We start from the raw sequence: 245,154 nt of genomic DNA on the forward strand, positions 1-245,154 counted from the left end.
TTCAGCATGTATGAAAAATACATCTGATTTTATTTTGATATAATTTCAATATAAATTAATAAAACAAAACCAACATATTAGAAACAGCGCCCTACAGGGAATAACTAATATTAATCGGCATCTTGACATCAAGTATTTTAATGAATCCCCCCATAATGTGTGAGTGTTTCTATGTAATGCCATGTACTGCTAAGAGGCGTTAGGTCTATTCGTGGAATGTTATGATTTCTGAAGCGAATGTGGTGCTGGTAAGATGGTCACATCCATTTAGCAGTGAGCTCATCGATCATTCATGCTAATTAGTGTTTACAAAACACACACACACACACACACACACACACACACGCACACACACCACACACACGCACACACACGCACACACACACACCATTTGAAAGGTTTAATCAAAGTTTAGAAGAATCTAAGCAGCAAACATTTGGGTACCTTTAGAGACTTTGCTAATGTTTGTCCACCCTTTGCCATAGCGTCTTCCCATATCAAAATTGTTGGGTTTTCTATGAGTTGTCAGCAAAAGTGACTCCATCTTGCCCTGTTCTCACATGGCTACATTGCAATTGTCTGCTCCACTGAAGCCTATTGCCATGTGGGAAAGGTCTTCTCTTTCATGGACACACAGACACACATGCACATATACACACACACTTTTGCATCTGGCAGATTCACTTTGCTGAAGCCCACAGACCCCCGACTGCATGATTTATCTAAGCCAGCGACTCGCGCCATTCGGGGTGTTGCAAGCTCACTCCGGCTCCTTCAGCACTCCAGTCTATAATTGTTTACTCTCAGTGCTTAGCAGAACTGTTTTTTTATTTAGGATTTCTCTTTTTAATTCTACTATTAACATTTACATTTTAGGCATTTATCTGATGTTCTTATCAAGAATGACAATCAGTCAACAGACAATAATAAGAAAGTAAAGGTCTCTGTGTGATGCAGCCAGTGCAAACGCAAGACTTGGTCAGAAGGTAGCAAAGTGTGATTCACCTTTCAAGATCATTAATGACAATTTGGCACAAAACGTGATTGCTGACTGTCACTTTATATTGGTGCCCTAATTAACCCCTAACCCTAATTATTGCACAAGAAAGACGGATAATATACTAAGTTGTCTAAAGAAGCCTAAGGCATCTTTGCAGGTTCCAACCAAGCTTAACAAAGAAAAAGACTGCTGAGGTTTTCAGATTTGTTTCAGAACGAGTTTGATGATGGAATAATAATAATCTACTTAAAATTTAAATCATAGAACTGTATTAGGATGGGAATCAAGATGGTCCAAAGTTCACTACTTTTTTTTTTTTTTTTTTTACAGCACTTAGGATCGCAATAAGTTATTTTATTACTGTAATAAATAGATAGTAACCTATCATTTTAGTGGGATATTAATGGGTGATTTCCTCCTCTATGGTCAGTCTTTGCCACACTTTGCTAATGCACAGATTCCTCCTGTCCTCTGTTGATTCTCAATCTTAACATTTACGTCGGGGCAAAAATGAATGAACAACTCCTGTTCAGTAGTTTAGTAATGCACTGCATGTAATCCATTGGTTTATATATCCCTCCGTCATTTCTGTGTAATATCTGAGGGGCAATAATTGACCATGACAGTGATGTTTTAGATGTCTTAGGTCCAATATCATTCTCTCTTTGTCTGTGTTCCCCAAACTGATTTGTGCTGATGTTTTGTTTATGTGCGGTTTGTGAAATGGCCAAAGGCAGTTTGGGTGACCTGCATGAAGGTAGCAATCTTGTAGAATCTTGCCCCGAGTCTAAAGCAGGAACAGTGGTCACTGGAACGACTGAAACACCAGCTCTGCGCTGACGTGGCTGACTAGCTCCCCAAGGCAAATTAGAGCATATGACTGAACTATTGCTTACTGTAGAGAATCTCCTGACATAGGCCCACAGAGAAAAAAACGTTGACAGTCACACAGTGCTGTAGGTTGTCAGAATCACAAAATACAGTATTTGCAAGTATGATAAAACTGCACTAATTAACTGTGTAAACTACACTCAAACCTTTGTCTCACCTTGAATTCTTCATCACCAAATATTGGGGAAATTCCAGCAGCTTACCATACATTAAGGTTGTGTTTCCAACCCAACGGTGGGCTTGCCACACATTAGCTTTGCGGTCATGCGAAGGGCAGTTGCTACTGAAGGGAAGATAATTGGTGGCGAGCTGTCTGAAATGTATAATTAGACGAGACAAGACACTCCCCCTCTTTTCTATCTTCCCCCGCCGCTCTGCCTTTTCACTGGGTGATCTGAGCGCCTTAGCATGAGCTTTGATCTGGGCTAAAGTTTTCTGAGCCTTTTCAGATAGGATCAATTTGCTTGAACACGCATCACTCTTTTGCTTTTCTTGCCTGGCACGGCACGTTCGATAACATGCAAAACTGCAGGAGGTGTTGTTCCTCTGTTCCTTTTTTCTTCCAGCTTTCCCTGCTCACAACTCTTCCAAAGGGACTTTGTCTTTGTAGTCTCTGAACTACATTATGAATGATTATCCCTTTACATCATTATTATTCCTGAGCACACCATGACACATCAACTCAGACACAGACTGAATACTTGGAATACTCAGTTTTGCATTATGGCTTCATTATATCCACAGTTGCATGCCTTGAAATGTGCAGCAAACACAGAACTTCATCCATTATACTGGAAAGCTGTGATGTTAAACAGTTCATTTACCGAAGGTTTTATTGGTGACTGAAAACTGGTGTGTGTTGGTGATTGCTTTTCAGTTTCAAATATGTAAATGGCTTTCAAATATGCAAATGGTTTCCGTTTACGATTTCTGGCTGGAAGAGGCACACGAGGGTTTGATCTGAGAGTTTAATGTCATCAGTTGTGCCCCTTGTACCATGGCACATTGCCATCTCAGCCTCTCCCCAGTCCAATAACCAGCAGCTTGAGTGTAATGAAGAAGAGTTAGGAGAACTAGAGGTCATTTGGCCCATTACTGGTGGTCTCAACAAGACAGAAGCGACTGGTATGACGAGGGTAAGAAAGAGGGGTAACTATTAAGATTCAGAACTCGGACACTAATTAGCAGAAGGTTAACATAGTTTAACATTTAGGGAAATATGCGTATTCGCTTCGTCTTACAAAGTATGTACAGTACAGTAAATATGTAGCTAGCGCCAGTAGCCACTTAGCTTGGTTTAGCGCAAAATTGGAATTAAGGGGAAAGTTAGCATGGCTCTGTCTAGCTACGCTAATCGGTAATAGCCTCATACTAATAGCACAGGCATTAAAATGGTATCAATCTTCTCATCTAACAAGAAAGTGAATACATTTATTAGTCAAAAATGTGAAACAGAAATATGTACTTTGGATTATTTTCTTCTTTCTCAGGCTCAACACTTTTTTCATGAAGGAATGATAAAGTTTTAAAGCTGCTCTAAACTACATGGCTGTGTTGGTTGTACAGTAAACCAACTGTATACACCCACACCTAATGCTTGTGCCAAGCTCTGTACAGGGAGCTATTTCCCTCCCTCTCCTCCTTTGCTCTCCTCTCTCCATCTGTTCCTGGGCTGAGGCAGGGTAAGGAGCCAGGGAGGGCTACGAGCTGGAACAAGTCTATCTGCAGAAGCAGGCCTGGCCCCAGCAGCCACAGAGGGGCTCAGACTCAATGCTAGAGCCCTCTCCTCCTCCATCCAGATGCAGATGACTTCGCTCTCCCTCCGCTTCTCTGCCGCACAATAATACCCTTTTGTAGCACAAGGGCAGAATCCCAGCTTTGTCCAGTCAACCTTAATTTATGGCACACATATTCTGGACGCACATATTGTTGCACATGCTACAAAGGCATAAGCTTTCAAAGAGGCAGGGAGGAAGTGCTGGCAGGAGGATTCTAGCACTTTCTTTGTTTGAGAAATGGTATAAATCATTCACCAGAACATGCCATTCACAACTCCACTGGTGCATTGATTTTCAGAACTTCAAAGAGGTGTAGGGAGTCAGAGGTGATTTTTTTTCCTCATCGTCTTATTACATTTCTACAACCCTCCATTTCACTGGCGACTGACTGAAAGTTTTCAAAAAAAAGGTAAACATCACTTCTAAGTCTAATATTTTCTTGCTCAAAATTGCATTTTCTTTCTCTTTAGTTCAACCTTTCACGGCTAGTATGCCAGAATCTATCCTCTTTAATTGAAAAGACATTTGCCTGTGGCAGTTATGCAGTAGATTATTTGCCCTATCTCACCTTTTGTATAACAAGGCCCAGCTTAGAGATGTGCTATGGAAAAGAACTGAATTTTGTGTCTCTCCTGTAGAGACCATTTTTGTTCTCCTTGACCTGCCATCCATAGTCTAATCTAAAGTGACTGACTGCCCCCTGATGCAGAGAGCACCAAGCTAGACCTTTCAGATTTCTGCTTTTACCGTGAACACGGGGAGAGAAACAAAAGGCTCCAAGGGAGAAAGCATAACCCACTGATGAACTGATTGACATACGATATGAGAGTCCAAACTGTGTCGACACACAACTTTCAAGAGAAAGAAATTCCCCTCACTGAACTCACATCACACAACACCTTGTATTTGCTTCGGTTGAATCCTATATTCAGTATGAACTGCAAGGTTTTGTTATAGCTATATGTCAGGGTTGAGGAGTAGGTGCTTGGAAAACAGGAAGGGTTAAGAATGGAGGCCAAGGTCTGGAAAGAAAGATCAGTGACCTGTAGGCTACATGATCCACATTTTAAAACCTTTCTTCTTCTTTAAGTCACCCTAATAAAGCATTTAAGGTGAAACTTATTCAAAGATTTTCAGTAAGAAAGCAGAATGTCATATGTGTTGTCTCTTTAAAGGGTAAAGATGACCAGGGAGGCTAACTAGAGGAATATGCTCTGACAGCAAGTGCACAGAGACAGTATTCAACATTAAACACAACCACATTAAGTACGTGAATTGAGTATCCTAATGCAGCAGTACTCACCAAGTTTCATTTTCAATCACATTTTGGCCTTTTGCAGGGAACTTAAAATCAATGTTAGCCTTCAAACCAAAGTGCATACATTAAATGATTCATGTTCGATCATGTTGCTCTGTCGGAGAGCTGCAAAAATATGCTTTTAGCTCAGCAAAAACATATTGGATTACTGCGCCAATAGGGAGACTTATTGTGACGGACATCAGAGGAACATTACACTTATTTGGCAGACGGCTTCATTGAGATAACCTTCTGTCAGAGACTAACACATACTATACTCAATATAATCATATTTGACCACAAAGCAATATGAATCAGCAAACACACTCTGTATATTCACAGTAACCTGTCATAATGTTATAATATTTACAGCTCATTTCTATTAAAAAGATTTAATTAACAGAGATGTCACTGAAGCCCTCACCTAATTGTGCCAAATCATTCAGTTGATAAGAGGGCTGGAAAAAAAACAAGCTCCAGATTGGAATTTGAAGAGACAAATAGCATGTGAATGATGCATTATTATGTCATCTCCATAGTCATCTAATGGCTATCTGGCATTAATAAAGGGAGGGAAATATACTGGAGCAGATGGTGAGAGTACATCGCTGGCTCAGGAGCTATTTATTAAATGCATTATTAATTATTTTCAACATGATGAGCTCAGCTGGCTTCCTTCTGGATCGACTCTGAGAAAGAGTTTTCTAACCCCTGGTGTCATTAGAACGGTCCTACACACACACTATCACCAACCTGCCGTCAAGTCACCAAGACATACGCAAGGTCATGTGCTGCGTTCGTGGATTTCTATTAGTCTCATATCTTAATGGATTTGCTACATGGTAATAGTTCCACATACATGTATTAAAAAATAATTGTACAGTGCGGGAAGGATTGTCTGGCTGCCTGAACCCTGCAGCAATGTAACCGGGCAAAGCCAGCTTTAAATTGCACACAAACACAACATTTGCACACATTTAGATGCAAACACACATTCTAATGCCCAAGGTGCAAGCTGGAGGTAACAGTTTCCTCACCACAGGCAGCCTGCCACCTGCCACGCTGCTCCCCCCCCCCCCCCCCCAAACAGACACACAAACAGAAGCACCTATCCACGCATACACACAGGTGACCGAGGACAGGAGTGTCACGACTCCACATCTCTCGCAAACCCAGGTTCACGCTCTGCTGCTCCCACTAGCCAACTATCATCTCCAAACACCTTGCATAGTATCTCTGCTCCCTGTGAGTGATTTATAGACCACACAGCTTTTCGCCAGAGGAATGTTTTGTTTTTGTTTAGACAGTTGGATAGGAAATGCATGCTCTTTGATCCACAAGCGCGGAAATAGGCTCAGGGAGGCGGCTGACTTGATTTTTTAAAAATCTCCCAAGACAGCACCAATGCATTTTAATGTCACAAGTCGTGTCATGCTTGCCACATCATTTCACAGTTGCTCCTGAAGGCGAATAAAAAAATAAATGTCTGGAAATATACTCCGATAAAGTCAAAATGGTACTAATGTCTTAAATCAATATTTTAATCTCACCTATGCTTTCTTTGAAATGGTAAAGTTGCATTTTTATAGAGTTGAATAGATGCCTACAACTATATTGTTGCTAATTGTGTTAGTTTCAGGTGGAACTCACACGGCCTGCACAAAGGGTGAAGTTTCAGTGTTGTAACAAAAATAAAGGGGGGGTGATTTTGACAGAAGATTGAGCTCTTACTTTCCTGGCAAATAATGTTCTTTATGCAAATACTCACAAGTGGCTTTTAACATAAATCTACAGCATCAAACTTCAAACTGACAGATTACTTTTCCTGCAATTATGGTTAGAAAACAGTAAAGGAAATAATGGACAATTGATCAAGGAGGGGGATGAATACTGTTCATACCGTCCCTCCGTCTCTTCCTCTCTCTCGTTCTCTCGTTCTCTCGTTCTCTCGTTCTCTCACCCAGTCACGGCCTGAACTGTAGTTGAACTGAGTCTCTTGGGATCCTTAGTCGGCCAGATCGTTAGCTGGCTGACCCACCAGGAAAGAGGTAAGGAGTGAAGGGTTAGAGGAGAGAAGGCTGGAGGTCTAAAGGGAGCCAAGGATAAGGGAGGTGGACAGAGGTGCATTACATTCATGGCCAGAGCTCAGAACAACAAGGTTTCTTCAGAGCACGATACACCGTGCTCTCAGTAGTGCACCTTGCCTGTCGTACTGCATGCAGAATCATTTATCCAGACACGAAGAAACCTGTGACCCCCCTGATGCATCCAGACTGCGGCGTAATAAAATTCTCTCAACTCGCTCAGTGCCTCACCTTATTCCTCCCTGCTCTGCACTTCTTCCTACTCATAAATAAATAGCTGAACTGGGATCACCAATACCCAAACAGCCTTCATGAATATTCCTGCTTTTCTACTTCAGTGTGTGATGCTATTGGATTGATACATCCTCTACAAAGGCAACATGTCATCAATCCAATTTGTTTTTAATCTGCACGTCCATGGGAATACCAAAGAGTGGCTGATCAGATGAATAGTGGATCCCACCCACTCTCTCTACAAGTTGTTGAATGGCTCCTCGGAGCATAACAGCTAATGGTCCATGATGATTTTTTCAGAGAAGCTTTCACCGTCACCTCTGAGGACACATTTTGTCTCCTACTATAACTCCTGATCTTTATGCTATTGAGTAAAACACGACATAAAGACCTCTTACTGGACCGCCCGGTTCTAGCTGGACTGTGAATCACTATGGCTGAGCACACGGACATTTTAACTCTCTTCTGTCTCTTTAGACTGTTTAAATATATACAGACACAAGTACATGGACACAATTCACATTCAAATTTCCAGCAAAATATCCCAAATTCATACAGCACAGTTCCACATTTTTCACTCATTGGCAATAGATGGCTTTATTTTTTTATTAAATGTCCCACACAACCATTGACTTGTCGTATTTAGACGTAGTCTGTGAAACAGGTTGTGGTGAGTTAGCTGTATGTTAGCCAACTTGTAAAAATGTTATCAGAATGCATTATTTTTGATTCACTAAAAATATTAAGACTACATCAACAATAAAATGTACAAATCATGGAAGCAAACAATATAAACAATATATTATATATAAAACATAGCAGGCATAATAAATATAACTAACTAATGAATCTAAGAGGTCCAGTTAGAGAAAATTTCCGCGAGCAAAGGTCCGGAGCATCATAATGTCTAACTTGCGTTATGAATTAGTGTGAGATATATTGAAGTAGCCTAGTAGCTGTATCAACGTCTGCATGTCATCAACAACTGACTGTCAAATCTAATAAAGAAAGAACAATTTCAAAACATTTAGACAATGTTTATTGTCACTTAACATTGAACTATACAGATATATATATATATATATATATATATATATATATATATATATATATATATATATATATGACTTTTCTCTTCTTGGAGAGCGCCATGAGTAGTTATTTTTCTCTCCCTGTCTGCCGCTCACTCGTCTTTCTCGTGGAACAGCACTAAAGAACAATGATAGAAGGCTAGCATGAACCAAAGCTGTAAAGAGACAGCATTACAATGGGAAGTCTTGGGAGCCCAAGAAATCTTTGCAGATTTGCAGTGAGCATTTCATGCAAGGAAAACCAACAAATGAATTCCCTGATCCTGAACTCGACCTGGGGTATGTAGTCTATCTACTTGATTTATATATTGACAAATGTACTTTCTATATATTGAGTTTTATAATAATTAACAAACATAAGTTAGGTATATATTTATAATAGCTTACCCTGCAACACAACTGCAATAAGCACTTATGATATCGCCAGTTGTCTTAACTGCGCAGATCCATGCCGAATGCGGTGTATGGGAAATCTTCATTGAATGTGTACATTTTGCTTTCAGAAAGCAATACTCAGAATCTGTGAGAGGATTGAAAGATATTTGTTTCAACCAGCCAGAGTCAAACTGTCTAAATGCTTTGCCTTCTTTGTATTTGTTCAAAGTTCGTTTATGAAACTTAACATCGTTCCCTGGGTGGTCAGACATTAAAAATAATGTTATATCGCTGAGGTATATCGGCGGCCAAGAAGTCATGCTGTTGTTTTCATTGACCCAGCCATCCTGCAATGTCAAGGGATCAGGCACTGAAACGCCACTCGGCATAACCAAAAGCTTCGTCTTTTCTTTTTCTGTGATTGAAATTCTTTCGTTAGCTGTTGGTTGCTCCTCAATGCCCATCTCTGATGCAGCAAACACCCTGGCAATAAGCTCGAGTTTTGTTCCTGAAACCTTTAATTTCCGCTTGCGGCAAAATACTTTCAAAGCTTCGACTTTCCACATCTGAACCTCATCATAAGAAAGGAGTTCAGAACTCATTGTAGAGTAGTAGGTTTGTTTACAACACGCTTGAAGAACAAGCTAAATACAATGTAAACACGTAGAGAAGAAATCCAATATGGCGGCCCTTGTGGAGTTGGTGCTCACTTTTCTAGGCTTGCCACACCAGCATGCATTGCGACTCCACCGGAAGCCCGAAACTCCGATTCCGTCTATTCAGAGTCGCAATGTTTGCCGGTTGGAATGCACAGATTTGATTGGCTGAGTAGTATCACGTGGGATGGCTTAACTCGCATTTAATTGGTCTGTGAGCTTCCTGAACCGCTAAACCAGTGCCGTAAAAACGAGAAAAGCTGCGCCGGTTAAAATAGAAGTGCCCCGTCAAAATTGAAAATCCCTCAATAATTTATTGATTATAGGTCCGGGTCTGGATAGATCGGCGTCTGAGTCCGGACTCGGACCGCGGTCCGCCTGTTAGTGACCCCTGGTCTAGATGCTTTGATGGCTGAACAACTATTTTAGTTGTTTTATTTGGGCTTTAAGTGGACACAATTATATGTGAGAAGACTATATGGGATATTCAACAATGAAATCATAGCTATTTTATTTATTTAAAAAAACTGTGTATGTCTGGCCCTTGATGGGATTCTCATTTCGCTTAGTGTGTGGCCATTAGCAGCATTGAATTTGACAGACCTGCCTTAACCTAACCAAGTTGTTTTGTTTCAATTCACAACGTTAACCACGTGTTTAGAACTGCGACTGTAATCGGAGAGAAAATATGTTTTCCTAGAAAACGTTGTTGTATAGGAACAGGATTTTTAGGAGATTGGTAATGAGGGTTTATTAGCTACATTCAAAGTGCACTAATTTCAGTGTTACCTCCAAGTAAAGTGGTAACTAGTTCAGCTTGTTATAAGTGGTAATAAAACCGTAGTTTTAACCTTTAAAAATGCACTGAGGAGGACTGTAACATAATACACATTTTTGGTAATGTCAAGTCCATTAACAATTTAAAAATGCAAAAATGAAATGTATTTTTTTCACCTTTGGTGTGATCACTCAAACTGTAAAGAAACCTGAACTTCTATATCTAACATTACCATGCATATTCATGTACTGTGTAATGGTCAAGTACTGCGGGGAATTCATACTACACTGAAATCACAATAACCTTAAAATAAATTGGCCAAAGACGAGTTATCCTGTTCCTTTATTCACACAGACCAAGCTCACTTTGATCAGTTACAGAAATATTCTTGACTGAGGATGTTTTGCAGCAAATTTTTGCACATAAAATGTAGCATCTGTTTATAGATTTTTCCTCTTTGTTGTTTTCTTTATGGGTGCACTCATGCTTATCCAAACCTGCTCCCTCTCATTAGCCAAAAGTTTCATGCAAAAAGCCTTGCAGGGACTTGCAGTCATTTGCTTTGTGTGTAAAATTCTACATCTGTTCATGGATTTGTCATGTAATTCTCCAATGTGAGCCAGAAGGGCCTTTTTTTTGCCTTTGCCTTCACCCTTCTTGGTGTGGGAGGTCTATTCAGTCTTTTTTGTTGTTGTTGTGAAAATGTGTAAGATAACATTAATGTTTCCTGATCCTGTACCCCTCTCCTCTATCATTTGAAGGGACAGATCTGGGGAATGAACCAGTGAGGAGGGTGTCATGGTGGATTTTCCAGGACTGGGCTTGGGGCCAAGCTCTACCTCCGATGTGACAGTTCTGGGCTTCAGTCTGTAAGAGCCTGCTGTTGCTATTCTCGCCACATTACCTGGACAGTCACGAAGCCACCGCAGCATGAATACGTGGAAGCCAGGATTTTGAAAGGGAATGTGCACTGAACAAATATATTGCACAGGTAGTATGTTGACAACATGGCTGTTGTGTGACCCTTTCATTCAATTTGATGGTACGCCACCATAGAAAAAGTTATAGCTATAGCAGCTGTAGCAATTTGGTTACACTATGCTACTTTTAAACTGGTCGAGTCAAACGTCGTCTCTTGGGACATCTCATGGTTGACCTTGCATAATGGCAAACCGGCTGTGTATTGCTTCCTCTTACCACAGTTCATCTAGCTATTAGCAGCGTTATCCCACTGGGCATTAAGCGTCTCTGCTCCACGAGGCAGCAACAATCTGTAGACCTGTCTGCTGTAGGGGCTGACTTAGTTCTCCTGGGATCTAAGGAGGGAGAAGAAAACAAATGGACTGAAGGACAAAAAAGGAGACAAGGGAAAAATTAGACGCTGGTAGAAGCGTGCAGGGACAAACACAGAGAGGTGAACAAAAAGAAACTGAAAAAGATAAAGGGATATGTTCAGATGCAATGAGGAAGACTTAACAGGACATGGGAGAGGAAGAGTTAAGTCAGGAGAAGTAGAGGAAGATGGAGAAAACGTGCCCATTATAGGATACGCTCGAGTAGGAGAGGGTTGGTGAGAAAGTGCGAAGAGGAGAGCGGGATCAATTAGGTTAACTAGTGAAGATGTTGGAAGAATTTGAATGTATCCACCATCCTGCTTGCTTTCTCTCTGCCTACACTTGCTCTCTTTACAGTATCTGCTCCCGCTCGCCTTCCCCACTGCCATTGTTACCCCCTCCCTCTTTCTTCTCCCTCCCCCGTCTCTGGCAGAGAGCTCTGGGAACACAGTCCTCCTCTGTCAGGCCCCCACACCCCGTCTTCTGCTTCACAGGTAATTAAATGGATTTCCTGTCTTGTAGTCGGCGAGAGAACATGACCCTGCACTCTGCTAGAGCGTGTCCAAAGGCACTCCAGGGCCGGCTCCCTGCACCATCTGCATCTCAGTGTCCGAGCGGCGCACTGGCCCTAAACAAACACACTCCACCCAGGGGACTGTCAGGCCACAGGCTCCCCAGCTAAACACACTCCACAGATACAGTGAGTGGTAATGAACTATGGGGACACGGAGCTGTAAATACCAAAGACCCAAACATCTGCATCGAAATTAACAATGCCTGAGCTGCAGTTTTCTTCCAGGTCGGGTCAGTTAATGGCGTATAGAATTACAGTCAGTTACAGTAAAGAGGAAGCACATTCTCAGGGAAGTCTCTTAAGTTTGAATTTCAATGTGTGAGAAAATAATGGTAGGTAGAGAGTGCAACCTTCATTCTGCATAATGTATGTGTTGCGTGTCATTTATAACAGAGCATGAATAAGCTTAATATAAAAAAAGAATCTTCCTCTCCCAGGAACAAATTGAAGATGATATCCAGTAACTTACATGGCTGTCACTTTTCATTCGATATTCAAACTACCATTCGAACATGGGAACGAGGCAGATATTTCCCCCAGGAGTTGGTAGAGAACAAAAACAGAGCTAATAGGGAGTGAATATTGGACTTGGCTCTAAATGAATGATAATGTTGCTTTATAACTGCTGGAAGTGTAAAAAGGTGCTAAATTGACCATATCAACATAAAATGTGATGATTTGTCAATATGTTCACAAATTGTTACGTGGATTAGGTTTAAATGAATTCATAGCAATTATGTAGTGGTTTGAATTTGTGCAAACGTGTTTGTTTTTTCAACTGACAGCCCGAGTATTTAAGTAATGAGCCACACTGGGACCCTAATTGAGATGTATCATGACATATGACATACTGTATGGACACTAATTCTGGCCAAGACCTGCTTTGCCTTCATGTTAATCTCTCAGAAGAAACCAGAGGATGTGGGAGATGAATGTGGACTGCAGACAACAGTATGAAAGCAAGCTGCTCCCAAGGACAGCAACCTACGGTCCTACCCCCCACTGTGTGGAACTTACTCCATCAGCAGGGCCTGAGTGCACATCAAAAAGAAACCCAAAGATTATCGGCGTGGGAGCAGATCTCTCACTCAACTGCTCTACTTCAAGCATCTTGACACGAGACTTCATAGTTCTGTCACGAAAAAGAATTACACCTGACAGTTCGCTTACAGGCACGGGAGAACGCGTGTGTGTGTGTGTGTGTGTGTGTGTGTGTGTGTGTGTGTGTGTGTGTGTGTGTGTGTGTGTGTGTGTGTGCGTGTGTGTGTGTGTGTGTGCGTGCAGTGAGTCAAAAACGATGCCGTCAATCCATAGACCTCAAAACGTCTGCCTGTAAGCTTTTGCTGACAATCTCAGTGGTATTAAAAAGTCAGTACTGATGAATAGGACGCAGTAACTTTGATATCTCTATTCAAACTTTGATATTCTCGACAATTCTGATAACCCTCAACTTTGTGTTTAAATGAATTAAATGTTGCTACGAATAAATATGAATGAAAGAAAAGTTTTGTATTTGAGTGGTTGTAGACTTAACTACTCCTCGTCTGTGATCTAGATCTGTGGTTCCCTATCTGGACGCATAATCTCTGGATAAAATGTGTAATGTGAACGGGGATGCATATGATGAACACACACAGAATTATCTCTCAACTTTAAGAGCCGTTTGAGCATCTTTCAGCTCATTCTTTTAGTTTTACTAATTGTCACTGTTTTGGTTCATTCTCCGCAGTCTCATTAGTGTTCCATCGAAAAACTCTCAAACCCAGTTTTCACTACCTTCCCACCACCAAAGCACAGAAAGACAAAGTAAACCACTAGCTGGTGAGCAAAGTGGAGCGCTAACAGCTAAAGAGACAGATATTTGTATCATGAGTTGGTGGAGACCAAAAACATGTTTAAAAGTGGAGAAGGTCAGAAACAGGACTCCAAATGAATGCTTATGTTGCTCAACGTTAACTGATAATGCAGGTTTCATTGAAAGTAAAAATACAACAATGGAAAAATATGCCACTATTAGTAGAACTCCTACATTGAAAATGTTTTTTTTTTTTTTTAAACCTACATTATATATTAATATAATGGCTATATATATATATATATATATATATATATATATTCAGAAACATTCAGTGTCAAAATTGAGTGCTACACTATTATATATTGTATTGTATTGTAATTGCTGATGCATTAATGTGCAAGGGACATTTTATTATTATATTTGGTTGTGTAATTTAACTCTGACTATATACTGTTAGGGTGTTTAATCTATAAAAATGTGTGTAAAAATGTGTAATGTAAGTAGTCACAATACAGAGAGAGGTAGCTATCTCAACAGGTCACACTGCCTGCCTGCAGTAACCACCCTGACTGGAGGTGGACTTCGCTATTTCCCTGGCCTAACGACCCTGCCATTAGCAGGCAATTGAGATGAACCAATAGAAATCACAGCTCGCGCTCAGAATTCATTAACTGCAAGAGCGTGACGAGTCACAAGAAGCACATTGAGGCAGAGCAGGGCAGCACCGCTCGACTTTTTTTCCCCTCACCATGACTGCTGAACATAAATCAGACATCGAGACACCGTCATCGAGACAGAGCACCCCAAGAGTCTCTCTACTAGTCGGGAAGGAGTATGCAAATGAGGACCTTGACCCAAATCAAATTCCAGAGCCCGTTCGTTAATTGCAAATTACAGACCCCGGCACCCCAATCAACGGCCTTTTAAGGGAATGATTTCAGACTCATTTTTGCAATCCTCAGAAAATATGAAAGGGCAAGAGGAAGATGCAAATGTCTGGTTTTGTGATGCACACAGCAGCGTGAGTGTAGTGGGATTCTCAGCGTCTCAGTATTGGCGGTCAATCCAGTTTACCAGTGGACAAAGGGAGTGCTATTACCAAGGACAGTGGAAGTGGTCATGCTGTAAATTAGACGATTATAAAGATGTAAAGATGTCTTTCCCGGCTGCCAGAATGCTCAGAACTGTCGTCTCGTCCTCCTCCTCAGTTAGCCGGCAAATGAAAGCACTGCTTTCTGGAGCCAGTTGTCTTATTACCACATGAGAATGGGCCAGAATGTGGCAATCTTCTTGCAGAATTAATATAACATGACAGGCCAGGAGGCATCAGTTTGTTAAATGCAAATCTCCTCAGTGTTCCTCCATGTCTCCATCTTTGTTTGGTCAGACAGTAAATGAGTCCCAATTCATATTTTGTTTTTCTAGTTTTTCAACACCTCACCTGTTTTCTAAGGGACTGTGAATGAGGGAATACAATATGCACAATTTACATATTCCCCATGAATGTGGAAAAGGTGCATTTTGTTTCTTTGCATTTGGTATGTGCGCCCTGTCACCTGAGTGATTGTGACAGGTATTTTGCTTTCATTACTTCTACAAACTGTTAAATCAGCAAAACAGTCTCTTGGTGCCTCATAATGCAGCCAGTAGGAGCCAGTAGGAGAAAGAACTAATCACATAACAATGGCTATGGCAACTGAACGTCTGCATTACCCTGTGCAGAGAACTGCTTAGACCACACACAAACAAACACTTGCATCCACTTCCCCACCTCTCACTTGTTTTCGAACAAACTTACAAACACACACACACACACACACACACACACACACACACACACACACACACACACACACACACACACACACACACAAACACATACATTGCTGAAAATCAGGCTGTTGGGAGCTGTGAATGAAGCAATATTGTAACCTCAACCTATATGGCACTTTCCCACTGTGGGTTCAGCCAATGAATTATCCCCTCCAATAAATCCTGTTTGGAGGATAATCCTTTTCCCATCTTCTGGACAGACACTTTCTGTAATGAAATGGCCCCAGGTCCTTCCCTGTAACCCAGTCCCATCCAGGCCCTCTAACTCTGGCTGTCTCAGGGGAAAGAAGGGCTTACAGTGTGGCTTCAACCCCACTCAACCTCTGCTCAGCTTCAGTGGCTTTGTCACCTCCCACCTGCTCCGACACCTAACCCATCTTCACGTTACTTCTTCCTCTCCTTGCTCCAGGTGCAACTTCATTTCCTGTAGAGCTCCACTACAGTACCTCTGCTGCGGATCTCTCTTGGCTCTGCTGTCTGCACTCACTCATCCCCGCTTCCCTCCTTTCTGTGTTTTCCCTCCAATATTCTCTCCATTCCTTTCCCTCCTACTGTTCAGCAAAATAAAATAAATGCTGGAGCCGAGCTCAAGCAATCTCCCTCCTCGTCTGATGATCTGAGTCTGGGCAAACACCAGCGGAAAAAGCTTTTACTGCTGTAATGAGATGTCTTGCTGCGTCATATTCGCTGTCTTCATTTTCTAAGAACCCAGTTTTGCTTGTGTCCTGGGTTCCTGGTCGACAGGGGGGCTGTAGCTGCTGTTAAATAGCAGTGGGAAGGCAACCTAAGCCAGGGTGGAGCGAGAGGTGTAAATGACATTGGTGGAGAGCCGAGAGGAAGCTCTCTGGGGCCTGAGATGGATGCAGGATGCAGTGCAGAACTCTGGGAAGACTAAGCCAGGGTTTTACTCAGTAATTGGGTTGCTTGGAGCAGCTGGCAAGAAAAGCTTTGTAAACAATGCCGTACGTTGGAACACTGAAGCTCTGGTGAAAATGTTCTTTAGCAAGGAAAAAAACTTTTCACTCATTTAAAGTATAAAAATCAAAACAACATGATCTATATGCAGTCCATATGCAGCGACATTCAAACACCCTAACACAGACAAACGACACTTTGAGGAATTTACCTAAATGACATTACATTGTACATGTACATTTGGCTAACATCAATTGTATTCAAACCAATAGGAGCTAGAGCACATTATTATTCAAAATAGGTGTCCTTTTTTAAAGGTGCAATGTGTAAGTTATTGCTAAAATTTAAGTGTATAACATTTCTGGCAGAAGCGAGAAAACTGACCGCACCCTTGCCTCGTCATCAAAGTCAGTATTTTGTATTTTTCAGCGAGTGAACCATACAAGTAAAGCCAACAAACCAAAACAAGACGACAGAAGAAATTATTTCATCTCATTACCCTTTTTAAATGTATATGTTTATACTTCAGATTGATCCATGAACTGACGATAAACAGCAAAAGTCTTTAATGTGTACATCAGTAACGGCCGTATGTTGTCAGTGATCATTTGAGGAACAATTCATCAATTCAGTTAAAGTCCTTAAGGCCCTGTCACACATATCCGTGTGGCGGAAAGGTATACGAAAAATAGCTCACAATGTGTCAGAGTCCAAATACGTCCAACTTTTCATCGGTTCGGATCGTAAAAGTGACGTATACAGATACACATGTCTAACCTATTGATAGAGTATCACTTACTTATACAAAATGTATCAGAGGAATACCCAACGAATGCATAACGTATACAAAAATATGGCAATACGCTGGTGTACGTTGATATAAGGGAAGGCATAAGTAGTATTCGTTAATAGCATGCGGTGTTACGCTGGGGTGCGTTGTTGAACGCTGAGTCTGAAAATGTTTTGAGTGTGTTCAAAATCTTCGGACGTACCCGACGTGTGCTGCATAAGTTATGCAGCCATTACACATAAGTTACGTTACGTTAGACATACGTGAATACGGAATACGTACGTGACTACGTTAGAGGTACGTTAGATATCGGCTACGTCGGCTGACGGTGGACCCTACAGCCAACTTATTGATAACGAGTGGATACCCTATTCCTACCCTATGTTAAGATGATGCCTGACGACGGAGTAACTTATTAAACGTGTTTCTACAGTACAGCTAGCGTTCAGCTAGCGTTTTGGGAGCTTATTGGGGTTTGAATATAGTATATAGGGTCCCTGTGAGTAGCTCATCCTCACTTCTTCACAGCACGTCTTGATGGACACATCAACCATCATCAGAGAGCATGGAGGATGCTGAGCGGCTGCGACAAGAGTACATTCTGTTCTCCAGCATCAGCATGACGTGAACCAGATGGCACTTTTCCAGCTCCGTTGTCCAGACGCTCTGATACGTTTTAAATAAGTAAATGATACGCTATCAATAGGTTTGACATACGTATAATAATTAGTTATGTATTCGTTATGTATACGTCAGCTACAACACCGCTGTGGAAAAGTTGGACGTATTTGGACTCTGACACATTTTGAGCTACTTTTCATATAAGCCGGCATTCTGCCATATGGAACTGTGTGACAGGGCGTATGTCTGGGGTGTTCGGCGTGTCGTCTGCGTCCTTCAAACGATCACAATTTACCCTTAATTTATATCAACCTATTGCCGATATTTTGTATGCGCCGGCATACGTTTCTGCCATACGGATATGTGTGACAGGGCCTTTAGTTAAACATGTGAACCTTCTTCTAATATGTTTGGTAGAAAACATCTAATGAGGCCTTTAGATCATATTTCATAAGATGATTGCTTGTCACAGTCCAAACAGGAGCTGCTCTACTGGATCCAGCAGCAGCCTATACGCCTGCCCATCTTTCTGTAAGTGTTGCCTCCATCTCCCACACCCTTCGTATCCTCCCCGGGCTCTGACAGTCCCCCGCCCGCCCCCGCCTCACCCTTCCCATATCTCGTCCATGGACACCTGGCTGATACGGAGGCTAGGCGGCTGGAAGCATCCCTACTATCATCATCTCTGTCTGCCAGGCATGTGCCACACTGCCTGACTGCCAAGCCTGGGAGCAAGCCTGCCCTCTTCCCCTCTCTTTTGACGGTGTGTTTAGAATAGACGTGGGACTGCATATCATTCCAGCTAATGTCTCGGAGAATGTTTTGGAGACTTGAAAATTGGCTCCAGAAAGGACAGGAAATTCATATGTTAGAGAAACATGACAAATCCCGAGACATTGCAGCCATGAGTACTTAGCAAAACAAGACACACAGCTGCAAGAACACACACGCACACGAACACACACACACACACACACACACACACACACATTACATTACACACACAAAACTAGTTATGATTTTTCTGCTGCATTATAACTCATACATAAACCCCAGCGTAGAAGTTTTGCATTTTCCATTATTGCCTACAAAAACATCAGAAAATGTTATTTGTGAACTGATGCAGCATAATTTTAAAACTTTTGGGATCTGAACTTCTTGTGCTACCTGTCTTCAACTCCTGTGTACATGTACGTTCCCTTCCAAGACATCTGATGTCTTTGATCACATTAAGAACAATTTCCCCCTGTTAATCACTAAGAGCCACAATGTGTATCAATGAGCCTTTGTTTAGGCTTTGATATCCACGCACGAGCAACCCCCCCCCCCCCCTTCATACTTCTTGCCGTTACGAGGCTGGGGAATGTTAATCTTTGAGATGCACTAATGTTTTCAATTAATTGGCATCATTAGTGAAATGGTCGACCCACGGTGCAGAGAGACATGATAAATGGGCAGGTGGAAGGGAGCACGAGAGTAAGAGAGAACCCTTGTTGTGTGTCAGAACCTGTGAGATATCATTATCCCGTGTTTACCCAGGCCTACAGTGTAATGTGTTTGACATCCACGGAGCATGCTGTACATATTTGAGAAGATATGTCAAACTCTGAAATAGGTTGAGAATGTTAATGTTTTTCCCGTGAGGCTGTTAAGTTTCCTTCCGCTAAGATCACTAACCTAAACAAAAGAATATGGATGAATAAGATCTGGTTTTCTGGAAGCATGTGCATGCAGAATTTGTGTGTGTGCATGTGTTTGTTAAGGCTACGTCTTACCCTTGTGCCTAAAAGACCTAAGTCTGAAAAATAACAAGGTTGTAATGAACCTCATTTTATTCCTTTCAACAAATCATCATGGATTTATTTGCGGAGAGGACGTAGTCTCGCCTCTCTGTGATGCATCTATATGCCTATATTTATCTGCACTCCTCCATTATTCTGTCAATAGCGCACATGCCTCTCTCCTTTCTACGTTCATTTCATAAGTGTCATATATGGAGCGGTTTTTCTCAGTGTCATCACAGCCTGCGGGCTACAGCTGAGCCTCAGCAGTCTTTATCAGAAGTGGAGGATAAGGTGGAGGCAGGAGAACAGTGAAAGTGAATGTTATGACATATGAGATTTCTTTGGGAGGTACAGTAAGTGAGGTTATTTGGAAGATCATGAGTGCTTGTACAATACATACCTGCATACCGTATGTTCACCCTGGCCTCCTAAAAATGACGTTCCCATACAACAAAACTGCTTTGTTAATTATGCTTCGAGCTAAACATAGTTTCTCCCCGATTCCATTGACAAATCACAAATACGTATCTGATCATAGTCTGCCGAAGTCCACGTAGGTAAGAAGTGTGTGTGGACGAGTGGAACGGTGTGTCAACAAACACGTGACTTTCCCCCAGTAGACCGGTGTTAGTGGCCCGTGTGAAACCAAAGGTCAGCATTGACTCATTTTAATTTACGTTCGTCAATTCAATAATGTAACTAACTTACTTATTTTAAACCAAAACATGATCTTTTTTTACTAAACCTGACCAAGTAGTTTTGTTTTGTTTTGTTGGCCATGTGTTTAAAACTGCAACGTAATCTGGGAGGAAAACGATTCCCTTGAAACGTAATTGAGGATGCAGTTTTGTTGTGTGGGAACGTACTTTTGTAGGAGACAGGTGTGTTGAGGTAACACATGATGGGTTGCCTCATTTGTGGACATCATTATTACTCTAGTCACTTCCCATGGTGCTCCTGCTGGGGTCAGGGGTGAGTGGTAGCCAAGAGGAGAAGAAAAGGATGTGAGAGTGATGGGAATAAAACAAATATTTGCATTGCTCCTTTAAGAAGGGGCAATTAAAGAAGCTGCCAAGTAAATAAGCAGAGGATTTAGAGTAAGGAGTTGGGAGCCAGCATTTTAAAAGGTCAACAGAGTAGTCTTTAATGATTCCCCTATTAGCCATTTTTAGGGGGGAGGACGGCTCATTTGGTACACGTCTAAGCTCATCTAAGTAAAATAATACACCAATACACCAAAGTCAGTCAGCCGCACTGTGACATTGAAAGAGATATTCGGACCAGCAAAAGAAAATGAAAACTATGAAACATTGGTTACATTTAGATTTACCCATTTTAAACGATTCACTCTCACTCTACCACACATTCATTTATCTTTCCAGTGTCATATCTTCCAAACTAAATTATGGTAATTATTTACACACCACATATACAGTAAATACTGGAATTAAATATACTGTTTGTTTATTGAAAGATAAGTTACTGTACACAGGTTTGAGGTAATGAAGCACTGAACCTGCATAAACAGGAAGAAATGCTCAAATTAATTAGTAGGGGATATAATTAAATGAGATCAGAATGCACAAAGTTGAGTGGTAGAGCTTCCCTGTTGATTTTCCTCCACATCAATGATTTAACTAATTAATTTTATCTATTAATATTTATGCATGGGGAAAATTATTCATTAATGAAACGTCAGAATTGAATAGATATCTTTTCTCTGTTTCATCTTGACGTGAGGGTGTTTTGACAGCCCTCCTCCATCTGGAGATCTTATAAGAAGAGCAAGAACAGACTGCTTATGAATATTGACATTTCTCCAGTCCGGAAAACGGGCAATTTGTGTTGAATTATTTCAGCCTATCAAGTATGTATAGCTCTGAATTGATTAAACAAACTTTAAAGATGGATTATCTTCCAAAGTGCATATCTTTTGGCAAACAACACTTTCCTGATCTGAGCCCCATTCAGGATTTTTTTCCTCCTTATTTTTATTTTAGGACCACTTCAATGAACTGTGTGGTGAAGGCCTGCTGATTATTGTTGGACAGATGGTTCTCCTCATCAAATTCTGTCTACAGGTTTTCTGCTCATCCGCTTCCAAATTCAAACCCACAGTGGTATCATTTTCATAAATCTGCTATTATTCAAGTATTTATTTCCCTGCACCTCCTAGTTAACGGGGACCCACCAATACCCTTCGGTAGCCTCTCAAAACATTGTTTTTGATCCACTTTTGTGTCTCCTCACAGTGCGTGATGAAGGCATATTGTAATTAATCTCTTCTCCTATCTGACTGTTAGATCTTTCCCCGTTAATGTTGTCCTGCTGGCCTGATCTGGGGAACATTAGTTGTTTTGTTTTGAAATGTGTCAAGCATGAAGGAACCATTAACAACCAAGCCCCACTGGCTGCACACTGTTGCACATTGTTGCTATATCTATGTGATCTTTTCTCTTTTGTGCTTTTAATATAGTCTTCCCAAGGATAGCTTCCTTTTGATATACACTTCTAAGCTCAGTAGAGGATCCTTTGTGGGGACTTCAGGTAATACAGTGGCCTTTGTAATGATTTAAAAGCAATTGACAGCGACAGGACTCTGCACTGCAGGATCCCAGAAAGTATTGCAGTTAAATATTGTTATTCTCGTTACAGAGAAATCCATATTTGTCTCCATTTTCAAACTAATCACATTCACTTCCGCCACAAGCTTGTGTAAACAAACCACAGAAATGACATTATTACTAAATCATTGTAAGGTAATGGATTCTGTAATGTTTTTATTAAACATGCAATCGGAGATTCTAGGCACGGCAATAATACCCCGCTTTCGTATGAGATTCATGTGCCCGTCTGTGTGTATCTGTGTGTGTTTTCTTTGTTTTCCGCACTACTAATGAGCTGACCTCGGCCCTACACGGCCAGGAAAAAATTACTTTAAAGCGCTAAGCACTGCTTATTATTTAAGTGTCACCACCACTATCCAGGGTATCAGTGGGGTACGTCTGTGAGTTTTTTATTCATCTTTCTACCGCCCCAGTGCTGAGTCTGCAGGCCATTAGTTCTGTTGCACAGAGGGACCGACCGTGGAGTCGGTGAGGTACAGTAGGACTTAGGCAGCACAATATCTGACTTTCTAAAGAATATTACTTTACAGGAGCTGAAAGTAGAGCTCATAATGAGAGAATAACCAGTCATGAAGGCGGACACCATACTGCTGTGTGAGGATTATTTTCCTAGCATGGAGCAAAAGAAAAGGATAACCTGGAATTTCACTGGTTAGATCCATTTCAGAGAGTCAAGAGAGTTGAAGAACAAAAGCTTCAGGGCAAGGTCATCATTTCTGTCCATGTGGCACCCACAAAGAATATCTGTGTAATGGTCTCAGCTGGCAACTGGTGTGTGTCTATGTGAAAGAGAGAGAGAGAAACAAAGCAAGTGTGCAAGTAAGACAGCAGTCGGTGAAGAAGGAGAGATTCTTGAAGTCATTTATAATGTGGCAGCCATGCTCTTTCCATCTCCCAGGGTGTGTGGCTCCTCGGCGGTGTGTGTAGCCTTGAGGGAAACACCAGACAAGGACAGAGCTGGGGTTGCTGCTGACGCTTTGGCGGGGAGATACATCTTGTAACACAGCATGCTAAATGACAAAATGATATCTCATCAGAGGGCCACCCTGTGTGTGTGTGTGTGTGTGTGTGTGTGTGTGTGTGTGTGTGTGTGTGTGTGTGTGTGTGTGTGTGTGTGTGTGTGTGTGTGTGTGTGTGTGTGTGTGTGTGTGTGTGTGTGTGTGTGTGTGCGTGTGTGTGTGTGCGTGTGCGCGTGCGCGTGCGCGTGCATGTGTGTGTGTGCGCCGCATCTCAGAGGGAAAGTCCCCGGACACCTCGATGTGTAAATGCTTTCATGGAGGAGCGCTGTAGCATGCTGTTTGTAGAGAAAGCTTTGAAACAGGGTGCCGGGGCTGCTACTGTCGTACTCCACTGGCAGAGTGGAAACATTGCAGTGTGTCTGCACTGCAGTGACTAACTGTCACATATCACAACATCTGGAGAGGTGTTGAAAAAACGGTTTATAAATATCTGCAGTGTATAACACTCAGATGAGATGATCATCAGCCTACATCAAAGTAATCCCCAGAATATCCACAGAAGAAAGTACACCACACACCACACACTGCACATGAAGCCAAGCCAACTGCTTGATGAATTTTATTTTTTTTCACCCACTCTTGAGATTCCACACCTGCTACATAATGCAGCATAAGCCCCCATTGGTCACGCCGCCTTCTCACCTCTGAGAGGTCGACGCAACCATCATGGTGGTACCAGAAAGATCCACGGAGCAACCAGGGCAAAGGTACTCGAGGGGCGGACAAAGCCTAAATAAAGCTTTTAATGCGCTAGCTATTGATCCCTTCACTGAAATAAACTCAGGAGTATTGGCAGGCCCAGAATCCCACTTTGAAGGGACTCCATAATGAAGCTGGTCAATGCTAAGCTGTCCGCAATCAATCCCCCACATAACAGTTAATTACAAGTGAGGCTGCCATCAAGCAAAGAGGGGAGAGAGGCAGGCTGAAGGCAAAGAGAGGGAGAGGTGGAGCGGTGTAGGATGAGCTTTGTTAAGGGAAGGGGGTGGAGGAAGAATATTGAGCGGTTCAGTGCAGGAGATATGAAAATGAAATGAAATGAAATGCAATGTGTGCGTGTGTGTGTGTGTGTGTGTGTGTGAGTGTGAGTGTGAGTGTGAGTGTGAGTGTGTGTGTGTGTGTGAGTGTTTTTCTAGTATGTTTCCCATATAGACTGTATAACAGGCTTCTCTTGTTAGGCTTTCCTATTCTGAGCGTGTCAGTTTCTCCTTGCTAATAGCACTAAAATGTGCACAGTGACCTGCTGTGCATGTTTGCTTGCTCCGCTCACCACCCTGTCACACATTCATTATTGAATTGAGACTATAGGTTTTTATAGAAAACATTAAGTTCTTTATAAGTTTTAATTTGAGTGATGAACAGCACATATAGCATTTGAATACCACTGACTGTAGTTTTCCCATTATTGAATCTTAGGCCTTGTCCACACGTACACAAGTATTGTGGACAAAGCATTAAAGTGGCAATAGACACAATTTTTAGTTTTAACATATCATTATGAAGTAAATGTTGATTGCACAATGGCCGTATAATAATGTCACCATCGGTGTTATGATTGGTTGCCTCGACCTCACGATGCTATTTCTGTCTGCCATGGGGTACGATCTCCCGGGAAAACGAAGCCTCGATTTACGGCACAAAGGCAGCGCAGCAACCAAAACGGAAGGAGGAAAGCTCTTTGTTTCCTTTGGTTGCTATAGGTACCTATCCTCAGGTCGCAGGAATGGCAAACAGTGGAGTAACTGTAGAAATTCTACTCGACAAAATAAAAAGAGCTCCGTTGACGGAGGAGTCAAAGAAGGAAGAGGGAGAGTGATAAAAACAGAGGTAAAACAAATTCAGTGTGCCTTGGTAGTTGAGGAAAAAGGAAAGGAATCCTGTTGTCTTTGTGACAGCGGTGCCAACAATAATACTACTTTGAAACACACTGGGGGGGTTACTGTACATGACTGATGAGATGCAGTTTTGCCAGCTGCATAATTCTTTAAAGAGTAATGTAGCAGAAATGTGTTGTGGAGCTGCAGTAAATGATACCTATCTGATGTATTCCTGAGGGATCAGTGGATTGAAACCCATAGTATATGCCGCTTAAATTCCATCTGTTGACCTTTGTCGAATCAGGTCTTTTCTTTTATTATTCCATCTCTGACACTCTCCTCTGTGTTGCGCCTTATGAAAAAGAAGTGCTATAAAAATGTACGTGCCATGAATGACTGATGTGACTGTTAACTTCTTGGTGACATCTCCTTATGCTCCGTTCAGAAAATGTAAACAACCAGTGTCACTGACGGAGCGGCTGAGAACTATCTGTGAAAACACGGTCCAAGCATCGAGATCTCATAATGGCTGCCGTCTTCTGCCCCTGTTTGTGTGCGCGTGCATGTGTTGTGTGTGTCTCCCAGGCTAATGGATTTACTGGAGATGGCGTCGGGTATTTATTACCATGTGTAATTGAATGCAATGATTATCGTTGTTGTGTAATGTGATTTTAATGTGGCAGCGATGGTTATGTATAAGGCCTAATGACTTTGCCTCCAAGGGGGTATGGCTCCCAAATAAAAAAAAACTAAACTAAAACTGGGGAAAAATTGTAATAGTGTACGATTGTAATCCCTTTTTCTTCCCCTTTTTTCTTCTCACGTCAAATTTAATCATTTAACCAACGTGCTACTCGTTTAATCAAAGCAGTCTCCTCAATAACGAGCTTGCCCTTTTTAAGCCTTTGTTTACATGGTTGGTCATTAAGTCAAAGGTCTGTGCACATCTCTATCCGTGTTCGTATTCCAGAGGTACGATGTTCACATCAAGCCAAAGCTAAGGGTCCTAATTGCTAACGTATTTTTGCATGAACCGGATTAGCATTTGATTTTTAATCCTGACAGTTAAATGCATGATTAATGTCAACCGTTTGTGCCTGAAGACAGAGGGATCAATAACTGTAAACTGAATTATCATAATCTTCCCCAGTTCTGCACATACTGAACTATCCACGATAGTTGTGAGTTAGATTGTATCAGATTATTATCAGAATAATCCACAAACTAATAAACAGAAGGAAAAAAAAGGCTCCCAATACATACACACGACAATCCATCGGCTGTTATTACACTCCTATTTATTGACCTCTCACTTTAGTTTGCAGCATACTGCAGAAAGATTCAAGCATATCCAAGTAAGATGCTATTATAAGCAACTGCTGCAGAAAATTGAACTCACAAATACACGTGTCAGTGTGTACGCACTCATACACAGACATACACAAATACACTATAAAACACCTTCACCTCCCCGCTGCACACATCCTGCTCACTCTCACTTCATTGTAAATCGTTTGTAGTGCACGCACACACCCATCGTGCACATAAGTATACACACACACACACACACACACACACACACACACACACACACACACACACACCTTCACGCACACATTACACAAAGCTGGGGCTTTGCTTGACATTATTAGTTTTGCATTTGGGCGCTCTGCCCAGAGTAACAGTATGGATTTTTGCCTTGGCTACCTATAATTGGATGAGTTAAATTTCTCCATTCATTACATGTGCATCTGACCTCTGGACCCCAGCAGCTCCTGTGTTTTATTAGCACTCTCATCCCCTGATAATAGGGAACCCTTTCCTCACCAACACTCTTCCGCTCTCACACACGTTGTCTCCTCCTTAACAAATTAACCCTTTGTGCTCCGAGTGTCTGTGTCCGAGAGAGTCACGCGCAGAGAGAAAATGGTAACTTTCTTTTTGATAACTATCAAGTTTTTATGTGAATCTCAGAAGAGCAAAAAAACAAAAATTATAATTTCGGTATTTAACATTTCTTTGGAAGCGGGTGACGTTTGTTCTCAGACGGTCAACAACAAGACTGGCATTTTTATAAATAAAATCATTACCTAAATCAATTCCTACAAATGGCAACCTTGATAGCTGGGAAAAAGCAATGAACTATACTGCATTTTATTTAAAAAATATATATTCTATACAGACATTTGTTTCCTGACATAAAACTGAACCTGGAAATAGGTTGAAATAGAAGAATACAGTCACAGATGTTATCATTTTGGTTCAGTAGCAGATATGTGAATTTGAGGTTAGGGGGTTTCTAATCATTTCTGCTACAGCCATGGGCTTTGTATGCAGTCCACAGTCATGTATATTTCATGGGAGCATCTATTTAACATAGCCATGTGTACCATATGTGTACATGATGTATGGATACTGACAACAGTCCTTGACATTATATGCACAATTACTCTTTGCCCCTGCAGTAAATCCTCAGGTTGAGTGTTGTAAACAAAGAAGCAGGTAGTCTGTCGGTAAGGAGGGGGGTGAGCATGACACAAGGTCAAAGCTATTGTGGACTTCATCTGTGGCTTTATACAAATGACAAGGATTGAGAATCCATTTGTTACTGAATATTTCGCAGGGATAATGTATGCAGACGCAGCAGTGGCATAGAAAGCAAGAGAGGAGAAGGCTTTCCAGATGTTCTGGCTCTCACATTCAGATGTCCCACCTCCCTAAACGACCAGGTGAACCCTTATTGATCGCAGCCATCTTTCAAGGCCAAGAGCCTAAAGCCTTGTGTGGCACATTCAATGACCTGCTGTAGAGAGTAATGTTGTTGGCGATGCCTCTCTGAAGGCCCGATGGACAAATATCCGCCTGACTTCTGGCTTTTGGAAAAGAGTCTCTGACAGCTGCAGAACAATGCTAATGGCTGCTCTCTTGTAGCAGCCAATGTGTAATCAGCTCAGCACTCTGCTGTTAAAACTTTACAACAGTAATGTATGCAAGCATGAATTCCATTTATTCCCCACCAGGTCCCAACAGGCAGGCCTTAAAGTTGCAAACTGTCTTACATCACAAATGACTCTGCTGGCACTTAATGCATTTTATATCACTCATAATCCTGGTGTTCCACACTAATTAGTTGGAGTTGCCAGCATGCATATTTCTCCTCATTATTTGGTAGCATCAAACTCTTTTCCTACTCATTTTCAGCACTCTTGGGTAGAATGCAGTTTTCATGGGTCTTTTTTATAGCATTTGTCTTTCTTGTAAGAGAAGAATCTGACACCAGTGAAGAAAACAATTCTTCACTGGTGGCAGATATCTTTCTTAGCAGACCCTGAGCGCGTGGTTGTGTTTGGATGAAAGGACTGTTTTCAAAAGTAATCAAACTTCATAATAATTGAGAAAAAACAATGACACTGTAATTTGGGAAACAAACAAATGTACATTGTACTAATGCAATCTGTCAATATCTACAAACATTCAGACTAAGCTGGATATCAGACTATCAGGAAAAGTATTTATTATATCAACAAGAAATATCAACTTGGAAACTGGTTTCTTGCGACTAATTTTGATTTTTGTTTGAGAAGAAGCTTCCAAATGAGTTTGATTCCAAATGTAGTCCGTCTAGCTGTGATCCAGGAATTGTCCCGGCTGCTGTCATACTGTCTCAGCACTTCTCGCACGAGTGACTGTTTGTGGACACAATCCAGGATTTGTCTCATCATCACAACTCATCACATCGTCACTGCAGTCTCTCTGCTGTTTCGTTCAAGGAGAGATGTGCTTACTTACTGACTGGCACATTATTGTAGAAATAACATTACGTAATATAGATATTTTTCCTTTCATCTCTTTTTTCATAGCTCAGTTATATGACAATACGTTATTTACCATTCAATACATTCGCATGCATCACTTTAAATTGCTTACCGTTTACTGCTGCAATTAAATCTCTTCCCTTTGTCTTCTAAATGATCATATCATGCGGTTTTATAGTCTCCTGCACCGATTCTACACTTGCCGATGTTGAGTATTTACAATGAAAGTCACTGTTATTAATAATCAACGTGCACTTTATTATTGATTCGTTGTTTTTTTGCATTTAGGTTTTTAAATTGTTGGAAACATTTGGGATAATGTAAGTACATAACTCAATGAAATATATCATAGGTAAAGTTGTTTTAGACATTTAAATGCTGGAATGTTACATTATATCTTTATCATATTATTATTTATTCTTTGGCAAAACACAACTAAATAGATAAGTTCTGTCTTAGCTTTATGAGCAACTCTTTTGAGTACATGAGCAGGCATTTATATTCAAAAGGGTTTATAGTTGTTTTAGAAACTGCCACACTTGAAGACAGTCATTTTCAGAAAGTCTTTCCTGGAAAGCATCAGTTTTAAACATGCAACAAAACTACTTGGTTAGGTTTAGCAAATCATCATGGTTTGGCTTACAGTAAGTATGTTTGTTACGTCACTGAAGTTATGGATGTAAATTTAAAAAAATCTATGCTTACTTTTGGATGCACACATAATTAGGGTAGGGGTGGTGATGGCGATGGCCTAGTGGTCTAGTGGTACGCCTAGACCACTAGTTCAATACCCGACCTTCAATACCAGGCTTCCACCATGGTGCCCCTGAGCAAGGTACATAACCCTGAGTTGCTCCAGGGAGACTGTCCCTGTACCTAGTTCACTGTAAGTCGCTCTGGATAAGAGCGTCTGCTAAATGACCTGTAATGTAATGTAATAATTGACCACACAGATCTGTTGTATTGGAAAGTAATTTTAAAGGAGATCAGGCTAGAAAAGCGACATAAATAATTGTGTAATGAACAAAAAAAGGAGTGCTAAAGAAAGAAGTTTAAACTGTGTGTCACAGTTTGCTTTTCTCCTTACCTGCTGCACCTCAGTACTTTTCCTCTCGCCCCGCCTCCACCTCACTCCACCAGCCAGTCATCAGCTCACCTGGGCTCCAGCTGCATCTCATCTCCAATCAAGCCAGTATTTCAGCCTCTCCTGCGCTCCCACTCTTGGCCTGATTGTACTACGACTCATGCGAGACTCTCCAGCACTTCGTTCCGGACAGTTTTCCTGCTGCCGACCCTGCCTGCCCCTGACCTGCCCGTCTCTTCTGATTCCCCATCCTCTGCCTGGCCACGATCTACCTTCTGCCTGTCCCCTGCTGGTTTGTCTGCTTGGACTTTTGTACGTACTTGTGCTCATTATCTGTCCTGCCCTGTACCTGCTGAGCTCTGACATTAAACGTCATTATCAACTGTTCTTGGTTTCCTGTGTGCTGCATTTGGGTCCAAACACGCTCCGTGACACCGTGGCTTTCTCAAATCCACACACGTGGCCAATCCCGGCGTCAAGAGGGTGGAAACATATGACTGATTCGTAATGTTACTGAAATCATCGGTCACAAATAAATCCACAGGGAAATCCAAACTCTGTCCTCTACAAAGGAGCTAACTACAACCTTTTAAGGGTCATTTGAATCCTGCAGGGGATGAGTGTCATCCTCAAAGGATTCTGGGGAAAATATCACTTGGACAGTCTGTCGCCTGAGTGTATTAAAGGTATGTTAGTGTGAGATCATTGATTCAAAGGTGACTCGTTTGAGTGACTGAAGCAAACAGTTAGGGAATGTCATGAATCTGCCTTCAAGAAAAGGCTTGACGGATACACACTGACTGGAGTGTAGCGCCGATTCAGATGCTGACCTTGGAGATGCCGTGGATGTGAGGATGGCTCACACATTCTCATTGAAATTCAACTTATACCTCCAACAGCACACACATGATATGTGATCGGAATGGAGAAACGCACAATATCAATATCTGAAATATTCCTGTTTGTGTTCATGTCTGTTTATTGGATGGTGTTTGAATTGATGGCCGGGCATGCTACTCTGCAGTAAATACTAAAATTGTTGGAATGGTTTTCTCTGTGTAGCAGCAACACTCCAAGAATAAACAATTTATAACGGGCTAAAAACATGCTTTCACTGAAAGCTTCTTACTGAAATATTTTATGTACAAGTATAAAAAGGGGAGAAATGTTTGCCTTGAAAGAAACTTTTCTGTTTGCAATCATACTGTTCCAAGTACTAAGCAACCCTTCAGCAGTCTGATCAAGCCAGGAGTATTTGACGGAAACACCAGCATCTCTGTGAGGACTGTCTCCTGAATCCATACTACATGCTAATTCTAGGCAGGTTTTGTATATGTAGTGCATTGACACTGGAAAACAAAATGTATGTATACATACCAAATGTCCCTTGATTTCCAAGTGTGAATTGGTGAAAAATGTAATGCACAAAGAAAATGATCTCAGTTGGTAAATGCATTTATGGATGTGTGTGTGAAACACCTGTAGGACCTCCAGAAATAAAAGTTCACACTCATTTGCACATGTAGTCCACCTCAGACAATGAAAGAGCCATAGTGACTGGCTCTATTGCAAAAGTTTGCAGTTTCTCAAAGTATCTTTCCGTGCTGAAGCCAGTCGCTTGGACACTGTGACAAATGAGTGAAGGGCATTTCTCTCTGGTCCAGGTTGGGGACCTGATCTAAGCAGCAACTTACATCTGATAGAAACTATCTCGGTTCTTTGACACGTCTGAATTTACCGCATGACTTATGTGACTCAACAACAGACCAGAATTGGAATCCAAATGTCTTGACATTTAATTGCCACCTGTAGGTCACTGGCTTGGCAATCCAAAACCCAGCGGTAGATCAGCTCATCAGAGTGCTGACAGGTTCCCAGCTTCTCTCGCACTGCAGGTACTCTCTCTCTCCTGGCACCTGATGTCAGTGTGAGGTGCCACGCAGGCGGTGATGACCTGGTCAATAATCAGTAATAAAGATGGTGTGCTGAGCATGATTGTGGAATGATTGGTCTGTCGATAGTGTATTGAGCAGACACACTGAAGGCCAGACAGATGCACATTTTGGAAGCAACTGAAAGGCAGCACAACATGGTTTGAAATATGGCAGCTATATTAGGGCAATAAAAACACTTAAACACTGCGGGATGGAGGCTATAAACTAATATAATATTTTTACTGCAATTTAGAGCATGTATTATTGCTTTATTAGAATTTGTTTCTTAACGTTAGATAATCAGATATGCTGATGGTCATTCTGTGTCTGATAGTCGGGCATTAAATGCCACCTGTCAAATATAAAAATATTTGCTATGTTGCTGTTGGATGGCATGTACAGTATGAGAGCATCTTTCAGGTCCCATATATAATGGCATATATTGTTTGTTTGCTAGTAGCTCAACAGGGATGTGTACTCAGAGCAAAGCCACACAATGACATGGTAAATTTAGTTATAGAGAACGTTTAATGAAAAAAAAAATATTTCAATTTGTGGTTTACATTATCCAAGGGGATTAAAATCTTATTTTATGGTCTTTAGTCTCAAACAGTGTTTAATTTTGTCCCCTACCTACTTTATCAAGAAAAGAAAATCAAGGCAAAATCTTCCTTGTGTGGTTGGGCTATTCAAAGTTAATCACATAATTATATCTGAACACAAAATGTACTTTATTTCACTGACAATACAAATGTGAAATGTATCAAAATGTCCTGGCACCTGTAGCAGCTGTTGGCTTAAGATTTGTTTTGCTGATCTCCATCGTATCAGACAAAATTGTCTGTAATAGAAGATTGTATCACAGTGTTGCCAGATTCTCAAATCGAACCACTCAGTTCAAATGAGTTTCTCTTTCCAGACAAAGCTCAGGCTCTGAGGGATGTGGGCACTGTCGTTAATGCTACTTAGATGGGCCACAGGGTTGCAAATTTTCCCCACTGCACTCCATATTTCCTAGAGGAAATTGAACATTGTCATGGATGGATTAGCTCTGTAATGGTGAGACACATAGCTGAGGAGCAGAGGAGAACGGCTGAAAAACGTGGGGCAAATGACAGAGGGGAAAAAGGTATGAAATTAATTTCATACCTCTTCAGGCACAATCACTTGAGGAGTGCCTTTCTGCAATGCTAAGCCAACACATAAGCAACTTTTGACCAGTTTTCAGGTTATATATTTATCCTTTTCGAAGTAATGACGTTCTCCGGTTACACAATGGCCTTATTCCACTCATATAATATAAAATAGCTCTATAAATTAAAAAACATTAAATAATGTGGAGTACATTTCCATGGAGTTTTTCATTCTATGTTATTCTGTAGACGGTCTTTTGATTACTGTAAACCTTAAACAATATGACTTGCCCTGTGTAAAGCTTGACTTTTTGCTGCTGACCTCTGTATCTCATTTATTTTCTATTGAAAACAAAATCTTCTCTGGGGTAAGTGCATTTTATTACTAAAGGTGTAATGCCAGATTGATATATTGTTCCACTTAAAAACAGTTTCCAAGACAATAAGTCAACACCCAACCAACCAAATCATGGAATAGGGGCTTTTCAAAGACAGATGTGATGCAGCCATAAATAATTCTGGGCAATATGATAGCTACTGCCCAATATTTGGAAAACACTTTTATCCAATGTATTTACTGCAGACATATAACATACCATATGGTCTCATATTACAAAATCATCTCAGCACTAACTGTGACAAATGTTTATATATTTTAATATGTTCCCTCTATGCTGCTGAAGCGTCCTTGAGCAAAACACTTCAATTATAAGGTACTTAAAATGGTTGATTTTCATATTGTATGGAAATGAATGGAAACCAATGGCTGCCTGGAAGGCACAATAGCTACATTAATCAAAATTGTACATTGGGCTGTAAAGATGAACCGATACTAAGACAAGACTCAGAGATCCTATCGAAATTCTACACTAAATTGGGGAAAAGATTATACCACTACGTTCTCCAATCACTTACCTGCTTCTAGCCATTACAACAATCAGACACTGAAAGAATTGTCGGGACGGCCTTGTTCAACTGCCTGAAGTCTTGACATTGAATTTGTAGTCTTAAAAATGTTTCATTTTATTATAAGAGGAGCAATTAATGCAAAGTAAGTAATGCTAACATAGCAGCTAATCTACTTCAAACTAGTCCCATCTCCTCCTGGCATTATTTACAGGGACACACTAATAAAGCTTTAAAAATACTAAAGTCAGAAGGATTATAATTCCATTTATATTAAATCCTAATTAGCTGAACGCAACTGTATTGAATCAGCTTTGAATCGCAGTGTATCCTATCAGTATACATGTATCTGTATTGTTCTTATTGTATGGACTGTGTATACATATGGAGGGGGACACCCCCAATGGTATGCCTTAAAAAATGGTCAGCAGGAATGTAAAGTGTGGATGAATTGTAGTAAATAGGCTTAAGCATACAAAACATTGGTATGCTACTTTTTTATGATTTCCATACAAGCAGAAAGACTTTCAGGACTTTGTATACTTGCCTGGTCAGGCGTATGGTTCATAGTAAGATACTAACATAATGAAAATGAAAAACCTGGGAATGTAACAAACAGTAGGTGCCAAAAGTTATACTTTTTCTGTCTTGCCTTTATCTAATTCATTTACAGCAGAGTCTGGTTTTCTGGCAGGGTGGTCAGAGATAATGTTAATCTTGGTCAGCAGCGGAGGGAAACCATGCAGCTCCACACAACACAACAGATTGGAGTGATAACACAAATGTAGTCAGAGGCAGACACAGGGGACTTATCTCTATGCTGAAAAGTTTGCAAGTGGCCATGTGTGACAATTCTTCAGCTCCTCCGTTATGTTGATTTTATTGCATGTTATAATCAAATGCTAAAAAGATCGAACCTGGCAACACAAACGGTTATCAGACAACCCCTATATCCGTTTTGGTTGATCGCCATTGCATATCATTAAAATGACTTCATAGTGTGAATGAAGGACAAACACAGGTAAGAATGAGCGAGAGCTGATAGCTTCCACTGAGTTAAAGGAAGCGACAGAAATTATAACCTTCTCTCTGGGTCTTTTTTTATTTCAGGACAGGGATCATTCAAGTTTCTAATTGACAACTCATCAGACTCCCCGCTATTATGACTTCATTATATCTGCAGAGATAAAAATTAATGAGAAGCAGAGGCACTGGATGGATATGCCAAACTTAGCATTCATTTACATTAAAGAGGCAAACTCTCACTTGGCCGGAAGCATATCTGTAATGACTTTAATCTATGAGAACTTCTAATTTAATACCATAGTTCATTCATTGTTATCATTCTTTATGACCTTGTATATTTATTACTTTAAGCTCCAATCTTCCAATTCTGGTTGAAGATCCGTCATTACACATTTGTTCTTCATGTTTACTTTCCAGTCTTCCATCATTTCTGGACCCCCGCCTCTTAGTGTTACATCCCCACCTTCTCTCTCGCCTTCTCCTTAGACAGGGATAGGTTTCATTACTGTAGTCAATCTAGGCCCAGTGGACAGCTCCTCTGCAGCACTGTGCTCCTCAATATAATCCTTTTAATTAAAGGCCTGCCCCCCCACCACTGCTGCCCTGCTCCCGCCTCTGCCCTTTTCTCACATGGCGCCAGCCTTTTGTTCACCCAGCCACTCACCCACTCGCTTCATGTCAAGCCACGCTCTTGCCATTTGAAAAGAGGAGACGTCACCTTTGTCTCTATCCCTTTCATGTGGCTTTAATCTCTGCCGCAATATTGCAGACAGTGTTTTGTGTGTGCGAGTGTGTGTGGGGAAGAGTGACTGCTGCTGTCTGTGTGTGAGGTTCATACAGCTTAGGGCTCATCAGGGTTAAATCAGCCCTTAAAAGAGCTTGATTGCCTGTGATTGGGTGCTGATAAGAGGTCAAAGGGCGGGGTGGCATTTAGGCTGAACTGTGCTGTAGATTCTCTATATTGATTTACCATTATGAAAGCCCTTCCCACCTGTTATTCTTCTCTGCGGTCTTTTGAATAGAAGGCATCATTTTCAATCAAGTTGATGAAAGTCGGTGGCTCAGGGGTTTGTTCTTTTTACTTTGCCTCGTGATGATGTCTTTTGTAAAAATGTAAGAAGGGAATATAAAAATATGTGGTATTTTACTATATGTGGTTGTAGTTGTATGTGACAGTCAAGCAAAGACTTATGTTACTGACCACCGGCAGTAAAAGAAAGCTACATGTGTAAGTCAAAATTGTTGATAAATGGCCGCAGGTATGATGCGTTTCTGTTCAGATAGTTCTGCTTTTTCCTCACCTCTAAAAACTCTCAGATTAACTTCAGTCGGGCTAGCTCAACATGACACCGGTGACATAAACCTAAAAGGCTCAATACCCTGGACTATTTACTATCACCAGCCATAATGCTCTTTCCACCTCTCTGCATCTGTTTCTCCATTTCACAGCTATCAAAGGAGCTTTATCCTGCCACCACCACCCCAACCCCCCCTCACTGCCAACAAGCCAAGCTTGGCGCTTGTCTTCTCACATTCCCCCCATGACTCCCTGATTGATAAGAAAAACTCCTTAACCCTCCCTCAACCAATCTTGCCCTTGACCCGTCTCCATGCACTATTCATTGGGGTTTTTAAAAGTCACATTGGGCTTGCTTGGATTGTCCGCTGTTTGGAGCGGGGGGCGTTATCAATCTCTCTCTGCAGAGAATCTCTCCACTCCCTGGCCCCCGACCCCTAGGGTTTTATGCATGCATGCCGGGTTTCGAGAGTGAGTGCACCCTGTCCCAAGTAGACAGGGCATTTATTCACTCAACTCTCAAAGTCTGTCGGTGGTTGGCGGCCATAGCTGTAACGTTCTCGGCCTCGGTCTGTCTCCCTCCCTCTCTCTCTTTTGCTCTCAGTCCCATCTTTCAGCCTGGGATGTTAGCATGCGCAGCAAGCAGCCAAGGCTTTGGCCCTTTGACATGCAGACTGTGGGGAATAAGACGAGTGAGAACAGAAGAAGACGAAGGAGAAAGAGGAACAAGTCAGAGTGGTGCCCTCGAAGGGTCAACTCGCTTGCCGGCGCTGCCTCATTGAGAATCACGCAGCAATCGAGCTTAATGACCATGCATGGATGAACGGTGGAGGCCTGAGAGGCGCCGCAGAGAGGAAACTGTCACGGAGAAGAAAAACTGGAGAGTCAAGCGCTTGTGCATTGGATCAAAGACAAAATTACAGAGATATGCCAAAGGAGCAATAGCTACATTGTACATGTGTTTTGACCTTCGGTGTCATTTACAAATCATGCCACTCTTCCTTCCACGTTCCCTCTCATTGTGTTGTGATCGATTGAGGGAGACAACTGGTTATTCACGAGCACCACCATGGGTCAATACGGTTCTCCCTATCTGCCTTCAATGGGAGACTGTTTTATTCTCTCATTAAATGGGATTCGACACTGCCACCCCGTTCACATTTAGCCGTATCTCTCCATGACAACCAATTAATGCATGTTCAGACACCTTCAGGAAATGCCCCCTACAATAACCCAGACAAAGGATACGGAGGCATTCACCTTAACTCCGGATTGCAGTATAGTATGTCTCCCCTCCACCATCACCCCTGAACTGTAAAGGGTTAACTTCCTGTGGCCACATTTTCATTTCCTGTAGTGGGCTGTTCATATTGGTTGGAGGTGTTTATGTGGAACTCTCTTTCTCTGTTTATTACACTGCCAATGACAGATCAGGCTCTTTGACCCCTCTGGCTAGCTTTAAATAAAAGGAGTTTATTCCAAGGCAGCTGCCCCAGTATAGACCGCTGACATGAAAGCGCCTGAAGACTGCCAGGAAAGCAAAAGGCCAGTTAAAGGGAAATTATATTCCTAAACAAGGTTTGACAATAAACGCATGAGTGGGACAGATAAACAAAAGGCACTGTACTTCCTCTTATTGCTTTTCAACAGAGTGTATGAAAAGGCACTGGGGATTTGGTGTGCTTGCTGTGCTTTGTTTACTGGTTCTACTGAATATTTTCGCTCACCTTTGGCTTTCCTCGGCTACATCTGACTCAACCATATGTTGTTTAATGGCTGGCTAGTCACGGATCTGTAATTCAAAGTCACATTATCCTCACTTGCTCTTAGAAGCTCATTAAATTTAGATATGCTATAGGCAGACATCCCTGTTTTTCAAAGGACATAATTCATCATTAAAATAAGCAGGATCCTTTTTATTTCCGAAACAGCTTCTCCGGACTTCAAGAGCAGTAACCAGAGTTTCTTAAAACATAAAAGTTAAGTTAATTACCGACAACATAATAATTCACACTCTAGACAATTGATGCGATCTTACAATATTCTGCCCATGTGTATCGATTGAAAACTTTTAAATTAGACATAATTTTGCAGGAATTCATGAGTGGATGTGGCCATGGATCATATGTCCTTAACAACGTCAATGTAATGGATCTGATTCAAATTGCTGTAACAGGGCAGCAAATTGCCCAAGGATAATGCAAGAAGGAAAAAAATGATGCAATTAATGATCCAAGAAGTATAAACACTGGCATTTTGCTTTTAATAAAAATCAGTAAGATTTATTAGATCTTGAACAAGAATAACCCTGGAGCAAAAATACTCAGTAGCCTTTCAAATCTTATAATATAGTGTTTTTAAAAAAGGCAAAAGGATCCTTGTACACTGACATGTTTTGTATCATTACAGGCAACCATTAGGTCAGGCACTACTGAGCATGCTCCGAGCTGGCCAGCAGTCCATCGGGGGGCGTTGTTATCTCTTCACAGAGTCGTTTCACTCTCCGTGTTCCCCCCAAAGAGTCAATGTTGCGGCACATCAGAAAGAGCCCTCGCCTCATTAAGCCATTGATATTCTGTGATGCCGGCGCCCTGCTGAACACCATATATAGGGACAGCAGTGCCAGGAGAAGGACACAGTGTGTGTTTTATGGAGAGACTCTACTAATACAGAGGAAAATGACATTATCATGTGGGTATGAGTGCTGTGTAGTGTGTGTGTGTGTGTGTGTGTGTGTGTGTGTGTGTGTGTGTGTGTGTGTGTGTGTGTGTGTGTGTGTGTGTGTGTGTGTGCGCGTGTGTGTGTGTGTGTTTGTGTGGGTGTGATTAGTGTGTGCCATAGAGAGAGAGAAAGAGTGAGAGAGACTGTGTGTGTGTGCACGCGTGTGTGTGTGTGTGTGTGTGTGTGTGTGTGTGTGTGTGTGTGTGTGTGTTTGAATGGGGGGTACTCAGTATCGCAGCCGCAGCCTGGGGCAAACCCACTGTTATAAATACAGCATTCTAATGGTGACTTTATGATGTTGCCTGTGTGAGACTATGGCCCCCGGGGGACCACTTCCCCACTGCCCTTCTCCTCCCTCATCTCCCTTCCCCTTCTCCCTTTTTCTCCTCTCCCCTACTATATTCTAACGTTTCCCCTCATTCAGAATTTACGGCCTGACTGGGTAAGACGGGAGCCGTAAATCCCCGCCTACCAATCCCCCCCCGCCCCCCCACCCCCGTCCTCTGCTGAATTATTTATCTGCGGGCCCCGTGACACAAGCAGCAGATGAGGACCCTGGTTAAGGAGATAAAAGGTGGAGAAAGTGGGGCCTAATTGACCATGATGGTGGGGTAATGGAGAAATATTCGAAGCGTGTTTGGGTGGGGAGATTTTACTACGTGCCAGAGTGCTTTGTGCAGACGAAAGTAGTGTTTTAGAAAATAAAAATATTGTCGATTGTGTGTTTGAACCCTTGCATTTGTGTGTGCGTCAGGATTATCTCATGAATATCATCAATGTTGGGGACTTAACACATCTTGAGCTTTGTGTGAGTCAGCAGCGATGTTAGTGAGTCATTTGTTTCATTTTCCATCTCCAAACAAAGCCTACACCTGAAAACAGTGGGAAAGGAAACTCTTTAATTAAATCATCCAAGCTCTCAGCGATACACTCATCTCACCGTGCAACGTCTCTATCTTGCCTTTGTTTTCCCTCTACTGATGCAACCACTTCCTATATATTGCACTGTTCAAATGATAAATGATGATAAGAGCGGGCCATTAATACACTGCACTGCAAAAGTCAAAGGGGACGGGACAGAAAAAGTGTATGTGATGCTCTCCTTCCCCACCCACCCCCTTTTGCTCCTACAGTTCTAATAGCTCTGCAGCTTCTTTCAGGGCGGCCTGATTTCTCACCCTTCCATACACTGTATTAAGCAATGACATGGCTTGATCGTGTTGACCCCAGGATGTCAACCATCCCATTCTGATGACCTCCAAGTTTCCTTCCAACAAATGCCTCTGGCTCGGGGCCAGGGGCTTGTATAGAGTTAGGGTGTCTGACAGGGGAAGCGGGGAACAGAAGGGGTGGGGGGGCTACAGGGAGAGAGAGAGGTAAGGAGGAGGATATCTGCAACACTAATAGATCGTTATCTCTCCCCCTCACCATTGGCCTGGAAGAACACCAGGAGCAGCATGTCTACCGAGATAAATAAAAGAAAGCCTCCAGATCGATCCTCCCCACCCCTCTGGTTTTCAGGAGGCCTTGCTGTGACCTTTCCACAAGATAACGTGGTCACGAAGGTCACCCCCCACACCACCCCCTCCCCCTCCCCCCCCCCCCCCCCACCCACCGCATCAGCCGATCTCTCTAAGGCAAACGAAGGGTGGGTGGTGGAGAATCAAGATGGGGAAATTTGTTCTCTAACGCTCTCCACCTCCGGAGGGGTCCCAAGGAAGATTGACAGAGTCACAGCAGCGGATTGATGAGATGACGACTGTCAGCTTGACCTTTTCTGAAATGCATCAGGGGGTCAAAAGATGGCACGTTCCTCCGCTCGATGCAGAGGTAAGCGGTGCCACATCCCAGGCGTCACTGTCTTATTTGTGTCAAGTGACAGCAAGGGAGCAATCTAAAGAGCAGTGGTGCTGGGATCACGTCTCTGTTATTCCTCAGTTGAGAAAGGTTATAGAAACAATCTATAGGAATTTAGATTCACTGCCTGTCATCAGCATTCGTCATAACAAGCCACTGTCTCCTGAGGAGAAATGCACATTCACTCTCAGACACACGACGATTCGCAACTGAGGCCATTTTGGTTAATGTGTTACCTGATAGAGTGTACATTTCTGCTGACAGCTGTTCTCTTGATGGCTGTTTAAGGCGACCACCGGAAGATCATTCTGTGCTCGAACAAGGAATCATCAAAAGACTCTTTGGTAACGTCTTACTCATTCTGTCACACAGAAAACATAAGCTTAATTTACATTAGTTTCACCGGAACATTTGAGATCCTACCGCATGTCGTATTTAATGTGAAGTTGCATTCCCCTTGCTTTCACTCTTCAAAAGTTGATAGGCTGAATTCAAAATACTTTTTAGCAAGTTGGTGTTTCATTTTTTCCCTTTTAGAACAATAACCTTATTATTCACTCACATAATGCATAGAAAATGTATCATCTTTGTCATACAAGGTTTAATTCAATAAGGACATCATTGTCTGTGTGCTGTAGCTCATAACCTTGACACAAGTAAATAAAGATATAAGCAAGAGTCCAGATTAGGTCTTATCTTGAGCAAAGGTGCTGTGTGGTGTCAAGTGCAGGGGCTAGAGGGATGAAGATAATAACCTTTTTTTCAGATGGGAGAGGACACCTTTAATTCCCTTTGTGCCCCTGTGAAGAGAGAATATCCCTCAATGTCTTATCTCTGCGTCATCTCTCCTTTCTCGCTGAGCGGAGAGCCTGGACACATCTTAGAGATAGTGCATCAGCAACTACAGATTACAGGCTAGCACTTCATATCCAATCAGGCAACAGCAGTCACAGCTGCTAACGAGTTTAGGGGAGAAAGTGTGTGTGAGTGTGATTTGATAACATTTAAAAAATGATACTGGACCGACTTCTTATTTTCATGCATAATGTACTGTGCATAATGTACGGCATGCTCCTGCATATCCCCAGCGACGGGCTATGCATGCCCAGGTTGCCGGTGACTTGAGCTAAACACTTAGTGTAATTGAAGAAGGCAATGTGCAGAAATCAAGACGGATTGGTGCTGCAAACGGGGGCCACCTCCCTGGAGCCCGAGTCTATTAACACTGTCACTCTCCTCATCAGCCCAGCACCTGCCCGCTCCCCCTCCTGGCTGACTTTAATCATGCTCACTTATAAAAGCCATTATATCACACAACTACTGTAACCCACGTAGCATCGCACCTGCTGTTAACGTGTTAAACGACACATAGGCAACGAAAAAGAGAGAAAAACACTCACTATAAACCCACACAGTAAACTTGACACACTTCCTGACTCCGGACCAACGGGATCACTCAGGCGAAATAATGAACCTCAGCCACAAAGGGGATATTATTTGGCTACCTCCCTACCTGTCTTAGAGGGACAGATAGCCCATGTGGATGTTTAGAATGATTACATGCAATAAAGATGAATTGCTCCTCCTCTGTGTTTATGACTTGGCGTCGGCATGTTGTCAGAGGTAATATAGCAGAGATGGTAAACAGAGACAGGTGCATTTGTTTACTGCTAATGGGAGCTAGTAAAGCAACAATGCTAATGTCCTCTTCAGCAGCAGACTCTGGGCATCTGCTTTCAGGGAAGTCATTATTGTTGATACACATTAGTAATCAAACAAAGCAGTCGTGGCAACTGATATGTGTTTTTAAGCATAGAAAAGTGGAGTTGCATTCAGCCAAGTGACAATAGTCTGTTATGGGGAGCATGTTGTGAAGACTTCTCCAGTTAAACCTCCAAATAAAGTGTCTAAACTGTTGATCCTTGTGTTTGTTTTCCCATCGGACTTTAATGTTGCAAAAACAACGTGTTCCCAGATCTTACAATGTACTTTCGTAGCAACATTGTAATCAACCTATAGAAGAAATGGAGACACTATGAAAATAAGACCCAAGCGGGACAAAGACAGATTGACATATTGACCACTTCTGTCACATCAGCCACTTTCAGTTAGCACCAATAGCAACCAACTCTCAGGGCGCTTCATCAAGGGTCCTACAATAATGAACCAGATAATCACTATGGTTCCAAGCCTGACCGGTTTGAACTCTCTGGCCTACTGGAACAATAGAGGAATGAGTTTGAAAGGCCATATTTAATATGTATTTAGTATTCTGTTATATCTGATGACTGTCATTATATTCTCAGTGGAAAAGAGCAGGTGAGTCAAGCCTCAGCTATACTTTCTGCACAGACATGAGCTGAAGCAGAATGGTGACAAGGAATTGTTTGGATCTTATATACTTTGGCAGTTTCTCCTTGCGGAAAACTGATATTCTCCCTAACTGTAGGGAGCATTGTGAAAACTCACGTCTGCAGTGATGATTTCTGCCCATCCGTATCCACATAGTGTCCGGGCACATCTGACATGCAACAGACCTATCATATTAGTCCCTTGCGAAAGGGGGGGTCTGATAGTGTGACGTAAATTTTGCCATGTGGACCCTTGTGGATGCTTCAAGCATAAATCAAGCTTCAGTGTTCCGCTTTTCATTCCGCTACCACAGCAGGGGGTTAAAAACTAAATATATATTTTGTTCCAGTTGAGAAGGGGCCACATAATTCAGCCTAACTGACCTTTGACCTCCAAGGAGAAAGTATACAAGCTCGTTTTAAGAAGGTTTTGCAGACATAATGTGTACTGTTGGAAAAATAAGCTATATTATTACATTTCAAAGAGTCCCTCTTTAAAACTTGAGAAAATGTCTAGCTCTACTGAAATTTGAGAAATGTCATGCTATACAGAAATGCCACTCCACAGCCAATATTAATGTACTGTGATAGCTGAAAAAACAACCTCCTTGCTTTTTTACTTGAAACAAAGATTGGGAATCTTGCTCTTTTCTCTCTTGCAGAAGAGAAGATCTCTGTCAACGCGCTACAAAAAAGACATTTCACTTCGCAGTGACCTCACTAATAGCAAAAGTTTACAGTTATTTGTGTGTTGTCAGGGGGAATGAGTCGTCAGTGGCTGAGGTCGACAGCCAGTCGAGCGCCTGAACACGGGCCTCCGCTGCTTTGATGGATGTGAGGAAGAATACAGTGAAGTGATGGCGGAGAGAAACTTCCCCCCACTCAGCTACCCCCATAACGGAGAGTGCTTTCGAAGACAGCAAAGCCACAGCGTCAGAATCGAGGCTCAGGGAGAAAAAAATCAGGAGACAGAAGAACAAAAAAAGGGAAGGAGCTAAAGAATGAAGCGGGATGAGCTGCCAGTGAAGTGGGTTGGTCGTGCGTCAACCTTGAGCCGAGATGTAACACAGGAAAGCAGGAGGAGGAGGAGAGATAGTAGAGGAGGGGGGGGAGAAAAAAAGAAGACGGGGTGGGGGGGGGGGGAAATCAATATTTCTGCGACGTGGCCACTCAAGCCACTGCCAATGACAGCAAACATCATGAACAGATATGGGAGCAGGGAAGGAGGAAGAAATGAAAAAGATAAGAAGAGAACAGTAAAGTAAATGACATCTGAAGCTATTTCCTCCAGGGCCCTGCCTAGTGTCGAGCCTCGAGGACTCTGCGGAGTTATGGGCAGAGTTAAATTTCTATTAGCTCTGAGAGGAAATTTAAGTTCTCTGTCTCTGGAGAAGGACTCGAGTGGAGACGCAAAGTACCCCCATTGTCATGTGACAGATGACAACAGCGCGACCTTAAAACGAGTCACAAGGTTCACCACTAAATAGTAACTGTCAGGGAAAATGGTTTAAAGAAGGGGGAAGACATTTAAGAGCATGATGTCTTAATTTAAGGCGATGAGCTTCCAGAGCTTTAAAGCAAGCAATTTGTGCACGTAGGTCAATATAGATATCAACTGTTGATGGGAAATTCTATTCCTCGGAGCTACTGACACCTGACAGTGAGCACGGTGATGATAGTGGTGGTTACAATAATGGCTGTAATTATTATGTTGCTTTTACAGCTCGGAGTTTCACAGTTCAGAATTAGACACTTTCTGGAACTCTTCCCTTATTGACATCCTGCAGCTGTTACCGTTATGATAGGCCTACTCTCCAAACTGCACAATATATAGAGACAGGTAAATGAACCGCAGGTCAGAATGATTTCTCACCGCTTCTCAGGAGTTTCAATCAAAGGAGTCATTACGTGGGTTGAAGTATTAAGATAAGATAAAGAACATTTTGTCATCACGTGGGAGGAACTTTTCCCACCAAGATATCAGAGCATCATTAAGTACTTTATTACCTTTATAACCCTATCTGTACATCCATTCTTTTTTTTACAATATCTGGGTACACAGTGGGTGAGGAAAAGTGTTAGAGAATTCAGAGGTGTTGATGGCGTAAACCGCATGCATCTCTTTCCTCTTCTCCCCGCTGTGTTGCCCGAAGGCATTCCAGAAAGAGATAAAAACTTTTATAGCTGAGTTTATTAAACATCTTTCAACAAACGTAGCTATACATTGATATTACGTAGGCCTTGCTCTTAAATTGTGTGATCATTTGTTTTAACAGGGCTGGAGTACTAGAATATTTTACTCAAATACAAGTAAAACTAGACACCATATTGTGATGAGCAGCAGCTACGACGCCAAACCACTCCTATCTTCTAACTCAGCCTTCAAGAAAAACATACAATACGATCTCCTCGGGAGAGTTACAACCATCACAGTCAGTTTGTTGTTGTACTCACCCGTCTGAACGCCATATTGTAAACTTTGAGTTCTGTAAAGTCTGACCACAAGCTGCTCTAGGTTCAACCTTTTTTGCTTGATCATTCTCAAAGTACAATATAACACGTCCACTCAGCTTCTCTGTCCCGCTGCACTGCTCAAAGATTCCAAACATTTTGAACTGAATGAGCGTCTGCAGTCACAACGTGTCAAAAGCAGCAGAAAGACTAAAGAATAAAGTTGCTAAGTAAACGCTGAAGTCACTCCTGCTGGATCCACCATGAGCATTTTAACAGCAGACAGACCTTGTTAGTCATTCAACATCGTGGCTGTGTTTGATTTGGGTCACTTGGCGTGCTCACCCGGAGCATTAAAATAAAGGATTGATTTAAGTAGATTCAACCTTTTTTCTTCTTTTTTTTTTACCTATTCCGAGGTACAGTAATGCTAACCTTAACCTATTATGATTCAATTCTTCATATTTTTGTACTACTCACAAACTGCTAAGCCCAGTTGCAACGCATCTCTCACATGAAACATTCAGGCCTATTTCCAGCTGAGTGCAGAGCGTCACCGCTCTGGAGCCCTGCCCTCCAGCGGTCGCAGACACACCAGCAGCTTCTTCTCTGCTGCAGCTTCAAATAGACATAAATACATATGATAAAAAGAAAGTAAAAGAAGAAGTACACAAAAAATGATTTATGTTATTTTATGCATGTTAATGCATTTGTGGGTATAGTAGCCTGCATGTTAATGTAAACATGCATACATTTTATGGATGGGTGGTCTATACAGTATGCATGTGTCAGTTACATATGTGTGTAGATTTAAAAGTGTATTGTATACATGAATGGACATGTGTTTATTTATTTATACTGCATGTATTTATGTAGTTTTACTTTCTGCTACACTGGTTTTAAAGTTCTTCCTTCTTTGAATGTGTGTGCGTACTTAATTGGTTCTGTAGGACTTCTGCCCATGTGTTATTATTAGTTTTGACAGCACTGTGCTCCCCGGAGCCTACACAAACACAGACTCAGTGGATTTGTGTACCTCGGTGCTCATGTTTGGTACCACACTGCTTGAACTAGCCTTGTTGTTGTTGTTATTTTTTCCATATTGACTTTATATCACTGATTTGCATTTGTTCATGTTTTGTACAGGGCTTCCCTTCTTAGTGTTGAGGCTTGGTGTAACCTGAGGGATTATAAAAGCATTGTTAAGCTTAATGTTTTGTTTGGGGCTTCTGGAGACAACATACTTACGTCCTACTTCATGAGTTCTCCTAGTTTTACACAAATTGCTTATAAACTTTGTTATTTTGAATTGATGGAATGTTTCAGAAGTCTGCTTCAGAAAATAACACATTACTTTTTGGCTCCCTTGAGGCTGCAGCTGTAAAACATAGTTAACTAGAAAAGTGCACTCAGTAGAGTACACATCTCCACCAGGTATGTCTCCCCCTCTCAAATCCCAAATAAATGTGTTTGGATTTCTGTTATTAGCGTTTTAGAACTAATTGTTAGAATTGACCGCAGACATATAACATAAGAACAATATGACTGTAAATTAGTTTTTGGAATAAACAGTATATATATTTGTTCATGTAAAGCCCCTTTAACAAACAGTAGAAAACACAAAATGAATGCATTTATTTAGTGTAATAACGATGCTTAATGGTCAATATTTTGTCACATTCCCCAAATGTGCAAGCCCAAAGGGAAGGGTCTTAAATAGTTTTCTACACAATGCATTATAATAAGGTCGAAAGAAAAGGAAAAAATATAATATGTATATATATATATATATATATATATTAAAAGGGAACACAGTTGGTTGTAATTTCTTTTCTTTTTTTAACATTCACATCAATGGGGTTTGCAAACAATGAGAAAGTACAGCCAATGTCAACAAAACACGTAATTTAAGAAAAAGCATCCCGAGAGAGATCAAACCCTCACGATCCTATACTTTCATAACCACCTGCCTTACATAGAGCCTCCCAATCCCCTGTTAAATGAAGCTAATGTATCCTCACAAATAATGCAGTGAACGCACACACACAGTCCTATTGTTTCCTCTGCTGTTTATCCAGTGCATTGTATGTAATAGAGGGGGGCCTGACTTTGATGGAGCAGGTGATTTTAGGCTGTGCTGTTAGCAGCGGAGAGATAGAATATCTTCCTAAGGCCTACGGATAGCACTTTTTATGAGCTGCTCATCGCTGGAACTACATCAACCTGTCCAAGGCCACCACTGCATCGGGGTCTTTAACACCCTTCCACCGTTACCCACCTCTATCATTCCTGCTATCATATAGGTCTGCTTCGGTTTTTTTCCCCTCTCTCACAGTGTGTTTGTGTGTTTTCTTAGGGGAAAAAAGACATTTATTAAACTGGACAAATGAGACAAATTGGAAAGTGCTGCTTGTAATTGTTTTCCATTTTATGCTAAGAGAGATGACCATAGCAAATGGCCTATATAAAACAAATGAGCCGGTCCTCATAACAACACACAGACGTGAAGTACAATGTACTCACACACACATTGATATGACATAAAGCGAGGGAAAAGACAACTGCTTAAATAACCAAGTGCACTCCGGTCAGCCTGTGCAGCTTCACACTCCCACACACACAGTCTAAGCAACCTACCCTCCCCCCCCCCCCACACACACACACACACACACACATACACACACACACACACACACACACACACACACACACACACACACACACACACACACATGACCAGTCACCCTTTTACTGGAGATCAGTAGTTGGTTTTGGCATTTAACATTACCATCAGCTCTTCCTGCTTCATGAAACCCTTCCCTAACCTCACAACCACCCACTTACCATCATCACAGTGCTCTGCTCGCTGACCCCAGATCACTGTATCAGTAATATTTCACCCTTAGATCAACACATCCACGATAAGACGAGAGGGGGGAGGGGGATGATGGGGAGATAGAAGAAAAGATGTGGAGGATGGGATGCAATATCAACAGCAAAGCCAAATTATTGCCAATCAGATTTTATTCACAGCTCAACTGCTAGACAAATTGCGGCTCATGCCGTTTGCCATGGGTCAGGGCACTGCGTAATTTCATTTTAATAAGTCATTTTCCAGGGTGGGATGACACTGCAACACACAGAAGTACACATGCTTGAGCACACGCACACACACACACTCACACACACACTCACACTCTGACGTGTCAGCACCCTCTCATACAAACAAGACTGTGTGACCATGTCTTGGGGAGTTGCTATTTTATGGAGTGAAAGAATTGGATACACCGGCAACGATCTCGAGAGTGACTTTAGTTTGAGAGAAGGGCAATACAAATGAAATGGAAACATGATTGAAAAGGTTACACAACATTCTCGTTGTTTTCATTGTATTTGTGTTTTGCTTAATCGACCATCAGTAAAAAGAAAATTGCAATGAGGACGTTAAATAAGAAAACAAGTTACAAAGTTGAATAAAAAAGGGTTATTCTCAGCAACTCAAATAGATGTTTTAAATATAAAGTGGTATAGTTTTTAATACAATTGAAATCTTAATGTAATAGACTTTTACTACAATGATCATTTGCACTTTATTTCCTCATCAGCAATACTGAAAAGCAAATGAGCATCACACCATGAAACTGCAGGTACTATGAATGCATGAATACCAAATTATGTCGGTACATAAAACTCGCCTAGATTTTGTCTGCGGGCATTCGATTTTTTTTTTTGATTATTCTGCGCCCATCTGCTCCATTACAATTCTCCACAAGGTGTGAGTTTGGGGCAAATTGATTGGACTAATATATATCTGGGCAAATAAACAACTTGTGCCTTGGGGGGCTTTCTGTGCAGCATTTCTTTAGAACTCCTCAGGAATCAAAGGCGCTAATATCAACGGCTGCCATGTGGAATAACATCAGGCACTCATGAAAATGCAAGTCCCATATATTATCAACATCAAGAAGAGACTTGCGAGAGTTACCGTGTCAGCAATGAGATGTACAGTCAAATCAAATTCCCGGTGCTGCAAAAAAAATCACTTCTAAATAGACCATAAATTCTTGATAAAAATGTGCACTGGATTCAAAGGCTGTTCCGCTGGCTGCCTGTCATGTTCATAACGGGGTCTTTGAAGTCGGCTGTCAGTGGTCAATGCTGAACCATCTTCAGAGGTGCGTCAGTGCTCTCCCTCCTGTTCTTTCAAGTTCCCCTCCAGCAGCCAGTTTATGGGATGATGTTCATTCTGAATGTGCAGTTGCTGCTCTGGAGATAGGGATGGTCAATCCTCCTGTCAGAAATATCATCCTTCTAGCAAGACATGTTTGCGTAAAGTCTAGCCTTCCTCAAAGAGAATGGAAGTCTGGAGGCGTATTCAGTGGGGTGCAAAACACAGGGTTTCCAGACACAGAATTTCAATGCACTGTACTTTTGTTACTGGTCTCCATATTGAAGAAAATTGAATTATTTTGCAAAAAGCCGTACACCAAAGCTCATCAGATCTACAGTACACAGTCATATATAAACCTAAACGCTTATCTGTTTTCTGACTCTGGTTCCCATTTGCTTCCGGCAGGATATCCTCAACCTTATGAGCTACAAGAAACTAAACAGGATATTTGATCTTCGAGAGAGAGAAATACTGGGTCAGCACAGTCAAGCATGACGGCCTGCACAAATACAACCAAGTCAGGAAGATATAGTCCGCGGTGAGGAAGTGGAGATAGTAGCGTAACTAAAGATACAGCCTGCAAGTAGAGAGCAATAGCCCTCAACAGATAGAGAGCCCTAGGGCTAGGAGATAGGCCCATAGCAGTAGAAACATTTGTGACAAAATGGCTGACATTATCTTTTAATTAGATTCACACTGTTTACTAGCTTGTTTGTACTCTCATTTATACATTACCTGATATAGCTTTGCTTTATCTCATGTAGAGGTGGTAGAAGTTGATGATGGTGTTGGTCGTAACGGTGAAGAAGCAATGCTCACGCTACATTTTCATCTAATACAAGGGAACCTTTGTCAAATAACTTCTATTTTACTTACTGACTAAGTAACTGAATGATAACTTCTGCACAACTCAAGTCATTTTTAACTATCTAAATGCTCCAAAGGGGAAACGCTTAGAGACGGCAGACTCATTGATCTTTCTGAGCAGTGGCTTATGTGGGCGGTAGAACTTCACAAATTCACCCCCTCAGTTCCTATGAAAAATTCTATAATGTGATGTATGCACATATTCATCAATTTAATGGAAGATGCAAATTTCCTCATTAAAGACGGAAGCATGAGTCCCTCTTACACAGAGTCTATCCATAATTATCTTGTTCCCCTCACTGGCCCTGATGCATTTACTATAATTCTGTCTGAGGCCAACAAGCTCAGTTAGCCTCGGTCTCACAGCCCTGTGTGATGTTTCAAATGCTGCAGAGTTGGGACGTTATACTTCCAGACATACTGTATGGCAATTTAAGGTGTGAGCTTCATAAGATGTTTCACAAAGAGTAATGTCTCAAGTGTTCCAAGCAGGTGAAAACAGATTGTTTTTCCTTTCTGTTCTTTGGCTCTCATTTTTTTTAAATGAATCAGAGATACAGCCATTATCACCACACCACCTGGGCCACAGCACTTATTATTCTGGATAGTAAGTGAAGGTGAAGACGAGACAAAAGGGGGAAAAAACATCAAAGCTGCTTAGCAAAACCTTAAATTCTCACAAATATAGTAGACTTTGTATATGTCCCAGCTCCTTCTACTGTTTGTGTCACTGAGTTTATTGATACTAGTTGGGGAATAATTTCACAACGGAATACATAATACATAATAGACATTTGTATAGGAGAGGGGTTGCAGTTCGGTGACCTGAGGATCTCATCGCTGCTCTTTGCAGATGATGTGGTCCTGATGGCGTCATCGGTCTGTGACCTTCAGCAGTCAATGGATCGGTTCGCAGCCGAGTGTGAAGCGGTAGGGATGAGGATCAACACCTCAAAATCTGAGGCCATGGCTCTCAGCAGGAAACCGGTGGATTGCCTACTCCGGGTAGGGAATGAGCCCTTACCCCAAGTGAAGGAGTTCAAGTACCTCGGGGTCTTGTTCGCGAGTGAGGGCACGATGGAGCGAGAGATTGACCGGAGAATCGGAGCAGCAGGGGCGGTATTACATTCGCTTTACCGCACCATTATGACGAAAAGAGAGCTGAGCCAGAAGGCAAAGCTCTTGATCTACCAGTCGATCTTCGTTCCTACCCTCACCTATGGTCATGAAGGCTGGGTCATGACCGAAAGAACGAGATCACGGGTACAAGTGGCCAAAATGGGTTTTCTCAGACGGGTGTCTGGCGTCTCCCTTAGAGATAGGGTGAGAAGCTCAGCAGGAGTAGAGCCACTGCTCCTTTGCGTTGAAAGGAGTCACTTGAGGTGGTTCAGGCATCTAGTAAGGATGCCACCTGGCCGCCTCCCTAGGGAGGTGTTCCAGGCACGTCCAGCTGGGAGGAGACCCCGGGGAAGACCCAGGACTCGGTGGAGAGATTATATCTCCTCACTGACCTGGGAATCCCCCAGTCGGAGCTGGCGGATGTGGCCCGGAGAAGGGAAGTTTGGGGTTCCTTACTGGAGCTGCTGCCCCCGCGACCTGACTCCGGATAAGCGGTAGACGATGGATGGATGGATGGATACATTTGTATTACAGGAACATGGGAACCAGGAACAGTGCTGGGCTTTTAAGCCAATTTATGAGTGGCCAAACTGTGAATTACAACTTCCAGGTCTGTCACTGCTAAAAATAAAAGTTAAGGTACACTCTGTCTTGCTGTAACCCATATACTTGCATTCAACACCTTATTAAAATTATTACGTAGAAACATTCAACAACAGCCAAATCCAGAGTTATTTCCCTCGGCATGATGAACTGTGGTTTGAAATGTTATTGCACTTGCTCTATGGGCTCCATGGATGTGGAAGATCCGGGCAGTAGATCTTTTTTGGCTTCATGCGCCACCGAGCAACTTTCATAGGAATGAACGGGGCCCCGCCTCCAACACTGTATACAGTTCTCTTGATACATCCATGCATGAGAGTGGTATCAAAGTTCTCATCTAACTCTCAGCAATGCATTGAGTACGTCTATTTCTCAGAGTTATTGCTATAACATTAGGTTCGGTCATTCAAATCACCATTTCTCAGCTTTGGACGTCTCTGGACTTTGTCAGAGTTAGATTTCTTGGATATATGATTTTAGCTTGAGCCTGAAATCTATATTATTATTATTAAAAATATAACATTATTCTCTGTGTGTAGTAGTCACACAAAAATGGTTTGTTGTCAACAGCATCATTTTTCTTTGCTTTGGTAAATAACACATTCACATTCATGTCCATCAGTTGCAGACCAACAACAATGAGGTAAAACTGCCCTCAAGGCATTTTAAAGTACTAACATCATCTAAATGTGTGCTTCAGTTGCAGAACTGTACTCACATTTTGGATCACTCTTGCTAAGAATTAGAAAAAAAAAACCTTTGCAACCGAGAAAGAAAATGCAAACAGATGGTTTTTCATTGCAGTTTCAAACAACAGGCTTCCTATTATAGGCTATTTACATGTTTTTTGTTCAGACTCGTTGTATCTGCAACTGTTTACATCTGCTTTGCAGTCTTCTGCGTCGTATGTCTCCCCACAAGCTGTCATGTGATTGGGGTGAATGCTCATCTACTAAAACACATTAGATCTCTCACTGACAATATCCTTCTTTTAACTCCACTGTTTACTTGTTCCTGCTCAGGTTCAGTCCCCAGATCCCCTCTCACTTTCAACACAGCAGCGCTGCTTCTTCACTTTCTTGTGTAAAACTATGCTCGGTTGATGGTCACCGCTGTACTTAAAATGTACATCATGCCTCCATCCTGTGCTGACTCTACACTTCTATACATTCATTTAGTCTGTCTACATCGCTGAAGTACCTTGGCCACACTCATGCGTCTTCATACCTGTCGAAGTATGAAGACGCATGCGATATTTGAAATAATGGTTGTGGGTTAATGACAATGACTCAGAGGACCCTGAGTGTGCAGGATGGAGGCTGGGTTTTTTGATTGCAATTTATCACCACTTTAGTAACTGTCAGATGTGCTGAGACAAGAATGTTCTCTGCTTTCCTGAAGAGATACATATTTTCATAGCCCTTTCATTTCACGGGATGTGAGGTCACATGTTTATTAATGCAAATATTTGAGTGAGTCTTGAAATTATTATTTTCCTTAATGAAATATTTGCACCTTGAATTATAGGCTCACACTCTCAGTTGAGCACACTAAGCGCCCTTGTCGAGGTCGTCTTTTCACAGCTTATAGGTGAGGATTCCGGATGAATTCTTTTGCATTTTTTTTTGTCAATCTGGGCTTCTTTAGTACTATTAAATAATGCATTTTTTCTGCATGTGGTGAAGGGATAAAGTGGCTCTTAACGTGAGATCCCACCCAATACGGGGCTCTCCCTGTCAGGGGCCAGGTGAGCTGCCTCTGAGCACGCCACCGTTGCTGTGGAGGTAACTTTCATGGTCCGCTGGGCAAACATTTTCCAGGTCACATTTTTCAATTACACTGAGAGGCAGGTCCCACAGGCAACCAACCCCCCAGCAACAAGCACACACACACACACACACACACACACACACACACACACACACACACACACACACACACGCACACACACACACACACACACACACACACACACACACACACACACACACACACACACATAAACAGACTAACCTCCTCACCCTTCCCCCTTGCCATTCCCACACACAAGCCCACATTCCGTGTTTACCAGCACAGCATCTTCCCCTCAGCCGCAAATCTTCAAAATACACAAACACAGCTCAGATCTTGGGAGAAAGGGCAAAGTATGTTAATAGAGGAGACTGCAAAACCCTTCAAGGAGACTGCAAAAAACATATAGATTATGTTGACATTTTGACAAGTAGGTTTTTGTCCAAAAAACGTCAATGTACATTTAGCTATCTACTTAATCATAATCAATAAATTGTTGACCAAATTAAGCTTGAGGAAAATTGTCCATCAACGGCCAGGCACAGGATCCTTTTAGCTATTAAATCTGTCAAGGTCCCTCAAGTTCACCATGAGGTGTCTATCGCTCCTTATCTGAATACTTTGAAGTCTCTCCCTCTGTCTGTTGCCTCAGGCGTGTGTTGAGATATGAGGAGAGTCGGCCTCATCTGCCTAATGCTGCTTGTGTAGCTAATAGTCCAGAAAACACTGCTCTGTGAGGCCGCACACAAGCACTTTAAATGATTCATCTTTGGCTGTCACCAAATGAGAGCAACTTGCCATGCTCTGCCACTCATGATCCAACCAATCTGAAGGTGTCAGGGTGTTTGGCAGGGTTTAAAGGGTGGTGAATAGTTGTGTATATTGAGTAGACTTATGTATATAAAGGACCAGTGTGATGGATTTAACTATGTTTTCATTAGTGTATAACCACCTTAAACTAAGAATGGTTGTGTTTTTGCTAGTTTAGAATGAGCCTTTAATATCTACATATAGTACTCCTCACGGAGTATGCTATGTTGCACCGCCATGTTTTTACAGTAGCCCAGATTGGTTGTAATCTGCTAGAGAAAAACTCAGTGGATCACCAAAGTTATTCCAATTCATCCTCAGGGGAACATGAATGTCAGTGCCAAATCTAATTGCAATCCATTTGATAGTTGTTGAGATACTTCACTCAACAATGCAAAAGTTCCCCTCGTGATTGTGCAAAAGGAAATATCATGGGATTAACAAATGCATTATGAATATATCCCCCACGAACCATGAATTTCAAAATCCATCTATTAGCTGTTACATTGCTAGCATGGTTAAAAACACATTTGTTTCAGTGAATCCCACACGTGCTCGCACTCCAAGTCACAGTTGAAAATTGTCCACAACAAATATACTATTTCCTCCTGTTCTAGTAATGTTTACTAAGAAGTAGTGTCCAGTTGCATTAGGAAATCATTTTCATTCACGTTTTGAGCAGGAACAATGAGGAGCCACAGACAGGTGGGGAAGTACTGAGAGGCAGACTCGCGCATTGTTGGTTTGATCTCTTCATAGGATTTGTTGACAACATGAAAAATATAGAATAACATCAGACTCCTCCTTTAAAGCCCAGTAATCAACATGTCTGTAAATGTGCCATCTGCAGCCAGCTGGGTGTCTTTGAACTCTAATCACTGAGCATGACTTTTAAAACCTCCATTAGTCAGTGCCTTTTAAATCCTCGTGAGGAGCTGACTGTTGATACATTAATGCACAAACAAGTAAAGAAACGCATGTGATTCAAAGGTATCACACAAACAAATGTGAAACCACCACACACTGGTAAAGACAAAACAGCATGAGATAAATTAAAGATGGCACACAGATCAGATATCATAAAACAATATTAAGGCATCCACACTCGGAACAAAACAACACATCGGCAGACAGAAAAGCAGCATGCAGGCAAACTCCGAGTTGTCACCTCCTGTGAAAAAAATCTTTTGAGACAGTGTGATCTAACAAATGACAGGTGAGATCGAGTGCGCTATGTGTAGCTGCCGGTACGCCTCAATTTAATTTGTACCGACGGAAGAAATGGCGATTGCTGAGCAATGAGTCGTGGCGTTGCGTGAGACTATAGGCAGAGAGGATGGGACTGCAGGCTACCTGGAACAGAGCCAGGGACACTGGGTCGACAGGGTCAGAGTACGCTGGCATGACTGGTGAAAGCACATCACAAAGCGCACACACCTCTACACACACACACACAAAATAGTACGATTTAAAAACATGATTACAAGCACTGTGGAACTGATAACATTCCTGGCTATTTACATGAGCACACATGCAGAACATCTTTGCCCTCCTCCCTTTGTTGTACTCTTGCGGTTAATCTTGTTCAGCAGCATGATGATTATGATAAGTCTTGCTGTAAAATATAAATGCAAATTCACAGGCATCTTCCCTGACAAACCTCTTGGCAAGAAAGTGTCATTATATTTGTGCGGCAGTCGGAGAGGAACATTTAAAAAAAGAAAATACATTAAATCGCAGACATTACCAATTTAATTTCTGTCAACCGACAGACTTTGTTAAACTCTCATCCATCTGTTTGTGCGCAGTATTATGTATGTGGACCCATCAGCGCCAGCAGCACCCCTGGGCACGACTGTGTCATACCTGCTGAGTCTCCCCCAAATACACCTGCTGCCTCTCATCCTAACATGAGCAAAACAAAGTGTTAATGTTTTTTAAAAACTGTATACTGTCTAAAATGTCTGTTGACAGTCATCTGCTCCTGTACGCTGGGTTTGTCACAGGACAGGTGTCTCAGCACAGGTAGTGTGGAGCATCAGCACCACACAGGAGTGTTAATTAGACACACCAACAATAGTATCAGGGGTGCTGAGACTGACGTATGAAGCTCCCGCAGCGATTAGCACACACCAAAACACTTTGACTCTGACAGGGTATCTGTCCCTGAGTGCACCTGAGTGACTGTCACAGATATTTAGAGACAAGATCAGCCTGCGTGGACTTTTCATGAGTCCACGCAGGCACATGAAGAATGTGAAAAACAAGGTAGTCGTGTCTATCGGAGTGAAAAATGATATCCCTGATCCAGGTGATAATGTGTAATAAATGCAAGCAAAGTTCCTGCAATAGAGTGATTCATTCCTCATCACAAGGGAGGCAGAATACACTGGGGAGCAATCTGGGAGATTGCTTGCTCATTTATTTTTGCCTTAACGAAGCAGGGAGCGCATGCTACACAGCCTCCCATAGATGAGATGAGAAATGTGAGATGAGAAAATGTGGACCATTGAATAAATATGCCACATGAAAAAACTTAAAAGACGAGTAACATTTAAAAAAGATCTGCCTACTCTGTCAATAGTAAATACACTAAATGCAGTAGTTTATTTACAGGATGTACAATTCACACATAGTACACAGCAACCCTCTTCCACTACTTACACACTGGCTCACACTATTTATCGCAGGCTGTACAAAACACACGCTAAAGTAAACATGCAGAGCACCGGGCTGCAGCGTGCAACACCCAACATCAATCCAGCCGGATCCAACAGCTGCTAATTGACAGCAGTAAGTGAATAGCCAGAGGAGGGAGAATATTTTTAATTACACACCACATCTCCATGGCTACGAAGGCGAGAGGATGGAAGTCACGCCATCAGGTTGAGATGGAGATGAAGTGATGCTGAACTGCTGAAATGATGTTTACCCTTCAGTAAACAATCATCGTCACACATAGTCTGACACGCACACACACACACACACACACACCTCATACATACATTGAGCACAGAATCAGACTGTGTGTGTAGCTACATATGGGCCCAGCACCCTTATATGATACATGTTTACATGCTCTTCAGGTAAAATAGCTCTGCTGGAGTATTTATTGCTGGCAGAGTGTTGAGGAGATACAACAGCATGCTCCATGACTGCTTAATCACAGAAAGTCGTGTTTCGTATCACATCGCAATCGCCGGATCTGAGGCACGGCTGCCTTGCCCTTTTTTTTCTAAAATTCTGCTCTCTTTCTCAACAATGCCTTCAGATTAAAAGTCAAAAGCAGGCATCGGCAACAAGAGCACAAATCCAGTCAGTTAGTTCACCGGCAGATCCTAATCCTTTAACGCCACGACCAAACGTGTGAAATTTGTTGCCGTAAATGGGCTTATTTTTCCCTGTACGCTGTCGGGCTATCCGAGAGGGGTGGGGTCGTGTCTATTTTCACTCTCTCTCTTTCTCTCTTTCTCTCTCTCTCTCTCTCTCTCTCTCTCTCTCTGCTACTTATTCGAATCAGAAGAAAAAGGTGCAGAAGGCAGGTTTGACGTGATCTCTACCCCATATGTGATGAATTTTGAAATTCCTCTTAGCCATAAAATTGAATTGAAGTCTCCAGCGCACCCTCTGCCCCCTACATTTCTCACTCCGAACCTCTCCTCCCTTGAGTTTTATCAATTTGCACAATCTGAGTCCTCCTGTTCAGCCGTGAGTTGGGGCGGTTAGATTATCTATGAGAGCGATTTAGATCAAGAAAAAGAAGACTCCGGCTTTACCTAAAATGACCTCAGATATACTAGTTTACTTTTCTAAGTTTAATTCTACAAATTCAAAACAAGAGAGGATTATTCAATGCAAGCACTGTATTGAGAGATGTGCAGCATGAGACATATTCAGATAAGCCCTGCCTTGACACATCCAGCTCATATCCAGCCAGACTCCATACAGACTTATCCCTATTCAGACTGGAAGGTCAGTGCAAAGCTAAAACTGCCTTTCATTCACAGCAGGGCCGAACACAACTTGCCAGGGTTAGCTCTAATTGCAAAGTCCACAGCACTATATTTGTGCAAAACACTTTTTGAAGATGTTTTCTTGCAAGAAAGGTATTAAAAGGTGCATGTTTGAATTGTATGTGCTCTCGGCACTGAAGTAAAATCGTTTTGACTTCACATACCTGACATCATTTCTGCTGCCCGTGTACAGTGAACCCAGGGCTCAAAATGAACAAGCTCAGAAAATGCTTTTCAGCTCTGTGTACAGCACTATAGAAGACTGCAGGGGCTAACCCCCAACCCTAATATTCCTGAGTTGCCCAGCAGCAATCATGTTTTTTGTATATTTTGTGAAATTAGTAATGCACTCACGTGAATTAATAATTCACACATTCACTAATTAAAAAAGAGAAAAGTATGGATGAATCCAGGAAAATGTCAAAAAGGCTTCCCGGTGTCCAGCAGGACCAGGGCAGCAGGCGCAGCCAGGATTCCTAATCCTGACGTAAACTTCATCAGTGGCAACCTGCCACATGAGACACAGAAACTCCAGGATGATACCCCGGATGATGAGTTAGTAACATACATTTACATAAATGCATACAGATAGAGAGGGAGAAGAAGAGAGGGAGGGGAGGAGAGAGGAAGAGAAGGAAGAGAGCAGGGAGGTGTCCCCCGGCAGTCTAAGCCTATAGCAGCATAACTAGGGGCTGATCCAGGGCAAACCTGAGCCAGCCCTAACTTTAAGCTTTATCAAAAAGGAAAGTCTTTAGCCTACTCTTAAATGTGGAGAGTGTGTCTGCCTCCCGAACACAAACTGGAAGTTGGTTCCACTGGAAAGGAGCTTGATGGGTGAAGGCTCTGGCTCCCATTGTACTCTTAGAGACTCTAGGAACTACAAGTAACCCTGCAGTCTGGGAGCACAATGCTCTAGTTGGTTTATAAGGTACTATGAGATCTTTAAGATATGCTGGAGCCTGACCATTAATTGCTTTGTAAGTCAGGAGAAGGCTTTTGAATTCTATTCTGTAGTTTACCGGGAGCCAATGCAGAGCAGCTAATACAGGAGTAATATGATCCCGTTTCCTAGTTCTTGTCAATACACGTGCCGCTGCATTTTGGATCAACTGAAGAGTCTTAAGCGACTTTTTTGGGACAACCTGATAACAATGAGTTGCAGTAATCCAGCCTTGAAGTAACAAATGCATGGACAAGTTTTTCTGCATCATTTTGAGACAGGATGTGTCTTATTTTTGTAATGTTACGTAGATGAAGGAAGGCAGTCCTTGAGATTTGATTTATGTGGGAGTTAAAAGACAGATTCTGATCAAAGATGACGCCAAGATTCCTCACAGTGGTGCTGGAGGCCAAATTAATGCCACCCAGAGCTTCTATGTCATTAGAAAATGCGTTTCGGAGGCGTTTAGGGCCAAGTATAATAACTTCAGTTTTGTCTGTGTTTAACGTCAAGAAGTTGCTAGACATCCAAGTTTTTATGTCCTTAAGGCATGCTTGAATTTTAGCCAATTGATTGGTTTCGTCTGGTTTAATTGATAGATATAATTGGGTATCATCCGCATAACAATGAAAGTTTAGAGTGGTTCCTTATAATATTGCCCAAAGGAAGCATATATAAGGTGAATAGAATCGGTCCAAGTACAGAACCCTGCGGGACTCCAAGACTGACTTTGGCTGTCATGGAGGATTTATCGTTAACACATACAAATTGAGATCGCTCAGATAAATAAGACTTGAACCAGCTTAGTGTGGTTCTTTTTATGCCAACACAGTGTTCCAGTCTCTGTAGTAGAATGTCATGATCAACAGTGTCGAACTGTACGTTTGTATGTATGTCCGTTTTAACAGATTTTGCTTACAATGTAAGTGATTGGGGAAACTTTTGTTTGCCTGAAGCTAATATGTTGCCTCAGCGTGTCTGAGTTGACCAAATCAGATAGCGTAGATATATTCCGATGTTTTGTGGTTGTAAACAGAACTTTCTGCCCTAATTCCATTTACCCCCATCGTAGCAATCGACAGACAGAAGGGAAATGGCAGAGAAGTGAAGGACCAGTCAACGAGAGACAGACAGCTGCAAGCCGCAAACAGCTGTTTCCACGCCTTCCTCTGCTGATTTTGACAGAGAATCGTTCATAAATGAATAAGTTCTGATAGTTCTATGTCAGTGCTCTGATCAATAAATGCATTATTTGATTTTAAAACAGTAGCCTTATGTTGTTTCTGAAGCTATCGTCAAGATTCTGCTCCACTGGTGACATGCGTTGTTTTCAAAATGTAGAATAACAGTAACAGTTAACATTAACAGTAACATTAACAGTATTATTAATGGTATATTTATGGTATATTTACCAAAATAGGCTATATATAATGATTAGTGGGAGAAACTAAGCAAGTATATGTAAAATCACACATTGCCTGAATGGAATGATCCTTTTTTTCATAACCAGATTTTACCGCCACTGCGACGATTCGACTGTGAGATTGAAAGTCAACTATTCGGGGTCATCCCTAGATTTTTAACCTTGTTTCCACTCTTTATGCTAAGCTAAGCCAGCTGGCTGTTGGTTCTAGCTTCATGTTACAGACACAAAATGGTGTGCAACATCTCCTCTAACTCAACACAAGCATATTTCCCAACATGTCAAACTATTCTTTTCAACTTCAACTCCTACTCCTATGATTTAGAGCCATTTGGGGAAATTGATTAGGCTAAATAGAAGATATGATTTAGTAAATATAGAGAAGTTATTAATACAATGGAACAAATCGCTAATTTGTGCATATGAATTCTGAAAAACTACCATTGATATCTACGTGCTCCAATAGGTTTGAACTTAATAGTTAACTAGTAATTCCATCTAGGTGTATAGTTTCTCATCTGTCATTGCTGTGTTTGTAAGAATATTTGATCTCTTTCTGCGCATTGTGCTTTGTACTTTTAATTTTCTCTCTAAGTGTGCTGACCTTTGAAAGTGACTTTCCCCAAGTACCAATAAACTGCTGTACCATATACTCCAATAACTCTAGTTAGTTATAGGATCAAATAATGATAACACGTAGTGCAGTCTGTAAGGGTTTGGACAGTATTGTTTTGGCTCTGAACTCCAGCATATTGAATTTGAAATGAAACAATGACTGTGAGGTTAAAGTGCTGACTTTCAGCTTTAATGCAGTGATGTTTACATCCGAATCTGATGAACCATATAGAAATGCTAGCCTTTTTATACATGTTCCCTCGAGGGTAAAAAGGGCTACGAGTCCTACACTATTCAGCCAATATAGATGTGAACACCCTCAAACAGCTTTAAAGCTGAAAGTCAGCACTTTAACCTTAAAGTCATTGTTTCATTTCAAATCCAGCGTGTTGGAGTAAAGCCAAAACACTGAAAAACATGTCACTGTGCTTACACTTACACACTGCACTGCTTTATACTGCCATTATACTGATACAACAATAGAAACATACCATCTACTGTTAAGTGTGGCAACACACGTCATGTAAACAAAGTGCCCTGTAGTGTATTCGTCTTCTAGGGAACATGAATAGGTGTCACGTCCTAACGATACTCACCTTCCTTCTCCTCCTCTTCCTGCCCCATAGCACTCATCTCTTGCTTGTGTCCATTGAAATCAGTAGAAATCCACTAAACTTAGGAGAGACTTTTAATGACGTCTTTCACCAGAGAATCTAATGGTAATGGTAAAGACGAGTCCCATGAAAGCAGCAAATAAATCTAATTAGAGGGGAGATATGCTTATACGCCTGTAGGCTGAGGATTAGCCAGATGCTGTTATACAATCCATACTTGTCAGAAATTACAATCTGACTTGTGTTGCCTGGGATATTGAGATGTGCATTAGCACGGAGGAGATTATCATCATGAAGGATGGCAAGCTGTTTCTCTCCTGCATTCCCTCATTTAGTCACTTGCACATTCAAATCTTCTACTTGATAAATCACTTCTGTTGCATAAACAAGAGGTGTGCTCTCCAAAAAAGTTTTGAATGAGGCTTTTCACTTCAACACCACATCAGTGAGACTTCAAATCGTGCTTTCATGTGTTTACTATGCTGCTGGTGAAGTGACTCAACTCCATAAAATGTAGGACAGTGGGCAAAAGCAAACAAATGTGTGCTAAAGTTAATTCAAATACAGTTTTAACTACAGTAATAATATAAAGGTGGTTGAATGTGGTTGATTAAATTAACGCTGCACAGTATTGCAGTTGTTTTATGTTAACAAAAAATCAAATGACTATGTGTAATGTAAAAAGGTGCTGCTCTTAATGCTGAACCCACAGAACTATATGTTATCAAGTTTGTACTTAAAATGTGATAATTTGTTAGTGTTGTCCTACAAGTGCCCAAAAAGTCTGTTTTTGTGGCTTTTAGGAAACATTTATGGTCTACCTTTCGGGGGGGGGGGGGGTGTGTGCGTCGGGAGCGAAGTCCCGCCCCTCGTGAAACACAGCGGAGGAGGGAATGTGATTGCGCAAAGCGGACACCCTGTTGAAGCCCTATGGTGTAGACCAGTGGTTCCCAAACTTTCTGTGGCCAAGGCACACCAAAGACCAAGTCAAAATCTCAAGGCGCATCTGTGTTCATATCCCCTCTATAACACGTAGTATCACTGTTATCACTCTGTGAACATTTACTTAGTCCTTGTAAGAAGCTATTCTCCTTCACACTAGCAGAGAGCCTTTGATGTGTCACACTCTAATATTTCCCACCATGCGCAAATGACTAAAACTGGTTCACTTTGACAGATTTCTTTTTTTTTAATGATTGTTTTATTTATATTTAGGCCAAAGCACATAAGACCTATTGTTTCTACATTGTGAAATAAGTGTGTATGACAAAGTACTGATAAAGTACAGTGTTTCCCTCACAACTCACTTTTTACATTGAACGGGTGCTCCTTTATTAAATAAACTTATGTCATTTATCACATTTATATGCACGTTTCAGTTGCTTTGCGTATTTAGATTCTCTCCTCTGCTTCCGAACCCACACACACACGCGCGCGCACGAGCGCACACATTTACAGTCAGAGACAGAGCGGAGGAAAAGTAAGGAGAGAACATAAAAAATCTATGCCACGCATGGACCTGATCCAGCCCACGCAGCACCCCGCAGAGCAGTAAACCTAGGGGAAACACTGAAGTGAATAAAAAATCATTCATAACCTTGTGTACACTTAAATGCAATAGGCTTAATTGTTTCAAAATCCCACGGCACACCGGGATTTGTCTCACCAGCGTGCCACAGGTGTAGACTGTACTTGTATTACTGTACTTTTGGTTAGCCAGTCACATTAAAATTCTGCAACTAGAATCCAGCTGTTATTATTTCAGAGATAAGTCCATCTGCAAAGGTCTCATATCCTTTAAAGCTGAATTGTTAGCCATAACAAGGTTTACTCTCAGGCCAGCATTCACTTTGCATAAAAAGGTTTTGTTTCGTACAGATACTAACTAAAAGATAGACCTAGTAAGATAGGAGGGGGAGGCAATGGCAACGCAGTTAATACAGCACTTCCATAGCATTTTACTCAGAATAAAATATTGGAAGCTAAAATGGCACCCCAGAGATGCGTATACAAATAGCCTGTGAGGTAAAGTTTGTACTTTTTCTCGATGGTCTCCATTTCGCTCTCTCACTCTTTTCCAACTCTTTTGATCTCTTGTGTCTTTCAATATTCTTCCTCCTTCATGATAGTGCAACTCACCCTACATCCTTAAACTCTTCTAGTTCCTCTCTCTGTCTTAGGGCATTGTTAGGCACCACATTGTAAACATTCAGAAAGTGGAAACTTTCTGATGTACATGGTCTTGGCAGTCAAGCATAGCAAAGCAATAGCAAAATAACCCTTCCTTTTCCCACAGTGGCGGTCTGCGCTGTCTCTTAGCTGACATGTTCAAATCAATAATTCACATCCAATGAGTGTTGGTGTTTCAGTGTGTGTGTGTGTCTACATACAAGGGATTGTTTTTGAGACCAGTATCGGCCATCAGAGAGGCCTGGCTGCTCTGTGTGTCTGACAGATCGACATGTAGGTTTATCAGGCAGATCCTTGGTCTGATATCATTTTCACAGGCAATTAAAGTCAGCAGCAGGTGCTGGATCTCGGCTAATAAGGACTTACATAGTCTATACAAGGTTAATTGACAGAAAAAGAGAGAAAAAAATAAAAAGCTGTTAGTACATGACAGGAGAATGTCTGTGTGTTTCTGCAGGAGTATGATGGCTTATGTGCGTGTGTGTGTGTGTGTGTGTGTGTGTGTGTGTGTGTGTGTGTGTGTGTGTGTGTGTGTGAGCTGAGAGCCTGCCTGTGAACACACGTTTAGGTGTGTGACAAGGCCACGGACATTAATATTCTTACTGCACAAGCAGGTTTGCCACTGGCACTATTATCTTTGTAGGAAAACAAAATGAACACCACAATCCGTTTTCAAAATGGCCTCGGCACGGTGCAGCGGATAATCATATAATTTGCAGATTTAATTGGAAATATAAATCCCAATGCACACATCATTACAGGCAGCTTTGATATACACCTTGCCGATTGATGCATGATGACACCTCGCAAATGTGCAGGATCACCCGTGTCACTTTTAAATATCACGGCGCCCTGGGAAACCTGATTGGAGCGCCAACAACACATTTAAATAGCTGTCCTCGCATATTGCTGAGCGAAATTACCTCTTCAACTGTCTCTTTCTGCTGCAGATTAGATTGGCTTTATTTTTTTTGTGGTCATTTTCTCCATTTGACAGAGCACGGCTCATGTTGTTGTTGCTGCTGTTGTTTTTTGCATTAAATTTCACTAATACAGCCGGCGCGCTGTATTCCAACATCTCAGTCTTGTACTATATGGGGTGTGTGATAGCGCTATTATATCATTATGATATTTCATCTGGCAGTGGGGGAGCCTGTGCTGTGGTCCACCTGAAATGGCTGCAGGCTCCCTGTACATCTCCATACAGTATTGCAGCAGAGTGTAATGCTTTATCAATAAACCACTGGACCGTTTGCTGTTTTCATAATGGAGTCGTGAAAGCACGCTCTGGCTCCTAATTACCGAAGCAAACAGAGCTTGGCAGCAATTCAGAGGAAAAAGTAGAGTAGAAGGGGGTGGGAGGAAGAGAAGGGAAAGGACATGAGAAGAAACGAGCTTAAAATAAAACTGTTTGCCAGTTCATCACAAACCCAAAGCTAATTATATCTGCTGAAGCAGGAGGAAGATCTTGTTATGCCCAGTAGACCCACCTCAGAGCTGCTTCCAAGATCCCTATCATTGCCTTATGTCTGCAGGTCTGATAAGACAAGTCCGGTTCACATTTGCCCTCTAAACTTTCCCTTCGATACTGGAGTAACTTTATCGGGGACATAAGTAATGTTGAAGTCACTGTACAGATTCATAAATGCAGGGCACCGTAGGCTAGATCCTAAAGTCATATGGAAATCAGACAAAAAAAAATCAAAGCCAAACACATCTGCAGGGCATTTGAATCTGCACTAGATACAAAATCAATATAAAAATAAAGAAGCAAAAGAAAAGAAAACCTGACAGGGATTTCTGGTAATTGCAGAGATGCCTGCGTGTGCAGCTCTGCTAACCAACGACTAAATGTGCTCTTTGTGTTTGTGTTTGAAAAACAGGTAGTTTGAGCTGACAAAATGCAAGAGAACTTTATTATTTGAAAGTAAGGTAAGGTGCTTGTGCCTCTACAGTCAGCATTGTATGACTTTATAAATGAAATAATAAAAAAAGAGCGTACAGTCATGCTAGCGGTTATATGTACTGCTGTACTTTGAGCAATGAGGTGTGTTTTGAGTTAAACGCTAACATAAGCATGCTAGCACGATCACAATGGCAATGCTAATGCTGAAGCCAACTAAGTATAATGTTCTCCCTGTTAACCATCTTAGTTTAGCATGTTAGCATGTTTACATTTGGTAAGTAGCACAAAACACAATTGAGGCTGATGAGTTTGTGATTATAAACTAAAGTATTGTGTTTGACTTGATGATGAAATTGGAGAAAAGTTACAAAAGTTATTGAAATTCATCCAGAGGAGAACAAACATTTCATTTCACTATCTGGATCGAACGACATTTCCACACCCTACTGCCAGCATCTCAAAAATGTGACTTCATTCCCGCCTTGTGTGTCTCAACGTCGACACTGCTAGCTTTGGTCTACAATGGCTTTGCCGACAGCCCTGCATTAAAAGTCACATAGAGGAGGAAGTAAATAAAGCAACAACCAAGCTTTATTGTTAGCTTGTTTGAGCTTGGTCGAAAAATAGCATATTTTTTTACTGGAGGCTGTGACAGTTTTGAGCTGCAGATAAAGTGGTGTGGATACATGCGTCCGCGTGGTATTGAGCCTGACAGCAGGTTTTAACCCAGGGCCAGTGGCCAGCTCTAATGACTATTGACAACAACCTGAGCCTCTTTGACTTTCAACCTAATTCACTCTTGGAAAGAGGGAATCACTGCCTTAAGACTGCCGACAACAAATGAAGTGGAAGAAACAAACATCACGGCTTCGACTCGCCCCAAATTCAGTGTGGAAATAGCTATCAGTCTACACTATCTTTGTATAATGCATGCAGTGCTTTTCCCTCTTAAATGTTCTTTAATTATTCATGTGTGTGAAATTGCCTGGTTAGAGGTCACTCTAATATTTTGACCGAACCAATTTTGTGGAGGATTTGATAGTAGTTTAAAAAAAGACAATAGGTTGGTCACAAGTGTGTGTTTTGGTTATTACTTCAATAACACCCCTCTTAAAGCCCCCTGCACTCAGGTGGACATTGTGTTAAGAGCATATTGATCCAAGAGGCACTAATGACAGCACTTTACGGTACAACAATAAAAACTTCAGTACACTTATAAACTAAGGTGTTACACCAAATGACAATAACCTCTGATTAAAGCCAAATGTCATTTCTGTCACTTTTGAATGGCTTTAAAGTAAAGTTTTTAAAAATTGTATATACATTAAGCCATAGCCATATTTTCTAAAGAAATTGTCATTGTGGGTGTTCAAAATGTCAATTTGGATATAATGTGAAGGAAACCGATCAAGTCTGTTTTTTGACACCTCACTGAATAAATGTGCTATTTAAGTTTTGTCCATTTCACTCATGTTTCGCTGTTTACCATCTTCCCCCCATAACTAAATCCTTCCCACCACATGCACCTCCACAGTTTTTCCTCTGCTCGTATGTTTCAGAAGTTTTGCAGAGGAGGGAGGCCATGAAAAGAGAGGAAAGGAGTAGCAGAAAACAGAGGGGCGTACACAGCGGCAGAGATACTGTGCACTTTGGATAATTAGGCAGTGAGGAGAGACTGACAGACAGAATGACAGACAGACAGAGACCAGCTGATTCACATGCTCGCAGAAAGCAGCAGCAGCAGCCAGCAGCCGTCTCATGACAAACATCTGAGGAAACCTTTTTCCTGGCAGATGAGATCAGAGTTCCGTCTCCGCCGTAGCAAGGGGGAGTGAGGGCTTTACGACGGGCATAATTAAAGTCGCATCAGACCGAGCACAAAGTTTCCCTTAGTCTTTGAGTGAGCGACAATTCTCTGAAGTTTGTCCCTGCAGGCCAAACATTCAGAACACGGGCATGTTAAAGTAACCTCCTTTTATCGTAATGATCATAACCCATAGCTAATGGAGCACCAAACGCCAGCTAAAATGATTCAAAAAGTGGCTTGAATATATTCAATTATAATGATAGAGTTAGCAATGGCGTTGCAGAGGCAATGGTGACTTTCCAAGCCCTAATTATGCTGCGGTCATCAAGATCATTATTTTGCACAAGCGTCTCAGGAGATGAATAAAAGGACATAATGAGGATCAAAAGCACATATAGAGCATGCAAAGTTTCATGCTCCATTTACATACATCAGGCACTTTTGAAGGCGCGTGGTAAACTTGACATGCAGGATACAGCAGCATTCAGAGTTTATAGGATAGAACGCAAAGATTTCATCTGATGAAAACTGTGTATTTTTAAACTGTGTATCTCATTTATTTACTTGGCATTTCACCATGAAGATCTTACAAAACAAAAAACACCCCGAAAGCAAAATGGAACTGTGACACAATTTAAATTAGCTTTCCTTTTTTTTTTTTTTTTTGTTGAAATTAGAGTGATATGGATTTGGTGAAGGGGTGTGAATGCAGGAAATTAAATGCCCTGTTCATGCCAAGGAAAAAGAATCTGTGCATGAAGAAAATGGCACAGAAAGGAAATAAATGCTTGATGAATTCTCTATTACTGCATACAACACCAGGCTGATGAAATTGTAACAGGCATGATTATTACAATTATTCAGGAGTCTAGACTCCTGTAGGTCGTGTAGCAATTTCTGATAATGTTTTTTTTGACCACATGCTTCTTATTGCAGAGATGCAAAATGGTGCAAAGAAACAAAAAGTAGTGAGAAAAGAACTTGATTGTACTGTTAGTTTTAGTCAGTGACTCTATGTGTAATATCTGTTTGATCAGGTAGTTTGTTTCCATTATCCTACCCAAGTATATATTATCAAGCATAGGTTGTATGTGTGCTTTCTTCAAGGGCCAACACATCGGTGGGGTGATGGAGGATGACAGTTTCCCATTTTTAATTGCTATGGTTCCTGTTGCCTGGTTGCCTGGAGGGGGGTGCAGGAAGGTTGCAGACACAAATATTCTCTAATGAGTATTAATCTAATCACTGTCTGATATAAACAAGGCTTCTGTTATGGTGTCAGACCCCCACTACAATCTAACCGCCATCAGATCTAAGTCTGACATTTAGGACGAGGACATTTGCATTTCCTTAAAAAAAAAAGTCTTGATAAATTGAAGGACATTCTTGAGGCGGGAGAGGGGGTAATGATGGGCATGAAAATTACCTTTCAAGAAGGTATTTGACTCCTAAAGGAGAATGTTTTGAATTGTATGATAGTGTCTCCTTGGGAACTGAATGTGCCCGGTGCCAGTGGCTTCGTCATATTTATAGTCTTGGCAGTGTAGCAACCAAAGAAAGTAGATTCCCTTCAGAACGTCTGCGTAAATGTTGATGAAGTTACTAGATAGAGCTGAAGGAAAATGTGTGCGTTTGAAAAGATATTGGCATTGAGGTGGAAAGAATACTTATCTGTTGATGTCTTACACACAATAACAATGACACTCTTAACACCAGTGGGAAATATAGCTTCTTGTGTGCTCGCCTTAACAAAGAAAACAGTGAAAACTGCACCCCTGTCTGTCTTGTTTACCTCAGTAGATTGAGAGGGTTACCTCCAAGGGCAAGGGGACATGAATAATGCCTACCACCTGCACCTGTTTCCTCTGGATGCTGCGGCTTTAATTACCTCAATTAGCATTTGGGAGATTGTTTGTAAGGATCTGTATCTACAGTGATGGAGCATACGCTCGGAGGGGATGCTAACTCATTGGAAAATACAGACAAATTGTCTTCCACTATAACCTTCTGCAGTAGTTGTGACTCCCAGCGCACTTAGAATGAGTTCTGTGCCGTGCCAAGATGGAGAGATGGTGATAATGTGCTGACACGTGATCAAATAAGACGCTGGGCGGCGAAACCTTAGTGTGTCATGTGGAAGGTGCCAGCGCGATGAGAAAGTAAGGAAGGGCGCAGTAATCTCTGATCTGCAGAACAACAAAACAGCATAATTTGTAGATACAAGATGACACAAATGTGAACTAATGGAATTCTCCCACTGTCATCCTCGCTGTGAGAGTGTATTAGAAGTCTGCAGAGGGAACTGTGCAGGTTTCAGCCTGCTTTTTTGTTGAGCCTACCCGGCCAAAGTATACTGCACCATGATTTTGTTCCTGCTTCAGCCAGTGATCTGTATCGTGTGATTTGTCCCCTTTTATTTCCATAATGGCTTCCTGAGCTCCCTCATGGAAACATATGGAGACCCCTTCTCACTGTATAGGATTTGTCCTGCACTAATGGAGCTGAGATTGGATTCTGGCACTTATGTGTGCCTAGATGATTCCTCCTTTTTAGTTCTGTTCTCCTTTGCCTCATACATAATACATAGGGTTAAAGCAGTATTGCTTTGCAGGAGATCTCATTTATTAACATAGAAGTCTCACGGGGATCAGGAAGCTCAGCATCAAAGTGTGCCTCAGCGCGGCTCTCATCAACACCGGGAAGCACTCGGGATTTCCACCAACAGGTGTGAATACTATTAGTATTCAATCACTGTATCAATTTAAAAGTAATTCTCTGACTTTCTTTACCAGAATAAGCATTAGTCATTTAATGTTCTCATGTTAAAAATTACTCTTATCTGCCAGGAGCATTAGCAGAAGAATAGCGTAATATTATTGGATGAAAGCATGTGACTTTGAGTCAGGACACCATGCGTCATGTTTCAGACCAACATTTTGAATTGTTTTAATCTTCAGTCCCTAATCGTAAACAAGTATTCGTCTGCTGATATTCTATATTTTTCTTTGACTCAACAAATCCCATGTAAGACCAAAACTAACAATGAACTGATCCTAATAAAAAGGTACACTGTACGTAGGCAAAGCCTCTCTGTGCCAAAGTGCTCCATTATTGTCCAAAAACTATTAAAAAGACATCAGTGAGCCACACCATTGCACTGGGTGACATGTTGTTTCATTATGATGAACACTGTAGTTTATTTTGACTTAATCTCACACACACCATGCTGCTAAATACTCATTAGAGCACCAAATGCGTATTAATCCACAGCTGAAAGTAGTCCCCAACAAAAGCACTATTTAGTCCTGTTTGGAAAACATTCACAAAAGAATTACAGTTCCCATCTGTTTCAGAAGATTACTGAGCTTTTTCTAAATGTTTATACATATTTAGGAATGAAAAGACTTCGGGCTTGAAACCACAGACAAGTAACGGATCTGGTGTACCTTTCTGAGCCAAAATGTGCCTCATTTCAAAATGCACTAGAAATGTTAATATGACAGATGTCATTAGTAAGTAAAGGTAGAAGGTCGGGAAGTCGTAAAAAGAGATGTTCTCACGTTGACGACAATAAGAGAAATATAGCATCATTTCAAACGTATCCCTTAACTGTAGCAGCATCAGAAAACGGTCATGTGTTATGTGTTCTCCTGTGAGTAACAGCATCAACTTATCAAACAGGTTATTTTTTTAAAGCAAACACAAACAGAGGATTTGTTGTGAATTGTGTAAATCCTTTGCACTAATCATTTGTACCTCAGACCCTTATCTTGTAAAAAATAAGATTATAAAGATAAAGATTAATTGTACCTGATGAAGTCATAAATAAAGTAAGTACAAGTACAAGATGTTTTAGTTCTTTCAAAGTCAGTGTTTTTGATCTAATGCCCCTCTCTATAAGACTTTATGGTGTTAGAGAACTTTGTAGTTTGAGTGTGCCACTCTGAGCCCTCAACCGCATACGATTTAATTTGTAATTAGAAGAAAACTCGGACACAAATTGAATATTTAACTGAAGCAGAAAATCCCTAACTTCACCCTTGCGTCCTGGAAGTAATGGCCTCCATCTTGTCTATATTTTCACTAACCTGTGTCCAACAGGAGGAGGTCTTATAAAACATCCCTTGCCCTCAGTCCGACCTGAACTCAAGGTAGTGCGAGCCCAGAGCAATTACCTCTCTCTCTCTATTCCTCTCTCACTCACTCGCTCTCTCTCCCCAAGAGGAAGGCACATCTCCATAAGTTATTTCATTATCTCACCAGCTCTGCTTTCTCCCTCTCTGCTTTGTTTTTCTATCTCCCTGTGTGTATTGCTTCCTTTGGGAGGTCACACAGAAGGGTATGGGATTATCTACTAAACAGAGGGCACTCCAGAAGTGATTTTGCTTATTTGTTTGATATAATAATCCGAGCTGCCACACGTCCACACCATTTATAGACTATTTGCTAAATGAGTTTTAGTCATTGCTCTTTAATTTATGATGTAGAAACATTGTATCCCTTGATTTTCTTCTGTGTTTCCTTTATGTATACCTCTGTTAGACTTTTATCACGAGTCAGGAGAGTAAACTTGCTGCTATGACTTTAACTCAAGGTTGTAGGACATGTTAATGCCTGCTAAACGAATGAGTGAACATAGGCAACAAGTCAAATGGTTACAAATGTGAAACGGCCAATGACACAACTGGAGTTTTGCATAAATATGTTCATTAAATCCTCATAGGGCTCCAGATATTTAGCTACTTGTTATTTCTAAGCAAAATAATCCACAGGACTCTTTGGTGAAATTGTTTAATGACATTTGAGTGTCATTAGGACATTAGAGTAGAAATTGCTATGAAGTGTTGAGTGTGAAGAGTTACACAAAATCATCTTTTGATTGTATTATAATGTAGCGTAGGCAGTTGTGTTGTAATTAGCAGTATTTTGTAATCTGGGGTAGCCAAGTGTCTCTTGATGCTGCCTCGTAGCAAGCATTACTGTGGCAAACAACAGTTTTAGAGGTGTTGCGATAAAATGATCTAAAGCTCAACTCTTTGTTATCGCTCAAATAGAAGTTAGACAGTATTAAGCTTTTATTTCTAGAGCAAATGTATGGGTGTGATTTGCCTGTGTTTGCCCATGTAACATGTATTTAGACGTGTTTGTGGCTTTGATCACACAAGTTCAATTAACATTATAGAGTCTGATGACCCCATGAGGCGGCTTGTGGCCCTCTGTGGATTTTTTTGGAAAGTGTATTTGAGAGTGTGCATACAGTACGACTGTTTGAAAGTGTGTGTTCCCGCATGTCTCTGCTCTCTCCTGGTCTGACTCTGTAGTGCTTTGATTTGAGCGCGGTGATCCAGCTAAGACTCGGAGCAAATACACGGATTAGGCCGCAGCGGTGCAGATAACACTCTGATCAAAGTGGCCCCGCTGCTCCGACAGGCACAGAGAGGAAAATATGTTAAAGGAAGAGGCACTGCGCGCACACACTGCCCGAGTCACACATTTATTTTATCTCACCTAACAGACAGACAGACAGACAGGAGGAGATTGTCCTGCTTTATTTTCCTATTTTCCGACAGCTGTGCTGTCGATAGCTTGGCAGAAAATTCACTCCAGTCAGTCCAGGCATGGGTCCATCCTCAGGGTCGCTGAAACCAATAAGAAAATGCTCTTCTTCCCTAATAGGGCACACTCACTCACTCTCCCTCCTTTCCTTTCTTATTGTCTTCTTTCTACAGTCCTGTCCTTCTTCAGTTCTGACAAAACAAACACAGGAGAGAGAGAATCTCTACCATCACGTATTATATTATAATAACCCATGTTATACAAAGTGTCACTAGTTTGATTGACATCTCCCTCCTACCTTTTGTTTGGCTTTGTTCCGTCTGATAACGACTTACACCATTACCGACCTTTTTCACAGCAGACATTTCCAGGGTACTGACATGCGCTAATGCTGGCGACTGACCATCGCCTGCCGAGGCGATATCCGCCGGAAGGTTCATTAAAGTTGAACTTGACACGATGCGAACTTGCCAATTTGCTTCGGCACCGGAAGAGAATGTTTTTTTCCTTCTCTTGCACAGAATAGAGGTGAATGCAAATGTAACGCATGTGTGACCGTGCCCTCATAGTAGGAAAAGCACAGGTGTTACTAATAGCATTAACGATGGCTCTGTTCAGCCTCTGCTCTGTTGACAGTGAGCCAGCGCGCACAATACCAGGACCGTAAAATGAAGCAGCTAAATCATTGAAGCAGCTAAATCATTAATTTATTCATTATTTTATACCTTTGCTTTTCCTACTGTGACATATGCAAATGTCGCCAGGGAAAAAGCTCTGTTGTTCTTATTAGCACATAGTTTGATGACATCACACGCTCACCAGCATACAGCAGCCCCGCCCAACTTTCATCTGACTGGAGGTCTAATCAGCCAGGTGATAATAAACACCTGACCAGACACTGATTGTTGACTATCAACCACAGAACTGGGAAGTTATGATAGCTTATCATCTTGAAACTTAGTTGACATTTTAATTTAAGTATTCTAATAGTACGATTAAAAGAAAATGGACAGAAGCTGCAGTCATGTGTCTCTCTGTCCAATCTTACTATTGGGGGTTTTTCATCACCAAAGTTTGTTCTAATTCACAATGATGTTGTTATGCTGTTACATGTTTTTATTTCAAGTTACTTACTGTTATCACTGCACTTATCTTTATTGAGCTACCTAAAAAGAAAATTACAGCCATTTCAGAATGTTGCAGTCAGGATATTGCATAAAACGAATGCTTGTGGTTTTTACTGATTATTTTTTATTCTTCTTTTTACTGGTTTATTTTCATGTTTTTTGCTTAACTTTGGTTTAATCCTGTGTGAGGCACTCAGGCTGTATCTCTGCATGGCAGGTGCTATTCAATTAAAGTGTTTTTGTTTTTTTCTTATAATGTCTGTAATAAGTTTTTATATCTTTTTTTTTTTACTGAACTATATTACTTTTTTGTTACACCCTAAAGTGACAGTTGCATCCTCAAACGTGGGATGACCAAACAAATGGTACTGCTGTATTTCCTTTGTAAAGGTAGGAACAGAAACAATTTTAAATAAACTTTTCTGCCATTTTGAAAACCTGGTGCTCGCCCAACTCAAGAGAGGATGCTGTGCATCATAACTGATAAAGTCCACTTCACCCTGTAAATAAATATGGAGGATAATCAAATGACTTACAATATTCCTGAACTTTAAATAGTACTTTGTCACATAACTCATTAATGTAATACTGGGTGTCATGCCACCAGCTAACCCTACACCGTATTTCAATTCATTACAGTGACGCTCACTCCTGCTGCCATACACCGCAACAGTCCCGATCACCATAGTAACTCCAGAAGGAGTCTTGCTGCAGTCCAGACTAAAGGCTTGAAGTGCTCTCCCTCCGTCAGCAGCAGCTCATTACTTATCCATGAAGGACTGTTAACCACACTGAAATGGAATCAGATCTATTCACAACAATGGTTTTAATTAGATCTGTGTGTGCGTCTGGGTGTTCACTACAGTGTCTGTTTGTATGTGTACTTGTCAGTGGACAGCAGCAACCTTGAAACCCGGGAATCCCATGTGAAACGTGATGGTGCGCTTCAAGTGTTTATCACCTAAAGACTAATTGATTAATGTGTTTCACCGCTGATGTCGTCTAGAAAACAAATGGCCTTCCCCGCACACACACACACACACACACACATGCACACACGCACTCAGACACACACATCGCTGAACTTTATGTAATTAACGCCTGAATGGACCATGTTTTTCAGATGCGCCAGTGCTGATGTGGAAAATAAGAGGGGATTAATGCAGCCCTCTGTTAATTCCACAGCCTGCTCCAACACAAGAAGCTGACCCGATATAGACAGTGAATCCTATGTAGTTAATAGGGTAATTAATACTTAAGTCTTCTTAACACTGTACCATTTTCCATGGTAGCGTGACGCTACACCTTTTGCCCACCAAGGGTGTCCAGGGATTTTGGTACAAATCTCCTCTTAACCATCCAATTAAAAAGCTCATCTACACTTATACTGCATTTTTCTGTTTGTTGTGACACTTGTTTGTAAAGATGTTATACCTATCAAGTTTATCATCAAGATCATTATATCTATTATGACTTCATCACTGCAGTCATATAACTCATTTTCGGCAGTGAAAGTGTCTAAGATGAATTAAAGCAGGCAAAAATTTCACATTAATGCCTCGTATATCATACTTCATAGTCTGATGTCCAGTCAGTCCGATCTTTGAACAACGCAAAGTGTGACATGTCAAGGACTTGGAGAAGCTAAAAGTCTCCCTGTTGGCCAAGAAAGGATCAGAGGGATGGATGACAAAGGAAATGGGGAGTGGAGAAGAGAGAGGGAGAGTAGCAGGGAAGGGAAGGTGAGAGAGAGAGAGAGTATGGTGTGATTTCCTGTGCGACAGAGCCCCACAGCAGACATGGGAGGAATAGCAGGTAACCAGGCTTTGGAGAGAGGCTTAAAGAAACTGAGACATTTTTGTTTTGTCACATCACTTGATCCAGTGTGGCTCCTGAAAAGACGTTTTGTGTCTTCAGTTTAGGCTGATTTACCTAAAGAATAGGAGGCAAACAATCCACTAGGTAAATTCAATTTTAACGCATTCAGACAGACCAGTAGGTGCAAACTGCAGCTGAGCCAACACTCCAACACTCGATGCTAAATTATGAATCAGCACGAAGCATTAACAAACTGCTCATCAATAGGAATAAAGCCACTGGGAAGGGAAAAACATAATTTCACTATTGTCTTCTAAAATAACCAGAGGAGGCTGCTGGGTAATAAACCTAAGCCTTTAGTAATACTTTAAATCCCGTTTGGTTTAAACTGTTAGCAGCTCTCTTGATGACTTGTCTTTTTTGGCTCTTTTACACTCTTTTCAATTCCCTCAATGCCGTGCAAACTGAGTGTCCTGACTCATAACTCACATTCACAGTGCATATTTAAAAGTATTCTTCAATATTGCACTGTGTATTGTTCTTTTGTTTCTAATCTCCACAGGTGAACAGTTAAATATTCATCATTAAATCAGATCATGTAAAACTCATAGATGTGTTTTAGGAAGTTGAGACCGTGCAACTGTACCTTTTATATTTTATATTCAGTACTATTCGATTTAGAACTGACTGAATGCAATATGATACATGTCATCATATGATTTTATTCAATCATACAGCAAGTTCCATTTTTCTTCTACTGTACATTTGTGTTTGGTTGCATGGAGGGATTCATCAGTTCTAATCAATCACACAAGAAATAAATCAATTGTTATAAAAGAGGATTTTTAGAATGGCCTCCATTGATTTATGACCATGACAGCTTGTGTTTTGTTGTGCAATTTAAGGAAAAACGTTCAAATAATTTGACTTGAATTCATTTCTCAAACAGTCCAGTCTTTGTTGTGTTTGCTGCGATTAGACTGCATATGCAAATGCTTCTGTTGGTGAAGCTGGCAGCCTGCGAAGGGGAGACTCTCGACAGAGCGCTACGACCAGCAAAGCCAAAGGTCATGTGACCAACGGGCACAGGAAAGGCATCGATAGGCAGATTTTCAATAGCTCCACATGCTTGTCAGCTTGTATTGTTAAAGAAGGTAAACAGTGAATAGACATATGACACTAACTGTCCTTGAATGAATACATTAATGAAATGAATACATTGTTCCACAAGAAAGAGGAAAATCACAGTTCAGCTGGATAATCAACCTGCTGTGTTTCTTTCTTTTTTCACTTCAATTTAGAATTTAAATTTGACAAATTGTAATTCCAGCCATGATGACAATTTCAAAGGAAATCGATGAATATGAGAGAAACAAACTAAATACTTAAAATATGACATTATATCCATAATGAATAAATCAAAACCAGATTTTTAAAACCACAGTTTCTGTATTTTTAATACAGAATTTTCCCTGAGATTCTTTAATGTGTGGGTTACTAACTAACATAACTGTGTGCGGAAAGATCAGATAACGGGAAGGAAACAGCAAAATGAATACTAATGTGGACTATTAGATAACATTGTAACAATAGATCCTGCAGCCAAGAGTGGTCAGCCAATTAGCAAATTAGCTGTCTAGCGTTAAACTAGCTTGGCTTCCCCCCCTCCTAAGGGTCACCAGTTTTCTATATTTGTATGAAAACTGCAATACAAGTAAATATAGTTCCACTCCTGCATTTTACTTTTTGCATTTTCTCAACATATCTCACAGTAAACCAATAAAGCAGAAGAACACAAAGTGTGTTTTCTCAGAGGTAAAGGCTAACAGGCACGTGTGGTTAACCCCCACTATGCTGATAACACGGACTTTGAACTCAGCAGCAGTTAAAACAAATGACTTCACAACAACAGTGAATAATTTTTAGTCAAACTCATCCTGTTTTGATTTAGTTGACTAAAAGGCTTTGCTTTTTATTCTTAATTCTTTAATCTTAATCAAAGAAAACATTTCGGTCAACCAAAATATCCCCTCGTTTCTTTCTCCTAAGCTCTGCTGTTTTCATTGTTAACTTTAAGTTTTTATTTTTCAAACTGCATTTTGGTCTTTTTTCGTCGGCAACATTGCATGTAGACACAGTTAGTGTTTAATGGCGTCGGTGCCATCCCGTCATCGTCTCGTCATCGTCTCCTCTTTGTCATGGAAAAAAAGGTTGTTAACAAAAATATAACGATAGTATTCCAATTGCCCGGCTTTGTCACATTCTCGCAGCAGCAATATCTTATCACAGTGTACTTACTTGAACTGGTGAATCACTTATTAGATTGAAATTGTGACTTTTCACCTCTTCACACCAGATGATTGTGTTAATTGCCCTTTTGTTCTTTGAAGCTTCAACTTGCAACTCAAATTAGTTAGAAACAGCAATTACATTGAACATCTGATATCTAACTGACCTGAACAAATTGTGCTGTCTGTTGAAGGTAACATCCAAATTGGTGCAGCTCATAATAAAAGTAAACTGATGTGACTGTAGACTTCAATGACATGAAGCGTCCATTTAATCCAAGACTATAAAAGCTTTGAAAGGTCAGTGTGGTCCACAGAGAGGCCACAATACTCACAGACTGTGCTACATACTCAGTATCTTTGTAACAAGAACATTTTCAACCTTTAAATATGACACGTCCAGGGAAAAGCCTATGAGACAAGTGTGACCACTCTCAATTGTGTGTCTCCTCTAAATGTGATGACTACACACAACGATACGGCACAATAGTAAGTGGCATAGCCGGGTCCAAATAATCAGCTGAATGAATGCATTTTTCAGAAACCATTATTCGGATGTGGCGATGCGCGCACAACAAACGTACCCCACAACAAACGGAGGCATCTGGAGGAGGGAAAAAAAGTTCCTTTCACTGAGCTGGCATGATAAGAGCGTCTGTATTTCCACTCCCTTTATCACTTCCCGTCCCAGACAATGGATTGAATTTCAAAAGCCAATAAACAAGGGAGATGTCCATTCTGCATGGCAGTTATCACAAGCCAGCGTCCCACTCTCATTTGCTTACCCTCCCTCCCTCCCTCCTTCCATTCCTTCCCCCTTTTTTGAAATGAGTAGGAAAAGACAGATGAAAATTAAAAGTGAGGAGGGAGAGTTGAGAGAGAAGAAAAGGAGCGGAGGAGATGAGACGCCTTCATGCTCTGGCTCCCCTTTCATTGGGCTGATAAAGGAAAGCATCAAGGCCAGGAGTGGATGTGTTTTTCTCTTCTGTTAACTGAATGAGGGTTTTGAGGGTGATAGTGAGGAGCCGCTCCCCTGAGAGATGTTTGGAGGAACGGGGAGTGGTGAGCCAACATAATAAATATTCTTATCTGTTATTGTCATTGTAATGGGACAGGGCAGAGGGAGGGAGGATGCGACAGCGGATAGCTCTGTCGGTGCCAAGGGACCTGTCTGTGTTGACATGCAGAGGAGAGAAAATCAAAGGAGAGACGCAAAGTGAGGGAGGAAGGAAGAGAGCGAGAAAGATTTTAAGCCAGAGGGAGTTTGTGTGTAATTATTAATGGGTCGTCCTGGTGGGAAAGAGGATATAAACAAGAAAAGGTGACAATGAGGCTTTTCTCCTGCAGCCTATTGCTTTACTGTATCACTCACTGCCAGGTGTTCTCAACAGGAGGGAGGGAGTGTGGTTAAGTGCGGAGGCATATCATAAATGGGCAATTATGTCATTTTTTTAATAACATCACGTTGATTGAAGAAACAAGGGCCTAAGAGTCAGAATTTGTAACAGCAAATTTAACATCAAAATTGTGGACACAGAGGAGCATGAGTTCAACTTTGACGGACAAGCTCATGGCCGTTCACCAATTGCCGTCTTGACAGTGTTAACTTTTGAGGAAAATGAGACACGGAGAGTCCAACGTGGAGGAAACTATCACATCAGCTGTATCACGCCATTTAGTTTTATATGATCCTACTCCACAAAAGAGATGCACTATGGTTTGCAGTCGGTCAAGAGAGAGTGGAGCGGATAGTACAAGTTTGTTCCTGTAAATTTAGCTGTGTTATCAACTGGTTAGCAACCAAACAACCCCATCACCAACCACCCTGTCTGCTAGAAAGTTCAGGCAACACAAGCACTATGGTTAAGGTCAGGGAAAGACTCAATGTTGATAAACATGATGTGTCTCAAGTCACTGCAGACCTTTTCTACTACACCAGACGATGATCTTTCATTAACCTGCACCACGTGCTCTCTGTGTCTAAGCGTTGAAGTCACTACAAGTAGAAAACAAATTAGATGTACTCATGCACACATTTTTACAATTTGCCAGACATGTTAATTAACAACATTTCCTTCTTATGTTAATAGAAAACGTGAAATCCAGTCAGCATTGAGTTTCTTTCTAAATGGATTTTCTGTTTTGCAAATGAGCTGTATAAACATCACTTCTAGAAGAATTAAACAGACAAGAACATTGAAAATTATGCAAAAAAGTTTTTCATGTAATTCTTACTTTCTACAATATCTGTGCATGGTGCAGCATGGTTGAGGTTAGGGAAATTCTCTTTGTACAGTGAACATGAAGCTACTTCTAGAAGCCAGTTAACTTAGTTTAGCATGAAGAGTGGAAAAGGGCAATCCTAGAAGGAGATGTTATTTTATCATTTTTCCGATTGAATTGAAAAGAATAATCCACTCTTTTTTGTATCAAACCATGCAACTGTTGAACACCTGAGGATGTTTTCCTCTAAGGAGCCATTAAGAGGCATTAGGGGGGTCAGGGGGCTTATGTATTGAGCATCCATCCATCTACCGACCTTGACGAATGCTGCCCAATCTCTCCTGCCTGAGATAGACCCTGGTGATGGCCCCCTAATGGAGCGCCATTTTGCACACATCTCCTCCCCTTTATATATTATCATCCGATATATTGATTCATCATCCGTACAAACTGCACTTTGAGAGCCCCCTCTCCCTCCTCTTGTTAAATGGTCTGCTGTGGACAGTTAATGTGAGTTATCATGGTATATATACCATATAGGCTCAACAGACTATGGTCTCCAATGCCCAGTGGACAATTACAGTGTCCAGTGTGCAACATTGTATTTTCAGCTAAATGTACTTTCTGTAACATATCACTTTAGCCTTGGGACTTATATATACATTCTCTTAACAAGTTCTTGATGTATGTGATGTATATTCCGTTTAAAGCACGCCCTAACTCTTTTCTTTATAGACAAGACGTCACGCGGAGCTTTTAAAACATGAAATAGTCGGTGTTCTGCAGGTCTCACAGTCCAATACACTGACACGTCAAAGCTCCTCTCAGGGACTGCCTAGCTTTCACTCGCTCGTTTTCTGTAAAGAGAGGGGGGGGGGGGGCCTTGTACAGAGAAGCTGTGTGTGTGTGTACGTTTGTTGTGAGGCAATGAAAAAGAGTGTGGTAGCTTTACTTTGGATGTGCTTTCATGCGAGCATGTTGCTTAAAAATTTGTATAACAAAAAATCCACCAACGTTATTGATTTTTGCAGTAAAGCTGCACAAAGACTATGCATAAAGTCGTGCACAAACACACAAGCAAACACGGACATGTAGTGTTCTCTATCTTATTGTGATTTCCTTGTATATTAGGCAAGCTGGCTGCCAGGCTGCATGCTCAGTCTGATCAATTATTTAAGCTACCTTGAGCTCTCTGGGTTTTCCAGGATTTATTAGGTCCAGCTGCTGGAAGTTTGGCACAACAAAAAAACATGATGCATGGAGAGAGAGAGAGACAAATACCACAGAGACTCGTCAGCCATGTGCCACTTAATGCGGAGCGGGTAACGTGAGAAGTGAAGCATCTGATTTTCAAAGCAGCCAATAGGATGATGTCTTTGCTTCTCAGAGGACAGCACGCTGCTTGGGGACAGTTGGGCGAGTTGAGTAGCCACTTCTGTTGTGTGGGACGGGCGCAAAGGACATGATAGAAAACTGTGCCTGAGAAGTGTTGCTTTTAACCGGAAAGAATGAGATAATGGAAAAAGACACAACGTGTGTGTGCGTGTGTATGCTCGAGCTCAATTTCCAAGAGTGCATGTGTGCACACTCTTCACTGTTTAGCATTTGTGTGTGTGCGTGTGTGTACATGTTTTCTCCCGCGCAGTTGCAGCCTGCAGCAGTAATGAATGGGGCCGGGGGATAGCTGAGAGGATGGGAGGTGGCAGATCATAAATAATCATTTATCCCACCGTTTCCCCTGCCTCGCTGCCTGACAGACCACTGGGTACAGGCAGGGAGAAGCCAGCAGCGCGAGCCAAGGCGCAGCTGCACCGGCCACGACGCACATGTGGCCTCAATGCTGCGGGGCAGATTGTCTTCACAGCAGGTCTATCTTGCTGATACACCAGTGAAATAAGCAAAACTGTAAAACTTGAAGATACAGGATGAGTTGTGATCTGTGAAAAAGAAAGAGAACAAGGAGAATGAACAAACATATGGGCTGCCATAAGACTAGAGAGATTGGTATGAAGCAATGAAAAGGTAAATGAAAATCAAAAACTGGCCTGTATTGTTATGCATGTTATTTATCTTAAAATCAATAGCCACCTCACCCATTAACTTTTAATGTGTACTTCCAATTGCATCCTGAAATTAAACCGTGCTGAAGAAAATCAGCAGCACCTAATGGCAGAGCCCTGGGGGAAAATTCACCCATAAACACAGGTTTGCCGTTCCTGCAGAGGATGAGTATTGGCTTGTGAGTGGCAAAAATCTGTTCTGAACACAGGGGTGATAAACTGAAGATCTATGATACACTTAAGACCATTGTCAAAAAGCTTAGTGCTATTAGTCAAGCAACATGAAGCATTCAAAATCGTTCTCAGTAGTGTAGCCTATTGAAGTGCAATGGCTGGTGTATCACAGCAGCATGACGCTGATGAAAGGAGATGTCGAGAAAGAGACATTGTACTCTCATATCCACAAGTCCCAGTGCTCCAAACTTTGTATTGCATTTACATTTGATGAAGGGAATTTTCTCGGAGAGCATAGACACTAGAATGAAACAGAATTGTTGTAGATATGTACATTATTCAAGCCTGCACAGGGTTATTTCTTTGGAAATGCAGTTTTAAGCCCGATGATCAAGACTTGAGCTTCTTTTCTTTGCTCCATTTCTTTCGCTTGTGTCAGCTTTGTCTGTCAGTCTGTCCGTCTGACCACACGCAGGCATATGTGTGAGCTCTAACTATTACGAACTACCATGACTGTGCTCAACGCTCAAAGAGCAACATTAATCAGCGCTCCAACACCTCAGCCTTCTCCAGCCAAGCAGAGTAAATCAGGAAGAAGTTGGACAGAGAGAAAAGAGGAAATGGCTTTGATTTAATTTATGGCTTCCGCTTTCATGTCGCCACACGCCTGACTAAGTGTCAAAGTGGCATTTATGATGTATGAAATTAAATTACGGAGAGGAACACCACCACACACAAAGCACAACACACCTGCAATGTGTTCTCACCTCAGCGGCTTTGCTGAAAAGGGCCCTTCATTTCTCTGGGTGTAATAAGTCTCTCTCAATTTATCTTTTTGCCTATTTCTTCACTGTCTACAGAACACAACGAGAAAGCAAATTGAATTAGGCTTGTAATCAAATACAGACCTATTTTGGGCTCCTCATTTGATGTGGATCAACATTAGCTTCTGATTACTTTCAGTGAGTGGTATCAACGTAAATGTGGCGAGAAGTAAGAGAAGTTTAAATTGATGTGTTGAAATTATGAAAAAGCATTCAACAGCTGTCCAGAAGAACTATGAAGTAAAATCCACAGCTCCCACACTTATATTGATTACTAATTAATGCTGTTAAATATAAATATTCAGTGGCCAGTACAACGGTGGTCAGAGAGGGAACACGCAGTAAAAACGTCTACAAGAAATAACGGTGTGACACTTTATGGATCCCAACTGAGGAATTCTCTTTATGTTCTTTCCTTCCAGGTGCTTCAGAGCAGAGGGTCAGCTACAGTTCAGTGCCATTGCAGCTGGTAAATAGTTGGGTCATCTCCAGCAATTCCATCAAAGGAAAAGTTTGTCTCTCAGTGGATTTGTCCTCTTTGAAGGTTAAAAAACTAATTTAGCCCACATGCCCCTTCGCGAAAATGCAACTAACTTTCTAGAGCCCCAAATCCAAAATGGCCTCTGAGAGGAACATTTTTGGTCGTATCTAGATGAATTTAAAAACTAAATCTAAATATCAAAGGGCAAAAGATCAGACAAACGATCTGCACACTGTTTTAGAAGCTCTCAGCTAATTTAACTGTGCAATGTTTCGATCTAACTGAGATGTTAATACAGTGTGTGGATCTTTGGTCTGATTCGTGTCTAGATGGTAATCCTAGAATTGTGAAAACTCTCGCAAGACTCAATGCCCGACGACCTAACCTTAACCATTCAACGATTTAACCTGAACTTGCAACTTTCCAATGATTAGTTATTTAACAAATAGTTAAACACTACTCATCTGAATCTGTTGATTCTCCACGCTCAATCCTCTCATTGTTGCTACTACTTTCATCTGAACAGTCATGAAGTGAGAGTTGCTGAGGCAAGGGGTGAAGGGTGTTACGCTCCAACAAGTCATCATCAAGTGAGAGACGGGTTCTACACTTCTTCTTCAGTTTGTGCGACTTGGAAGCTCAGGCCTGCCCGCAGGTAACATCTGCCCTCTCAGCGTAGACGATTCATATCAGCTTCTAACTCCAGACTCTCACTCGTCCCAGGAGCTCTCTTTCCTCAGGATCAGTCATCACCTTCTCCAACACCTTCTTCTTCCAGTGCCTGTGCAACTCTGAGGTGTGGTTACTACCAGCGAACACATGGAGAGGTATGATGATGTCTGCAGCCGCTCCTGACAGCACCCAATACCCAGTGGGTTCTTCCAAAAGCAAAGTTTGTAAGGTGTAAGAATGAAGGCGGGTCTTTAAAAATAGATTAAGAGTAGAACGAACATTCAAATTTGTCGTTCAAAAGAAAATTGGTGTTATTAGTTGCCATGGTGACAACACATGTCACTAGTTTGAGATCTCTGATTTGGACCACTGTCCACGCTAAACTGGCGTTTTCCTTTTGTCCAGCTCTTGTTGATGCTTATCATATAGCCTGGGCCTATAATCATCATCATTATCAACATCTCTGTGTCCCGGTGAGTTATCCAGTCAGAAGTCAACCGAAATCTCACAGACGTACGACTCCCGTTTGTTTGTTACTGCAAAACAATTAGTAAACAGTTAGTCAGCGATTGCTGCAAGGATTAAGCGGAAGTTAGCACGCTACAATGGTCACAGTTTTTTCTGTTCGCCGCTCTGACAATCCTGCTGTCCTAATTTAACTGAGTGTTTCAGGGTGGCTGACATTCATGGTCTCCAGAACCTACTGACTGGTCATTTCCTGACTTTTCATCTCGTGTCATCACCAAGTCAAACGTTTAGCTTGTTTGTTTTATGGCCAAATACCTGCAAAATCAATAACATCCCCATCAGCTACGGCTGTACATGCTGGACAGTGTTTAGTACTGATTAGCAAATGATAGCATGCTAACACGCTCAACTAAGAGCTAAGGTTATATCTATGCATACATTCTGTACATACAATCTCACTGTGGACTTTTAGTCTGGTTTCAATTATTATATGTATAATTAATATTACATGTAAGAAGTTTATCTTTCTCCCCAATTAACTTTTCTTTACTACATAGGCTACTACATCTGTTTACCACATGTGGGATATATAGTTTTATGAGAGTTATGCACATGGTCACATCAGTACTAGCATCACAAGTAATTACATCTATGAAATTTTTCATGTTACCTGTGTTGCAGAGTTGATGATCATAAAACCACAGGCTGCTACACTGCCCTCCGTTGTGAAGTTGTCTTGGCATTCATTTCCACAACTCTGCACTGCTTTTTAGTGATTTTACACGGCAAAAGAGGGAAATTACAGCAATGTAGTTCTACTGATAATCCTACCTGATACACTAATCCTCTCTATCTGCAGCTGAAGCACAAATAAAGCTCTCCAGTGCCTATCTCCAGCACAACAAAACATCTGCGTCCATCGTCCTTGTTTATGTCGGCCTTAAGCACTTGGATGCACGGCCAGTCATAATTATGACTCGCAAAGTCGTAAGTTTACGACGAGCCCATGAAGGCTCAACCTGCCTTTCATATGCTGAGCTGACAGTGACAGACCGCTTCTGCCTGGCATAAATTGTGATAGTCACCCTAACAAATGAACACATGCTGCCTTCAGTTCCCTATTGGAAATAACGGAATTACAAGTTATGGGGTGAATATGAGGAGAATCTGGATTTTTCTATGCAAGCTCACTATCACAGATTTATTTTAACGCTTTAAGCAGCTTGATGGGTATCTGTGGGCTGGTTGCAAATCCCATGGCTATGTTTTTTAATTTAGTCCAAGACTGCATGTAAGTAGTATATGATATGATATTTATTATATATTATATTTTAATATGTCTAGTAAGTAAGCTTAGTAGAAATGTTGTCATCATCTGGACATGCCTTAGCGGTCAAAAACTTGGCCAGAGGGGCAAAGCTCAGGCACATTTTATAATATACAGTGAGGGTGCAGGTTGGGTTTGGACTTAAAATATAGATATCACCATTAAGAAATGTTGCCGCATGCAGTGAGTGCGGAAGTTTGTTCCCCCTTGTAAATTTGCTTTTTTGTTTTCTTCCAATGACAACATCAAGATAGAAGACGGGAGTCTCGGCTCAGGAATCGGCTGCTGCATAGTGAAAGCAGCTGCGGTCCTCCATCAGTGTCTACTGTGCAATATATCACAACCGTGTTGATACAAACCACATCCCAGTATGGGCTCTATACAGCTACAGTACACCTGAACTTTGGAAGAAAATAGACTTTGATTTTTAAGTCACTTTTGGTGACAATTATGCACATAAAGTTGCAAGTCGTTGCAGACAGCTGCTCTAATTAAAACTGCAGCATGTCTATTCTGATCACTGTGAAATACAGCCGTTACTTGCCCGGAATATATTTATACTTGGGACATTATGTTATTAAAGAATATTGATATATTGAACATGATGAGGAAATTATTAACTTGGCCAAAATAGTTTTTTGTAATAAAATGTTTTCTATTTAATGTAATACCCAACACAATTCATCACCAGATACAGTTCATGTTTCATGGCCGATATACACTGATACAAACATATTGTATCCTCTCTATGGTGCATTTGGTTTTTACTCAATATACAATGTAATGATGCATTTTTTGCTTTTCATTTTGACTAAGATGCTGGAGGGAAAAACTTGCTGCTGCATTAGTTATTGTACATTTACAGATATAGTAGCCTATATATCAACTGGTGTTTATATGACATGATTACTGCATTTTCTTTACTTTTTTTCATGACTTTTAGCCCCAACAGGTAACGGTAACTGAACCTCTTTTTAAGACAGTTTGACTTAGCATTTTAGATTTTATGCAGTACTTAGGTGTGACCAGAGGCGTTAATCTTTGGCTAAAATTCATCCTGGCCCTTCCAGTCTGAATAATGAGGCTTCATCTAATCCCCCACCTGCTAATGTTTCCCCTCGTTTCCTCTGCGCTTGGACTCTTCCTACTCCAACTTACCATCCTTAATCTTGTGTCTGCTTCTTCTCACACCTTTTTTACAGGGCTGAAAATCTGCTGAGTAACTTCCAACCCCCCTTCCTCTTCCTTCATCCTCACCCTCCTCCCACACACACACACACACACACACACACACACACACACACACACACACACCCACCAGGCACCTAGAAAGTGATGGGAGGAAGAAGGGAGGAGAAGGTGAAGGGGGGTTGCTGCTGCTGCTGACGTTACGCGGCTCACAGGACTTGCCCATAAATGAACTCATTTTTCATCCTGCCTCTCTTCCTCCTCCCCCTCCTGTTAATGACTGGCACTTTCCTCATACGGAGCGCCGGCCCTCTGAAGAGCCTGGCGAGTGACAGAGCACCATTCATCTCCTCATGGCGGAGGACAGGGGGGTAAGGTGAGAGCGGGAGGGAGGGCTGGCAGACGGACACGCAGACAGATGCAGGGGAAGAAAGAGACAGAGACAGGTTGCAAGCAAGGCTAGATTAAGGAACACTTCTAACAGTGGGAGCAGGTAGGAGATAAAAGAGTATAGGACAGAGGAACTGGCTACCACAGATGGGACATGCACGCGTCCTTCCTCTTTTTCTGATGTGCAAAACAACTCAAATGCCAGATGAAGCATCAAGTAGACCAATAATCAGCATGTTTTGATATAGATGTTTTACTACTTTGATCAAAAGAACAGTCATCCAGCCTTAAGCCAGCTAATGAAAGCATTTATCCACACTGTTCTAAACACTTGGCACCCTCTAGGACTTTTCTAAGAAGAATCCTCCGAGGCACAGGGGTGATGCAGTTTATGCTTACAGAAAGAGCAACGGCAGCTTGTCTGGAATAAATTTGATGCTGCTAGGTTAAAAACTTTTCTCCATAATCTCAATTTTTCAAGATATGACAACGGGGGTAAGAACGGGCTTTGGGATTTCCAGCAATCAGTAAAAAGAATTATAAAAGGCTTTAACTATAGAAACTCGAACTATCCTAACCACTCGGGAAAGCCAACACATCGCAAATAAAAGCAGTCACAACCAATCGTCTTCAGTCAATTTAGGCCTTAGTCATTTAAAAAATGTACGCATAAAAATAACAACACATAGTTTGCAAGTGAATTAAAAAGTCACTGAATGAATGACGATTGTGTGTCTGATTGACAATTGAGATAGAGACAGATCAAAACTACAGTCAATTTAAACTACTCTCAACAGTAAAATATATCCCCGTGTTGGCTTGATACTGTGGTGGAAAAAAAGTATAAAAACATCCATAGAAACTCTTGAAGCCAATCATGCGGTGTGATCCACTTGTTCATCCTTTGCAGAGTGTGTTCCAAGTCATATATTTCCCAGGGCCAAACATACTGCGTGTATTGTGCTAGTGAGGCAGGATCATGCAGGAGTGATACCTTGACTGCATGTCCGTTTAAATGTAGCAGTTCTGTCATAACTGCATGAAGGAATAAAGGATCATTTATTGTCATTATGCAACACAGGGTTGCACAACAAAATGAAGCTTCGTCCATTTAAGAAAAACATGACAAAACAAAACAAAACAGTAATGCATTCCTGTAGGTCTAGTCCATGTTTATATTTGCATCAGGAGGAAACTTTAACATTAAAAATGTAACATCAGGGAAACATCAACTTTGAAGTTTGAGCACTGAGCATCATTAATGTAAACACAGAGTCTGCCTCCTCTCAACCTACCGGAGTCCTGCGCGTCCGCCCGTCAAGCATAATAGTTTGATCCAGGATGCCATGATGGAGCCAGTCTCCGAAGATGTTGGATTAGCCTGAGTCTTATGTCCTCCATCCTATTGTCCTGCAACTGGACATCAGCCAGGGCAAGGGCTGGGTAGTGGAATAGCCTTAGGTCCTAGCTGGGTTAGCTTAGCTTCCATCGCAGCTCTCCTCCCTCACCTCCTGCGGGGCATTTGGTCTTGCTGGTCTGGCTGGGTGCTCATAATCTCCTCACTTCCTTCTCCGATGTTGATGAGTGTATCTCTTTCATAGGCCATACATGCTCCAGGAAAAAATGCGCCGCCGTCGCCATAGCAAATCATAGTCCACAGCCACACTAGCAGCTGTGTGTGGCTGTATTTAGGCACAGTTGTGCTTTGAGTTAAATGCTAAATTGTTTACATTGGCAATGCCAATTTGATGTTTAGCAGGTAAAATGAACATGTTCCCATCGTGATTTATCCCAATTAGCACTAAAGACTAAATGCAGCTAAGGCATTTAGTCATAAAGCAAATAATTGGGCAAGCTGAAACTTTGACCTGATCATGGCGCTAGATCAAAGGTCGTTAGGATTCATCGTCTGAAAACTATAAATGTGAGTATAAAATTTTGTGCCAATTCATATTAGAAGTAAAGCTATTTCATGGAATAAATGTGAACTGTTTGCGTAACTGCCTTTCTTTGTTCCAGTTCCAGAAGATGTTTCAGTTATGGCAGCTTCATGTCAGCTTTTCCGCAAATCTTCTCTCTGCTATAAACAACCAAGTGTCAATTCTTCGAGACATTCAGACAATTCTAAGCGAGCTAGAGGCTGTGGTGATTTAGCATTTAATTAAAACATCACAAACTCTGATTGTGCACAATTTCATGCACCAATTTTTTTTTTTTAAAGTCAATAGGCCATTAAAAATATACATGTAAAAACTGGAGCTTCACAATATTTATAAGGTTCCCAGTAAGGAATCTGAGCAGTTACTCCCACATAAGCTTCAAGTCTACATCTCAAATATCAAATTACCATAAGCGCTTGAAAGAGGTCTGCCTTTGGTAGACTAGAAAATCATTCTGAGCTCTTGATTAAGAGCACTATGCAGATCAAATACACCCTCTCATTACATATAATTAAATACAGTATAAATATGCATGAGCCAGTGATGAGCATCTCCATCTCTTGATCAATTTTAGGGGTCGACCTTTTGCTCTTTGGCAGACTCCGGCACGCTGCGTCAAGGCAGGTGTTTTCCAAAATAGAACTGTTATTAAAAATTCAAGCATGCGGTGGAGAAAAACACGCCCCACTGTTCAACACAAATCTAATTGCGCTGCCTGTTTCCTCTACTATCATATTACCTGTTGGTAGGATGACTGATCGCTGAGCCTAAACAATGCTATTAGGATAGGATGCATGTGACTCCGATGCCAGGTTCGGTTTTGCAAGTAAACAACATTATTGTGATACTGTAGAGAGTGATTAATTATGATTATGCAATTATGATTATAAAACAGGCAATGCTGTATCAATGCCTCAGAGAACTTGTGGTATCTTGAATCTAAATGATGTAAAAAAAAAAAAATATTACAAAATAAAGTTGTGTAATCTAAAGAGTTATTTGAAATCTGTACTTTGTCTTGCACTGAAGCTTAATAAAAGTGACAGAAGGATATGAAGCTGGTTAACCAAGAAAGATTTAATCAAAATAGATCAGCCACCAACCACACAACAAAGAATGATATGTGATCAAATGTCCGGAGATACTTTTTAAGAGGAAGAATTAACCTTCAGAGGAAAATAAATGAAACCAAGAGAAGCGGAAAGACAAACCAAGAACAATCACAACAGAAATGTTATAAATTAATTGAGAGTTACAATCTAAACCAGACTGATCGTGAATTTCTGTGTTCGTATGTGCAAGAAAAGGATGTGATATGGTGAAAAATGTAAACCTTAGAATGCTCATAATGTGAGAACGTCAATATTTCTATGTGTTTGTGGACGTGCACATTCAAAAGCAGTTTGTTTTTTAGATTTAGTTTTCGCCTGCTGAGTGTGGCAGATGGAGTCAGGCTCAAAGTGACACAGCTATAAAGCAACACCTGGTGGAGATGGGCTGGTCACTGCTACATCTGTGGCCATCAGGACTGAGTGTGTGTGTGTATATGGGTGCGCGTGTGCATGTGTGTGAGTCCTACGGCCAGCAGAAGTGTTGGCACACCAAGGCCAGTAAGTGTGATGATGCCAACCTGAATTCTCTGTGAGATGCGCCAAAAAAGCAGGAAAACACATCAGCTTGAAGATGCAAAAGAAGAAAAAAGATTCAGACAGCTGTGGAAATATTTGCTGTCTGCACTGCCAGATTTTACTGTATTTTAAAAGTTGCTTTATTTCCCTCTATTCTGTATCCAAGAAGCATTTGTAACTCTGTGTTTTTTCACAAGAACCTAAATGACATTCTTGTTAGAATAGGAAATAAACGAGCTCATCATACTTGTGATGTGAGATGTGACAGAGCTAACATATCTGAACTCCTGCCATGACTTCTCTACCCACTGCAATAATCTCACTAAGAGGAAATGTCTAGTTTGCCATCTAGTGTCTGCCACATTAATATTTCATGTCATCTTTGGTTGAAACAGGGCCCTTCAACAAGGAAATGGAGAACAGGCCATGGAAGCTTTCTATTATGATGTAAACGTGTTTATGTGTCATCGTCAAGCAAAACAGATTTCATATTGCAACTAATGTGGTCTTAGTAGGAGAGGATGCAGCAAACAAAAACCATAAACTGGCAATAAGATAAAAAAGAACTTTATTCACCACAAATTAAATGTTTTCATCAAACATAGAAATATTAAACTTAACACATACAAAGTATATACATACCACACATATTATACTGCTATAGTAAAACAAGATAAATGTAGGAAACATAAACATTAATAATAAAAGGAGGTTCAAAGTGCAAATGATGGGGCAGTGCATACATTTAAATATAGGGTACTACTACTATTATATAAATTGCAAGCATTGAAAAGTGCATTAATGCTACTTTGAAACAACTGCACAATAAGGTGCATTACAAGCAAAACATATATGAAAGGAAAGGAAAACATTTATAAACTGTATTAAAATGTAACTGCACACTTACATCCAGCTAGAATCCTCTCTTCCAGCCTATTTAAAACACGAGGAGGGAAAGAACAATGAGCGTAGGAGGTGGTGACCTCTGAATGTATCGAGAATTTTGAGAATTAGGTGTTGCGCACCATTCAGGACACTAGAATGTAGGAGACACTAACATGATATATGAGTAAAGAGTGGAAGTTAAGCAATGTGCTTTGTTGTCTTCACACAATATTATGCTATAGGCTGCATGAAGCTGATAACATATGACATTAAGACTTTTTTACTTAACTTATTGTATTGTTTGTGTTGATGCTAAATAATAATTAAAGAGTATACAAACACCTACCAAATCGTATGTAATTTGTATCATGAGAGTAGCACAAATGCGTTGATTTTATTTATTATATATTCCATTCAGCTTTGCGCCTGAAAAGGTGAGAAAATTAGCGTTCCAACTCGGGTATCATGTTTCCATGACTGCTGATCGAAGATGGAGCTGATGAATACTCCATGACTACTGCAGAATCATTTGTCCAGGAATGCTTGCTGATTGTAACCTTTCCCCGTAAAAACAAAAGCCCCGTTTTTTTGTCCAGTGGGAAAGAGGCTTAACTATCAACCAAACTACAGCAGCGTCTCTCATAACTCCACAGGCAGCAGGAATAGTATCCGCAGACTAACAAGCACTCTACTCTCTGACTCTGGTACATGAATGAGTCTGGCAAGCCCCCATGCAGTCTTCTGGTATTCTTCGCCACAAAGGAAGCAGTTTGGTAATGTTGAGGGCAGTGAGTATGTACGAAAGCAGCAGTGGACAAGTCGCATTTATGGCCCTTTGAGAGAGTTACTGCCTGGGTACCTGTATTGTACCTGGGCTAGCGGCTCTACTGTAAGAGGCTCTCCAAAGAGTGTGTCTGTTGGGGGGAGTGCCAATACTGTCAGTACTGTTTATCGTGGTTAACGTTACTGTTTATCAGCTCATCATCAGCATCAGCTTTTCGCGCCTAATCTTATCAGGCTTACTAATGCTAATTGCTAATGCTAACGCAAGAAGCTATGTGTGAGAGGCACAGACTGGGGCTACAATCAACCAGTGTTGGGCTAGCATACTTCATAGACGTCGGAGTCTTGCCTTTTGTTCTTACTACAAATCTACAAAGACACAAGCCTGCTAATTATGAGCTGAAAAAACAGGTAACATGTGTAAAACATAGGCTTACATATGTGTAACACATGTTAAATAATCTACCATGCCTGCTCATATAGGCTCGTAAAAATGGAATTATGATCTTTGACAGAAACATGTTTGCATCAGCACACATGTGAATTGCTGAGTAAAGTTCCTCTGAGTTTTTGTCGAGAAGTGAGTCCAGCTTTCTCTGCTCTGTCACCCACAGAGTGTTTCCCTACCTGCCTCTGCCCACCTTGCTCCACAGTCAGTCATTCGAAGCCTTTTCTTGTCCCAGCAGCCCACAGCCCAGCCAGTCAGAAGTCATTACACCCGCTATTAACTCCTGCTCAGCTTCATTAGGCATGCAAATTGAGGAGGGACAAAGACTTGAAAAACTTTACTCTGTCTGACGCCCTCCTCCTCCTCCCTCTCTTTCTTTCTCTTTCTCCCCGCTGCTAAACTGTCACCTGTGTTCAATTAAGCCTGGATCTGCATTGAATAGTCTGATGTGAGAATGTGTGTCGTGTCTCCAAGCATGGAGACTCTAATTGGCAAAATACATGAAGACTGCTGGCACAGTAGCATGACCTTAAAGTCTTAAAACAAAAACATACGAGATTGCTGTCACTTTGTTTGCTGTTACAAGCAGCTGTAGTTGACAGCATACATAAATACATTATAATTCTTCTCAAATTAAACACTTTTACTGCACTGATTTCACTATCATTTCAAAGATTCCTAAATGTATATATACTGGTTGGTGCCACTTTTTTTAGAAGGCAGATACTACAAATATCGCTTTTAAAATATTCATGAAGATTACTCCGTAACCCAAACTGTGGTAATGAAATCTCAGCGGCTAATTATGTATGATCACGCAGGCCTGCAAATGAACGTGGAGATCCTCGATTTATTAACCGCACTGGCTTGTCATAATTTTAAGTGAAGGAAGTTTCTCTTTTCACACCCTGACCTCCATCCCTCTTTAGTAACCCTCTCTTTGTCCCTGCTGTCTAAAGCCACCAACATCAGAGGTAAGGCCAACATGGGTCAGGGCCAATCCCTTGCTCCGACGGAGCATAAATGTATTACCAGCGGGCTGAATTACCAAGGGATAACACCGTGTGTCGCGCTATGCCACTGTGCATCACACAACAGGTTCAAACAGGTGGAAAATGTATTCAGAGAAGAGGAATAAAATCAGACTCTGTCAGTTTCCACAAGAAATACACCTTTAACATAATCTGGATTGAACTGTACTGCGAGACAAGCTTTCAAGAGTGACCAATATGAATTTCCCATCTCAAATAATAAGAGTTGTTGATTTGATGAGCATTGAATTCAAAATACAATGAATTTCACACAATTTTGAAAACTTGCTAGGTTACAGTTATTTACAAAAGAGGGTTGTTTTCTTAAGATCTTCAAATGTTAAAATCTTTATGCAATTATACTATGGTGATACTGTGATCTTACCAAAAATCAATGAATCAATTCACATTTTTCATCTGAGCAGAAGCATTAAGAGCTATGGCTGTTCAGCAGTCAGCTCAGCTATGGAGCTTCAGAGCAGATATTCTGTAGTAAACAGTGCCTTCCGCTGATTCATAAAAGAACTACACTGTAATGACTGTCATCTAAAACAGAAGGAAGTCCAGGTGAGTGTTATTGAGATCATCAATGCACTGTGTAGTCTTTTTTATTTTTGGGTTGTTGCATTTTGACTTGTGAATCTATAAACCTTTAGAAGAGAGATAATATGTGACCAAATAAAACGGGACGGAAACTTAGTTTCTACTTTACGTGTTTACAAAGCATAGGTGTCAGAACATAAATTCATGAAATAATTTTAAGACCCTCTTTCCATCAGGTCCACAGTGATGAAGCATGTCTCAGTAAAAATCTTGCCCGTGCTAAATGGTGCCATGACGCGGGGCGGCCCGGAGGCCAAGGGCCAGCCGGAGGACAGGTGGCAAGCTAATCATGTGGAAAATGAGAGCCTGGAAGGCAAGTGTAGGGGTGTGGATGGGGGCTGATGAGGGGTGTCCACCTCGTGCTCACAGGTCCTGGCCCGACTGGGAACAAGACCAGCGCTGTGGTCCTCCATTCTGTCTGCCAGCTTGCGCCCTTTCCACCCGACATTCCTACAACTCTATTTGCCATCCAGTGTTTCTCACAGCACCTTCTGAAGGCCAACATGTTGCTCCACCAGCCTTTTCTTATCCTCATTAAACAAATTCAAAAACACTAGCTCATTAAGTCATTATTCTGAAATAAAGAAGATGAATTATATTTCAACCAACCTGTTTGGCCAGTGTCCTAGTACAGCATGCTCCCTTTGTTCATTATGTAAAACAAATCGACAAGTCATTATACAAAGCCCACACAGTACAATGACAGACTGATTGGCATTGATGCTTGACCTTCACAATGCAGCTAATTGTCACTGAACTGTTTGATTAGAGCTTTGTCACTGTCTAATAAAGAGATGTTGTGCAAGCAGTGATGTTCAAGTGAGACATTGTAACTTTTGTTAAGAAGCAGCCACAGTGGCCACAAGTAAATACTAACAATATTTAGTGCTAACATTAGCTAATATTAGCCACCATAAGCATTGCATTGAATAGCATTGTGTTTCAATGCTTATGTATTCAACTTTTCATTTGTCAAAGAAAGAATATGTTATTTTCTCTTTCATAAGTTACATACATAGTCTTACTTTAAACTTCTGAAAAACAGCAGCACATGCATGTAGATATTTCATTTGTCAGTGTGGTTTACTTCAAGGTTTGAAAGAATAAAACAGTTGTGACTTACAGAAGGAAAAAGTAATATTAACTAATATTTACGAGGAGCTGATAGTACAACACCACATTGCTTTGATACACTGGAACAACAAAGCGCAAACGAGTGTCAGTTTGTATGAAACTGTGGGCAGTCACTGGCAGGCACTGATGGACAACACCACAAATGTTGGTTTTGAGCCATTACCAGAGTAGGTATCGCCAACAGTGATGATGCCAATACTTTGCAATAATAAGGATACATGGCAGAAGCTTGAAGCCACTGGTTCAGAGTCAGACCATGGATGTTGAAAGAGAAATGGATACAGGAACATTGCCGGGCTTTGAAGCCAGTTTTCCTAGTGGCAAAACGGTGAAATAACTTCTGGGTGTGTCACGTGGTTCCATTGGGCCCAAAAAGACGTTTTCACATTTTATTTGGTTTCATGCGCCACTGAGCAACTTTCATAGAAATAAATGGGGCACCACCTCCAACGCTGTATCCAGTTCTCCTTATACATCCATGGCTCAGACATGTGGATGACACATGAGTGGAAGAAAACCTGCAAGGTATTGACTTTCAAAAAACACATCAACTGAATGAATGATAGCATCAATTTTTTACAGCAGAGGACATGTCAAACAACAAACAGGCATTCCTAAACGGTGTTGTCTCCCTGAAAAAGGGGGGAGTCTTGAAATTGAGAACCATTCCCACCATCCACTTGATACATTAAGTGTAACTCATACCTTGCACCACCAAGCAGAAACAAACACTGACTCAGTGCTCACAACTACCATGTGAGAACAATTATCATGTAACCTCAACTACTTGCCATCAAGGTGTGAATGAAGCACAGATGTTTGGCATCCATTGGTGAAATGTGTTTGGATCTCTGACACTTCTTCCTCTTTGTTTTTCTTTGGCTGCAGGCAAGTAGTCTGTAGTTATTCTGATGTGTTCAAACTGTATTTTGGTATTTCCACTACCTCTAAGCGCTGGGGACATGTTGATTCAGTAAATGGAAAGCAATTTGGCAAAGCATGGCATCATGGGTAGGTATAACATGCAATACAACAGCTAATCTCTTCTTTGCCCAGAGGTGATTGTAATTATGTGATTCTGTAACGATTTAGCAGTAAATGGAAAAAATAAATGTCATCAGTGTTTTTGTGCAAAACAGATGGAGACAGCTTTTTTTATATTCATCCTATTGATCCCACTCTTTTGAAAATCAAAAGTTTGCTAAATGACAGGTATTACAGGATCAATACTTTTGGTATTGATCTGTTCATCAATCCTGCAAGCTCACACAAGCCATTTGTACACATATCGAAAGGGCAGTAGCCAAAGTAAACAAATGACTGAAGAAAGTAGAACCTATCAATAACTAGGAACAGCATTTCTTCTGTACATTTTTCCTTAAAATCTTCATAACAAAAAATCAAGAATAAGTATTTGAGTTCTCGCCACTTTGCTCCTGGCACACACAATGACTTTTACTATAAAGGTAATGAGTAGAGCCAGCTCCTTGTTCAAAGTTAGCCAAGTAAAGAGAGACAGATATTTATCCTGGAATTGGAATCGGAGCTAAAGAATGAGGGAATATTCCCCTCCTGTACTTTCAACAGACTTTTAACAAACGGCATGACATAAGCACGCGTGTATTTGATAACATTAATGATGGCAGCAAAATTAGAAGAGTTTCAGTGACTATGTGGCGGTCAAATTTGCTTAATGCAGCTTTGTACCTTCAATTTAATAATTGGGTTCATATTTCCTCCGGAAGCTGTAAACACAAGACTGAAATATTATCACGTTATACATTTTATTATGTAGAGGTATTTGCAAACAGACGTCTATTTACACATCCAGCAGACACAAAGCAACATTAGCATTTATATGGAGTTGTGTTTCGGATGAATTTAAGTACAATATTTACTCCTTTTAGCTTAGTTTTGTGATATTTAATGTTGGTAGGTAAGAGATTTGTTTTTTTGTTGTGTTTTTGTTGTAGCTGGAAATGAGGTTGATGTCAGCGGTGAGAGTGAATCAAAGTAAAGTTGAGTGTCATTTAGCTTAAATGCTAAAACGCTCCTTAGAGCTGAGGGGAGCTGCAGGGTCGGGTAATTATCAATGGGTTTGTCAGTACGAGTTTTTTTAATTTGTTGTAGTCATTTTTCACATTTTCGTACAAAAAATTGATTACTGCAGCATTACACTATTTACACCAGGACAGATTATCTCATTCATCATTATGCATGAAATGATGGAACATTTTTCTGACTTTCAGCAGTGAGCTTTGGGCTGCAGCAACACTGATAAGTTACTGAAAGGACAGAAAATTTGAATGTTTTTTGAGTGTCTGTTTTCTTTTACCACTGATGCATTTTCTGTACAATTGCAAAATGATGACAATTTAAGTTTATATTTCATATAAAAAAACAAATGCAGGCGGACTAACAAACTCAGATTAAACACCAACAAATAGATTGTCTTACTTTTCCCTTTAAACTCTCTTAAATGTCAACCGTACAGAATGCAAAGCCGTGTGAGAAGGCTCTGAAGAAACATGTAACAGAGAGCCATCGTGTTAGAGCCATAAAAGCTAGAAAACCTGCATAGAGCAGAGGGCCACAACAATGTCTGTCTCCTGGGTTACCCCTTCTTTGAGAAAATAAGAAGGCCTGCAGGGCAAGAAAAAACGGGTCAATATCACAGCGTTTTTCAGGAAGGCATATTGCTGTATATGTGTTTGAATAACATCCTGAGGGGATTTATTGATCAGCACTACAGCATGAAAGAGAAAGGTCCCGCTATGGCTTCAAATTGTTCCTAAATTGCTGTCAAATGAATGCCACTCACATTAGGTTAGTTGCATTTCGAGGGAGAAAGAGAGAGCCTCGGGTGTTGCATTTGCAAATAATCTTAAGTATGTGTTTGAATGTGTATATGAGTAGCCTACCATTTTTTCAGACTGTTAAAATATTAAATCAAATGTGTTTGACCTTCAACATACAGTCCCTATAAATCTGAACTGAGAAATACTCATGTATGCATAATTCAGCTCCTTATCAAAATAAAACATAGTCCTTATTCATTAACCAGGTCATGTTACTGTCATGTTAGTGAGAGAGTTAGCTTCATTACTGTCGTCTTTTTTATATCAACATGACATTTTGTTTTACCATTGATGTGATCAGTGACAACAACAGCTCAATCTCATCTGCTCCCAACAGAAAAAAACAACACACTACCAACGCTGGTGTGAAGGCATGAATTGTAATTTAGAAGAAGAAGCCCCCCCCCCCCTCCCGTGACTTTAGGAAGCAGAAGAAAATTAAATCCTGTAACTCAGTGGTTCTTTTTAAGTGCAGAACCCAAATTAGAAATCTCATCCTAGGATACAGACTCATTAATATTTATTGGTACTTTTACTTTGTGGGGAAAGACACTAAAAGTAGAGCTGTGACCCACTTTGGGTCTGATCCATAGATTAAGAATGCATATTATGCTCCATTTCAGATGCGGCAAAATATCCTAGTATTAAAAATAAGCTGTTAAAAAAAAAAGTCTCAATGACATTAAATCCCTGTTAGTGGACACGGCAAGCAGAATATGAAAGTCGGGAGACTGAGAGATGGCAGGGAGGTAGAGACTGATAAACAGAAAGAGAAGATGTGTTATCAAACTTGCCAGAAGGGGAATCAACTCCCCTGTCCCTATCCATATGTTACTAAGGTGATGTTCCATGACATCCATCTTGACTCAGACACCTGCCAGCCGGAGGTTCTAGCTCTGTTCCCCCGCACGTCCATCTGGACCACTACTACCAGTGGCAGCTGGAAAGCAGGACAGGAAGAAGATGTAAAAGTAAAGGCTGCCAAATATGAAAAGAAAATAGTCTGAACATATCCTCATACATTTGTACATTTGTATGTTATCTTACAAAAAATGATTCCTCATTTTTCGTGCATTCTCCTCTGAATGTCCAGCAATGCATGTCATTTTCTGCTTGTTGCAGTATTTTTAAAATGATCTTCCCTCTTCCCAGGAAACAACTTGGTTAGGTATAGGTAACAAAGTCACTTGGTCAGCTTTAGGAAAAGATCGTGGTTTGGGTTAAAATCACTGAGGAAACAATGAAATTGTGACAAATTAGTCAACGCTTGGGTTAAAATAATTACGGAAGTGACATTACTTAAGTATGGAAGTTACATGATAAATACATAAACTCTGAACAGCTGCCTCCTGGGTTAAAGCCCCGACCTCCTCCCTACACAAAGTTTGTCGCTCTTTATATTTCTGGTTCACAATTACGTGGATTACATTCGCATTGATTTTGTGGGATACAAATTACAGTGCATTACTTTTGGTAGGTAAAGCTACGAACGGTGTATGAGAACAACTTGACTTCTTTGGTCTTTTTCCCTTTGAGAGTTTAACAACATTGTTATACTGTAGCTATCTATATCGAGAGCTATGTGGTTGTTATGAAGCATGCAAGGTGTTCTTTTTTAAATGAGGGTTAATGGTGTTTTCATTCATGCCAGCTAGAATAGAGTGTTTGGCTGTACTCTAATCAGCTCCCTGTCTGTTAAAGATAGATCAGCTGGCAAGACAAGGCGAGAAATAACAGAGGAAACAGAGGAAGAGAGAGAAAAGACGTTTTGTCCCTGTCGCCCTATTCATTTGAGGAGAACTAGGAAATGCCAGTAGGATTAAATGTGCTACTCCCACAGCTTTTTCCCTTATTCTCTCCCTCTCTCTCCGAGTTCAAATTAAAGGATGGGGTGGAAAGGGGGAGGAATTGTTGGGGGTTGGGTGGGGCAAGGAGGACGGTGGAAAAAGAGAAGAAAGGTGTTAATTGCTTGCCAATCGATAATTCTATAATTACTTTGTGACAAATGGCTGGCTTGCGGTGCTAGGGTAGGTTCAGAGGAGGGTGGGGAGGGTGGTCGGTGGGTGGGGATGTTAAAAGGGATTGGTCATGATCAGGAACGGAAATATTTGCTTTTGTGCCTACAAGCCTGGCTGCCCCAGGGATTTGTGACAGGGAATTTATGTCAGGTTTAAACGTGAATCCCAGGCTCCCTGGGGGGGACGTTGCAGGATGGAGCGCGTGTACACACAGTCACATAATGACACTACACAAAGTAGTTTTTGCCTCAGCATGCTATACCTGATATTTTTCCTCGGGTTGGATGAGTTACAAAATCCTTTCATTCTACAGTACAGGAGACAATAGCCACGCGGAGTTTGAAAGCATATTAAAGATAGGCTGGCAGATTATCATTTTTGCACCATTAAATTGTCAGACCGATTCAAGAGAAAAGTGGGCTGTTAAAGGAAACCTGGAGCGAGTGGTTTGAATGTGGCTCAAAGACTTTGAGTCTACTACTGCCTGTCACAGTTCACTATCTCCCAATCACAGTTTCATTATGCCAGCCAAGCGTGAAGTGATGGGAGTCTCTTCTAGCCTACGGGGGAGCTTTAGGCAGACAGCAGGTGGGCTATCTGGAGACCTGTACAGGTCAGAACACCATGACACCTGGCGCCCCCTAGCTGCTACGGCCAGGGCGGGGGAGGGTCATAGGGGCCAACAGGAGATTGATGGCCCACCTTCATTCATGTCAAATCACCTGTCAGCACGCCCTGGCACTGAATCCATTTTGTTCCAGGCCACCATTAACCTTGGACCAGTTGGATTCATTCCCCCTCTCCATGGACCAGGCCCCCGCAACCTTTGTCTACTAAAGCTGCCAAACTAGTTACTGGCCTCAACTTTTATCATGTTCGCTGAGCTTCCATCAACGGCTTTTAAACAGTGAAGAAGGAAATAGTTGACGCTGAGTTGCGCCTTCACATCAAGTTTTTTGGGCAATCAATAAGACGAGCAATGGCTTCATGTCTCATCGATTTCGGCTTTATTGATCCAATGTATTTGCCGAGTCTTAAAAAGCCTGCTGATTCTCAAGGCTGCTTATACCGCCTAATTTGCCACTGTACATACTTTTATGTAAATGTACTGTATTGCTGTTGTTCTAACCTGTTGTGCAGCATGGTAACATCAGAATTTGATATTGTATGTATGATCCATCTATATATGAAGCATGGTTATGAGCAGATGTTTGATCATTTCACAGGCCTATAAAAGGGCGATTGGGTTGCCAGTGGCCGCTGTAATATTGATTGATGGTGGGCAGGTGGGGGCCACAGTGCTGCCCTCAGACAGACTCTGTTTATTTATACAGTCTGCCGTCTGCCCACCTTACCCACCACAGGGCTGCATTCACTGAATTTACAGTCGTCAGGAGAGAAAAAATATGCTAATGATGCAGCGTAGCCCTGAGGAGTAACAAAAACATTTTCAATCCAAACTTTCCACAGACGTAGCAGTTATATCAGGCACATTCACCAACAATACGCTGGTTACAGTAGCTCAACCATTATTTGCTACTCTGTCCCCTGAGGCATACATAAATTAGATTCAGTAATGAGAGGCAGTAATGATTGTCTTTGAATATTTGGTCTTGATTTTCAATTATATATCGCTGATACTATTGTTCAGGATGCTGTGTGTTTTGGTATTACATTGAGCTTCTCTGTAAAGAAAGAAGGTCTTTTTGAAGATGCAAAGGAAGGGTTGTTTTCAGGTCAGGTTTTTATATGGCCAACCTTCCAACAGGCCTATTCATCTGCGTGTAGCTACAAGGTCCCACTATAACTTACATGTATCAGATACTAAATGCACTGTAACATCTTGATAGAGACACCTAATGCAATAATAAGGATTACTGTATATGTTTCATAGCTGTGACACACACAGACAGAATGAGAGAGGGGAGATAGTCCTCTCTACACCATTAAGGATGCTGAATAGTGAAGTCCAATTTTCTAAGCTTTGAAGGAGTCAGTAGTTGGATGTGGGCTGCCTCACAGAGCGTGTCTTCTGTTCCACTGAGCACACAGTAGCTTAGGGATCAGCCTGTGTCCCCGACAGGAATGTGTGCCACTGAGTGTTGGCCTGTCCACTGAACAGAGCTGCGAGCCTCAGATCAGTGGCATTGGCCAGCCTACGGGTTGCTCTTTATGGCTGTGTCGCTGAGCGGCTGGCTCTCCGCTGTGCACACGGCAGCCCTCCAGATGGATGCTGGGACAGCGGAGGCCACAGGGCTGAAAATCCCATCAAGCAGCAGTTCCAGGCCCTTGCACTGAGAAGATGAAGCGCACCAGCACGCCAAGGGACACGGGCCAAACCCTTCTCCACCTCCATCACCCCCTAACCCTAATCCCTTCATCCTCTTTCCTTCCTTCCTCCCTATATTCCTCCTGTCCCCTTTTTTCTTCCTTTTACAAGAGAAGACTGCAAGCCCAACCAGCCAGAATATGGAGTGTGGTCCTCAGGGTCTGTGGCCCTCGCTTGTTAAATAAAGGAGCTGACTGGCTGATTGATAGACCCTCAGCAGTCCCTGCACCTCAAATGTTTTCCGGTTCACTGCCTTATATACGAATCCTTTGTTGGCCGGGCTAGCGTTAGCGTTTGTTAAATGCAGTGTTTGATGGATGGCACCAATTTTCCTCCAAAACCCAGATGAGCCACCTAAGCACCTTTCCCCCTCCCCTGGTTTCTCCCCAGGTAAACCCCATGAGCATGAGGGGACAGGAGTGTTCTAAAACGGTATCAATCAAACAACCTTGTGCACGGCTTCAGCAGCGACGCAATATTTCAATTATGCATCTGTTCCTCAGTGGCTGATGTTTTGTTCAACCTTTTACCCCCGCCAAGGCACAGAGGAAGTGCCCTGCCTGTTTTCTTCACCTAAGTCCTTAATTCTACTGTTTAAGCATATCTAGCGCCATTTTCCTTAACTCTATATACTATGTGTACTATCTGCACAGACTCAAGATTCAAGAGAGCTTTATCGTCATTTTGTCTAACGAAGTTCGAGTGGCAGTCAGGTTCAAAGTCTAGGGCTGCAACCAACAATGGCTGCAACTAATTATTTTCATTATCAAATCATTTACCAATTATTTTCATGGTTAAATCATTTGGTAATAAAATGTTCCAAAGCTCAAGGTGATGTCATCAAATTGCTTGTTTTGTTCAACAGTCCCAAAGTTGTGTTTGGTTTAGAAAATGAAAAGAAAAGAAAAGCACATCCAGTAGCTGGAAAATGAGAAACTTGCAAATAAATTAAATTGATTATCAAAATATTTGCCTATTTTTTTTTCTGTCGATCGACTGATTGTTTCAGCTCTAGCGAAGACCTAAGGAAATTACAAAAACAAAAATAGGGAAGTCTATAAGGAATCCAAAGAAAGCCAATAAAAAAGAGACCAAAAAGAGAACAGTGTACAAGCAAAGATAAGAATATCAAAAGTCAATCATAAAAAAGATATGAAAAAAGAATATGTAAGTGGACTTACACATCATACTATACTATTAGACCCAGTCATAAAAGTTAACAAATGTTGCTAGCAGCCAACATTGACTATCTGTGTCGCTGTAATGCCACAGGCGTGCTCAGAAATCCACAAAGGCTGCAGAGGAGTGTAAGCCTGATGCAGTGCAGCGAACCGACAGGTGAAAAAGATAAACAGATGCGAGACAAGTCTCTGGGGTGTTGGGTTCATTTGTTACCTACCGAGGACAGACATATTCCTGTCAGACAAGCCATGGCAGCACCAGATGCGAGGTCATTCTAGTTACGGAGTGAAAATCTTGGGTTAAGGACAAAGATTCTCACTTCACACAAGAGATGGCTGTGGGGTTTTATTTCCCCTGTGGTCTTCAACAATAAACGCTCTTTTCACACTTAGCTCCAAGATGCTGGGAAGCTTCTTTAATAAAAACTGAAGCTTATTCATCATGGTTTGTCTCCTGTTCATTTTGCTTTTTTAATTGTGATCCAACAGCAATTTTGATGATGGATTCAATGGTTTTCATGTTCATCTACAATTATTTTAGTGATCATGTTTAACACGTTGTTTGAAATATGTAGTATTCATTAATTAGCTTCTTTGTTGATTCAAGTCTAGCTGAATTTAGCTAATGTCAAATCTTTGGCACTATATGCCACAGAAACATACAATATTCAGATTAAATAATTCCTTTTTACCCAAATTCTTAGTCCTGCTCATTATTTATTCTAAGTATTGTCAGATATTCCTAACATCTGATTAGAAGAATTGGAAATTGCAAATGATGCATCTATTTTGACAGATTTTATGGTTGTTGTCCTGAGCAGCCATTCTCTCTCTCTCTCTCTCTCTCTCTCTCTCTCTCTCTCTCTCTCTCTCTCTCTCTCTCTCTCTCTCTCTCTCTCTCTCTCTCTCTCTGTAATATATATGCTTATGGGGAAGACAGACAGCAGACAGGCTCATGGAAGGAGGATGTGGGAAGGTACTTGAGACACACTGGCTCCTAACCAGAACAACTGGCGTCTCTCCTCTGCAGATGGACACGCAGGTGGGCTCACAGGTGGGGAAGGAAGGCGAGAAGTGCTCTGCCAGTTTTGTGTCCTGGTGTGTGTGTGTTTGTGTGTGTGTGTGTGTGTGTGTGTGTGTGTGTGTGTGTGTGTGTGTGTGTGTGTGTGTGTGTGTGTGTGTGCACATAACATCTGGCCCATGGTCCACTGACATGTCAGAGAGAGGATTTATCAATGAAGTTACACTGCACCCTTCTGGACATCTGCAGCACCACATGGCCAACACATTTCATGTCTTTGTTTAGTTTTCAATATCTGTTAAAAGCTCTTTCACCAACAACCTGTACATTTTGTTTTAGTTTTTTATTACTTTTTTATTTGAAACGCTCTGTATTATAGTTTAAAGCCGTTAACTCCACTCCAACTGGTACCAACAGCAAGTTAATATGAATTATCTCCCTCATTTAAATCAACAAATCCATAAAATAGATAAAACAGTACAGCATTTCTTTAAACACACAAAATTAAGCATAAATAGAATTAAGCATCAATTATTTTGGGATAAATGAGTCTTTTTTCTAATTATCTCTATTTCAACCCTCCTTCTAGAAATCTCCAGGTTCCCCTTAAAGCTCCAACACAAACGACTCGTCCAACCTATGAAAAGATGGGCAGAACCAAACAATATGATTGCAGAAAGCAAACCGACAAATAATATTGATCGCTGCAACACGCGGACAGCTAATCAATGAATGTATGTCCTCCCCGCACAGGCTGCACGTCGAGATCAATTTTGAAGAAATATGAGGCATTGGCAAATAAAGTGAAGTAGTTCTGAAGCATACCCGCTGTTTTGAAATGGAATAAATTCCCCAAACATATGAAAGATCGACTATAGCTGTAAAAAAAATTGTCCTGCAAGGCTGTTTGAACTCAGACAGAACAATCATGCTTACAGATGTAAGTTCAATAAATATTGTTGCTATTATCTGAAGTTTATCTTTTTTTTTATTCTGTGTCTGGTCGTTTCATATCACTTGCTCTATGGCCTCACATCATGAACCACCAGATGATTTATTGATCAGAACACAGCCTCCAAATACCGTGCACAATTGTTTCATCACCTTGTCATTATCGTCCTTGATAGGCTTGGCGCCAAAAGTTGGAAAAGTCCCTCAAGGGTCTCTTCCAATATTGAATTGATAGGCACATTAGTCTTCATGTATTGCAGACTCATAGGAGGTTACAGGTTCTTATTGGCTCAACGGTTGCACGGTCAGCTTACTGACCTTAATTTCATGTCCATGTCTTTTCTTCTCGTATTATGTGTAGATGTCTAAATAAGTAAAAGTTTGGCACTTACTGCTCTCTTTCATTTACAATGAGTCATCTGGTAGTGGTTGTCATGCAGCAAAATGAAGCAAGTGTGCTTCCATGTGATGTGTACTTTTAAAACAGATTAGTGTGTACCATGCAAATCCAGCACAATAAAAATGCTCGCAGTCAAACTGGATTTATTTTAATACATTCAAACAAAATCCGATATAAACTCCTGCCGAAATTAGTGCAATGTTCAGTTATAATAACCCCAGGCAGACAGCACGCGCTGGCTCAAAAGAGCCAAAAGCAAAGAAACATTCAGTCCGAGAAATACAGCCTCTCAGTCTCGTCATAAAACAAGACAGTCTGAGATAGAAATAGCCTCAGAGGTTGGCCTGGCCCAGATGCTGGGTGAGAACTGCTATAAATAGGGAAGTTGTTATGATGAAACTATGTCAACAAAATCCACTGAGGTCAACCTGTAAGCCACATAGACAGCGTTACACAAAAAGAAGGGCCAAAACAGAACATTGCACCATAAGAATGTGAACATTTCCTTTTTGTCACTTCACAGTAACCCTTCGTTTTATTGCAGCTTCAAACTTCATCAGAATCCACCAGGACTTTTTTAAAAGCTAACACGAGAGCCACAGGAAGTTTTCATGTTAGAATTAAAAGAGCTCTGGGATTCAGAAGCCTTTATTTGTACAGCTGGACCATGATACCGATATTATTCTTCATTGGTTTTACTTTGAAAGGAGTCACTTGCTGCCTTACCGCCGAGTGTAATGAGACAATAAATATCAGTTACATCTGTTCAAAGTATGAAAAACAAATGTTTTCAGACGTTGTGGCTTTTGTGGTACATTCTGTGGAACCGGGATTGCGCATAAAGGGTTATAACTCACCCCATTAAAGGGTTAAATTAATAATATTGCATAATAAATGTACAATATGTAACAACAGAAAATATTCAATGTATAGCATTAAAAAAATCACATATAGTATGTTGCAGTAATTATTAACATGGCACTTAAGAGATATTACTGCAGTTACAAAATATGACATTGACCAAACACAAGGTGACAAAATGCATCATACCATTTCATAATTAAATGCTCATAAATTCATTCATCTATAGACTTCTGCGTAGCAAGAAGGTGTAAAGTATCCAGACCATTATCAGGTTATTGTGTTCAATGTATTAGACACTAATAGTGTGACTATAGCTGTCCAGCTGCATACAGAGTCAGCCAAGCACAATAAAGACAAAGACACAACCAGACACTTCAAAAGCCACTACAGCCAGAAAAAGCTGTTACCTGAGGAAGAGCATAAAATATTTAGTGCCTAATAAAAGGCATCTCCTTCTGCGCTAAGAGTAGTTACATGACACTGTGTTCCACAAATGAGAGCACACGCAGTTTGTAATGATTAAACTTCAAGAATTCATCCTGATAAGTGAAGCATAAAACCTGACTTCCTGAAAAGTATCTCGGAGCAGAAGCGTAGAAGAGTCATTAGTGTCAAAGGGAAGTGGGATATTCCAGTCAAACTGAATCTATTTTATCAATAAGAAGGTTTTAGGTAGCCTGTTATCTACTTAATGCATGATACAATCTGTTTGGCTTCTTCAACTGTACGACATACAATAACTATGCTTTACTTAATTCACAGTTTGCATATTCCCTTTTTGACAATTGTTGAATGCACATCACTTGCACAGGCATTAAAGGGAGAGTATGTTACTTATACACATGCTGGGATTTTGCTGCTACAGCCTTTCTTGGTCTGGTATGACCAGTAGCTTAAGGTGGCTAATGTTAGCAAACTTTAAAAGGTTATTGCTGTGTAACTGATGTTATTGAATCAGTTTGTAGACTTGTATGATTCTTCTCTACTTGTGCTACTGTTACATCTATTATTAGCCCATAGTTGCCACTTAGGGCTACAGTGGCTGCCATTCAGCAAAAGTTACTCAATCGCTCTTTAAAGGGTACTACCTAGCAATCTTTTCTTAACGCCACAAACAAATGAAAAATACTTAACAAAAAATGAGATGAGGTTTTTAACATGTTTGAGTTTCACTTTTCTGATGTAATATAACATTTTGTTACAGAAAAGCTTTTCCATAACAACATTTTCATACAAGCATAAAAGTCATGCATAAAAGCTGAATTTGTGGAGCTTGTCTTAGAAACAAATTGCAGCAAAGGCGAATGAACTCCGTTCAGCTTCACTTTACCTTCTTCCTACACCCAAACAAAGTAAGCAATTTCATCAAGGTCTACAGGATAGTCTGTGAGATGGAGTGGCTCCTTGATATCAAATCTCTCCCCCTTGTAGCTTTTCCAACGGCCGGCAGGGAGGTAGATGTCGCGCTCTTGCTTTCCAGGCTCTAAAACTGGGGCTACCATGAGGTCATCCCCAATCAGGAACTGTGAGTCGATTTTATAGGCTGTCTCATCACCTGTGGCAATCCACCACAGGGGCCGTATGATTGGGTCCCCGGTGTCCAGCACCTCACTAGCCAGCTCCAGGACCCTGGGCGCCACAATACTCTCATGGAGGGCTGTGTATTTACGTGCAATTTCAACCACCTCGTTGTCGTATTCCCATGGCGGAATAGAAAACTGCATGGAGGGCATGAAGGCTATCAGCTCCAGCCAGCGGATATAGAGTTCTCGATCGGGTAACACATGATTTCCATCTGTGCGGTTCAAATAGGCATTCCCTCCGATCATGTCTGGTAGAATGAACTGATAGCCGAGAATGCTGATGGTGAGCACGGTGGGGATAAGAGATTTGAGCCCTAACTCGTAGCCCCAAACAGAGTCTCTGTCGATTGGTCTGAAGAAGCAGGATATGTTCTGGGACTGGTAGCCACTGCGCAGCTCAGCTCTATCGTTATAGGGAATAGCCATTTCTGTGTAACGTCTTGTGAAAAAACTCGGGTCCCGAATAGGAGTTCTGGTACTAAATTGCCATGGTAAGTAGTTAGTCTCCCCTGCATCAAATTTAAAAGATGTCACCCCGTACCTGGAGCGCAGTGAGCGTAGCTGGGAAGAAAACCAATCACGGGCTTCTGGATTTGTGAAGTCCAAAATGCCGCCGATGCCATTCCACCAGCGCACCAAGGCTGGCAGCCGTCCCGTAGGCTCCCGGACAAACAGCCCCCTCTCTACGCAAGTATGGAAGTTTTCCGAGTCATAGTTAACAAAAGGGTGAATCCAAAGCGATGTCAGAAATCCATCTGATTTTAGCTTTTGGAACATGGCCGAGGCATTGGGGAACTTTGTTGGGTCAAACTCGAATTCTCCGTAGCGCCTGGTGTAGCGATCATCTACCTCCAGGTGGCTACAGTTAAAGTTATACTTGCGAATGTTGGCAGCATACGTCAAGACTTTCTCTTGGTCAATGTCAGTCTTATGTAGTGCCCAGGTCGACCATATAGGATGGCGAAACATCACTTTGGCAGGCACTTTGTTTGGTTTGTTGAAGTATCTGCGGACCATGTACTTGTGTATGGATGTCACATCCAAGCCCACGCACACTCTGTAGCTAAGTTCAGCACATGGTGCCTCTCCTGGGTTTGGCTTGAAGGGACTATCATTGTATCGCGCCTGGAAGGACATGGTCTTCTCTGTGTCATTCCAGCCTAGGTGGAAGGGCACTGAATTATTTATCTTGATGGCCGTAGCGTTAGATGAAAGCCAATAACTCTCCAAAATTCCCCCGAATTCATTGCGGTTTTTGTAGATGTCACTTGTAACAAAGGGTTTCGGAGCCTGTTGGCCCTTAATGGAAATAGGCCAGTGTTGAATTGCTGACACTGCACCACCATACCAGTGTGCAAAAGTGTATGTCATGGCATGCTCAACAGGAATTTCAGGAACCAGTTCCTCCCAACGCACACGGTAGCATTGTACTGTGTCCTTGGGTCGCACTGTCTCAATAAAGAAGTTCAGATTTCTATCAGTGGTGCGTCCACAGCTAAGCATCTCCCCTTCTTTGGAGCATGAATCCAAATCCAGCGTACCTGACCTGCCAAGATTGAAATATAATTACATTTACAAACAATCTCTCTCAACACACACTTCACATTAAATAACTACTTGAATACATTTACAGAAATATTCTGATGTACCTAAAATATACATCATTTTACAGACCTAAAAATCCAAAGACCATTGAAAAATACCAACCTGAAATCCATTCTGAAAACAATAGACCCTCCCTGGTTACGGATAATGTAGCCATCTTTATTCAGATCCAGGAGCTGAGTCTTAAGCAGCTCAGCTTTGCGTATAGAGGCTATGTAATAACACCATGCAGTCACTGCTGCAATTACCAGCACCAGGCCGATTACCCCAGCTCCGACTAAGGGTCGAGTGTCCTTTCTGTGCTTCTGCTTGGGGATAACATCTGTAATTGTGCCTCCCGCTCCTCCCGGTACAACTTGGTACATGACTTGTGCCGCTCAGTGGGCAAATCTGAGAGTTGCTGTTGTAAAGATCATAGAAACGTTTCCCGGGGAACCTCGTTTGCTGCACTCTGCCCCCGTCGTTATGCCTGTTTGCCTGCCTGTCATGAGAGAGAGATAACAAGCTTTGAAAAGTCAATGTCAAAGTCTTCACGCAATATTTGCTTTTCTCATAACAATGGTATTTTTAGAAAAAAAAAGTGTTCAGAATAAAACAACAAAGGCCGTCTGTACCTGGAGCCTTTGTACAGAACCTTCACCTTGTATTGCTTACCAATTTTGGTTAGTTAGGAAATACTTTAAAATCACTCAACTATCAGAGATATCCAGTAAAACAGCCGCTGCCAGATCAGCATTAGATGCCAGACTCGTCCTCTGTCTTTTTTGTTTCCTTGTCAGTTCAAAGCCTCCATTACATTTCTAGCATTGTCTTACATGCACTGCATTGGTGCACAAAGTGATTCCTCAGCACTTAAAGGTATTACGCTGTCAGGATGTAAACTTTAAAGATGTGTCTGAGATTTAACAAAACAAATCTACTGCCAATTACCCATAAGAGGATAAAGTGGATGTTCCCAGCAGTAATTCTAACATATGAGTTCAATTGAAAGAAGGCTCATTTGTATGTAAGGAAGTAGAGGAGCAGAAAAGGGGATTTTGGCCTTAATGCTCTGCCAATGCCGGGAAGCAGAGAAAAGAATACTAAACTTTGTGCTCCATCAAGCCAGATCAACCAAAAAACACACACTTTGAAATACATGTTAATTTCTGTTGCATTTAGACCTGTATGTCCCTCCAAGTAGTAACAGCAAAAAGTCTAACGGGTAATTAACTAGTTGAAGTTAGTTATTGTGGCTTTTGCTAATCAGAATAGATTAGATTAAGGTGCATAGCGGAGCGAGGGGAGTTCATTCCCCTCCAGAGTACTCCCTGTTTGCTGACTAGTCCTAACTGCAATTGACCCTCATGGTCTGCCCTGGCAGCAAAGATCGATAATAAAAAATGCTTGCTATTAATTAGCAATCTAATTGACTAATTCTGTGTTCAACCACCCTTAATATAGATTTCCCCCAACAACAGGAGTGATAACACGAGCCCATCATTAATTAACAGAGAACTAACTGTTGGTTCCTTGGAGATCCACTCTGGCTGCTGGAATTGACCACGAAAGTCAGATGATTTACTGTATTTATGTATTTATCTAAAGGACAGATGAAAAAAACTTAACCTTTGAAAAATCTATCACATCAGTCTGCAAATAACAATTGATTTCATTATCAATCTGATGATTGTTTTCTTAATTAATTGTTTTGTCTATAAACTCTAAAAACTGTGTCCAAGATCCACCGCAGTTTCCCAGAGCGTAAGGGGATGTTTTAAAATTGTTAGTTTTGATCAGTTAAACCCAAAGATAATAAATGAACAAAAACCAGTCAGTAAAGTTTTCTCTCGATTAATGGATAAATTATTTTGCCTATAAATTATTACAAAATAGTGAACATTGCCAAAATGTCCCACACTCCAATGTGATCTATTTAGATAGCTTATTTTACTTGACTAACTAAAATCCAAAGAAATTCAGTTTGATATCATAAATGACAAAACATTGACCTTAAAGAAGCTGGAACCAGAAAGGTTTTGCCATTTTTGCTTAAAAATGACTGAAATTATTAATCGATTAGGAAAAGAAATAGTTTTCTGTCAATAATTAATTAATTATTACAGCTCTACAGCAAATGTTGACATGTGCTCCCACAGGAAGCTAGAAACAAGAAATGTATGCTTATAATTACTTAAACGATTAATTAAATAAATAATTAATGAAATAATGTATTTCACATACATAATCAAAAATCTAACAGTAATACAACGACCTACTATACATCTAATACAGAATACATATTTATAATAATATAAAGTAAAACAGCAGATTAATGTTCTGTCCTTCTAACTCGAATTCCTTCACACAAATAGACAAGCCACGATGGGCGTGTTTTTCAAACATATAGTGGCTTGTTTTTCTCACTAAAACAGTGTCAGTAGGCCGACTGGGACATTTCTTTGTTTATAGTGTGATAAGGGGGGTCATATCTGCAACTTCAGCCGATCCACTATCTATTCTGACAGGGAGAAAACAAACACAGAAGTGCTGATACAGTCGGCACAGAAGTGTGAGAAACGCTCAATACCTCAAGAAGCACGCGCGTGTTTGCGTGTGCGCGAGTGTGTGTTGCAGCGCGCTGATTATAGTTATAAGTCTGCTAACTTGAATAAATACACGGCAGAACTTCACACAACAACAGTGACGGGCTTGACTGTGAAGGAGTTTAACTTTCTACTTATAGTGTTCATAGTTATTTCATTACATAAAAACGTAGGCTAAAAAACATGCTAATTCCTATAGAAAATCCTGTCTTCTTTGCTAATGTGCCACAAATTCTGCATACAGTATAGTCCGATGTATAGATAGAAAGCTGTTGTTGTGAGCGGTAGTGGGTGGTGCAAGAAAGTTAACGGAGGGAAAACAAAAGTAAAGTGGCATATTATTATTATCGCTTACGCTCGTCCCGCTTTACTTTCAGCTGTTCGTTAAAAATAGTTTTTGCCTACCGATCAGCAGCAGCCGCCTCAGCAACTCCGAGCACAACGTGTTTGCTTCAGTTCACAGAAAAAGACCAAGAGGCATCAAGGCATGTTGATTGATGCGTATCCGCCTTGACTACGCCCACCACATCATGGGAAATGTAGTCCAGTAGGTGGGAACAGAACTGTTTATTTTCTCATTGTGCACATTTTACACTGTTATACATGATTCTGTAAAATACATTTAAAAAACACCACAGAACACAGTGGTTGTTTAGTGAGAGGCAAGTGAGCCAGAAACAAGTTTTAAATAACTGCAATAAGCAAAGTTAGAGAAAAGAACAAAAAACACATTGCTATTTCTATGGGGACTTAAGGTATATGTGTGCTGTGCAACGTAGTGGTATATTGTATCTGCTATATGGAGAAAGTACCTATAATAATCACCATATTAAGTCCGTATTACCTCTGGGTAAGTTTCATTGTTTGTAGTACTAATTCTGTTTTAACCGCCCAAACATGCAATAAAGAATTCCTTTATCAAATGTAGAAAAGTATCTCTCTAATATTAGGATATAAATGTAATGCCCCCGATAGAAACACATTAGGGCCACAGTGCTTTGCAGCCTGATTTAGTACTGAGTTGTAAAAGTGGCCACGCTGTATATAGGGAGATAATAGTGGCGAGAGTGCCGCCCACAGTTACATTATTCACTCTTACACCTCGTCTCGCCGGGTTAATTAGTGGAGAATTAAACAATGGTGAAGTTAACGATGCCTTCAAGGACCTCTGCCGGTCCCCAGTCCCCGCTTTGGAAGCTAGGGCTCTAATAGTCCTAACGAATGCACTCAGACACAAACTCTGGGTGTATGATGTAGTGACCCGCCTGGTAGGGCTTCACCACGTGGAAGCAGCTGTAGCAGCCGCTGTTGAGAGACCATAAGAGGAAAAAATTAGACTTCAGGTTCTTATTTATGGCACACTAAAACTAATAAAATTCAACATGCACCTATAATCCTGGCTACTGCTAGACCTCCAGTATTGTGTCCGCAGAAAGTTGTGTGAAGGGTTGCTGGTTTGGGGTCTTGTCCGAAGCTGAGCACCTGCATGTTGCCTGTCAAAAACAATGTCATTTTTGTCACAATCACTCAATCAATAATGCTCATTAACATATCCAGATTAAAGGTCAGGTTAGAGGTTATTCTCTCACCCGAGTTGCGGTGCAGAGAGTGGATGAACATTCCTGTGATAATCCATTCTAATGCAAAGAAAACCTATTACAATCAATGTGTATTTAGAGTCATCTTTAGACTGTAGATTACATTGGTGTATTGCTACCTTGCTGCTGGCTTCTTCAAAGCAGTTTGGAGTTTAAATCCAGTGCCAGAAGGAGGCTCAGTCAACTGTAGTTTCTGCAGTCCGTCAGCAGAGGGCAGAGCTTGTACTGTGGATGGGTTGACAGGGGGCATGTGGTTTGGTTTACCTGTTTCTGCTGTGTTCAGATAGTGGTCAGGACAGGTCACAAGTGGACTGTGGAATGATAAATGTCTGACAGGGGGGAAGAGAGGACGGCCAATGTCCGCAGGGGGCAAGGGGAGTGGTAGTGTGTGGCGTGACCTGTAGTTGGACTGAAGACTGCGGGGAAACAGAAAGTCCTGGAAAGGCAAGGGCAGAAGGACACATATAGGTAGAAATAGAAGAAGAAGTAAAAGATAAGGGGAAGAAGAAACTAGATGATGATGATGATGATGATGATGATGATGATGATGGTGATGATGATGGTGATGATGATGATGGTGATGATAATAATAATAATACTAATTAGAATTAGAATAATTAGAATAATTAGAATAATTATAATTATAATTAGAAAATAATAATAATAACAACAACAACTTCATTTATATAGCACCTTTAAAAACAGACTTTACAAAGTGTTTTGACAGACAAAGCAAAAACAGGAGAAAATATAACAGAAAGCCAAATAAGGCCAAACAAAAATATTTATAAATGAATACAAATAAAAAGAATAAAAGCAATATAAATACAAAAAAAGGCAATAAAAACACTAAAAAGATGAAAATAAAAAAGATGAAAAATAATAGCGTATGTACTTCTTGTTTATGTTTTACTTTTTTATTCTTTTATTCTCAATGAATAAACGTTGTCTAAGATTGTTGCTTTCTCTCAGTGCTAAGAATGTAAAGAGCATTCAGGTTTTAAAATACCACTTTAGTGGTTTTCCTCTTTGTATTATTATCATTATACTGTATTACACTGAAATTTGTATTAGTAGGTTTTAGTAATTTTTTTCCCCTTTACAGAAGGCTGACTGCACCCTCTATCTCTCCTTAGCGCTGTTTACTCCATGTCTTTATGAATAAATAGGCATGAAGGAAGTACTGAATAATAGATGTTGTACAGCTTTCACCCAGCACAGGGAAATGTAAACAAACAGCCACCAATTACAGTACGACACCATAGTCTGGCTAAATGAAGAACAAGAAAGAGAGTGCCAATATTAAGTGACCTAATTAGTCTTGTTTCACCTCAAATGCACTTGTTTTGTTTATTATTACTTAAGAAGCATTATTTGCTCAATTACGATCGATTGAAGGACCAGCACTTACATTTTCTTAAGAAATTGTCTTTGCACAATCACAAGTAATGATCCCTTTAAACCCATGCAGTCCATGTGGCTGTGCCTCTTACCGGCCGGGGCTGGGGGTTGTTCCTGCGGTTGGCAGAGGTGGGACGAAGTTGTTCTCGCTTCGCTCTGCCGGGAGAGGCAAACTGCTCTTTGTACATGGTTAAGTAAAGCTGAGGTGCCATCTTCACTTATTGTCTTTTCCACTGCTCCACTCCAGTCTGCCTGAAAGTCATGAGCATCTTTTCCTCCCCTGTCACCTGGTGGCTCCTCCTCTCAGACACTACGTGTGCATCTGTTATTCTTTTACCTCCACCTTCTGCCAAATGTCATAATATATGTGTTTTCTGCAAAAAATTGTTGCTGGGTTGTTCATGCCACCTACTTGACTTATATGTATCACTCTTTTTGTTATTTAATGTATCACAACACAGTATTTATGAATGCATCGGTAGCTATAAACCCTGCTTGGATCCTTTTCAACAAACACATAATGTAGATGGTAAAATCTTTGTTTAACTTGTGATGAATCTAGGCTATTTGTTGTAAGAGACGGGTTAAGAGCATCCTTGCTGAACCAGAACATCTCTTTGTGCCACCTGAGCACTCGGCCACTAATTCCCCTAAGCACCAGATCCCCTGCAGAGACACACATACCTGGGGTCAATGTCCATGACTCCCTCCCAGGAGCCCTCACGAAGTAACCAGCACTGATCTCAAACACTATAAGGCTCACAGCTATTTAGCAGCCTCGTAGTTAAAACAGCATAAGTCTTATCAGATCTGCAGAACCAGAGGAGGGATGGGATTTCTAAGAATCTCCAACCACCCAGGGTCACCTCTATTCATTGTCAGCATGCCACATGAGCATCAATAATTCACCAAAGCGCTGTAGGGTGCCTTTGTGTCTCCACTGCTCTCACTGACTTATCTGTGACAGGAACTGGCTGTTCATCACGCTGCAGTGGCCGGGCCTTGTTTGACAGCCACGTTAAGCCCAGTCAAATCCATGTCAACAGATACAGAGCAGAGGACATGGGGAATCATAGTAATGATGTGGCAGGAACGACCTTCACGGGGGCTCAAAATCAAATCCAATCTCTATTTTCTTCAATAGACTTTGACGCGAGACATATCCCAAACTCAAACTCCTCCTTTATTTACTTTCTTTGCTTTACATCTCCTCCAAAACAACAACAGTGGATTTTGTGAAAACGATATACATTTCAAAGCAAATTGCACGCTTCATATATTGTGCGTGATGATCAGTCTCAGAAGATTCTTGCTGCATTGCTTTCATGTTCTGCACAGCCAGTGAAGCCACATGTGCGATGCAGACTTCAAAGCCCCTGTCATAGACTCACAGCCTTATTTACTCGTGCTTGGATTTCAGTGCAGCTTTGAGCTTTGTGTAGAGATAACCAAAATTCTGCAAGAGAGAACAGACAGATGCTGTGAGAAAACAAACCTGATGAGTCAGGTGTTGTCTGCCTATATGTTCAAAGTATAAGACAACATACAAGGGGCCATGCAATACAATAAGAATAGACAATGTAATGTACAGAAGGGTACATTGACGAACCTGAATGGTGTAGTAAACGATCCCCAAGTAAGCAGCAATGCAGCCGCCGAGGAAGAGATCAAAGGCTGCAGGCTTCACTCTGGAAGAAAAAGTGCATCAGTCTCCAAACCTATTGGAATAACCACGTGCACAAAATTCATTTGCACAAAGATAATTACCTGTACATCACAATTGGTTGGCTCATTTGATCAAAAAAGGTAATATCAGGGTCCCTGTATGAAGAAATATAGTTGATCATTAGTGATATTGTTGTATTTCTTCCTACATTGCAAAGTATGTGTTTGCTTCTACGTTTACATTTTACCTCTTGTCCTGTCGGAAGACGTGTCTGTGAACTTGCTGCAGGTAACGCTTGAACTCGTGCTCCAGGGAGTTAACCAGCAGGATGTGGCCGGGCTCCTTATCTAGCAGCTGGATAGCCCGAGGGACTGACGTCAGGTAGGACATCAGACTGGACATGCGACCGTCGTGAAAGTCCTGCGTGGAGAATTTAGACATGGATTCACAGAAAGAAGAATGCAGGAAATGTCTTATGTGCCATCGCATAAAAAACAAAACTTATTGTATGGTCAAGGAGTCCCAGTTCTATCTAAATAAATAGGTAATAAATTATGTATAAGAATCTAATTAATAAGCTAAGGTTATTACTTATTAGACACAGGCCTTTGAAGACACACTGCAATGCCTATAAACTACCACCAGAGGTCAGCACTGGTCCTAGAATATATTATATTTATTATTATATTTATAATATATATTATATTATAAAAATAATCAGGAACTTACCAACTGGCCCTTGAAAATCTGCACATCTTTTGGTGAACCCTGGAAGGTAATAAATATTAAATATATTAATAAAATGCTCGGGAAATCAAATAAAACAAACAATGAAACCACAGTTTCTCTATTTGGATACATGCGTTCTGTTTTCATGCATTTAATCACCTTGTCAGAGAGATTGTACATATAACGTGCCAGTGCCTCTGCGACAATTAGGCCATTACGCTTCATTTTCCTGAAGTCCACTTGTGACCTGTGAGAAGACACAAAGACAATTCTTTGCATCATCTTTTTATACCATCTCATAGTAAACAAGGCTTTCAAGCACCTCACATGATCATAATCATACTCAGAAATAAAAACCTACATGGTGTCTAGCAAGGAGCCACGGAGCTCAGATTTTGGGTCTTCCAGATGAGACAAAGTGAAACTTGGTATCCTGCGCAGGCTGTAGCGCTCATGCTCCCATGCTACTGTGGACTCCACAAGATTGATCTTCTTATGGACCAATCCCACCTTCACCGAGGAAAATCTGGAGGACACCACCTGGAGGAGAATTTGCTCATTTAAATCCATGAAAACTGAGAAAGGCCTACTCCATACAGTATTTTGGACTTAAGCTTGTTACCTCCTCCAGCTGTTGAAAGAAAGAGTGCATGGGAGTGTCGGGTTTAGGAGGGCGGGACACGTGCATGTACAGTTCATCACTGTTGGCCAGGGTATCCAAACACAGCACAAATGCTACATTGTCGAGGAGCAGGCTGGACTCTGGAGAGAAAAAGGTTTGGATGAAATAAATCAAACTGGGCTGCTCATGTTCACCAAACACTTCAAGAAAAACTCACCAGCATGGTCCAGATTCTCTTCAATCCATCTCTTTGTGCCAAGGAAATTGTACTTTCCTCCTCCGGTTAACGAGAACATTAAATTATATCTAAAAGAACAAAAAGAAATCGGAAAATTGTTTAACAGTCAAGCATTTTTCAAATAATCAAAAACTTGTATATCTACCAATGTTGTCAAGTTATTTTCTTCTCATAGCTTCTGGTGGTTACACTATTAGCATTACATGGAACTTTGGACACATTTAATGACCAACTAGCATATGTTTCATTTTGTTAAAAGCTCCCTCTGTGGGAGGAATGGTAACTCACGGTGGTCTGGTGCTTGGGCTACTAAATAGTTTCTGGAAGAGACGTGCCAACTCCAGCAGGATGGTGACCCCACTGCCATTAGAGTCCGCTCCATACGACAACCACTGTGTCACACACAAACATATTCAAGTCAACATACTGCAAGTTTAGAAAAAAAGAAAAGAAAACTCTGCTTCTTTTTATGACATATTTGCATACAATTATCAATTCTATACTTATTTCACACACGTTTCTTTTATTTTCTCAAATATTTGACTTAAGTAAAAGTACAAAAGCATTAGCTTCAGTATGTACTTAAAGTACAAAAAGTAAAAGTACCTATTCTGAACAACTGCCCATTCCAGAATAATACATATTATATTATTGGACTATAATTATTGATGGAGCATGCACATTTCAGGAATCAATAAAGTTGTATTTTAACCTATAATAATACACAATAAATAATTTGTTGATTTATATTTTCTGAATCTTCAAAGTCACTTAAGTTATTAAAGACATGTAGTGGAGTAAAACATACATTATTTGCCTCTGTGAGTAGAAGTATAAAGTAGCATGAAAATAGAAATACTCAAATAGAGGACAGGTACCTCAAAATTGTACTGATGTAAAGTATTTGAGTAAATGTACTTAGTTACTGTCCACCTCTGCTGGGGGATGGGAGGAATTGCTGGTTAGTACTTTGCTAAACTATGTCTCTGTGTTTTACTATGTCTAAAACGATTGACGCATACAGACTGTGTATATTACATTACTGTAATTATTTATTGTATGCCATTTTCCCTCACATTCAATACTGTATTTGTCTTTCTTTTTATTACATGTGTAATTAAAGAAACAAACAATGCTGAAATTGTGATTCATCGCTTGTATGTGACTCACTGGTGCCAGCCCGTAGGAATCATAGTGGGCAGTGATGACAATCGTGGGTGCATCCTCCCCAGATCCGGGAAGCACTCCCTGAAGGAAACATCGGCCGTTATACAAGGCAGAGCTGAGAAGCCTTCACAAACCAAACTAATCAGGTTTGACTGAAAACTGAAGAATGTCAGTCAAAGGTTTTTACTCCTCTGTTTTGCATAGTTCCAAACTCACCTCCAATGTGGCGATGGTGTTGTCAGTGATGCCCTTAATGGGGACATTGTTGCTCACTAAGATCTGGAAGGCTGTAGCTGTCACCATACTTCGAACAACTGCCACAAATGAAAGCATACAAACCTCAGTACAGACATGTATTGTTTTTCAACTTCCTCGCAATAAAATGTAATATCCTCTTGCTCCTCTCACCTCTGACAAATATAGATGAGGTCCGGGTGGCTGCAGCTTGCTTGACCTCCTCATACATGTAAAGCAGCTGCTCATCCTCAGGCGCCACGTACACGGGCATGAGTGTCTCCTTCAGCAAGGCCTCACTCTCACTCACCATGAAAGACTGCGAGGGGAAAAGGGGATTCTTGAAATAAGTCTTTCTTTTGCTCTGTGTGATGATCATCAACACTTGAGCAAAGCGGTTTACCCTGGAGCGCTAGATATAAGATATTGTCTTCAGAAACTGTCTGATGGATCAGAAAAGATGCTGTATTTTTATTTTATTGCCTTGCAGCATATCCTGGAGCAAAAAGGTGTTTGTGGATAACTTGTTACCTGTACAGTGTCATGGGGGATACCGGAGATGTTTTTGGGCAGCAGGATCAGGATGGCAGCAGCATTTTGCCTCTGGGCCTCGAGGTATTTTTCTGTGGTGAAGTCCATCACCTTCATGATGACGCAGCGGCGGGTCAGCACCGGCTCGTCCGCTGATCGCGCCTCCGCCACCACGATGGCTCCACGGCAACCTCAACAGACAAATTAAAAACGAGGGTAAAATTAACACAAACATCAAACCACTTTGATTATAACCTGTCTTCCTGCGCATTAATGGAAAGTAACTCAAGTATTTACTCAAATACTGTGCTTTTGAGATTACATTACAGTTTATTTAGCTGACACTTTTGTCCAAAGCGACTTACAATAAGTGCAAACAACCATGAGGACACAACTCCGAGCAGCAAGATCTTGTAAGTACATTAACTTCAAACAGGTGAAATCATTTAAGTGCCGAACAACAGCTTCAAATAACCAACCAAACCAAAGTGCATCATACAGACATTTTTTTTATTGGCCGAGGTGCAGTCGAAGCAGGTGGGTTTTCAGTCTGCGGCGGAAGATGTGAAGACTGTCTGCTGACTTGACATCACTGTGGAGGTCGTTCCACCATTTTGGAGCCAGGATAGCAAACAGGCGGGTTTTATTTGAGGGGAATCTGGGTCCCACTCGTAGTGAGGGAGTGGCGAGCTGATTGGTCGACGCAGAGCGAAGTGAACGTGCTGGGGTGTATGGTTCGACCATGGCCTGGATGTAGGAAGGGGCTGATCCATTCACAGCACGGTAGGTCAGCACCAGAGTCTTGAAGCAGAGTACAGAGTGTGTCTGCAGGAGCGGGCTGTTGCAGCGATGCGGACAGTGAAGGACAGTTGGTTGTCCAGCGTCACACCCACATTCATTGCAGTCCGAGTTCGGGGAAACAACAGAGGTGCCAAGATACTCGTACTACTTTAGTATTTCCATTTTCTGTTAGTCTACACTTAACTCCACTACATTTTAGAGGGAAATATTGTAATACTTTTATCTGACAGCTATAGATTACTTTATTAATGAATTAAGATTTGACATACAAACATGATCAGTTTATGAGATGCATTGCTATAGTTCAAATTGGCTCCATTTCAATTAGTTACATTATTAAAACCCTATTAGTGTATCTGTAATAATTATCCAACAACATAATATTTCACACTTTGAACGAAGACATTATGTATGACGAGTGTTTTTATACTTGAGTAGAACATTTTTTAATGTGACTTACTGTCAATCTATCCATTAAGATTGTCTCTTTCAACATCCTTATGTTTAACTCACATGAGCAGACACATTATATATGTGTGTGTACGTGACTATGGACAGATTATGTCACCACGATAGCGTCGCAAATGTGCAAGAAACTGATACAAAACCTTTCTGATGAGTAATTAAGATCAAAATGATATATGGTATGGCCGTGGTGCAAGCAAAGGAGGCGAAGGAGCCATTGGCTCCGCCTCTTCACGCCCTTGGTCTGATTTGGCATCACGGCTGGTGTGATCCCATCACAAGATGCTCTCTAGTTTTGTATCTTCTTGAATCTCCGTTTACCAAATGTAACAGAACTCAGGATCTCTCACAATTCTTTTTTAAAACATAGCTTTAATTATACATCTATCCCTTCAGATAAGACTGGCATCTACATTTTTATACCACAAAAGCACTAAATAATATATGAGGTGAGCAGAGGTAGAAGTGCTCAGATCCTTTTTTTTGAGTAAAATCACACTACAATGTAAAAATACTCCATTACTGTACAAGTCCTGCATTGAAAAAATACCAAAGTATTATCAGCCAAATATACTTAATTTATCAAAAGTAAAATAACTCTTTGATATATCATTATATATGACATATATATATATATATATATATTGTGAACACACATTGCTAACAAGATAAATCTGTGGGGGTTGTAAGATGATTAATAGTGCATAAAGAAAATAACTGTGCCACTAATGTATATTAATATTTCAGACTTTCCTCCAATTGATTTTTTGGCAAACATTGTATCAGACAGCTTTTGTTTTTATAGGGGGTTTCAAGACGAAAGGATTGGGAAATGACTGGTTTAATCTTTAAGATGCATATGTTCTAAGAATATCAAGAGTAAGAATAAAATCTTGATCTGAAAAGTAACTGCTAACCACAGCTGTGAGATAAACGTAGTGAAGTAAAAATACAAATACAATATTTCCCTCTGAAATGTATAAAGCAACATAAATGATAAAGACCTCAAAACTGATCTCAAGTACAGAGCTTGAGTAAATGTGCATCATTACTGAATGTGTAACTCTCTGAACTTACCATGCTTCTGTTGTACCACGTTGTACTGTTGCATCCTGTAAGCAGTGAACTCATAGGTGGACACAGCAAGGAGAGCGGAGCCATGCAGACGCCGGACGCAGAGCAGCAGCAGCAGCACGGCAGCTACACTCACGTCTCTCAGCAACATGTCGTCACGTCCTGCCTGCGTTCTCTTATGGTCTCAATCTACAGAATGAGGACTGATGTCAAAGTAAGCTACATACAAGGCCACACTATACACACACTATATTAATAAAGTCCAAATATTGTCTCATGGTAAGGATTTCTGCAGGAATTGGTGGCTTAAGGTGGTCTTGTCATGTACTAGAGATAACCCTAATCTCCACAAGGAGGCTCCCACAGTTTACTGTAATCTATCTATAACCATGAAACTCTACTAGCATCATTTTGGGCAGGGAAATGTTCCTCACCTGTCTCCCAGTCTCCTGAGCCTTCTTCCTACGTCTTCCTCAACTTCAGTGCTACTCCATGCAGCGTGGACACAAAACTAGCTCCTGAGATTCAAGGCGTCTCCTGTACAGTAGGTAAGCCAACATTCACCATCTGCTCCCAAGGGATCAACTCTAGGCTAATCACAAATACCCAACCCCCCACTCCTCACACTCACTACCTTTCTATCTCCCCTCATTCACTTCAGTAGGTAATCACATATCGCCCGCAGAGACTGTGTGGGAGGCAGGAAAACTGTCCAGTAGCTATTTGTTGCATCTTCTGCAAGGAAAACAGTTTGAAGAGCTGACTGAGGCTGCATGGAGGCTCCACCCCCTAATCAGACTGTCTTTTGGTCAAATATGTAAAAGATTGTTTAACTGAAGAATAGAGAAACACCAAAAAGCATAAAACTTCCGATATCTAATATTTATTTTTTGATATGTTGCACTATACACAGAACTTTGACACTGTTGAAATCTAAATGGAACCAGTTCACAATCATCATAAGCACCTGACAAAAAAAAAAAAAAAAAAATCAGTCTGAACATGAATTATTTCCCATTCTTGAAAAATAAATTAAAAACGCACAACTGCAAATAAATAGCTTATGTTACAATGCATTATTTTAGACTCAGGAGATTAGTGAAGCTACGCCCCCAGCGAGACGACATTGGCCAGGAGTAGTGCACATACGGCCTGTGTGTGAAACTAATAGGATGATGTCAATGATAGAACAAATAAATCAGCACCATAGTCGGACAGTCAGTTCCTCAATGTTAATGTAAACTGTACACAGCTACTGGTCCAACACACACCTCAGCTCGCAGCTGCATTAGTCACCTACTGTACTATTCATGTATTGTTTTCTACTTAATGCAAGTCATTTTATTATCTACACACATGGCACCTCATTTGCAAATGTTTTTTTTTTTTTTTTTATACTTGTTTACTTTTGTAACTTAAATGCTGTAGAAGCATTGGGGATGTGTCAGGTTTAGCAGATGCCCTCTCCAGTATTAGTGTTTTTTTGTTCTCTTTCCAGGTAGCTTTTAGTTCCGTTCACTCTCCCCATATGGTAATATTCATTCATTCCTTTGACCAGAGCAAAAACATGTCTTCCTTTCTTACATGTATGCTCGCAGATCTGGCACGTCTCCAAACATAAAAGCTCAAAGAGATGCAGTCGTTTGGTGTCGTACATTTCACACTGCATCAATAAAATGACTGTTGCTGCTGTCGTTTCTGTATGGACTTTCATAAAAATGTAAAACCTCTGACTTGTAAACGTGCTAACAAAATCAGCAGATCAGTTATGAAAGATGAAAGCAATGTTTCCCAAAAACACTGCAATATGTCCAAAGACAAAATTGTTCGTAGTAGATGCGCAGTTTTTCAGAAGTAATTTCACATCTTGATCTCAAATCCCTTGTACACGAGTCAACAGAACATCCTGAATGTCGCCATGAGAGAATAACTTACACCACAGTGTGAAGCACACACATACTTAGAACTGAAGTTATGTTACCAGATATAAGAGTGTATCTAAGTTTAAGTTATGTTACATAGAAAGTGTTTTTTTTAGGTGTCATACAAGTCAAAATGTGCATTTTGTGTTGTTGGGAAACCCAGCCCGATCTTTTGTTTCGGAGCAGATTCACATGCAAGTGACTTTTAACATCTACTAGAAAACAGCTGATGTCTTTAGAGTGATGTAAACGTGATGAAATAAACTGCACTTCCTAACAACTTCTTTTCAACATCCATTGGCAAAAAAAGCATCGACAATACACAGCTGTGTCCGGTGCTACATGTACACTTCAATCAAAATCGGACAAATTGGTTATATTAAAAGTCAAAGGGGAAAATGCCTAAATGGACAACCATACAAACCAAATACACTTTTCAAAAAGCTTGTGTGCCTTTCCTGCAGAAAAAAAAGAAGAATCCCATTTCATCTCCATCCTGGCGACGTGGAATCACTTTATAGACATTCTTCAGAAGCCATAACAGCTGCGGCCAGAGTTGCACAACTTTCAATGTCTTTGTACATATTCTAAACCTCGTATTATTATTATCATCATCATCATTATTATTATTATTATTATTATTATTATTTTGTAGCCACATTCACTGGTGTTGACTGTCTTTGTGCTCCTCTCACCCATCCACTCATGTCGGGGCTAACATGGACAAACACAAAGGAAGTGCGCACTAACTCGTGAGCTGCTCTGACATTATTTCTAATGGTTTCTCTAGATCTACTGATAATACAGTGGGTGAACCTAAATATTACCAACTTTGCGTTTTTAAAAGCACGCCTTACACGATGTGTTAAGAGGTCGATAAAAACTGATAAATCATCTGCACAAGCCGGTCATTAGGACACAGTGTTAACAGGCAACATGCAAAATCTATTTGTTTTCAGCTTCTTTTAACTGAATAGGAAACGTAATGAATACAACCTTGGTGTAACAGACAAACTGGAATTACTCCCATAGTGTTGTGAGTGTAAGCGTTAGTGTTTCATCAGCAGCTTGATGGTTTAGCACTACTTTCTTGGACATATTTAGACACACATGTCATTTGACACACACACACACACACACACACACACACACACACACACACACACACACACACACACACACACACACACACACACACACACACACACACACACACACACACACACACACACACACACACACACACACACACACTGGCTGAAAGAAATGAGAAAGAGAAAAAAAACAAAAACAATGGCCACTACAACACTTCCAATTTCTTCTTGTTCGTCGAATCTGACCGTCAATGACACACCAGCAGGCGAAGTGGATTCCGTGGACGATGCGCTGTCACGGTAATGTCACCTCCTCACCATTTCAGGCGTTTGAGTTCCTGTCAAAAGATTTTGTTTCGGTTCTTCCACAATGTCGCACAATCTTTCATGGTCCTTGTAAACCAAAATATCCACAAGCATTAGATGGAAGCCAAACGAAGAAGAAACAAAAGTAACATGTTTTCCTTAGAGGTAATGTTTCTGCCATCAATCGAGTAAGATGCACAGATCCTACCATAGGAGGAACGTGCACAGATACTGTACATATCGACTCTTTTTCTCAAGACTTGACCTATCTCCATCTCTTAATTTAACATTTATAAACCCTAGTTTCCCCTTTGTGCCATTGCCATCCGATAGTTTTTCCTCCTTGCTGCCAGTCTGGTTAGTAGCGGGCCTCAGTGCAGGCGGCAGGCACGAGGGGTTCTTTGGGGTGGCGCTACTGGATTTGACAGGCTGTGGAGGGGGCAGCCTGGCAGCACATGCAGGTGGGGTTGACTGCTTTGGGGGGGATCAGATCCAGATCCTCGTCATCCGGGATCTCATCGAGCCGGTACCCATCCTTCAGGAGCTGGATGTTCAGGTCCTGGTTGATCTGCTGCGGATGCAAGAGAGAGAAGACACAGTATCAGCAGAGCGTCAGGACCTTTGACAAATCCTTATACTAGGAACGACCTTGTTAGTTAAATGAGTTCCTTTGTTGACTTTAATCTCACTAGAGATGTTCAAAAACACGGTGATTTCAAATTAGTTCAATTTTACAGAAACGTGGAGTTCAGGGAGGTCATTGGTGGCAGTGGGGTGACACGAAGCACAAACAAAACGAAACAAATATTCTACTCGAAGAGGAAGAAATGAACAGGAATTTGGATGAGAATTATGGATAAAACCATTACAGATGACTACGATTCCTCGTAGGAGCCGGTATACATTTATTTTCAAATGGGTGCACAGATACCTGGTGTGACAATGGAACTGAGTGATCAGGTGTTGATGTTTGGGGATTCACCAAATGACGCTGTGAAACAGTATAATGTGTGTATAGATACCTGGTCCCTCAGACATCTCACCTCGGCTGAGGAGTATCCTGATGACGAGTATCTGGACATGTCAAAGTCATCGTCACTGAGAGACAGGAGACAGCAGCAGTTAGACACAAGCGTCCCCGAAGAGGATGGTCCAAACAATAGTGACACATGGGGAAATTATGTCTGGATGTTTAAAGAGGTAATCCAGCAATTTAGTTATTCTGATTTTGTGGTTAAAAAGGAAGCAGCAGATGTTGAGATATCCTGACTTTAAGGCCGAGTATGTGTCAAACTCTGCGAGCGCTTTCATGCTACACTTCCTGCCCCGTAAATGCCCACGTCTTTCCAACTCTGTGGTCCCGGTCTGTAATGCAGGTTGTTGAAGGGTTTTTATTTTTGTTTGTGTTTTTTTTGACAAAACGATGATTCAGGTAAACAATAGCAGCACATACAGAACTGATATATGTGGAACAAATACATTTAAAGAGCATAAAATGAGAAAATCAAAAGACAATATAGAAAAAGTTTCATACTTTTTGTTGTCGTTTAATAAAAAAGTAGAGAGTTCAGTTCTCGGAGAAAAGGTGAAAGCTTGGTGATTTAGAACATTTCTATTTTCTGAATAAAACATTTGTGCACACAGAATGATGAAATGAGTGCAATCATCTGGATTATCAAAGTAAAAAATAACAAAAAGGTACAGGGGTAATTCAAGGTTATTTGGTCTCATTAGTTTCTATTGTGTTTCCTTATACATGAGAAATCTCCTCCAGAGCCACAGAAGGCATTATATAGTAAAGGGGGGGGGTGACACCCTAGTGGTACGGCTTACAAATACAACACCAGATGGTTGCGAGGTCAATACCAGGGCTGCCACCAAGAACCTTGTTTATGTCAAATGTGACCTAAGAAGTAGTTCTATCATGCTAATGCAGTCGTCAGGATTTCTCCTCCGAATGAGTAATCCGCCTTTCATACACTGTAAACAAACAGAACAGAGTGACATTGTGCAAAGGCTTCGCATGTGAATCTAAAATGTGGACAATAAACAAATGGCTGTCCTGTGAGCCAGAAAGCTTGTCAGAGGGTGTGTGCATGATGTAAGCGTGGTTGGGCTTTCGGCGTGCTCATTTCACATGATAGTTTCCCTCGTAGGGGCAGCATACGGAGGGCACAAAGGGTGGGACTCATCGGTGTCAAACGCAGACCTGCTGGTATAGTGTGGAAGCGAGCACACACTCCCTCTGAGCCGCTTTTCCCTGTCCAAATCCTCACCCCGCTATCCTCTAATCCTGCGCCCTGGGAGAGGCTTTGCCCCTTTTTAGGATCCCTTCTGTTAAGAACTCTCTCAAGTTGCTCTACAGATTAATGTACCATCATGACAGAGGGAGACCTGCAAAACTACAAGTTAGCAAATTTCTCCTTTTTCTCTCCTTTAATGTCGGCAAGAAAAGTGTGTCCTTCTTACAGTGTTATAGAACTTATACTTAATAATGTACATACCTGTCAGTGTCCAGTGCTACCAGGGGCTTCTCATCTGGGCTCTGGTCTAAAGAGGAGTAGCCTTTGTTTGGCACCACCAACCTGAAGATGAGTACAGAAAACAAGAGAGAACACAAAGACGACACACAACAGAAGTCACCCAACAGAAGTCTTTTACAATGCATTCCTACTGAAACGCCCACAAAAATCATGTAAAACAGGAACAGGGTAATCGCACTGTGTATGTTGCTCTTCTACCAGGCCACAGAAAACACAAAAAGTGGGGCTAATCTGTCGCCTTCATACTGCGGGCGTGTCTAGATTATCTTTCCCCCTCAGAGTCCAGACCAGTCGGTAGGCTTTCTTATATTTCCACTAATCCACCAGGGAGTGGGATTACACAGATGAGCCAGTTGTCAATGTTGTGGGTAGCACTGAGTTTACGCTCACTGCGCTGGCTCTTTATCACCATTCACACCCCCTCCTCTAAGAAGCCTTGTTGTGCGTTTGACTGTAACATGAGGAAGTCTCATTGCGTCCCCGAGCAGGCTGGCAGCAGCCGGCCGAGCACAGGTTACAAAAACATATTGCTTGAGATGCTAATTGATGCAAAGTGTAACATTTGTGGTCGAGTCGGTCAACGAAACAGGAAACAAGCAGGCAGTGGAAGCTGTTACCTTGTCCTGGCGTTCTTCTTGGGCTGTTGATTGACAGGACTTCCCACGGTGCCATTCTTCACTGATCCCTTCCTGGCAAGGTCCCTCTGTTTCTCTGGGTAACCACAGGATGTGAGGTCGTCAGTAAAGCATCAATATACCTCAACTTCACGTCACTTGTAGATTTATATTATTTTGTTAGTGTTGAAATGTTGAAAACACAAACAGGATTCTAGTCATCTTATACAGCCAGCATGGACCTTTAATTCATTGTAAATGTGTTTTAGAGGATGTAATCCTCAACACTTTGGAAGTATTGACTATATAATATTTTTCAGCAAACGTATTTGGAACAGAACCCTTAGGACTAAATCAAAATGAGGAATCTGGAGTGTGACAAAGGCTTTCACAGTGTTGTGGTGGTACAACAACAGAGGCAGCTCAGAAACATTCTGACACCTCTGACAGTAGTAATAAACTTACACTGACACACAATACTCTCTGAATGATATGAACTGATGTTGTGTGTGTGTGTGTGTGTGTGTGTGTGTGTGCTTATTTTGACCTTGCATGATGTGTAACACCAATCTGCATACTTGTGTTTCATTCTTTTCGGATCTACGAGGGCTTTCCATTCGTTGCTACAGCTTCATTATAAAGTGTGAGGTCATATATTGATTTGCTGTGTGTTGTTTGCGATACCTATTTGGACTTGCAGTGGTGAGGGCTTGTAGTTCATGGCCACAGATTCTCCCTTGGTGTCAGGGTCTGTCTCTGAGGTGGAGGATGCTGCTGGGTCCTAGGAAAATTAAAAAAAGGTAGAGCACAGAGCATGTTAGCTTTCATACAACTAAATACCTACCAGCTGTGCAATAATACATGATTTGTATCGATTCATTGATTAACGATCCTATATCATCGATGGAAAGTGAAAACATCGACACATATCCTCATCTTTACGATGCGCCTTTATTTTGAAATTCCTGTGGCACGTCTGCATCACCATTGCACCTCCTTTCTAAACATGTAAACAGTGCTCAAACACAAGAAATGTGGAAGTTATAGTGAATAACAGGAGGACTTTGGTTATTTTTCTTCATATTAAAAAGATTAGATTGTTTTATCAAATCCTATTTTAGTTGCTTTTTGTGAGTTGGTATAAATATATCGTCGCAAATCAATCGCAGGCCCCTCAATTGAATTGAACCGAAATTGTATCGTGGCAGACTTTGTGTACAAGCAAATACTACTAAACTAGCAACTGACTAGTGAAATCTTATTTAAGAACACTGTCATATATTTATCCTCGGGTAGGGTTAGGGTTAGGGTTATTCAGTAGCTGACAGGGATTAAACGTGGACCAAAGCTGTTTTCTAGTAATACAATTCAAATGAACTTGTGCTTTACTTCCATTGGCCGCCTGAAATTGAACACAGTCCTGAGGGCACAATCAACTCGAGAGCAACCCGCTGATTAATCACCGGGCCAGCACGGGCCCACATAGTCCAGAAAATCAGCTCTTTTTCTTTTTACAACCTGCTTGTGTCCAATACCCTGGAGAGATTTCACAAGCCTATGTGCCACTATAGCTGCCTGGTTTGCCGCATCAATAGGCTTGAGTGTTCGGCCTATGTCGCTGGCTGCTCTTTTATGTGTGAGCGGTGATGGCATGGGGAGGAGGCCGTGGGAGAACAGAGGGGGTTGCTGTTGGAGCCACGGTTTCCCCAGATTGAGAGAGAGGAGCTGGGCCACGCTTGGCCTGCTCTGCTGACAGAGCTCCACATTATGTTGATCCTACAGGCCTCCCCTTGTGCACTCTGAGGGTCCCTACGGGCCACATGGACGAAGGCTAACAGGCATTTGGCTTTCAATAACTCTGTATTCTCTCCAGAGAATTGGCTGCTATATTAAAACGATGCTCCAAGCAATTAAATAACTGGAACTGAAACTTAGAAATTTACAGTTAGAATTGAAAATTCATATAGGCTCAAAATCACTGCTTTACACTGACATACTTGTATAAATATCTTTTAATAATGCAAAATAAAATCTATAATCAAGGTATTGGATATTTAACAGACGCATAATAGGACTAAGCGTGTTTATACTTCATAAAACGCTTTTTATTTTATTTATAAAAACTAAAGATTGCAGGGGGATTGAGGAGATTACAAAATAAATAGGTCTAGACCCAGATATGCCTGAATCTATTTCATCAAAACCTTTTCATGATATTACTATGGGATACTATAGGAATTTGGGCCAATTCCGTGAGACCAATAGAGCTTATCCAATCTCACAGGGCCTGATAAAACATTCATGAGTATTTAGCAGGGACAGTGAGAAGCTTATTTTGCAAATCAATTTTCGAGTTACACATTAAAAAAGCCGCCTGACAACAACAAAATATGGTAAAACAGCAAAGCACAACACCTTTGGAAACATGTAATGTCTAGTTAATGCGCACGAGCAAAACGTGATTGGTTATTGTAGAGCTGATACGATTAGTCGATTGACAGAAAAATGTCTGGCAACTTGTTTGGTAATCGATTAATATCAGTAAAGTAAATTTGCTGATAGCGAATAGTAAAGTAAATAGCAGAAAATGCTGTTTTTAGCCTCAAATATGGATTTTACCTGCTTTTCTCTGTTTTAAATCATATTAAAATGAATATATTATATTCACAAAACAAGACATTTAAAGACATCCCCTTGAGAAACTGGGATGGTCCTTTTTCACATTTATCGACATTTTGTAAACTAAACTTTTGATCAAAATAATCAAAAAGATTGAATTGATAATAAAATAATCGTTGGCAGTAGCCCGACATTATTGTCATCAGATCAAAAAGGCAAATACTGTATTTTTTTTGTATGTTTCTCGGCAGCCAAATGTAGAAATCCATCTCTTCGTGTGGATTAAAATGTCCCCACTAAAGATGAATGACAGGTGGAGGGTTGTTTTTAAAACTGCGATCCACTACGGCTATTCACCTTCAACGCCTTCAATAGTTTAACTCTCATCTAGCGATGAACTATTGCTCATCTGGCTGGAATAATTAATGAGAGCTGCAACAGCGACTATGGTTTGCACACTAGTAGGAGGAACGGAAAGACTGCACACAGATGAGGTATTCCCACTGTAACAAGCACAAACACAAGCTCTTTCTGTTGTGTGACAGGCCCTTCCCGTGGATCATTGAGGCTTACCCAAAGGATTCTTGTTTTTCACACTTTCCTTCCACCACGGACTGATACAGTGATGAGGTAGGGTCATATTGTCTGTCAAGTAAATCCCTTTGAAATTGTGCAGCAGAACTGGCAGTGAATAATGAAAGGGACTCAGTATTAAGCTGTCTGTGACACAATTCACTGCCACTTCTTTAACATAAGACGCCTCAATTACTCAAGCAACCAGCGGGCATAGCCCACAATAAACAAGTTATAACTTCTTTTAGAATAGAAAAGCTTACACTATATTAGTCTGAACTTTGACCTAAAGAAATGCTACCGAAAGTTCCCAAACCTTTTTACAATAGGGGTGTAAAAAATAGCCATACATTTGATTATCGGCATACTATGTTTTGTCATACTGTATCAATTTCACAAAAACACTGTTATAGTTATAGTATAGTTATATATAGTCTGTATATATACACACACACACACACCCAAAAGGTACGTTTTTTTACACATATAGGCGAATGGTAATCCCTTAACTCAGATTGTACAAAACGTAGTGCTGTGACGTCGGATTCTACAGGGGCTGTGATAAATGCAAATGCGGATCCCACTGCACTGAGTTGTTTATACTATGACACTTTTGAAAAAATTGATTTAAAAAAATGCTAAATATCTCCTCGCTTACAGTATTGCATTATATTGAGTCGTAACCGCTGTATCATGATATGTACCGTGTTGCCAGATTCTTGCCAATAAACAGCCCTAGTATACAAAAACAGTCCTTATAAGCAACACAATGCTGAAGAGTCACTCACAACAGTTAGTTGAAGAGAGACAAAGTTAGCCTATCGTTCCCTGTAAAACCATATGCAAGAGCAAAATGATTATGACCTGGCCTATGACATGAGGGGAGTCCAACTAGGCCAGTGGTCCTGACCTTAAACATGCAATCACATACAAAAACGTGTTTGCACACATACACATATAAATGAGATGACCTCTTAGTGTATCAGTTTCATCAGCCTGTTCTCCGACTCCTTTACTGCCTCTGATGATGAAGAGCCATAAGGTTGCTGACACAGCACAGACACCAAGCGATTGGTAGGATTATACATCACAGCCTCCCACTTGCCAATAGCAGTGTAGACTGATACATCAGGTGACCAATAAATCAGTTGCATTTTATCCTTATGACAATGTTAGTTGGGCTCTAGATTTAGCCTACATTATTCATTCTCAAATGTCCTTGTGCTTAATGATGGGTCAGTTTGCAAAGGGGTAGTTATTGCATGTTTCATTCAAATATACTATAACAATTGTTTACATGTTAACATTCACAATCTAAAGCTTGAAACATCTTTGATAATAGACAATAAATAAGTGATTAAAATCCCTTAAAATTCTATAAAAAAGCTGTTTTATTTGTATGAAATTCATTCTCAACAAGGAGGCAGGTGCCAAGTGTATTCATGCGGTTTTAGGAATCACAATGAAGTTATTAGCATTCAAATACACAGCCATGTGTGCCACAGCAACTGTGATCCTGACACAATCAGACATGGTTTACATGTAAAGTGCGGGACTGTTTCAGAGGCTGGAACTGCACAAGATAGCAAGGTAACATTTAAGAGACCCACAGTGTTGTTTGGACTCTGCAATGATAATTACATGAGGTGTTAAGGAACAAACTGCACAATTTCATGTGTTTTAGGACACAAGCAGGCCGTGAACACACTGCAGCCACAATCCTCTGATATTGGATTTAATTCCACAGAAATCGCACTGGGTGAAACATGAGAGCAGACTGATCAAATCTTCATAAGAAGAGGCAATTGCTGCTGCATAAAAAAGGAGACTTTCTGTACCGGATAACGTGTGTTCTTCTGTGATATCTGCTGGAGTTTAGCCTAAGGGGGTAGGAGGGCTTGGGAAGCATGAGTATGATAATGAACAGTAGAACTCGAAGATCTGCTTTTGCCTAAACCCCTAAGGCAAACACTTAAAACTAAAAAAACGGACAGCTGTTTGAGACGGCTTTGTTTGAAGTATGGAGGCTTGTATGACAGAATTATCTATGGTAATAATAAGCTGTATTAGTGAAATAAAAGTTCAAAATGAAATGTAGGGAATAAGAACAGTGGTTCAGTAAGTTATTGGTGGCCATGACTTATCATTTCATGTCATGTCCAGTGTGCATGTTGGGCCTATATTATACTGGGATTCAAGCACAGAGAAATATACATTTATGTTATAAACAATGCCATGGAAATGAAGCACAGACAACATTAATGTCATGACTGGCTGCTGCTGTCTACCGTATTCTATTTTTTTCTGGCAGGTCTGTCCTATGATAAATCATTGAAGGAGACTATTCTCTTACTATGGGCCTGCTCGGGCTAACCATTCTGAGGATTGCAGTCTGCAGCATCTGTGTGGACAGAGCTCCTGTTCACGCGAACATTTGGACTCATAGCTCCTGCAGCCGTCCCGATCCAAATACACGTCACCGAATGACGAAATGCAAAAACAATCAGCAATGTCAGCTATTGATGTAAACAAGCGCATACTGACGTGTATTTTTGGTTTTTCAAATCATGATTTTAGTCAAATGCGTAGTTTAAGTACTATGATTCAATAAAGTGAAGGCTTTTTCATTATTTAATTATTATATGCATTATTTATTTAATAACTCTATAGAGAGACATATACCGTTAGATGCTATCCTCTCATCTATACAATATCAATCTACACCCATCCCAAAGCTCCAGTTTATGCCAAAACGGAAGATTGCTATCGGTTAGCTCTCACAGATTATGTCACACAGCTGTCATTCGATAAACTCACAAGCGAGACAAAAATGTTGCCGTTTGCATTCAATCGATTTTTTTGCATAAGATGTGTTTTTGTGTTTGCTCCCTTACCAAAGGCTGGGTCTCTCCGTTGACTGGAGGTACTTGGAACCGGTCGATTTCTTCCATCATTTTGGCAAAGCGTTACAGAAACGATACAGCAGTCAAGATAAACGGTGACTTCTGTCTAACTATCCCGGTTGATGATGCTCGGTTGTCGGGATCCTTCGTTTTTCAGCATGATAGCAGTTCGTTTTCCTCCATCCTGACAGAGGTGACTCGACAGCAAAACAGCAGTACCGCCCCACTTCCGGGTCTGTAGAATATTCATGAGAAGTCTGTCCAATCACAGGGGAGATCATATTGAAATGCGTAGGGAACACATTCATGCATTAACGGTGAATTAAAAATATATAATAGAGACATTTGTAAAAATATATACTTATATAATACTGCATTTTTGATTGAATGATTAGATTTTTTTTCTCACCCTACCATACATGTATTTGTGACATTGCACATTTGTTTGCCATTTTAGGAAAAATACAGCCATCCCTTTTGCCTGCAATATGATAACATGTTTTTGTTTAAATCAAAGCACACTGTTCTGCTTGCTCAAATTGGACAACAAAAACACATTAGAGAAGAAAATACTGCTTCAAAAGTTAACATCAGTGATGTGTGGCTTTCAAAACGTATTAAATAATCTCAAGGGCTGATACAATGAAAATGTCAGTACGGTGCTAATAAACAGTAATTCACAACTGAAATAACGGACAGCTCGAGGACACGACGAGTGAGCTCCGTGTGGGAATTATCTTGACTTTATTAGCCCTCTTTAATGACTGACCGGGTGGGCTGGTTGTCTTGGCAACCTACATACAGCAGCAGGTAGCTTTCGAAGAGCGAGTCTTCTGTTGCTTTTAGCTTACTAACGATAAATATTTAAAGGTTTATTTTTTACTTTGTGTCGTTGTGTTGTATTTTGACAAAGCTAAATAGCTCAACTGTTGGCCAAGTCATTAAACTGGAGTCTTTTCGAAATGCCAAATAACGCTGCAGCATCAATGAGAAAGGTAAATGCCAACTTTGTTTAGCTAGCTAACTTATACTAACGCTAGCTAACTTAGCAAAGTGATACTGTTACGACACAGCAACGAAATAAAGTAAAACAGTACAGTACTTAACGTGTGTTCCATTATTATTCTAACCATTTACTAAGTTAGCTGGTTTTCATTTGTTTTCCAACAGGGCTCAACTGTTCAGAAGGTCATTTTACCTGGTGCGAAGTCAACCAAAGCTGCAAACAAGAAAAAGGTGGGTGCACTTCAACTCACGAAGCATTGACGAAATTCCAGAAATTGATGACAATTCAGAATTTTGGCATTTCGCAGCAGTAGGAAGAACTATTAGAAACACATGTGCTATTACAAGTTGATGTCATTTTTAATTAATATAAATCTATTTTGTATGTACCATTACAGGATGAGGACGAGGGAGTGGATGCAGCTGATGGATGGGATGAGTGGACTCATGGGAAAGCACTTATTAAGCCTCCAGATCAACTAGAGCTCACTGAGGCTGTAAGAGATCTTCATTGCTCAAGTTTTAGACAGCCACATGGGCTGTGTTAAGGGAATTGGCTCAGACTTTGCAGCTGCATCTTAATATTCTTTTTGGTCAATATTTTTTGCAATCAAAACCTTTGCCTTTACCTTAGTCAGGTGTGTGTAACCCGTGCTGCTATGTGCTCTGCTTTATCTTTAATTATATTATAAGGGCCTGAAAGAGGAAATTACAAGGATCCTGACTGCAAACAACCCACACGCCCCCCAAAATATTGTCCGATACAGCTTCAAGGTAAAAAAGTTATATCCAGGCTTATTGCTTTACATCACTCACTGTATGCATCACTGCCTAACTGAAGCCACATCGTATTATTTTAAGATAAATGCAGACATTCTTTCTTCCTTCTCAGCTAGTCACATTTAAAAGATGGCTTTCCAAACCAATGTCCCTCAACTTATTTCTTTTATGAGTTTTATACAATATGTGGTAAATTAACATACATTTTATCCCCTAACAACAATTAAACAAAACTAACAGGTTTCTCTGCTCACTATTCCTCACACTACTGCTTATTGTGCTTCCCAGGAACGTTCTTACAAGCCTACCAGTGCTGTGGATCAGATGGCTGTTCACTTTGTGTTGGAGGGCAGCCTCTTGCATCAAGACTCTGATGAGGCTTGTAGACTGAGGGCCAAGGAGGGTCTCCCTGAGGGTAGTTACTGAAACATGCTGCAACAATATTCTTTGTTTAAAGATCGCAGTAACACTTTGTTTAATATTCTAGGATAGTCAAATATCCTCTTCCACAACAACTGCACACAGTGTTGCAGTGTGTTCTTGTAGCATGTAGTGTTATATTTTGCTCTCTGTTGTAGTGCATAATTGGTGCCACAAGGTGTCACTTTGAACATGTGCCATGAAATTGAAGACATGCTTAAAGTTTATACGAAAAAGAGTGATGTGTTTCTACATAGACAAATTATGATTTTGTATTTTTAATGTGTCCAGAGACTGCAACAGTCGACACTGGAGCAGAACCGGATGAGGAGAAACCAGAAACCCTGGTAAAACAAAAATGCTTTGTTGAACAAAAATTAAGGGCACTGTTTTGTGTTGGACAGTATATTCCATTTTGAACAATGCATGACAGGGTCCTTTAGATCCACATTTCTTCACAAGGTTAATAAGTCAAGACTATATTTGAGCTACAATATTTTTCCCTGATTTGTTTTTCACAGGCAACACTTGTAGAGGATGGAGGGGAAGTGGAGGAAGCTGGAGAAGAGGACAGACCAGACAGTGCTGCCTCCAAAACCGACAGAAAGGAGCCAAAAGTTACTAACCAGTTCAACTTCAGTGAGAGGGCCTCCCAGACCCTCAATAACCCACTGCGGGTAGGAAGCAGTAGGAGAGGAGCATCTTATGTCTTATCTAAACACACGTCTATTATGTAGTAGTTGAGATATCTAACACTTAAAAAAGGAAAGTTATATACTGCAGGATATGGAAAAGATAATATTGATGTGTGCATAATAAAATATTCATAGCCTGGTGCATCAAGAGTTTCGGTGCAGTCATTTACATTTTCCTGTAGGAGAGAAGCTGCCAGACTGAACCTCCTCCACGCAGCATCTTCACCGCCACCGCTACTCAGGTACTGGATTGCCTGACTTGTTTAATAAAAGAGATGTTTAGGCTTGGCTTGTGTTCATACTGTTGAGCACCAGTGAATATACGTATGTGCTCACATGGGCTGACTGTAGCAACTCTATTCTCTTTGCAGTGGGAGATCTATGATGCGTATGTAGAGGAGCTTCAGAAACAAGAAAAAAATAAAGAGAAGCAGAAGGCATCAAAGAAAGATAATGACAAAAGCAAGAAGAAGACAATGCTGATGGAGACTCAGGTAAAGTTAGTGCTTCCTGCCTACGATTAGCATGTATCTTATATTTGCATACTAGAAGAGTTACATCTGATATTTTGGGTTGGTTAATGCATATGTTATACATTTTAGCAAAGGTGTGAATTTTTGTTTTGTTAATTTATTTATGATTTTTGGGAGTTCAATCTCAGCTCCTATAATAAACCGTGTAGCCAAAATACTCAGACCCTTTAGGACCAATAACTACAAATGTTGATCCCACAGCCATTACAGCATGAAATCATGCATTCTATAACATCAGGCTTTCAATCTAAAGTCCTGGATTCAAACTGTAGTTTTTACTATTTATTGTATCGGCATTTAAAAAGGTAACATTCTGAAAAAGAATGAAAATAAATTGGGTATTGATGACCGGGACCAAAGTTGGTTAAAAGATTTAAGTGAATGTGGAAAATAATAATAATATATAATGTTTTATTGTCAGTTTTTTGTAGCAGATATTTTGTCCTCACAAAGGACACCAGAGAAACGTTGTTAAAGGGAAGGACAAGGGTTAATGTTGTTGCCATGCTTACTATAGATACATTGCCTTACAATACATTGCTAAATGTCATAGTTTCGTATCTCCAAATCTAACAATACGACGACACAGGACTCGTGATAGAGCTCTACCATCATACACATGTTCTGTTATAGACTGATGACATCACCAAAGTGGTAAAGGCGTCCAAGATCTTTGAGCGAATGGTTAATCAGAATACGTTTGATGACATAGCACAAGGTATGTTCTAGTGAATATGTCACGAGACACAATAATAAACTACAATCTCATTTGATACTCAAGTTATTACAGATTCTGTTCTCTCTGCTTCTCTTCTCCTTGCCCTTTTCAGATTTCAAATACTTTGAGGATGCGTCTGATGAGTTCAGGGATCAGGAGGGCACCCTTCTTCCTTTGTGGAAGTTTCAATATGACAAAGCCAAAAGACTGTCTGTCACTGCCCTCTGCTGGTAGGTTTGCTCATCAACTCTGCTAACGTTCCCTGAGAATGATGTTAGTTATTATTCTTGGGGGGATAATATGTAGCTGCAACTGCCCCACTATCTAGTGTTAGTTGGTTGATGCCCCTGTCCTCAACAGGAATAAGAAATACCAGGACCTTTTTGCTGTGGGAATGGGATCATGTAAGTATGCAGGATAAAAATGAGGATTCATGAGTGAGCAGTTATGTTAACATTTCTGAGACTATTTTAATTTGACCTAATTTAATCAGATGTTTGATACTTGTTGCATATTTGATATTTGACCTGATCTTTCATCTTCTTCTCTACCACTCTGCCGGACAGACGACTTCAGTAAGCAGGGGCGTGGCATGCTTGTCTACTACTCATTGAAGAACTCTGCCTTCCCAGAGTACATCTATCCCACCCATTCTGGTGTCCTGTGCCTCGACATCCATGAGCAGCACTCCTACCTGGTGGCGGTAGGCTTCTATGACGGCTGTGTGGCTGTCTACAAATTGAAGGAGAAGGGATTTGAGCCTATGTATAAGAGTTCAGCTAAGACTGGCAAGCACACAGACCCCGTCTGGCAGGTGAGAGGAGGAGACAGGGTAGTCACTCCACCCTTGCGCTATTACTTTGTCTCCATTTGGGCATTTACTTGGCAAGATTTATCCCTAACCAGTTTGTTTGTAGGGGAAGCATGAGGCGATGCTGAGTTATGATACTAACCAAGAGTTTCATGTGCTGGAGAATAAGCTTTTTCACTAAAACCAACCATTTCTTCTGTTTTCAGTAGATTTTATTTTATTTATTTATTTTATTCAGGTAGCGCTGGCAGAACGATGACATGGACAATAACCACAATTTCTATTCTGTGTCATCTGATGGTCGAGTTGTGTCCTGGACACTCGTCAAGGTTAGCCGAGGCATTATATTTATTTACATATATTTTCTCTATAACTTTTACTCTTATATGGTATTATTAAGTGTCAATTTCTCTTTTTGTATGTTATCTCATCAAAATTTAATGAAACTTTCGAGATGCTAATTGCACGCTTTTTTAAGAGCACTCTGGATTAGTGTGTCTGTGTGTTTGTTCACATTTTCAATTGTTTATGTTTGTTTTCATTTGTAATTGTAATTGTTTATAGCTATAATTTGCATGTGCATACGGTATATCTATTGCTGCATCACGGTGTGTTTGTATTCTTGCAGAATGAGCTGGTCTTTACAGACATTATCAGGCTGTCACTAAATGGTGCTGTCTCTGAGGGGCCAGAACAGCAGCCTGGCATCGGTAAGGTCTCCATTACTCCTCATATCATTTTGTGCCTGTTTATAACAATATACACATTTACAATACCATTTCTTTAACTGCCATGCTCAGTCTGGTACATCAGGTCAATGTCTGTAGCAGTGCGTGTCTAACTTAAGTGCTTGATGGCTCGTGGCCACAGCCTATGGAACATCGTTTGACTTTCATAAACAGATCGACTATCTCTTCCTGGTGGGCACAGAGGAGGGAAAAATACACAAGGTATGTATCTAGGATTCCACTAAGCTGGTTTTGGCTGGGTGACATAGGCCACTTCTAAAATTACATTAAACATGTTTTTGACGTGACTCATTGAGACAGTCAAATGTCCAGGGGGATGACGGAATCACAGCATTACTTGTGATACGAACACATCATGATGCTTCACAATTGCAACAGTAACGATAATATAGACAAATATACGATGCACAATACATTACAGGACAATAATCTATGAATTAAAACAGTATGTGTGTAACTAATAAAAACATGACCCTATAAAATTGCAAAATAGTTTTAAAAAAAATTACTTAATAAGTTAGTGTATCATTCACTTAATGTACGTACTCTCAAGGAACTATTCATACTGTGTAATCATTTGCATTATTATATCCATTTTTAGATTGATTTTTGAACACACAAGTTGCCATGGATATTAGATTCAGTAGAGACATGAAACTTGTGAGTGAATTCTATAGTATGTGCTACATAAACTACGTAATAATATCGATAAAGCACTATTTTAGCAGGTAATATACACTAAATTCATTTATTTTTCAGTATATTTAACACAGGTGTCCTAATTAGTTGTCCTTTAGTAATGTTGATTATAAAACTGAGCCAGTGTCAAATAAACTGCAAGACTTGATGTCAGTGTATCAATTATGCATCACAGCAGGGGAGCCACCCAGAGTGCATACCAATGGCCGCTGACAAAGGAGCGAGACAAAACAAGGCAGACAAAACAAGTCTGGAATATTTAACATATTGCCAGTTATCCATACAAAGTCAAATGTGCTAAAAGTTGAGTAGACATTGCTAGGGACGCCCAGTATTCATTTTAAAAGATGATTTGACCCTTTGTTAGGCCCTGCGTTAGGTATTGTTACGCCCTTTTTTACTGTCTCTCACGATTGCATCACCCCATGACTGCGACCACTATGACCCATATCTTTCAACCACTGCCTCCATATTACCAGCTCTAATTTCCCCTATCTGGCAACATGGTGTCCTGAGGACCAATTTAAGAGTAAGAAGTCAACTAGTTAAACAGGGTCAGTAATAAATGTCCTGGGCCGTCTGACAGGTGACACCATTCTCTAGCCCTGACCTAATGTACTGTACCTTTAAGCTGCATTTAAATCCTACTCTCACCAAGCAAAGAGCAGATACTCTGCAGCTTAATCTATATACTTACCAATAGCCACTAGTTAACAACCCCACTGGTATGAGAAAGCTTTCTAAGATATGTCTTACCAAAGAAAATAACATTGTTTAAATATGAAACATCGTTGCCAATGTCACACTCTTTTGCCAGTTTTGTACACAAGCTACTGTACATAAACAAAAAACAAAAGTTTTGTGAAGTTAGTTGGTTGGGACAACTTTTGAAAATTCGTTTAAGAATTCTGCTGCGGTTGTGCACCAAAGCCTTATCCCTAAAATGTGTTTTCTTTCTATTCCACTCCTAAATGACATTAGGATCATCTTGGGGCTTCACACAGTCTCGCAGTATCTGCCCTGAAAAACAGAAGCTCATTTTGTCTGTCGTGCTAGGCTGGCACTGAAGAGGGTGCACATACTAGAAAGTTTCCATTATTAGTGTGTGTTGCTGTATGTGTACGTGCACTTATGTGTTTCCATGTGTCCTGTTGGGAGCGCCTCAGGCTTGTCGTTAAGCGTTTATTGAGTCTCCCTCTGTCCACATCAGACAGCTGGTAGTTTTTGGATGGCCTCCCACCTTCTCTATGCTTTTCTTCCTCATGTTCTTGTTACTGTAGGCAGAAAGGCACTCATAAAAGCTTCATTCGTTTGCAGTTACCGTGCCCTGGTTCTATTGATTTAATAACACAGAATTGTTAAAACAGCTCACTGACTAATGCACACATCAGTGAAATTGGCTGATGTTTATAAAATGAAATTTAGTGCTTGAGGGAAGTCTTTCTCACATGATCATAAAGAGAATAATGTTTGGTAGTGAGATAATGAGAGTTAAGGTGGCTGCTAGAAATGTAACACATGCAAGATCACACACTTATAAAAGAGCTGTACCATTGCATTGGATGACATTTTACTTCATTTCAAAAGATAAAATACACATGTTTAATGCACTGCACTATGGTGCATAAACAATATTTAATGCAATACACTCATTAGTGTCTATTCACACGTCTGAAAAAACACCTTCTTCCCATATCAGACAAGAATTATCCTTGAATTATACTGGAATCACTTAACCTTACATTTTGTTAACAAGCAAACATGTTTATTGCATCAGAGATAAGATACATCTTTCTTTTTTATGAACATCGTTTTTAGTGGAAAAACAAACAATTAATCCAATCTTGATTAAGGTCATCATAAATCATAAGCCCCCTGCATAAATAAGGGATCAATAAGTACATTTAAAAAAGGCTCTATTTTTCACTCCTCTTCCATGATAGCGATCTTTTTTGAGACTCATGTGAGGATATCCACGATAATCTCAATAATGAAAATTCACCACGATCAATTTATTGTGAGTGTTTTTTAACGCGTTCTGTGATAAAACCCTGTATCGCCCCATCCCTTAGATACATGATGCCTGTATAGAGACACACACCTTGGCTGCATTCCTGTGAAATCACCTAATTTATCTAACCCTGCTTGCAGACATATGGACAGACACACAGCCAATATGTGTGATGAAATATGTTCTGTCTGTCACCTCAAGGTTTAGTGGCACAGAAACCCCGGGAGGGGATAGATAAAGAATCTTTCACCTCGCTGCAGGTCAACAATCAAACTGTCAGTGTTTGGAGGTGCAACAGCTGTCCCCACGAGCTGTCGAGCTGGTATATCCTGGATTGTCCAGTTAATGTATCCCTGCAATCTAGCTGTGGACAATTCAACATTGAACCATACAGGATTACATTACTCTCTCCCTCTCAATATATATATATATATATATATATATATATACAGTATATAGTCAGTATAGAGACTTCTAGCCTCTCTCCAATATGCAATGTCACAGCAAGACTTTTTTATCAGCTGTCAGTGGAAAAGTGCACAGATACATCAAATGTTCTTTAAAAACAATTTATTTAAGTTCTACAAAGACTTCCTTAGAAAACACGATTAGTTCACAAATTCAACTCAAGTCATGTCATTATCATTGTTAATATTTCATATGTTTACAAGTCATAAAGACTATTACTGCGCTTGTTAAAATAGTTGTATAATATCCTCTGTGGCACTGGAGGGACCTTTGTCAAGTCAGAGTGATGTAGGCCTGGGTTTTCTCTGATTTCAGCACAACATTTTTATTAACCGTACTAAACTATAAACACCAAAACAATAACAGTTTGGATTACATCAAGATTTCATTGAGCTGAGCAGAAACAGAAACTCTTCACCACAGAAACTTTAATTGAATTTAATACTGGACATGTGAGTTATCACATAGTACTTTAGGAAGCAACTTGAGAGAAAAAGTAGAACATATAGAAATATGCAATGAATTGCTGTATACCTGTATTACCCTTTAATTTATAGCATGGTAAAAGCACATAGTTCCAATTCCAAGACACAATATGTTTTTCTTGACAGTTCTTAGACGTTTCTATTTTCAAATACAGTGGTTACAGTAGCAGGTGTCACCAGCAGACAGTGAATGGGATCAGTCACTGGGTTAAATCTAGAGTTTATACCATCATCTTTGGTCCAAATCCAGACTTTGCTTTTATTCCCCAGTGCTCCAAGACTTACTCAAGCCAGTTCCTGGAGACCTATGATGCCCACAGTATGGCAGTCGATGCTATAAAGTGGAACCATTTCCACCCAAAGGTTTTCATCTCCTGCAGTTCAGACTGGACCGTCAAGATCTGGGACCATACCATCAAGTAAGACAACTGATGGAGAGAGAGTGAATACTGGCAGCTACTGTGGATACGACATCACTCTACACACTGTATAGTGTACCACAACATTTATTCAATTTTGTCTATATGTTATATAGTTTTTAGTAGAACCTTCTACAGTATTATTTATCATCAAATGCCATTTCTATTCCTGTGCAGTTTTCCAGTTCTACATTATTTAAATTTCATATATGAGAAAGTACAAACACCATGTCTATGATAAACAAGTTATGGTTGGAAAAATGTTGTGGCATCCAGAAAGCATAGTGTTATTATTATTGAGTAATAGCACTAGCTCACTGCACACTACTGCCTTAACTGGGCATCCCATCAGACACAACAGGGTGCTGGCTGGTGGGAAGCGTTGCTGCACTCATGACTGGGGTGCATTCAGTGTTACAGTCTCTCTGTGGAACTCTTCAATGTTGGGTGCAAAGAAGGATCTTGTGAATTATGTGTTGGACGCCGACAGTGAGAGTTAAGCGGTGACAAGAACTACAGTGCATGAGGAATTGTTGGTGTCACATTGGGAGAGAAAGGAGAAGAAATACAGAGAGGAACATTGGCTGATGTTAATTTCAGGATTTCCCAGTAACTGCAGCTTTTATTGTTATTTCAGATTGTGTACTTCTTATTAAAGTATCATTTATATTTTTAATTTCAGCATAATTAAAGTAAATGTAACTGGCTGGAAGAAGATACAGTTGTAGTGTATCTCTCATGGGAAAGAAATGCTATGGTTAGTTATAATATAGCCACTGGAACTTTACACTGTATTTATATTTTCATGGTTAGCAACAATGCTAATGTTCGGTGTTCAGATGTCTATGTACAGTCAGAGACAAGATAATCATCATTCCTGTAATCCTTTTATAATATTACACTATATTAGTCTTTATTACCTTCTTATACTCATGGACCCAGCATATTGACTAGCCCACAGTGCCTCCCACTTCTTGTCAGCACAGGCAACTTAACTGATTAATGATAGTAATCATCCTCCAATTATGAGAGAAAGGGTTTTCAAGAATGATCCATAACAGCCCATAGATACAACACATTTTCTTTCCGGCAGAGGGTCTGACTCGATCAAACAACTTTTCGCAAACTTTGCCACACTGTTCAGAAGTATCGTGAAAACTTTATGCTAAAACCTGCTGAGGCTGATATATCCTGTAAACATAGTGTCACATAGCATTAGCCAGTCCTCAATGAGCCAAAGTAGTAATTGAAGAGACTTGCATCACACAAAAAGTTAGCTTGATAATTTCACCTCAGCCTAGAGATACACTTGGGCATAATTTATGACTTGGATTTACAGTTTGTGCCGTGTCATTCTGTTATAAAAAGCCCTCTCTTGAAGAGTCTGGGACAGATTTATCAGCCTTTTGCACCTAATTTCAGACATTCTACACCTACCAGAGTGCATGTTATTTATCAAACAGGCAGAGCCGCATGAAAGCACAGTTTGTCTGTCATCTGAGCCACATTTTGCTCAAAAATCAATAATGGAGGCTGCCCGAGGCAAATAATGGGAAGAGTTTCAAGTGTGGTTGATTGTGCATTCTGGTTTGTTTACTAAGGTTTGTACAAGTCAGTTTTGAACAGAAAATACTCCCCCTATTTTATAAATGTATGAATATTTGTGCGTATACTGTATTTAAGGAAGGGTGGGTGTGTAAATAATCAGTATTCTGTAAAAAAATATATTGTGTGGAGTTTTGAATGCACTTCAAAAAAGTACATAGTGGAGCTTTAATGAAAGAATAAATTAATACAGTAGATGAACACAACACATCTATTCCAAACAAAGAGGCTGTACATGTGTGGCTGTAAATATTCACAGAGCTGCTGAAGCACTATTTTGAATGCATTCTTGATTCAATATTGCTACATATTGATTTAATTTGCTGATGGTAAACCTATTTTACCCCTGAATAGGGCCTTTTAAGAACTGCTTCACTTGCAGAATGTGTCTGGAAGGCCATTCAGATGTTGAATGTATAATTAGTTTCTGCCTTAGTAAATCAAACACCAATTACCTACAGACTGCTTGTGCAAATTGCTTTCATGTACACATGTAAGTCTGACCTTCTGTGTTACCAAAGTTGCAGCCTATTGAAATGTAACATTGCTTATTCTGTCTCTCACACTCACTCTCACACACACACACACGCACACACACCTTAGTAAAGAGAGGTTTCCACCACTGGAAACTGCAAGAAATCACAGATGTACCATTGCCTTGACCAAAGAAATAAAGTGTACGGTTTTACCTACGGTTTATCTATAATGCAGAATCAGATAGATTGAGCTAAAAGTCTGATGATCTTTCTCTGACTGCATCTTAAGACGATGAGTAGCTGTTTTTGTTTTCCCTGGGTGACATTGGATTTCAGAGGCACATAGAATGTCATACAATATAATGAAAAGTTACAGATTTCCTATCTGACCGTGTGTGTGTGTGTGTGTGTGTGTGTGTGTGTGTGTGTGTGTGTGTGTGTGTTTTCAGCACTCCACTGTTCACCTTTGATCTGAATGCAGCTGTTGGTGATGTTTCCTGGTCTCCATACTCCTCCACTGTTTTCGCTGCTGTCACAACAGATGGAACAGTAAGTGTACATCTAAACTTAATAATTATAATAATAATAATACATTTTATTTAGAGGCGCCTTTCAGACGGAAAACAAATTAATCAAACCGACATAGATAAAACAGGCAAGACAGAGTGTGGAGTGAGAGGAGGATCTGTGATAACAAGTGTTGTGGTTGTGTTTCAGAGTGAGTAGGCCAGTTTAAACAGGTGGGTTTTGAGGTGTGATTTGAAAGTCGTAATGGAGTCAGACTGTTTGATGTGTGGAGGCAGAGAATTCCAGAGCCTGGGCGCAGTGCAGCTAAAAGCCCTGGCTCCCATGGTGCTGAGGCGGGAGGTGGGGACAGTCAGGAGTCCGGCTGAGGATGAGCGCAGGGAGCGGGAGGGGGTGTATTCCTGGAGGAGGTTTGAGAGATAGGTGGGGGCGAGGTTGTTGAGAGCTTGGATGAGGATGGGGGTGATGTGGTCAGACGATTTGGTGCAGGTAATGATCCGGGCAGCCGAGTTTTGAATGATTTGGAGTCTGTTGAGTAGTTTTGTAGGTAGGCCAGAGAGGATAGGATTACAGTAGTCAATCCGGGATGTGACAAATGCATTAACCAGGATTTCAGTGCTGGATTGTGACAGGGATGGGCGGAGTCTGGAAATGTTGCGGATATGGAAGAAGGCAGTCCGGGTGATGTTTTTTATGTGGGGTGCAAACGAAAGGGTGCTGTCCAGGATGACACCAAGGCTTTTGACATGGCTGGTGAAGGATACAGGGAAGCCGTCGATCATGATGTTTGGGGGTGGGATGGTTAGAATTTTGGAGAGGGTGTTTTTGGAGCCGATGAGCAGGGCCTCAGTTTTGCTACCGTTTAGCTTCAGGAAGTTCCTGCTCATCCAGCTCCTGATGTCCTGGAGGCAGGTGGTGAGGGAGGTGGGGGGGAGGGCGGAGGTGGGTTTGGTTGAGATATAGACTTGCGTGTCGTCAGCATAGCAGTGAAAGTGGATGCCATGGTGACGGAGGATTGTGCCCAAGGGGAGGAGGTAAATGATGAATAGGAGTGGACCCAATACTGACCCCTGGGGGACACCCAGTGAAACAGGAGAACACCCTGACCTGTGGTTCCCCAGCTGGACAAACTGTTGTCGGTTGGTAAGGTAGGAGGAGAACCAGGAGAGTGCAACACCAGTGATCCCAATGTCAGCCAAGCGTGCCAGGAGTAGTGGGTGGGAGATTGTGTCGAAGGCAGCGGTGAGGTCGAGAAGGATGGCGATGGTGAGCAGTCCAGAGTCAGCTGCACGGAGGAGGTCGTTGGTGATTTTAACCAGAGCTGTTTCGGTACTGTGCATTGGGCGGAAACCAGATTGGAAGGGTTCATGGAGGTTGTTTGAGTCGAGGTGGGCAACCATCCTCTCAAGGGTTTTTGAAATGAAGGGAAGGTTGGAGATGGGCCTGTAGTGATTAAGGTCAGCTGGGTCAGCATTGGGTTTTTTGAGGGTGGGTGTGATTGCAGCCATTTTGAGGGTGGGGGGTACAGTTCCAGAAATGAGGGAGGAGTTAATTATATTAGTGATCATGGGGGAAATGGACGGCAGACAAGCTTTGATGAGGGTAGTGGGGAGGGGATCAAGCTGGCAGGTGGTGCATTTGGCTTTACAGATGAGCTTGGAGATGGTGGCTTCTGATGCTGGAGTGAAGTTGGAGAGGGTGCTGGTGGGTGGTTGGACCGTGGTGGCCATCCAGAGTGGGTCCGTCGAGGGGGCGCCTGATGAGGCCAGCTGTAGGTGGATGTTGCTTACTTTGGAGCTGAAAAATTGCAGAAAGTCAGTGCAGCGTTCAGGGGAGATATTACATTACATTACATATTACATTAAACTTACATTTTGTAGCCCACAGATGCAACTTAGAAGTTTAGCATTTCATAACTTTTTGGCCTATTTTGGCCTTCATAATACTCTTGTTCAAGCATGATTCTTTTATTTAATCTCACTTTATTAATTGTATATTCAACTGTTTTATATTTATATTTGAAGAAAGCAGATTGTGCACTGTCTACATGTGATGCAGAATTAATGAATTAATTAAATATTAGGGATATTTTCATGTTATAGGCTTACTGTACAACCAGAGTCAGACCTATAGGATGCTTTGTCTGAAGACTATGATGATCACCACCGCACATCTGCTGTGCACCTAAGATAACATGAGCTTGAAACTTACCTGACGGAACAGCTGCACCACCTGCCACCCACTTCATTATTGTCCTTGTAATATAGCTATAGACCCAGCTGACGAAACCCTTACCATATTCATAAGTCTACGCTTCAGGTAATTGAGTTTGTTTCTTGTGACAAAGGTGACTTCCTGCCCTGCCAGTGGTTATTGATTCCAGCCAAGAGCAATTTCAGTGGATGCCGTGTTGCTTATCCGCTCATAATTTCTTACTATGGCTGCAAGCTGTGCCCATCTGTTTGTCTTCGCACCAGTCTGCACCATGCTATAAAAGTCCAGAGTGTTGTGTCTGACACATTTCCTGTCCAGTGTGCCAAGGGAAGTCGAGTAAAAGTGACAAAGAGGAAATGAGAGCTGAGCAATTTGAGAGAGACCTTATGTGATAGCGTGTGTATGTGTCTCCCGTCTTCTCCAGTGCCACAATTTGCCACAGTCTCGCACAATACATACTGTAGTATACCCTGGATTATGCAAATCATTTTACAACCAAACACCAGTCTTAGTAAGATGATGAAAGAGAGGAAATGTCAGATCTGTGAGCAAATTCACAACGATGAATCAAATGTCCCTTTTATAGTATACAAGTTGCAAATAACTGGCAGTGCATACAGCTGATTTTTAAACCCAGAATAAAAGCAGCAGTTTGCTAGAAAGCATATTAAATCTCAGTCCTGTATTGCAACTTATTCTCTGAAACTGGATCAAAAGCAATTTTCAGCAGCTATTAAAAAAACTCATTAAAAGCTCATCAGTCGGCATACATTTTACAAGCACAATATCCACTCTATCTAAGCAGCAGGAAGGACAAGAATATTAAATTGGAGTCGATTAAGGTCAGCGTGCCTGGTACATTTTTTTCTCAGCGTGACAAACTCAAAACTGAACTATCATTTCATTTCAGTCGGATTTTAAGGATGTGCATGGGCAAGAATAGCTCAGACTTTTGTTGACGTGAGCTAGATATTATATATAGGTATATAAGAATTTACTGTAATGCTCCATTTTGAGATAGTGTACATGTCATCTGTAAACTGACAGGGGTGTGCAGAAATAACTAGACCCACTAAATAACTGTTGTAAATACAGTCCAAGCTAAGGCTAAATTCGACATGTGGTCGCTGCCACATTTTGAAGAATGGCGGCTTATTGTCAGTATTCCCACATTCACTGATGCGGTCACAGTGCTCCATGGTAATCGGCAAAATCTTCGCCAAAAAATAGTTTCTTTGCAGCACATTTGTCATTTTCTCCGACGGGTGTCTGGTAGCGCTTGAGTGACTCATGAGCATTAACTGTGCGCTCCTTGCGTGTTTTTTTCTGTTGATGAAAACCTGACCTGCTGCTGCCACATTGTAAAATGTCAGGGACACAATGACGTACGTCTGTGTGTGTCTGTGTGTGTCTGTGTGTGTCTGTGTGTGCGTGTGTGTGTGTGTACATGTGTTCATAAGGATAATGACTTCCCTGGCAAGCTGAGGTGTAAGAAGGACACCGAGTTGTGCAGTGCAAACAAATATCTCGTGGTTCTCTCTGTCCTCGGGATGAAATAATGAAAGGTTCAGGCTTATTCTCCAGTGAGTAGTCTCCAAATCCTTATTTTCTCTCTGTGCAGCTCCTCTTAACCCTCTGCACGTGTTCTGCCTCATATTTCAGTTAGCATGCCTGTATCAGCTCATGCTAGATTAGATCTGATACTTTAACAACATCAACCTAAAGTAATAAAAAACTGCCAAAGTTATTCAACTAATTTAATTCAAATCAATTCAAATTTAATATAAAAGTTTGATAAATCATTACGGCTGCACAATATGTGGGAATATGCGATAACGTTGTTGAATATCACAACAATAATATAAAATAATAATAATAAACAGATATTAAAGTGTACCCAGTTCTGTCCTTATGATGCTTTCAGTGCTCTGCTAAAATACAAATTGCTTGTTGAATAAAAAAAAGAAAGGGAAATCATTTCCAACAGTCTTTCGTTGATCTGAATACAAAAGGGACCAAAGAATAAAAAAGAGCCTAGAAAGTGCCGTTTTCTACTCTTACCCTCTTTCAACTAACTCAAAAGTTCCCTGAGTGCAATATTGATAGTTAATAGTGCAGTCTTTGACATCACAATGACGATAAAAAAAAAAATAAAAACGGAATATTGTGCAGCCCTATAAATTATAAGCAATCATTTCAGCACAGTAAAATGCATGCCTGCTCCAAGTTGTTTGAATGTTGTGTGAATTAAAAATGTGGTCAGTGTGTACTAATGTTGCATTAGTGCTAATATATCAAAAGTGAATAACACTGCAGATAATGGCTGTAGTGGTGGAAGTTACAGAAAGTCGTACCCTGGTAGAATATGATGATTGGTTGCAAGTGATGACTGCGATGGTTTGTGTGGTGCTGGTACACTTACACGGTGTGAACCCTCGCGGCCCGGGCACAGTCATCTTTCTGGTAAAAGGAGTGGGCTGTGCTTTGCAGTGGGCTCATTTGTTGCTGACAGATTGTCTAAATGCACTTATAGGCTGAAAGAAGAATATATGTGATCTGGTTTCTTCTGGATAAAAATGACTATGATTTTGTGTTGTGGCTGTCAGCACAGACAAACACACATATACACACATAGGGACAGAAGTGCACATCGAATTACTGGGAACACCCTTCCTTGCACCAGATGGTCAGGCTGCATCCCTGCAGAGGCTTGTGCTCCACCAGTCTCCTTCTCTCATAAAAGACAACACAAACACAAGATATGAAAAGGCAGCCTGTCTCAACAGATTTAACCTTCATTTACTCATCTTGGAGGCAAAGTCTTCAGACGTACATCCTCCAGCCTAAATATGGTGATCCGTTTGATGGGTCAGTTTTTATCTGATTTTTATTCAAACCTTCAATCAGTGTTAGTGGTAATGCTCCTAAACTCCTAACATTACATTACATTACATTTCAGAGGGTAAGGGTAAAAAATTCATAAACAACACATTCATTCTTTCGATTACTCATCTTTTGCAGGTCCATGTCTTTGACCTCAGCATCAACAAATATGAGGCCATCTGCCAGCAGCTAGTGGTGGCCAAAAAGACCAAGCTGACTCACATCGAGTTTAATCCCATATATCCCATCATCATAGTGGGCGATGACCGAGGCTATGTCAGCAGCCTCAAACTCTCCCCTAACCTCCGCAAGAAACCCAAGGTAAGAATCTTACCAAGTTGCCAGAGAGGGACTTTCATTCACAGAACAATTGTTTGAGCTACTTGACTCTAAAGCTGTGCCCATTTTAAGCCTACCTATAAGTGGTAAGAAAATAAACCTGTCGTATGCAGCTGCTTTACCATTCCATGTTTCTCCTCTTTCTACTTCGTCTTTATAATGAGGCTCTATTGGCACATACAAATGGAGCTTGTCTAACAAATGACCAAATTTGGTCCCAAATCTTCTGCCACTTTGAGTAGAAGTGTGCTCTGCATTGTTACCATTGCTCTTGAGTGGCCTATTGTTTTTTTCACCTTATATACCATCGTATCAGTTAATGATCTGAATGCATGTCTGACCATTTGCATTGTCGATGACTGCCACTTGGAATAAATGAAGGCCATCATTCACCCCGCCTCCCCCCGCCATCCTCAGCAGCTCATTATCAGCTCATCTCCCGTACTTCTCTGTCCCTTGCTCAATTAGGCCAGTTAACAATTAGCCACAGAGAAGTCGAGTGTTTTTTTTTTATTGAATAAGCTTGTTAGAAAAGATCACTGGAAAGAGAGGCAGAACATAAAATGTTGTGTATTGGACATTTTACTGAAAATCAACATAATTACTGGTGATTACACAGTGGTTTAGAAGGCCGATCACAAAAACATGACTGGATGTCAGGGTGACTATGGTAAGGGCATGGATCTTTCCCTCTGTCTGTCTCCTCATATTACCTTTCACTCACACTGTCAAAAGAAAAGAAAGCTCAAATAAATATTGTATTCAAACCAAGTCAATACAGCTATACAGTCAAACAAAATTCCACTTCAATCCATTCACAATTGATGAGTCACTGAAGGCTCTGTTGCCACTCATGACAATGGTTAATGAGCTGCAGAGTAATCACAGAGGTCCTGCTTAACACAGGAGGAAACCAAATGGCACACTGAGTCACAACACTTTAATCAGGGCCCATTTAGAGTCAGCTCTGCAGCCTCTCCAGCTTCTCTTTGTGTTGGAATGCGTGTTACCCTAGTCATTAGAATGTCCTCTACTTTACATGCACCATATGACTATGGTGCATGTAAAGTAGAGGACATTCTAATGACTAGGGTAACACGCATTTATTTTTACAACGCATTTCGTGTGCGTTATACATTGCATTGGGTGCAACTAACATAAATGGTTTTCATTCAACCGCTCACATGAACACAGTTTGTATGGGTACAGCACAACAACACATGCACACACATCCAGTGGTACCTCATTAGCGACCTCAGTCTGTAGCCCTAAAGCGTACAATTGGGAAATAATTGTACAGTTCAGCACCACTGATAGCGCTCAGAGCATTTTGGAACGCAGTGTGGCAAATAAGCATCAGGCACAAACCTCCACAGCAAATATTATCAGTAATAAGTCTTATAAAATTGGCACAGCAGCCCACTAAAACTAGCATAATGGGCATGGTGGCCCATTAATATACCCCAAACATTGGCACAATGGCCTGGCAATCCAGACAGTAACAATGCAGGTGTGTGGTGCTCTCCCATTTGAAGGGCATTCCATTTGAAGGCTGACAAGGCAGTCCAACTTCTTGTCTCACTTACTCTCACTGAATCCGTCCACTAGCCCTCTCTTGTCCTGAATTGTATAGGCCTGTGAGTATCTGGTGTTATCGCAGAGGGTCTGTGTGGGCCCAAGTGCCCATGTCCTATGTTACTCGCCAGTGGCGTACTCTAAAAGTCTAACGTGTTGAGGAACAAGAGTCGACTGTACTAGATAAAGTCTGTGTCTGTGCAGTCTTTGCTTTTAGTTGAATCTGGTCAGAAAATGTTTCACAATTCACATCATATCAGCACATAATAATGAACTTTGGACACACTCTAAATGAAATGTTCGTCCTCTTTAGATGACCTCATCAAATGCTCTGTCTATGTTCTACACAACACACTGTTCAACAGTGTGCAGCATGAATGTGTTCATCTCATCTGTTCTCTTTTCAGTGGCATCATTCTTTGTTGCCCTCAAATCACAAGAGGCTGTTGCAGTTTAAAAGCAGCATTATGCAATATTTTGTGATTGTCCTATTAATCTCTATTGTCTCCCAGAATATAACATCTATCATAACATTTGTATTCATGTTGAGTGCTAGAAAATGAGCAGACACTACATGCTGTACCTTACGAGACAGGAGGAGCTTCCTATCGGTTTGTGTTGCTGTTATACAGACAGAACAAGTCTTGGATTTTACTGCTGCCGTCAGCAAACCAGCGAGGAATTTAGGAAATAAATCAGAACACTCTTTGACATCTTCAGAGATGATACATTTTTATGATTTTGATTACTTTTGAAGTTTTATTAATTTGAAGGGCTGGTTTGTGCTCGGTCAGCCGTTCACTCAGCTGCGTAGGAAGCTTTATTGAGCCATTCATCATGTCAGAGATATTATGTTGCATCTAGGTTTGATGCTCATTCGTTTAGGGAACACAGCTGTCTGTCTGGATCAGCCCCCTCGCTGTATCTATTTCAAGCTTCAAAACAGCTACACCCAAATATAAATATGCATTTTCCAAGCTTCCAATGGGAGTTAGCAAGTCACCCTTCATTGTTGAGGGGTCAGTTACACTATGTCGCACTTCCATGCTTATGCAATAAAAACAAATACATAATGTACTAATGTTTAAAGTGTACTATTTTGGTACTTAGTATACACTCGTTTAATTTACTTTAATGGTTAAAGATGCACAGACAGACATCAAATTAAGGCTAAAAGTGTATTTTGTAACCAGCCAGTTCTTTGCGCTGTGTATTTCCGTTGTTTAATTCATTAATGAATGATAGCGTCCATTAACACTACACTCAAAAATGTAATATATTTTAGTATGCATACTGTTACTACTACTATTTTTATCCCTCCTATTGTAATTTTTCCAGTGTGAACATAAAATGATTAGAATGGACGGATCATTTCAAAGCAGACATTATGGGATGTCATAGTAAGAAAAGCACAGGTGTAACTAATACCACTATAGGTGTGTGTTCAGGCTGCGCTACTCACGTGAATACGGCCACTGCAGTATTTTTCAGAGTATTTTGAAACTTGCGAATATTCGCCTTGAAAAGTATATAATTGTGCTGCGCAGACAAATAGCTGATTTGCTGCCTTCGATTTAGAAAGTGTAGTTCCAGGGCCAATCAGGTAGTTTTCCTAGTTTTACTGACCCGTGGCCCTTTACTGCATGTTTCTCCCTCTCTCTCCAGTATATCTATCCTATATACTGTATCGAATAAAGGCAAAAAGGCCCAAAACATTGAAAACACCAAGTTGTAGTTACATGTTACTGCTGTCGTGCATGCTGGCTTACAACACAAGCATGACTTACTGGGACCCTTGATTGTAACTAGCCTTCATTAATGTTATTAATTAAACCTGTGCTTTTCCTGCTCTAACAAAGTCACATGTCTGCTGTGAAAAAGGTTTTAGGACACAGGAAGCGCCTTGATGTATTCCTCCAGCGAGCTGTATAATAAAGTGTGAAATGCTTCCTTTTTAATTCTTGAGACAAAACGTTTGTTGGATGTCTTGGTGAGAGCAGGAGAGTCAAATATATTCACTGTTTACATCAACGATAGTTCACTTTTCTTTCCAGTGCTAGTTCATTTTCATGCCGTTTTGGATTGATTTAGACTCACTCTACATTTCTTCATCCTAAGAATCTCCGGAGTGTGTTTGTATAAACAATCATATCTAATCATGGTATTTATTATTAGTAATAATAAATCTCTATCCAGACACACAAGACATGTTAATACGAATTATCTCTCATTCATGAAAGAAGTAAAAATCCATCATATTTGTACCGTAAATTGTGATGTTTTGTGAACTGTTGCATGTTGCCTCTTCCGAACGGCGTGTTATTTACTTGATTAAGATCAAGTGAAGCTATGTTGAACTGAAAGTTTGTTTCTTTAATCAAATTTAATTTAATTAAAGTCCAATTCAGTTTGAATTTGCCTGTAACAAAAGTAAATGAGCCTTGATAACGACAGGACTGTTAAATATCCTTTAACAGCGGTAGAATGACCTCCCGCAGCAGAAAAGGACAAATGTTTAGCCACATTAAATAGATCTTAAGTGGCTGTGCTTTTCTACACACAGGAGTATTTAATGTGCCAATAATAACAACACACCATAAACTGGAAGATCTCTTTGAATGTGCCCTTTGTAATGGTGCCCTTTAGGCAGTAGCTCCGTGTCTTAAAAGAACATTTCACAATGTGGTGGAAAGAAATTATCGTATAATGGAATAATATAATCACTCTGCTGCTATTGACCTTCATCCATTTCAATTTCTGTCTGATTGTGTTGTGTTCTCTGTTCTCTGTTTAACTGCCTGCCTGCTGGGTTTGAGATTGCTTGATAAGCATACTAAAATGTCTGATTTAACTAGTGTGTGTGTGTGTGTGTGTGTGTGTGTGTGTGTGTGTGTGTGTGTGTGTGTGTGTGTGTGTGTGCGTAGGGCAAGAAGGGTCAGGAGCAGCCTAAGGGTCCAGATATGGAAGTAGCCAAGATGGAGAAGCTCCTCAGTCTGCTGAGGGAACCGGAGCACAGCACAGTTTAACGTGGTCACCGTGGCTCCCCAACACAGCAACATGGTACAATCTTTTATTCCCATTCATAAAAAAAAAGATGCTTCATTTGCTCAGAGTGTGCAACAGTAAACAGCATCAACATAACAAGAAAACAATTGTATACTTTTATTTCAAATGTTTTCGTCTCATCTCTCTTAAGCTGTTAATAAATGATTCATTAATAATGTATTTATTTATACTGCAGTACTTTATACACGTTAAACAGACAACATTAGAATTCCAATGAATTGATTGACCTCTTCTGCTGGGATTTATTAAACCCATTCCATATGTATTGTACAAGTTGATTAAGTGTTACGGGGAGATAAATTAGCGTAATAGATTGAGCATTTATGGACCATATCCAGACAACTTATCTTGGCTGGCACACGCCGTCCTGGGCGCCCGTCCAGGGATGAGCTAGAAGCCTTTTAATATCCCATCTACGGGGAGAACTTTGCTTCGACTCATGGCGATGTCCGTCTTTATTTTACCTTTTCCTCCATTCCTCTCTGTCTTAATGATCTTGTCCTTCAGTAAAGTTCCAGTGCTCTGAGGCTCGACTGAAATCTAATTCTGGCACAGTGCTCTCTTTCTTTCTATCTCTGCTACAGAACGTTCCTCTGCCCTTCACATCTTCCTGCGTAAACCTGCAGCACTCTCTCCCTTAAGTGTGATTCATTACTTCATCTTCACAAGTTTGGTTAGAGAGGGCTGTTCCATCTCCTCATTTTTATAGACAACGCGTAACAAATGATTGTGGTAATGGGGTAATAATGAGAATACAGCTGCACCAGTTCCCTCCTTACCCCGGTAATAAGAAGTCTTTCTTCTACTGTTTGTCAGATTTGTTTATTTTGCATATTTGTAGATTGTTGTAGCCACATGTATCGTATTCGTGTTGGATGGAAAAGTGGTCTATTGGTCAGTATCTCTTGTTCACATTGACTTCTACTAATATAACGTCCAACAAACTCCTCAGAGGGGTGTGAACTTCTTCTTTTTAAAGTTTCCTCTTAGGACACAGAGTCCTCTTTTACTCAAATCAGAACATGTTTCATGGCTTTGCATTCTACTGAGCCTATTTCTGGGGGAGAAATGAGTTCTTCTGTGTATTTTACAATGGATCTCTCCGAGGGATGAACTGGCCCTATATCTTTTGAATTATTCTGATGATCAAAGTTTTTGTTTGTAAAAAAACCTAATCCCAGTGTAAATTGGTGCAGTGTATGTATAGCTTTCAGCCCGTAGCTCTCAGTTTCCCTGCATCAGATTCATGGCTGCGGTAGTTTACAGGAGGATGTCGCAGTGTACCTTGCTGTCTGTCACAAGGCATTTTTGGCACTGCGACGGGGGTGCACGAAAGTTGGAAAATTTCAAATGACACACACACGGTAGTAGCTTGAACAGACATGTTTCATGTGAGCAACATCAATGTATTGTGAAATCCTTGCTTACTTATGTTACGTTCCATTTGTACTGGGAAGTCTGAATCTCGGAGTTCCAAGTTGCCGAGTCTGTCAGATTACAACACATCAGTATTGTGATCTGACACTAGATAGCGTCTTGGATTTTGGATATTGTAATATGTTATAAGTGTTGTCTTTTCCTGATTTTAAAAGCTGCATTACAGTAAAGTGATGTCATTTCTGAACTTACCAGACTGTTCTAGCTGATCTCTTATTTGCCTTTATTCATTTAGTCATTATATCCACATGACTGGTGATTATTTATCAAAAACCTCATTGTGTAAATATTTTGTAATAGTCAACCCTACAATATCGTCGCAATATCGATATTGAGGTATTTGGTCAAAATTATGGCAATACTGCAGTAATGCAATGTTATCAACTGGTATTGCTAACAATAGCTACTAAAGCTAACCTGGCTAGAACTTGTTTTGATGTGTCTTGTACTCGAACGTGGTCAACTCGGTTGTGACGTCACTCCCAGCTCCGATTTCCGAGGTAAATGGAACGTAGCAATACTCCTCACTATGTTACTCTAATATCAGCTAAAAGCCTGGAAAGTATTGTAAGTATTGTAAATTTTAATATACACATCATAATATCTCTTAACTCCACAACATGCCTTATTAAGTCTGAAGTTGCAGTGCTAGTGATATAGGTTAAATGCTTAAGTATTGATCATTTGTGGTGGGATGTGGGGGGGAAACAGCTGTTTTTGTTTGCGATCTGTAGAATTCCACACGATTGATCCCTTTCTATGTATCAGTCCTGTGACTCAGTCCAGAGTGAGTGGGCCATCACGTACAGCCACAAGCAGATGTCAGTGTGAGGGCCGTACTGAAGAGGAAACAAATCTCATCTAAGCCTCTCCAGTCCTTATGTAACACCCTCAGCAAGGCGCTATGCCTCACAGATAGCTGGTATTTATGAGTGACAATGACACACACACACACACACACACACAAGCTCAAGCTCCTGTTCTCAGCAATATACTGGGTTTGTCCTTTTTTTCGATTAAGTACGATTAAGAGGATATATTTAGAAACCTGCAACAGCAGGCCAGCCGCTCTTTGTGTACTGAACATTCCATTCTCTCGCTCTTTGTGTAACCTGCATCCATCCTTGCGGCCGTGTCCTTTTTGTTGGAGCTGTGTGTGTGTTAAACATAAACATTCACATGGGCATTCTTCCATGCGACGAGACGGCTGGTTAAATACAGTCTCCTCACTCGAGGACTACGAAGGACAGTCATGATTCTCGCTTGCAGTCAGTCCCGGTTCTCCCTCAGTCCCCTCTCCCGTGGAGGAGTGCGCCGAGGTGACTGCTTGTTGCTACATTTGACTCGTCTTTCTGCAGTCAGGAGGTCAACAGGTACTTGTGCTCGTTCACCTGCTGGGTTTCTCCCTCACTCGGAACCAGCACCGGCAGCCTCTCCGGGCTGGAGGGTACCCCGCAGGCTCGGTAGAGGATTAGACAAAGAAGAAGGAGGAGGATGGCGACAAACGTGTTGCAGGCGATGGCCACCAATGCAGCTGTGGACAGTCCTGTCATGCTCTCTTCAGATTCCATAATGAAGACTAGTATCCAATGTCCTCTGTTAACTTAGACGTTCATTATTATGGAACGAGTCAGAATGAGCATCACCAACGTCTTTAAGACTTATTTGTAGAAGCTTGAATCCATACGATTAAGATTTCTCATGTCCACAGACGCGCTTAACTTACTGTATTCCAATCATGTAGTAGAAAGAAATCAATACGTATTGTAGCTGGAGAAGGGGAGTGTCTCTTGGCATGATGCATGGCATTGTGTTTTGCTGAATATTTAGATTAGACAACAGCAGTAAAGTCTGTCTGCACATCTCACTGAAAAGAGGAATGTTTACACCTCAAGGCTCATTTTTCTCGTTAGCTTCTTCAAGGTGACACACCACCGCTCCGCCATACAGATGAGCCTCGCAGCTTTTTCTGGCGATGTTGATTGCAGTTGCTTGCAGTTGTGTGCACTATCAAAAGATTACGATTCCAGTGAGTGCATAGCAGTGTCTGTAGAGAAGATAGGAACAAATAAAACAATTTGGAGTAATTGATTAATTCTTTATAACATAACATATCAACATTCATCAGATGCGCAGGCAGATGAATTATTGGTCTATTCACTGTCAGCGCTTATTTTTGGTGTTCAATGTCAAATGAAGTTGGTGACCAAACTGATAAAGACATCAGGTCATAGATCAGGTCCAATAGTGATTGTAATTTTGAACAAGTATAGTTAAAAAGGACTCTCTTGAACAATAGATTTTTAATCTCAATGAGACCTATCCTGGTAAAATAAAGGTTATAAAAAGGTATAAGTATTGCTGTAGTTGGAGAGTCTGGTTTGGGGGATTTATATCACGTAGCTACCAGAAAAAGTTAGGCGGGGGTCGGTAGTGGCCATGATGGCTGGACGCTATAGATGGACTACTGATTCTTAGCAGCATCTGTTGTAAACTACATAAAGGCCTTCCCTTCCAATAGATTGACTAAATACAGCCATCTGAACAAAGCATATAAATATAGTTTGTAAAAAATAGGAATTTTCCAAGGAATGATGCACACCAGATCCACTGCGGTTAGCACAGTGGATCATGCTTGATGTGCTCATCTTTCTTCATAACCCTTCAAATTAGCATCTGCAGTACAGACGGACCATATGCTAATATGGAAGCACAATATTAGGAACTCCATTAAAGATTCACTCCCATTATTTTCCTATTTGGTAAATTAGCATATCCATAAATTTACATACTATTGCAGTGTGAATAGTTAACAATGCACTTGTGCTACAGACAGTAAATAGTGTTTGACTGGACAGTGCTTATTGAGTCATTTTGATTTCATAAAAATATCCAAACATCAGAAAAATGTTTGCTGAGTTTGGCCAGTCGGGTTCTAAAGCTAGAAATGGAAATAAATATCACTTATTCTGAGAACTGTGAAAATAAATTCTCAGTCTAGAGTATCAGAATGATTTGAGATTTAATTATGATGTGCGCAGATTTATTTGAAACAAGCTACCATTAATGTGCAGTTGTCTCTAGCTGAGACACTAGACTTTGAATACCTGTCATTTAATTTACTTTACTATTGCCGTTAATGCCATAAAAATGGTCTCTTCCCATGAACTTCTGTCAGAACAACAAAGTGTGTGTCATCAAATCAATACGATTAACAATGTAGTCTGGAATTATTGATCATGACAGTCAAGGTTTATATTGGTACATCAATCATGTCGTAAACTATTGATATAAACTGAGATCAATGACAAGATGCAATACCAAAAACCACACAACGGCAAGCGCGCCAATTAGCAGAATTTATGGCTATATGTTGATGCTCTGAGAAACTGTCCCCCTGGCTCTCTCTCTCTCTCTCTCTCTCTCTCTGTCTCTCTCTCTCTCTCTCTCTCTCTCTCTCTCTCTCTCTTTGTCTCTCTCACACATCCCTCAAACCTGCCGCAGGGCAGAGAGTGGGAGCTTTTCATTTCGACAGATATATTGTATATTGACTTTCAATTGGCCTTAATGTGCAAGAATAAAAAGATCCTGGAAGCTCAAGAATGGCTGCCTTACTTCTCAATTCATAAGTTGTTCTCTGCATTATCAAATAAGTGGTAAAGAGCATGAGTGCAGTCACTCCCCGTGAGAAAAAGCTTGTGAATCACGATGATGTATCCCCAACTGAATTATTCACTTGAAATCTCCTTCCTTTCTGCCTATCTTTAGTCTGTTTGTCTAACAAAAACACAAAACACCAAGAAGCTCTACCTGGAGCTGTTGGGAAACCTCGACAGCACTTTCACACCCAGACCCCTGATCACCTCTTATCGGTCTGATCTGTTCATCAGATTCCCCCGCCACGGTGGATTTTATAAACCCACAACTGTAATGGGAAACCTGACTGCCCACGGAGTGTGACAGGTGTATTTGATAAAGTCACAAAGCGTTTGATGCAGCCTTGGTGCAGCCTTCAACCCTCAGGTGGAGAGCAGCCTCTCTTATTTCTTAGGAGATTAGGGAGGACTTGTATTCATCACAAACAATTAAAAACTTCCCCCGAGAGTCTGAGGATGCAGAAATCACAACTAGAGATCTCCTTTGTGTATCGTTGCTTAATTCAGTGTCTAATTACGTCACATTTTAGGAGGCTCAGGAAAAACATCTTCCATACTGTCTGGATGTTTACTTCAGCTCACCTAGACTTTTTATTTGTTATTTTGTGTGCTGTCACATGCCAGAGCAAAGTCTTAGATTCATACTTGTTGCTCACTTACCTCACAGACTCAGCCAACAGTTTCTCTTCTCAATAAATATCCCGCTGTATAGTTTCAGTCATCCAGCATCCTCTCCGTTTTCCCTCTTCAGCTGTCTACTATGCTCTTTCCCCTTCTCTCATCTCTGCCTCTGTCTCACCCTCGTCCTTTCCCCTCTCCATCTGCTCCGCTGCACTACACACACAACTGAAGATGAGGCAGGACTGCACACTGGCTGGTGAGAGAGCTCTCAAATAGCAGAGGGAGGGAGGGAGGGAGGGAGGGGAGGAGAGAGAGAGAGAGAGAGAGAGAGAGGAGAGAGAGAGAGAGAGAGAGAGAGAGAGAGAGAGAGAGAGAGAGAGAGAGAGAGCGAAGGGGCTGTGCTCGTCGATGTCAGCAGTGATATCAAGCGTAAGGGAGAGAGGAACGGGTTGGATGTAATTACACAGGGCTCCTGCTGCAGACAGGAGTGGGGGGGGGGGGGGTGGAGGTTGTTACGGAGAACAAGCAAAGCCGGCTGTCAGACAAAACAATGACTTCCGCCTCGCATCCTAGTGCAGTGTATGGCCAAACAATTCTGCTGTTCATCAACAAAGGCCTGGGAACAGAGGGAGGCACTCTCAGCTTTCTTGAGAGGAAGACAAATTCAAGGCTCAAATCAAGGACATTGTTTTTCTTACAAATCAAATAGTACACTCAGTACAAAGCGAGGTTATGAAGTTTACTAAATAAGAACTTTTCTTTCTGTCTAAGTCTTATGGATGCGTCTGGGTTTTTTGTGGCTTGCATCATGATCCTCCTCCTCCTCCTTCTAGTGATGTACTTTTTGGGGTTTGGTAGTGCCCTATGAATGATAGTCCTGAAACCTACGGGGGAGGACAGCAACATTTCTATCATGTTATATGAGGTTTTAGATGTTATTATTGTCACTAATGGTAGCTCACACATTGGTCATTACATGCGCCTGCCCTTCAGCCCTGTAATATAAGGCCAATCGAAGTAAGCTGCAAAATGATCGCTGTGGTTGGGTTTCCAGTGAGTAACACGATCAAGTGAACAGCTTGCAATAGGATTTCAGCACAAAGACGTCTTCAAGGCTAAAAAGCAGTTGATGAAGCATCCATCCATCCATCCATCGTCTACCGCTTATCCGGGATCGGGTCGCGGGGGCAGCAGCTCCAGTAAGGAACCCCAATCTTCCCTTCTCCGGGCCACATCCTCCAGCTCCGACTGGGGGATCCTGAGGCGTTCCCAGGCCAGTGAGGAGATATAATCTCTCCACCGAGTCCTGGGTCTTCCCCGGGGTCTCTTCCCAGCTGGACGTGCCTGGAACACCTCCCTAGGGAGGCGCCCAAGGTGGCATCCTTACTAGATGCCCGAACCACCTCAACTGGCTCCTTTCAACGTAAAGGAGCAGCGGCTCTACTCCGAGTCTCTCACGGATGGCTGAGCTTCTCACCCTATCTCTAAGGGAGACGCCAGCCACCCGTCTGAGAAAACCCATTTCGGCCGCTTGTACCCGTGATCTCGTTCTTTCGGTCATGACCCAGCCTTCATGACCATAGATGAGGGTAGGAACGAAGATCGACCGGTAGATTGAGAGCTTTGCCTTCTGGCTCAGCTCTCTTTTCGTCACAACGGTGCGGTAAAGTGACTGTAATACCGCCCCCGCTGCTCCGATTCTCCGGCCAATCTCTCGCTCCATTGTCCCCTCACTCGCGAACAAGACCCCGAGGTACTTGAACTCCTTCACTTGGGGTAATGGCTCATTCCCTACCCGGAGTAGGCAATCCACCGGTTTCCTGCTGAGAGCCATGGCCTCAGATTTGGAGGTGCTGATCCTCATCCCAACCGCTTCACACTCGGCTGCGAACCGATCCAGTGACTGTTGAAGGTCACAGACCGATGATGCCATAAGGACCACATCATCTGCAAAGAGCAGCGATGAGCTCCTTAGGTCACCGAACTGCAACCCCTCTCCTCCACGACCAGGCCTCGATATCCTATCCATGAAAATCACGAACAGGATTGGTGATAAAGCGCAGCCCTGGCGGAGGCCAACATTCACGGGAAACGAGTCCGACTTACTGCCGAGTATATGGACACAACTCTCGCTTTGGGCGTACAGGGATTGGATGGCCTCAAAAGTGACCCCCTCACCCCATACTCCCGCAGCACCTCCCACAGTATCACCCGGGGGACCCGGTCATACGCCTTCTCCAGATCCACAAAACACATGTAGACCGGATGGGCGTACTCCCAGGCCCCCTCCAGGATCCTTGCGAGAGTGAAGAGTTGGTCCGTTGTTCCACGACCAGGACGGAATCCGCATTGTTCCTCTTCAATCAGAGGTTCGACTACCGGCCGAACCCTCCTTTCCAGTACCTTGGAGTAGACTTTACCAGGGAGGCTGAGAAGTGTGATACCCCTGTAGTTGGCACACACTCTCTGGTCCCCCTTTTTAAATAGGGGAACCACCACCCCGGTCTGCCAACCCCTAGGCACTGTCCCAGACATCCACGCAATGTTGACGAGGCGTGTCAACCAAGACAGCCCCTCAACACCCAAAGCCTTCAGCATTTCTGGACGGATCTCATCAACCCCTGCGGCTTTGCCACTGTGGAGTTGTTTGACTACCTCAGTGACTTCCATCAGGGAAATTGACAATGATCCTCCATCAGCTTGCAGCTCTGCCTCAACCATAAAGGGCGTGTTAGTCAGATTCAGGAGTTCCTCAAAGTGCTCCTTCCACCGGCCGATAACCTTCTCAGTTGAAGTCAGCAGGGTCCCACCCTTGCTGTACACAGCTTGGATGGTTCCTCGCTTCCCCCTCCTGAGGTGCCGGATGGTTTTCCAGAAGCACCTTGGTGCCGACCGAAAGTCCTTCTCCATAGCTTCTCCGAACTTCTCCCACACACGCTGCTTTGCCTCTGACACGGCAGAAGCTGCCGCCCTTCTAGTCCTTCGATACCCTGCAACTGTTTCCGGAGTCCTCCCGGATAACATAACCCGGAAGGACTCCTTCTTCAGTCGGACGGCTTCCCTGACCACCGGGGTCCACCACGGTGTTCGAGGGTTACCGCCCCTTGAGGCACCTAAGACCTTTAGACCACAGCTCATCACCGCAGCTTCAGCAATAGAGATTTTGAACATCGCCCACTCAGGTTCAATGCCCCCAACCTCCACAGGGATGGCTGAAAAGCTCCGCTGGAGGTGTGAGTTAAAGATCCCCAGGACAGGGGCTTCCTCCAGACGTTCCCAGTTCACCCGCACTACCCGTTTGGGTTTACCAGGATCTGTCCAGAGTCTTCCCCCACCCCTTGATCCTACTCACCACCAGATGGTGATCAGTCGACAGCTCCGCCCCTCTCTTCACCCGAGTGTCCAAAACATTACGAAATCGATCATTGACCTTTGGCCTAGGGTGCTCTGGTACCACGTGCACTTATGAGCATCCTTATGTTCGAACATGGTGTTTGTTATGGCCATTCCATGGCTAGCACAGAAGTCCAACAACAAACGACCGTTCGGGTTTAGATCAGGGAGGCCCTTCCTCCCAATCACGCCTCTCCAGGTGTCTCCATCGTTTCCCACGTGTGCGTTGAAGTCTCCCAGCAAGACTACGGAGTCCCCTACTGGAGCCCCCTTCAGGGCTCCATTCAGGGTCTCCAAGAAGGCCGAATACTCAGAACTGCGGTTTGGGGCATAGGCACAAACAACAGTCAGAGTTTTCCCCCCCATAACCCGAAGGCGTAGGGAGGCGACCCTCTCATCCACCGGGATAAACTCCAACGTAGCGGCGCTCAGCCGGGGGCTAGTGAGTATCCCCACCCCGGCCCGACGCCTCACACCTTGGGCAACTCCGGAGAAGAATAGAGTCCAACCCCTATCCAGGAGTACGGTTCCAGAGCCAAGACTGTGCGTGGAGGCAAGCCCCACCAGATCCAACTGGTAGCGATCCACCTCCCGCACTAGTTCCGGCTCCTTCCCCCTCAGAGAGGTGACGTTCCACGTCCCCAGAGCCAGCCTCTGCTGCCCGGGTCTGGTCCGTCGAGGTCCCTGACCATCACTGCCACCCGTGTGACAGCGCACCCGACCCCAGCGGTTTTTCCCATGAGTGGTGGGCCCACAGGATGGATGGATGGTTGACGAAGCAGAGAGAAACAATTAGTGTTGCAGCCAGAGCCGGTCCTACCCATTAAGCAATAAGACGATGCTTAGGGCCCCCTACAAAAGATTGTTTTAATGAACATGAGACAATAACATGTGTCATGTTTGGCCAACAAATACTGACAATTTATGTAGGCTAAGTAAGTTATTAACTCTCCACCAACGAAACAAGAGAAGATTGAAGGCCAACACAAAGTAGGATAAGTCTATAATATCTTCACAAGCTATTCTTTGACAGTTATTTTCAGATAGTGGCACACTAGCAGTAATGTAATGTTTTGTGGTTTTTTAATTGTTTTTTTTCTGGGGCAAATGTTATTCAAACAGTGCTACTTCGATCACTGTGCCAGACGTTGCACAATATTGTTAGCTATTGTATATAAATGTATGCTTTTCACCATATGGTTGCATCATATATCTTTTTTGTCGTGGCATAACCCTGTAACATTCAGACATCTTAGCAAGAACCTCATCTTACTGTTTGTCGTCGATAAAGTTTTAGTTTATACAATTTAATACAGTCCATCAACTGAAAGACTGACGTTGAAAATGTTTCATTAATTTTCAAATTGAATACGTTTTTTTTTCAGACTGTCCAATAAGCTATTTACATTTCTACTTATGTTTTAAATATATATAGATACTACTGTCAAGTCTGACACAAACAACAACTATTTTACAAAGAGATAATACCATGTTACTGTGTTACATGTCACTTTGTGAAGTTGTAGTTAATTATTATTGGAATGAATATGTGTCAATATTGGAAGGATGGATCCTAATAAGATTATCTTTTTGTCCAAGCAACATCTTTAGACTCTATAGAAATATCTTCCTCTGTGTTCGATACAGACATTGTGTGTTAGATTTGTTCTAACTTCTCTTCTGCTTTCTTAATTACCACAATAAAACCAAGAATGTACGAGCTGCTTATTCATACTCATGTCTGTTTACTGTTTAGTACTGAGTGGACGGCAGGATCAGTGGGGAAAACATGGAACATTTAGCTCGAGGCCCCTCTGCAGGCCAAAAATATTATTACTGGCAAGTGTAGACCAGACTTGGAAAACAACTGTGTAGACCAGCAGGCTCCATGGGGAAAAATCTAGAAGCTGCTGCTTCCCTCTGGGAATGTGTGTGCAGCAAAGATAGAAGTACTGAATCAATCACATCACAAGCTTGTGATATCATCTGTGAATAATGACAAAAATACAAGATGTAATACCAGAAAACACAAAGGGCAACTTGCGCTACAATTTATGCTGAAGCCTGCCTCTCTCTCATTTTCTGTCTCACGCACACACTTCATTCAAAATGCCAGGATTTGGGATGAAAGTCAGTTATTGCTTTGAGAGAGAAAAGCAGATGCCAACAGAATGGCACCTTGGCTGTGTGTAGGCAGAACAAACTGCAACTCTCGGGTAGCTCCCAAAACGTGATGCCATGCACACATATTCTTGGAAGCAGGTCTTCTCCCCGAAGCAAAGCTGGAAGAAGACAAGCTGACCACACCTGTAACAGCAGAAAATAAGACTTCTAACACTTTCATCTATCATCTGGTTGCTCTAAATCTAAGTCCCCTGCACCTGTGGAATGATTATTATAATCACTGAAAATATGTGGGAGGGAAATCTTCCTTTACTCTTATTATGCTGCCAGATTTAGTCACATGCAGGAATCTGTTTGGGAAATATCAACTCTTTATTGTTTTCAACGTTCGACAGCTTTCTTTTAAAGATTAAAGTTTCCAGAGACATCAAGCACTTCAATAAGAATTCAAATCTGCTGAGGAATGTTCTGCTTCCACAGGAAGATTGACATCTGAAATCTTGCTCTCCTTAAATAACATCACTCGTTGATGTCGTGTCACTTATAGTTCAGCAACTGCAAACTAAATTCAAATGAGAACCTGAATTAGGAATAAATATATTCCTTTATCTGCAGCTCTTTAACTGTTATGATTATGTTTTTAATTCAAGCTTTACTTCCCCATCTTCAGTAAGCTCCCACAACCTAAAATATAATTTACAGTCTTGACTATTTCCTGTCATTGTACGTTATATATACGTTTTGTCAGGACATACATAAACCTTTCATTTATTTACTAACATTAGAAAGATAACTGTTTTGCTTCGACAGCTGTGACTCATTGTAGGAGTTTCAGCTGTAGGAGCATTATGGAGTTTAATCATTACCAAATTTCTCCTGCAAATCCCAGATATTTACATATTTTGGGACAGAACACATGTGCCCGGGACTCTGCTGAAATTAGCCAACAGCAATATATATATATAAATCCCTATTTAGTTCATGTTAACAGCCATTGTGTAATGACAATATACACTGCAAAATTAATCATCCCATATTTCTCTGCTGTGCGTGTGCCCCATTCCTGACCCAGTTTGTCGCAATGATTTTATACCACATGGGTGTTTTCAAAGGTTATTTCTGTCAGACAGAGAACAAATTGCAGCAGGTCAGAAAAGGACATTTCTTACAGGTCATTGTCTGTGTCACAATAATTTCTAAATATAGACTGTGGCAGCAGGGTGAGCAGTAATAATGTATTAAGGTAAAAACAAGATAAAGAAAAAGCTAAACTAGAAACAAAAAGAAGAAGTAAAAACGTTAATAGAAACATATTCCAACGGTGCTTCTAATGTTGTATTTAAATGCAACATACACTGAATACATACCTTGTTTGTGAGTTAGTTAAAGCTGTTCCATCATTAGTCATAGCGATAGAGAAGCTTGTTGGTCTTTAGCGTTTAGGCTGCTCAGTGTTTGCTCAGTAAATGCACACGTGTTGTGGTCCTTTCGATAATCGGAAACAGCTGTAAATTCTATAATCAGTATAAAATCTTTTATTCCTCCTGATTTCAGGCTCAGGCTGTTGGACCCTGTTTGTGTGTAAGCACACCAAGAGATTATTTTACATAAAGTAACACAATAATCAGATCTCTGTTGACAACCATACAGCTAAAATGCTATCAGCGTAGCGGGCATCACTTCAAGTGGACGAAGACATGGGGACGCAACATCAGTGTAGACGTGGTTGTATTAATGGAGTGAAAAGCAAACAGCTACAAACACATGATGACAGTTTGTCAAATGACTATCAAAGATATCCACTGCCCCAACAACAAACAGTATCAGTCCTGACTTTTCCTGTGCGTCCCCATATGGAATCATAAATGTCACAACACAATGTCACTGTAATGACCATTTATTGTACAACACAGGGTTGTGCAAAGAAATGCAGTTGTAGTCCCATTTTGCTACACATGGCTCGTAGTTCTAGTTAAAAGTGGGGGTGCAAGATTAGTGAGAGGACATTTTTCTTTTAATTAACACCTGAAATTGCCATTTACCGCAATATGAACTGTTCAATCATGCCCTATAAGGCTGCTCTTTCACTATAAAGCCCAGATTATATTGCACTATAAAAATATTAGTTTTTCCCAGGCTGTAAGAGACCAGTTTTGTTTTGACTGCAGCTTTGTGTTGACTGGGCCTGAGCCCTCCGCTGTGAAGCTAGGGAGATAGGCCTTCCTGTGATTTCTTGCAAAATAATAGCCATTTTATTTCTGGTGAAAAGCTTAAAAACTCTGAATTACAACCACAGTGTAAAGTGTGCTACATATATTTATATTCTACATAAGAAACATCCAGATGTAACTATCGTTGATCCTAACTAGCTCAAATGTTTGAAAATAGCAACGTTGTTTGATCAGAAAGTGGGGTTGCAAAAACAAGTTTGCTCCACCAACTGCCCCAAGTCTAATAGTGGGGGTGCAGCTTCTCCATCTGCTCCATTACTCAGACGCCTATGATGCTACACAAGAAAAACTAAAACATCTAAACAGTTTTTTATGGTGGAGTGTGAAGGATGAGTTGATGAGTCTTTCAGCCTGAGGAACCAAGCTGCTCTGTAGTCTGGTGGTACGGCAGCAGATACTTCTGTATCTCTTGCCAGACAGCAGCAGGGTGAACCGGCTGTGGTTGTGGTGGGTGTTGTCCTTTAATATCCTTTGGGCTCTTTGCAAGCACCTCTTCTCCCCAATATCAGTGATGCTCGGTAGTTTGGTACCAATGATGTTCTTGGCAGTTTTGCTCACTCGCTGCGGAGCCATCCTGCCCTGGGTCGTGCTCATCCCGTGCCAGTGTGTTAGGTTTCTAGTCAGGATGCTTTCTATTGCTCATCTGTAAACAAGAGCTCGGCTGGGGAATTTTGCCTTCTTAAGTTCCCTAAAGAAATACAGTCGTTTAAAAAGAAATGTATTCACCAGGATGGAGATGTGAGATGACCATATCAGGTTGTTTGTGATGCTGATTTCCAGGAACCTAAAACTGTTCACTTGCCTCCACCTCAGCTCCATTAATGTAGATTGGGTTGTGTGTCTTCCCCTCCGTTATCCGTGGGTGTACAGTGTGAACAGGAGGGGGCTGAGCACACAGCCCTGGGGGGCTCCGATGTTCAACAACAGAGTGAAGGAGGTGTGACCGCCAATCCGAACTGCCTGGGGTCTGTTTGTGAGAAAGTACAATATCCAGTTGCAGAGTGTGATACTCAAGCCCAGAGTGTTAAGTTTGCCAATCAGTTTCATGGGGGAGATTGTTTTCAATGCTGAGATGAAATCGACAAGCAGCGTGAGGGCAGTGGAGACGGCATGCTGGATGTTGTTTTTGATGTGCTGGAGAACCAGTTTCTCACAGTTTCAACACTTAGAAACTTAATATAACACTTGTAAATCTTAGTTGTAATTCATAACTAAGTGAATGTGAACTGCAGTGATGAACACACAGGTAATCGTTGCCCGACTCTGCAATTTCATCGCCGCTGATTCCAGATGCAAGGTTTCAAAAAAGCTCCAAAGAAACACTGTATGCCATTCTAGTAGCAGGTCGGCTCTACAGCTCATGTCATTGCAAGTCTTTTATCAGTTTGGACTCTTTGATACTTCCAGCCCCATAGCGTAGATTAAGCCGGGTGAAGTGACCAAAAAAGTATAATAATGCTACTTCAGCAAAACTGAGACAAAATCTGTATTTAAGAAAACCTTTTTGTTTTGTGGCGCTAAGGTACCTGAATGCATATTTGTGCTCCCATGCCTGCTCTGCATTATTCCCACAGTTATCCTCTTTCATGTATTCAAAGCAGATCAAACTGCTTCTCCCTGGGAAGAATGTGTCATGGGATATGTACGCATGGAGGCTCTATCTTGTGCTAATGGTAGCAGCTGCTTTGAGTGGCCTATTTATGAGGACTTCATGTGAGTCATGGAGCGCTCTCCAAATGTATTGGCTATAGTGCAGCTAGCAACACAACAACACAGCTTCAGGTGAGTTGATGCTGTGAATGCGAGCTGGAAAAAGAACATAATTCATTATTCTGGCATGAAAGAGAATTAAAGCAGCTGTCTTGCAAAGCTGGAACTCAGAATCTCTTTTATCATGAAATATTGAATGAAGATGATATTAATTAATGTTGTTTGTGTGAATGTTTCAAGACAGAGATGCATTATTATATCTTAGGGTAATCAGTTTCTTGTCACAAAGTCTGCCTTGATCCCAAGATAATCTTACTAAATGCTTTCAAGTGGCCTAATCCCTGCGCTCATTTCATTTTCCATCTTGTTCTCTTGGGTTTTACTTTGGTGTGACATCAAAGAGGTGGCACTACAAACACTCTGTATTTCTCTTTCAAGTAAGGGAGATAATAGTACAGGATTACTGCCAAAACTCATTTGCCCAAGTGCATTAGAATTACTGCTGAAACTTGACAGCAGGCCTATTACATCAGAGGCACTGCTTTGAATTACACCTGCATTCAGAAGATTGGTTTGATGGAAAAGGTTCATACGGCAAATCAAAAATGAAAAAGCAAACAGTACATTTCATGTTTTTTGTTTTGTTTATGTAGGTGTTAGTTTGTCTGTCCATGAAGGTCATTGTAACCCCCATGGAGAGTTGTGAAAATAAATTAAAGCAGCTTGAAAGTGTTGTAGTTCAATAACAGCAATGATAAAACTGAGTTGAATTGGACGCGCAGGATCAGGGCCCTTCTGCTGGAACCCTTCTGAATCATCACTTTATTTCCTCCCTACCTTTTTATGATACTTTTAATACGTTTCCTCGCAACAGGATCAGATCTGCTTGACCATGTGACATGCTGGGCAACCTGTAACACGCAGGGGGGGGGGGTCTTCTATATTTAGTTGGGGATATACTATGACATATCAAACTACAAGGAAATGTCCCAGCATGGCAGGTTGTATACTTCATGGAGGTTTCTGAGATGAAAAATAAATATTTCAAATGGGCCTGTTACTGTCTGTAATCGGTTTCTGTAAATAATTTAAATAAAAATCCTAATTACGCCTCCGCGCTGGCAGCTGTGACGGGTTGTACGTCTCCACAATGCGTCTGGAGGGAATTTCTTCAATTCTTCAAAAATGTATTTTCTAATTTAGACAATTTCTCACTAATATCTAAAAGGATAAAATTATGAAACGATGACATTTTTGACAGACATGGATGAAAACCGCAACCCTGACTCATTGTTGGAGGTATACAATGGTGAGGCAGTAATTATACTTTTAAACAGAAGTTAAAGGTTAAAAAGACGTGTGGGGTGTGAGGGTCTATCGGCAACAGGTGTTGAGGTTCTCAAATACGAAATATGGTCTTTTGGTTTGTGATTACTTTCATATGATAGCTTTGAGCCCCAGTTTGGTACCGTCTGGAGCTACGCCATGGCATGTCAATCCACACCGGAAACAGTGCGGCACTAGTCAAGTAGCATGACAGCAGGAAGAGCCTAATTCTGTCGTTACAGCCTGGTCTCACTCACAGGGCGTCAAATACCGACGCTAGGGCAGTGGCTATCGCCCGTCTTGATACCGACACAAGGCACCCTTTAGCACCAGGCTTTCAAGTAACTCCTGTCCGGTGTGATGCCAAAACTTGAGTTATTTATAACGACGACGTTACGTCACATCTGTAAGTTACGTAACAGTCGTAGCTTTTTTTAACCCAAACTATCATCTTTTTTCAAACCCTAACCGAGAAGTGTTGTTGCCTAAAGCTATTCGGGACCGTTTCACAACGTTAACGCCGTGACCACGACTGTTTTAACAACGTTAACCATTCAAAGATACCACGTAAAAAGCTTCTGCCCAAGCAGCAAAATATTACAAGTAGGGATGAGATCACGTTGGTAAGTGCCGTCTTTCAAACCTCAGCCCCAAGTTGGTGAAACAGACAAATCCAAGAGTTATTTCTCGTACTTTAAAGTGACACTTTTCAAATTGCTTATGAATCCACCTTGTTATCTGTAAGAGGATAAATGTGTTATTTCCTATTTATAGGTTACATAGTCTCACTTTAAATCCCCCTCCAGAGCCACAGAAGAACCCACAGGCTGACTCCACAAGTAAACTGAAATAAAATCGGTTGAGTGCCCTTTAACAGGAATCATAGAGCACACATTTAACAAAGATTAAACACAGTTATTCTTAGACAGAATCCGGATGTAGAGCAGGAAATAATCTACAAATGTTCACGCCAAATAAATAAGGAGTTTGCTGAGGAGTATTTAATGTAAATTCTCTATTGTTACAGACGAGAACAATTCGGAAGTCGTACTGTACGTACCAAAGTTATTTTACTAACGTTACCAAACACATTCAAATATTAATGAATATAAATGTTGAAGCACAAAATATCAATGGCATTACGAACTATTTCTAATAAAGCTTAATGACATCAGAGTATTAGCAGAAATACAATCATTTGTTTATGGATAAAGTAGGTATTCTGATTTTAAAAAAAATTCTTAGTTAAAAAAAAAAACAGAAGTGAAAATATACTTTTCGTACGTTGGGGTGACGGCCTAACAAGAATCTCTCGTCAACCTCGGGTTCCCGACACATTTGTAGAAAGCTGCCTTTTTAATTCAAAGCCTCATTGACGTTAATCACTGAAATGTACAATCGTCCTGGATTGTGCATATGAAGAACGGTAAACATGAGAGAAAGCGATGTGCAGATTGTAAACGAGCCATAGTCCTTTCAGTGGCAGATGGTACAGAATGAAGCGACCACCTGAGCCCATCCAGACATCCTCATCCACAGTTTACTGTCGTATTTCCCTTCTCCCCCTCTCTCCCCCTCTCTCCCCCTCTCTCCCCTTCCACAACACTAAAAGTCCATCTGGAACACAAACAGAAGTACATTAAACAACTCTCACATTAAAGGACAGTAAATGTAGTAAAATATACCCACAGTCATTGTAAAATGTACATATAGCAATAACAATTCACTACATCATACCGATTTCATGAATGCACAAACGATATATTCTGCGGGATGTGCAAAGATTCACAGTATTAGAATTAAGAATATGCAATGGACAAAGATAACAGTCAAAGATAATGGGGGTGCTTGTTGATGAGGCCAGCAGCTGCAGGAGGGAAGAAACCGTCTTGTGGCTTGAGGTTTTGGTCAAAAATAACCAAGAGAGAGTGTGTGTGTGTGTGTGTGTGTGTGTGTGTGTGTGTGTGTGTGTGTGTGTGTGTGTGTGTGTGTGTGTGTGTGTGTGGGAAACGTCGACTACAAGCAAGTCTCATGAAAATGAAATGAAACATACTTTTGAGAAAGAGCATTTAGAAATAAAATGGTTTATAATAAAATAAATAGTATCCAATAAATTCTATTATTGTGAAAATGAATGATGAAATAACATTTCTTAATAATGAGTTTTAATAATTTCTTCAATTCTTTTATTGGATCATGCTACACAATCTATTCATATGATCATTCATTAACTATGTCTTTTATTTTAATTTTATATTGAACACTATGGCTCTCCATAGCTTTGCACCACAAAGAGAGGGACGTACTTTAAATACTTTAAATACTTTTTTCTCTGTATATTTTGCATACAAGAGGATTTCATTACAATAAATATCGGCCTACAGAGTTATCGCGTTGTCTTGACAATAACATCGTGAAATAAAATAAAAACATCACAACTAACACCTTGCATTATGTGTGTCTACATGTATGGATCTCAGTAAATGTAGTTTTATAGATACAATAGTCACATGGTAATAGTCACAGAATATAGTGTCATACTGCCCGACCCCGGGGGTGTGTCTTACACTGGTGAAATGAACGATGCAGGAGACAGCGATGACGAGAAGGCCGATGATGATGGAGGCAACCGAGACATAGAGAGCGTTCCTGCCCAGCCGCCTCGACCCATCGTAGTCACCCATGTAATAGTTGTTCCTAGACTGCGAGTAAGAAATGTTACACATTAAACTGTAGACGCTTTACAGTCCCAGAAATTAAAAAAGCCGATTACTGCCTTTAACTCCAGGATTTGCAGATAATTAGTTTAAACTCGGCAAATTTTGGAAACTTTAAAGTGACGTCTAAAGCGTTCTAACATGTTGGGACCTGGTTACATGGAGTTATTGTTAGACGGTATACTTTAAAATGTTGATAAATAACAACATTTAGACTGCAGACAGATCTGGAAACATGGTCAATTGACTGCTTTTAAATTGCGCTTTTACAATACATGTCAGCCCTCCCCCCTCCGATTGGTAGACGACCACTTTACCTCCTGAGCCACAGCCACCACATACTATTGTGTTAACCGTCTGGTTTGTAGTTTAGCCAATAACTAATGTTTATATCATCCGTTTGGAACAGGGACATTTTGTTTCATTTTCCAAAATGGAGTATGTTTACTCGATGGGCAGAACAGGTGTGTTTGTCCCACACATGCACTCACAACACAACACGTCAGAACACTGTAACTGAAACACATTGAACATCCTGAAGAGAGAGCACATTTCCATTCTCTCTGACACATTTCTTCCTTCATGATAAACAGCAGCACATCTGTAAGATGAAATGTATATTAGTGAAATGCCGTGCTCACCATGATGGAGAAGATCAGGGCCACAATGTTGACGGGGTATGCAGGACAAAAGCAGGTGAAAATAGTCAAACAAAGGTAGCTGCGGAGTGGAGGTGGAGGTTCCTGTTCCTCTATAGAACCGCTGTCCAAAAATACACTCCCACTCAGGGAATGTTTTACTTGCGAATTAAGAACTCCAAGAGCCATTATACGTTACAGATACACACAGCCAAGGGGGGGGAAACACCCAAATAAGAAAAGTTACAAACAAGCAGAGCCCAATCGGACGGAAGTCCAACTTGAGGAATTAGAGTCCAACCTTTAACTAGAAAATGTTTGAAACCAGAAGTTCAAAAAGTCTTGTTGATAAGTCTGATGTGTCGTTTGGTGGTTGTAGTCCCCTTTTGAAAGCTGGGAAAAAACTACGTTTGTGTTTGGAGAGCGGGAGCAGGAGAGAGACGGGAGAGGATCACTAACCCTGCTGGCCTCCATCCAGGACACTGTGCTGAGACGAGGTGTGAGGGATCGGACTCCGTTGACCACTGCTGGCACCTCACAGAAACACACAACATGCTGATACATTAAAATGATGCCCGTCAGTTCCAGTACAAGATTTACAGTATACAGGGGCAGAGGTTCTGCTGTAGCGTGTTCCCCTCTGTGTGTGTTTGTCGGGAACTGTCAGAGCTCAATTTAAAATACATCTTGAACGTTTTGTTATTGGGACTTTGTAACTCTTTAAACTTGGCATTTATCTCCTTTAGCTTTTACCTCAGTAATAATATAGTGAGAAAAGGAAGCGTTATGGTTCAAACTTTAAATGTTTGTTGTGAGAGATCTCTCTGATGACAAAACCAGGGTCTCAGAATCGTAAAAAAAAAAAAGTCTACCCTTTTTTGGATAGTTGACACTGCAGAGGCAGACAGAAACCAGGTAGAGAGAGAGAGAGAGAGTATGACACCCAGCTGGAATTGAACTTGCAACATTGTGGTTATGTGGCATGCGCTGTAACCAATCAGCTACCAAGGACTCTCCAATATTTTTCTTTTGAATTTCTCTGATCAAATAATGCGCGCCTCCCTGGTCTTAGAGGCAGAGGCCTGTAGGCCATGACAAAAGCTAGTAAACATGTCACCTGGGCCACAAAGAGTCAGTTGGGTAGACAGATCAATGGTGGAGTGCATATGATATAACTAATGTCTTTAAAGCCATTATGTTTCAATTATTTCCATATAATTATTGCATCTTTAAAATAAGTCTCATGGCAAGTTTTTGTTTGTAGAACAATAATCCTGGTGAAAACTGGTGTCGTTCATGTTGTTTCCTGGTCAACCAAACATTTGTGTTGGTGGTTTCTGACCAATAGTTTGGGCAAGGCAGAATGAAGAGCATCACAAATATTCTACTCCAAAAAAATGTAATGATCAGATATCATTTAAATATTTTTTATTACCAAAATGATATGGCCAGAATAACTGTGTGTGGTTGCATTGGTTGAATTTGAGACGAGAAAATGCCCCTGAAACAGATTGAAAACATTATGCTTAGCGACACACAAATGACCTTGATAACTTGTGTGTCCACCTCTAGCGTTCACACAAAGTGATGCACTTCTAATGATCCTTACGATGTCATTGTGAGGTATGTCCTGCCATTCTTCAACGGAGGCTCTGGGACGGCTCTGAACATGATCTGGAGAATGTTCTCTGCCTCTAACGAGCCCAATGGCATGTCCCAGGCATTCCTGATTGGGTTTAGGTCAGGGACCTGGCCGGCCAGTGTGTCAGAGATGCCTTCGTCCTCAAGGAAGGTTATTGACACCGAGGGGGGGGGGGGGACAGACATTATCTTAGTCATCACCAACAGGCCTTAAAACGGTCTGACTAAAGGCTCCAGGACTTCATTGGCGTATCTTACAGTCGTTATACCAACTCGGCCGAACATGTGTAGGCCTGTACGACCAACCAGGACAGAGCCTCCAGCACACCGCTCTCCCTGGCGTCTCCGAACCCTAACACGCCTATCATGAGTTGAAACTGTAAACCTGCTCTCTACGAGTACCGGCCTCCACTGCCAAAATTGTTTATCTGGTGTTTACATGCAAATGTGATCTTGGTGAAAGTAGATTTCAAGGATCGAGCTGTACTTCTGCGATTTCGACGACACAAGGTGACGAGATAACGGTCTCGTCTAGCTTTGTCATACCAACCTTGGAATTATGTCTTTTTGAATCCTCCCACTATGTGTCTAGAGAAAGACCAAGTTAGCGTGCCATTGCTGGTCAACTGGTGTGACATCAGTGTACTTTTGTGTATAGTCAACTGTATAATAAAGAAAGAAAATAAATCACAAACGCTTTAGAATAATTTATTAGGATTTTAAAATTGAAATTATCAGAAAAATAAAACAAGGAAAAAAGAAAAGCATTGTTGTAAAGCTTGGCGGGGGACAGCCCAAATCTTAAACTTTAACTGAACTCATGTAGAGACACAAGCTCCATTCAAAGCATTGGCCCTTTTTCTTACATCAACACAACAAAAGACATCATTAAAATCAATATACAAGGGGAACAAGATCTCAAAACAGAAAAATATAGTTTCTTTTTTTTCTTTTCTGAAAATAAGTCTTAATGCCGCAGAATTATCCACACGTCTGCCATTACCAATAATAGTAATATTTTCATTTGTAAGGTAAAAAATAACTTATTGCTTTATTGTAAGTTAAAAAGTTACAGTGTTGGTGTCCAGCAGTAGTTTTATGTCGTGTCCCAGGCAGTCTGACAGAGGAACTTCTGGCTGGATCAGGAAGTTCTCTGCTGTGCTGAACATCAAACAGGCTGCAGCAAGAAGGCTGAACAAACAGCCTGCGTGTTTTGGCAAATATTGACTTTGTTCCAGCTTTTTTTTTTACTTTTCCTGCCAGCCAGTGTCGTCTGTACTGAGGTCCTGTGTCAGAGCCGACTGGGAGCGAGACCCTGTTCCATTTCTGGTTCCCTGCCCAAACCCCCTCTGTTCACCACTACACAGAGCAGCAACTTTATATAAACAACAATATGTCGGTTCCAGAGGAGCACAAATGTATTAAACCTAAATATGAAATGGGAGAGAGGCGGGGGGGGGGGGAAAGGAGCAGATGAGCCACAATGGAGCAGGGTGATCTTTTTTTTTTTTCAGTACCAAAAAAAATGGCAATCAAATGCTCCTTCGTTGCCAAAAGTAGTTCCATATTACACCTTAATGTATGCGCACAAACACTCACTCACACACACTCAGACGCAATCACATGCACCTTCAATAGCGATAAGAGGACAGATCATGATTGTGATGTTTTCTACAATTGCTTCTCTGAGAATGTCCTTCATTTTGTTTTCACGGTGGAGAACACCATAAAAGAATAAAAAAACAATAAAAACAAAAACATTAAGAAGTGAATCGCGCAAAAATATATATATAATATTTTCAAAAAAGAGGAAGTCAAATCAACCCCCGACCCCATGAACCCCCTTATTTCTCTTGTTTAAGGTTGTGACTCTTCCAAAGTCCGGTGTCAAAGTTGCTTTGTCAAGAAGTAAAGCAAACAAAGTGATGAGTTTGTGACAAAACGGTTATGTAACTGAAAGAATGTGCCAGTCAAACTCCTGGAAGTTATATTTCTCAACAGCGATCAGCGACAGCGCTGCGCTGAAGCCTGGCTGGAGCTGACTGGCCAACAACGTACACATATACTTTATGCATACTGATAAAAGTAGTGAGATGACCACACATAGTAGTAGATGACAGCCAATCGAATAGCTGTTAACCCTTTCCAAACCAACCAATGACATGCGAGCCGGTTCAGTAACCCCACCCCCCACCCCACCCCACCCCACCCCACCCCGACGTATATGTACAATATCTTACAGGAAGACATAAAAACATTGCTTTAAAACCAATTACAGAATAAAATACCTTACAGATTATCATTATTATGTCAATATTAATAACAATATTACAAAGGTTTTGTTTTTAAAGACTACCAAAATATACATTTTAGTTGTTTTTTTTCATGTTTCCGTGATGCTCGAGTTAAAAAGAGGACTTTGTTGGATTTTGTTCTTCCTTTGTTAAAAATGGTTTTCAGACAAAGACCCACCTCGCACGGCTTTTTCTCTCTGTTCACATCAGTAACGGCGTAGAAGGTTTTCATGATGAAGCGACGTATCACATTGAAAACAATAATAAAAAAAAAACTCAAAATAGTCCTCTGCGACCTTGTCAAATGACAAACGTTTCCTCAGAGATTTTTTTTCTTTTTTTTTCTTTTTGTTTTCTCAGCTTCAAAAGAAGCTAATGGATAACGGAGGAGGGGGGGTCTAGTTATTACACTACATGAGGACAAAAGAGGAGAGACGGGGACGTTATGTTGAAGTGAGATTAGTACAGTAAAACAGAGTTCAGGATTTTAAAAAGATATTCAGTCGGTGGGTGGAGCCACAGGGAGCCAGGAGAGCCCGGAAGAGCCTGTGGCCCAGCCAATCAGGTTGTGCCATCAGAGGGCAGCCAGCATTTTGATTGGCTCATCAGCAGAAGAGAGGCCCTCCCATCTTCAGTGACCTGAGTCGTCTCAGTGGTAGCCATTAGTGAACGCAGTAGCAATCAGTGGCCCCTGGGGATACATAGACAAGAGGGGATAGACTTTCTATTAGATTTGAGAATAATACGTGCATCTATGAGTGCAGTGAAGTGTGTGCGTTTACGCTGGTGGGGCGTTTATCTTACCCCTAGACCATGGCCAAACCCTGAGCTGGGGGCGGGGCTAGCGGCGCTGATGTAGCCCCCGACTCCTGAGTCCTGGTTGGCTGCAGCGTACAGGTCAGCCATTGGTCCAGGGCTGCTGGTGCCCAGGAAACCAGCTGTGCGTGAAGGGGTGGAGCCTGAGAGATAGAGGACACAAGTCAGGCTTCAACACTAGAGGGCTTCTCACAAACACACACACACGCATCTAAAAATACTCTTTTGTCTGAGCAGGACATTGTACCCACAGTCTACCTCAGGCAAGTACATGCACAAGTACACACATTCTTTGTCTCGGTATGTTTCACACACGTACCTCTAACTGCTGCTGCTGCTGCTGCCGCCGCCATTGGTCCATATGCAGTCAGGGGAATGGCTGAGGGTAAAAAACAGACCAAATATTTGCATTGTCATCGTGGGTCGCTCTCATATCAAATCATGAGTCAGAGTCTACAGCTCAGTGTCGGCTGACTTGACATCTGCGCAAACATCTGTCATGTGATTTAAATCCAGCTGGCATCTCTAAAACCAACTGCACATAACATCCAATAAAATCTGACTTTAGACTCTTTAAATTATTATTTAAAATATTGCTCATGAAAAAAACAAAGAGGATGAGTACAACTCAGAGCTACTGGATGGCAGTAAAAAAGTCCAGATGACTCCTGAATCAGTGAATACTTGCCCACAATTAGTCAAATTTAATATAATCTTTTAATTTGATTTAAAAAAATACTTTATTGTATCATGTCAATTTAACTAAACATCATTTCAAATTGATTTAAGTGTTTTATTTAAATGTAATTTGATTGAAATGTTCATTTAATTTTCACCCTGCCTCTCATCTCATCTTGCTCTCAGCAGCTTTGAGAATAGCTCATACGTAGAATCTCTTCACGAGGAGCTCTTAGCTCCATTTAAGACGACTCTTAGTGGTACATGTGGCACATTGTTAATACGGCCACCGAAACCACAGACAGAGAGTTTATCTTAAGTTTAAAGGATCATTTGTAGAGTCACAGGATCACACACATCTCTACAGATGAAATAATTGCAGGAAGCTACAAAGCTTGTTGTAATTGTGTTATCACTGGCGTGAGATGGTTCATTGTTCTAGTAAACAACCTGGCTATTCTCGTCAAACGCATAGTCAGTTTACATGAAACTTAAAGGAATAGTGTGACATTTGGGGAAATACGCTTGTTTGCTTTTTTGCCAGCACTTTCACTTGACTTTCTGCTGCTAAATAAAAATGTGTTTCGCCATCTCTCCCTCGGAGGAATGAGGAGCCACTGACCTGCCAGCTCTTGGGGGTGGGATGATGTCATGAGGGGGGTCCTCTCTAAATGGAATTCTAAAAAGAGAGAAGGTCAAGAGAGAGAGCGCTTTGTAAATACAGTCACCATCCAACGGCCAGACTACAAAGCCACACACAAACACAGACATTTAGCCACAGCAGAGCGAGAACATGGACGCACACGCACAGAAAGTTTAACATCTACTGTGAGGACAGGCAGGAAGGTAGGAGGGGAGGGGCGACACAGCCAAATGAAAGGAGGTTACATAAGTAGATAAAATAAACATAGACGAGGAGAAAACAGGCAAGTAATGGACATTTGAGAGAAGGAGGAAGGGTTTGAAAGACAGACGGGAACAGTTTAAAAAAACATTTTTCTTGCTACAGCCTGTGTCCTTCACATTAACATCTCTCCCTGTTAGAGGACATTTAGAAAGTGCATTAAAAAGGTAAGATGTACATGGGCTTACCTGGGAATTGATAAGTGTAACCAGGAGCAATTCCAGAGTAACTGCGGCTGGTGTAGGTAGTAGTCTGGAAACCTGGGTAGCCTGTTAGAAGAAATGATCAGTTTAGTTAACTTGGCATATTAAAGACATGTAAAGAAATAAAAGACACAAACTTTATGAAATGTGATTGATCTTCTTGTTAACATGTATTAGATTACATATGGATACATTTTTCCTAAAGAAAACCTTTCTACCAGTAATAGGATTTTCATCATAAACCTTTACAGCCATTCATTTTGTATGTGCAACCACACATTCACCTGCCTGCTGCAAATCCTGTTAGCTAACTAGTCTCCTATCATTTCCCTCCGCTCCAACGCAGCAAGTATGCAAAGTATTCAAAGTATGTGATATAAAATAATTATAAAATGTTTTATAAAGGGAAAAACAAACAAACTACCAAACGTAGTCAAAATGAAGCATGCACTCCTCGACCTTTAGGTGCGTAGGTTCACTTTTCTCTCTTTCTGGGCTCATTTTAATCAGCCTATTAATATTTTGAGATCACAGTGATCAACTCATCAACTGGGGGATGTATGAGGATTAAGCATCTACATTATCATAACAGATTATTTCCTGTATTTACTAAAGGTCAGGGTCACCAAAGAGGAATTATGAACAACCCGGACCGAGTAAACAACATCTACAGCCGTGAGTGAGACTCTGGGGACTACACGACGGCACACCGTGAACTGACCAGCAGAGGGAGCCAAACAACCACAAATGGCGCACGTAGCTCTGAGTTTGTTTTTCTCAATGAGAATGTTTTCAAACCATATTTCCCTCCAGTGTAGAGCTCTGACGCCCTTCAGTCTGTGACCTCTAAATTTTTACATTGTAGATCATAGCTTTATTCACTGGAGATGAGCCTGTAAGAACCGGCTCAGAGATTAATATCGACCACATTTAAGAAGCCAATTTTAGTCGAGTTAACTGGATTTCTTTTCTCCATAACATTTCAATGTGTAAAGACAAGAAATATTACATGTACAGAGCCACAGAGGGCATTCTTAGCATGTCTCGACTGAGATGTGCATCAAATGTAAAGGTCGACCTGGTGAAAGCTGTTCAGGTGTGTTTTAGCAAGTTGCCATAAATGTGTTATTACTGAGACATTATTATTGTCTCTTACATGTACAGGTCTATAATTTGACTAACAAGATTTAGTCATTTGTCCAGCAATAACTCAAACTCCCTTTTAACTTAAACGGTTAAGCACATTACTAATTGTGACATGAAGTAAATATTTATTTGATACAACTGCCCATAAATGTCAATGCTTATGTTGTGTTAAGTTTCTGCAGCCTGGTCTCACCAAACACAACGTAACTGCATCGTCAATTACCTTTCGAGGGAAACGTACTTTCTTCCAGATTATGTTTGTTTTCGACGCTTCTAATCAAAGTCCACATAGAGAGGTGGACAGGGGGACAGGGTGGGTGGACAGGGGGACAGGGGGACAGGGGGACAGGGTGGGTGGGTCAAACAAACACACGACTTTCTCCCAGAAGACCGGAGTCTCTGTCCCGTGTAAACCAAATGTCAACATTGATTTATTCTCATGTGTGTCCATAACTTCTAACTCCTTGTTACAGCCGCAATTATAATCCGATAGAAAATGTGTTTCCCTCGAAACTCAATTGAGAATGCAGTTTAGTTGTATGGGAAGGTAATGTAGGAGTCGGTTTCTGCTCTAAACCACAACACCTGCTGCTTATGAATGAAACCTTTAAGGACACTTCGGTGTAGTTGCTTCAGTATTATTTTTTTTTTGGTTCTTACCCAGCATGCCGATGCCCAGCATGAAGGCGTCCATCCCATAGGGCATCACTCTGGAGCGGCCTCTGGCTGAGCCTGTCGGCGTCATCACCTCTTTGGGCTGCGCCTTCTTACACTCAACCTGAAGTATAGCAAACCATATTTCATTAATAAGTTCAGTCAACAATACTGAGATAAAGACGCGACTCTTACGCTCACAACACACCGTGGCAGAAAACTAAAAGCAGCTCAAACAAATCCCTACAGAGTGGATAACTCTCTATATACGCTCTACACGATATGAACCCAACATGGTTTAGAGAATGTATTTGTTAGATGACCGTTAGTTCTTAAATAGAAACCTGTAGCTTGATGAGATATGTTAATGCTGACATGCGTACCATTTTGTTGTTGATCTCATGGAAGTGGATCTCACACACTTTCTCCACCACGTCTTCATTCTCAAAGGTGACGAAGCCAAAGCCTGAGAGACAAACAGAGTTAAGTTATTCCGATTGCGATACCCTGCGGCCTGTGACAGAGACGACCCCAGCGCTCAGCAATTATTCTGTTCTTTTTGTTTTTTGTAAAAACACATCATTTTCCCTTTAAGGAGCTCCCTACAAAGACTATATTTGTTTACACAAATATATGACCAGATTCAATATCCCAGGAACTTTTTATAACCCAGTGGATATAATAAAACTGTCACAGGCCATTACTAACACAAGGAGCTCAACGACATTAGAGCAGGCCTGGCGTGGCTTAACCTGTCAATCAAGCTGTTGGCATCAGGAGGAGCAGGGATGAGGCGTGGCTCGCCAAAAACCAAGCCCAGATTTACTGTCTTCTCCCAATTATCACACTCAATTTCTCTCCCTCCGCCCTACTGTCTTCCCTTCTCGCTCTTTCCTCACTTGTCTCATTAAGTCACATCCTCGCCTGTAACCAACCTGACCCTGTATCGTGACCTCCAGCGGGTGCTGCACTTCTGACTCGCTGAGAGACGACAGAGATAAATCACGTTCTTTCCATTTCATTTGAGAATTGTTTTTATCCAACGTTCACCCAGTGGCTCTATCACGCTGCTCCTCTTGTCATTTGTGAAGACATGTTTGTAGGTGTCCCTACTTAATATGTCGACGCATATTAACATAACATGTGTGTGTGTGTGTGTGTGTGTGTGTGTGTGTGTCTCATAACTCTGCATACGTACCTCTGTGCCTGTTGGTTGTTTTGTCAAACATAAGCATGGCATCATCGACCTGCGAGGAACAAAGCAAAGAATAGATGAGCTTCGACATATTAACACACACACACACACACACACACACACACACACACACACAGACACACACATCATTACACAGCATGGGGTGCCATTGTCCCTCTTTAGCATTTGAGTAAGAGGGTAAAACAGATGGAGAGGCTGGAAGGGAGAGAGGGAGGGGTGACAGGTGACAAAGGAGGAAAGAAAAAGAAAGAATGAGAGAGAAAGGAAGAGAGCAATGGGGAAATGAGGGAGGTGGGGGGGGGGGGGACGACGCTGTATAAAAATAAAATGAAATACAATCTATCAAGGTAACAAGGAAGTGAATGTTCCCCGTTCAGAACGCAGGAGGAAATTCTTTTCCATTCTTTGCTCTGTCTCTGTCTTTCTCACAAACTCCCCCCCCCCCCCTTTAAATTCGTTCACCCTCGCTCTTTCTTCCCCTCTCCACAAAGTTTACTATTCCCATAGAGACGTTGTAAAGAATTTCAATTAGAAGAAATAGCCCCCCCCCTCCCCCCCTCCCCAACTAATTTCAATGAATAGAATGGAGGGAAAGGAGAAAAAGAGAGGGAGAGAAAGCATGTGACAGAAAAGGGGAAGCTGATGAATAATGAGGTGATAAAATAAGATAGAAGGTGAAGTTTTGATGGAGAATAAATGAACAATTTTGATCAGAGAGCAAAGAACAAAGTGAACTGAGGTCTTTGTCAACACGCTCTCCTTTCATTCTCCTTCTCCCTCCACTTTCCTTTTTGCACTCACTCCACTGCCCTATTCATATTCCTCCTCCTCCCCCCCCCCCCCCCCCCCTCTTCACCCTCTCTCCTCCCTCCCTCACTTGTCCTTCACTGGCAGGAAAGTTAGCAGCTTCTGCCCTGACGGCGTGAGGAGAGAGAGAAGCCAAGGCCTGGGATCTCTGTGGAAATGACCTTTGTGTTTTCTGTCGTTTGTAGCGACAAGAAAGTATAGCGACAACATTTACAAAAATCTGCAACATGGATCTTCCTACATCACGTGGAGTATGACTACATGGCTATTTTCATTAGGCAGCGAGCACTGAAACTCACACGTGTAACATGAGTGGCAGAGGCCTCTGGATGACCAGGCCATCCGATTTCTAACCTTTACTTCAGATGATAAACACCTCAGCGTCTTCTAGTTGAGATAACGCCTGTACGAGTGAAAGATTTCTCACATGTTCCTCTTCCACAGGTTGCTTCTACAACCTCCTTGACCCTTTTACCTCTCATCCTTGTCAACATATAGCTCGGACACACACACCCACACATAGCACCCCCTCCTCTCCCTGTCCTTCATTCAGATTTTACCCCCTCCTCCTCCTCCTCCTCCTCTCCCCTCATGCCTTCCACCCTTCCGGTCGTTCAAACTCAATGACACAGCAGAGAGCCGGGGAACAGGACAGTAAGTAGACAGCTGCAAGCCAACATGTTATCATAAGAGTAGAGTTACACGCACAGCTAGCCCTCCTGTTAGCATTAGCAGCATCTATTCTGGAAGAGATGACCGATGGGGAGTCCGAGGAGCTTTTGAGCTGTGCAGCCCGAGACAAGACAATACGCTGTACAGCCGTGCTAATGTGGTTCATCTCGTTGTCTTCCATTAAAACACAATGGCGTGCTGATTTGAGAAATACCCCGTCATGTGTGCAAGCTTATGCTGTGGTCGCGCACCAGCCCCCTTGCCCTTGCCAAAACCAATAAGAAGACGATCTCCGATGTCCACTGCCCAGGGTGCTATAAGACAATCTGATTGGATAGCTGTGGGGGTCTGCGATTGGCTTAGCAGCAGACCAGTCGCTAACTAGTCAGCACGCATGCAGAGTGGAGAAAAGTTAAGGTCATATTCTCATGAAGTTCTGACATTCTCAGATGTAAAAACAAGGGTCAGCTGTGATCGTGTGCAGCTTTCCCGAGAGCAGCATTAAAAATATCCCGTTTTTAGTGAAGCGTGCAGCTTTTGTCTGAAGAACAAGCGTTTGCTGACAAGTCCATTACACTTTCTGCGAGATTATGAAAGGTGGCATTCACATTTTTTCCCCCTTCTGTCTCCTCACATCTCCCTCTTTCATTCTCTCTCCTCTCTCTCTCTGTCTCTCTCTCTCTCTCTCTCTCTCTCTCTCTCTCTCTCTCTCTCTCTCTCTGGCCATCTCTCTCTAAACAGGCCAGCAGACAAAGTGTTCAGTCAAGCCTCCTAATCGCCAGCTCACATGGGTGAGTGGAGTCCCAACTTTTCCCGTCTGCCCTGTCCATGCTGCATTTTTCATCTTATCCACTCCTTCCTTTGCTCACTGCTCTGCCCTATTCTCTCACTTGATTTCAGAAGAGGGATTTTAATGGTAGTTTTCCATGCAAGGTACTTTCAGGAACGCAGTACAGGGGAGCGGGATAAAAAGCGTGAAAACAGGGATTTCCTTTGGGTTTAACATAATTGACTGTATGACCGAAATGCCTGAAATGCTAATTATCAAATTACCTAACTGCATGACTTATTACCAGTTAAAACACCGTTTCTCTGTTCAACAAGGGCTCTGCTTGAAGAAGGGAGGTGTTCTCGGCTCTCCACCAGGTTGAGGGGGATTACACGACCTTCACCTCAGGATTTAGACTTATTTCTCATATTAACATGGCCGCTGTAGTCTCATTGGCCTGGAGACGTTTAGCAACAGGAGCTCAGATTTGCATTAACACATGCCTTTCGCTTTGGTCCAAACCACCTGACGTATCAACCAAGCAGACATTTCAGTCCGGTCTAATGAAGTTTGCGTAGGTGCGCCTTCAGAAGTGCACTCCAAAAAAATTAACTACGGCACGTATCAAAGAGTTGCAGAAAATGCATAGTGCATTCTGTGTTTTCCTTTGCGAGGCGGTGCCACAGTATGAAAATAAACAGGACACCGAGTCCTACTCCATCCTAACATGCACCTTGTAACCAGGCTCAGATAATAAACAAGAAATACCTCCCGCTCAGCAGGAATGCACTGTGGGATTGGCGCTATCCATGATACAGCTTTGGTCTCACGTGTCCAAACAGTCCAAATATTCCCTCATCCTGCGGAGGGAGTGTTGTCTTAGATAGGAGCGACTGTGATAACCATGGAGAACTGATTCGGGACAGAGCTGCCATTTCATGCAACACAAACCTGTCACAACAAGCACCTTACAATGACTTCTTAAAGTGTGTGATGGTCACGCGTGTGATCCATGTCAACCAGGACCCACGACCCAGAATTAGAAATGATTTCAACTCACACCTGAAATATGGTAATACCCAAAAACACGAGTCAGAGGCCAACTGAGAGAAAACCCTGCGAGACACGAGGCAGAAGGAGGTTCGTGCTGTTAATTTCTTCCAATCCATTAGGCGACGTTCATTTTCAGACTCTTTTTTTCCTGCTTACACCAATAACAGCAGAACCACACACTTAATGTTTGTGACGAGTGGACCGCTGGCTGTGAGTCTTGCAGTCTGCACAAATGTATGCAAGCAGCGATGCCACTGTCACACTCTCGTGCACGCAAACACCCTTCTTCATGCAAATGCACACTTCTTAGACTCTTTTTTTTTTTTTTTTAAGGAAACAAAAAAAAACACAGGATTACAGCGGGACAATGGGTGAAAGCAGGTCACCACGGCAACAAGCTGAGAGGGACTGGAGCAGGGTGTGTGTATGTGGGATGGGAGGGTGTCTGAGGTCGTGGTTTTGGATAAGGTGGGGGGGGGGGGGTGCTTGCTGTTGCAGGAGCAGCTGTTGCATTTGATTAGTTAATACTGAAGAGCCTGAACTCCACTCAAACACAGTCTCTTGCAGCTCACAGTGCAGTTAGCTCAAAAGTGACCCAACATGTCTGATGGACACTCTGATACATTTATGGGCCATCAGATTGGTGTTTTTTCCTTTCATAGCCACTTTTCCTCCTCACTATCTCAACATTCCTACTTTTCTCTGCCCTTCAACCCTTCAGAGCTGCCCTCCCTCTCTCTCTATGGGGGGTTGCTTCTTCCCTTTCAGTCCCCCGCCATGTCCCTCTTCTCTTCCCCTCCTCTCGCTGCTTTTTTTTTTTTTTTTTTTCTTCCTCCCTCTCCCCGGCCACTCATCTGTCTCCACAGCATGTGTTTGCCTTTCACCAAATTTCATTCAAAGGAACTGAGCAGGACAAATGAAGAAGCCAAAAACACTAAGATGTGATTATAAAAGAGCAAAACAGCCAACAAAAAAGTTAAACTAACAAACTAATACTGTAGCTGGCATATCAGACCATCAATGACCGAACAACAAGCATGTTCCTTTCTTTAAGTTTCTCTTTTCCCTTAAATCGTTACTGTTCTCTGAAATTAGGCCACGTTTTGCACCTTTAGTTGTGCCGAGACTGAAAGAGTAAAACAAAAGGAGATAAACAAGCTTCTCAAAAGCTGAGAGATGTCAAAGCGACAGATTACTATAATATATCAAAGGTGCGCAGTCCATTAGAGCTGTGATTCCCAACCAGGGTACCCCAGGGGGTACTTCTGCAGTTGCCAGGGGGTACTTGGAAATATTGTGGAGTAGCTCAAGTAATTTGATCAAATAGAAATTTCATATAAAAGATATGACCACAGCTTTAACACCTAAACACCACAAGTAATGAGTTACTCTTTGTAACAGTTAACTTTAGCTAAAGGTGATGGATGAATGGTTGAAATAACGAACATTAGCTAATAGTAGTGGATCAACTGCTGTAATAGTCAGCTAGTGGACAAATTATTGAAACAGCTAAAAGTAATAAATGGTTGAAACATTTCGCTTCTGCCACTCCAGGTGGTACAAATGCAAACTTAACCAAACCCAACGTATTAACATATTGTAACATAAAGTAGCATAACCACTTTTATTTCATTGTTATTGAAATAATATCCAGCTGAAACTCAATGTGAGCGCATGTGTAACCTGATGTTGGGCGGCTGTTTATGAAAGGGTCATTTAGTTCAGTCTGACACAAAAGGATGGAAACTACAGCACGAGAGAATGTGAAAGACAGGAGCTCATCACTGAGTGGGATGGTTACAGATAGATACCAGATTTGTGTATAGTATACCTTTCCAAACTGGTCGAAGTAATGCTTCACATCTTCGATGGTGGTATTGACTGACAGTCCTCCGACAAAGATCTTCTTTGTCCTGGTCACCAGCTAGCAACACAGAAGGAGAAGGCATCGTTTACCACTAATCACATTAGGCAGGGGGTGGATGCTGGTGATAAAGAGACTTTGTGTATGTTGCCGTTTAGCTAATCTCAGATGTTTCTGAAAGCTCTTCTGAGCATTCAACCTAATTCATTTCAGTTTACTCTCTTACATTTAAGGCTGGGAGGGGTGCGCGTGCGTACAGGTAACAACTGTGTGAAGGCATTCATGTATGTGTGTGCCAGGACAAACATTAGTGTGTATGTGTGTGTAGGATGTTGGCTGCTCATGGTCGGGGGGGGGGTTGGGTGGGGTCAGGGCATGGGGTCACGGTGTCAGGCTGGACAAGTGGATTGCAGCTACTCTTTGGTCATTTGCCTGACTCTAATCCCAGCCAACCAGGGTGAGTGATGAGCAGTGGCCCGTGACATCATCACTACTCCTCTTCGCTGTTAACCCCTTCAGGGTGCACTCACCTTAGGCTGAGCCCGGCGAGGAAACGCCACCTTGGGGTCGATCTGTTGGGGAGAAATAAGTTAAGATGAGTTTTAAAGAGCACACAATGCAATGCCGTATTACAGATGAATCTATTAGAAGTGAGCTGTTGTTGACATTTGATTTTCCTTTATCAATGTTTGGAGATGCACAGACACCACTGCTGTACGTGTAAAATCAACAAAGCCGTTTCCTTTACAGATTTATTTTAAAATCCAATATGTGGAAAAGTGTTGAAGTGATAACCCTAACCCTTTTGCCACAAACGGTACCAACACTGAAATGCATTGTTATTAAACCAAAAGGAGGAAACATTTTATATTTCATACACGGTTACATGTAGGGCTGCAACTATCCATTATTTTCATTATCAATTCATCTGCAGATTATTTTCTAGAGTTTTAGAAATGTTAGAAAATAGTGAAAAGTCCAAGATGATGTGTTTAAATGTCTTGTTTTGTCAGTCCACTCAAAGAGATTCAGTTTAGTATAAACAGCATTTTCTGACATGTTTGCATGAAAAAGTATTTTTAACGATTAATACATAATCAAAATAGTTTAGTTTTTAACTTACCCATTAGTCAATTTATAGATGCAGCTCTAGTCACATGGCTGTGCATCAATAAATATATATTATTTATGTATTTAGTTATATATATATATATATATATATATATATATATATATATATCCATATAAAATGTTTTTTGAGCTGCTATGGGTAGCCACAGGTTTCCACAGCCTCAAACAAATATTGCTGTTAGAAAAGGGTTAAACTATAGAACAAATATTTTCCCTGTCTCTTCTGAGACGGCGAGGTAGACCTCTTCTTACCCAGCGTGAGTTTCTCTGAGCAAAGACACCGAATCTCTACCTGCTCCATGATGATGTGTGATTCAGGAGCTGATCCTGTGCTTGTGTAAATGGAATTTCGCTCTGGGCATCAATGAATTATCACACTGTTAACTAGCTAGAATTAGTTACAACACAGAGCCTGTAAGTCTGAAGCCATCTGAAGGCCTGCAAGTCCAGAAATAGAACGTATGCTAATCTGCGAGTATGTATAGTAGCCCCTTGTTTATGCAAGCCCCAAAAAATCCAAACACACCAGCCAAACAAACAGGCGTCGGGTACAAAATACACAGTGAGACGTGAATACATACATTCTCTAAATTGTGTGAAAGGTACAACTAAATGCATCTTAGCCACAAACTAGATAGAGCAGGGCAGTCGAGCATCCAAAATGAGCATAAAATATTCTGAATACATTTCAGGCGGATATAAGTTTTTTTTTAAATCTCACAAATCCAGACAACCTCCATTTTGGATTAGAAAGATTTGACTGTATCCATATTTCTCCCATGTGGAATGTCTCAGCACTGGTCAAGGTTACAGATAAAATTAGAAGCAAATGAGTTTTGAATGAGCTGGCCTTTAATAATGCTAAATATGCAAAGCCTGGCCTGGCATTTTAAAATTGTGAGGAATCTTGTGTTATTCTCACTCCGGCTGACAAGAGAGATGATTTTAGGTCACAGGACCTTGTAGTGTATTATGGTCTTAGAGTTCCATCTTTGTTCTAATAATTGGATGTGTGAAGCGGAAGCCCTTGTGTCTCACACAGCCGCTATCAGAGGTATTGAATTGATATTGGCAACTAAAAGTCAGCCTATCAAATGGCCAGAAATAAGCACTTATAATGTGAACAATCCACACAATACAGGGGAGGGTGTTCATGCAATATTCTAACAATCCTTTCATTTCCTTACTGTGATGATTCCCTGCTTCTGATGACAAATCTACAGACAAAAATATCCCACAAGGACCTTTAAGTACCACAGATTTAACGCTGCTTCGAGAGCGCGGTCGCTGTGTAACTAAGATGCAGCTGCAGCGTCCTTGGAAGGGATTGCAGAAGGTCTTTGCACCTTGAAGTGGGGCACAAAGACGAGAGGAGTCATGTCACCTCCAGCTGGTCTGAGCACAAAGACCAAGGTGACAAGGACACGCAAAGCCACCAGCAACTACCGGCAATAGCAGAGTGCACTCACAAACAATGACAACACAGCATTTCTTATAGGATCTGTGCTTAGTGAGCCAAATGTAACATAATAGATGTGTAGTGGCTTCATGTTGTATGATTACCAGCACAATGACCTTTGTACCACCTGTTTATTATCAAAAAGATGAGAGCAAAGGACACAAGTAGATGGCGAGTGCAGATGTAGGCATTTCTACAACAAGCGAGAAACATAAACGAGGAGAAGCTGCAGTGACCTCGACAGAGTCACACTAGTAGACGAGTACAACAGGCAGCATTGTAACTAGTCAGGATTAAATATATATCTAAGAATGCATAAGAACTTCACAAAACAGTCCTGGTGGTAAGTGGTTGTGAAATACGGGTGCTGAGAAGTGAAAAAAACTGTTTTAACAAAAGTAGAGGACAGGTGTTACCCTGAGGCCATCGTGCTGCACACACACACAGACCGTGAGCAGCAGTCAGAAAACAACACTCACATTAGACACAAGGCTGCAGTCGCGTTCAGACAATACAGTAAAATGATTGCCAAAAATATGTTTCCAAGAGCCGAATGCATATAAACACAAACAACCAACAGGCTTTCGCTCATTTAACAGCATGTGGTGATTCAGAAAGTCTCTGTAGGATCCCGTTCTTCTTCACTTCTGCTTGGAAACAGCCATTTTAACGTTGAGGGTGAGCGATCGCTATATCGGGCTGCACAGTGTATTGTTTTTTTATTGTCATCGCGACGTCAAACCACGTGATTAACACATTTTGAAAGACTGAGGTTTTTATATATAGTATAGTTTAATTTGTTCAACAAAAGAATATCGGCAACTATTTCCTTGAATTTTTCAATTCAACAAGCAATTCCTTGTATTTCAGCAGGATACTGAAAGCAGCAGAAAGGTAGAACTGATTCAACTTGAATAACTGTTCATTTATAAGTAAGTAATGTCGTTATTGTGATATTCAGCGTTATCGCACATTGCATATTTTTCTCATGTCGTGCAGCCCTAATGTAGATTGTATCCCAAAATGTACACATATTGTAATGCACTGTCTCTTGGCTTTTCCAGTAAATTAAACACCTGACAAATCAAGATGCGTTATCACATTAATGCAACGTTATCAGAGACAGATCCCATGGTACAAACGCTGTAGAAAGATCAGTTGACAAATGTTTATTAATGGTATTTATCATAATTCCCACTCATATTTCACATGTTGTCAAAACACCAATATGTCATAGCTTTTAAATCATCAAGAGCTCCTAGAAAACAGCCTACAAATACAGGTTACCAACTAGACTAGGTTAGGCCTAATGCGATATCTGTAGTAGTGCTACTACGGCTACAGTCATGCCATGCTGTTAAAAAATCATTCCACTTCAGCGAAATAACAGAATATATCTAACATGTCATTTCTACATCTGGCTGAACTCAGGCTATAATAAAAGAAAACTAAAGCATCTATCAGACTGGGGGATTAGCCTCGAGGAAGACAGATAGGCCACAAAGCAAAAGGTGAGAAGAGTTAGCCAGGTCACTGTTTGTAACGCTCAGAAATAGCTCTTCAGAGGCTTGACATTTGAGAAGTCCCAATCAACACAGTGGGGAAATGTAACTACTGGTGAATTATGTTCAAACCTTTTCTAGGAAGGAAAAAAATTGCTCTTCCCAGACTGACAAAGAAGAGTTATGACTGAGTGTTAATGAAATGGTCTGACTAACATCCTGCTTCATGACATCCAACCTCCGCTCAATCTAAGTAGCAGAGTGACGGCAGAGCCTACGATATGATTTTAGTGGTTTAGCTTTTAAGACTAGACTAATCTACGACCAATAGTCACCTCACGTGGCCCAGCGCGTCCACCAGTGTTACAAACTGGAAAACAAAAATTAAAAAAATAGGACGTCAATCAATAGATAGATAGGGAAAGAGAGAGAGAGAGAGAGAGAGAGAGAGAGAGAGAGAGAGGGGGGGGGGAAGAGTGTGAAAATGAGAAAGCACTTGGAGAAAGAGAAGGCATTCATTTGGAAAACAGAGTCAGCCCATGAGAAAGTGGGCCTGTCCAGTGTGGCGGTGCAGCGGGGCCGTCCCAGCAGGCAGCCCCTCTGATTTCATTAATTAACAGGACAAAGAGTACAAAACAGATGGGCCCGTAGAGGAACTGGGGCTCCCGTGCTACCCCCACAGGCACACATATACATACACACTCACCATCACTCGCATAAAGTAGCACAAACATAAAGACCAACACATGTATACAAAGTGACGCATATACGTAATTAAATAGGTCAGAATAACACACACATACACACTAATCCCACTGACAACAAGTACATTGCCATCGCACGGCCACATACAGACGTTTAGGCTCGGACACATCGGCCGACCCGCCAACACATTCTTGCAACAAAATGGCAAACACTGATGAAAAGGCACCACAGACCGCCCCATTATGGCAATATAATCAATATAAGCTAAACAAAAAGCTATAAACAGAAGAGGAGACAAAAGGAGTTGGCATGTCAATGCATGCACGCAGAGTGAGAGAGAGACTTGGTTTGGGCTCAGGCCAGCAAGGTCAATCTGCACAGCTGAACAATGGCACAGTAATTAGTTAACGAAGCTCACTAATGAGGACCCCCCGCCCCACCCAACCCCACTCCTGCCCCTGTAACACTGCTAGGGCGCCTCACCAGGACGGGTGTATATGGCGATAGGGGGGTGGGGTTGTGCAGCATGGAGAGAGAACTCTGCCACCTTCAGAGCAGGTCCAGGTTTTAACCCCCGGATCTGAAGGCCGAGCATGGACCTCGCAAGTCCAATCCAGTTTGTTTCCCTCAATCGGATTAGTTGCTTTTCAGATCTATACTAATTACAGCCCGGGAAGCTGGGCCTCCCTCGCTCTCCTCTCCTCCACCTTCTCCATCCCCCATCTCCGGTTTTGTCCACGTCAGCACTAACACCTAATCTCCAGTCAGGAGCTGGTGCTCGTATCTAAACTCTCCACTAACCAGGTGTTTAGGGCAGCAGCTGCTGCAGACTGTGGTGACACTGGTCAACAGAGGCTGGTGCTAACATATGTTGTTACAGTGCACAGCTAAAGCAGCTAAGATGGCATCGTGCTGATGACCACCACTGTACCTTCACAAAAGCAGCAATTACCACCTACTGTAACACATTTGGAAAGGGCATTCGGGCTTACTTGCCGCTAGACTTGGGTTTTTCAGGAGTTATTTTGGGACACTGCCCTTTAAAGAAACATTTACTATGTTATCACACATCACTATCACAGCATTTTCAAGTACTGTCTACTGCACTATGAATACGGCTAAAGAAATATGTTTGTTAATCATAAGAATTAAAGCGCACAAAAATCCAATCATGTATTGGCCTGAATCAATAAAAAAAAAATGTGGCGACAGATTTCACACCACACATGGTAAAAACAACTCGTAGTCTCATCGGCAATCTCTTTAACTACACCGCAAATAATTTAAATAATAATAATAAAATCCCCCATTGCTAATCCGTGTGAATGCGAAGAGGTGGCGTTTCATAAGAAATACGCTTTCGTCTTCTTCCCGTAACTGGTTCCAGTCAATGATTTCCTCGGAGAGAAAACAAAAACCAGTTGTGCCCTTCTTCTCTGTCCAGACAAATACGACAGCACACCACTGCCCTGAGGCCATACTCTGCCTCGACAGGAAATCTGACCTCCAACAAAAAAAACAACCTCGCTCTAAAAACAATAGACAGCCTCTCTCATTTGTTGCATTTAAATGATTAGGCCCACAGGTACATACCAATGTTCAATCAGGGTTTGGTCTGTTGATTGGGGCCACCCGTAGGTGGATAAAACAATACTGGATACTGTAAATGTTTAATACCACTTGTAACTCGTGGTATGAACCTCGTACTAGTTAATGTAGTTTACTTCTTACCCTGTGCATCCCCACACAGCACCCTGTTGCTCTGTTACATCCCTTTCATTCACCTTCATGCATCAGGCCTAGCAGCGTCTTTTCTCACAAACCAAAGGCTCAGCATAAAAAGGAAGGGGAAAGAAAATCTGAGCAAAGCATATTCTTCCTCATTCCAGGGAGGAATGTCTTTCTCACATCTCCTGCTGATCAAACAATAGTTATCCTCCTCTGACTGTGGCGAGTGGGAGGGGGGAAAACAAGAGTCCAGGTGTGAGGGAGACACAAAGCGAATAGAAATAAATAAATAAACAGAGAAAATAATTTCACTGGGACAGGTGTTGGAGACGTTACTGATCCCAAAAAAGCTAAGTGTGTTAAAGTGTGTTATCAAAAATAACCACCGAATTTGACCCACAGTGGACTCAAAGAAAATTTACTTTTAAAAAACTTTATTTATAATTATTTATAGGGGAGGAAAAGGCTGTGTTGACTGTTGCAGAATGAGCTGCAAAGCGTTGAGTCATTTCGCATCAGTGGCATGTTATGTATTGTCATAGAATTAAGCTATAAGCAAATACTAAATAACAGTCCAAGTTATTTATTTGTAAACGATACCACCCTTACAAATCTGAGAGGTTTGCAAACAAACACAAGAAAAAATTGGAGGCTTTTACTCCGAAAACAGAACGACAAAATGGCAACCATGTTTATAAAACGCCCGGTTGGATAAATGGTAACACGGTGTGCTTCCCCCGCAGACTGCTGCCACAACAACCTGAGCAACCAAAGCTGCATTTGAGTGGTTAACATTATTATTGTTTAGCCTTATGCTGTATTATGGTTTATAATAGGGCAACGCCTAACCCCACTAGTGGCCTGCCAACCAACGTTCGCATCACATCACACACACAACACACACACAGGCTCTCAAAGACTGTACCCAGGTTTAATAGGTAAGATGACTCACGGAGTAACACTTTGCAGTTACTTGGAACTTGCTTCCAAACTAACTGAACATTTGACAGATTACCAGCAGCAGCTCTCATAAACCTCACAGCAACTGTGCAGAAAGATCCAACTTTGCAATTAGATTCAAACATTTGAAGAAAAAGTAAAAACACACAGATAATATCCAAATCACAGACTCTCAGGTATTTTGCATTAACTTAGGACACTTGGCTCGGTTGGGTAGCAGAGCACACACACAGACAATGTTATGTCACGACAGACCTTTATACTTAGTTTGTGTGTGTGCTCTGCTACCCAACCGAGCAAAGTGTCCTAAGTTAATGCAAAATAGCTGAGAAGTTGTTATGGAGACATAATTCCCATCAGGCTGTGCAGTTACAGCACTGTCTCCTGTGGCTGGCGTCACCCCCGGCAACAGGCTTGCTCCAACAACTAACCAACTCTACCTTTTCTCCACCCCTGGGCCCTGCCTGCCTTTCTGTGCCACTGATTTTCACTCTCAAATGATCCTATTTTGTGTGTGTGTGTGTGTGTGTGTGTGTGTGTGTGAGTGTGTGTGTGTTTGTTTGTTTGTGTTTGTGTGTGGTTAGGAGAGGCCACAACCTGACTAAAGACACACCCAGTCCCCATTCCTACAACTCATCTACATGACCAAGACAGCAACATTCACACCGTCCACAGATATTTAAATCTGAGTTAGCCGCTTTGACTCACACGCAGGGATTCACACACATCTGACATGTCGCCGGCTACATTGTATAGCCAAACCCAAGCACACGGTGTGCTCTGACCTTTATGTCGTAGCTGCTTTGTCCCATTTGTATCTTCACGTGTCAATAGTGTAGGAGGGGAAATCACAGTAAAACCCCGGATCACAGTAGTGGTTCAAACAAACCTCAGCGTCTAATTCAATATTTGAGTTAAACTCATTTGGACCTCACAGGCCCCCTTCTGACATCAACTACTGCCACAACTTGTTTCCTTTCCCTCAAACTTTTTCTCCTCTGAGAGTTGCCACTAGAAAACTGTTGCTGATATTTTCAACAAGAAAGAGGAAAGTAGAAAAAACTTGGGAGCTCTCTGCATAAACCCTGAGAGGGTTTAGCAGGGGCTCCTACCCCATTCAGGTCCCCAGGTAACCATGGCAATGAAGACCAAGAAAGAACGCTTTCATGTTGGCGCCCTGAACCAGGATTTGGAGGGGGAAATGAGAAGAGAGAGGAGGAGGGGGGCTGCTCCAAAACGCACTCCTCACTCAACTTTACAAGCCATACGGTGGGAGGCAAAATGCAGAGGGGAAAGAAAAAACGCTACACAGAAATTGGAAAAGTTACCCCAAGACAACTCGCTGGCAGCATCCAGCTCTTCAAAGGTAGAAACTCACCGTTTTGGAATCCAACTCGTGTCTGTTTTGCGCCAAAACCTTCTCCACACCGGCTTGATCTGCGTATGTTACAAACCCAAACCCCCTGCGAAAAGAAAAATAAATATAAGAAATTTAAAATCAGAATGCGAACTTGCAGCTTAAACATGGAAGAGCATGAGGCATCCAGTGATAGGACGGCGGAGCACACACGCCTCCTTCTTACCTCGACCGCTTGGTAACGGGATCCCGCATCACCATACACTCCTTCACCTCGCCAAATTTACAGAAGTACTCCTTCAAGCCCTCTGCGAAGACAGCAAAGGAAAGCGGTTAAATGAATCCATAAATCAGATGGGACTTTTCCCTACAGGCCTCGGTGGGGAGATGTGCCAGTGGCTGGAAAGAGACAATGGGTTCGGGCCGGACCACGTTGTGTTTGTGTCCCTCTCCAGTCCAGAGACTGTACATGGGGCTATCTGGCCATTCAGCATAATAGCCCATTAGGCCCTGCGGACCACAAACAAAGCTACACTTGGTGACGATTGCTGTTTTGACACAGCAGCCAGCAAGCGGGATAATAACACGGGCCGCCGCAACAAGAATAAACTGTATTCGTGCACCAGCCTTGCACTCATGGCTCTTAAAATAAATGAATGGATTCAGCGGAGTGCAACAATAAGGAAAACAACACGCGAGCGTGGGCATCAATGTGAGCCGAACTTGTGCTTTAACGCTGAATACTCGATCGCCTTTACTATAAATGCCCTTCTGTTATTACCCGTGTAATGAGCGCACAGGAAAAGGCAGACAAAGTCGTCGTATGTGCATGCAGTCCCAGTGTTAATCTCCCTGCGTCTCGGCAAATCTAAATCCTAAGAGCTGATCCTTATTGAATAGGAGGCTTTGATTTAACTATTTACTGTGTTTCTCATTAACTTCAGATATATGTGTAAGGAAGGAGTAAACAGCAGGCTTTCATTCAGACTTATTAAAGTAGCGTGCGGGACAGCTCACCTTGTGTCGTCTGCCAACTCAGACCCCCGATGAACATTTTGCTGAATGAGAGAAACACAAGCTGTAAGTCACACAGAATAGCGCGCCGTCTTTCGAGCATAACACATGCACATTCAAGGAGGGGGGGAAGCTGGAGGAATTATGTGTAATATAGCATCAATAAAGTAAGAAGAAAGCATCGGCCATGTTGCGAAGTCGCCAGTCGGGCCGTTATAATCCCCTAGAGGAGGAAAACAACGAGAGGATTTTTCCAGATGATGGAGGAGAAGTTGCAATGGGGCCTTCTGGAGGAAAAGCGAGATAAATAAACAAACAAGAGGGGGGAAACAGGCGGAAAGCAGCGGTGCGTCTGTGTCTCCTTCGCTGAGTGGATCCATCCCACACATACATACACACACACACACACAGCGTGCTTGTCTTTTGTCTCGGCGCGGCTCCGCTCTCGCGCTGAACTCAACTAAAGTCCAAGGTGAACTCGGATCGGGCCGAGAGGAGAGAAAAAGGCGGGCGAGCTGAGGCTGTTACCAGGGGTCGTGGGGGGAGTTGTCCGTGCCGGAGGACAGGCTGTTCTGGCTCCCTTCCGTATCCATTCCGCTCTCCGCTGGTATATTCCCGCACTGTGAGGCGAGGAGAGGCAGTGAAGCTCTACTGCTGCTGCTCCAGACTCAGGGGCGGGCAGCCGAGAGGGGAGGGGGCAGGAGGAGAGGTGGGGGTGGGGTGGCTAAAAGGAGGAGGGGTGAGCGAGGAAACGCACAAACACACATACATGCATACACGCTCAGAGATAAGCTCCGCCTCTACCTCGTTTCCCCGTAGCCTACCCCAGCCTCAGACCTCCCTCCCTCCCTCCCTCCCTCCTGCACGTTGCCTGCCTTTATTCATGCTGCCACTGGCGCTCTCTCTGTAGTGTTTCCCCGCCGTTCTTGTCATTGGTCGATCACAACAGCATGGCCCGTTAAAGCGTTTGAATGTTTAGAGATCTACAGCAGCTATTCCTCCATTCAATATCGTGACATGATGATACAAACAGTAAAACGATCTAAAGGTTAAACTAACAAATCACAAGACGTGAATACAAAACACATACGATCCAATCATTTGTTGTGTGCAAGATAGCTTTCTAATTTTATCACGCATTATTTGCTCCACAATAACAGTTTCTCCGTTTTAGTATTGCTGATGGAAAAGGATGTCTTCCTGTGGTGTCAGGTTAGGTCTCAGGTGAAATGAGGCATCTGTAACCAGGATACTTGCTCTCAACCCATTTAGCCAGACACTGGGTTACATAAAACAGGATATGGATATGAAGTCATTCTTGTAGTTTTAGATTGCATGAAGGTCACCAAGATCATGTTTTTTGGAAGGGGTTATTTATGTTATGTTGTATTATGTTATTCTATGTTATGTTATGAGCAATGCAATGTTATCTTTCTGTAAATTATGAAAAATTAGATGTGATAAGATGTGATCCTTTGTGATGTCATGTAATATAATGTAATCTGATGTCATGTGATGTGATCCTATATCATGTCATGTGATGTGATCCTATATCATGTCATGTGATGTGATCCTATATCATGTCATGTGATGTGATCCTATATCATGTCATGTGATGTGATCCTATATCATGTCATGTGATGTGATCCTAAATGATGTGATGTGATGTGATCCTATATTATGTAATGATCCTATATGATGTCATGTGATGTGATCCTAAATTATGTCATGTGATCCTAAATGATGTCATGTGATGTGATCCTAAATGATGTCATGTGATGTGATCCTAAATGATGTCATGTGATGTTATCCTAAATGATGTAATGATCCTATATGATGTCATGTGATGTGATCCTAAATGATGTCATGTGATGTTATCCTAAATGATGTAATGATCCTAAATTATGTCATGTGATGTTATCCTAAATGATGTAATGATCCTAAATTATGTCATGTGATGTTATCCTAAATGATGTAATGATCCTATATGATGTCATGTGATGTGATCCTAAATGATGTCATGTGATGTTATCCTAAATGATGTAATGATCCTAAATTATGTCATGTGATGTTATCCTAAATGATGTAATGATCCTATATCATGTCATGTGATGTTATCCTAAATGATGTAATGATCCTATATCATGTCATGTGATATGATCCTATATCATGTGAAGTGATGTGATCCTATGTGATGTAATCCTATATCATGTCATGTCATGTGATCCTATATCATGTGATGTGATCCTATTTGATGTGATGTCATGTGATGTGATTCTATATGATGGGATGTGATGGGATCGTATATGGGATCTTACATATCATATTGTTATAGATGATGTTATAGATGACTCATAATATGAGTTGTGATGCCATATTATGTGACCTTTTATGATGTAATGTTGTGATGTGGCCCTATTTGATATAATGTGATTTTATTTGATGCAATGTAATGTACTGTAAATTGATGTGGATGTGACGTGAGATGTTATGTTATGTCATAGAATGTGACAGTATGTGTATTCATCACATTAGTCCAACTCTCACCTCACCCTTGGCCCATATCCAACTGCAACCCACCACATGTATAACTCATTTTTAACCTGAACTTGTTTTATTGTCACATCCTGGACTCATTTTCATCATCATCATCAACATTAACCCCACACCCACCCACCGCAACCCCTCTTTTTGTTTTCCTCTCCATCCATCAATCATCCTTGCCTGGTCCAACCCTCACACAGTCCCCAGCCCACCTGTTCCTGCTGCCCGGCTCTCATCCTAATCCATCACATCCAAAACAGCTGTGACCACCACCCTACATCCTTCACCCAGTTCTTACCCAATCACAGTTCAACCCTCATCTAAACCTGATCTTACCTACTCCCTCTCTCTTTCATCCCACGTGACGGGCCGTCCTAACCAGCTAAGTGGCCGATTAACAGTATTACCTCTCTCTCGGCCAGGGCAAGCCTGGTCAGCTGAGCAGTTTCGTCACATGTCTCAGCTGATCTAACAAAAGTGAAACAAATGCTCACACAGCTATGCAAAATGCACTTGGCTAACTCATCAGGAAACACAGGAAAGCAAAATCTCGCAACACACACATAGTGCAGTCAAAAACTCTCTTTAACTAATGAGATCACGTAGGTCTGGGGTTTTTCGTAGGTTAGATGAAATTTATCAATTTGAGATTTCTAATTTGGATATAGTAACCCGATTACAGTAGCACAGAATATCCTTTGAAATTAAACAACTGCTTGTGTGTGCGTAACAAGTAAGAAGTGAGACTGAATCAGAAACAGAAATGAGCCACCTCAAAAAAATAAAATGCTCCTGACTAAAACCTTTTGATAACGATGAGTTAACATTCCCAGCAACACATTGATGATCTGTGCATGTACTGGTTCTGAGACAGGCCGCAGGGTGTCTGTGCGTGTGTGTGTTTGTGAATTGCAGTGGGGGAAGTCAGTGTGGGGAGGCAGATCAGGGGGAGGGTGTGACTGTGGCCTGGTGGACCATAGCAAGAGAACAGTATGTAGGACAAGGCCTTGCACTAGCTAACCTATCCTGGCGAGAGCCATGGTTGGGCGTGCTGAATTTCTGCATGCATGATCAATGGCACTGAATAAAAAAAGAGAGGAGAAAGACAGTGGCGTGGGGGATGGTGGGGAACAAGTTAGAGCAATTTGAAAAGGCAGAATAAAGCAAAAACGCATGACTTTATGTGTTATTATAGTACAAAAGTAAGTATGAGATTATTAATGTAAACCCAACAAATACAAGAGATTGAAGTGGGAAGTTAAGAGACAACTAGCTTTTGAGCAACCCTGGCTAACTTGTTGCAAGGGCTTAATGAACACAATCTTTAAATCAGGTCAAATATGCGTAAAAGCTAAATTTACACAATTCTGTTTGGCTGGGTGGTTGCTCTGTGTGTGAGAGTTTTTTTCAGTTCGGTCACATTGCACTTTTTATTCCTGCCTTTGCTTTATCCCGTCTCCCTCTGTGCTGTTGTCACTCTACCACCTTAAAACACAGCGATAGTTTGTCCAACCCAAGTCTTCACCGCTTTTGTTTCCTTGACCACAGCTGACCCAAAGTGGAAACCCATTGTCTGTGACCGACCCCTGACCTGCCAGGGCCTGGGACCTGCTCTCCACCACCCTCGAGGCAGTTTGAAAGAGAGTTGAGAAGGGGTTCACGAGAGAAAAGAGTTCGAAAGGCGACTTATGACCGTCTCAAAAGCTAGAAGCTGTGGCTGTGTGAACTGTATACTTAAGCAGCAGCAGCTTTTAGAGCCAGAAGCCATCATTTGCATGCGATACAAAATGTAAACAAGCAACAAGTAGTTCCAGGAAGACATCAATGAATTAAACGCAGGCAATGGATAATGAAAAGGGATATAAATGGAATGTTTGTCGATGGATAAAGGAAAATAGAACAAGCAAAAAAAGTCTTTTAAAACGGAAGCCAGGAGGCCATCTTAAAGCACTCCATTTGCTGTGGGTGTTTTTTCCACCTGGCAGGTGGCGAGCCAAAGAAATCATTACATGAGAGAGGAGAAGGGAGGAAACAAGCACACCTGTGGTTGCGGCAGGAGCCCCACCTCTGTTCTCCGATCACAATCCCTCCATCCCCCAGGGGAAGGTGTGGCAAAGGGAGAGAGACAAAGGGAGGAGAGAAAGGGAGAGGAAGGAAGAGATTGTGGGGGAGATTTACAGGCCTCTTCAACAGTTGACTGAAGGTTGAGTTAACCTTTTATTAATCGTACGCACACAAAACAAGGTGGACTGACGGTGCTGGAAGGCTCTGAGAGGCTTCCGAAGGCGGCGCTGGGCTTCCTACGAGCACACACAGACCACAACCTATTTACCCTGATGACACAGGACTATTTCTGTCTGCCGGCTGTAGGAGTGCAAGCAGCAGCAGCGGAGATCTACAGCTGTAATACCACACAGACTGTTGGGAGGATAAATGCAGGGAAATGCACACACATGAACAACATAGACGCCGCACAAAGGCTTCTGGTTACAAATCCACAGAGACCTAACACTTAAAGACAGATTGCCAATACTGCTCTTGCCATCGTGGAAATTGGCATGGGAGTCGCAGTTTGTTAAAGGACTATCTATCCATCACTGTTGTCTGGGTGCATTATTAACTCCCAGATAACTAATTATCTGTTATCTTTTGTCACAGCTACTAAGCTTTGCTTAGCATGACATTAAATTACAGCATCCAAAATGAGATGTTCTTTCAAAAGTGACACATGAGTGTACTGTCTTGATTGACAGTATGAATGTTTAAAAAGGTTGTAGCGATGATGAAATTTACTTCCACATTTAAATGTATATTTACATGCACCACCCTCTGTGTTTACAACTTCATGTCTGCCCTGACCTCCTTCAAATGTGAGGTGATGTCACTGAGCAGTGGCTGGAAATGACATCATGACACAAACAGATGGAGTCACGACCATCTTGGAGACCATCGTCGTGCCGACCTGAACCAGGGGCCTGTGCCGTGACTCATCATCTCTTTATCGGAAGATGTGCTGCGGGTAATGTAGTGTTAACACATGATGAATTTCACGCCAGGGCTTCGGAGCAGGATGGAGGAAAGAGAGTAAAAAAGGGAAAGGGAGAGTGAGACAGAGGAAAGAGAGAGGATGAAGTGAGTCTATCGTATGTGAGAGAGAGAGAGAGAGAGAGAGAGAGAGAGAGAGAGAGAGAGAGAGAGAGAGAGAGAGAGAGAGACAGAGAGAGATGAATGTTTTTTAAGGGATAGGGGTTAAGAGAGAGGGTTTTGTTTGTAGCAAGAAATCCATACCACCTCTCTCCAAAGTACCTTAGAGAGAGAGACACACACACACACACACACACACACACACACACACACTCACACACATACACACACACACAAACACAAGACCAAGTGGAGTTGCAGTGCGTCCCTGTATCTCTTTTAATCCTTTTTCCACTCCCCCCCTCCGTTTCTTTTCACAGGACCTATCAACGCCATTCCTTGCTACTATTTATAGGAGACCACTGTCCCCCCTGTCCCACTGCCTGTGTGTGTGTGTGTGTGTGTGTGTGTGTGTGTGTGTGTGTGTGTGTGTGTGTGTGTGTGTGTGTGTGTGTGTGTGTGTGTGTTTCAGGGTACCCACAATAAACCAGTGCCTTTGCACTCCTAATCTCAATGTGGTGTGATTCACTGAACAGGATATATGGAAAAACCAGTTACAAAGATAGATTTGTTATGTGTGTGTGTGTGTGTGTGTGTGTGTGTGTGTGTGTGTGTGTGTGTGTGTGTGTGTGTGTGTGTGTGTGTGTGTGTGTGCGTGTGTGTGTGTGTGTGTGTGTGTGTTTGTGTGGGTGTGTGTAGGGGGAGGGGTGATTTATCCCACCTGTCCAGTTGTTTCCGGTGTGTGCGTGTTGATCCACGACTGACTACTGAAATTTATTCCACGAAGGCCTGGGAACACACAAATCATCCCTGGAAAGTTGGAAAGTGTGCGTATTTATTGCCGTGGATGTGTCTGTGCGCGTGCATATGATAATTGTAACAACTTTCTGTACGCTACCAACACGTGGCTTAGTACAGTACAGCTGCTTTACTTGCGTGCTGCAGTGTGCAGGCCCTCCAGCCTGATAGAAGGCTGTGGTTATTGATTTATGAGCTCACAGTTCAAATGTGGTCTAATCAGCAACTGACACATTAGATCTTCACAACATTATTATGTATGTAAAGTAAGGGGGAAACGTGTGTGTTGAGTAAACCTATGAACGCCTTTTTGTTTCTTTTTTCTAAAGACTTTTGAAACTTTTGATGATACATTGCGAGAGTAGTTTAGCTTAGCTTTGCTGCGAAATGTATGTGGTATTAAGTAGGAAAGCAGGAAAATATACCTTTAAACCTCTGTTTATAAATGTGCCAATGTCACCATTAAAACTGCACTGAGCAATATATTTATATAAACAAGTGGGACATAGTGACAAACACATGGGACATTTCTCCCCTCATCTCTATAAACCATTTTAGCGCATTTCAGCTCGTATCAGTTTCACGACTCACAACCTCACTGTTCGGACTCAGTTTCGCCGCTCTCATCAGCAGCAGGCAACTGTTTTAAATTTAAAAACACAGTACGCTAGATTAAGTTAGCAACTAGCTGGTCAATAAAGTGGAGCATTAAGAAGCCAAAGAGCCAAATATTCTCAGGAGTTGGTGGGGACCAATACAGAGTTTGAATATTGGACTTGCACTTGTCTCGTGATCATAAAACACGACTCCAAGTTAATGCCACTGTTGCTACGTATCTGCCGATCTGCATGTTTAGCTAGGCAACTGTTTGCTAACATGCTAACACATTTGCTGACACATTATGAGTGACAATAATGTAAATGTTGCGTATACGGCTAAATTCTATCGCCCCAGAGTGTCCTAAAGAAACAAATGTAATTAAAAGACATTTCTGACCACCTGTTTGCATGGCCTCCCCACAGCTGCGAAAGCAAAGATAATATAGATTATTGGAGACTTCACCAGGCCATAAGCAGTATTTTAAGCATCCAATCGTCTCATACCCCCACACAATCATAATTTCTAAAGTAAATCAACAATGTAACAAAGACATGTTTAGCTTTATTAAAGGTGTATTGCTAAAGAGAAAGGTGACAACTAACATTTATTTGACTGCTTGAACCTGAACGTTTTAGTGAGAACACCAAAGTGTACAGGGAGAGTTAAAAGGATTTAGTTGGAGAAAAGATGAAGGAAAGCGTCATACAAACAAAAGGAAAGGAAACAGAATGAAGAGATTAGGAATAACAAGCAGACGGTGTGTGTGTGTTCTTATATATGCATATGTGTGTGTGCGTGTGTGTGTGTGTGTGTGTGCGTGTGTGTGTGTGTGTGTGTGTGTGTGTGTGTGTGTTTGAGTGCAGCTGTGCAGTGACGGAGTGAAGGGAGGAGAGAGCAGAGGGGGTCCATTGTGGGTCTTTGTGTGGCTCAGATTGTCCTCTTCTCTGGGAAAGTGGAAACTCAACACTCCTCTCCAGAGGTCTGGTTACCAGGTGAGAGGGGAGGAAAGAAAAGGGAAAAACAGAGCAGGAGAGCGAGGGAGGGAGAGTTGCATAGGTGTGGAGAGAGAAACCGAAAAGGAGAGGCAAGGGAGAAAAGACCATGAGATTTTTGGGAAAGAGAGCTGGAAACTGAGAGAGGCTGAGAGAGATCAAGAGATGCACACAGAGATAGGAAGAAACTGCCTGAGAAAGAATAAACATAGAGCGGCTCAGATTTTGGTTTAAATCCCAAAAGATTTAGAAAATGGATGATCAAAGTATAACAATCCTCAACAAATTCCAAATCTATTGCATGCTATGCCAGATCATCATGTGTGGCCAGTAGATAAAGTATAGATGTGGAATTAAAATGATATGATCAGTGTTATGTCCACTCTGCAGTGAAACAATATGAATATAGAAGGATCATGACCTCATCTGAAGTTTTGAGCAAAGACCAGTCACAAATGTCAACTTGTCCTGGCGTAATGATAAAAGCAACCACTGCTGATCTTTTCTACAACCATGAAACTAAACTCAAACCAGTGGCTCTCATCTATAAATTAGTTATAACTCCTCCTAGTGGCCTTTTCTTGAACTTCTAAAATATCCAACGGCAGCTCAACTTCCTGCAACTTTTGTCATTTCCAGAAATGAAACAAACATCACACATTGTATCTGAAAATGTACATTTATTTTTCTTTGATTACTTTTTACAAACTATATATATATATTTTTACAAACACCACCTTTAACCCTGAACACCAACAAGTTTACAAAGTACAAAGAGGAAATACACTATCTAGCTAGAAAGACCACTCAATTTCCAGACATATTCCAACTTGTTTTTGATGTCTTAAGACATGCGTGATGAGGGAATGATTTAAAAAATACAGCTAATTAAATTAATTGACTTTAAGGACGCTCAATGTTTTCATTGGACCAAGTACTGTACACTTCTTTTTCATTCTCCACAGTATATCTGGTATTCAGTATTCCATTTATTACAAATGTTTTACCCTTGTTTGTTTGTATCATCACATGCATCATGATATCAGAACTTTCTACTTTTTGACTGCTGGTCATCATATGAGGTTATCACCTTTCGGTATGTTGCAGGCAAAGGTTACAGTTGCATTGCAGTGAACTGTTACCTGATCCATGTTGCTATCAACTAGAGAAAACTGTAAAACATACAATAAAAATAGTAATGATCTCAGAGTCCTTTGATCAAAATATTACACAGTACTATTGTTGGTGTGTGTGTGTGTGTGTGTGTGTGTGTGTGTGTGTGTGTGTGTGTGTGTGTGTGTGTGTGTGTGTGTGTGTTCACTTGAAAGCGAGAGAGGAGCGGTAGATGGGGAGGGGGTCGCAGGAGTGACCATGTGTGTTTGACAGGAGTGTTTTTGTGGATGCTTTCGCTCTTTCTCCCCCGATATTGTCTGGAGTGGATTGTGGAGGCGGTAGCTCTGGGAACAGCTGCTTCTGACAAACACTGCGTAAACACTATGTGTGTCACTTGGGGATTGAGTCTGTGTGTATGTGTGTGTGTGTGTGTGTGTTGAGGGGGTGGTAGGACACTTTTTTAATTGCTAAGAGGAGACTAACCATCTAACTAATAACCATTTGGTCGGTTTGAGACGTCACATGGCCACGAGAGAAATGAGTCCTCTTTTGGTGTAAAACATTTAAAAACAGATAAATTAACCGGTATTGAATCTTTTTTTTTAACAGAAGCTTCCTGTTTTCTGATATTGACCTCCTGCAATATCAAAGGCAATTCATCTTTTACAAACATAAGAGGCAATTCAACCGTGTCTGTAGCTGCTTGTGCATGTATGAGTGAATGAACTATATGTGTGTTCAGCTACGTGCATGCGTGTGTGTGTGTGTATACAACAGATGTGTATATGTGTGTCTGTAAATGTGAGAACATGAGTGTGCATGCAAATGTTGGTGGGTATTTCTGCATGATAGCAGGCAGATATCACTGTCCTCCATTATAAGCATAGTCTGCCTTGTTGTGCATGACCAGTCTGTTCTCGACGAAATAGAAGCTGTCTGACCGGGTCTCATAAGGACACTCCACCATCTGACGGACTGCAAAAAAGATAACGTACGAAGGTTTTTTAATATCCAAGCAATTAAAACCGATTGTATAAAAATGTGAAATGATCGGGTCAGTATTATTGATTAAGCATTTGAAATGTTCAAATTCTTTGATTTGATTCACATCAGGGCCACCGTTACAAACAAGTGGCACTAATGTCCCTCCATATTAACACAACACAAGCAGTGGCAACACCAGCTCATTAGGAAAACAATGTATTCGCAAATATTAATGGCACCATAGTTGTTGTCACATAACACATATTATGTATTTACCTGTTTATGTGAAAACATTAAAGGACAGTTTCAGATATATAAAGGGAATAAAGTCTTAAAGGGAAACTTCACCCACAAAATGACATCTGTATATCAATTACCCTGTGTTACTGTGTTGTTTTTCTCTCTCATGTCTACAACAGGGGAAAGTCTTGATGAATTGAAAAATAAAGTTTTCTTCAAGAATTCAAGGTAACTTGGGGGTTGAGTATTTGATATACAACTGAGGATTTTGTGGGTGAAGTATTTCTTCAATACAATACGAACATGCACATTATGTAGATTGAGTCATCGGCCATTGTAATCATTCCTCTTTTGTACTGGCTGTGAAACAATGGCAAAAACACTTAGATGGACTACAGGAAAGAAGATATTCACTTGATTTTGCAAGCTCAGACAGCTCAGACTGGATCTCATACGTCCCAGGATGGAGTGGAGGAACTATTGCAGCGACCAACGACTCTTTCAACGTACATGTGGAATGTAAATACGGAGTACTTTTTCTCATTAATATGCACATTTATGCTGCAAGATGTTCAAAAATGTCTAATGAGACCATCTACTCTAGAGTGGTAACTTATTATTCAAGAGATATTGTGTTCAGAAGAGTGTGTCTATTGATACAGACAGACACCCTGACACCACCCTGATGACATACTGCCCCATGTACCATAAAAGGGGTCATAAAAAAGTATGCATGTACAATACGGGACGACATTTTGGGTAAAATGATCCAACCCACAAAGCATATACAGTATATGATACTGTACACTAAGTTGAACAAAACTGTCACATGGCTGGCGTAAGAGATTGAGACTAAAGTGGGGAACATATCCCTCTGTCACTTTATTACATAACATTTTAGTCTTCTCCTAGATATTCAACAAGGTGACACATGTCCTTTGAACATAACTGTATTTAGGGATTTGTTTTTGGTTTTACTCATGTCTATTTGTGAGGAAAGACTTACCCAGGCTCTCAGACAGCTGAGGGAACTCATAGATGTGCTCACAGGTGTTACGGCTGTTTGGGATACAGAAGCCAAAGTCAAAGTCGAAGCTCTTCAGCAGGTGATCGCGGAAGTAGTGCCTCTCGATCATGCGGAAGTTGCTTAAAGGCCGGTTTCCAACTGTGAATTCCACCCTGATTGAACAATACACAGAGAAGAGAGACTGAGATGTTACAACAGCAGCTCTGCTCTTGTGTAATACAATCTGCTCTGGTTCAAATGATGATTGTTTCCATTGTTTGTGTATGGAACAGGTGAGTGTGTTTTCCTTAGGTGTGTGTTGATGAAGTGTGAGTCACTCACGTAGCTCCCACGGTCCTCAGTCGCAGGAAGGCTGGGGTGAACTGGTAGCGTACGAATCGGCCTGCGCTGGCGTCTGCCTCTCTGTTCTCCTCTTCGTCCTCTGAGACCCACAACATAGGACAGAGACATTTGAAATAATTCACACTGAGAGGACTATTATCGTAATAACCCTGGATGTTGCTGAACTTGGCAACATGCTTGGAGGCATTCATTTTAAGATAACAACGAGAACAAGTTGCAGCGGGGTCAGCGCGTTCATTTTTAAGTGCTCAGAAACTAGATTCTTCACAGTCAACAGCTTCATTAAAGAGCAAATATAACAGTACAAGGAGGAGGCTGATGCACATTACCTGTGTGTGGGGGTTTGGCAATTTCAAACAGGACAGTGCCTGTCTCCAGGTCTCTGATCTTAAAGCGTACAAAGTCGATGTTATAAATATTGTCCTCGGGTTTACAGAGGTACCCTGCAACAATGACAGACAGATGTAACACGTTAAAAAACACTGAAATGATTTGCAAAGCCATTGTAGTTAATGTGTACAATTCTTTCTTTTTAAACCTAATTCAGGCCATACAGATGATCTTCCTGGGCAATCCTGTCTGCCACAGTCATGCTCTGTGAGGTTATTTGTAACTGATGTTGTTTTGAAGAATTTGACGTCATAAAAGGATTTTAGTACCATTAAAGTGACACCATACAGACGCCTAAACATAGAAAGACTAGGTTTTTCCATAAGTGAAAGATTGTCTAATGGAGTCTAACAATTGTTTTAGATGTCAGATATGTATTTTCTCAGATGATAATAACAACAGATATAATGTCTTGTCGCATGACAGCCATATAAACCTGCTCAACTGGAGGTCATCGACTCTAGTTTTACGTAATGTGTAGATGTAATGTATTCTGTAGATTGTGGTAGAGACTCGGTTACATCATGTGCAGCACAGGAAGCACAATAAGCATCATCGTTCCACGTTAACCAACAACAAGAGACATTAGAGAGAAACTCAAACCTTGCGTCGCCACCCGCAGTCCTAACACATCCTCCGGAGTGATGTGTCCACTTTGTGTCCGCAGGTCTTCCTCCGTGACGGGCCTGCTGTCCACCTGGCCCCGCCGGGACTTGAGCCTCTTCAGAACCCCCCCGCCAGGCTTGCGGTCCCGCGGAGGAGCCGCAGTGCTGTGTCCGCCGCCGGGGACATTTTCAGCAACAGGCGCGTCGCTGCGGGCTTTGGCTCCGCTCATCGTTGACTCTCTTCGGCTTCCCCTCTGTTTCAACGAGTGTCTTCACTCTTAATAATGCTAGATAAATGCGAGAAGAATAAGATGGCGTCGTAGCGTTAGATGTCGAGTGTCGAGAGAAGTGTCGGTGAACGGTCAAGCTCTTGTTTTTGTAAGCACATGCTGTACAGTTGCCATGACAACTCATCAAGTGAGCCAGAGCAGGATGTGAAGTGGTTCACTGAGACGTCCATCAGGGGGCGCGCGCCAGGCCTACCTCACAATACTGAAGAAGGGCCACATTTATTAACTCTTCTACTACTACTACTACTACTACTACTACTACTACTACTACTACTACTAACTACTACTACTACTACTACTACTACTACTACTACTACTACTAACTACTACTACTACTACTACTACTACTACTACTACTACTACTACTACTACTACTACTACTACTACTACTACTACTAACTACTACTACTACTACTACTACTACTACTACTACTACTACTACTACTACTACTACTACTACTACTACTACTAACTACTACTACTACTACTACTACTACTACTACTACTACTACTACTACTACTACTAACTACTACTACCAGAGGTGTTATTCAGTAAAAGTAGGCCTACTAACTACACACTAGGCCACACTGTGAAAATACTCCAATACAAGTAAAAGTCCTGCATTCACAACCTTACTTTAGTGTGTAAGTATTATCAGCATAATGTACTTAAAGTATCAAAAGTAAAAGTAGTCATTGTGCAGTAACTATTACAGGCTATAAGATGTGTGTGTGTGTGTGTGTGTGTGTGTGTGTGTGTGTGTGTGTGTGTGTGTGTGTGTGTGTGTGTGTGTGTGTTGCAGTTTACTGCTGTACTTGTTTAATATCGAGATATTGAACTTCTTTATATACTGTTTGGTAGTTTAATCAAGAGCAATACATCATATTCTATAAGATCATCATATGTTTGTAGCTTTGTCGTTGTCCTGAGAGAACCACATATCTCTAAAAAAGTCAACTTTTCATGAGCTGATAAACTCATCTGTAAAGTATAGTTACTTTAACTGTCAGACAAATGTAGTAAAAATACATTATTTTTCTATTAATGATCATATTGTATGTTATTGTTTTTGTTGTATTGCAACAAATAGCACATAGCAATCTTGAAATCTGGTACAGACATACTTTGGACAAGTATCTAACAATAGCCTACAATTTTTTTTAGATCACATAAAAATCATCAATAGTCACAGATTATGAAAAATGTGTGAACACGCTAACATTGTCTTTATTAAATGTATTATATTATGTTTTCTTACACTGCATAGGTGGACATATCTTTGATAATAAAGTCTTATTTCTCAAATTTGATCATTTGTTTGTGACGTGTCCTGCCCTAATGCGCAGGCAACGCAAATGTATCGCAGTAAAGGCCCAGGTGTTATGCAAATGAAGGTTTAGTGTGTGAGAGCTGATGGGCACTGCCTGCTGTTAAAATACCCCAGGTAGCCTCCCCCATCACTTTCCATAGAGCAGTGGGTGCTGCATTGATCCAAGTCCTTTTAACTTTGTGTAAATGAGCTTCTCGTCTCAATCAGAACCTGTTGATCCTGTCTATGACAGTTTACTTCTGTCAAGTTACAATAAGTTTACAGAGCACTTCCGGTCCGAACTAAAAATATTTAAAAAATAAAAGAACCTACTCTCACACTCAAAATGTACACTTCTGATTTCAAATCAGGATGAGTCCCTTCAGTCCATTCGTAAGGTTTTTCTTTTATATTTACTATTTTTTATACTTAAGCATTATATACCATCTGGGGTGGTACGTTTTACACTTCTGTGAATGTGCAAAAACATCAGTGACGTAAGGTCACCTAATCATAATTATATTATAAAAACATATTTAATCTTTCCCCATATTTTCTTTGAGAACAATACCTGCTCTTTTGAAGCTATTGAAACTGCAAGTTACATAGCTTTACAATAGACACTGCTTTGCTATATTTAATAGTGTTTGAACGTATAGGAATGAACAGATTGCATTATAAAGCGGCAATCTCGATGATTTTCATTTAATTAAATGTATGTTCACTATATAGTGATGAAAGGAGGTAACTCAATGGTGAATGAGCCTTTTGCTCGCAGAAAGTATTGCAATATTTGTGTGCAGTATTACAAACTGGCTTTGCAACGTTGTTTACGTATGGGACAAAAAATAAGGTTGCGCTTTTATTTTTAAAGTAAACATACGCCATTTCCGGTCTAATCGTTGCTCTCGGTGTGTAACTTGCCTCCCGGAGCAGCGTGGCTGTGATGCAGGCATTGGGAGTGTCTGCTGGGTGTAGCAGCAAGTCTTGTTGGTGTGAATGACTTGACAAACACACTGACAACAGCTCAGCAGGCGAGACGGTTGCGGAAAACGGAGGGACATTTTTCTTTTGTAACTTCTTCCCGCTACCTTCCTTCCTCCACCTGTATGACTGCGTGAAGACACAAGGTAAATAAAACAAAAACCTTATAGCTACTGCGAACAAAATGTTTTTTAAATATCTCAACCAGTGGAAAAGATCATATAGCTGGTGTTAAGAGCAGGTGCACACTTTTATGAATATCAATAGTTAGCTTTGTAACGTAAATATTTGGGGTAACGTTATGAGTATCCGCATACATGTATCCTCGCAAAAGAGTCACAACACTGACAGCCTAGCGTTAATTAAACGTAAAGTTGCATTCACTTATCTCATTTTTCTTTGTCCAGTGCCTGAAGGACACACTGCTGGTTCAACGACTGAGAGTTCACTGTTGACGCGTTTATTAGTAACTTATTAACAACCCGTAATGAAGCATATACACCGATATAACGTACATTTCGCTGTTTTATGTGTGCTACAAGTCATTGCATCGCAATGTTTGCCTCTCTGAAGAGCAGACTTATCCCAAACTACGTGGTTAAGCTTCTCACAGCATCACTCAAAGAAGTAAATAACACGGTGGACATCAAAACGAAAGGGACCGAGTGCTCCGTTAGCCTTGGCAGGGCAACAGGCACTGAAGGCAAACAAAGATAAAGACACACAAATCCCACACGTTTAAGTGCTGCAGGATGATTTTCACTGTTTCCATGAATGTGGCCTAAATAAGCAACAGAAATCATCCATCAAGTGCAGCTGTATCTGCCAGACACTGTTTGTTTCTTAGGAATTCAACTGTAAAAAAAAAAAAAAGAGAGGAGGAAATCAGAAACAAACAGGACCCAGCTTTAAGAGTCCAATCCAATCGCATTGCTCAATATCATGCACGCCCAGTGGTGCAGTGTGTTTGAGCAATACAGCAAACAGATAACAAAAACATATAACATGCAAAATCCCTCAGTGCACAGGCGGCATGCTGTCTGGAATCAATACAGTTGATCCAAACCAGCTGTGCATTAATAATGTGAGAGTGACACAGAGCTGTTTGCTGACAAACCCTGAGAGGTGCTCAGTATTAAACTGGGGCGTGGAGTTACCGGTTTGTAAGTATTACAGGTCAAACCAGATTGCATAACAATGCCTGTGGTATTTAGTGTAATTGGAAACATTACTGTTATCTTTTTCACACAGGTATGTAAGTTTGGACTTTATTTTGCTCATGTGACAGTACTTTACTTTACAGCCTGTTTATGAGTCAGTGGTTTCTGTTAGAGATGTGGTGTGATTTTGTCATTTCTGCAGACTGTATTGTTGATGTGGTTGATGACTCATCCGGCCTGCTTCAGTTTCTCTCTTCCACTTGTCTGTTTGGATTCTTATTTTAGTAGTGTTTTTTTTTCTTTTTAAGTGTGGTTTAAAAATGATGAAACTGTATGGCAGCTCACTCATTGTCACATATAACAGTGTAATACCACACTTCACGTCTGTACATCTATCTGTCTGTCTATCTGTCTATTATTCAGCCTTATACACTTTTTAAAGACTTAACTAGTACAATTGTAAGACATTATCAACTTGTGTTGAATAGGTTTGAGTAGTTCAACCTAAACATGACGACTGCTATTTACTTTCCGGGTGTCCTTTGAAGTTGAGCTGCAACAATAAATTGACTGATCGATTAGCAGAAAAATAATCCTCAACTATTTTGATAATGGATTAATTGTTAGAGTAGTTTCCCATGCAGTAATGGCAGAAAATGCTGTTGTTGTGATTTCCTGCTTTTTCTTTATTTCATGTTATATTAAGATTAATATTTTTGGGGTTTTGAACTAAGAAGAAAAAATCAACTTGGACTTTGAGAAACTGGACATTTTCACTATTTTCTGACATTTTCTATATACTGTATATATATATATATATACTTATATTTTAACATCCCATCCTATGTATGACTTCTCTGTGTTCATTTAGATCGACTATAAGTCAAGTTTTGGAAATCCTCAGTCAGGATTAGCCCTCAGTGGTCTCTTGCAACATTACAAATATCCCCCCAGGCTGAACAAGTGACAGTGACTGACAGGTCAGAGCTTTGGCATGAGGAAGAAACTGAACATTTAAATGGTTTACTTTTGCAGAGAAGAGTCCATTAATCTTCATATGTGTTTTCTAATTATTCAAAAACTAATCTGAGGAATAAAAACAAAATGAAAAATGATCCCAGCAGGACGACTTTTCATAGTGGTTGTTCAGTGTGATTGATATGTTTCTCTGTGACTCAGCAGAGGTTATGTGCTTTCACAAATCTAGACAGACCAGACTCATCCAGTTTTCTTATAAAAACACCACCACTGGCTGAGAGAGATGATGTTTTCTCAATGTAAATGTGTTTGCTGTATGTAAATACTTCCTTTTCTTCCCTCTTCCAGCGACTCAGCTATGGAGAGCTCCATTGAGGTTTCCACGACTGATGGCACCTCTAACCCCAAACCATCTCTGGCCCCCAAACCTCGGCTCACTCCCAAGCCCTTTTCTCTGCAGAAGAACACCACCATTCGCTCCATCCGTGCCCCAAAGACGGTTGCTCCAACCTCTCAGAAAACAACACAGCAGACTGGAAAATCTGAGGCCACAGGTGTCCCCAAACCGACTGTGAAGACACCCGCTCAGGAACCCGCTCAGGAACCCGCTCAGGAACCCGCTCAGGAACCCGCTCAGGAACCTGCTCAGGAACCCCCTCGACAAACCACCACCTCTGATTCCAAACCCAGCCCTGTGAGTGTGCTCGCCAAAGATCGACCAAAAGCAACCAAAGAAAGCAAAGCGAGTGGAGAGGATACTCTTCATTCTAGTGTAGGAAAATCTGATCCAGCCTCACAAACCGCTCCACCCAAAGAGGCTCCCAAGTCCGAGCCAATCCAGAAAGACGATGTCATCCAGGCAAACCACAAAGCATCCACAGATATTGTAACTAAACCAGAACAGAAAGAGGAAAAAAAGAAAGAAGATGAAACTCAGACTTCTGCCGTCCAAAATGTTGAAGAATCAGGCGGTGATGTTTCCTCTGCAGACAATCCTGCACATGAATGGGGCGGCAGCAGGAAGCGTCTGTCCATGAAGCTCACTTCGAAGTTTGAGTCTGCTGCCCCATCTCTGCCCCCGCAGCCAAGTGTAAGCATCTCTACAACCAGCACCAACGTCGACACAAACAAGCCAGAGCCTTCAGATCCAGAGCCGACAAACAGAGGGAGCGACGATGGTGCGCCGAAGGAGGATTACAGCGGGGGAGGCAGCATAAAACGCAGAATCAGTCTCCTGTTTGACTCTTCATCGAAGCCAGAGGCCGTGACAAAGAGAGATGAGCCAGAAATTCTGAATGGTTCAGAAAGTGTAAAGGGTGTAAAGGAGAGAATCAAAATCTGGGCCACGGAAACAATCCCTGAGGGTCCCAAGACTGAGAAGAAGCCTCAGGTTGCACCCCGATCTCGCTCTAAGAGGTGAGCGAGACTCCTTTCATCTGTGCTGTGTGTGTTTGGTGACGTGTTAAGACACGAGTAAAAAGAAAAAGAACATTCTCTTACGAGTGCAATCAAGCAAGACGTTTTTTAAGGTTATTGACACACATTAGTTGGCTATTTTTTCCCAGGGATATACTTTTCATATCAGATTCTTCTCTTGTGATCAGATGCATGCAACAGATCCAGAGTCTTTTCCTGTCCACACTTAAGACTTTTAATGTCAACTCTTGTTGTTGTAATTTATCTTTCTGCTCAAGTAATCCTTTTTGTCAAATTGGTGCTCCATTATTGATGATCCATACATAATTCACACGGCATAGTTTATTGTTGTTTTCTTGGAGAGAGGGAGGTTTCTCCACTTTCTGCCATAGTGTTTATCAGTTCCTGTCAATCATAGAGAGATGAGAGCAAGTCTTTTCAGCTTCAGAGTGTCGTCAAGTTGTCTCCTTCTCCTCCTGACTTACTGTACTTAGTGTGGAAAACAACAGCGGCGTGGTAAATGAATAACGTAGCTTGCAATATCAAGTCCTCAAATGACTAACTCTAGATAAGAGTGAAAACCAGGCCACCTTGAGATTAGATATCCAGCCCATTTTCTCAATTACCCCCCCCCAGTACTCGCCACTCAGGTAGTATTGTTTATTTGTCCAGGTTTTCTTTTATTTTTTACTGCTATTCCAACTTCACTAGATGTGAATAACATGAAAATTACATTTTTAATTAAATCAACAGCGAACCTTCAGTGCTCTGAGCACCACAAAACAATTTGAACGGCGAGATAAGATAAGATAACATTCTTTGCATTGATTAAACAAAAAAAAACATAAAAGGACTGAGCTATAGAGGTACTGATAGGAACTTTTCTTTAACTTTGTACAGAGCCAGGCTAGCTGTTTCCCGTTGTTATGCTAAGCTAAGCTAACTGGCTGTATTTAGCATATAGTCATGAGAGAGGCATCGAAGAATATGTCAAATGTGCTTGGATGTATTGAAATGACAGGTCTGAGTGAGCACTGCCATTAAGCTGTGGAAGACCTGTCATTGTTTCACCTTGAACTACTGTTATCTCTTCCACAGCTTTGAGCCAGCAACTGCTCCAACAGTAGAGAAAATGCCACCCGCTGAACCTCCTGCAACCGGGATTTCGCAGAGTCAGGCTGTGGACCTTCCTTCAAAGGTGTCGCCCGCTGAACCATCCACAGAGACCCCAATGGAAATATCTAAAGACGTTCTCATTGACGTCAAGTCATCGGAAAGCTCAAGAGAGACATCAGGAGAGCATATACAGAACAAATCAACAGAGGGTGATCGCAGCTCATATACACCTCACCCTGCCACTGATGAGGGAGACTCATCCGCGGGGGAAAGTGCTGAACACGAGGCACCAAAGAGGAACAATGTCAAACGGCGCTCTGTTCGCTTCGGTGTCGTGGAAAGAGATGATGGTGGGCCTCCATTGATCCTGGGCTCAGCATCTTCCAGCGAGGAAGAAGAAGAAGAAGAGGCTTCTGAGGAGGAAACTGAGGAGGACGTCCCTGTCTACACAAGAGTAGGAGGTCTTCAGAAGAAGGCTGATGATGAGGCGAAAGAGCAAGAAGAGGAACGACTGAAACATTTGGAATTTGAAAAAAGACGGAGAGCAGAGGAGAACAAACAGGCAAGACTCAAGTTGGAAGAGGAGCGGATAAGAAAAGAAGAAGAAGAAAGGTTGAAAGAAAAGGCAAGGCAGAGGGAAAAGGAGGAAAGGGAGAGGCTGAAGGAAGAGGAAATGGAGAGAGAAAGGTTGAAAGAAGAAGAGAGGGAGAGGGAAAGACAGGTGGAGTTGATGTGGCAGAGACAGAGAGAAGAGGAAAGAGAGAAGGCGAAACAGAAAGAGGAGAGACTTAAACAAGATCAGGAGGAGAGGGAAAAGGAGAGATTGACAGAGGGGGAGAGACAGAGGGTGAGAGAGGAGGAAGCCAAGGGATCAATTCACAGCCATGAGGAAGACGGATTGGTGGGAAAACTGAGAGAAAAGCAAAGTAATAAAAAGAAACAAAGAGAGGAGGAATGGGAAAAGGCGTGGATGAGCCAGGCAGAGAGGCTGAGAGGAGAAGAAGAAGAGCGGGAAAGAGGGAAGCAGTTGGTGTGGCAGAGCCACAAAGAGGAGGACAGGGAGAAGGCGATACAGAAAGAGGAGAGACTCAGACAAGATGAGGAGGAGAGGAAAGAGAAGAATCAGAGACCGAAGGAGGAGGAGGACGAGAGATCGATTAACGGCCACGAGGAATACAGACAGGAGGGAATATTGAGAGAGAAAGAAATAAATAAAAAGAAACAAAGAGAGGAGGAGTGGGAAAAAGCGTGGGTGAACGAGGCAAACAAGCTGAGAGGAGCAGAAGAAGAAGAGAGGGAAAGAGAGAAAGAGTTAGAGGTAAAGTGGCAGAGGCAGAAAGAGGAGGACAGGGAGAGGGCGAGACAGAAAGAGGAGAGACTCAGACAAGAGGAGAGGGAGAAAGAAAGAGAAAGAGAGGAGGCGAAGGAAAGAGAAAGAGAGAGGCAAAGGGGGCTGAAAGAACAGGAAGAAGAGATAGAGAGACAGAGGGAAGAGGAAAGGAAGAGACAGATAGAAAAAGAAAGAGCGGAGGAGCTAGAGAGAAAAATGCGGGAGGAATTGGACAGAAAGCGTGCGCAAGAACTGGAAGAAAAGCTAAGAATGGAGGAAGAGAGAGAAAGAGAGAGGCAACAGAAGCTGAAAGAGCAACAAGAAAAAGAAGAAGATATGGAGAGAATGAGGCAAATAGAGATAGAAAGACAGAGAGAGGAGGAGAGGAGGGAAGAGGAAAGGAAGAGTCAGAGAGAGGAGGAGAGAAGGGAAGAGGAAAGGAAGCATCAGAGAGAGGAGGAGAGAAGGGAAGAGGAAAGGAAGAGTCAGAGAGAGGAGGAGAGAAGGGAAGCGGAAAGGAAGAGTCAGAGAGAGGAGGAGAGAAGGGAAGAGGAAAGGAAGAGTCAGAGGGAGGAGGAGAGAAGGGAAGAGGAAAGGAAGAGTCAGAGAGAGGAGGAGAGAAAGGAAGAGGAAAGGAAGCGTCAGAGAGAGGAGGAGAGAAGGGAAGAGGAAAGGAAGAGTCAGAGAGAGGAGGAGAGAAGGGAAGAGGAAAGGAAGAGTCAGAGGGAAGAGGAGAGAAGGGAAGAGGAAAGGAAGCGTCAGAGAGAGGAGGAGAGAAGGGAAGAGGAAAGGAAGAGTCAGAGAGAGGAGGAGAGAAGGGAAGAGGAAAGGAAGCGTCAGAGAGAGGAGGAGAGAAGGGAAGAGGAAAGTCAGAGTCAGAGGGAGGAGGAGAGAAGGGAAGAGGAAAGGAAGAGTCAGAGAGAGGAGGAGAGAAGGGAAGAGGAAAGGAAGAGTCAGAGGGAAGAGGAGAGAAGGGAAGAGGAAAGGAAGCGTCAGAGAGAGGAGGAGAGAAGGGAAGAGGAAAGGAAGAGTCAGAGAGAGGAGGAGAGAAGGGAAGAGGAAAGGAAGCGTCAGAGAGAGGAGGAGAGAAGGGAAGAGGAAAGGAAGAGTCAGAGGGAGGAGGAGAGAAGGGAAGAGGAAAGGAAGAGTCAGAGAGAGGAGGAGAGAAGGGAAGAGGAAAGGAAGCGTCAGAGAGAGGAGGAGAGAAGGGAAGAGGAAAGGAAGAGTCAGAGGGAGGAGGAGAGAAGGGAAGAGGAAAGGAAGAGTCAGAGAGAGGAGGACAGAAGGGAAGAGGAGAGAAAAATGCGAGAGGAATTTGACAGAAAGCGAGCACAAGAAAAGGAAGAAAGGCTAAGAATGGAGGTCGAAGTTGTTTACGATGACTTCTCCGTCAGAACGCCACATATGAATGTGGATTTTGACGACTTTTCAGTCAAACCGAAGAGACGGGGCTTGCAGGCTAAAGTAGAAACTACTCCGCTCATGCAGAGTTGGGCAGCTGTCCCTGTGGATAAAGAGGAAGTTGTTGAAGCGCTGGCGCCCCTGGATGTCGGTCCTCGTGAAGATAAAGTGCCAGAGCAGGTGGAAAAACCAGACAGCCCAAAGCTTCCATTAGCCCAGCAGAATCCAGAGGAGGAACAGCTCATCTCCATGGAGGTGGAGGAGGAGGAGGAGACAAAGGAAGACAAAGTGGAAGAAGAAGACGAACAGGAGGTAAATACAAAATTCAGTCACATTCTGTTGTACCCACTATTTATAGATGTAGTTGTGAACACCACCATAGGAATATGAAAGGTGAACGTTTACAATGACACAGAAAGGGTGAGGCAGGAGTGTACACGTACATGTGCTTATTTCACCACTGAATCCAATCGGACTGGCTTGTTATACTTGCTTCACCCTGATTCAGTCACAGCTTAAGAACGTGTGTGTGTGTGTGTGTGTGTGTGTGTGTGTGTGTGTGTGTGTGTGTGTGTGTGTGTGTGTGTGTGTGTGTGTGTGTGTGTGTGTGTGTAGGTATGACATTGAGTAATGATACGGGCATGGCCTGAGAAGTAGTATCAGTAGTAGTATCTGACAGCGAGAGCTTATTTCTTACAACAAAAAAGAATACTAGTAGTGCTGGCGGGAATCTGTATGATTCTCAATTCTTAATTAAACGACTACCCCCGAAGACTATGTGTCGGGGCGGGTGAGGAAAAAGACAGTTCCTGATGCATTTTATGAGTACATGAAGCTGTATGAACTCTATGTGCGGTAGTGCATGTAAGTCGACGTGTGGTCACGACAGTATTAAGTCGAACAGGAAGTGAGGTTACGACTTCCTCTGCATCTTTCCCGCATCTTTCTTGTGCTTCCGTTTTGCTCTTATTTGTGCGTAAAGAAAACGTTTACTTTCAAAGACAAAAGCCAGTTTAAAAGGAAAAACATTGCATGAGAGATGGATTATTTCAACTGGGCATCGTGGATGAGTTATTTCCAGCAGCCTTTGGTGAGTATTTGCAGATTGAAATGCTACCTAATAAGTGTTAGTGGTTTCGCAGTGGATTGCAGAGCCTGCTCAGCAACTTGCACCTCTGAGAGGGTTTCACCTTATAGGTTTAGGATTTATTTTTGGTGTTGTAATGCAGCAAGAGAGCCTAACCATCACTATATTTATCCACTTGAATAGGTATTAGTCAGCTGCAATGACCACCATTTACTGAACTATTTAAATCAGCATCGAGCACACTACATGTAGACTATTTGTAATAGAGCCGTGCAGTTTTGAGCCAAACATGGTAAATGATAAGATTTCAAAGGGTTTTTAGTAAAATGCTTGGTTTCGAGAGCTGCGGTTAAATTAAGTGTCCAATATGACCATGAGACAATACAGATGTGTCATCCAGCAGAGAGTTTGTCATATTATCTATCCCTTTGACATCAAAGTTAATCATAAAGCAAAATGTGAGCAGCGTCAATGTAGTAAAGTACTCATTTCTTAGATGTTTTAGGGTATAGTTAGACATTTTGGGAAATACGCTTGAAGCGACTACTATCAAGGAAAAAAGCTGCTTAGAGGATAAATAGGCTCTTAACTGTGACACGTTCTGACAAATCCATACTGAAGCCAGGATGCACGTTCTGCTGTTTATTAAATGAAGAAACTGACAATCATTGGCTGTACTGGAATAATTAACACAGACTGTGATCGGAGCCTAGCTCACCCTCTTTGTCAACCTACGTCAATCCCGACGTACAAGTGAACAGGTGAATAATGGGAAACCATGCCCATGTGCCAATTACAATTACTTACGTTATAAGTTATAAGTTATAAGTGATACTAACACATGTGGAGCCTAAATAAATAATAATAAACAACGCAGGCTAAATACACATTTTGGCTCCGACAACGCTTGTTTGCTGTCTTGCTGAGAGTTCTGAGAAAATTGATACAACACTCAATTAATTTTATAATAAATTGTACGATAGCAAAATATAAAATGATACATCAATATCTTTTAAATGCCATGGATACTATGATACAGGATCTTTTCCATACTGTAGTCCCCGCTCCTGATCTTACCTTCTGTGCAACTTTTAAAAACATTCATCTGATTTGTGTATAGGCTAGGAGGATGTTCTTTACTTGACCAGTAAAACCCATTTCATCACCCTTCTAATTTATAATATAGGCATTTATTTGTAGCTTTGGTCCAATTGTAGGTTTGTTCATTTGAAGTCTGCCCATAGTTTTGCCTGAAGCTGGAGAACCTTTGAGTGTTGGTGACTTCGGCGTTTGACCACTTTTATCATAGAATCATTTAGGTAATAAGGTTACAGACCAAAGTCTAAATTACAGCCTAACAGCACACATAAAAAAAAGCAATTCATGGTGAACCTTATCAGAGTGAGCGGCTGTCAGGGCCGTGCCAGTCAAGACAGATCGCTTCACCACCTGTTTGGACGAGCAACATTTTTTTCAGAGTGAATGAAAACACTGAACTCTGGAGCCACGAAGTGTGTGTGTGTGTGTGTGTGTGTGTGTGTGTGTGTGTGTGTGTGTGTGTGTGTGTGTGTGTGTGTGATATTGTGATTCTGTTTGCTACTTGCATGCTTCAGCAAACAAACCCAACCCACAAAAGCAGTGAGCTTCTGTAGCGAGGCCTCGCTCTGAACCACTTAGCTGCTGTAAGGCCTTTGGTAGTGAAGCTTTCTGTGTGAGCGTACAGGCCTGTTCTCACCACTGAGTGGCGCTACTGCTCTTAAAAATGGCACTTCCTTTTATTCTGCGCCACAGAAACCAACACGTTTATCTCATGTAGAAGAGCACTGTGACACTAAACACTAAAATTTAATAAATGACATGTGACCTTTCTGTGCTGCAAGAAAACCTCCAGAGCAAACTGTGGCAGAGAAAAGCTTTTTTATTTTTTTGACAGGACAGAATGAGGAAAATGTTTACTGGGCAAACACAAGCTGTACAGCCAACCGTGCTGCCTCATTCAGGCTACCGACTAAAAGACAGACAGACGGACGCATGGATAGGTGTTATAGTGAGAAGAGCCGAGGTGCTATGTGGTCATCGTGTCCTCATTTGGATCTGGTCAACAGGGCAGCGTGTCAGAATGACCATACATGGTGCCGCTCTTTCTCTGTCTCTCTGCTCTCTCTCTCCACCCCGTTTTGTGAGAGCCCTTCACCCCCTTTAGACGCACACTTTCTGGCACACATACACACAAAGGAGGATGGGCTAAACCACGGACAAGAAAGTTCACATGTCCACTGTCCATTCTCTCAGTCATTAGCGCTCAAACTTTCTCTCAACTTTCCAAAAGTGTTCCTGTTTTCTGCTGTTCCCCCTGCTTCTCCTCTCACAAAGACCCGGTTCTTTCAGTTACCTGCATCATTTACCTACGGGGAGAGAGAGCAGTGGAGGGAGGTGCAGAAAGCACCTTGGCCCAGCCCGCCGCACCTTCCTTCCTTCCCCTCGGGATTTTCCACATCCGAGCACAGACCTCCACTTTGTTTTGACGTTCTGTGAAATCGCTCAGGTATGTTGGAGATAAAGAGGTGATCTACCTTTCTGTACCTGGCTTTGGATGTTTGGAGTGGCAGATATTTCCCACGCTGCTTTTCCTTTTTTTTTTTTTTACTTAATGGAAAATGGAGTTGTGATGTGAACTGGGACGTAGGGAGACAAGCTTGACTGTGGCAGAGGAAGTCGCAGCAAAAGCGATCATCCTTAAAACTGCCGTGAGCAGGACTGAAAGCTTTAATTTGATTAACTTTTTACCTCCAAAGGGAAACTTTTGATTGAGAGTTCTGTCAGCGTATTTTTAAATGGATCATAATGTGATGATGGGAAAGTCTTTGTTCGGGACGCTGCCGTTTAGGATGTCACATCCATCATAGTGAATGCTGCAGTGGAATCGTGTTGTCACAGTGCAAACACATGGCCTTTCAGACGATTTACTTCTTTGCTGACAGCAAATAATAGACTGTTCCAGGAAGTTTGTGTGACCTCAACCATAAAGGTATGGAGTGAAAGGATGGATCAAATGAAAGATGGACTATATCTGGTTTTGTATGACGTCAGAAAAACTTTTTCGCAAAGTACAATTTGTGCTAAATTTTTCTTCTGCTTGCTGAAAATGACAACTGAGAGTCAGATCTGACTCATATAATCCTTTCATCTCGAACAAAGCTCAACCTCAGTATCTCTGTGACCCAGTTCCCATGGTGACCCTAGTGCCTGGACGACCAGCTGTGTGAGCTTTTTCAACCATGCAGTACTTTGGAGGGAAGCTGTCGGCCGCCCAGCTGCAAGTGACGGGCTGGGTGGGCAGCGTGCGACGCTCCTTGCAAGGGGCTCTGGAGCTGGTGTGGGGCACAGCAGAGGAGAAGCAGGAGAAGGAAAAGGAGGATAAAGAGGAGGAGGAGGAGGAGGAGGAAGAAGAAGAAGGTGGTGATGGTGGAGGAAGGTTTCAGAGAGCTATGTCACCGCTTCGAAGCTTCGCCAGACGTAGCAGGAGATCCTTGCGTCGATTTTCCGTCAGAAGTCGGCAGACACTGCAGAGGAGAGGCACTGAAACCTGCTCTGTAAGGGCTGATGTAGAAGTCAATGAAGGCTCGCAAATGTTCTGTTCTTATATCCAGGGTTCATGAATAGAGTTGTTAACGAGATTTGACATTAATAGCCTTTAAAGGTTTGGCTACCTCAGTGACATTAGGTACAATGATAAATTAACATAGCCGCTTTTAGGGCCTGCGTTCATTAAATTAAGACCCAAGGGTTTAGGTGCTTTTTACAATATGCTCCAAAGCTCCATGTGTCCAATAGTCTAAGATTTCCCCCGACCACGTGTTAACAGATAACCATGCAAGTGGCAGTGGCAGTGGCAGCCTGTTTCAGGAAGGAAACAGTTATCTGATAAAGTTGTTTTATCAGCGTACATGTCTGACGTCCCCTCTGTGCCAGAGGTGTGTCAGAGATAAAGCAGAGGACTATAACAAAGTGTGACACAATTAGATAAGGTTTATCCAAGTATGACTGTTTATGTCTGTGCCCTCTGCATCTGTGTCCGCTTTGAGTTCAGAATGATCACATTTAGTAATGGCTGGTGCCATTTTATAGCTTTTTCCCAGAGCCCATTACATTAGAGCCATTACATTAGATCGATATAGGGCTGAAAATAAAGATTATTGTTCCTTGTCGGTTAATCTGTCAAATATTTTCTCAGTTGTTAAAATTAGCGCTTCCCAATGCCTAAGATGACGTCTTGTTTTGTCCACAACTCAAAGGTATTTAATTTATTGTCATAGAGGAGGAAAGAAACCAGAAAATATTCACATTTAAGAAGCTGGCATCAGAGACTTCATCGTCTTAAGAAATGACTCAAACCGATTCTCTCGATAGTTGGCGATTACTTTAAGAGTTGATCGATTAATCTTTGCAGCTCTAGATTGTAATTATGTTTTAATTACATTTTACTGAAACATGTCGGATAAATGATGCCCAAACTATGTTTATTATGTGTTTACATTGTAATATAATCCTTTTAATTAATAGGAATAATTCAGCACTCATTTGTGAGTGTTGTTAAGTTTGGACACTACACATGTTTTTCTATTTGTTTAGTGTAAAATATATATAGACCTATGATGAACTAGCCTTCAATGTGGCACTCTGTCTAACAAGTCTACAGGAAATCTGCTGCTAGAAGATCATAATAGCAGATACATATATCTGATTTTCTTTTTACTAATCCAATGCCAGCTGCAATACAGGAGGTAGTGTTTGAGACATACAGGCTGAAATGTGTTCCGGTAGTTTTGTAGTGTTTACTGTGGGAACGTGTGTGTGTGTGTGTGTGTTTATGTGGGTATACGTGCACAGGAGCCACAAACACCAAATGGTGAAAATAACCTGCAGGCTATAGCCACTTTAATTTGATGATCCATCACTTTCCTTTATTAGAGTTGGTGTTATGTGGGTTAGACTCTGGGTTGGTGGAGCGTGTGGCATCTTTAGATGTTATCCTCTCCACTACACCAAAAACAAGCTGTCTTCCACATTCCATTGGCCGTGACAAAAATGTTTTGGAGGTAAACTATAATAAAGCCCACTCTGTCTTGACTTGCATATCCTCCGCCCTCCCGAACGTAGTGTACTGGCACATACACAACTTTATTGCACTTTAGAGTTGTATTTTTTTATGCTGAAGTTTTTAACGCATCTGTTTCTTATTTCTGCACTTAGAGGCTGTTGTTGTGTTGATCGTTTTACAAGACTTGTAGAATATGCAACAAAATGCTAAAAAATGGAGTTTCCACAGTGTGTATGTACCTCTGAATCCGGCTGCGCACGTGTAGATCTATTTTTGTGTAATGTGAACAACCTACAGGGGAAAGCTCTGATAAACCCGCTGTATGCTAACCGCCTCAGCACCAAGCGGCAGACAGACAACGTTTGCAACTAGCTGGTGAACATAGTGGATCACTTAGCTGCTAAAGACCTCAATAATCCCCTCAGGAGTTAGGCCTAAAACAGAGCTAAAAGGAGAGTAAATAATGGACTTATATTTGTCGGGGGGCCAGAAACATGACTCCAAATAAAAACCTAAAAGTTGCTCTGTAACGGCTAGACGTACAACTAGGCACCTCTTTGCTATCATGTTCACGATATCAACTTTATGAGTTTATAATATGTCAATGTTGAGTTTAAAGTTCCTCCGCTGCCTCTAAGTGGTCAAAAATCTCTTTTCTACTGCTTTAAGGCATTATGTTCCATTGAAGTGAATTGAAGTTGGCAAGTTCTCTAAGCAATCTTATGCATTTCTGAAACATAAAACATAAAATGCGCAAATCCCTCTGAGATACCCTCGCCCATTCACTCATTGTTGCATACTCGTACCACTGCCAAGGAGGAAATATTTAGAAAATGAACAATCTTTTGCTTAAAATTCACAAGAATCACAAGAAAGGAAAGGTATTTGAGTCGTGTGTTAATATACTTTGTGTTTCCGTACTAAAGATGGGACAGATTCAGGATAAATGCATGGTGGTGGAATTGCCCCAGTGTAAACTGTGTGTCTCTGTTAGAACAGACTTTGTTTTTCTCTGCACCTAAACACAGTCTGTGGTTATAGGAAAATCACTAGAAGCCTATTCATTCATGCTGTGATGTTGCCAGATAACAGGCATTGTGCAAATGAAGCTGCTGCTGTGTGAGTCCTGGGTAATAAATGGACTTATGAAGGAGCTGAACTGCGTGTGAAATCATACAGAGGGCAGGGGGTGTTTACTCGAGTGTTGTTTTGTATCCAGGTGACAATATCAGATGACACAACATTGGGATGTGCCCCTTGACAAAATGTAAGCTTAAAGGAATGTTTGCGAGGAAGTGCACAGCAGTGGCTTTTGTTTGGAACGTGTGTGTGCGTGCGTGTGTGGGTGCATGTGTGCGCACCCGTGCATTCCAGCGTGTGGGCGTGACAGCAGCATGAGTGTGTCTGTGTGTAGGCATATAGGTGTGTATGCCAGTGCTCATGGTGTTTATCGAGGACAGCCCAGCCTCTGTGACCGGCTCATTAAAAGATGCATGCTTGGCTGGTCCTTGGTCCTCTCTCCCTCTGTAGTTAGTGATCTTGGCTCAGCACACAGTCCACTTTACTCCCCGCCTCAGCTCCACAATGTGACGTTCTAATACGCAGATTAACAGAACAAAAGCACATGAACAGCATTTGATTTTGTGTGATAAAGCAGTCGATCCAACATAGACATAGGTAAAGTAGTACTGGTAGATATATGCACGTGTTTAACATGAAATTGGAGTTTAGCCAAATATATCTTAAAATGTCAAATACTTCCTTTATGTTTCCTCTGGTTCTGTTGTATGATATGTTTTGTTCATTTTTCAATTGAACTTATAGTCTGTTTTCTGTCCATCAGTCACCGGTTAACAGTTATAGCACAACGGGTGAAGACAATGATGCTTTGATAGACGATGAGCCAGACCAGCAGAACGAGGCCTGCGAACACACATCTGACATTGTCAGGTAGGAAAGAGGTTGTACTATAACACTAAACACATACATACTGTGAACTGTGGACAGTATATTTCCATGGTTCCATGTCCTTTAACTACCCAGGTGGGAGACAGACAGGACTGGACAGGTTTAAGTTTCATTCCTTGTGCTGAAGGTGTGGCTTCACAGTGATGTGAACTCAAACTCAGCGAGCACATCTGCAAATTGAAGCCCTATAGCTATATATATATATATATATATATATATATATATATATATATATATATATATATATATATATATATATATATATATATATATATAGAAGTCTAAAAGGGAGTAGCCTGAAGGTGCAGCATGGAGGGCTGAGTTTCATTAGCATGATCAATATAGCATGTAGTGTAACCCATAATAACCCAATGTGACTTTTGAAACTAAAATTACTTTTCTGTTTTTCATTCAGGTTGACACAGACAATTTGCAATTCTGTTTTTATTTTTTTAAACAGAATTCCTATGACAGCATATTCAAGTGTAGCTGCACACTGAAATGTGATATCAAGTACTTTCAAGTACTTTCAAGACTCCCTGTGCCCCCTTGTGGCTAATAGAGCGCAACACAGGAATTCAGAAATGGGACTAAAATGACTCCTGAACCTGAACTGAAAGCATAAAAAACAATTCCACTCTGTGCTCATACATGATTTTAAATAGCTCTCTCTCTCTTCAGTCCAAAGCCCGTCCCTGAGCAGGTTCCTGAAGTCCCCTCTGAAGACGCTGGTCACACAGAGCCTGAGCAGGTTCCATTCCCTGAGGTAGGAGATTCTTTGTTCATGTCCCCCCCCACACATTACTGTAGTGTGAGGGTCCGTTAATGCACACAGTGTGTTCTATTCAATGCTTGCTACATTCTGTATGTGTGTGTCTGTGCACAGAGCTCCACTCCTCTCCTGGACACTAGCGCTCAGAGATCAAAGGCAGATCTGGGCAAGAGGCGATGTCGGGCGCGTCCGTCACGCTCGCTCCGTGGGGGTTTTCCTCCGAAGGAAAGCCCGGACTGGAGGACCCGTGACTCCACAGGTTACTACAACATCCATAATGTCGTATAGTCTGCAGTACATGTAGGGCTGGAACTCAGCAACAAGCAACGTCTCTCAATCAAACACGTCGGCTACAGACGAAAAGCAATTAGGAAATGTGGATTTATTGCATGTTCTGACTGATGCGTTGCATTTATGTTTTTAGATGAAAGGGAGGCATCTTCTGAGCAAAGGGAGTCGGACTCTGAGGAGGAGCAGCCTAAACCGAAAGTGGCTCGCTCTCCTCCCACCTCTCAGAGAATCCCCATGTTCCCTGGTTTGAGCCCTTCAGCCCTAATTGTAAATTCTCTCAGAGTTCGAGGAGAACTTACTACGTTTGCCAGTTTTTATAATATATAACATGGCATTTAATTAAGTAAAGTGTCCTTAACTTTTTCCCCAAGGCTCAGTTAAAAAGGAGAACTGTTGGAGGAGGAACCGGAGGCGGAGGAGAGGAAACAGCAGAGGACAAGGGAAGAGAAGAGAAGAAAAGTCAAAGTGATGAAGCAGCGCCGTCTCCCTCACAACTCTCCCGCTCTCCTCGCTCTGCCGCACATCTCGCGGGGGCTGCACGAGTACTGCCACCCTTAGGCGGCACAGACGTAGGGTGAGAAAAGATCATGACAGCACACAATAAAAAAAGAAAAACTAGAAATGATGAGAAAATGATTTAAAAGGTGGTATGCATTTTAATCATGACACTCCTCTGACCTGTGATCCTGTGTGTGATTCAGTGCCGTCTCTTCTCCCGCTTGGCTGAAAGAACTGAAGTCTAAGAAGCGCCTGAGTCAGTATGACGGCGAGGCTTAGCCAGACGCAGGTGAGCAGTATGGATGAGGTGATAATTGGAATACCAAAGACACAGATTCTTGGCTACATAATGAAATATACATTTAAAAAGAAAGAATATTTAAAAGAAGAGGTGAGTGCCATTGTTTTCTTGTGATAGACTTGGCGACCAAGCACCTGTGGTTTTTTTCTTACATTTTATAGTCAGTCAGTGAGTCACATTTTTTGCAATCTTGTAACACCTACAACGTTTCGTCAACATAACTCTTCTATCTTTCTCATTTTTACCAGTATTGTGACACATGCTTCTTCTCATACAAAGGTGATCCAGTGGTCACTATGCATGTATCTATGACTTTTCTTATTTAGCAACATAACAACAACAAGCACATTAGAGCTTTCAAAACCTGCGAATTGCTTGTGACATGTAGAGCATTATATAGGACTTAACAGGATCAGCCATAGAGGAGCGTTGAGCGCGAACATTTTGACATTTTTGACATACGGCTTATACCCTGAATTACTGTTGGAGTGAAGGCATTATTTAAAAGGGCTAATATGCTTGTGAGTCATAATGCAAGACAACTGAATAGGTTTGCGATAATAGAAAGCGAATGGTTTGAACTTTCCGGCAATGCTGTCAGGAACACTTATTTAATGCAACTGTATAATAAACTGACAGCAAAGACAAAAACTGGAAGTGGGCCACATCTCTGCAAAGCTTTCTCCTATCATGATCTTAAATTGTGCAGCTTGTAAAGGCAACCTCATTAGGCCTGGATACAGTTTGCTCTGCTTGAGCTTGCAGTGTTATTTAGCTCTTACCTTTATGTGCAGCTACAGTATGTGAAAAGGACGATGTAACAGCGTTATGGATTTGAGCACCACTTGGGCCACTCATACTAAAAATTAATGCACTTGTGGCAGTTTAGAGTATTTAAAGACAATCCCATCCAACAAATGACATGTGATAAAAATATATTGCATGTAATTGATGCCTTGTATTCTGTGTTTTTCAAAGAAAGGCCAAAGATAAATAGAAATTGCAGTTTATGTTTGATGATTTGCGCTTAAAAAACATTTGAATTTTTCCCTTTTTTTTATAGTTTTGTTTATTTTTAACTTATTTATGTAAAAATAAGGTTTATGCACTTTGACTTTCTCTTACCGTAGTCCTTTTCTTCATTATGTTAAGCACCATGAGCTTCCTCTGTGTATGCAAATAAACTTGCCTTGCCTTCCTGAACTTTACTTCCTCTCGTTCCCTTTAGGAGACACCGTGCCATTGCTGTTGAGGAAGAATCAATCCATCTCAGCTGCTGCTGATGCTGCTGCTGACAGACACCTTGCCATGATTGCTCCATTTTCAACTTTAAGTGCCTTATTTTGGACCTTTACAGAGAAATGCAGGAAGGGAATTCAGGCCTTTGCTAAATGTAGACGCCATCAAGCACTTTTCTGGCTTGTAAATGAAATATGGTGCCAAGACAAGTGATGTGTTAATGCCAAGTCCATGCTTTATCTACTGCTGTACAGAGGCTCAACAGAGGCAGAATACCCCAATGCAACTTAGAGCAAAGCCATGGACTGTCTTATTGTTTGAATGTGTTAGTCCATTATATACTGACAGGGACTGACGACACTAGGCCTTCAGCAGGGTATCTGCCTTCACACATACACACTTTTGTACAGAGAATATTGAATATAAATAATGGATTGCACCATGTGTGTATTAAGTTTAAATTGTACAAAATGCCTTTTACATTATCTTTCCAATCACAAGTAAACAAGTACTTTTAAGCACTTTATAACAAATAACCGTCCATACAGTACATCTAAGCAATAGCATAATCAAGTAACTGTAGTAACATGGTCGTGGGAATTTTTTCTATTTGTTTAACTATGAATGTCTCTTCTCTTTACTTTACAAAATGTAAAGGCACAATTAGTAGGATTTTCCTAAAAAACAATGTATAGAATCACGCTAAAATAATCCCTCTTAATCATATGAACCACCAGAAATGTGTGCCAATGTCTGTATCTGCAGAGACCTCTGCCTGGATTTTCGAAAAACAAAGTGACCAGGTGCCAGATCATGAGCACGGATGCAGAAAACTAAGAAAATTGTGGACAGAAAACGGCAATATAGCGAGGCGAAACGCCAAGCGGATGATTGTCGTTCTGGCGAGCACCATAACCCCTGTTGAGCCGGGGCGGAGGGGCCAACTTTTAATTTTGTGTTTACAAACTGCAATCAACAAATCCTACTTATTGTGCCTTTAAAGATGCACTTCCTGTTTTTTTTATTAAAATGCCCAATAGCAATAATAACACCAACAGTGAGCTGGGAACGGACATTTTGAGCATGCTGTAACAGAATCAGGAAGTGTGTTTTGTAAAATCTTAAACCCAGAAAAATGCAATCATCTGCTCTAGATGCATTTATGTGCCTTTTTTTAATGTCAAAGTGTGTCATCAATGCTGTAATCATTTATGATCAACATACTGTATGATAAGAGGAAATTGAGGGAATATTATTAAAACTTTTTATATGAAATGCAATCGAGTGTCTGTTTTGTTCAGCAGTGGAGGATGAAGACACACGCCTACTAGTCAGTTTTTAAGACATTACTTGGATTTGTTTCCTCTTACCTGTAGTGCTATTCATCTAGATTGTTTTGGTGTGAGTTGCCGAGCGTTGGAGATATTGGTCGTAAAGATGTCTGCCTTTTCTCCAATATAATGGAACTAGATGGCACTCGGCTTGTGGTGCTCAAAGTGCCAAAGATAACATTTGAAAAACTCAACAGCGATGTCTCTTTACAGAAATCATGACCCAGTCACTCAAGATAATCCACAGATCTTCTTTTTGTAAGCAGTTTCACGTAGGAACTATTTTCTTTCTACCAAACGACACCGACCAACTGTATCCTCGCGCAGAAGTAAGTGCGACAAGAGGCTCTCCTGAGCTTGCTAACGTTACAGCTCAGCAGAGGAAGACGCTATTAATGTTTCCATCTTATAGTACATGTTATGTTTCCATCTTATAGTACATGTTATGTTTCCATCTTATAGTACATGTTATGTTTCCATCTTATAGTACATGTTATGTTTCCATCTTATAGTACATGTTATGTTTCCATCTTATAGTACATGTTATGTTTCCATCTTGTGCTGCCACAAGCCTCTCATCCAGCAGTAGATGCACGCTTTCTTCTGTGACGTGATACGGTAGAAAGAAAATAGTTACTATATGAAACTGCTCACAAGTGCCATCTAGTTCCATTATATTGGAGAGAAGGCAGAGATCTCTACGGCCAATATCTCCAACACTCGGCAACTATCACCAAAACAATCTAAATTGATAAATAGCACTATAGGTGAGAGGAAAAATATGTATCTTTGTTTTTAGAGTGAACTGTCCTCTTCATTGGGTGCAGCTTTTTTGGATGCTGGATAAAGAGAAGGATAAAGAAGCAGATAGAAGAAAGGAAACTGGAGTGCAAGATAGCTGGGTGGGGCCAATATTGCTGAGTGAGACTGATCTCTTCATTCACTTGGCTGGCTGTCAGTGCGTGTGCCCACTAAAGGATCATGGGCAGGATGGCAGCATGGGCAGAGCTGGGCAGCGTTTGCCAGTGTGCCAGGGAAAGAGGGGCAAGCCTATTGAGAAGCAGTGTGATGGACACAATGGGTGCGACAGACTTGCTGCATCAACAGGCTTTTTGCTGCTGTGGCCAGAAATAAACCATAAATACCCCCACTGGCCTCCACCGACCGCTCGCCAGGCCTCCACACCCACACACACCCTCAAACTGAGACAGACAGAAAAGAGAGAAAAGAAAGAGGAAAGACGGAGAGCGTGGCTTGTACGTGGTGCAGTGAAGTCATCCAGGTAAAAGAAAATATGAAGATCATCCTTCTCTCAAGCCTTTCTCTTTTCTTCTCTCCCTGTCCCCTCTTCTATCTGCATCCAAATGCTTGCTTCTTAAGTAACATTTTTTTTGTACACCATTAATGTGTTATTCTTACATATGCAACTGACACAACTAGGATTTGGGTGAAACACGCAAGTGTGCAAAGATAGATTTGTGAACAAAATTATAACCAAGCAGTTCTGATTTTAAATAAGTTTGAAGTCTTACCTGTGACCATGTTTTAAAGTTTATTAATGTTTCTTTTTGTGCAGCTAACACTATTTTCCTCTATAAATTCAACAACCTAGGAGTAAAAACCGATCAAATGTCGACACAAACAATGTTATTGCTGTGCTTTGTAGAGGCAAAATGACAGACAAACAGGGAACCCCAGACCAGCTGCCTGCAGAGAAGGGCCAAGGAGGGGCCGGAGCCACATATAAGGTATGTACACAAATGAGTATATGTGTTAAATTTAAGATGAGTCAGAAATACCATGCATTTGGGACCTTGCTGATGTTGGAGATCACACATCATCTAACCCTCCACCTGTCTTGCAGTTGGCGGTTTTTGAGTTTGAGAACTTTCGTGGAAAGAAGGTGGAGATATCTGGTGAATGTAAAGATGTGATGGAGAAGATGCAGAGGGTTGGCTCGATCATCGTTGAGTCGGGACCGTGAGTAATCCAGTGTCCCTTTATCGACTCTCATAATTTTTACTGCATCTGCATCATGTTTTCTAGTTGTTTTACTTGCTTAAGATTAATGTGTGCATTTATATGTAATGTATTCTCTCCATACCGTCAGATGGGTGGGGTTTGAGCGTCCAGCTTTTGCAGGAGAGCAGTTTGTGCTTGAGAAAGGAGAGTATCCTCGCTGGAGCACCTGGACCAACTGCCTGAGCAGCTACAGCCTGAACTCATTCAAGCCTCTGAAAGTGGTCAGTATTATCATTGTAATATTAGCAGATCCTGTCAAACATGATCAAACCTATTGTTTTTCTCTCTCAGGACAGTGCAGATCATAAGATTCACCTGTTTGAGAATACAGTCTTTGAAGGTAGAAAGATGGAGATTGTTGATGATGACGTCCCCAGTCTGTGGGCTTATGGCTTCCAGGACCGTGTGGCCAGTGCTAAGGCCATCAATGGAACGTAAGCTGTAACCTCCATAGTGCTAAATGTTATTCATAGTAGATATAATTGTTTTTTATTTGAAAGATATGTTACACACTACTCTTTCCTCTGAAGGTGGGTGGGATACATGTATCCAGGCTACAGAGGGCACCAGTATGTGTTTGAGCATGGAGATTTCAAGCACTGGAACGATTGGGGAGCCACTGCACCTCAGATCCAGTCCGTCCGACGTGTGCGGGACATGCAGTGGCACAAGAGAGGGTGCTATATTGCCCCTGCCCCTGCTCCTGCACCTCCCAATCCCACCCCCAACCCCAAACCCAACCCCACCCCTAACCCCAACCCCAATCCAAACCCCAATCCCAACCCTGCTCCCAACCCCAAATCCCAAACTCAACCCCAACCTTAACACCAGCACCTCCTACACCACTGGGGGCAGGCTAAAGGCAGCTGGCCGGTCCCCAATCTCTCCACTACACCCCCTGTTAGTCTAGAGAATATCTCACCATGCAATTTTGAAAAAACTGTGACAATAATGAAACATGTAAATCTGTTGGAAATAAAGGTTTGGCCCTGATTCTGCAAATTATTGCATGTTATTTATTATGCATAAATGAATACTAGGGACGTGTTTTATTCAGAGTATTGTAATGATTGCATGTCTATGAGGCTAATAAGGAGCAACAGTAGGAAACAGTATTTAAAAGATTCTGGTAATTATGGTATGGTTAAAGGGGCACCTTTATACACATAAAGGTCAGTTTGGGGACAATACAAAAATGATAGATGCAAAGTCGTGTGGCCAGGCGTATTGAAGATGCATCAAGGGGGTTGCAGGATTCAGCACATTAGAAAATGATCATGACTGTTTACAGAATGTTATAAAAGATCCACCTGAAAAGCAGAAGGACTCTAGGCCAACCAGTCAGAGGTTAAGAGCCAAAAATGTTACTATGTTACTGCAAAGAGCCACATCATACACACAGTCACAGATGCACAATTAAACCTCTCCTACCAGTATTCAGAGGCCAGTTATTATCAACAATGAACATTGTGTGCACTCTCACACACAAACTCTCAGTAAAAAAATGTGAAAACGTTTTTTTATCTTCCTATGCATGTTGCTTCTTTAAATTAGTGGGACTTCTGACATTCCTTGCCTTGAACAATCCTCCTCAAATCTGGCTTGTATTCCATTGTGGTCACTCGAAGCAATTATTTCACATGTGTGTCAGTCAGAACAGATCAATACTTTGATTGCACGTGTTTCAGGGTAGATAACACCGACTCACAGACGTACGTTGACCCAAACATTGATAGTAGCTCTAGTGGAGCCCGTTTGACATTGGGATATTTTTTCCATTGGCACAGTTTTCCAGAACTCAAGGGTCCCTTCCCTCAAAACAGGTTTCAGTCGGTCTTCCTCAGAAAGTTCAATCATCTCCAACTGGGCCACCGCCTCGTCCGTGTCCAGCGCATACCTGTCAATCCTCCCGTTTTTCCCGGGATTATCCCATATTTTTACTTCTATCCCGATTTTCTCCCGTTTAAATATTTTCCTGTAATTATCCCGTATTTTTAACCTTTCAGAAAAAAAAATAGGCCTAATTAAAAAAAGTGTAAAGTGGCCTCCGGTAGAGCAGGTGGCAGTATTATGTTTAACTTTAGCAGAAGAAGAAGAAGAAAACAGGAACAATAACACTGAAGAATAAGACAAAACATATGGATGAGTCACAGTGAACGGGAGCTAGATGGAGACGCAGCTGTACCTGCCAAACAAGTTCAAACTTTATGCAAGTACCTGACAGTCAGGCAAACTCGTGCTTTTTGTATAGTGTGCCATTCAGATGTTAGCATCGCACACGGCGGAATAAGCGATGTTCACCAGCAAGAAAAATCGTCCAAGCACAAGCACGCCAAGAGGCACAAACACATACACTGTCAATGACTTCATTTGCGACAAGAAGTGTAGCGGACATGTTTCCTAACTCTGCCATCGCAAGGAAGTCCTCATGGGGGAAACAAAAGCCACACAACTCATCATCAAATACATTGATGATAATAACTCATCAAATAAAATACATAAATCTTATAAACATGTCTGTACAAGTAATACATACTTTAAATAAACATGTATTTCCTGAATGTCCCTTATGTTTACGTTTACATTGGTGGCTGA

The 245,154-nt window shown here is 41.5% G+C and overlaps 9 protein-coding genes across 15 annotated transcripts; 3 read left to right on the forward strand and 6 right to left on the reverse strand.

The window, feature by feature from the left end:
* Positions 1 to 108,492: 108,492 nt before the first annotated feature.
* Positions 108,493 to 115,704, reverse strand: myorg (myogenesis regulating glycosidase). Its single transcript, XM_029432405.1, has 3 exons — positions 115,589 to 115,704; positions 112,701 to 113,079; positions 108,493 to 112,539 (listed from the first exon to the last, which is right to left on the reverse strand). Exons 2-3 carry the CDS (start codon positions 112,961 to 112,963, stop codon positions 110,748 to 110,750), a joined length of 2,055 nt encoding a protein of 684 aa, XP_029288265.1. The 5' UTR covers positions 112,964 to 113,079; positions 115,589 to 115,704; the 3' UTR covers positions 108,493 to 110,747.
* Positions 115,705 to 119,470: 3,766 nt separating this feature from the next.
* zgc:109965 (Nicalin-1-like) lies at positions 119,471 to 123,779 on the reverse strand. The gene is made up of 15 exons (XM_029432267.1): positions 123,735 to 123,779; positions 123,370 to 123,560; positions 123,013 to 123,157; positions 122,821 to 122,918; positions 122,608 to 122,685; positions 121,726 to 121,829; positions 121,417 to 121,505; positions 121,200 to 121,339; positions 120,939 to 121,117; positions 120,737 to 120,824; positions 120,578 to 120,616; positions 120,096 to 120,268; positions 119,950 to 120,003; positions 119,792 to 119,870; positions 119,471 to 119,638 (listed from the first exon to the last, which is right to left on the reverse strand). The coding sequence occupies exons 1-15, from the start codon at positions 123,751 to 123,753 to the stop codon at positions 119,582 to 119,584; spliced, it is 1,533 nt and encodes a 510-aa protein (XP_029288127.1). The 5' UTR covers positions 123,754 to 123,779; the 3' UTR covers positions 119,471 to 119,581.
* A 3,256-nt stretch (positions 123,780 to 127,035) lies between these two features.
* On the reverse strand, positions 127,036 to 138,517 carry fam219aa (family with sequence similarity 219 member Aa). Of its 2 annotated transcripts, none has more exons than XM_029432186.1 (6): positions 138,275 to 138,517; positions 132,873 to 132,969; positions 132,192 to 132,285; positions 131,536 to 131,616; positions 130,075 to 130,129; positions 127,036 to 129,602 (listed from the first exon to the last, which is right to left on the reverse strand). In XM_029432186.1, exons 1-6 carry the CDS (start codon positions 138,332 to 138,334, stop codon positions 129,444 to 129,446), a joined length of 546 nt encoding a protein of 181 aa, XP_029288046.1. In that variant the 5' UTR covers positions 138,335 to 138,517; the 3' UTR covers positions 127,036 to 129,443. The 2 variants fall into 2 exon arrangements, with proteins under 2 accessions (XP_029288046.1, XP_029288045.1); XM_029432185.1 differs by having other exon boundaries at positions 130,054 to 130,129.
* A 559-nt stretch (positions 138,518 to 139,076) lies between these two features.
* Positions 139,077 to 188,539, forward strand: dnai1.2 (dynein, axonemal, intermediate chain 1, paralog 2). 4 transcript variants are annotated; one of them, XM_029432626.1, is made up of 21 exons: positions 139,077 to 139,093; positions 139,197 to 139,278; positions 139,454 to 139,519; positions 139,687 to 139,785; positions 139,982 to 140,062; positions 140,357 to 140,483; positions 140,780 to 140,835; positions 141,010 to 141,165; positions 141,366 to 141,425; positions 141,555 to 141,677; positions 142,350 to 142,434; positions 142,547 to 142,664; positions 142,795 to 142,838; positions 143,001 to 143,250; positions 143,487 to 143,574; positions 143,874 to 143,955; positions 144,116 to 144,195; positions 147,928 to 148,076; positions 150,607 to 150,706; positions 155,918 to 156,100; positions 160,618 to 161,024. In XM_029432626.1, exons 2-21 carry the CDS (start codon positions 139,246 to 139,248, stop codon positions 160,717 to 160,719), a joined length of 2,082 nt encoding a protein of 693 aa, XP_029288486.1. In that variant the 5' UTR covers positions 139,077 to 139,093; positions 139,197 to 139,245; the 3' UTR covers positions 160,720 to 161,024. The 4 variants fall into 4 exon arrangements, with proteins under 4 accessions (XP_029288486.1, XP_029288487.1, XP_029288488.1 ...); XM_029432627.1 differs by adding an exon at positions 187,764 to 188,539 and having other exon boundaries at positions 139,092 to 139,278; positions 160,618 to 160,753; XM_029432628.1 differs by adding an exon at positions 162,965 to 163,015 and having other exon boundaries at positions 139,092 to 139,278; positions 160,618 to 160,753.
* Positions 178,853 to 181,045, reverse strand: LOC115008799 (transmembrane protein 233). 2 transcript variants are annotated; one of them, XM_029432634.1, is made up of 3 exons: positions 180,616 to 181,045; positions 179,825 to 179,959; positions 178,853 to 178,874 (listed from the first exon to the last, which is right to left on the reverse strand). In XM_029432634.1, exons 1-3 carry the CDS (start codon positions 180,799 to 180,801, stop codon positions 178,863 to 178,865), a joined length of 333 nt encoding a protein of 110 aa, XP_029288494.1. In that variant the 5' UTR covers positions 180,802 to 181,045; the 3' UTR covers positions 178,853 to 178,862. The 2 variants fall into 2 exon arrangements, with proteins under 2 accessions (XP_029288494.1, XP_029288493.1); XM_029432633.1 differs by lacking the exon at positions 178,853 to 178,874 and having other exon boundaries at positions 178,881 to 179,959.
* On the reverse strand, positions 184,555 to 205,852 carry LOC115008798 (RNA-binding protein Musashi homolog 1-like). 2 transcript variants are annotated; one of them, XM_029432632.1, is made up of 14 exons: positions 205,714 to 205,852; positions 205,189 to 205,229; positions 204,398 to 204,479; positions 204,193 to 204,277; positions 195,860 to 195,901; positions 195,297 to 195,389; positions 190,147 to 190,195; positions 189,332 to 189,414; positions 188,955 to 189,072; positions 187,134 to 187,214; positions 186,664 to 186,720; positions 185,683 to 185,742; positions 185,352 to 185,506; positions 184,555 to 185,238 (listed from the first exon to the last, which is right to left on the reverse strand). In XM_029432632.1, the coding sequence occupies exons 1-14, from the start codon at positions 205,776 to 205,778 to the stop codon at positions 185,197 to 185,199; spliced, it is 1,053 nt and encodes a 350-aa protein (XP_029288492.1). In that variant the 5' UTR covers positions 205,779 to 205,852; the 3' UTR covers positions 184,555 to 185,196. The 2 variants fall into 2 exon arrangements, with proteins under 2 accessions (XP_029288492.1, XP_029288489.1); XM_029432629.1 differs by having other exon boundaries at positions 184,555 to 185,271.
* Positions 205,853 to 215,028: 9,176 nt separating this feature from the next.
* Positions 215,029 to 218,364, reverse strand: LOC115008288 (protein unc-119 homolog B-like). The gene is made up of 5 exons (XM_029431789.1): positions 217,963 to 218,364; positions 217,299 to 217,412; positions 216,949 to 217,048; positions 216,607 to 216,779; positions 215,029 to 215,351 (listed from the first exon to the last, which is right to left on the reverse strand). Exons 1-5 carry the CDS (start codon positions 218,192 to 218,194, stop codon positions 215,239 to 215,241), a joined length of 732 nt encoding a protein of 243 aa, XP_029287649.1. The 5' UTR covers positions 218,195 to 218,364; the 3' UTR covers positions 215,029 to 215,238.
* A 2,174-nt stretch (positions 218,365 to 220,538) lies between these two features.
* Positions 220,539 to 240,486, forward strand: tnks1bp1 (tankyrase 1 binding protein 1). The gene is made up of 11 exons (XM_029431731.1): positions 220,539 to 220,694; positions 223,035 to 224,102; positions 225,201 to 226,789; positions 226,829 to 228,261; positions 235,981 to 236,087; positions 236,787 to 236,871; positions 236,992 to 237,136; positions 237,302 to 237,435; positions 237,540 to 237,742; positions 237,870 to 237,955; positions 239,196 to 240,486. The coding sequence occupies exons 2-10, from the start codon at positions 223,045 to 223,047 to the stop codon at positions 237,943 to 237,945; spliced, it is 4,830 nt and encodes a 1,609-aa protein (XP_029287591.1). The 5' UTR covers positions 220,539 to 220,694; positions 223,035 to 223,044; the 3' UTR covers positions 237,946 to 237,955; positions 239,196 to 240,486.
* Positions 240,487 to 241,791: 1,305 nt separating this feature from the next.
* Positions 241,792 to 243,463, forward strand: LOC115008496 (beta-crystallin B3-like). The gene is made up of 6 exons (XM_029432143.1): positions 241,792 to 241,819; positions 242,204 to 242,285; positions 242,402 to 242,517; positions 242,648 to 242,780; positions 242,851 to 242,993; positions 243,090 to 243,463. Exons 2-6 carry the CDS (start codon positions 242,211 to 242,213, stop codon positions 243,382 to 243,384), a joined length of 762 nt encoding a protein of 253 aa, XP_029288003.1. The 5' UTR covers positions 241,792 to 241,819; positions 242,204 to 242,210; the 3' UTR covers positions 243,385 to 243,463.
* The last annotated feature ends 1,691 nt before the right edge of the window (positions 243,464 to 245,154 follow it).

Source organism: Cottoperca gobio, chromosome 5 (genome assembly GCF_900634415.1).
Source record: "Cottoperca gobio chromosome 5, fCotGob3.1, whole genome shotgun sequence".
NCBI lineage: Eukaryota > Metazoa > Chordata > Actinopteri > Perciformes > Bovichtidae > Cottoperca > Cottoperca gobio.

Excerpts from the sequence above, each read along its gene's own strand:
- zgc:109965 (XM_029432267.1), bottom strand. Across the intron at positions 121,506-121,725 it reads AGCCCAAGCACCAGACCACC|ATATAATTTAATGTTCTCGT; the intron begins GTGAGTTACCAT and ends TTGTTCTTTTAG. Across the intron at positions 120,004-120,095 it reads GTCTTCCGACAGGACAAGAG|GGACCCTGATATTACCTTTT; the intron begins GTAAAATGTAAA and ends TTCTTCATACAG.
- fam219aa (XM_029432185.1), bottom strand. The coding sequence starts at position 138,334 with ATGATGGAAGAAATCGACCGGTTCCAAGTACCTCCAGTCAACGGAGAG. Across the intron at positions 132,970-138,274 it reads ACGGAGAGACCCAGCCTTTG|GACCCAGCAGCATCCTCCAC; the intron begins GTAAGGGAGCAA and ends TAATTTTCCTAG. Across the intron at positions 131,617-132,191 it reads AAGAAGAACGCCAGGACAAG|GTTGGTGGTGCCAAACAAAG; the intron begins GTAACAGCTTCC and ends ACTCATCTTCAG.
- tnks1bp1 (XM_029431731.1), top strand. The coding sequence starts at position 223,045 with ATGGAGAGCTCCATTGAGGTTTCCACGACTGATGGCACCTCTAACCCC. Across the intron at positions 236,872-236,991 it reads AGCAGGTTCCATTCCCTGAG|AGCTCCACTCCTCTCCTGGA; the intron begins GTAGGAGATTCT and ends GTCTGTGCACAG. Across the intron at positions 237,436-237,539 it reads TGAGCCCTTCAGCCCTAATT|GCTCAGTTAAAAAGGAGAAC; the intron begins GTAAATTCTCTC and ends TTTTTCCCCAAG.
- LOC115008799 (XM_029432633.1), bottom strand. The coding sequence starts at position 180,801 with ATGGCTCTTGGAGTTCTTAATTCGCAAGTAAAACATTCCCTGAGTGGG. Across the intron at positions 179,960-180,615 it reads CCCTGATCTTCTCCATCATG|TCTAGGAACAACTATTACAT; the intron begins GTGAGCACGGCA and ends TCTTACTCGCAG.
- LOC115008288 (XM_029431789.1), bottom strand. The coding sequence starts at position 218,194 with ATGAGCGGAGCCAAAGCCCGCAGCGACGCGCCTGTTGCTGAAAATGTC. Across the intron at positions 217,049-217,298 it reads TGCCAAACCCCCACACACAG|AGGACGAAGAGGAGAACAGA; the intron begins GTAATGTGCATC and ends TGTGGGTCTCAG. Across the intron at positions 215,352-216,606 it reads TCAGCTGTCTGAGAGCCTGG|TCCGTCAGATGGTGGAGTGT; the intron begins GTAAGTCTTTCC and ends TCTTTTTTGCAG.
- LOC115008496 (XM_029432143.1), top strand. The coding sequence starts at position 242,211 with ATGACAGACAAACAGGGAACCCCAGACCAGCTGCCTGCAGAGAAGGGC. Across the intron at positions 242,518-242,647 it reads ATCATCGTTGAGTCGGGACC|ATGGGTGGGGTTTGAGCGTC; the intron begins GTGAGTAATCCA and ends CCATACCGTCAG. Across the intron at positions 242,994-243,089 it reads GCTAAGGCCATCAATGGAAC|GTGGGTGGGATACATGTATC; the intron begins GTAAGCTGTAAC and ends TTTCCTCTGAAG.
- LOC115008798 (XM_029432629.1), bottom strand. The coding sequence starts at position 205,778 with ATGGATACGGAAGGGAGCCAGAACAGCCTGTCCTCCGGCACGGACAAC. Across the intron at positions 186,721-187,133 it reads TTACACTTATCAATTCCCAG|AATTCCATTTAGAGAGGACC; the intron begins GTAAGCCCATGT and ends CTCTCTTTTTAG. Across the intron at positions 185,507-185,682 it reads AGCAGCAGCAGCAGTTAGAG|GCTCCACCCCTTCACGCACA; the intron begins GTACGTGTGTGA and ends TCTATCTCTCAG.
- myorg (XM_029432405.1), bottom strand. The coding sequence starts at position 112,963 with ATGTACCAAGTTGTACCGGGAGGAGCGGGAGGCACAATTACAGATGTT. Across the intron at positions 112,540-112,700 it reads GTTTTCAGAATGGATTTCAG|GTCAGGTACGCTGGATTTGG; the intron begins GTTGGTATTTTT and ends CAATCTTGGCAG.
- dnai1.2 (XM_029432626.1), top strand. The coding sequence starts at position 139,246 with ATGCCAAATAACGCTGCAGCATCAATGAGAAAG. Across the intron at positions 142,435-142,546 it reads GTTTGATGACATAGCACAAG|ATTTCAAATACTTTGAGGAT; the intron begins GTATGTTCTAGT and ends TGCCCTTTTCAG. Across the intron at positions 148,077-150,606 it reads ATCTGGGACCATACCATCAA|CACTCCACTGTTCACCTTTG; the intron begins GTAAGACAACTG and ends GTGTGTTTTCAG.